Here is a 212,455-nt window from a genome sequence, read left to right as displayed (position 1 = left end):
TAACGTTGTACTTGTATGGCAGTGCTACCTTTTCCATTTGCTTGGTTTAAAAAATACTATTTAACAACAAACTCTGAAGTAATACATAAGTCAAGATGTATTTCATAGTCATTCTGCCAACTCGTGATAATAATATTTTATATATTTAGCCATTTGACATCAATGTAGTTTTACTGTGGTCTGGGCTGGTTTATTGTTTTAGCCTTTGTGTCCAGTGCCCTCAACATGGCAGCCCCCCTTTACCTCTGCAATTTGGAGGTGTTCGGTTAAATTCAGAGAGGTTGGGTTAAATTCAGAGGGGTTGGGTTAAATTCAGAGGTGTTCGGTGAAATTCAGAGGGGTTGGGTTATATTCAGAGGGGTTGGGTTAAATTCAGAGGAGTTGGGTTAAATTCAGAGGAGTTGGGTTAAATTCAGAGGGATTGGGTTAAATTCGGAGGGGTTGGGTTAAATGTGGAGGGGTTTGGTTAAATGCATAGGGGTTGGGTTAAATTCAGAGGGGTGGAGTTAAATGCAGAAGGGTTGGGTTAAATTTAGAGGGCTTGGGTTAAATGTGGAGTGGTTGGGTTAAATGTAGAGGGGTTGGGTTAAATGTAGAGGGGTTGGGTTAAATGCAGAGGGGTTGGGTTAAATGTAGAGGTGTTCGGTTAAATGTGGAGGGGTGGGGTTATATGTGGAGGGGTGGGGTTAAATGTGGAAGGGTGGGGTTAAATGTGGAGCTCTTTAAGCACTATCCCTTACATTTTTCCCACTTTCTCTCCTCCATTAATGAAGCATACTGTACATATTAAGCAAATAAAACCACACTTTTATGTAAAGAATGCACTTTTTTGTCATCAGGGACGTCACCAGCGTCCCTTTTCTGCACCCTTTTTTTTCAATGTAAACACATGTCATTTTAATGTCAACTTTATGGTCAGTTGCTCTACTCCCATCTTGCCAAAATCTAGTCGCATAGTTAGATGTTAAGTTAAATGTAGGATGACTCTGGAATGACTCTACACATTAAAACCAGGGAGAAATAAACCTAGTCAGTACCACCATTAATGATCGACAGGATTGTTCTTTGTTAGCCACAGTGTTTGCTCCTAAAATAATCCTTCAGTAGAGCTAAGAAAAGCTTAGGATCATGGCGTTTCAGGAAGGAATGCCTGCATTGCGACTAACCATTAACTTAGATCAAACATTAATTACGTAAATTACATGTCCTGATTAAACATTCAAGATACAGGGGATGTATTTCAAGCTGGACTTGCATCACGTGTGTTGCTGATCTGGATAAACCTACAAACACACACACACTCTTAAAGTGCCACCTCCACAAGTTCTTCTAAACTCCTTCCACGGACCAGCCTTACACCAGTGTACCACACACTTCCGAAGAGTAGTACAATGTTCAGCACTCCTCCTAAACAGTAGTACAATGTTCAGCACTCCTCCTAAACAGTAGTACAATGTACAGCACTCCTCCTAAACAGTAGTATAATGTTAAGCACTCCTCCTAAACAGTAGTACAATGTACAGCACTCCTCCTAAACAGTAGTACAATGTACAGCACTCCTCCTAAACAGTAGTACAATGTACAGCACTCCTCCTAAACAGTAGTATAATGTTAAGCACTCCTCCTAAACAGTAGTACAATGTTCAGCACTCCTCCTAAACAGTAGTACAATGTACAGCACTCCTCCTAAACAGTAGTACAATGTACAGCACTCCTCCTAAACAGTAGAGCAATGTACCACACACACCCAATAAACAGTAGAACAATGTACCACCCACTCCAAATATACAGCTGAAGAGTGTGTCACACACTTGCTCATTGACCAGTTGTACCAGTGTGTCTGCATTGCCTGGCCCGCGGGCCACAGGCGGCCCCTGGTGGGTGTTGGTGCGGCCCGTGATGTCCACCATTGCATTCAGGGTGGAGTGTTTTGTCCTGTTTTGTCGCAGCGATGCCTTATCAACCAGAGGCCCACGTTGGCCAAGGTGTGAAGAACACAGTGCTTCTACACACGGTCCTTGTCTGTGTTTACCTCTAGGGTTTCCCAAGCTTTGGTTTCAAAATGGAGCCTGAGGGCCTGGGGCATATTTACAGGTCACTGGCATATCGACGGCACATAGAGACGGGAGGGGGCAGTGTGTTGCTGAAACATGGGGGGCTGTTTACCTGTCGAATTAGGGAGGTGTTAAACAATGAAGGTGGTATTTCGTTTATGGTGTTTACATTCTAGTCATTTTGCAAACGTTCTTATCCAGAACGACGTACAGTTGCTTCTGTACTTCTTTTTTTATTACACAGCTGGTGCGTCACGCTGGCACAGTGTGTCAGGACTGTATAGAAGCGGGTGTGGAAGGTTCGGTTTGCTCTGAAGATGTCACTCACGCAGTTCCCCTATAAAAGCTTGCAAAATTCTTTATTGTTGTTGGCCAAATGGGCCAACAACAATAAAGAATTTTGCAACTTTTTATAGGGGAACAGCGTGAGTAACATGTGTGTGTACTCTCTGACATGTTCAGAGAGTACACACACTGGCCCATAGAATAGCGAGCAATACATCACCAATACAGAACTGTATGACACAGCCAGAGAACATAATGAATCAATAGGCAGGCTTTGGATCAGAACAAACCAGGTCTGACATCTGCACAGATCTTAGTTTAAGATAAACCTAGTTTTAATCATGCTTATCTTTACATGCCGTTACATAAAAGACAGGAAATGAAAGACCAAAATCTGAGAGTTTATACGCAAAACTTCTTATGTGGGGTTAATCATTTAGTAAATTATCGTATCTATTCTCTAGATTCATTATAAAAGATTAGAAAAAGATAAAATGTGCAAACACTAAACATTGTAGGCAAATGATCCACTACAAGCATATACGTCCAGGATTCATCAGTGCCACAATTCCTAGCAGTTATAAATATCTAAACACATTTTAAAAACAATCATTTTCCTTAATATACGAAACGTCAAGCCATCTAACTGCATAGATTGTTAATCCACTTACAGTAACAATACCTGACAACATTCTAAGCCGGTCAATGCAGATAATGTAATACAACAAATACAATCTAAACCTCCTCTAAACCCGAACTCTCCATGAAAATCCGCTAGGTCTTCCAGAAACATTCACAGAATGTACAGAGTTTTAATAACAATTCCTCTGAGCAGAGTGACAGACACGACAGACAGACACGACAGACAGACAGCGTAATGCAGCCTATCTGGCCTGTGTTCCTATAAAGCCAGCAGACACTATGTCGGTACTTGACCAAGCTGTCCAGTACTAGTCGAGTTGTGCAATCCTAGTCCAGGTTGTCCAGTACTAGTCCAAGTTGTGCAATACCAGTCCAGGTTGTCCAGTACTAGTCCAAGTTGTGCAATACTAGTCCAGGTTGTCCAGTACTAGTCCAAGTTGTGCAAAACCAGTCCAGGCTGTCCAGTACTTGTCCAGTACTTGTCCTGGTTGTCCAGTTCTAGTCCAGGTTGTCCACCACTGAGACCCTGTGTCCCAGACCAGGGGCTCTATTCAATCTCTATCGCTGCAGTGTTACAGATAGAAGTAGAAACGTGAAGGTGAATTCTGATCAGGCCGAAGTTCAACGCTAAACGCCGCCTCTGCTACAGCAATAATACTTAATAACACATGCAACGGAGCCCTGGGTTCGGGCTGAGTTCAAAGGTTAAAGAGCGTGTGAGTTTTGACAGGTGCGTTTGCAGGGGTCTCAGGCTCTGTTGAGTCCGTGCCACGCAGCCACCACCTTCTCTGGGTGGGTCATGCTGTCCCTCCATTGTTCCGCTGCTTCCTGGGTCGGGCTGTCGAAGCCAAGCAGAACCTGCAGAACGAAGTTGTTAAGAGGTTGTGAGTGGGGGGGTCTTAACTCAAGCGTTCCCAGTGGCGCACTGGTCTAAGGCCACAGTGCCAAGGTGGCCAGTGCAGGCTTAATCAGCCTCGACTGTTCTGCTGTCTGACGGAGTGGCTGGGAACCTCCGTGAATGCATTGGTCAGGAGTCACCCGGAGTGGCATGGTCACCCGGGATTCTCCTGTCTCAGTGTGCTGTAGAGACTGCCTCAGGTGAGTCAGGCGCTACAAGCTAATCGAGATCATCTGTTGAGTGAGGATGTCAGATCACCTACTGACATTATCGTATCTATTCCGTAGATAAAGTATAAAAGATAATACAAAGGTAGATGTGCAAACATTAACATTATTAAACATTATGGGCAAATGATCCACTACAAACATAAAGGTCCAGGATTCATCAGTGCCACAATTCCTAGCAGTTATAAATAGCTATAGAAATTTTTTAAAACCTGTTCAAAATAATGTGTAAGATGACTAACTTCCTGTTTGGACCTGCAGTGTGGGAAACGGCAGAATGACTTGGTGTGGATGGCTGGGAGGAAAACATGCCACGATCTTCAACTCTCCTGAGCCCGCTAGGAGTTGATGCAGTGATTTTGGGTTTTAGGTACTACTAAACGTCATAAAATGTGGGTGTGGCTATTTTAAATAAAAAATGTAGGCTAATATTTTTAAAGAACGTGACAATGTGAATTTGTTAATTGAGTACCTAAACGGAGTCTGACAGATAAAGATAATGACGGATCAAGAAAAACAGCTACAAAATCCTACAAATAATAGGTCAGAAACCTTCCACGTGTGTATGGAAGACATGAAAGGGAGAGTGTTTTTGGAAAGTAGCCACCTGGGTTTGTAAAGATACATTTTATGGCGTTTCTGAAGAAGAGACATCTCACCTGTCCCTGGTAATGTTTCCGTCGTACAGGGCTGCGGCTGTACAGCTTAACTGACAGTTGGAAGCCCTGCTCTAGAGCTGCCAAGGGGAAGTAGAAGGACTCATTCCAAGTCAGCTGACCGTTGGAGGACTTCAGGGCATGGGTCTTCCTTTTCAACACCACCCTGTCCAGATGCTGCATCTCTATCTTCACAAAGAAGGCTGACATGAAAAGGGAAACCGAAGAGGGAAACAACGACTCATTCAGCAATGTGGATACAGCTGTCAGATTTTGAACATTTCCAGATGGAAATTCTCTAGTTAACCCTAAACATCAGCTAAACCTTAACGGGGTGTTCCACCCATATATACTCAAATGGTTAACAAATGGTTGTTCTATTATTGGTCAAATATTTCCATTCACCTTGATTTTAAGGGACACTGTGAAGAATCCTGCCTCAAACGGGACATGGGGGGATAGTGCTGTGAGTGCCTAAAGCAAGTTTGAGGAGAATACCCAATGCAAATTGACAGACGGACCGACTAGAAATATCTCAGGCATTTTGTAGAAAGACATATATTTGAAACATTAACTTAGAATATTTACTGCAGAGGCCTTTTGGTCATTGATGCTTGTATTTCTGTCTTTCTGTCAGTCTGTCTTATTCTGTCGCTCCTTAATCATTTGAGAGTTGACCTACATTCCAGGCCTCACAGTTCCACCATCCATTCATCCTTTCATCCATCCGTTCATCCTTCACTATATTCATCCAGTCTGATGCCTTTCAAATAAACTCTCCAACTATTATTTCAGTTTCCCTGACACCTCACAGATAATCAACCCCCCCCCCTCCCCCCCACACTTTCCTGAAAGAGGACAACACAGGTTCCGTCAGTAAATACATTTGGGCATGTTACTCAATGTGCAAATATTCTGCAATTGATAAACATAGAAAAATATTCTTTACGCTCTCCCCCTGATAAGCAGTTAGAACAGAAAGACACACAGATAAAATAGTAAGCCTGGGCAGTAAAATTAATAGATAGGATGAATCATTGACTTAAACAGGGAAACCATTCCGTATATATTTAATTTCTTGGACTGCATTTGGCCAAGTGGACTGCATTTCCCTGCAGTCCACTTGGCCAAATCAGTCAGTAGATTGTACGGAAATACTGTACTTGCCTTGAACACTTCTGTCTAAATTGTCAAGCAAATGTGGCCATACATTTAGTTAACATTTCTATCTTCAGACATGATGCATAACCGTGGTATATTGGCAATATGCCTTAAGGCATCTCATGGGTTTGTGATATATGCAGTTTCGGAAAAAATTAAGAGACCACTGCACCTTTTTCTTTCCTTTCCAAAAAAGTTGAAAAGGAAAGTTTTGATTGAGGAACAGAAGCATTAAATTAGCAGTGGTCTTTTCATTTGAACCCTTCTGTCCCTCACTGAAAACCTTCCTTTTCGTCCTTTTTGGAAAGGAAAGAAAAAGGTGCAGTGGTCTCTTAATTCTTTCCGAAGCTGTATAAAAAAAAAATATTGAACAATGTATATCCTACGAATGTGTGGTTTTGGGTGGATCACCCCTTATCTGCCCATATAGTTATTTTCCAATCTTGTGATTAATTATAACCGTTTGATCATATCTCCACATTCTTTATATAAGAAAAGGAAGGTCTTTGTTTTAAAGAATGACCTCGTTGAAATGTACTTGATGTCCTGACTCATACCATGGCTGAGTGGAGCGGGAAGGTTCTGGGCCGCGACGACCTGGAGTTGGACACGACCATTAACGGGCTGGAAGCAGGTGGCCAGGTGCAACGTAGCGTGACACACCTGAATGGAAAAGGACGGATGAATAAAACACATTTTCTACTTCCAATAATTGGCATTTCCTGCATTGCACTTGGAAGAACAATTTATAAACTAGTGAAAATAACTTAAACTGAAAGGAATATTTTGTTATATGCTTGAGTGTTGTGTGTGTGGGTGTGTGTTTGTGTGGCCATAAGTGCTAGCATAATGTGCATGGGTTAATCATGTTTTGTAGATGATAACTGATGTGTCTTTAGGGAGATCATTTATGATAAATTGTGCCTGACTGATGAGCAGCATAAACAGAACTGAGCCTGATTCACAGATAAGCCCACTGTCCACCTAACGCCTCTCTTTCTGTCAGTCTTTCTTATTCTGTCGCCCCTGAATCGTTTGAGAATTTACCTACAGTGGGGAGAACAAGTATTTGATAAACTGCCAATTTTGCAGGTTTTCCTACTTACAAAGCATGTAGAGGTCTGTAATTTTTTATCAAAGGTACACTTTAACTGTGAGAGATGGAATCTAAAACAAAAATCCAGAAAATCACATTGTATGATTTTTAAATAATTAATTAGCATTTTACTGCATGACATAAGGATTTGATACATCAGAAAAGCAGAACTAAATATTTGCTGAGATTTGATTCCGTCTCTCACAGTTGAAGTGTACCTATGATAATAATTACAGACCTCTACATGCTTTGTAAGTAGAAAAACCTGCAAAATTGGCAGTGTATCAAATACTTGTTCTCCCCACTGTACATTCCAGGCCTCACAGTTCCACTACCCATTTATCTTTTCATTCATCCGTTCATCCTTCACTATATTCATCCAGTCTGATGGCTTTTCAAATAAACTCTCTAACTGTTATTTCGATTTCCCTGAAACGTCACAGTTAAATCTCCCCCTCTTTTTCCCACACAGGGACAACACAGGCTCTGTCAGTAAATCAATATTGGCATGTTTCTCAATGTGCCAATATTCTGCAATAGATAAACAGAAACATGTTAAGACTCGGCACACATCAATTTGGGTTCTTTACCTTCTTGCCTGATAAGAAGTTATAACAGAAAGACACACAGATAAAATAGTAAGCCTGGGCAGTAAAATTAATAGATAGGATGAATCATTGACTTAAACAGGGAAACCATTCCATATATATTTTATTAGAAGACATTGGGCTCTAGCCTGGAGTAGTGCTGTGCATTTGCGGGCATTGGGCTCTAGCCTGAAATAGTGTGGCAATGTCAATCTTGTTGCAGAGATTGGGACTCTTGAGGAAACATCAGCCTGACATTGCCATTGTAGTGATGAACAATATGTTAATATTATATTGAACAATGTTTGCCATGCTTTTCTTTTTCAACCAGACAGTCCACTGCCTCTCAGCTGGGTGCCAAACACAGAACAGGAAACACTGACCGGCAGTTTAGCATGGCAGCAACAATATGTGGAAGGAAATTCACATTAGTGAAGACATTTCTAGAGAAACATCTTAAAACACGACTTTTTCAGTTATGCTCATTCTCGCTTTTGTTGCACTCTGAATCTTGTTAATTTGATTAAATTGTTTAAGGCAGTGTTTTGCTCATTGGTTTTTATTTTTATAAATTAGTCTCTCAGGTTCACTGTAATTTTTTTACTTCAAAATTTTAATGTCTCACCATTTAAGTATTTTATTTGTTAATTTGAAAGGCATCCACTGTAACAAAAATGTGCTCTGTAAATAAAGTATACACTCATCCCATAATTAGTGTACTTTCTGAGGTAGATTTTCATATAATTTAAAGGAGAGGTAAGGATACAACCAGGATACAACCAATAGAAACCCTAATGTCTTGTGACATTGCAGACTGTTATCTATTCGGCCTTTCTTTAAACACTGCCAATAAGTTCTTGCGTCACAGCAGAGGCTGACATTCTGACTGGTCACAGTAAACAGAACTAAGAAAGGAACGGGTGGGCGGGAACTGTTGACGTTTCCCAAGAAGAGGAATGAAGAGGCATTGTAAAGGATTCCTTCTTTCCCAGAAATACCATTCTGTGGCAGTTTGCATTTACTGTTTAAGGCAGCTTAACATACCGTGCACACACGGCGCTCAAGCTTCTTTTTCACACATAGTTTTACATACTTCACATGTTTCAAAAAATAAATATAACATCGTCCAGTTTTGTGATGTCCAATCTTTGTGAATAAGGGCTTGCTTTGTTGCAACAACCCCACAGCAAGTGTGGAGAAGTCAAAACGTCTCCACTTAACTGGGAAGTTTTGCTAGAGCACGTGCACTGGAGGCAAACACATTCCACGGCCAACTACCACAACCGAGAATCAGGTGCTTAACGTACCACAAGGAGTCGCTAGATCGCAATGAGACAACCACTTGGAGCAGGACACATGCGTAGTGCAAGGACATAGGTTTGCATATTGTCAACGGACCCCAGGATTTTCACTATATCATGTTGACCTGTCTGTAAAACTGGTGGGGTCGTGTCCCCGCCAAAATCTGCATCTCCGGCATATCGGCCTTTACACGGCCCTGTTCTCCGCCCGACGTCGTGGTACTCACTGGGGACTTGGAGGGCGGGTTGAGCACCAGCCAGTGTTGCGTCTCCTCTGGGCCCAGCTGTCTGAGGGAGAGGACACACTGGGCCGCCGTCCTCTTTCTGGGCTGGTGGGTCTGCAGCTGCAGCACCAAGGCACTGCAGTGCAGGGTCTGCAGCTGCAGTGCGAACACGAAGGTCTCCATGAAGACTGGGTCCTGGGGGTGGGGGGGGTGGGGTAGAAGCTTAGGGCCTGGTTTTAAAGGGCTCCGAAAGGGCTCTTCTGCAGAATAATCGTTATGATTCCCAGAAGAACCACTTTTGGTTTCAAGTAGAACCCTTTTGGGTTTCATGTAGAATCCTCTGTTTCTCTGTATGGAACCCAAATAATGTTCTTTAATGTTCTCTATGGGGCCGGCTGGAGAACCCTTTTAAGTCATAGATTTGTTTTCCAAGAGTGAAGGTATTGCAGCTTTTAAATGCAGCTTACAATGGAGCCAACAGTCAACAGCGTTTTCTGTGAGTTGTAATCTCAGCGGATATTGCCTTTGAAAGCTGCAAGGCCTGTTAACCGCTTTCAGCTGGCACAATATCGCATTCATTAACACCAGACATGGAGAAAGCTCTGGTGTGTTAGATTTCCCAACCACTATGTTTAACAAAGTTAATTTATCAGTTGAAAATCTCTTATCTACCTCCTGTATAGTAAATCAGGCTGGAGAGTCCCTGAGGTAAAACAGACCCGCAGGGCCAGAGGAAAAGAGGACCAAACTGATTGAAAAATGAAAGCCAGTGGCCAAGAAATATTGAGCTCTTAAGGTCCTAATGTTCCTGGTCCGTGGTCAGATCTGGGGTCGCATCCAGAAAACATGTCAGAGTACGAGTCCTGATCTCCAGTCAGAAAAACTATAAAAACAGTTTGAAACCAGCAGTTTTCCCAAAGTGCTTATTATCCAGTAACCCAGCCTAAACCCCATAGAGAAATGAATGCTCAGGGATCAGATAGATCTTTCAGTATAATCATATTCATTATGAAGGCAACATAGATCCTAGATCAGCGCTCCAACTAAGACGCTCGGTTGATTAAGGGCCAGGTAATGTAATACCAGAGGGAAGAGAAGGGAGGGGGGGGGGTCAAGGAGAGAAGAGGAGTCGGCACAGGAACCTGCGGTGTAACTTACCGGTGAGCCTCCCTTGACCGAGCTCTTAAACTGAACTGGTTTGGTCATGGTGATGATGCCTTTAAAGCCGAACCTCTGCTGCTCACTGTAGGCCATGTTTTCACACTGGGAGCAGGAGACAGAGAAGAGTTAAGCGTGGACCTGGTCTTTGCCTACTAGTATTGAGTTTGCAGATAACTACTTCGTTAAAGGGGTGAACGTACTTGCATTCATGGGGCTCTCGGTAAGGGAATGCGCTAAATTACTAAAATGTCAAGAGTGTCGTGAAATTATAAAGTGATTTTGTTATAAAGAGAAATTATAAAATAAAGTGATTATTTCTCTGTAAATTACCTCTCTGAAGTGAATAGAGAGAGAGAGAGAAGGTACTGAGATGTGGTATCTGGGTCTTATGTTCTGATCAGACTGAAACAGAGGCTCCATTCAGTCACCTCACAGGCACAATAAGCTTTTCATTCCCATCGGCTGGAGCCCCGCTCCTCCCCTTCGTCCCGGCCCGTAACCATACCTTCACCAAGGTGATCCACACCTGCTCCAGGGCCTCTTGGTAACTCAGTCGGACACACACTCGCCCCAGGTCTTGCTGTTCCCTCTCATCCCCTGACAACGCGATGGATTCTGATATCCAGACAAAGAGACACACACACACAAGGATACAATCGATATGAATCAACTGAATATTTTACCGGCACTCCTAAATGCTATGTTTTGCTTATAACGTTGGTGAACTTTTGATCCTAACTTTTTGTTAATATTTCCTCAACAGAGTCCACCTGCCTGTTTACACTTTCAGTTTGTCCACACGGAGCCTAGCGTCTCAATCTGACTGAATCAGTCGTGCTTTTTACAATAGCCGGCGGTTGTGAGTGTGTCTGTGTGTCTGTGTGAGTGTGTGTTTGTCTGTGTGTGTGTCTGTGTGTATGTGTCTGTGTGTGTCTTTGTGTGTGAAGAGAGAGTGATACGGCCACAACCTGTTTCGGAGCTTTTGGTCCTTAGATAAAACAGCAACGAAAGTATTTTAGAAAGTGAATTGCTATCTTTGTTCTCTTGGTAGGCAAGGATTAGTGTCTACTTTGTAGACACTAATGTAGGGTTACCAAGGCTACGACAAGGGTGCGTGTTTGTGTGTGTCATTGTGTGTGTGTGTGTGTGTAACAGTTACCAAGGCTACGGCTACTTTCCAGGGACTCCCTCATGGAGGACGATGCACTGCTGCTCTGGAAACTGGAGACACTGTCATAACGCTAGATTAGGCCAACACACACACACACAGTGTTAGGCCCTGGACACTGAAGCCAACAGGAAATGAACAGGATATTCAAACAGCTTCATGGATGAATACACTAGAAAACAACAGCATTAGATTTTTCGAAGAGCCTTTGGTCAGGCAAGTGACCTAGAACTCAATGGCCACTCTTCACTGTCTCACTTTAAAAACCTGAGAACCTGTCAGAAGGACAAACATCTATGCAACACTCAAACAATCAGGGCTTTTATGGTAGCATGGCTAGATGGAAGTCATTCCTGAGTAAAAGGCACATGAAATACCTGAAGAACAGAGAGGGTGAGAAAAATATGTTCTGGTCTGACGACGCCAAAATATAACTATTAGGCTTAAACCATTCCTGCGATGAAGTGTGGTGGGAGCATCATGCTATGGGGATGCTTCTCAGTGGCTAGGAGTGAATGTAGCAAAATGCAGAGAGGTTCTTGGAGAATACCTGATCCAGAGTGCACAAAACCTCAGACTAGAGCAAAGTTTTATCAGCTCAACAATGACCAGAATCACACAGCTAAGACAACGACGGAGTGGCTTCAGGACCAGTGTGTGAATGTCTTTGAGTTGTGCAAACAAAGCCTGGAGTTGAACCCCATTGAATATCTGTGGGGTGACCCTAAGATTGCAGTTCACCGACGTTCCCCTTATTATCTGATGGAGCTAGACGGGATCTGCAAGGAACACTGGGAGAAACTGCCCAAATTCTGGTGGGGCAAAAATAGAGGCATACCCAAGAAGACAGCAAAGCTGGGAATGCTGCCATAGGCATTTTTACAAAGTTATGAATAAAGGGTCTACTTCAAAAAATGAACAGACCATTCTACAACAGTATTTTTGATTTGTTATTATCAGGTACTGTGCGTAGATTAGTGTTGATTGAACAATGCAATACTAATATAATACTTGTTAAATCCCTTCCTCAAGGGCACATTGGTAAATAATGGAATCTAGATACCTGCAACGATATGGTTCTTAGCCCAGTTACCTCCAGATGAATCCTGTGACCGAGGATTTTAACTGGATCAATTCCAGTTCCTCTACGTTCTGACCGCCTCTGAAAGGTGATGACGTTTTGGCTAGGTAATCCCCTAAGTACTGCCAGAGACCCAAATGTCAGTCTGTCCCTTTGGAAGCAGACTACTTCTGAATGGGTCCCATTGGGGTCATTATGTAGAGAACAAGGTGCTAGCTGGGATACACAGCAGGAATGATATCAGCTGAAAGCACTAAAAACATGGGCACGGAAACACCAAAGGACTGCAGCCCTCTAGACATTTATCATTCTTCAGAATCTATATGTAAGATTGTACTGTTTATCATACTCCTAGGGCGAGACATGAGGCAGACTCTACATACCTTCACTGTTGCTGAACACATGGTGATTAATGGACCGTTGATGACCAGCACACACAATATAATACAATCATTTTACAAATACAGCTTGCCTCACCCGGGCCAGCCCAAACCAAGCCCTTTGTAATGTATCTTATACCCATTGTGATTGATAGGCACTTCACTCAACGCAATCAGCTGAGATTTGCTCCATCCTTCAAAGACTCAGAGTTGAGTAAGAGCCAGTGAAAACATTGAAGTTGCTGGTGACGCACAGTGACTCTAGACAGAAATAGACCTGGTAGCTAATGCGTGCATTCGGGTTTGGTTTACAGAGGGGGTACCTGAGCAGTACAGCATACTTGTCCTGACTCACCTGCATGCGGCTCTGAGGGCTTGGGTTGGACAGGTCAAACATGGATTTGCTCAGGCCCTCATTGTACCCACCTGAAAGCAAACCGAGAAGATTTCGTTTGCATCCAAACCACTTTTCACAACGTACCAAGCCCGGGTCACAGCTTCTGGGTCACAGGGACAGTTATGTAAGATGAAACTCTGAAGAGTTAAGACTGACGCCCTGGAGACAAACATTCATTCTAACCACCGGATGCATTCTCACAAATTCTCTTGTATTCTACTGTTGTGAAGATGGGAGACTTTCTTTAGCTGTGACATTACTGCACATAGACAATTGGTACACACTGCTGAGTATAAAGTATTTTCTGCAAAATTTTTCTGCTTCATTGGTGGTTCAAGGGTGGAAGGTTAGAGGAGAAAGTTTTGTCCTGTTTGCAAACGTGCTGTAGCACCAGAAGCAGTGGTTTAGTACCCTGGACCAACAAAGGCCACAACACATTGATGAGCATAAATGCATAATGCATCAACAAGTACTTTTATTGTACATATATATGTATCTATATATATATATATTATATTTTACTTTACACGCCTGAGCATCTCAGAGGTTAGACTTGGCAAGACGGTAACACAGGTGTATCCTGAACGCACCCTCTCTCGTACACAGCATTGGGCCAATACCCCTGGGAGAACCACCTGGCCTGCGAAAAGGGGCCCTTAAACACAGCCCACATGCTGTCTCTAAACGCGACCTCGGCTGGCAACCCTTGACGAGTCACACCTGACTTCAGGCCCCTAGGAAACATTTCTGTGCAGAAGAAAGTGGATGATCGAAGAGTAGGATGCTGTTTGCATTTGTTTTAATTTTGCCCACTTTTTGTTTATAAAGCCAACCTGAGCCCAGAACACTGGCATTGTGTCACTTGGTGTCTCATAGGTCAGACTTATTTGTTGGAGGTTGTAAAGATCCCATTCATGGGAAACACAGCCCTCGTCGATTCAGACCTGGCCTCAGGCACCAAAGCTGTAGAGACTAGACACCTTGTTCAGGGTGATATTCCAGCACAAACCTGCTCCTAAGTCATTGCGACTCCGTTTCAGGGTGCTGCGCTGTTTCATCTTGGGGGACAACATGGGGGGAGAGTCAGGGTTGTAGACAACCTGACTGGATCCCGACAACTCCGCTTTCCTTTCCCTGTAAGTGCTCCTGGCTGAGCCTGGGGTACACAGAGGTCATAGGTCACTAATTACAGGTGTGCATGATGAATGCACAACGATTTCCTGAATGATTATGTTCATCTATCACCGTGGAGACAACCTCTTTCATTATCGTTGGAACAGTAACAACTGTGAATGTGACAAATGCAATTTGATTTTATTGAATCTTCATGCGTAAAAAACTAAAATCTGGTTCCACATATTCCCATACTGGGACTAGAAGACATTGATTGATTGATTGATTGATTGGTTGATTGATTGGTACATACTGTGTAGGCAGGGAGATTGGTGGTTGCAGTAGCGGGAGCTTTGTGGTTGGATGTAGGAGGTCTTGAATGCGGGGAGGACAAAGGGAACCTCCTTCCCATCTGGGGGCAGTTTGGAGAGAAGGTAGTCCTCCGACACCCCTCTCCAGGGGTCAGCTGAGGGGAGTCTAGCAGGGGGCATCTTCACTGTAACTGCGGCACAGCATGTCGCACAATTAATGGAGCACACATCTGTCCAGATGGTTTATGGGTAGTGTGTGACAAGGGCAGGTGTTCAAAGGAGTGTTGATGGAGGTGGCGCACCTCTTATAGAACAGCTCAGAAACAGTGGAGTTAACTGACCACAAGCACCTGACAAGAACAAGACGACAACTGGCACCTGCAGTCTGGTGTGAAAGAAAGTAAACTTCCTGTTGTCTTTTCCTACATGTTGGCAAATTTGGATGTGTGATCTTCACTACCACAGTGTTTACAGAGGAAAAAAACCAAAGTTAACATATGACACTGAACAATAGTAAACTCAGTGTTGCGTTTTTGCCAAACATGGAATTGCAGAAAATGTCAGTTGTCTTGGTATTCTTTTTCGAGAACCGAGGCTTCTTGTTTTTGTAGATTGCCAGTGGTCTGGGATTTTCTACTTTCTACTTTTGTAGGAGATCCACAGGACGATGTACTTCAGATTGCTCAGAAATGGCTTTGTAATGTTATATTGAGTTTTAACTCCAGTTGCAAGCCAAACTAAGAACGATTACACTATGATCAGGTTCAAGCCAGTGTGTGGTAGTGATATGGTCTCTGTTACCATGGTAATCGGCTGTCCTTAAAGAGGCAGCTAATAATATTTAAACTGTGATACTTTGGCAGTCATAGTTGTTGAAAAACATGCAATTCTTTAAGAAATATTACATTGCATACTCCGTCCTTATTTGGCTGGTGTAAAGTCTCACTAGCTATTAGGATTTTAATATACCTGCCACAATGGCTGGTGAAACAAAAGGAACAAAAAGAAAACCACCCATGCCCTGCACACACCCATAAAGACCAAACCATTTAGCCTTTTTATGTGATGGTCAAGGTAGGGCTGTAGTATCCTTTTGTGTGTAAGGAAATTGCATTTCTGATTATTTTAATTGCATGAATGCTTTTAAAGTATATTTTCTGTGGTGTGTGATTTGTTACATTTGATTACCTTTACCTATTAATGTGATTAGAATTCAGCTCAGGTGTGTATCCAAATGTGCAGCTGAAAGTTCAATTAAAGCCTTTTATTTGAGTAGTAAGTCTTCATTTGTAAAAAAATAAATCAACATACAAATACATATATACAACTATTTTCTTTATTTTCTTTTTTTTATAAAGAAAAATAAATAATACCTATTTAAATGGATTTAGTTCGACCTAAGACCTTTGCGCAGTACAATATATATATAAAAGGTTTCTAGTGTGTGTACATCCTTTTCACATGCCTGTATTTCAGTTAAAGTCAAGGTGATACAGCATTTCGTTAAAATCAACCGATAACTCTGCTGTGGCCTAAAGTTAGGTGGTCCAATGTAATATGCATCTGTCTCCTCAGTGAAAACTACACTCTGTCTATCACCACTTTCCTGTCCAATGAAGCATAACATGCCTGACATTCAAAAACATTATTTTTTAAAATTCCTCTTGCGGGGGGCTTGTGGACTCTAGCCACCAGACAACTGGGCATCCATCATGCACTAATCATTTATCAGATATATTTATTTAGTAAATATGCTTTTTCACTGAAAAAAAATAAAATGTGATGAAATGAAACAGTGATGAAAGTGAAACCAGATGACGGTGGAATTTGCCGGAGTTCATTATATTCATACCGTATAACACGATAAATAACCCTGTACGGTATACAATATGTTTTTAATTTAAAGTGAATAGTTTACCTGGAGGTTCAATCTCCTTGTCCTCCTTGCCCAGGAATCTCTTGCAGCAGGTCTTAAAGCATTCCATTGCCATGTTGTAATACTGTTGTTGAATTTAGCACAGGTTTAGTTACAATTGATTTCCGGTGATTTACTGTATATTCTGATAGTGTTATAATCGGACTATGGTAATCTTTGCTTAACTCTCATTAATCATTTAAAAGTATCACTAAGATCTCTGTTAATTTTAGCATTAACAGTTATATCAGCCTAACTGCCTAAACCAATCAAAACAACTTCTAAATACCTTGTGTTAGCGGTCATCCAGCCTTGGATGAGAAGAATTCCTGCCCTTCCTTCAAGAACAGGTGGAATAGTGGGATTTTTCCCGGGATGTTTCTGATGGTAAACCTTGGAGCCTGTGACTGGAACCACAGACAGAACGGTCCTAGTGCCCTGTGGGTTGCCAGACCGCTCTGTTTATGTCCATACAGCGTTCAATCTCTCTCGCTCTATACATTGTTTGTCTCCTACTCTGTCACTTGCTTGTCTCTTTTTCTCTCTCATGCCCTCGTATTTCCCATCTTCCATTCCTCCCCCACCCATTCCCACTCAAGGGGAAAAGGCCTTCAGCAAGACTTTCTGGGATCTGCGTGTTCTTCTCTGAACAAAGCAAATATTGTACAGGCAGGAGTCAATTGCTTCCTTAAAAAAGGCAACAGAGAATATGTAATAGCCTATTAGTATGATGGCCATATGTGTCTTTATTGCTCTTATCACAATGTATAACCTCATTTGTCTATTGTTTCACATTCTTTAAGATATAGATCATGAGACTGATACATATTAAGAATGACCTTCAGCACATACATCTTTCAGATCTAGTAAAATGTTTTATTTGACTGACCAGGTTCACTTTTACATCCTACAGGTTCTTACTGAAGAGGAATAAAGAAAATACAGACAAAACAAGACATAACTGACTGTTGTTTTTCTGTATGGGGAGAATTTTAGTCCATGAAGTGGCAAAACGAAAGACATTAACAGAGTTTGTGAAACAATATTCCTCAAAAAATGTATCTAGTCAAATCCATAGCTGCATCTGAGCAACATTTTAATAAATCTATGTAACTTAATGACACTGTGATGTCCAGTCACAAGCTGCAGGATACAGCTCACTTGCGCCCCCTGCTGCAATAGAATATGTCTAAAAGCAGTTCAGCACCTTTTGTTTACAGGCTCAACGCTTTTAGAGGCAAGTCTTGATCAGCATTTGGAATGAAATCACAAAGACACCTGGGACCAGGGTAGTCAGACAGACAAGCAGAATAGACCAGGGACCAGGGTAGTCAGACAGACAGGGAGAATAGACCAGGGTAGTCAGACAGAGAGAATAGACCAGGGTAGTCAGACAGACAGAGAGAATAGACCGGGGACCAGGGTAGTCAGACAGACAGGGAGAATAGACTGGGGACCAGGGTAGTCAGACAGACAAGCAGAATAGACCAGGGACCAGGGTAGTCAGACAGACAGGGAGAATAGACCAGGGTAGTCAGACAGACAGAGAGAATAGACCGGGGACCAGGGTAGTCAGACAGACAGGGAGAATAGACTGGGGACCAGGGTAGTCAGACAGACAAGCAGAATAGACCAGGGACCAGGGTAGTCAGACAGACAGGGAGAATAGACCAGGGTAGTCAGACAGACAGAGAGAATAGACCAGGGTAGTCAGAGAGACAGAGAGAATAGACCGGGGACCAGGGTAGTCAGACAGACAGGGAGAATAGACCGGGGACCAGGGTAGTCAGACAGACAGGGAGAATAGACCGGGGACCAGGGTAGTCAGACAGACAGGGAGAATAGACTGGGGACCAGGGTAGTCAGACAGACAAGCAGAATAGACCAGGGACCAGGGTAGTCAGACAGACAGGGAGAATAGACTGGGGACCAGGGTAGTCAGACAGACAAGCAGAATAGACCAGGGTAGTCAGACAGACAGGGAGAATAGACCAGGGTAGTCAGACAGACAGAGAGAATAGACCAGGGTAGTCAGACAGACAGAGAGAATAGACTGGGGACCAGGGTAGTCAGACAGACAGGGAGAATAGACCGGGGACCAGGGTAGTCAGACAGACAGGGAGAATAGACTGGGGACCAGGGTAGTCAGACAGACAGGGAGAATAGACCGGGGACCAGGATAGTCAGACAGACAGGGAGAATAGACTGGGGACCAGGGTAGTCAGACAGACAGGGAGAATAGACCGGGGACCAGGGTAGTCAGACAGACAGGGAGAATAGACCGGGGACCAGGGTAGTCAGACAGAGGATGAAACCGTCTGTCTTCTAAGGTCAATAGCTTTTTTTGTGAACATACATTGGTCCCTAGATTTGATAACACATTAACTTACATATGGTAAAGCTCACATTCACAGCTATGAAGTATAACGACTGACAGGAAATAGCTAGTGAATGTGAATTAGTAAAACAGGAATATCAGCTTGTTAACAACCAATACTGACAAACCCCCGACTGTCAATCAATGAACAAGGGGAACATTAAAAAAGCTGAAAGAGTAAGGACACAAGAGACAAAGCCTTTAGCAAAGAACATAAATATCCTTCTGTGTGGACCTTTGTTTGGTCAGCAGTCGTAATGTAGAGACCTTTAACAGAGTCCAATGAACGTGTGGGTGTGTTGATGCTTTGGTGGTGGTTCTTCTCTCCGACAGAAACAGGTGAAAATGTATTGAATGTTTATTCTGACGACAACGATGGTGAGACCAATGAAATCACAGAGGGGCTGTGACGATAACAGTTACAGTCCGGTAGCAGTCTGATGTGGAGAGACATGGGAGCTAGGAGTCCCCAGGCCCTACAACAACAGGCGACAGTGTGCTGAGACAACGGCTGTAAACCTAGACACTATCACCCAGGGAATGAAGTAGAGCAGAGCTGCCCGATGAGAGAAGGTAGATCGGTAGATTTTGAAGAGTAAAGGATTGTGGGTAATATCCTTAATGGTTGTGACAGGAGGATCGGAGTGGTGACGGGTCAGAGGTCATGGGTCCGGGCCTCAGAAGGGATACTCTGACACGTATATTGTGAGTCGTATGATGCTGCTGCCTCTGAAGTTGATGACATTGTTGACGGTTACCATCTCGAGGTCCAGAACCAGCACCCTTGGACCCTTGATGGGCCGGGACAAGACCAGCGTGGCGCTCACGTTACTGGTTTGCTGTAAGGCAAGAGAAAGAGAGAACCTCAGGACATCAATTATTTAGAGACCCTCAGAACATCATCAACTATTATAGAGAGAGAGAACCTCAGAGCATCAATTATATAGAGACCCTCAGAACATCAACTATTATAGAGAGAGAACCTCAAGACATCATCAACTATTATAGAGAGAGAGAACCTCAGGACAATAAATTATATAGAGACTCTCAGAACATCATCAACTATTATAGAGAGAGAGAACCTCAGAACATCAATTATATAGAGACCCTCAGAACATCCTCAACTATTATAGAGAGAGAGAACCTCAGGACATCAATTATATAGAGACCCTCTTAACATCATCAACTATTATAGAGAGAGAGAGAGAACATCAGAAAATCAACTATTATTAAGAGAGAGAACCTCAGAACATTGTCAACTATTATAAAGAGAGAACCTCAGAACATTGTCAACTATTATAAAGAGAGAACCTCAGAACATTGTCAACTATTGTTAAGAGAGAACCTCAAAACATCAATAGGTATTACAGAGAGTGATAGAACGTCAGAACATCAGTTATAAAACAACTGTTATAAAAAGAGAGAAAACATCAGGGAAGGAGAGAAGGAGATAGAAGGGAGAGAGAGTGAGACAGAGAGGGAGATCGAAAGGTTTCCACAAGGCCATTTAATTGAATATATATAGTAAATATTAGGCATTTTTATGCTTTATTTATTGCTAAAAGAGGAGTGGGCTGAGAGAAAGAGAGAAGGAAGGAGGAAAGAGAGGAGAGGATTTCAGTTTATTGTAACAATATACAGTACATCACTGCTGCTGATTCATTAGAACTTTAAATTAGCCGGGGCTCTAGCCTTTTCTGGGGATTAGCCTGGGTGCTTGTCTTTACTAGGATTAGCCTGTGTGCTTGTCTTTTCTAGGATTAGCCTGGGTGCTTTTCTTTTCTAGGATTAGTCTGGGTGCTTGTCTTTTCTAGAATTAGCCTAGGTGCTTGTCTTTTCTAGGATTAGCCTGGGTGCTTGTCTTTTCTAGGGATTAAACTAGGTGCTTATCTTTTCTAGGATTAGCATGGGTGCTTGTCTTTTCTAGAATTAGCCTGGGTGTCTTTTCCTGCTCTGTTGCCAATGGCTTGGTAATTGGTCGTACCCAACATGGCCCACCTGTTGTCAACAGAAAGAACTGCAACAAAATTTTAATTTCTCAAAGATTACTTCCTATAATTTATTATCTATGAATATAGCATCTTCCTATATTGCATATCATTAGTGTTAGGATTTTATTTCATGTTCATTGGTCCCTGCCTTGCTGCTTCAGACTGCGTTCTGCCAATTCTAGTTCGCAGTAGTAGGCCATAGGCTAAGCGTGAATGTGGGGCTAGCCCCTCTCTCACACTGCAATGTACATTGTACGTGTGAAAATATTAATACGCATGCTCGCAATGTTAGTGTGATCAATGTAGATCACACAAATTTGATGCCAAGTGGGGCTGAAAGCCAGTAGCCCCACTACAGCACCATTCCGTATTTCAGACCTGATTGGCTGTCTGTTTGTCTGGCGCCAACATTAGTCGGCAAAAATGCCGAGGAGGGTAGATTGTTAGCTTCACAAACGCCAGATAACTTGAGAAAATGAATAAAGTGGATTTCATACTCGAGCACCGGTTTGAAACCCATAATTTGGAGGAGAAAGTTGAAGTAAAGCGACTTGGTGATATTGTCATCCCTCAAACAGATTGGTAAAAGTAACTGCAGGTTTAACGTGGAGTGTTTTTTGAAGAAAAGGTGGCTAACGGTTAGCATAAGAAGAATGCACTCTTCTGTTTTCCATGTCTTGTATTTTGTGGAGATGGTACTTGGTCGAGGACGGATTACAAAGATTTGAAACATCTTTCTGAGAGGATTGCAAAACATGAGAGCAATGGGAGTCATCTGGACAATGCTGTGAAATTGGGCTTACTTGGAAGGGTAAATGTCACAGCCCAAGTTGACATTGCATACAGGTGCTCCATTGAGCAGCATAACAAACAGGTGGAGGAAAACAGGTACGTTCTCAGTCGGATCATAACATGTATTAAACTGTGTGGAAAAGGTGAAACCACACTGCAGGGGCATGACGAATCGGTGGACTCCCTGAATCCTGTAATATTCAGATGCATTTTCGAGACTATGTGTGAGGGGAATACGAGACTTCAGAGGCACTATGACGCTCAGCCCATCCTCAAAGGGACATCTAGCACTGTACAAAACGAACTGTTAGACTGTACGTATGTACAGGGAGGAGATAGCCAAGCAAGTGGATGAGACATCATTTGTTGCCATTCAGGCAGATGAGACAACTGATGTCTTCTGTAAATCACAAATTGTGGTTGTATCACGATACATGTTGCCTGACAATACAGTGACAGAGAGGTTTTTGTAGTTTGTGGAAGTCAAAGATAAAACTGAACTCTGCCTCTCTAATAGTATCAAGGGTGTGCTGGAACCACTGAAGCTGGGAGAAAAGCGGATCACTCAGACTTATGATGGTGCGGCTGTAATGAGTGGAAATGTCAGAGGAGTACAGACGCTAATGAAAGAGACAGGCTGGTGACTATAGGACCCTGTGGACAACCCCAGCCTGGCTGGTCACTATAGGACCCTGTGGACAACCCCAGCCAGGCTGGTCACTATAGGACCCTGTGGACAACCCCAGCCTGGCTGGTTACTAAAGGACTCTGTAGACAACCCCAGCCTGGCTGGTTACTAGAGGACTCTGTAGACAACCCCAGCCTGGCTGGTTACTATAGGACCCTGTGGACAACCCCAGCCTGGCTGGTCACTATAGGACCCTGTGGACAACCCCAGCCTGGCTGGTCACTAAAGGACCCTGTAGACAACCCCAGCCTGGCTGATCACTAAAGGACTCTGTAGACAACCCCAGCCTGGCTGGTCACTATAGGACCCTGTGGACAACCCCAGCCTGGCTGGTCACTATAGGACCCTGTGGACAACCCCAGCCTGGCTGGTCACTATAGGACCCTGTGGACAACCCCAGCCTGGCTGGTCATTATAGCACTATAGGACTTCAACTACACCAAGTGCGGCCCCCAACTACACCAAGTGCTGCCCCCAACTACACCAAGTGCTGCCCCCAACTACACCAAACGCTGGCCCCAACTACACCAAGCACTGCCTACAACATTTCTAACATATGATGCAATCCCTATGTAACTCCATGGCTTTATATCCATGGTGACCAACTTAATGTTCACTGACCCCCCATGTGGAACCTATTCTCTCTTGACACCCTCCCTTACTCACCCTCATGTAAAACTCTCGCCCCTCGTTGCCCGGCCCTTTGATCTGGAAAATGTAGAAGGCCCCGGGGTATCGTGTGGTGGCCTGCATCTGGAAGATGTCTGCCGGGACGCTGCGGCCCGAGGACAGGTCCATGTGACGATACAGGATGGTGAAGGGCCGGTCTCTACAGGCTGGGTTCTCTGAACTACACATACACTGACTGGAGGGTGGGAAAAGATCAACACATTCTGTGGAGAAGGTCCTGTGGTAGTGTGACAGTATTGACAATATAACGGCTGTACTAAGACCACATATAAGGACTAGTCGTTCATAAGTATAAGTAGACAGTCACTGAAAAGGGGCTTGTTGACATTACGAGAGAGAGAGAGTCGAACGCTAGTAAGACTTGGCTTGCATGGTTATTCCCATGGCGCTTGAATTTGCACCGGCATTTTTGAGAACATGCGGAATTGTGTCGGCCAATGGCGGAGAATTGAGCGTTAATGCGTGCGCACGTCACAGAATCTTGACGCGGTTCCGAAATTGTCTTCACACTTGTGTAGCATAGTGTAAACAAGCCCTATGAGTGTAAAATAAGCCCACAGCCCTCAGACAACACACAGACAGTTTTGCTACTTACTTGTCACTGAGTTCTATGTATGGTGGATCACATTTTAATTGATCCAAGCATGTATAGCCTCCCTGGAAATTGAAACATACTTGTGCTGTTGTACACGTGTTGTTACCAGTCTCACATTCATTGATATCTTCAAAATCAAACACACAACAATGAATGACGGTTAGAAAAACAACAACAACAACAACAACAACAATAACAATAAAAACACGATTATAACATTGTCAACAAACAGCAGTAACCACATGACAAAAGGTTGACATTAAAAAATTGGTTATGAAGCATTTGGACACTAGGTGAATCTCAATAACCTCCTCTCCTCAAGTTCTTCACCCGAGGAGACAATGAGAAAAGATGCAAGGAAGGAAGGAAAAGACCACGGTGATTCTCCAACAGGAGGCATAGACACACAAACACAGAGCAGAGCAGGTGTCCTGATTACCTTCACAGCTCCGTCCGTCCTCGTAGAGATAGTAGCCTCCTGGACAGTGACACTGAAAGGACCCGGGTGTGTTCACACAGCGATGTTGACACAGAAACTCGGAGAAACCACACTCATTCAGATCTACAGACATCACACAACAAAACACCATGTCATTTAGAAGTGATCCTTATGGACATCACACGTGAACACACAATGTCGGTTAGAAGTCATCTTTACAGGCATCACACAACATCACACAATGTCTGTTCAAAGTCGTCAATACAGACATCACAAAAAACACAATGTTAGTTAGAAGTCATCTTTACAGGCATCACACAACATCACACAATGTCTGTTCAAAGTCGTCAATACAGACATCACAAAAAACACAATGTTAGTTAGAAGTCATCTTTACAGGCATCACACAACATCACACAATGTCTGTTCAAAGTCATCAATACAGACATCACAAAAAACACAATGTTAGTTAGAAGTCATCTTTACAGGCATCACACAACATCACACAATGTCTGTTCAAAGTCGTCAATACAGACATCACAAAAAACACAATGTTAGTTAGAAGTCATCTTTACAGGCATCACACAACATCACACAATGTCTGTTCAAAGTCGTCAATACAGACATCACAAAAAACACAATGTTAGTTAGAAGTCATCTTTACAGGCATCACACAACATCACACAATGTCTGTTCAAAGTCGTCAATACAGACATCACAAAAAACACAATGTTAGTTAGAAGTCATCTTTACAGGCATCACACAACATCACACAATGTCTGTTCAAAGTCGTCAATACAGACATCACAAAAAACACAATGTTAGTTAGATGTCATCTTTACAGACATCACACTACATCACACAATGTCTGTTAAAAGTCGTCAATACAGGCATCACACAACAACAAACAATCTAAGTTAGAAGTCATCATTACAGGCATCACACAACAACAAACAATGTAAGTTAGAAGTTGTCATTACAGGCATCACACAACAACACACAACATCAGTTAGAGGTTGTCATTACAGGTATCACACAACAACAGAGAATGTCAGTTAGAAGTTGTCATTACAGGCATCACACAACACACAATGTCAGTTAAAAGTCATCCTTACAGACATCACATTACATCATAGGAATTTTTATGACATCAGAAACCATCACACCAGTGGCAAACGGACTGTCGAAACAGATAATTACCCAGTGGCCAGTTTATTAGGTACACCTGCCAGTCATTAAAATGGATCACTCCTGCAGTCAGTAGGTCATATGGCTGTGTGGCTTGCTATTTAAAGCAGGCAGACAGGAATTTTGGCATTCAGTTACGTTAGAACAGGCAAAACAAATGACCTCAGCAATATTTTGCATGGTATGATATTCTGTGTTGGAGGCTCCAGTTACAAGTCTCAAAAATTTGACATTGTAACTGAGAATTTCTTCAGAAATGACTTTGCTGATGTTCAGAACATACAAATCACTCACTCCTTGTTGTGGATGGGCCAGTGCAGCAGAGGACCACAAAGGGTTCCACTCCAATCCGCTAAAACATGCAAACATTGGCTGGTCTGACAAATCCCAGGTCCATTCATTTAAGTCCCCTGTTAAGTCTGCAGACCGCAGCCCAATGCGGTATGTTTTTGTATGAGACGGAACGGCCTGTTCACAGCATTACTGTAAAACAGTCCAGTCTGCCGTGACTGTGTGACATCATCACATCCACATGGGCCAACATCCCTGAGGAACATTTCTGACACCTTGTAGAATCAACGCCCTGACAAGTTCTGGCAGTTACGGGCAAAGAGGACTAACACGGTGCTAAATTATTGTGCTTTTTTATTTGTCCTGTGGTAGCTCACTTCGTAGAGCTTGGAACTTGCAGCAGCAGGTTGCCGGTTCAGTTGCCACTTGAGGACAGAATCCAAAAAGTATGAAAACGTAGACACTCAGTGTGGTTGGTCGCTCTGGATAAGAGTGTCGCTACTAAAACGCAGATGCACCTGACGACGTTAAATGTGGTGAACGGATAACGAAGGATCCTAGACAGACACCATGATGGCCATTTCCATAAATCGCTTTTGATTAAAAAAAAGGAGGGCACTATATAGGGAATATAGTGAGTGTCATTTGGGACACAAGGTCTCTTCAGATTCCTGTTGCAGCTATGCTAAAGGACCAGCATCAGGAAATATTCATTATTACGCAGATTTACTACAGATTTACTACAGATTTACTACAGATTTACTACAAGTGTGACATTTTCCTGATTAAAATCGGGCCCCGCATCTGTAGCGCCCAAAGGTCCCAAAGATCGGTCGTCATCACCGTTGCAGGTGGTCCCATCGGACGCCAGCTCAAAGCCCTCATCACAGTTACACATGTAGGACCCGTAGGTGTTGAAACATCCGTGGGAGCAGGGCTCGTCCGCGCACTCGTCCACATCTAGGGATAGGGGATGACGCCATTAATTCCATACACGCTAATGCTAAATAATGACCGGCGGCATACCACAGGTGTGTGTGTGTGTGTGTGTGTGTACCTTGGCAGGTCCTGCTGTCTGGGTTGAGGGTGAATCCGGGATTGCAGGAGCAGGAGTAGGAGCCCGGCACGTTGGCACACAGCTGCTGGCAGTAACCGTAACGGCACTCGTCAATATCTGGACAATGGAAGGAAGCAGCCGAGAAAAAACCGTCTGACGCTCCAGTGAAACAGAGTGCATAATAACAGTAACTGTTCCATGCGGTTCCACGCCACCACCCTGACATGCATTGTTTTCCTGTAGGTGCCTGCCCCTGAAAAACAACGATTTCATTGTCTGGAGGAATAAAAACATATCGCAATCGGGGCTCTCTAGAGGTCTAAGTCTACGGTCTAACTTCCTCGCCAGAAAGCTGCGGCCTGGGCCTCAAGAGTATAGGATGTCAGGTGAAGTGGAACTGCATAGGATTTCAGATGGGGTTGGGCCTTGGCTTATTGCACTCTAACGCCTCCTTGTTGCGGGTTTGGCGCCTGCAAGCTCCATCGTAGCTGTTGGCTTGTGAATGCACTCTTTTCCACACGCATCGTTACCAGGAAATAATCCCTGGTTGAGCAGGCAGTGTGATAACAAACAGAACAGCTTGGCCAGACCGGAGAACCAGCGAGGGGTTACAGAAGCTCAGACAAAGTACTTAATATCCACTGTAAAATGTGTTGTTGGATCTTTGACGTTATGGGGCTATTTAGCTTTGCCGGCCCTAAGTTCAAGGAGCACCATTAATTTAAGAAGTGAAAAACATGGTTGCTCCTGCTAGAAGGCGAACGTTTCTGTCCACACTGCACATCCAACCAGGAAGTCACTTAGACCAGGGCGTGTGAAGGTCACGCTAACTCCACTGATGACCTGTCAAATCCATGTGTTGTGTCTTACCCTGACACTGGCCTCCGACCAGCCAGTATCCCTCCGTACATGAGCAGGTGTACCCGCCTGCCGTGTTGATGCACACCTGGGTCGGGTTGCACTGGTGGGAGTCGGTCACACATTCATCAATGTCTGGGAGAGACAGAACATCAATATTGATCAGTGGACTGAACGGCATGCTCACACTAGACGCATATTACTGTATGGAATAGGACCTTACAGATTCCACGTGATACAACCATGTGTTATTGAGGTATGTTGCTGTAATGTTTTAGGCCCAGTGTTTTACAGAGTATGCAGTTGCTGTTGGTTACTTTCTCACACGTGTTACCCTACACATTTTTCTTTTCCACAAGATGACATACAGGAGAGTTGCTTCAAATGGAACCTGAATCTTTCCCAAGACACTATAAGAGGCCATATCGTCTCAGAGGTTCCAATGGGTTTTTTCAACTTTCTCTGTGGTAGAAAAATGGCTTCCATGGATAACTATTTTGGGTTCCACATAGAATCCTTTATGAAAATACTTTGACCTTAAACCAAAAGGGAACTGGAACCGAAATGGATGACTCTCAAAGTTATCCAAAGGTGGAAAGGTGAATCATTTTAGGTTCTAGAGAAGACTTTTGTTTCTGATACTGTGGTCATCCACTATATAATGTAATGGGAAAACAACATTTTAGATACAGTATATTGAAAGGACACTCACAGTTCTTCAAAAAGAGCTTCAATAAAACCTGTCTCAAAATACTGTAGGAACCTCCTCCTTTCCATTTAATTTACCACTAAAATATCAACGTTTTTTAACTGCAAGGAACATTTAAAGAGTGTTACGGTCTCACTGTTAACCATCCTTTCCTAAAGAATCCCTGAGGAACCCCCTATAATTAGCTTGCTCAGTCTTGAACCCACTGTATGGGCATGTCCTGTGCTCAGTCTTGAACCCACTGTATGGGCATGTCCTGTGCTCAGTATCTGAACCCACTGTATGGGCATGTCCTGTGCTCAGTATCTGAACCCACTGTATGGGCATGTCCTGTGCTCAGTATCTGAACCCACTGTATGGGCATGTCCTGTGCTCAGTCTTGAACCCACTGTATGGGCATGTCCTGTGCTCAGTATCTGAACCCACTGTATGGGCATGTCCTGTGCTCAGTATCTGAACCCACTGTATGGGCATGTCCTGTGCTCAGTATCTGAACCCACTGTATGGGCATGTCCTGTGCTCAGTCTTGTTTGCTGGGATCCACACAGACAGGACATCAGTAATGGATTCCTTATCAGGTTCAAACTCTCATTACACCAGGTTAAAGACTAATGTGGACTTAGACTTAATCCCTTGTTTTACACACTGCTGTAGTCACCACATACCATGTCCTTATGTGGATTTCACTAATCAACATTCCACACAGTGGAACATGGTTCTCAGACAATGAAATCAGTTTGAAAGTGATGGGAGGATGGAGGGAAAAAGGGAGAGAAGATGAAAGAGAAACAGAGAAATGAAAAGAAAGACAGAGAAACAATTGGAAGAAAAGCAGGAGACAGCTGTTTAGATAGAGAGAAAGATTAGTAAATGAAAGAAAGAAGGTTTTAAAGAGATTGAGAGAGAGACGGAGACGGACAGAACGAGAGGAAGAAGGAGAGGAAAGAGAGGGACGGAGGGAGGGACTGAGGGGGGAGAAGTAACTAGGACCATGTGAAGTGAAATGTTTCTGTTTCATCCGACAGCTGTGATAGGCGATAAAATCTGCTGGATGGCTAGTGAAGGTTTGTTTAAATCCCGAACGGTGCTCCACTCCCTAAACAATGTACCATGTCACAGTGGTTCTGAAAGCTAATGGGCCCAGGGACCCGTTCTGTGGTGGCGCAGAGGTGGAGTCCCCACACAGACCACACCACAGATGAGGTGAATATACAGTTTGTCTGTTATGTCGGCGGGTCTTGGAAGGAACATTTTCGAATTTTCATGCAATTCTACACATTTTGTCATCGGGGCAGACAGTTCATTTATGTCCAAGAATGTCATAGCTGAGAAATATAACAGAGTAACGTCACAAAATGCTGTCGTACTCTGCTGGAACTCTGTTGAGCTCGCTTGTTGTAATGGAATCACTAGAAAGATCTCAACACTACAAAGGTGACGGAGTTAAGAACAAACTGCAAGATCACTCCACTGCTAGCTGGAAAGGTTGTGGCTACACAACTGGTACCTTCTGAACCAGTGGGAATGTTGCCAAACTCCACTACACCAGTGTTTAGTCATAACTCCACTACACCAGTGTTTAGTCATAACTCCACTACACCAGTGTTTAATAATAACTAAACTACACCAGTGTTTAGTAATAACTCCACTACACCAGTGTTTAGTAATAACTCCACTACACCAGTGTTTAGTAATAACTCCACTACACCAGTGTTTAATAATAACTAAACTACACCAGTGTTTAGTAATAACTCCACTACACCAGTGTTTAATAATAACTAAACTACACCAGTGTTTAGTAATAACTCCACTACACCAGTGTTTAGTAATAACTCCACTACACCAGTGTTTAATAATAACTAAACTACACCAGTGTTTAATAATAACTAAACTACACCAGTGTTTAGTAATAACTCCACTACACCAGTGTTTAATAATAACTAAACTACACCAGTGTTTAGTAATAACTCCACTACACCAGTGTTTAGTAATAATTCCACTACACCAGTGTTTAGTCATAACTCCACTACACCAGTGTTTAGTCATAACTCCACTACACCAGTGTTTAATAATAACTAAACTACACCAGTGTTTAGTAATAACTCCACTACACCAGTGTTTAGTAATAACTCCACTACACCAGTGTTTAGTAATAACTCCACTACACCAGTGTTTAATAATAACTAAACTACACCAGTGTTTAGTAATAACTCCACTACACTAGTGTTTAATAATAACTAAACTACACCAGTGTTTAGTAATAACTCCACTACACCAGTGTTTAGTAATAACTCCACTACACCAGTGTTTAGTAATAACTCCACTACACCAGTGTTTAGTCATAACTCCACTACACCAGTGTTTAGTCATAACTCCACTACACCAGTGTTTAGTCATAACTCCACAACAGCAATATGTAGTACTAACTCCACTATAATTATGTGTAGTACTAACTCCACAGAAGCAATATGTAGTAATAACTTCACTACACCAATGTGCAGCAAAAACTCCACCACACTAATCTAGACTAAAGACTCCAGAGAGGAAGGACAAACTGTGTGGGTGTGAGTGTGTTTGTTTGTTTGTGTGTGTGCGTGTATATGTGTGTGTATGTGAACTTTGGAACTCACTGGGAGCACTTCAGTTCATCTCCTTATATAGACAGGCCTGAAGCTGACACCACATGGACCAGGTTTAATGAGGTGTGTGTGTGTGTGTGTGTGTGTAGAGAGAGAGAGAGTAACTTACTTAATACATTCCCTTTTCCAACATGCCACATTTAAAATAAATACAGTAAACCAAGTGTCTGTCTGTCACTCCTGACAATGACATCACACAAATGGAACACTGGTCAACCAGCTAACAGTTTGTTTCAAAAAGGCATTTGTCGGATGATGTCAGCTTGTCACAACTGAATGGCATCACTTATTCAACGGCTATGACAAAGTCATGCCGGTCTTGTGACTGATGGTTCTGCCAAATTGCTCCAAAATGTAATGTTTGCATTTTTATTTAACGCTACAGGACTAATAAAAACTATTTAAACCAACATGACCAATTAAGGGCTTGTGATTTACTACCCTGAGTCAACATAGAAACTCCTCCTTTCTCAGTTCCAGCTCTCCAGAACTTCTAGCCTGTTGGCATGAGCTCATGACATTGACAAATGGGTCAAAAACAAACCAGCAGGATGACAGAGTGATTGTTTCCCAGGTAGTTCCAAAAGCATCATCTTATGCTGATGTTTTAAACAGTGTAGAAGCTTAATGACCGATGCCATTACTGACATGGGAGAGCTCTGACATTAGGACAAAGCCACACTTGTGCCCAACTGGCTGAGCCAGGAAGTTACGTCTGGAAGTCCCTGACCCCCCAACAGGTTACAGTTTAACTCAGCGAACCTGTAGCGTCACACTGCTCTCTCTCATACACACATACACACACACACACACACACACAAATAAACACTCTCACACAAACAAGCAAGCAAGAAAGCGAACATTTACGTACTGAAGCCTTTCAGTGAGAGGCGCAAGTAGACAGACACACACACACAAATACAACCAACACACACACCTGACACACACACGTAGCAATCACACATAGACACAAGAGCGCATGCAGACACTGGTGGGTGAAGCCTATTGGTCAGCTCTCAATGGGGCGCGTCTACACCACCAAAAGCACAAATCTGGTACCTAACATGACCTCATAGTTTGGCTGTGTCTGTGTGGACGTGTGTGTGTTTGTGTGTACGTGTGTGCATTGGTGTGTATGTGTGTGTGTGTGTGTGGGTGATGGGCATTGCAGATGGTGTGGAATGTCAGCTCGTTCTCTCATAAGATTTGTGGTTTACCCAAACAAGGTTTTAGCATAGTAGAATCGCTCAAAAGCTTTTCCTTCCCATAGAGGCAGGGTATTTGTGTCGGTCAGAGACAGGAGTTTCCCTGCTTATTACAGCGTCACGCTTGATTTAGCCAGACTGATTGAAACATGCCCTAATAGAGCTCGGCTCTCCTCTCATCTTTCTATCCTTCTTTCTCAATCTTCTTCTTTCCTTCCATCTTTCCTGTCTTCAACTCCATGCTCAGCCCATGACAATCTGCAGGCTTTCGTGTCTGTGCAATAAGTACATAGGAATAACACCAACTGACTTCGGTATGAGTAATTCTGCACTACAAGGAACCCGGAACAATGGACAGTTCATAGAAAATGAATCTGCGCCCATTCCCAACAGCGGATATTCATGAAATATATCTGCTATGCTACTACATTAACCTGCATTAAAGACTCCAGTGACAAAGAAATGGTGCATTTAATTCCCAAGTCCAAGCACAAAGGCTTTGGTGACAGGGCATTCTCAAGGGTTGCTCCATAGGCTCTGGAACTCTCTCCCCAAAACCATCCGTGACTCTGAGACTGTCCCCATCTTCCAGCAACGCCTCAAGACTCATCTGTTCGAAATAGCCAACCCATAGCCACGGCAAATGCCACACTCTAAATCTTCGTTGTTTTCCCAAAGTATTTATTTTGTTTCTGTTTGTTTTCTGTTCCATGTCACTTTTGTACAGTGTCTTTGGGTCCCTGAAAAGCACTATATAAATATGTATTGTATTATTATTATTACTATTATTATTATTGGGCCGATTCATGACAGAATTATTAGACATGGGGATGGAAGTTCTGAAATTGGGCCACTGGACATCTGTGCCAGTGGACCCCATTGTTGCTTGGCCAGTCTGGAATCAGTGTAATGTCTAGTAACACAAAGTTTCCTAGTGCCTAGCCAGCTACGCGTACATCCCTGGACACGAACATCACCACTCACCATTACAGGTGCCATCTTCTGACAGGGTGTACCCCAAAATGCAGGGCGCGGAGCGGCTCACGATGGGGTAGCTGGGCGCCACGGGGCCTGGAGGGGGTGGCAGGGGGTACGGTTCTGCCTCCGGATAGCCCCGGGAGGTGTCTGAGTAGGCAGGCTCCCGCTCCACGATGGCTGGCACCCTGCCTCCTGCCCTCTCCCCTGCCCGAGGGTAGGTGGGCTGGCTGTACAGCCCCCGGGGGATGCAGAGGTAGCCCCCGTTCTGGTTCACACACTGCATGTCCCCTCTGCAGGCGTCCGGCACCGTACGACACTCGTCGATGTCTGGGGAGAAAGTGAGGAGTTGAGGGGAGAATTGCCTCGGGCACCTAGTGTGCATTCAGGGCACAGCCTTGTGGAACACAGGAGCAATATTGTGTGCGGGTGTTTGTGTGTGTGTGTGTGAGCTCACCGACACACACTCTGGCTCTGCGGTCATAGGCAAACCCCTCTGTGCAGGTCTAGAGAGGACAACAAGAAGAGGCCAAGCATAGAAATATGAATAAATAGATTATGCATATTCTTTTCTAGGTGGCCATAAGCCTTATTCTGACACAGTTAAAGGCTCAAACTGTGACAGCAAGTACACAGCAATAGAAACTCTGAATGTTTTATTTTTTATGAGTCAGTAGATGATCTTGCTGATCAGAATTTTACAGTAGCTTTGTTTCATTCATTGTCACATCCACAGTTCATAATCCGCTACTGAAGCTTTACTCCTCTAATGTCCATCATTCTTTAACAGATCCATACAGAAATGTACTGAATGCAGAACATAATCCATCTTACCTGTCCGTTCCCAGAATGGATGCAACATAAAGCCAACACCAGAACTGTCAACATTCTGAAAATATGACGTTGGTATTAAATACTACACAATATACATATTCGAAACGAAATTTACAGAAATCCACAAGGATGCATAATAATGCGTTAGCTAATCTCAACTTTCGTCTCTTGTATTTTCGACAGGTCATGTCCTTTAACTAAAGGTCGTTTTAATAAGACCATGATGCATCAACAACTGCGTACGTCTGTGCCAATGTAAGATTGGGGTATATGTGTGTTATAAAAGTACAATCTATATGGCTCAGGTATGAAACCAAATTTGATTTACTTGGTAACAATTAGTTCACAACAAACATCATTCACTTACCTTTGATAGGTCCAGGAATACCAGCCACGTACGTACAAAAACCCAGCGGCCCGTGGATACTTCTGATTAAGAAAACTGTTGATCGCCTTGCCACTGTTGCAAAGGGGAGACTCGAATGCGCATGTGGTGGGCTATTCTTGCCACACCGCCCCCGACTCCGCGCCTTTACGCGAAAACCGAGACCAGAATTTGAATAACCGCTGTCCAGTCTACCCGAAACCTCGGAATATGGACGAACAGCAAGGGGAATGTCTTTCAAAACGGTCTGGTCTCTCACTGCAAAGATAGCAGAGTTTAGCAATGGAAATTAACGTGTACCCTGAGCACTTCTGACAACAGCTGGATTCAATCACTGAGAGACAGCCCCCTCGAACCACTGTGCGCGGGAAGGTGGGGGGCACGCGAGGGGACGGGTAATGCTGTTATTAGACTCCCGAGCGCAAGCATTGATTCATTACAAATTATTTAATTGTACATTAATAAAGCACGGATCTTCAATGGGACTCTAAAGAAATGCGTATTTTATCATGTCCTTAATTGTTTTTTTTAAGAGCTGTGTGTAACTTCTTACTGCATTCTAACCTTTCTTTCATTCTAATCTTGTACCATTCTGTGTTGTTTTTATTCAGATTCTACAGCAAAATAATCTGTATTGAAATCAAGGAAAAGACAGGAAGGGGTTTGGTATATTACCTATATATATCTTGGTGATTGGCTAAAGGTTCCTCTGATGATGCTGTGCCAGGCCTATACTACAGGTACGATGTTTCCGTACATTTCAGAATTAGTTCTGCTGTCATCAACGGATACGGGCAGAATACATACCCAAAACATAACACCTACTTATTTCACAAACGAGGTGGAATGCTGTGGCTCTTGGGTAGTAAAATTTTTCTTCACACTTTTACTCACTCTAGTACAGGTTAGCCATTGTCTCACCTGTCCACTAGGCCCCTATACCTTTTTCGAGAACTCTTGGGACCACTTTAAGCACCTTTTAGCCAACTGCAACCTGGCCATCCTGTTTTTCAGCCACCTTGCATTGTAGCCTCTGTTGTTCTGCAGTTGAAGTATTCTGTGGATGGTAGTTGCCTAACTAACATCTCCTACCATCTCCTACCTCTTGGAAGTGTTCCTGACCTGTTAGACATTTTTCCCCAGGAAGATTGATAAAGCTCGACAGTACTTTCTATTTAATGAAGTTATGGTTCATTTCTAAATGGTGGTAAATACAGAAATAATCTCAAATAATAGATGACAATCTATAAGCCCACATTCATTGTAATTGTTTGATTTCAAATCCAAACATTTTGTGTAATAGGGCCAACATAAAATAAATGCCCCGCTTTCCCATTAATTAGAGGGCACTGCATAAAATTTACAATCACACATGCTTTTGAGGCACAGGTGACCCTAGTGGGTTTAAAACTTAGGACTTAGCTCTAACGATGAAGCCACAAGACATCAGGATCCAAGGAAACAATCACACAGATAAGAATTGATTCAACTAGGAGTTTTATTGAAACAAAATTACATTTCAATAGTTACATTCTCCTGATTATGTTCTGGGAGCAACTTAAACCACAAACTGAACTCCAACACACGTGATCTATATTGTTTCTCAATGCAGCGAATTAATATTGGTTTTAATGAAGGCAGTGATCTGCTAAAACAAGTAATCACAGTTGATTGAAAGAATATCAACCTTCTGTTTCCTGACCTGATGACATTTTTTTGGAATCAATGTCTTCACATGGTTCATTAGGATCACTTTCTTGAACTATCAGACAGAAATATGCCATCTAGAATAAACAGGCCTCTGAACAGTAGAATGAAGAATTACATCAGCTCTATCCATAGCATTTTCATCTGCAACCTTCTACAACATTTGGTTGCAAAACATGACCCAGTATAAAACAGAGTTCTGAATATTCAGAAATATTGATGTTGTATAGATTTTCCTTCTATGCGGCTGATATGTACCTGGACTTTGTCTATTGGACAGGATTAAATGTGTGGAAAATAACAGAGCTGACAAATCATTGACTTGAATGAGGATTGTTGTTCTTTTTATCCTATTTTGACTCTTCCAATGCTATCTGAAGGAAATCAAGTTATATCCCTTGTGAAAGAAAATACATGTAGATACTTGTAGAGATCACGAAGCGAATCGGTTTCTTTTGGCTCAAACACTGTGGCCCTCATCTTCACAGCAGACTAATATCTTTATTTTATTTAAACAACAAACGCAAAAAATCGGGTACAGATCTTTAGATCCATTATTTTTTTCAGTTCCAGGATTTTTCTAACATTTCATTAAGAATTCGGAATCTTTTAATCTGTTTTTAAGAGATTATATGGGTATACAGTTTTTTTTGTGTCCATCATTTTCTTGAAGCATCTGTGACTTTCTTTTTGTTGCAGTCGATTGTAAAGTTAGCTCAACATCTTAGGACAATGTAAACCTTTTTAATGTGCAGTTTCCCGTACTTTTGTAAATATATATTTCATGTCATTCATTTACAAACCAAATCATAGTCCTATCTGAATAGCAAAATCGGTCCAAACTTGAGACAGTACTTTCAGAACTGCCCAAGTGCCTATAAATATGAAAAATATCCCCCATTTACATATATATAACTATATAATAGCACTGTATATTTAATACATACAGCAGTCAAATAGGGTATGTCCAAAAGGGTGCTCTACATTCTCTATAGTGCAGGGAATAGTGTGCCACTTGAGACAGACCCATAGTCAGGCCCTCTGATCAAGCCACAGCCCACGGTTACTGCAATTTACCACAGCATGTGTATTTCGAGGTCTAATCAACGTCTGTCCGGAAAACAGAGGATTTAGCGGAAAACGTCTGTATGGTTTTACCAGATGCACAGAAAGACACAAATCTGTTAGGCATTGCTGTTGGCTGGAGGCATCAGGCGAGCCTGAATCAGATCAGATGGGATGTGTGCCCCAAATAGTACACTATTTCTGACTGGAACCCTGGGAAAGTACACTATGTAGGAATGAGTGGGCCATTTTGCACAGCACCAGAGTATAGGCTTATGGCAACAAAAAAAAGAGAATACAAAACTTCAGAAAATAAGAAAATTAAACATCCCCAATTGTCCAAAGTCTCATATGAAGTAACACAACCACGATGTTGTCCTCCACTCACATTCCTCCTATTGCACGGCCATTAAACACAGTTCACTCCTCCGTTTGCTGTAGATCTGTAACAATGTGGCGGAACATGTTACACGGTCTGACAGAAAACCCGGGGCGTTGACGCTACCCTGTCTCTTTAATAATGCTAAGGAATTTGATCTTTAATAAATAAAGATGATTATTTCAACCCAAGTGTAGGATAAAAAAAAACCAGACATTGAATTGAAGGGGTTTTGGCCTGACTTCAATTCCTGCTGTGTGGAAGTAATGAGAATCATCACAGTCTGACAGTTGGATGAAAAGCAGCAATTCAGTTTCTGCTCCTTTGTCTTAGTCTAGGTCTACGCTCCTCCCAATTGGATGAGAAGCTCTGAGTGACAGACAGTGTCTCCAATCACTGCTTCAGTAAGTCTTTGAGCACCTGGCCTGCACTCTCGGCAGACACTGGCACGGGGGTGAAGGTGGGCAGGGCGTCTGAGATTGGCTTCATCAGCAGGTGTCCTCCCGATCCACTGGAACTACCACTCCCATGATGCATCAGTGGTACGGCCGCAGAACGCGGCGCCAGAAAGGGATTGGACTCCCCAGGTGTTCTTGGTCCCCTGCCGGCTGCCACACCTCCTGGCGAGGAAACGGAGGTCAGAAGTTTAAGGTCAGATGATGCTTGAGGTGACACACCCAAAACGTACGCTCAAGGTTTGTTGACTTAAGACTAAGTAAAGAAAACAAAACATTTTCTGGGTGTAGACTGGGGGCAGTAGAACTACTAGGAGGTAGACTGGGGGCAGTAGAACTATTAGGAGGTAGACTGGGGGCAGTAGAACTATTAGGAGGTAGACTGGGGGCAGTAGAACTATTAGGAGGTAGACTGGGGGCAGTAGAACTATTAGGAGGTAGACTGGGGGCAGTAGACCTACCATGGGTGTAGACTGGGGGCAGTAGAACTACTAGGAGGTAGACTGGGGGCAGTAGACCTACCATGGGTGTAGACTGGGGACAGTAGACCTACTAGGAGGTAGACTCTGGGCAGTAGACCTACCATGGGTGTAGACTGGGGGCAGTAGACCTAACATGGGTGTAGACTGGGGGCAGTAGACCTACCATGGGTGTAGACTGGGGGCAGTAGACCTACCATGGGTGTAGACTGGGGGCAGTAGACCTACCATGGGTGTAGACTGGGGGCAGTAGACCTACCATGGGTGTAGACTGGGGGCAGTAGACCTACCATGGGTGTAGACTGGGGGCAGTAGACCTACCATGGGTGTAGACTGGGGGCAGTAGACCTACCATGGGTGTAGACTGGGGGCAGTAGAACTATTAGGAGGTAGACTGGGGGCAGTAGAATTATTAGGAGGTAGACTGGGGGCAGTAGAATTATTAGGAGGTAGACTGGGGGCAGTAGAATTATTAGGAGGTAGACTGGGGGCAGTAGAACTATTAGGAGGTAGACTGGGGGCAGTAGAACTATTAGGAGGTAGACTGGGGGCAGTAGAACTATTAGGAGGTAGACTGGGGGCAGTAGAATTATTAGGAGGTAGACTGGGGGCAGTAGAACTACTAGGAGTTCTGTAACAGCATTACCTTCTGGGGGCGAAGCCCAGGCGGAGCTGGAGGTCCGTCCTGGTGGCGGGGCGCTGAGAGGCTTGATGTCATAGACAGGAAGTTTAGGAGCGGGCAAGGCCGGGCTGGACTCCACCTCAAGGAACTTCACAAACATTTCAGAGAACGACTGGAAAAAACCCCAAAAAGAAACCATCAGACCACACTGACGATAACGTTTCATGAGCCAAAATCTAAAATCCTAGAAGTGCGCCATATGCAGAAAAAATGTATTTCTCTCTTGTGTAATCCACAGGTTAGGGCCAAATTAATTAATTTTAACAGACTGATTTCCTTATATGAACTGTAACTCACATGGAAGTAAAATCGTTGAAACAGGTGTTGTGTTAATATTGTTGTTCAGTGTAGATATGAATATTAGTTCTCAGTGTGTCTATTTGTGTGTGCGTGCGTGCGTACTCACAGTGTTGAAGCCCCCCTGGCCTGGGCCTGGTCTCTGAGGCGTGTTGGGCACGCTCTGTACAGCTCGACCCCCCAGCCAGCTGGACATCCAGCCTCCAACACCGTGACCCCCCTCCTCCAACAACTACAGGTCAGAGGTCACAGGTGACAACCAGTCAGGGATAGGGAGGGGTTACAGCCGATCAACAGGAAGCGTTTTTTAATCCCAGAAACCCAATTACATGTTGACCCCAAGCAAGTCCTGAGGTGCCCGATGTTTTCATCTGTGACACTTGTGGGGATCGTGTTCACACTGATATCTACCGCTTTCACCACATTTCACCCCATCCTTCCCCTGTTCATGATTATGACCTCACACAGCAGGTGAATAACAGTCAAAGACAGAGACATCCTTGCCACTCACTCTTTGTCCTGACGTATTCATTATTTCTGCTGATATTTTAATTCTGAGGACCATGAGCCGTGTTTTCTAGTCAAACGGGGAGGAACATGTTCCCTCAGGGAACCTAAAGACACCTACAGAAATGGGTTGAGGCCTACCACCACACTTCCTGAGCGAAATGTCCTCGATATTGGTGGGAGGAAGAAGAAAAACATCACAACTAGGTTTACTGTATGTACGCAAAACAAGAACTAAATTCAGAACGTAAAGAAGAAACAGTTGGAAAGCCTAAACCAGAGGAGGAGAGATGTGTTGTGTGGGTGTGTGTGTAAGTGTGGGTGTGTGTGTGTGAGGGGTGTGTGTGAGTGAGGGGTGTGTGTGTGTGTGTGAGGGGTGTGTGAGTGAGGGGTGTGTGTGTGTTTGTGAGGGGTGTGTTTGTGAGGGGTGTGTTTGTGAGGGGTGTGTGTGTGTGTGTGTGAGGGGTGTGTTTGTGAGGGGTGTGTGTGTGTGTGTGAGGGGTGTGTTTGTGAGGGGTGTGTGTGTGTGTGAGGGGTGTGTTTGTGAGGGGTGTGTGTGTGAGGGGTGTGTTTGTGAGGGGTGTGTTTGTGAGGGGTGTGTGTGTGTGAGGGGCGTGTGAGGGGCGTGTGTGTGAGGGGCGTGTGTGTGAGGGGTGTGTGTGTGAGGGGTGTGTTTGTGAGGGGTGTGTGAGGGGTGTGTGAGGGGCGTGTGAGGGGTGTGTGAGGGGTGTGTGAGGGGACATATTAAACATGACTCCATTGAAACGGTGGAAACGGTATGATGAAAGGAATGAGGAAGAGGATGAGGAAGGAGAGAGGACCGAGATATGAAGTGGTGGATTCTAAGGAGTTCCAAACAGTAAGATTTACCATCTAGTCTGTTTTCTTTTAAAGACTGCAGCCAGTGTTGAGTAATACACTCTGAGTGTGTTTGTGTGTGTGTGTGTTGGCTAATACATTCTGAATAGTTGGACGTGGTCCACATGGACCACAAATGCTTTCTCGCCAGGGTTTGTTGGCCTGCTGAAGTTAAAAGGCATCAGAAGTTAAAAAGCACCAGACATTGGGGTCTTTAGGATCTTTCAGACAGCCCCGTTCCAGGACATGAGGTTTGGAACACAAAATGTCCAACTACACGTTCCTAGTGCCTGATGGATTCTTCCGTTGTTCGGTTTGCGTAGTGGGCTAATATTAATCAAGTATCTTCCAAACCTAAGAGAGCATTTCAAGAAATCCCCCCTGGTTATCAGGGACCACGGTGATCTCCAAGCGGTGACGTTGGCATGGTGACGTTGGCATGGTGTCATAAACAATGCGTAGTAAACCCCAGTTCGTATCTCACCATGGAAACAAGACACACCAATGGAGAAGTAGCCGTCCATCTCCTACCAAACAGAAATGTCACACGTACATTTCTCCCACTTCGGGCATTTACACCTCTGCCAAACTCCTGCCAAGTCCAGAGCCTCTTCCTCTCAATAGGAAAGGAATTAATACCCCCCCCCCCCCCCCCCCCCCCACAATATAGGAAGAAGCTTAGTACATAATGAACCTTAGGACTATCAGTGAAAAGGGGACAAGCCAACTAAAACAAATAACCTGCCAGTTTGCCATCAGAATGACCCAGAACAGTGACAGAGACACGGCCTTGTGGGTACAGTTGCGTCACTGCAGCCAGCAGTTCAAATCCAGGTCACAGCAGGGGGTTGGGGTCAGACTATGTTGTTCTGTCTCTTTACACTCTAGTGACTCCTTGTGGTAGACAGGGCGCATACATGCTCTACTGTGGTTGTTGGGCACTGAATAGGTTCTCCTCCAGAGTAGAACTAGACGTAGATGCTGAATTCCTGGTTCAGCACATAATGGTATAATCTGCTTCGGGTGGGGGGGACATGTCTCAATCTTCAACTCTCCCGAGCTTGACAGGAGACGCTGTGATGAGTCAAAACTATTGAGATTGACGTGGAATTTGCAAAAGTGTAAGGGACCAAAAACAGAGTGGTAAAAGTACCAAATAATACATTATAGCAAATGACAAGAGACTATATGAAACCAGGCTAGGAATTAAAGGCTGATCTGAGACCAGACTAGGGAGTAAAAGACTGATCTGAGACCAGACTAGGGAGTTAAAGACTGAACCGACAGCAGTCTAGATAGTTAAAGCAGCCACAGAGAATGTTAATGTGTCATGACTGACTGACGCCAGATAAGTTGTGGTTCAGCTAAAGGGATTACCATGGCTATGTCCCAAACGTCAGCCTGTTCCCTCTGTAGTACAGAATTGTGCAGAGGACAGGGGTTAGGATGCCATTTGGGACATAGTCCATTTGTAAATCTAAAAACCGTTTCAGCCTTCAAGCCAAGAAGAGATATTCAGAAATCCCAGAAGGAGACAGATCAAGTATTTGACAAGGAAAAACAAGATCATTAAAACAGATGACCGAAACAATATCTATACATTAAACCTTAAGAAGAACAAAGAATATGAGGATGAACAGGAGGAGAAAAACAAGAAGGAGGAGAAGTCACCTTGTTGACCTCATCCTTGTCCAGTCCCAGGACACTACCCATGAGCCTCAGCACCTCGGAGCGTTTGGCTTTCGGGGAGTGGAAGTAGCCAATGAACAGGTTACGCATTAGAGTCCTGCGCAGATATAAGGAAAACATAATGACATCATCATGAGTCATCAGACCCAATGACCTCATCATCATGAGTCATCATCAAACACAATGACCTCAACAACAGACACATTCACCGCATCATCACCATCAGTCGTCATCGGACACCAAAGCATCGTCATCAGTCCTGTGCATGATCACGCCAACCTCTTATTTACACGACAGAAAAATACTGTTTAAAAGATGGACTCAGCGTTGCACAAAGCAGTCCGCCACATTAGGCCAAAAATGAAGGGTAATGTTGCGGGCTCCATATCAGGTGTGTGTGTGTGTGTGTGTAGCAGGAGGCCAGCCTGGTACAGACACCACGTCACTGCGCGAGAGCTACGTATGGCACAGCGATTTGTGGCGCAGTGGCTGGTGACACAGTCGCATAGCTGAGTACACCTTGAACCCGGTCGGACAGAGAAGCGGCCTTACTTGTCGACTTTTCCCTCGGTGCTGTTCAGAAGGTTCATCAGCTTGTTCTGAGCCTCCTCCAACATCTCCTGACGCACGTCCACTGAAACACACACACAGACACACACAGACACACAGACACACACACACAGACACACAGACACACAGACACACACACACACAGAGACACACACACACAGACACACACACACACACAGACACACACACACACAGACACAGTTCATTTGAGCACTCTACAGTTACCCAGATATCCAAAGCAGGGCTGGCGAGACTAAAATGATGACATATTTCAGTAAAAGGCAGCCATGCCAAAGAAAGCTTCAGTTGCCAAAGCCAGATCAGGGCCGGACAGGGGTCAGGGGTCAGCGGATACCCTTCACAGACTCGTTGGTTCAATAAGTGAGTATGCACACACACAGCTCAGGCTAGTAGTCTATGGGACAGAGGAAGTGTGTGTGTGTGTGTGTGTCGGAGAATGCATTATGATGTAATGAACATGTCTCGGTCCGATAGCTAGTACACTGTACAGTCATATCAGCAGAGCTCAGCGGTTGACAGACCATCGAGGGGTGCGGTCCAGTGTTGTGAGCGTTGTGAATGTGTCTAAGAATGTGCGCGAATGCAGAGTAATGTGGGAAACTGGAACCCTGGGGACTGCTTCCTGTACTGTACGGACGCTATAGTAATGTGATACATTCTATTTGTGTTATTTTACTGGGTCGCTGATAGTGTGTTGAACGGGTCTGTTGAACAGGCTGGAATGGAATGCCAGATGCCTACGGACTCACATACGGGCTGGCTGATGAAGGGAGGGTCTGGACTCTAGGCCCGCGGTTCACAAACCCCTCCTGGGAACCCCAAACCATTCCATATATTTGATCTACTCCAGAGCTCCGGCGCACCTGATTCAACTTGTCAACAAATTATCAAGCCATTTAGTAATATAACAACACTGAGGCATCTGGAGGGCCCGGGGGAGGTGGTCCTGGAGGAGGTGGTCCCGGAGGAGAGGCTTGAGGACCATTGGGACTGCAGACTTCACTGGCGTTGCGACTAGTGGATTGGACTGAGGAACCCAAGACTGGGACTGTTCCGGAAACCAAAATGGCGCCTCATCCCGGTCAGTGGGGGTCGTTGTACCTTAGTGACCACCGCAAACTGATCACAGCTAAGCTCAAATCATGTCCAATCACCAATCATGTTACAGGTGACTGTTAATGAATCCTTGGAAACAAATAGCGAAAGGACTCTTATATTATACTCTGCAAAACTCGAGACACTTTGAACATTTTTATTATTTAGGGCCTGGTACTCCGTAAAGGGCAGCCTGTTGCCGTACAGAGAAGCCCGGATGGCCCATAAGGAAGGCAGCAGCCTCTCCCTTAAGGTACAATGAGACAAAATCAGGTCCAACCCCAGTACAGGAGCTTAAAGGCCCTGGAATTAAAGGAATAGGGGTGGACGACGAGGCCTCCACCACCGGCTACACCAGGTGAAGCCAGGAAGACAGAATGGAAAAAGCCAAGCCAGCCTTCTAACAGGAACTTGGCCACGAGAGCAGGTATGAAATCCACCGTCTGTGAGCTTGAGACGGCGGGATCTGACCCTGGAATGCATATCATCCACAACATCACAGGCTGACACAGCAGGCGGGGATGCATGAGGCTTTGATCGAGGACATAAATCAGACAGTACAGGCACACTCAGCTTTAGAGAGCCTTGGGGATATAATGTCAAATCAGAGCAAAGACCATTTTAAATATCGACTGCGGTCACACTTACGCTGTGTGTCTTACTGTGATGACACACCACATCCTACGCTCGCGCAACATTATTTAGAACAGACGTCGCATGAACATAAAGACCAGTACCCCCCACAAACAGCCAGGCTCAATTACAACATCTCCATCGCTCAGGTCCTTCCATAAAAGGTCTGACGTGCTCTTCTTTCAGCCGTGTTCCCTGTGACGAATCTGTCTGTCTCACCTTGTTTCTTCAGCTCCTCCAGTTGCTCCTCCTTCAGGTCAAGCTGGTCGGTGAGCCTGGACGCGGACTCCAGGGCAGCATTAGCCTCATCCAGATTGATCTGAGACAGAGACACAGACAGATGGACTCAGGGAGATGGACACATGGCCGTGCTACAGAAAGAGACAGTGCTACAGAAAGAGACAGTGCTACAGAAAGAGACAGTGCTACAGAAAGAGACAGTGCTACAGAAAGAGACAGTGCTACAGAAAGAGACAGTGCCACAGAAAGAGACATGGCGATCGAGGCAAGACAGTCTGAGCTCAGTGCTGAGCAGCACCTTCTAACCTCCCACTAAATGTCTGACTACCTTAGAGATGACAGTCCTCAGGTCATACAGACCCACACAGAATCTGATATCAAATTGTTTCTGTTAGGTAGAAGACCTCAATGTACAGTTACAGCAGCACGTTGAGTGACCCGTTGCCATGACAGAAGGGCAAACCGGTGGAGCAACAAACAACACTGTGAACATCACCCATATCCATGTGTTTATTTACCTTCCCCTGTCAATCATACTAATTAATATTTATCTTAACTTTTTAATCTCACTACTAAATATTTATCTTCGCTCGTCAATCATAGTTATAAATATTTAAAATGCCAGGTTCTTGTGATGTAAAAGAATGAGACAAAAATAAATAATGCCAGAACTTTTTCCACTTTTAATGTGACCTGTAATGTGAACAATTCAATTGAAAAACAAACTGAAATCTCTGAGGGAGAAAAATGAAAAATAAAAACCTGGTTGCATACCTGGTGCACACCCTCTTATAACTGGGGATGTGGCTGAAATAGAAGTCATTACACACCTGCCATCATTTACAGTGACTCTGATTAATCACAAATCACAAAGTTCAACTGTTCTAGTAGGATTTTCCTGACATTTCCTTAGTTGCGTCTCAGAGCAAAAGATGCAACTAAAAGATGCCATGGTCCGCAGAGAGCTTCCAAAGCATCGGAGGGATCTCATTGTTGAAAGACATCAGTCAGAAGGGTACAAAATAATTTCGAAAGCATTAGATATACCATGGAACAGAGTGAAGACAGTCATCATCAAGTGGAGAAAATATGACACAAGACAGACATTACCAACAACTGGACGTCCCTTCAAACTTGATGAAAAGACGAGAAGAAAACTGGTCAGGGAGGCTTCCAAGAGGCCTACAGCAACATTAAAGGAACTGCAGGAATTTCTGGCAAGAACTGGTTGTGCGCTACATGTGATAACAATCTCCCGTATTCTTCATATGAATGGGCTATGGGGTAGGGTGGCAAGACGGAAGCCTTTTCTTACAATGAAAAACATCCAAGCCCAGCTGAAGTTTTCCAAATCAAGCATCAAGTCCCCCAAAAGCATGTGGGAAAATGTGTTATGGTCTGATGAAACCAAGGTTGAACTTTTTGGCCATAATTCCAAAAGGTATGTTTGGCGCAAAAACCACACTGCACATCATCCAAAGAAGAACACCATACCCACAGTGAAGCATGGTGGTGGCAGTCTCATGTTTCTGGGCTGTTTTTCTTCAGCTAGAACCATGGCCTTAGTCAGGGTGGAGGGAATTATGAACAGTTCCAAATACCAGGTAACTTGGGCACAAAACCTTCAAGCGTCCGTTAGAAAGCTGAATATGAAGAGGAAGTTCACCTTCCAGCACGACAACGACCCAAAGCACACATCCAAATCCACAAAAGCATGGCTTCACCAGAAAAAGGGTAACGTTTTGGAATGGCCCCTCCAGAGTCCAGACCTGAATTAGCATTTTTGCCGGACCTCATGGGCGCAGCCGGCACTGCGAATGTCAGTGAGTGAGTGTCTGTCTGACCGTTGTTAAACAGCGAAGTGGTTAGAGTACCACTACGTAGACTAGGTCACGCAGGCGACCAGGGTTCGATCCTCACCACGGACCAAACCTATTATGCATTAGGATTTGTTCAGGATAGCCTGGAACTTCTACAAGCTTCAGTAGCTACATTATACTAAGCCTAAAGTAAAACTGTTTGTTATTTTGCGATTGACAAACCGCACCGACAACGAACATATTGCTCTCGATTTCGATTTACATAGCGTAGTTTACATAGCGTAGTGGTTGGCTATTCACCTGTCATTGTTTTCTAAAGAAACGAACCGGCCATGGAGTGATTGGAGTAATTGTTTTCATTATAGGTATGATCCTGTTATACCAGTTGTTGGTTTGGATGCTAGCAAATGTAGGGAACTAGTTTAGAGAACCGCAGAGTTTCGGCTAATTGGTTTGACAATGCAAGAAGTAAACAGACACCACATCGCTACACACCTTTCACGTGCAACAACACCCACTGCTTAAACAGCGTTGTGGTTAAAAACACAGTCTGTCACATAGGAAACCACAGATCTAATCCAGCCAGGGACAACAACATTCATCCCTCCTAATCGTGGGCCGGCAGAACTAGGCTAGCCTGGTTCCTTTTCTTATTTTGTATAAAGCCATTCAAAATGCCTTTATCCCATGTTTTTAACGTCTGTGTAATGCAATGTTTTTAACGTCTGTGTGATGTTTTCACATGTGTATTACATTTTCTTCACACGGCCTTGTTCTTTTCCACTTGCTTCGGCAATGTAAACAATGGTTTCCGTGCCAACAAAGCACTTGGAATTGAAAAGAGTGACGCAAGGACTAAAGGACCCAGTCAGACTGTAATATCAGAATTGACATGAGACTGGGTGCGTCCGGGTCTGTCCATGATGTGTGGTTAGGAGGTGATTTACCTGGAGAGCTGATGCTTTATCTTCCAGTTTAAGAGCTTTCCTTCTCCACTCGTCCTTCTCCCTCTTGAACTTTTCAAGCTCGGACGAATACATGGCTTTCTCCTCTACAAGATACAGTTAGAAAGATAATGAATATTATGCATTAATTAATCTATTGAAAGAGACCACACAAATACAAGAAAGAGGCAGGACCAAAATATTCAGATTTCAATTAGGTGTTTTTAGGAACAATCATCTTTCATTAGAGAATATGATGGTAGTTGAGGTGTAGGGTGGAACAGAGAGGAATGGATCGATAACAGGTATAATACATAGTTATTAGAGAATATGAAGGTTCACATCTATGCCCAGGACTAATCTAGGTTAACCATCTATGCCCAGGACTAACCTAGGTTCACATCTATGCCCAGGACTAACCAAGGTTCACATCCATGCCCAGAACTAACCTATGTTAACATCTATGCCCAGGACTAACCTAGGTTCACATCCATGCCCAGGACTAACCAAGGTTCACTTCCATGCCCAGGACTAACCTAGGTTCACATCTATGCCCAGGACTAACCTATGTTAACATCTATGCCCAGGACTAACCTATGTTAACATCTATGCCCAGGACTAACCTATGTTAACATCTATGCCCAGGACTAACCTATGTTAACATCTATGCCCAGGACTAACCTATGTTAACATCTATGCCCAGAACTAACCTATGTTAACATCTATGCCCAGGACTAACCTAGGTTAACATCCATTCCCAGGACTAACCTAGGTTAACATCCATTCCCAGGACTAACCTAGGTTAACATCGATGCCCAGGAGAGAAGAGAGAGAGAGGAAGGGAGGGAGACTGGGGAGAGAAAACAACAGGAGGGGAGAGAAATATGAGACAGACGGAGAGGTGAGACCGGAGGCCAGTCTTGCCTTGTTGGAACTGCTCTAGCACCATCTGCAGGTTGGACAGGGACATAGCGTACTGGTTGACCTGATCCTGGGCAGTAGATAGCTGCATGAGGGCCTCGTCTCTCTGCTTCACCGTCCCATTCAGCTGCTCCTGTAAGGACTCCACCTGCAGCGACGCCTGGTGGCTAAAAAGAGCAGATGATGACTCCATCTCTCCACTTCACCTCACTACTCAAATGTCTACATATGTCTTTCAAACAGGGAGGTACTCTGCTGAACACTTATCTTTGTTGGACATATAAAAAGGAACAATAAACTTAACTTAAATCCACTTCTAATTTAACCAGCGCCAGTAATAAACACAGCTAAGTCGGTTTAGAATGTGGCATGCATTGTTTGTTTATTTATTTTAATCTGCATTTACATCTGCTGAAGCATCACTCTTCCTGGGTATAGCCCAAACCTCAACTAACCCAAACCTCGAACTAACCCAAACCCCCAGCTAACCCAAACCCCCAGCTAACCCAAACCCCCAGCTAACCCAAACCCCCAGCTAACCCAAACTTTCACTTACACTAACATGAAGTAACCCTTAACTAAGCATAACCATAAATAATCCTTAACTAACACTCACAATAAATAACTCTATACCCTAACTAACTTCAACCAATAACTAAAGGGAGAAAAATATAAAAGCTAACTGTTTCAAAATGTCACGTTTCCTCAGTTTCCATTGGTGCCTACTGAAACACGACCCACACCATATTTACCTGGTGCTCTCCACCTGGCTAGAGGAAGTGGCCAGTCTTTCGTCCAATAGCGTGACTCTCCTACGCAGCTCCGCCTCCCTGTCTTCTGCGGCCACTGCCTCTCTCGTGTAAAAGTCCTCGATCTCCAACAGATGATTCTTCAGGCGGTCCAGTTCAAAGTTCAAACGCTGTTCTCTGTCCTTCACATGCTGCAGCTGAGGCAGACAAACAGACAGAGACAAACAGACAGATCAGTGGGCATTTGTTATACTCTATTAAAAATTATGATATTTGGTTGCAACATACTATCCGTACATACTATATATCTGATAGGACACAATGAAACCTGCATAACTGGGTCATGTATGGGTTATAGCCTCCAGATATCCTCTCTTTAACAGGCGGTCAGACCTCTGATGTTCCTGTGCCCTCACTCCTACCTCGGCCTGCACAGCTGTGGTCTCCATCTGTTTCTGTTTGAGCGCCAGCATCAACTGGTCCCTCTCCTGCTGGAAGGCCACAGCCTTCTCCTGCATGGAGCGCAGCTCATTCAGCAGCTGGTTCAGCTCCCCTGACTTCTGACTGTTGCCCTGGGAGGAAAGTGTCAAACGAAGGGTCAGGAGAATACATCTAACCACCCACTTCTGAAAAGGTTTGACCAATCATGTTCCTTTACTCTGACTGCATTTCTCGTCTGTACTACTTCTGTAGTTGCATGGTAACAAAAACTTAGAGGGAAAGAGCTCCAATAAACAACACTTTAGCTCTTGCAGTGAGACTTTCTTTCAGACAAACAGGCATCGTCCTTACAACAAAACATGAGTCGTACGAATATTTTTGAATAAAAGATGACAGAGTCTCTAAGTCATTAAAGGATTACAGCCCCTTATGAAATCTGTAATCAGATTTTACTGACCTGTTCTCGGTCCTTGAGCATTTTCTCCAGGGCAGCAGATTTATCTGACATGGTGCTCCTCTCAAACTCCTTCTCCCGGAGGAGAAGGGACACCTGCATGTTGGTCTCCTGCAGGGCCCTGAACTCGGACTCCTTCTCCCGGCTCCGCTGAGCCACCGCCTCGTTCTCCTCTTTCAGCTTCCTGGCGTCCATCTCCAAGATCAAGGCGCGCTCCTTCAGGTTGGTCACAGCCTGTTTCAGCACCTCGTTGTCGCTCTCGCGATTCCTCAGGCTCTCGCTGACCTGGAGGAGTTCACAGGGTTCGTTATGACCAAACAGCAGACAGACCAACGGACCAATTCAAGTCAGACAGATAAAACAAAAGACACACAGTCCTCACTGTGTGTGTGTTTCCCCTTTTCCTGTCACCTGGTTAAGCTGGTCTCCTTTAGCCTTGATGAGGAGGTCCTTCTCCCTGACAGACCTCTGCAGAGCATCCAGCCGCTCTCGGAGCTGTCGCGCCTCCTCCGCCTGGCCGCGCTGCTCACTCTCTGACGCCCGGGTGGAGTTGGAGAGGCGATGGTTGTTCTCCTGCAACGTCCTGATCAGGCTCTCCCTCTCGGCCAGGAGTGACTTCAGAGACTCCAGCTCCTTTCTCAGGCCCTCCTCGTCTCCCGTTGCTGGAGACGGCGCTGCCACCTCGTGGCCGGGAGGCCCTGCGGTAACGGGAGGCGGGGCTGCAGACGGAGCGCCGGCTTCGGGGGCCTGCGCCACGCTGTCCAACTTCCCCAGCAGCACGTCCTTAGTGCTGCTCAGCTGACTGATGGTCTGCTGGACGTTGGCCAGCTCGTGACTCAGGGTGCCCAGTTTCCTCTTCTTCTGCTCGTAGCTGTGGATCAGGCGGCTGTAGTCCACCGACAGGTTGGAGGTGCAGTCGCTGTCCGCGTCCACCTGGGAGGAGAGCGCACACGCCGTCATTCACCCTAAAATAATCCCTGTGAGGAAGTTGTTAGGATGTACTGGGAACGGCAGGAGGTTTCCCATGTCCTCTGTTCACTGGGTATAGTTTAGAGTTGGGAAATTAAGAACTACCTACTGCTACTTGGCATTTTCTTCACTGATAAATGTCCATGTAGAGCTTCTCTACCATAAGACTAATGCTAATTACATACTACAGTTACTAATGAATATTTCAGTTTATATCTAATTCATAGATAATTGAGTTAATAGAGCTGTGATTACCCTTCCCTGTAGCTTGTGGAGTTCCTCGACCAGCTGGGCGGACTCATGCTGCATGTTCTTCACCGTGGTGATCACCTGCATCTTCCACTCCTCCATCTTCTTCACCTGGAGCATCACAGCGGACAAAATGTCAGACCCCTTCACACATGAGACCACTCTTCTGCACTCCGGCTCGGCGAAAGACGGAGACGCAAGGAGAGCGCCAGTGGGCTATCACCGCACATCACGTTCAGCCTTACGCCAAGAGGCCCCTCTCGGTAGGACCAGACATTAGATGGCAACGTCACCTGCTGTTTCAGCATGTCCCTCTCCTGCAGCAACTCTTCAAACTGGTTGGAACTAACTCCTCCCGAGTCTCCAGCCTGCAGCACACTGACCAGGGTCTGGCACTTCTGGGTCAGGGCGTCGATCTCAATGTCCTTCTCTCTACAGGAACAGACAACAACAACGAAACACATTTGCAAGATGTTCCAGAATTTAAAAAACGAAATAGAAAAATGACACAACTAACTAAAACGGAATACGCCACACCCATAACATAACGTTATTATGTACTAATGACGATATGCCACGCGTGGCTTCAGGTTTCACCCCAGGTGATTGCAAGGGTCTTGCGCCCCGAGTTACTGCGATCATGTCAGAACCAAACCTGATGATTCTGGACAGGTTCTGGATGGTCTCCCTAAACATCTCTTGGCTCCCGGATGGGTCGGACATGGAGGACAGCCTCATGTTCTCCTGCTGGGCCTTGAGCAGTGCCGCCTCCTTCCCCGCCACGATGTCCATGATGCGATGGTAGTCTGACCTCAGCTGACTGTTCTCCCTCGTCTTCTCATTCAGCACGGCCAGGACCTGAAAGAAACAAGGGAAAAGGGACGGACGGAAATGTTGGTTTTTTTCAGGCCACTGCTATGTAAGAAACACATCAAGGAATGGATTTTTTTTTATTTGTTATAATTCAGCACAGTCCAAAGTAATTTTCGTTTTGGCTCTCTACTTCATCGCTGTACTTTGGATTTGAAATGATACCACAATTATGAGTTGCAGATCGTCCCCTTTTACTTCAGAGTGTTCTGGTGCATGTTGATGAAACGCTACACTGCAATCACCATTGTTAAAGCCTTAGTTATAACAGGTGTTTTGCCATGCCGGTTTAATAGTTATTTCGCCGTGCTTGTTAGCTGAATCAAGGCGGACAGACCTGTTCTCTCTCCACACCGTAGGCCTGCAGCTGTTGCTGGAGGAACTGGACGTCCTGGCTGTGTCCTCCGGCACCCAGGGACACTCGAGCGTGCAGCGCCTGGATCTCCAGGTCTTTCTGTAGGACCATCTGAGAGAGCTTTCCCATCTCCTCCCTGGAGCCCACCAGCAGGTCCAGCTGTCTGGTGAGGTTCAGGTTCTTCTCGTTCAGCTGGCTGATCTCGGTCTCCTTCTCCTGAATGCCCTTGATGCAAAGAAAAGACAGAAATCCAACAAGGCCGTTCAGGTATGTTGCAGTCACTTAGTTTAATAACACAAGGCAGGAGATAATGCCCATTTAAAACTTGATAGTAACAATAATGTTTTAAGTACTTTCACTAGTCGCTCTATCTCAACCTTGGACAGGTCATGCTTCTCGTTGCCGTTTTCTCCATTGTTCAGGGACGACTGGGTCTTGTCTTCCTGCTGGAGGATTACCACTTCCTGTTCCTGTGTGGAGTGGGTGTGCCCCTGGAGAACCTTCTGCTGCAGGCGTCCAATCTCCTGGTCCTTGGCGAGGATCAGCCGATCGTAGTTCTCACGGCTCTGCTCGTGGCGCTGGTGGGCCTGCTCCAGTTCGTTCTGCTGGGTCTGTAGAGCCTGCTGGGAGGAGAGGACGTGAGCCCGAAGCTCCTCCTCGCTCCTCCTCAGGGTCTGCAGCTGCTCCTCCAGGGTCTCCCGCGAGCTCTTCAGCTGGGTGATCTCAGTCTCGAGTTCTGCGGTTCAAATTCAGACTCACATTTAATTGGACTCAACAATCAGTTTCAGATTTACATTCTCAGTTGAAGAAAATGTGACGTCCCCATTTGAGCCATTTGGCCTAGCACATTTACAAAGCAGTAATCCCAGGATATTAACCTGTGATGATGTCCAGGGTGCGTGGCTCGGAGAGGCCGGGAAGCTGCGGTCTGCTCTGCTGGTCCCGGAGGCGATCGATCTCCTCCTTCAATCACATGAGCATTTAGTCATTTAGCTGACAGGCCAGGCTACGGACTCCGGGAATCCAAAATAAACCCAGTTCAACACATAAGACCCATGTGATGGATCCTGCACGCTATACACACCTTCAGGTGGCTGTTGTCTTCCTTCATGGCTCCCAGGTGTCGGTCCTTCTCCTCCAGAGCTCCTCGGAGGGCCTCAGCCTCCTGCTTGGCTTCTTGGGCCGCAGCCTCCATCTCCTGCTGGGTGGTGGCCATGGTAGCCCTCAGGCTCTCCACGAACAGGTCCTTCTCCTGCACAATCAGATTCACACTGAGAGACCAGCTCCGAGAGACCAGCTCCGAGAGACCAGCTCCGAGAGACCAGCTCCGAGAGACCCGCTCCGAGAGACCCGCTCCGAGAGACCCGCTCCGAGAGACCCGCTCCGAGAGACCCGCTCCGAGAGACCCGCTCCGAGAGACCCGCTCCGAGAGACCCGCTCCGAGAGACCCGCTCCGAGAGACCAGCTCCGAGAGACCAGCTCCGAGAGACCAGCTCCGAGAGACCAGCTCAGAGAGACCAGCTCAGAGAGACCAGCTCCGAGAGACCAGCTCCGAGAGACCAGCTCCGAGAGACCAGCTCCGAGAGACCCGCTCAGAGAGACCCGCTCAGAGAGACTCCCATAGAGAGACTCCCATAGAGAGACTCCCATAGAGAGACTCCCATAGAGAGACTCCCATAGAGAGACTCCCATGAACAACAATAACACTGAATGTTCACTAGAGAAAAAGGCCGTGTGGAGTGCAATTATTTACTGAAGTTGTTGTCGTCATTAAGTCTTTGCTGTTTCTTAATGTACTGCTCCCTTGTGAAATATACCTTCCAGTGGTCTAAATGGGACTTAAAATCTCTCAAAAAGAGTTCGAAAAGAGCTGTCAGCAAACCTGCAAGAGGTCGGTCAGCTGTTTCTGTCCGGCCACGGTGATGGAGAGCATCTCGTTGGTGTCTCTGTGGTCAGACGCCATCTGCTCCACGTCCCTCCTCAGCTGAGAGATCTCCAGGTCTTTATCCTGGTTCAGTCTCACTGTCCTCTCATGCTCAGTCTGAAAATCATCAGAACAAACCATTGGTATAAACAAGGAAAAAGTTAAGACTTTCTTTTAGTGGGGGTGTCAATATAATGAAAAAATATAGGCATAAGTCAGAAACAGACTCTTGAGATCCTTCAACAAGTACCAGTACAATCACTATCACATCATCGAATTTAAAACCAGTGGCCTGGTACACTCTGAATATACCTTCAAATGTATTTAAAAAGAACACTAATACGACGCAGATAAATGCGAGGGGTAAAGAGCCGGGGACCTGGAGGGCGGAGGCGTCCATGGAGCGGGCGGAGGTCAGCTCGTCCACAGTCTGCTGGTACTGCCTGGTCTGTTCCTGGAGGCCCCGCTCCGCCTGGCTAAGCTCTGCCTCCAGCTGCCTCTTCTCCAGCTTCAGAGCCTCGATGCGGGTGTCCTTCTCCAGGGTCACCCGGCTGAGAGCAGCCTGCCCTTCTCTAACCTGTCTGCCGAGGTCCTCCACCCTGCTCTGGTACAGCTCCGCCTCAGCCGTCAGCCTCTGGTTCTCCATCTTCACATCGTAGACTTCCGACAGAACCTTGTCCTGGGAGGTTCTCGTCACCGCCAGCTCTGTCCTGAGCTCTTCCAGCTCCCCTCTGGACCTCCCAGACTCTCTCTCTTTCTCCCCAGCCTCGCACAGCTCCGCCCGGGCTGAAGACAGCTGCTCCTCTTTCTCCTGAATGGCTCTACGGAGCTCCTGGTTCTCCCTTCGCGCCTCCTTGCCCTTCTCTGTCACATTTCCCAGTTTCTCCTTCATCTGCTTGATGGTGCCCTCAAGCTGCTGCTTATTCATATGGAGGTCATTTAGGGTGAAGGCGCTCTGACTTAGTTTCTCCTGCTGGGTCTGCAGTTCTTCCTGCAGCGCCACCCTCTGGTCGGTGGAGGTACGTAGCTCTGACCGTAGTCTGGCCACTTCAGACTCTGCCTCCTTCAGCTGAACAGTGAGCTGCTCCTTTACTGAGATGACATGCTGTATGGGAACACAACAGTTATAACCTTTTATAGGTGGTGTATTACACAGCACTTCATAGGAGCTACATAGTAATATGATGTAAGACAGAGTGTGCTACATATGTGCTACCTAGAGGTGTGTTGTAATACATAGTGGATTACATAGTAACAGCCTAGTACCCTACATAGGTGCTAATAATACTATTCATAGCGCACTAGAGCCAGTTTAGTGGCAGTCTCACCTGCGTTGCCTGCTGGTTCTGTCGATCCAGTTCCTCCAACTCATTGAGGAGTGTATCTCGTTCCTCCTGGGTCTCCTTTAGCACCTGCACCTTCTTCTCCAGTTCTGTCTTGAGCAGGGCCACCTCCTCTGAGAAGGATTCCGCGTCGTCAAGGCTGTCTGACTTCGCTTTCTCCTCGGCCTGTGCTAGTTTGTCCTGGAGAATCAGCTAAGGAGTCACACAAAAAACATCTGTCTTACTTTTTGGTCAGTCACTGGTTTTCCAGAAATTTTGCTTGGAATTTTCGTTAATATGCAAAGCAAAACAGAGAATCCTTTACCCAGTTACCAGAATATAGTCATTTTCTTTAATAAAACTCAAACATTATATTCCAATTCCACTCACTGCAATCTAGTGATCCTGATTCAAATCCAACTAAAGCTCAGACAAAACGGTTTCACATGATACAGTCAACACTGCTGAACCTCAGGGTCCTGTCAAGTCACAGTGAGGGTGAATGTCACGGTGAGGTCAGTGGTTGGAGTATTACAAATGGAGTTCATAGAGGAATTTGCATCATGGTAGCACAGACCACGGAGATAACTGGGAGCCACTGGCACCCATATATCACCTCGGGCAGATCTTTAAAAAACCTTTCTAGAATCTTCCAGCCTCACGTTGAGAGAGAGCACTGACCTTCTCCTGCAGCACCAATTCATTCTCTCTCCTCAGGGTTCCGATGACAGTGTTGAGTTCTAGAATGTCGGCGTGTTCCGCCTCCGCTCTGGGTTCCGCCTGTTGCACGGAGAACCGATCAACACAATTAACAGACGGCCTAAGGTAACATCCTATGGAGTTGGCTGGCATGAACTTCAGCATGGGTCAATAAACGGTATCGAAACACACCTCAATGACAGCGTTCAGCCTCGCGATCTCCATTTCGGCCGCTAGAAAAGAAGACAAAAACAGTAATAATAATGGGGGGGGGGGGGGGGGGGTTGGGGACACACGACTGTAACTACACGAGCAAAGACAGAGGAACAGCCGCAACCCTCTTGCAGCCAGATGTGATGATGCCCATGGAGTGACATTAAGGGCATGGTGTACCTGCCAGGGCGTTCCTTAGCCCCTGGGCTTCCTGCTCCAGCTGGGACTTGTTCTGGGCCTTTCCCTGCTGCTCTTGGACACGCGTCTGAAGCTCTGTGACGGACGCCTGGAGCCGCGTGTAGTTCTGCAGCAGCTCGGCGTTCTCTCCCTGCACCTCCTCCTTCTCCTGTTTCAGCACGGCCTGTCTCCTCCTCTCCTGCTCCAGACTAGCTCGCAGCTCCTCCAGGTTCCGCTCCTGCCGCTGCTGTACCTCCTTCAGCCTCTCCTCGTGCTCCGCTGCCGCCTCCCGTAGAGACCGGATGGTGTTCAGGAGTTCTGAGACCTGGGGGGAGTCCTGAGGAGCGATGGCTGCAGCTGGAAAAATACCAGGAAGGAATGTGGCCGAAATATCCCATTTACAGGTCATTTAGCAGCTACAGTTATATAGGAGATATTAGAGTTGTCTTGTCTTTCCCAAGGGCACAACTGATATTTCACCTTGCTGGCTATGAATGAAAAATATTATGAACAATGAATAATAACAAGTGGGAAAGTTACTACAGCCGAACCTGCGTTCAACCAGTTTAAGTAATTATTTGAGAAAACTCTTCAAAATGGTAGGTTTTAGAAGTTTTGTGAAAATGCGCAGGTATTCCACCATTGAGGCGCCAGGTCAGAAAACAGTCTGGACTGGGTTTGCTGGGTGTTTTGTATTTCAATCAGGTTCACCTATTCTATCACACGTTTTGGGTGAAATGTACACAGAAAACGCTGAAAGGTTCACCATCTTTTTCTCTGTGCCGTAAACAGGATGGTTAAACTCCATATGTCTATGTGGATCCCCAGTTCTGAAACCCCCGCAACAGAAAACACCCCGTTAAATAGGGTGCACTTCAATGGGCCCTGGTCAAAAGTAGGGCACTACGTTGAGGTGCACTCTATAGGAAAGTAGGGCACTACGTTGAGGTGCACTCTATAGGAAAGTAGGGCACTACGAAGGAAATAGGGTGTCGTTTAGTGAAGCCTCCTCTTCCTCACCACCCATCTGCATCTGCTCCTCCAGTTCCTCTATCCTCTCCTCGTATTCCGCCAGCTCCTCCCGGTGGCGCCGGGTCACCTCCGCCATCTTCTGCCTCTGAGCGTCCTGCAGTGCCGCCAGCTCATGTTGATGTTCGTCCACCTCGCGGCCCATCTCCTCACGCAGCTCCTGGTCAACATGGCAACGGGACAGAGGGGCTGAGTGACCGTGTGTGTGTGTGTGTGTGTGTGACCGTGTGTGTGTTACGGTCTCTGCTCCTATCGTCAAGCAGGGGTCTCAGGGTCCGGCTCTCACCTTGATGATCCTCTGCAGCTTCGGGACTTCTCCCTGGTCACCGTTCGTTGCTCCTGGTGCCTGAAACCATATCAGGATCGGGACTCAGTTCCTCCGCTCACTTTTGTATTTTACTTCACATAGCGAGAATTGCTAGGGAAGAGATCTCCGAACATTTACATGGGGAATGAACATAAACGCTGGTTGAGAAGCCTTAAATAAGTGTTACATCCTACAGTGAATAATGATTGGGTCAAATGTACCTGAGAGACCCGTCTCCAGTGAGAGACCTCAGCCTCCAGCCTCGTGACTTCAGCGGACAGGCGGTTAATCTCCTGCTGGGACCAGATGACATCACTGAAGTCCATCTCATCGCTGCCATGGAAACCCTGATGGAGGGCGGCCCCCGGGGAATGGGACAGGAAGGAGGAAGAAGTAGTGGTGGCAGAGGCAGTGGTGACAGGAAGTACAGCAAGGCCGGACGAGGTTGATTGGGCAGAGAGCTGAAGCTTTTGGACCTCCTCCTGCAGGCAACTTTGACGGGCCTTCAGGTGGCTGATCTCAACCTGGGCCGATAACATGACCATGTGACATTAGAGGATGACATCAGATGACGAACGAGGATGACATAGGATGAAGACATAGGATGAAGGCATAGGACGAAGGCATAGGACGAAGGCATAGGACGAAGGCATAAGGTCATGACATAAGGTCATGACATAAGGTCATGACATAAGGTCATGACATAAGGTCATGACATAAGGTCATGACATAAGGTCATGACATAAGGTCATGACATAAGGTCATGACATGGTACACTGGACCAAAAGGAATGTCTTGAACAAAAGATGAAAACCTGCTAACAGACAACTGTAGGTAATGGTATCTATCTTTATTTCGAGATTATATGATATTATAATGATTATCATATGGCTTCATGTATCCGACCGTACATCTTTCTGTTGCATCAGGGTCCTGTATTCCACAGATTGTTGTTTTATCTGGATCTCTGAGGCCTCCAGCTTCTCCTCCATCTCAGCATGGATCCTCTTTAAACGCTCGTACTGAAGCAAAGAGAGAACATCAACTATCAGAACTGTGAATGAACAGGGAAGGGAATCTGGTTTCCCAGAAAACCATAAAAATTTATGAAACCAGGCCTTAGTCTGGTAGAGAGAACTCTGGTACCTCTGCCTCCACTTGCTCTAGCTTAGAAACGGACACCTGCAGCTCTGTGGACGCATCTGAAAGAAAACACAATAGTTGTGTAATGAGAGTAGGATACTAGGCTAAAATTCCCAAACACACTTATACTCCAGACGTTCCACACTCATACACTCCAGACGTTCCCAAACACACTGATACTCCCGACATCCCCAAACACACTGATACTCCCGACATCCCCAAACACACTGATACTCCCGACATCCCCAAACACACTGATACTCCCGACATCCCCAAACACACTCACAACGTTCCAAAATACACTCATAATCCCAACGTTCCCAAACACACAGATTTAGTGTTAAAAAAAATATTAACAATATTAATTAAGTATTTCGAATGATAAAATACATTTATTAATCAGGTAACATTCTAAATACCTGACTTATTGCAACCGATCAAAAAATATATATTCATGAAAAATGTACAGAAATGCAGTTGAAAATGTGGACACTGTATATAAAGCAAATATCGTTTGCATTTACACATTAATTGTCAACAACACGTTTAAAAAATAATAAACATTACCAAATTGAACGATGGGGGGGGGGGGTTTGAAATACGGGATTTGCCGATTTTAACACCAAGACAAGATCCATCTGTGATCAAGTGAATGCTTAGCTAACAGGTGCTGCTTGGCTGTAAACAAACTCCACGGTTAAGACTGGCGGTGCAAAAGTCTGTTCAACACGCAACTTAACATGAAAAAAACAATGCTCGTGTCATACAAAGGAACCTTAACTAAAACAAGCTCTCAAATAAGTTGTTTCAGATCCTATCGTACAGATTCCCCTTCCTCCTCCGTCATAATGGCTCTTACGTGATCTCCCTCTTATCGTGTGTCACAGTCATGCACAAGTGCGACAACATTTAGCTTTGCAGTTCGTACATTTGGCAATATTTTTTTTTACTTCTTCAATGTAAAAGTCTTGCGCACTTTGGGCGACCTCACATACACATATAAACAACATATTGCACATTCAGGCCAAAATTGGAGGTTTTTAAAAAGTCAGTTTGTTCGTCCATTCACAGACATTAGGAACTGTTGACATTTTCTCATGCAAACGTGACTTCCATAATGCTGGAATTAGCCGCCTATGACATCTGTTTCTGTGATTTTAAATAGACTGCCCGACTTCTGAGCGAATCCGATGCTGTCTGGAAGGAGTTCAAGTATTTCTTTTTCCAGTGTGGGACACTATGCTACACAAAGATCTGCTGAATATATTGCCCATGATGAACGCTACACACACAAGCACTTCATTAGTAAAAAAAACAAAAAACAACAACAACACAAGGCTACTTGGTAGCTAGACAATGGGCTATAGGTCTACATTCAAAATAATTCTTAACTCCATACACGTTTGTCCAATTTCAACTCTAGCATATATGCCTCTAAAATAATGCAATGTTATGTCATTAAAAGTAAGTGAGCTCGATTTCAAACTGAAACAGCCCTCTTTGGACTAGTGATGAGTCATGTGCAAATTTGCTTCTCATACAGTATTTGTGTCAGTTGGAACGCAGTGATCAAAGTTCTCTTTGTGATTCGTACTTGTCTGTAACAAGCTTATCAGTCAAATCGTGTTTATTTACGACAGCAGCCCCTACCACAACACACACAAAAGAAGCTGTACTATGTCACCTAATTCTACTGAGGCAACTAAAGCAGCAGAATTTCCCAAATGCGAAGTACTGCTTTTGTGTAATGTCTTTCATTATATCCTGCTATGTATCAAATGCCTTTCACGTGTGAAAACGTCATTGTAATAAACTAATGTTATGTTTTGATTGGAATTGGTGTCCCACACATTATTGGTGAAATCCTCATTTTACAAACTGCAGCTTGAAGTGGAATTTCATGGCCCTCATTCCGCTTGTTCTGGAATGCTTGCAGTCCGGTTTGGAATAGAGTAATAATCTCATGAAAAGCCTCAGTTAAATAGCGTGTAGGTTTTACTTTCATGGTGATAACTGGCATTTGTTTAAATATGGGTGGGGAATAATTATTCCTGCCAATGTCTTCACTCACCTCCAACCTCCTCCACTCCTTCCAGCAGCATATCTTTGGTGAAGGTAGATATTTGTCCGGTAAATGACGAGAGACTTCCCCCAACCTGGCCCAGAGATTGACCCAGGCCGGAGCCCAGCCCACCTAGCCACGATGACATCTTCGGGCGGTAGCAAACTAGCTAAGGACCTAACGTTAGCTAAACAATAACAAACAAAAAGGCCGAACACTGGCTACCTGAAACAAGCTACCAAGTTGGCGATCGATTTTGACCCTACCCTGATGCAATTTAGTTCTCCGTCAAAACTCATAGAAACGTCTTTCGTGATTATTTCGATTACTGAAAAACGTGTTCTGGACGCCTTTGAGGAAATGTCAAACTGGAAGAATGAAGTTGGATAGTATGCTAGCTAGGTAGCTGACTAGTTATGTGCTGGTAAACGACAGCTGGCTAGGTCTCGTCTCACTGTAGACTAGTACTGTACCCGAGAGTTTATGATCCTAGAAAAGCTCGATCGTGTATGATCCGGCAAACATTGACAATTGTCGGACTATTAAATCGGTCGTCTTTAACCTGTAAATGTTCACCCTTTCCAACAAAGGAGTCGGACTGGCACTTCAACTGCAGCCATCTCAGCTTGATGCCGTGCTGTCACAGTGCTTGACGTGGACAGCCTAGCCGCACTACGGAATCCTGGGACGTTGGAGGAACAACAGAATAATGGAGCCGCGTTCAAGACCCCAACACGTTCAACACAGTTTAACAATGTTGTAAAGGAAGTAACGGAAAATTACTAATTGTATTTTTTAAAAACATTCCAATGGAATGTAAACTATCAGAATGAGCACCTTTAACTTTTTTTTATACATTTGCGATCAAAGACATTACATACGCACTTTTTAACGCAATTAAGTCAAGCATCTTCCAACTTGGATGTGCGCCAGAATCTTTTAAGAGCAATGGTAGGTCAAGTACAAAACCTGTCGAAGTCAATCTCTGACATACACATGTATGATCAGAAATGTTATGCATTCAGCCAAATCAGTGTTGTCAGAGCTTTCCCTCTGGTTTTGCAACATAATCTACAAAAGTAGTAATGCAATAACAATATGAAGAGTAATCTGATATAATTAATCTTCACCATGGTAGTTTCCTGTCAGGGAACTAAGCTTGCAATGCAATGTGTTCCTGACATTTTTTTTAACAATCATTAAGTAACAAAAGTGTCTAGGGAGAGGGATGTCTGGGCATCTCTGCTTAGACTGCTGCCCCCGCGACCCCGGATAAGAGGAAGATGACGATGATGATGATGAAGTAACATTATGATAACCATGAATAACAGACAAGAATTTCAATGATATTCATCTTCAGAGTTGATGTTTAATAAAATAATCATATTTTTAAATGTACATAATTCTTTAAATACAATCTCTATGCAGGAAACAAACATTAACTAGACTTGGATAAAAAGGGTGAAATCAAACCGTTGAAGGGAAACTTAATCAAAACCCCGGTCATCACTGCACACCCACCAGCATGTAACTGACTGAGTAATAACTACAAAACCATATGATTCTGAGAGTGCTAGACTGTCAATCTTCAGATAAAGAAACCGGGCAGGTTTGCAAAATCCTTTTAACTTTGCAGCAATCCAAAGTTGGAAACCAGTTGGTTCTAGAAAAAAAAGGGAATTCTCTTAATGGAGTTTTGCACCGCTAACCAAAAATCAGAAATAAAAGAGAATGTAAATCAGTGTCCCGTAGCGTAGCTTCGTGCCAGTTATGTGCAAATCAAAAGGGACCAACCAGCTCCATGAGAGTACACTATTAATTATTTATCAGCAGCTTGCTCCGTCCCTGTGCCAACTAGCCTGGTCCCCGATCCGTTTGTGTTTTCTTGCCAACTCCCATGGTCATGTCAGATGAAACAGCACAAACAGATCTGGTATCAGGCTACTATTTTGAGGAGGACACATCTCAATCTAAACCGTAAACCCAATTTTAACGACATATCATAAAACTCTCATATTCATCTTCATGTCCTGACTTCTATCTCCCTCGAGGGTGATTCTCATGGACCTCGTGCATCTCTGGTGAGTAGGTGAGCAGAACGATCATGACCCACAGGTGCAGGAGTGCCTGGAACAACAGAACCACACACGTCAGCTGATACAACCGGGTTTAACGTTGATATGATCCACTGAACAGGAATCTGTAAAACAACTACAACCGCAAGAGTTTATTACCGGTTTTAGTGGAATTCAGTTCAAATAAATATTACCTTGGTTATTAGTATTATATATATTAACACATCTCACCATGTACAGTATGACAAAAACCCGAGCCATGGGGTAGCGGCGGAGGAAGATCCCCAGGCGGATACTAGAAAGAAAACATTACTAAGTTATTGAAATTCTGAGACACCAGGTGTCCTAATGAGAACCTTTCTGGTTATTGTAGTTCTGAAACACCAAGTAACCTTCCTGTTCTGAATTCTCCTTTGACAAAACACCCCTGGCCTGTCTCCCTCTCGGTTTCTAGGGGATTGGTGAAGTGGCTCCTAGAAGCTGATTGGTTCAGCAATTTATGGAGGGGGGGGGGGTTTACCCAGGTGCCTGTCTCTATACTTTAAAATACATAGTTTTCATTGAAGACAAAGCTTTAGGTATTATATCTCACCTGAAGCGGTCGATGGTGCTGGCAGCCTTGCGTACCTGACCATATACTCCTGGGCTGTCTTGGTCGTTGAACAGGATTGGTGTGTTCCTCTGTCTCGTCCCTGTAAGAAGTCAAAATCAGATATTTTTGTCCTCCCATCCATGGGGTTATGTTGAAATCTCTTCTTTTTCTTTTCTTTTTACATCATTTAATTTTGACCACTTCATTTGACATTGACGTAAAATAGTTGTTTCATAGTTAAATGTTTTGTTGTTGTATAATTGTAAAGAACTGTCTGACTATTATGGGTAATGAAACACTGAAGAGTGAACTAAAAGGAAAGCATTTCTTCATGCCACGATTTTGTTTTCCTTTTGCTAAGTCATCTTTAAATTTACTTCTGTTGGTATTCAAATACGTTTGACAATTTAGAAGTCAAAAATCTAATCTCTCTTATTTCAGTCCAGTAAATTAGTTTGGACATTTGTGTAGACAGTACACTTTTGATGTATGCAGGAAGTTGTTCACATGCAGTGCATAGAGACACCAGACAATGTACACAGGCAAATAACCCTATCACTGCATTTAACTAATGTGAAAATAAATGTACCGAGGCCGGCAATCTTAAAATCTGCCAGTGAACACACATTGGACTCCTCCTGTATAGGCTGTAGAAAGGGTTTCTGTCAACCATACACGCTCTGTAACACACCTCACACAGTAGATGAAACACCACTCAACTCTCACTGTGGAAAAAACATTCACTATCCAATCAGCTGCTTAACTGTTCAGTGTACTACATAGGGGAAGGGTGCCAGTTTGGACGTCTCACCTGTGCTTTCCACGCTACTCATATTGATGGCCGGCCCGCCTGTCGCAGCTCCTCCCTGGGCGGCCTTTAGCTGGGCCTCCATCCTTTCCAGCTGGAAGACCAGGGAGCTCTTCTCCGTGCCCAAGGCCTCCAGCATGGTCTGTTTCTGGATCAGAGTCTCGGTCAGCTGGTGCAGCCGGCTCTCCAGCTCCACCTGGCTGCTGCTCAGAGCCTTGTTGGTTAACTGAGCAGGGAGGGAGGGAGGGCAGGACATTAACGCGTCAGAAAATGTTTCCTGGGAAATCCGTCCATGTCCCTGCCGTGGGTTTAGTCATATTATTAGGTCGTTGAATAATATTATTAGGTTGTTCTTTACCTAGTCTCTTACTATACAACAGCCAATGTTAGTAACATATTATGAATACCATAACAATGTAACAGAACTACTAATAAATATATGGAGGAATAAATTATGTAGTTTCGCCATTAATCACCAATGTTACTGTTACATTTACTTTAAGTTGACAATTTAATATTACCATAGACATTATTATTGTAGCCATTACCATTGTTATAGACATTACCATCGTTACAGACATTACCATCGTTATAGACATTACCATCGTTACAGACATTACCATCGTTACAGACATTACCATCGTTATAGACATTAAAATTGTTAAAGACATAACTATTATTGTTGCCATTATGTGCTTGTGTGTTATTGTTGCCGAACATTGTTAGGTTCAATCTGTGTTTTAATTTACTGTTAAGATATTAAACTGACTGATTAGATGTGATTTCTTACCTGGTTTCTAAGTTTCTGGATTTCATCTTCGCGGTCCTTTATGCGACTCTGCAGTGCGGTCTTGGCACGGTGGTTCTCCTCTTCTACATACTGTAGCTCCTATAACAGACACACAGAAGACACACAGAAGACACACACCCCCTTTAAGTCAGGTCATATTAGCCATTCCCAGGACAAATAAATCAAAGAAAATTATGAATGAATGAATAAACGTTGCTTAGGACCAAAACGTGGGCTTAAAGACAGGTGCTAGTTTATTCTACTACCTGCTTGTAGCGCTCCACCTCAGCCTCCACCTCCAGCTTGGCTTTGGTGAGGAGGGCATGCTGCTCCTGGGTCTCCATATGTTGCTCCCTCCACGTCTCTGCCTCTGCCTGGGCAGCCGCCTCCATGTCCTGGTTAGTGGAAAAGTATCTACTCAGAATCATTACTAAAAGACACAGCGATCCAGAGTGACAGTCGGGTGCTTGTGAGGCCTAAAACGTATCAGGGATCAGTTGTACAGGCTGTGTTTCAGGGGAGTTGTGAACACTGGAGTGTTGGGGTAGGGTTGCTCCAAAAACATAAAAACAACTACCGCTGCTGCGCTTAAACACTCATAAACATCTCCAGCTGAGAAGAGCACCAGATAAGTGGAGGTCCAGGAAAGATGCGTGGAACCCCGTTCTACAGAGTGGAGCCCCGTTATGCTGAGGCCAAGTGGAACCCCAATTATGCAGAGGCAGAGTGGAACCCCAATTATGCAGAGGCAGAGTGGAACCCCAATTATGCAGAGGCAGAGTGGAACCCCAATTATGCAGAGGCCGAGTATGTGGACCAACTCAACTCACCTGTATCTCAGACCGCAGTGTCTGCACCTGGCCCTGTAGTTTCTGGATCTCGTCTCTCTGCAGCTCCTTCTCATGTCGTAGCTCCTCTAGCTCCAGACCTCCGGTCCCTACTCCCTCCAGACCATCCAGCCCTGAACCCTCTTTCAGACTGCTGATCAGCTTCTCTTTAGACTGGACACAAACAAACACAGCGAGAGTTGCACCCCAAGTCTTCCATTGGTGACACATAAGGAATAACTCTACAATGGCGAGAAAATCGTCTGACATTCTGTTTCAGGATCAATGGCTCCTTCAATAATGGCAGGTCTTCCCATTTCTAATGCAACAAAGCATCCCTAAAAAAAAAAAAAAAACACACTGCCGCCGCCACCACCACGCTTGACCTTTGACATGTTGTCATGGCTGTGGTGTGGAGCGTTCGGTTTTCCCTAGACATAAGAACAACGGTGTCATAAAACATTTTTACAGAAGTCCTCCCTCAGTCTCACAGAGATAACGGGTCGGTTGTGTCAACTTTTGTGTTTGACCTTTTGAACCGCTACATCTGGTACAAGTCAAGACTCCATGGCGGTGGGAGTGTGATGTTCTGGGGATACTTACTTTTTTGCATAAGGACCTGGAGGACCCGCCATTATTAAAATCATAAATTCTGCTCTGCATCAGAGAATACTAAAACAGAACTGAATCTGAAGCGCATCCGAGCCATGAAGCGAGACGATCGCACAAGACACATGAGCAAGTGTACATCAGTTTTGTAATGTCCTGGTCAATGGTCATGACTAAACTCAACTGACATGCTGAGACAAGACCTGAAACCAGCAGTTCATGCACAACAACCTAAAAATGCCAAGTTACAGTAGCCTGTTAAACTCGAGCGCCTGTTAAACTCTAGAGCCTGTTTACCTGTAGTATGCGAGAGGCCTTGTGTTTATAGTCCTGTAGCTCCTGCTTGGCTGTCTCAGCTGTGTTGCGGGCACACTTCATCTGCTGCTGGAGGTCTTCAGCCCGGTGCTTCTCCTCCAACGCCCGTCTCTCCGCCCCCGTCACAGCCTCCGCCAGCATCTGCCTCTCCGCCTCCACCTTGGACAGTCGTGCTGCAAACTCACTCTAGGAGACCCGAGAAGAAGAACATTTGACTGTTTACAACTTACCCAGAACCATTTTTTTAAAAAAATAAAACAATTGACACTTAATGAGGTAAATAAAAATAATATGTGTCGAATATGCGGGTTGTGGTGTGCGCAAGCATGTGTATGTACCTGCATCTGTCTATAGCTGTCCTGCTCCCTGCGCAGTGCCATATCTGCCTCCCTCAGTCTCTCCTGGATGGTGGTCAAGGCCTGGGACTGCATACTGCTGCCCTCTGTGTGATCCTGGAGGATCCTGGGAAAGAATTATCACCACGTTATAATTTAACAACGCTAAAGCCGGAGAATAGCCCCATTCAAAAAACACATCTGGCCTGCGTCAACATTCCACTCCTTTCCAGGCTATTTCTGCCGTTAAACATTCTCTGTAATGTTAGCACAAAACAGGTCAGGATTTCAGGCTAGGATACATTTTCACAACAATGTGCTAAATGAAACATACCGGGACCTCTCGGTCTGCGCCTCCTCCAGCGCTGAGCTTCGGGACTTCAGTAGCTGATCTGCCTCCTCCAGCCTGACTTTGAGCACAGCCAGCTGACCGTCCTTGGCACCGAGGGCTTCCGTGAGGTCATCAACCTGCGACCTCAGCTCCCTAACTACGCGGTCTGCGCGAGACTGGTCCGAGTTCCACTGCTCTGTGCGCAACCGGGCCTGATTCAGTTCTGTGGGCACATGAGATGATGACCACACAGCCATGCCCACCACAGAGATAACAACCGCACATGGACATAGCCTGGTCCCAGGTCTGTTAGGGCTGTCTTCAGTATCCACTGGCCAGACAACCACGGTTGGCAAGACAAAAAACTGAATTGAAACCAGGCTATGGCACCCGACATGAGTCTTCTTCCCCTCTCACCCTCCTGTGTGTCTTTGGCTCTCTGGATGATGGAGGCCAATTCCTGGTTGAGGGAGGCGACCTCTGATCTTAGCAGCTGGTTCTCAAGACGCAGACTGGAAATCACCTGACTCTGCTGCTCCTCTGGGGGTGGCACAGTGGCCGGGGCTGGGAGAGGGGCATCATGCGTGGGCGGAGATTCTGACAGGCTCTGGTAGCTGATTGACTGAGCCACAGCCAACCCAGAGTCAGAACCATCAGATGTGTCTTGAAAAAGGAGGATATGGAGACAGTAGAAATTAAGGAAAGTGCTTTGGACTGATTTCAATCCACAACTGTACAATCGAGAAAATAAGCTGGCTACTCTCTGCTTGCAAGTGTTATTAAATGTAATGGTTCAGTCACAGACCTTTGGACATACATTTGAATTAATGTTGAATCCACCTCATTCCTGACAAAGTTCACTGACTGAAACACTGCGTTTATTTAATCTCATAGCACCATGAGTTAATACAGCTGAGCAATAACCACCTTCATAATTAATCAGCCATTTGTGTAACATTGTTTTGAATGTGTAACATCTGTATGCCAGAAATTACATACAATGCCAAACGTTTCAATAAATACACACTTCTATGTTTCTGTACCTTGGCTTTCTTTGGCAGAACCATCCTCTGACACTCCGGTCTTGACACTGTGGGTACTGGTGGACAGAGAGCTGTAGCTGGAAGAAGGGGACATGCCCCGCAAAGAAGGGGGCGTGGAGGGGGTGGAGGGGACCGTCAGAGAGGCAGCGGCCGCCAAAGGTGGAGGTGGTGGTAGCTGGGGAGACCCTGAACCCCCCTCGGGTAGCACTCTGAGTGGATCTCTGGATCTGACCTCTCTCCTCTCGCTGGCCGGAGGATCAGAGCTATTTAGGAAGTCAAACAGAAGGTCATCCTCCACGTCCTGCTCGCTCTGAGTCTTCTTACTGGGCCTTACAAAGCTGGAGGAGGTTTTCAGAGAGCTGGAGGAACCCAGAGGCAGGGTGTTGGTTGGAGAGACACTAGGTGACATCAGGGTGTCTTTGGACTTCTTGATGTTGCCAGCGGCTGAAGTGATGAAACCAGACCCTGGTGCATTGTGGGAGGTGGTGTTTCCATAGGGGTGTTTTTGTGTCTGTGATATGTCAGTGCTGTAGCTGGTGGCAGAGCTGCTATAACTGGTGGTCGTGCTGCTGTACTGAGACGTGTTGGTGGAGTCTCCAGCCTCATAGGCTGAGAAAGACGAGGTGCGGCCTTGGGGTTTGGTGAGAGCACTGGCAGCTCCAGCATCTACTTTATTCAAGAAGTCTTCAGCTTTTCCTGCCAAGTCGACCAACCAAGACATCCTGCATCCTAGAACCCCCCAAATTAATCAAGACCTAATCAGTTGTTTGACTATGATTATTAAGATAAATTACAGTGCAGACCTGGCATGAGTAAAAAAAATCGCAATACAGACGTCGCAATACATTCAGTATCTGAAAACACACAGTTACACTATGTTTTGAGCACATACACCCTTACAAAGATTGTTGATGTTTTTGGCTAACAGCTTTGAAGGCTAACTCAGAAGAAACAGTTCATCTTTAACCCTCAGTCAGAAACGTCTGTACTGGTGTTGGTCAAACACTCCCATGAAAATTCAGTCAATTTAAAAAATGCACCGAGATATTTAATCTTCTACCTTTTGACAAATCAAAACTGCTCTGAGTTAGCAACGTACCTAGTTAGCGCAGCCGAAGATTAGCATTCAAGCACCTCCTAGCTAACTTACCGTATATAAACAGCGACTTCCAAAACTACAAATATCCCAGACGATACCCAGGAAAAGAGTCTTCATATACATCAATATGACCTAGTGTCATTAAGTTCTCTAGAGTCAGATTCACACATTATCTAGTATGACTTGTTCGCTAGCTTGGTAAACATCTAAGGATCGGGGTTATACGTGGAACAGGAACTAGCAAGGACCCCAAAACAGAACACCTTTCTCGATGCCTGAGTAAAAAACAAACAAGCGGCACATCGCGCTACTGGAACGAGATTTTCTTCATTTGCATATGACACGTCATATTAATTTTCAGCAGTCCAAATCCCTTTCCTGAGACATCATACTCTGTTCAGAAAGGGTTAGGAAGTCCAAGGAATACAGAAACATATTGAAACTTGCACAGAACATGGTGAATGACAGAAATCTTAAATTTCTGTAAACACTGACCTGAAATGCAGTTATTGATAAGGGACTGTTCCAACACACAAAGTTACCTTAATTTGGTTTTATTTCACAATCTTGCAATTCAATAGTTTGTTACCTCAACCACTATTGATGGGGAAAAAGACATGACACACAGACACAGGTGGTACGAAACGGTGCCTGTTTATTCTGCCGCACTCACTCCAAATTGTATTATTTACATGGCATGCCACATCAATATAGGAACTGACTAAGGACACAATCAATAACACTTAGAATCTGCTCTGGAAATAGGAGTTAAGGGTAGCAAAAAACTAGAGATTAAAAAGAAAAAAACTATTCTCTCTGTGATTCATGTAAATAGATTTTTTATCCTTTTGTTTTTGTAGAATTTAAAAAGTGACATGAACTGTCCAGTAGACAGGCAGATTATGGGCCAGCCCTGCTGTCTGAGGAGAGAGGGCAATCAGCTGAACATCATGGCAGGGAGGTGGTACCGCTCTCAACTCTTAGGTAAGAAAAATAACTAAAATCATGTACAAAAAAAATCCAGTCTGCATTTATTGACAGGGAAACCAGATTGAGCTCACAATCCAATGATCTCTAAGTATATGAACAATTGAAGCCTTATAAGACAGTGTCCTTCTTCAAAGTAAAAGTCCAGGAGCACACTGCCCTTGTAAAGGACCATAACACCCAAAGGAGTGAACTTCAGATCCGTATGAGGGAGAACCAACATCAGATGTGTTTATAAAAACTTAGAAATAACTATGAAAAAAAAGTCAGAGTACGACTTTGTACATGACGCAGAAACAAAGTCACATGTACAACTCTCTTCTGATGAAACCTCTGGAGAAAAAAAAAAAAAGAAAAAAAAAAGTTCTCTTAATTAATATTTCCTCTCAGTTCTGGATGGACAGTCTCCAGCATACACACAAACATCCAACAAACACACCCACGCTTCTCTCACGCATACACACATCTACACACATGCTCGTTCGCTCGTACAGTCATACATCTCACACACATGCACACGTCCGACCGAAGCGGCTAGGTCGCTTGATCATTAGATCAAGACCCTCCCCTACTTCCTGTAGTTCTTTAGATCAAGCCCCTCCTCTTCTTGTAGTCCTCCAGGTTAAGAGACCTGCGCGGAGCTCCGTCCTTCACTGGTAAGGTATTCGCACTCACTGATAGAGACTTGGCTTCTGAAACACAAAGGATTCACACTCAATAGGCGCAGATCCTTTCCAGTATTTGTGGTTTATTACCCAAATGTTTCAACCAGGAAGTCAAGTTGGTCAATGCACTGGGGCTTCCCAGCAGGGGCGCAGTCATGGCTTATACTTAGACTGGAGAACTTTAAATGGTGAAAATCCACAATGCCAAAACCACATCAGTCCATTTTTCCACTTGTTATCATTTCATTTTAGCCAATCACATGACGGGGGAGGATGTCACATGATGTGGATTTTCACCAGGCGTGGTTCCAAATGGTTTAGAGGGGAGGTGCTGATAGAGATGGCCGATTGGTTGGGAGATTAAGCAAATGCATGCGTGTAAGAGTTTCTTTCTGTTTATTTGCTAACAAGGCCAAGTTTAACCTGCTGGTCCATCGGACATTTGTACCGAAAGAGTTAGTGTGAAAGTCCACCTGCTGGCCGATGGTTCAGTTAAAGATTGTGGGAAGCGAAGCTGATCCTAGATCTGTACTTCTACATCCATGTGGTAGCTTTACAGGTAAAGATTGCAGACCTACTGCATGTGGTTGTCACATGAACGTCAAGTCATTCATCTCACCTGCATTGGGAACCTGAAGGTCAATCTTGACGTCAAAGTCATGAACTTTAAATAAGTCCTCAGAGAGGTCGCTGGTGTTCTTAGTAGGGTCAATGACTTTCAGCGCAGACTGTCCGGCTCCTCTGCCCATCTCAAACTCTAAATCCATCTCCTTTCCTGACCCTTCTCCGTACTTCTCATTGAGGTGTTGTAGGATAGCTGCGTGGACGGAAGGGTCCCTGGCCTGTAGGAACACAAACATGAATGTCAATACTGCAGACAGAGAGACGGGCCACACAAATTCCTGAGTACTTTACAAATTGCTTGTGTTAAACGTGACAACACGGCAGCGTCCCAAATGGCACACTATTCCCTACACAGCACAATTCCTATGCAGTCCTACTGGCCGTTTCTGACACACCCCACAAAACATAGAGAGAAGCTGTTACGTCAGACTGGCGGGTGTGGAAGAGAGAAAGCTAGCGAGGGAGCCAGCGAAGGAGGGAGCGAGGTGGGCATCTTACGTTGGACACCATGGTAGGTTTGCATTGTCGTCTAGTGAACGGGTCCATCTGCATCTTGGCATTCTGCCCCTCAGCCTGACAGAGTAATAAGAATAATAAATGCATTATAATAAGAATAATGCATTTATCAAACAACCCAAATGTAACATTAACGCATTTAATTATACAGTAATAATAATGTAAAACCCCATAATGAAATGCTGAATGAAAACATACATTGCATCGCGATGTGGAGAACAGAGGCTGTGATACTCACCACTAGAGCTTTCTCAGACTCCACAATGTTCCAGCTACGATTCCTTTGGTTGATGTAGCTGGAGAACACAGAGACAGACAGACAGACATGATCATAAAGGAAACAGGCGTACTGTATTTGCGCAACATTACAGAGTAAATTGTACAGCCACATTAAAAGCAACTTAATCATTTTTAAAACACTTTTAATGTTACATTTCACATTCTGTAAGTTTTGTTATCTAATTTCTCCACTTTGCTTTGGCAATGTAATTGCTGAACTACTGAACTACTGTCAGCTTGGCACAGCTGGAAAGAACATTACTCATCTAGAACATGGGCATCACACGTGTTCTGAGGAAGGTCTAGTGTCTGCTGTTGGGAGTTTTCACCCTGTTTTCCAATTAAGACTGAACCAACCAGGTGAGTGGAGCTTAATTAGTGACTTTGTAGGAGCAAAAACCAACAGACACTCAAGCATCTGTGGAACAAGCCTGTGTTCTAGACTAAGAACAAAGAAAGAAACACGTAGAGAGCTGGTCATGTCACCTGATGGCAGATATGTTTTTGGTCCTCTGCCTGTCTAGATGTTCTGCCCTCTCCTCCAGCTCATTCAGCTGCTCCTGAATCTCTTTGGCCCGATCTCCTTCACCACTCTCCTCTGCCATGGCCTGCAGTTTAACATACACGTTATAAACAAACAAACAGTTTCTCACACACACATGTAACATCATCAAGACCCACATTATGTTTTTTAGCTACCTTGTCTTTGAGTAGAGAGGTTTTCTTCATGGCATAGTTGGAGGGAGCTTTTCGGAATCTGTCTTTCTCTTTAACGATCTGCCAACACAACAAATAAACAACAATGACCACTGGATAAAAACACAAGGTGTGGAATGAATACTTCACACGACGAAAAAACAAAAAGCCTTTACAGATGACATGTGTGTCCCAAACTGTTCCCTATATCCCATGGTTAAAAGGAGGGCACTACCTAACGAAGAGGGTGCCATTTGGAATGCCTGCCTACTCACATCCTCTATGTCTTTGTCGTTGAACTTGTAGTTGCATGCCTCTTTAATGGCCTGCTCCTTCTTGTTGATCTCATCCAGAGTGGGAACCTGCATACTGGCTATGATCATCTGAGGGCAGACAGGAGGAATTTCAGTTCCGGCTTTGCTCTTCGGAGGAGATACGAACACATTAGCTATTAATGTATTAGCTACAACCATCTTCAACCAGCCAATCAGCATGCTCCACCAGTCAACTCACCGCCTCCTTCCACTTCATGAACTCGTTTTCTGTGAACTCCTGATTGGACACAAACTCCAATCTGAATACTCTGGTGTCACCACCATGCCTATAGACAATCATCGCACAAAACAAACCAGTTAAAACTAAACAGCGGGCACAGGGGATGGGGTGACAGCGGGCACAGGTCGGGGGGGTGACAGCGGGCACAGGGCGGGGGGGGGGGTGACAGCGGGCACAGGGCGGGGGGGGCAGCAGGCAGAGGGTGGGTGGGACAGCTAGCACAGGTGGGGAAGACATTAGCAGGTGACAGTGTCGTTGTAGCAGACGGAGGTCTTACCGTAACTGTAGTCCTTTATTTGTCCTGGTTGTTCCCAGCTGGTATACTTTAGCGGTCTCAACCACGTCTACGATCTCCGCCACCTACCACAGACACACACATTACAGACCCACTGACTGAGCTGTCCCCATCTCTACCCTAGACCCCAGCCAGAATCCTTCCCCATCTGGGACTCTCACCCTGTAAACGGGCTTGCTGCTGCTGTTCCCGATGCCGATACGGACAAAGCATCCGCTCACAGTCTTCTGGAAGAAAGGCATGTGACACCAGCGCTCCAGCTTGTGCCGGGACAGCCGGATCCGGTTCAACTCGTCTGGTAGTGACACAGGCTGTGACTTTGGGGGCGTCTCCTCCTTCCTGGAATGCAGGACAGGAAACGGTAAAACAGGGAATGCAGCTCATTCGCCAAGACAGGAAGGTTGTAAATTGTCGGTAAAAGTGGTTTGCACATGCAGCATGGTGTGCGGTTCTTGTCATTACACTGCAGCACTAGTACGGTATCATTAGCAGCTGATACTCACTCTTCATATTCTGAGTCCGATGAAGAGTGTGAACTGCGATCACTCTTTACTGACGATTTGTCGTCATCCTCCTCCTCTTCTTCCTCATCGTCCGAGTAAACCTCGCTGGTCTTCAGGGGCTGCCGTTTCGCCAGGAGCTCCGCTGTCCGAAATCAAATCAAACGTTACTACGGAATATACACTTTTCAGTAACAATGTCTTCTGCTGTTCTCTAAGCCACGAAAGCACCACAAGGGTCATGTTCATTAGGAAACACTGTAGCAAAACAGTTTAGAAACAAAAACTAACGTTTGCTATTGGATGTAGGACTGTTAGTGCCTAACCAAACATGACAACACTGACAAATCCAATCAACTAAATAAACAATTAGTCGGGAAGGGAGATGTATGGATACAGGCGGCCATCTAACCTGTTCTGTTTTTTTTCTTCTCTCTCTCTGCCTTGAGTTCTTCCATGGCCTGGGACTTCTTGTCCAGCTTCTCATCTCGTTTAGATCGCCTCTCCTTGTTGTGAGACATAACCTAGAAAGCAGAATGCCAATACATCTCCTTTGACCAACATGATAAAATAAACAAAGCAGTGGTTTTGTTGTTAAAATACATCTCTGCACTTCATTTTACAGTTGTTGTTTCCAGTGTTTCGGGATGAAAGAAATCCACTCACCACTTGCTGGTCCTGATGAGTCCGGTCTTCAAGATGACTGCCTGGCGTTTTCTCTTTTTTCTTCTGTTCTTCCTCGTGCTGCTTCTTTTTCTTCTCTTCTTTCTCCTTTTTCTTTGCCGTCTTTAGTTTCTTTTTTATTTCAAATCTGACAGAAAGAGGACAGAGTGTCAGGCAGGTGCCAGTCGTCTAGAGTCCTGAATGATACGAAGGAAACACGGCCCTGTGTAGAAAGCCTGATGGGATGTTAAAGAGCCGTCCTGACTCTCTATGGACACTAACAATGCCATAGAGTCATAGGTATTTAACCCCAGAGTCCTGACTCTCTATGGACACTAATGATCCCAGAGTGGTAGATTTCAACCCCAGTGTCCTGACTCTCTATGGACACTAATGATCCCAGAGTGGTAGATTTCAACCCCAGTGTCCTGACTCTCTATGGACACTAATGATCCCAGAGTGGTAGATTTCAACCCCAGTGTCCTGACTCTCTATGGACACTAATGATCCCAGAGTGGTAGATTTCAACCCCAGTGTCCTGACTCTCTATGGACACTAATGATCCCAGAGTGGTAGATTTCAACCCCAGTGTCCTGACTCTCTATGGACACTAATGATCCCAGAGTGGTAGATTTCAACCCCAGTGTCCTGACTCTCTATGGACACTAATGATCCCAGAGTGGTAGATTTCAACCCCAGTGTCCTGACTCTCTATGGACACTAATGATCCCAGAGAGGTAGATTTCAACCCCAGTGTCCTGACTCTCTATGGACACTAATGATCCCAGAGTGGTAGATTTCAACCCCAGTGTCCTGACTCTCTATGGACACTAATGATCCCAGAGTGGTAGATTTCAACCCCAGTGTCCTGACTCTCTATGGACACTAATGATCCCAGAGTGGTAGATTTCAACCCCAGTGTCCTGACTCTCTATGGACACTAATGATCCCAGAGTGGTAGATTTCAACCCCAGTGTCCTGACTCTCTATGGACACTAATGATCCCAGAGTGGTAGATTTCAACCCCAGTGTCCTGACTCTCTATGGACACTAATGATCCCAGAGTCGTAGATTTCAACCCCAGTGTCCTGACTCTCGATGGACACTAATGATCCCAGAGTCGTAGATTTCAACCCCAGTGTCCTGACTCTCTATGGACACTAATGATCCCAGAGTCGTAGATTTCAACCCCAGTGTCCTGACTCTCGATGGACACTAATGATCCCAGAGTCGTAGATTTCAACCCCAGTGTCCTGACTCTCTATGGACACTAATGATCCCAGAGTCGTAGATTTCAACCCCAGTGTCCTGGCTAATCTGTCACCGCATATCGCCATGGCCACGTAATCATCCCCAGCTTTTAGTTGGCTTACTAGCCTCCAGTACGCCACATATACTAAATCGATACAAATCACTCTAGCTAAGCATTGCAGCTAAATAACAAATATAATAATCATGGGACAGTCATTGACTTAACTGATCAGGGCTTTTCAAAAAGGACGCAAAACTCTGTGGTGTGTTACTCAAAATGTATACTTATGAACAAAACATCTAAAACAGAATAGGCAATCAGAAGTACCAAGTTAGCTTCCTGAATGTGGAGTGCCCCAACCCTGCATCAATGTAACGGTCCCAGCTCCCTGTAGTAACCTCACCTCCTCTTGAGCACCTCCCTCTTCTCTATCCTGTTGAAAAGTTCCTGCTCCCTCTCTTTCTCGGTCATCTGCTCAAGCCGAGCGCGGTCCTCCTCGTCCCCCATCAGGTCCTCCCCATAACCGTCCCGGAACACGTCGTCTTCCGACGAGGACTCTGAGTCAGAGCTGGAGGCGGAGCTGTTGCTGTCAGAGTCAGACACCTCACCTGGGGGGGAGGGAGGTCACACAGAGTCAGACACCTCATCGGGGGGGGGGGGGGGGGGGGGGGGGGGGGGTGGGGGTCACACAGAGTCAGACACCTCATCGGGGGGGAGGGAGGTCACACAGAGTCAGACACCTCATCGGGGGGGGGGGGTAACAGATTACAAGTAAAATACAGACTCTATTCAAAATTATGAGGGGAGAAACATCCTAAAGACGATGATGTGTTTCATATAACTCAGATTGCTACGCTTTGCATTTGGTTCAGGAAAGTTTGTTTCAGCATTCATCGCTGTTCCCCGCGAGCTCAACATAGTTTTGACTATTTTCAACTGAAATAAGCTCTGAATAATTTGAGCAAGGGAGAAGCAGCCTATTTTACAACAATTTCACTGGATATATTTGACTGGAAGCTTTTTAATTACGAGGCGTGATGGTTAAGACTGTGGTAAAGCAATTGGAAAGAGGTATGACTCTCCATCCTAACTGATATAAAACCAGGCTGACTGTGTGCAAAGCCACAAAAACTTTATTTCAGAAGCTCTGCAGCTCTAGACTCTTTAACAAATAAACAACAGAGAAAATGGAGAGCACATTTTGGAGAGATGTGAAGTGAATTCTACCCACACAGACCTCACCCTAACATTGTCTTTGCATTTTAAATTAGAGATGACCTTGTGAAAGAACTAAGCTGCAGATCGCAAACCATGAATTACACCGGCCAAGCTATAACATAAAAGGCACACTGAATGTTATAAAAATTGGACAACCCTGCGCGGGAATGAAGCATGTCCTTTCTTTCAGATAAATATGGACAGGAATTTCACAGATACTGTTCAGCCGGGATAAACACTTCGGATCCGAGGAAGACCTCTGGTCCGAGGCCAATCCCCATCAGAGCATCCACCCCTGTGTGTTTTGAGGGCGAGCCAAGGACAGAAGATGTAAGAATGAGCTCGGATCACCAGAGACGGGACTCATTAACTCAACCCCTGACAGCTACAGCTGACGAGCTGCTTCATGAAGTGGGGACTTGCCAACAGCCCGTTGCAGACTTATCCGAAGGGCGTTCCAGAGGGGGCGTGCCAGCGGTGGACGGGTGTAGAATTGGAATGCAGCCGTTATTGTCCATCAAAACAACTCACCCTCCTCAGGCGCTGAACTCTCGGCAGAACTGTCACCGTCAGAGCTGCCGGATGATGCCGCCTTACGCGCCTTCTTCTTGGCGGCCTCTTTTTTCTTCTCCGTCGTGGACGGTTTCCCTGGCTTGGATTTCTTTTTGACTTTAGGTCCACCGGCCGTCCACTGCGCGAAAAACAGACCCATAATACCAGATATCAGGAATTGTCTTAGTGCTTTTGTTTGCCACTAGCTCGTGCCACAACTGAAAGCGATGGTACCCGGGACATTAAGCCTAGAGAAGCACTTAACACGAAAAGACCGGGAAACATGAAGGTCAGAACGTATGGAGAGACACTAACATACCTCATCATCACTGTCTGAGGTCTCGGAGTCTGAGGAAGCGGCAGGTTTGCTGACCGGCTGTTCATCCTGCTGGTCATCAGAGTCCACCCTCTTCCTCTTGGTGGCCAGAGACAGGAGTTCCTAAAGGTCACAAGGGAGGACAACAAAGAGCCAAGCTAAAGCATGAGGATGTTCGCTACAAAGACGAGGCAGTTCAAAGCATGAGTGAGTGAATAAACATAGTATAAAAAGTTCATACACCAAAACAGACAAAACCCAAAGGAACAAAGCTCAGTTAATATAGTCAACAGTATGCATTGACCTAGGCAGGATAAATCCTAAATGACTTTTTCGGCTGACACCTAAGTGTGTACATGGTGCGTTAGGCCTACTGGATGTGCTTAGAGTTTTGTTTGTATGTTCTACAGTCATTAGAATGGGGGGGGGGGGGGGGGGGGTCTGGGACTGGAAATGTATTATATGTTTTTATTTTCAGTAAAAAACATGGGATCATCTTCACAATGTATAATGCCAAATTTTACATTAACTATAAATTAATTTCGTCATTATTATCAGCGTACTTTTTAGGCTTTGTGATATCCTTAACAACCATGGCAGAGGTGGATGAATAGTAATGGCTCAGGTCGTAGCCACTGAAATTAACATTTTGTATCAGATATGAGATGCATTCTTTAGACTTTCACTGAAGCAACAGTTGATATCTTGAACATGTTTTACAGGTCAGATTCTCTACTAGAAAACTGTCGATCACTTCTGATCTTTGTAATAAAAACAATCTGTGAACATGCGTTTAGTGTCTGCTGACACCGGTTCCCTCAACATCCTCATCCTCCTCGACCTGAGTGCAGCCTTCGATACCGTGAGCCATAACATCCTGCTCACCAGACTCAAAGACCTCGGTATCGAAGGTACTGCACTCAGCTGGCTCCACTCCTATCTATCCAACAGATCCCACTTCATCTCTCTCCATAACCACACCTCTGCCACAGCCACAGTCACTCACGGTGTTCCCCAAGGCTCTGTACTCGGCCCCCTCCTCTTCATCATCTACATCCTCCCTCTTGGTCAGATACTCCGCCACTTTAACCTGGACTTCCACTGCTATGCCGATGACACCCAAATCTACCTCAGCACCAAATCCCCCCACAATCCTCCCCTCTCCCACACCAACTCCTGTCTGTCAGCTATTAAAACCTGGATGCAACACAACTTCCTCAAACTCAACAGCGATAAAACAGAATTCCTCCTCATAGGCTCCAAATCCACACTCAGCAAAACCAATAACCCCACTCTCACCATCGACGGCACCATTGTCTCCCCATCTCCCCAGGCCTGAGGAACCTTGGTGTTATCTTTGATTCTACCCTCTCCCTTGAGCCTCACATCCGTCAAGTCATTAAAACATCCTTCTTTCACCTCCGCAACATCGCCAAAATCAGACCCTCTCTCACACCCCCCGCTGCTGAAAGACTCATTCACGCCTTCATCTCTTCCCGACTGGACTACTGCAACTCACTCCTCCTCGGCATCAGCTCTACCAACATCAACCGACTCCAACTGGTCCAGAACGCACCAGCCCGACTCATTACCCACTCCAAATCCTGGCACCACATCACTCCAGTCCTAAGACAACTTCACTGGCTTCCTATCTCCCACCGGATCACCTACAAAATCCTGGTCCTCACCTACAAAGCCCTCCACAATCTGGACCCCTCATACCTCACTGACCTCCTCTCCCCATACCAACCCTCACGGTCCCTCAGATCCTCCTCAGCTGGTCTCCTCTCCATCCGTAAATCCCACCTCCGCAGTTTTGGGGACAGAGCCTTCTCCAGGGCGGCTCCCAGGCTCTGGAACTCCCTCCCCCAAAAGATCCGCACCTCTGAGTCCCTCACAATCTTCCAGTCCCACCTCAAGACACATCTCTTCACCTCTGCCTACCCGTAGCCCCCCTCCCTTCTCACATGTGTCTAATCTTGTTCTGTTTTGTTTTGTTCTGTTTTTATCTATCTGCATTGTAACGTGACTTTGAGTCCAAGAAAAGCGCTATAAAAATAAAATTTATTATTATATTATTATTATTTATCAAATGAATGTCCAACATAATATACCGGCTTCAGGATGGCTAAATTCGTGGAATTGTCTTTTTTGGATAGTTTCTATCCATATTCAGTACAAAATGTTACACTAATACTGTTACAGAAGTATATTCCCAAAGTGAGGGCGGCCAATAGCCTAGTGTTTAGAGCATCCAGTAATTGAAAAATGCCCTTGAGCAAGACAGTATTCCGTAACTACTCCAGGTTGCCATAGAAATAGGCGATCCCATAGCTGCGACCCCACAGCCAAGAGTGCCTCAAGGAGAGCTGGATAATCGTCATATGACAACATGTACAATACACCTTGTGTGAAATACCACAAATATAAGCACCTAAAATGGTAACAGGTGGAGGGTTTTTGCATCACAGTTTCTGCTTTATATATACAGTACAGGCCAAAAGTTTGGACACCTTCTCATTCAATGCATTTCCTTTATTTTCATGACTATTTACATTGTAGATTCTCACTAAAGGCATCAAAACTATGAATGAACACATGTGGAATTATGTACTTAACAAAAAAGTGTGAAATAACTGCAAACATTTATATTCTAGTTTCTTCAAAGTAGCCACCCTTTGCTCTGATTACTGCTTTGCAAACTCTTGGCATTCTCTTGATGAGCTTCAAGAGGTAGTCACCTGAAATGGTTTTCCAACAGTCTTGAAGGAGTTCCCAGAGATGCTTAGCACTTGTTGGCCCTTATGCCTTCACTCTGCGGTCCAGCTCCCCATAAACCATCTCGATTGGTTTCAGGACTGGTGACTGTGGAGGCCATCACTCTCCTTCTTGGTCAAATAGCCCTTACACAGCCTGGAGGTGTGTTTGGGGTCATTGTCCTGTTGAAAAATAAATGATGGTCCAACTAAACGCAAACCGGAGGGGATGGCATGTCGCTGCAGGATGCTGTGGTAGCCATGCTGGTTCAGTATGCCTTCAATTTTGAATAAATCCCCAACAGTGTCACCAGCAAAGCACCCCCACACCATCACACCTCCTCCTCCATGTTTCACGGTGGGAACCATGCATGTACAATCCACCCGTTCACCTTTTCTGCGTCGCACAAAGACACGGCGAGTGGAACCAAAGATCTCAAATTTGGACTCATTAGACCAAAGCACAGATTTCCACTGGTCTAATGTTCATTCCTTGTGTTTTTTGGCCCAAACAAATGTCTTCTGCGTGTTGCCACTCCTTAGCAGTGGTTTCCCAGCAGCTACTTGACCATGAAGGCCTGATTCGCGCAGTCTCCTCTTAACAGTTGTTTTAGCGATGCGTCTGCTGCTAGAACTCTGTGTGGCATTCAGCTGGTCTCTAATCTGAGCTGCTGTTAACCTGCGATTTCTGAGGCTGGTTACTCGGATGAACTTATCCTCAGCAGTAGAGGTGACTCTTGGTCTTCCTTTCCTGGGGCGGTCCTCATGTGAGCCAGTTTCGTTGTAGCGCTTGATGGTTTTTGCGACTGCACTTGGGGACACATTCAAAGTTTTCGCAATTTTCCGGACTGACTGACCTTCATTTGATAAAGTAATGATGGCCACTCGTTTCTCTTTACTTAGCTGATTGGTTCTTGCCATAATATGAATTCTAATAGTTGTCCAATAGGGCTGTCGGCTGTGTATCAACCTGACTTCTGCACAACACAACTGATGACCCCAATCCTAGAAATAAGGGGGGGGGAAATCCACTAATTAACCCTGACAAGGCACACCTGTGAAGTGAAAACCATTTCAGGTGACTACCTCACGAAGCTCATGGAGGGAACACCAAGGGTTTGCAGCGCTATCAAAAAAGCAAAGGGTGGCTACTTTGAGGAATCTAAGATATAAGACATGTTCAGTTATTTCACACTTTTTTATTAAGTACATAATTCTATATGTGTTCTTTCATGTTCTTTTCATTTTGATGCCTTAAGTGAGATTCTACAATGTAAATAGTCATGAAAATAAAGAAAACGCATTGAATGAGAAGGTGTCCAAACTTTTGGCCTGTACTGTATATATAAAGCAGAAACGTTTGGCCTGTACTGTATGTATGTATATATATATCTCAAAATGTATGTTCTGGTTGGGTGCCTGTCAGTTTATACCATTTAGGAAACCTGCAATGATGCAATAAGACCTTCAGTTAACCTTAAAAAAAAATATATCCAAATGAAATGAGTTATGACAATTTGATCAGCAGAAATATCTGAAATACTGTTACATCCAAAACAGTAAATTATGCCTTTTCAGGTAATTAAAAAACAGCAATTATTTTAAATCAGTGTTTCTTCATCCTGGTCCTGGGGACCAAAAGGGTTGCATGTTTTTGCCCTGGCAATAATTCAAATGAAAGACTTGATGATAGGTTGATTACATCAATCAAGTGTGTAAGAGGTAGGGCAACATTTCAATCAGGTGTTTGAGTGCATGTGCAAAAACAAAACAATGTGGCCTTAAAAGGTCCTCTTATAATCTCCAACATGTATAGCCATAAGGTCAGGTCACCCCACAGTCTGGCTCCACTCTAGGTTTCCTTCTGGGTTCCAGCCCTGTTAGGGAGTTATTCCTAGCCACTCTACTAAAGTTTGTTGTAGTTACTTGCTCTTTTGGGGCTTTCATCTGGGTACCTGAATAAGCACTTGGTGGCAATTACTAATGTAAAAAGTTTTTACTTGACTGACGAGTTTAAACTTCACCCAACGGGTACTACAGGAATATGCATAAAATGTTTTACTGATATTTTTGTCAATATCGTGAGACCAACATTGTGATTTTGTGTGCTAAAATGACGTCCATAACGCTGGAATGACCCAAACATATCTCCCAGTCTAAATTTGTATCAATGTTTGTAGTTAGGTAGCTGACTCTAATTGATAATGTATCGTTTGTATACTTTTCAAAATAAACCTTTGATTTATCAGGCCGAACTGTTTGTTAGCTAGTAACATCAGTATGACATAAATTAGCTTCTAGCAAATTTGTCATAAGAGGTTTAATATCTATCAACCTAGGAAACATGGCTAGCTGCAACTTCATTGTCGATAGTGAGTTGATGATACCTCTACGATTGACATGTTTAATAACACAACATTGACAGAAGCTTAACATGACAGGCGATAATGCAACACATTCCTCCAACGCTAACTTTAGCTTGATGATTAGCTGGCTAGCTAGCTGTTGTCAACACCAAAATAGAACTTTAGTTGCGCCCATTACGTAACGCAGGATATAACATTCTAAATCCGCATGTATCTCATTGCATTCTTTCATTGCCCATAGATCACAACACATTTAGATTATTGCTGCCAATAGCACATACTGGGACGAAATAAAGCCAATTAAACGTTAGGCCTATTGCGCGGTGTTTTTCTCCAAACTCAAGGCACAATTTTCTAGCTAAGCATGCTAACATTAGCTAACTAACAAACCTAAGCAGTTCTTATCCAGTTGTCAAATCCGTGGCGCGAGCGTGAAACACACTGAAAGCAGACAAGTTGCTTTCTTACCTGATCCAAATTATCATCGCTAGCGCTGTCTTCAGAGTCCGAATCGATAACGACTCGACCTTTCCGCTTCTTTACATTCACCATGATTAGTTAGCTGGCTAGCTGGGCTAACTCGGTGTGGTCGTCCGTGTGTGTTGTTGAACACGAGCGAAACGGCGGTAGCTAGCTAGCTTCGTCCGCAGTCATCCACACAAAGGCGCTAGAGTACCACTGAGCATGCGCCTCGAAATCATGCGGTCCGAAAAACTAGTGGAACCATATGGTCCAGGCGTGATTTTAGGGAGGGCTTCAATCTGGACGGACCACAACCTTGGACTCTTCATTGGACGTGTTTGCGAGATTTACTTTCTTTAGTCATGATTATGAATGAGATATGTGTTAGTTAGATCAAACAAATACTATTTCATGTATTTTACAGTGTCAGTGATGAATACAATCCTCTTTATGCCAATGCTTTGTAGCAACATAGGTCCGTTCTGAATATTTGAATGCCTCAGAACCAACCGGCAGATTTAGCTGGCAAGGGGAAGCCATCACTTTGGATCAGCTAGTCGTTGGGTAAGTAGATGGAGTTTACTCCTTAGTATAGTCAGAAAAAACGGAGGCTTTTGTCGTGACTACTAACCAGACCTAGCTTGTAGTGTTTCACGATGTTAATGTGGTCACGTTTAATGTGACTGTAATTATTTCAGCACCCTGGCTTGCACGTTTTATTTGTTCGTCTTGGCAATCATTACTTGACTCTTTCTGCTTATGCCAAACAGTCAGACGAGAGGAGACCAGGACTGTCTACAATGGCCTTGCCAAGAGCCACATCTTTCACCCCAGCAGTGAGGTTACTGGGCTCCTGCTACAAACAGACGCCCTTCGTCCCTCACCTGTCCGCTGGATGGAGGGACATATCTGGGGGAGAGTACAGGCGACCAGGCCAACCGCGATACAACACCCCCATATGGAAAAGGTTTGACTTCCACAAAGGAGTGCAGGGGATGCAGAAGCATTTTACACTGCTCAAGGAGGAGTTTCTGAGCCGTTGGATAGGACCGGAGGGGAAGCCGCTGGTTGAACATATGCTGGAGCAGACCCGGGTGATCTGGGAGTTTAGAGGGCCAGAGAGCCTGGACCAGTGGACAGTGTCTTCAGACTGTGAGATCGGTGGAAGGAGTGAGGCATATCTGAAGCTAGGCAGGAACAATACTACTTGTCTGCTGTATGGAACCCTCTGCTCAGTCCCCCCCAGGGATGGGGAAACACGCTATAGTGGTTACTGCACAATGCGATCCAAACCACCCAAGGTTAGTAACTGCCTGGATGCCTCTGAGGTTATGCTGAATGAGGAATTGTGAATTATACAGACTGGCACAGAGGCTAGCCTTCCCTCCCCAGTAAGTCTGGACAGCTGCCATACAATGTGCTTGTTCTTCCATGAGTTCCATGCTATTAGTTAGACACCTTTGGTTTTCCTCTCTCCCTTTACAAGGATATTAACCCTAACCTTGGAAGCCTGAATTTTGAAGAACGACTGCTACATAAGACAGTCAATCCCGGAGCATAATGTTCATGAAAACCTTTTTGTCCAGGGTTCGTTCGATAGTAAGAAGCATCATGACTGGACGAGCTTCAACACCTTGCACCTCCGCATCCGTGGCGACGGGCGTCCGTGGATGATCAATGTGGGGGCTGAGACCTACTTCTCCCACCAGAAGGATGATATGTACAGCTACTTCCTTTACACGCGGGGTGGACCTTACTGGCAGGACGTTAAGGTACAGCACAGCATAATCTTCCACGTGGGTTTTTCAGTTTGGGTGCCATGCCAACTGATTTCCCACAGAATTGGGCTGGTTTGAAAGCTGCCTTGCAGATTAAAATGTATTTGTGGTGTGTGGCTGGTATTTGGGCTACTTCAAAATTGTACCACATTCGTTTGACTTTGACCTGTTGCTTACTATCAGGCAGGCTTCTTCTGAGTGAGCTGTAGGAAGCAAGACAGAATTTAGGAATTTGTGTTTGTAGATGGTGTGGGGCAGCTGAGTGAAAGAGCAGCATTAGCACTTTTCACACGTGACCAGTAATATTGTTGTGTGGAATCCGTTATTACTGCAATTATTATTTTTTTGGGTAATATCCAAGTTTGGTATAAACTGGACATTTAATCAAGACCTGGTGGTTTCTTTTCATTGGAGTCCCAAACAATATATATTAGCCAGGGTAATATGTGTTTGTTGCGGGCATGATGGGATAACCAGATCGGGCACCATATTAAGTACAAGACTAATATGTGGTTACTCCTTTACAGATTCCTTTCTCCAAGTTTTTCCTTTCCAGTCGTGGTAGGATACAAGATGATCAACATCCTCTCTGGTTGGACAAGGTGCACTGCTATTTAATGTATTTCTGAATTCAGACTTATCATGATTTGCCATTGTCATTTATGTCTCAATGTTTCTTTCTTCTTTATCCCAGTCCCATCCACACAAGGCCTTTTAGCCTCCTGGTCTCCAAAGAGATATTAGATTGTCAATCTGAAATCTACCTGCATTAAATTGTTTAAGAGCATAATAGATAATAGAAAAGTTAGATTTCCAACCGAATTAACAGGCTGTACTGGGGTATGGAAACAATCTTTCCTCATATAAAGCAATGCAACCGCGCCAGATTTCACTATTACCGCGCCAGAAACTTACTTTGTGTGTGATAACTGGGTTAAAGCTTTCATCCAGATATTGTCAGTGAGCATTTATTTCCGTCAAACTCACAGCATTTTCTGTTTGACCTGCCAAACAACATTTTGAACTAATGACAAAGCAGTTGAATTATAAATATACAACAAAGCATTCATAAAGCTAAATAGGTGCCAACTGGAGTTTTGGGGACTTTAACATCCTTATCAAGTACAGGGGTACGGTTACTGTGAAAAACATCATCCTTTTGGCAGTACATATACTGTATTATTACCAAGACAAATGTCTTGAATTAAAAACAAACTGCACTCAGGATTTACATTTTGCTAAGCTCTCAGTCATCTGACCCATCGCATCAGATGCCCAAAAGCTCAGCAAAATCAACAGTTAGTTGTATTGATTGAGTGGCCAGAGATTCTAATTCTAAATCAACACTTACGTTCTTGCATCACATCTACAGTCGCATGTATGAAGGATTCTCCAAAAGTAATGTAAAAACAAACATTTAAATAACCATTTTACTTATTTTATAGAAACACCAGCCCGTTACTTTAAGTGAATTGCCAGACTGGTTAAATGTGAAACTACTTTTACTAAGTTGTAATGCCTTGTCTTGGGATTTAGATCAACACTGTTGGATTCACGTTGGGTGATAAGGCCGACGGGCCATTTCAGCTGGAGATTGATTTCGTAGCGGTGTGTAACGACCGGGCCCACACAGAGCAATTTGCCTATGAAGCATACAAGAGGAACCCTGAAGTTTAGATGGCAACAAACACCCCCAATGAAGAGCTCCAGTGTTTTAGAAAAGGCCTTTACTACCTGTATTTACATTGGCTTTTCTTGGTAAGGAAAATAAATTTTATACACAAACAACCCCTAATGAATTAAAATGATCACTGTACAAAACCATGACTCACATAGGTAAGGAACAACATGTAAATGTGTCTACTATATGTTATTAAAAGTGATATCTAAAAATCAAAACATGTTCAAACTGAATGTACTGAAAAGAACAATGAAGAGAAAAGGGACAGGTAAAGCACAACTATTTTGTCAAAAGGAGACAGGAATAAGCAGGTCTGAAATGACAGGGTTTAAAATTAACAGTATCAAAGTCAAGAATCATCAGTTCATGACAAGACCTCGTCTTGCTCCAAGTATCTTCTCTTTCTTCTGCTTACGGTCTTGAGTTTGTTTTGTCCTTCTTTCCTCCCTGAAATTAAAACAAAGTAGAAATGACCACTAGAGGACAGCCATGCTGACAGAAAAGACAAAAATAAAATTAAAATAATAACCTCTCAATTAGGTCTTTGCATGATTTCTCACACCAGTTCTCGACATGAGGACAACATAAGTACCGAAAGGTTAACAAACAGCCCAGAATTCAATCTGTTTGTTCCCACGCCTCACCTGGTCTGAACCTGGTGCTGCTTGTAGTTCTGATGGGAAGTGACTGCCTGAGACTGGCCTGCCACAGACTGGTCAGATGCGTTTTCTTTGGTCACACCGAATGGCTTCAGTTTCCCTATACAGGCAGACAAACAGCTTTCACAATGAACTACAAGAAGTAACATGTATCCTCCTGTGGACAGCCAGATTTATTCTGAATGGTTACCCTTATGAGGCTTATAGGAGAGAGGCTTCGAGAGGCTGGCCTTCAAGTCAAAGTTGGCCTTCTTGTTGGTTCCAGGAGTGTTGGAAAGCACACTACAGTTTGCATTAAACACAAAGGCTGGGGAAAAAAATAAAGAGAAAGTAATGGGTCCATTCACTATAGTAGTGCATAGAAACAACTACAAAAAAAATACATTCAGCATGACCGAGATGAAGCAGCATGCAGTTACCGGGTGTCTTTGTGCTGGAGAGGACAGATGTCTTGTTGACCTCGGGGTTCCCTCCCACTCTAGTCTCTCTCCCTGGGGTGATGAGGTCCACTGGCTGTGACCGGCGTAATGGCGTCTTTACCATGGACCTCTTGTGCTCATTATCCTTAGTTGCCTGAGAGAACCTGCACACAAACCAACAGTAAGATGGATACTGTCCCCCCTTAACGTGTGAAACAACAACTGAAACTAGAATTAGAAAACTTGGGACATCCTATCGATAGTAAATGAGCCCCTTCAACTAATCAGTTGTCAACCTGGGACATTCTGCATGTTCTGATACGTGAACTTTCCTTGCAAAAACAATGGCAATTAAAATCTCAGAAGTCAGGAATGTTGTTTGAATGTCTCACCGAACATTGATCCTGCGAGTGGACAGGATGGTGGGTCTGAATGGGACAACAGTGTCCTTCTGGGCGGACTTACTGGCAGAGGCTTGGGTCTGTCTGCGTTTGTCTGTAGCTGGTTTACCGGCAGAGAGCTGGGTAAGTCTGCGTTTGTCCGTGGTGGCAAGCTTTTGGAATGCTGGACTGAACAGGGAGGCATGGCTTGAGGATGAGCTCTGCAAAACAAAGAGTCATGACAATGATCAAAGGTTTGAGGTTGTGGTCATCCCTTTTCAAACAGTCATCTGATTTTATTTTTAAAAGTAACAATACATTTTTTATTAACAACTGAAAACAAAAAACTCAAAGCGCAACTTACTGCTACAGCTTTTTCTTCAGTTGGTTTCAAAAGGGTCTTATCTGAAAGAACCTGTAGAATACAGACAGTTCAGTATAAATGACAAAATAAGCAGTTCTGAATAAACATCCAGACCTTCATTATACACGATATAGACTAACCTTCAACTCTTTCACTGAATTTCTGAACAAATCAATTTGTTTGGTCTTCCTTTCCATGTAAGAGTCGATGGACTCCATCCTTTTAAAATGTGCCTCATGGAGTTTTTTGAAGTCTAAAATAGAAAGTGCAGATTAATATATTTTCAGACTTTGAAATGTTCTTAGCATTTGCACAAAAAATCGTTACTAACTCGGCGTAGTAGGTTTCAGCATATTCCTCTTCAGAAGCCCTTCGTGACGAGGGATTTTTCCTACTGGCTTCACCAGCTTTTGCTCTTCTCCTGTTCAAATAATTAAGAGTATTAAATCAAAGGTCAAGGTTTAGGTAGTCCTCGATTTCATTTATCTGAAGCTACAAAGAGTCAACAAGTGATCCTAGTCTGACGAACCTTTCTCAAACGTCACCGCCGGCACATCTTTGTGTCCAGGTTGTCTCTCTGCGCTGGGCTCCTGTGACTGGTCTTCAGGGACAGTAGCAGCCAACCCGCCCACACCAGAATCATTAGTAGCAGAAGATCTCCTTCTCTTGACACCTTGTTGGCCAACAGTGGTTTCAGCCACCTCCTCTATAACCTAAAACAGCACTCATTTAGTTTTTCATTTCCCTGCAAATGCCATGCAAGCACATGCTTGTTTGACATTATTACAAATAAACCAGTACATGAAACACGTCTTGGTCGTGTTTAAGTAATAAGTCGCCAAGACCAGGAAAACTCCATAACAGCATTTGCCAAGCAGTGACTCCATCACATAATGGTGACTACTTGTAGTAGCTAGGTCTGAAGTAGCCAGAATGTGACCAATGCATTGGTCCTTTTCATTGTCATAGAGTGCGTGATGTTTAGGTAAGATCAAAGATTGTTTGTAAAATATACCTCCACTGATGTAAGTGGTGCGTTGGCCAGCTCGCATTCTGGTTCCTCATCTTCAAGCACCTTTCTCTTCTTTGTTCGCCCTTTACCACGGCGTTTGGTCACAAACTCCTGAACTGGAGGTTTTGGTGAAAGTTTATCCTGTGTTGAATTTTCATCCTGTGCAGCAATGCCAGCCTCATCTCCCTGCTAAAAATACACAACCATCAGAGGTGTTTCAAATAGCTACAAACGTACAATGCAAAACAGACCTAGCTAAAAACATACAATAACAAAGCAAGCTGAGGAGAAATCAAAACCTAGCAAAAGATGATGTACATTGAAAGTGTGATCATTTGAACAGAAAAGTGGACGAGAGACTCCACAAAAACGTACGTCCACTGCTGGCACATCTCGCTGCAGTTGTTGAAGCTGAAAGTGCTGCTTGAGGACATTAAGAAGCTTATCAGCCTGGGTAACGGACACAAAAAAACAGTCAGCTTGGTAAATTGTTGCATAACAAACCAACAATATAGTAAGCTAGCTAATTGACGTAGCTAACTGCTAATGTACCGAACTACGAACACAAACAAAAAACAACATGCGTTTTCATTTTACAACCAACCTTCAGTTTTGAGGCTTTGATCCCAACATCCTTCGCAATACTGCGTAATTCGGCATACTTCATGGAATCTAAATCCATATCTTATTTCTTTTTTTTTTTTTACTTAAATCAAATTTGATTGTTACCGGAACACGTTTCACAAGCTACTACCGTAAATTTGAATAAGTGACTACAAGTGATGTATTTGTCGCGCCGGACGGTTAAAATGCATAGGTTCAAAAATCTGGAGTATAAGCCATTTGATTGGTTGGTGGAGGTACCTCGCAACCAATCAAATTTAATTTAAATAGGCACCTAGAAAAAGTATCCTCTAGATGGCGGTAATAACCACGACAAAATCCCAACCGAAGAAAACAATTTAAATTACAGATCTCACGGAAGTTCAACAACGTAATATTTAAAAGAAATAAGAGAAAATGTTCGAGTCATTTGAGTCGTGCGATACCGATGACCAAAAGCTGGTAAGTGAGTCAGAGAACCAAGCCATCGTCGACAATCCCTTGACCTTCCACTGTGGACATTGCAACGCTGTGTGGGCTGACTCCAGAGGACTATGTGGAGAGGCACCATGTGTCAACTCTCTCATTTGTCTTAGTAAGTAGATTGTTCACGATAACTTCAGTAGTTAGTCATTGTGTACCTGTTTATTTGTCATTTTACAGTTACTTAGTTATTTTCCTAGCTGACAGTGTGTCGAACTGAAAAGACAATTCTGTTGGCACTGTCGAGGCCGGGTGAAGTCTTAAGGGTTAGAGCCCACAGCGCTTCTATCATGGGACAAACACTCTAGCTAGTAGTTGCTAAAAAGGTCCATACCCCTTGGAAGAGGTATGCTTACAGTAGTCCTTACCCTGGTCTTGCCCGGTCTTTTGTCCCAGTAGTGTCCACAGCGAGCGGTAAAAGGACCACAGTCACAGACCACCAATCTGGGTTTAAGTTTCGACCCTTTCCCCCAAAAATGCTAATTTAAGTAAATAGAAACGTTAAAAGAGAGAAACAAGGTGTAGGAAATATGAAGGTATTAACACAGGGATAATACATATAGCACACAGTGGGATGAAAAACGATTATTAAAATGGCACCTCTGTCCGACGACCCTTTCCAAAGGCCATTTCATCAATTGCCCACATGCGTTATTCTAATTTTGCCACCAATTGAGAGGATATGTATTGAGAGGATCATGAACTAGTGACCCTGTGGCTACAGTATATAGTTGGCCTACTACATCCTAGGCCCTTAAGGGGATGCATTGGAAAACGACAACAATTAAACCTAGAGGACTTTATTCAGGTCGCACAGCTAAATATTTAGGTTCAAATCTGAGTAAAATAGGTGCACCGTAGAGCATTGCCCTTTCAGAATCGCTGAGTTTGTGACGTGCACTAGTGGTGAACGCATTACATGCCCAACAACCGTATACTCCGTCACAGGGACTTCATCCTCTGTACTGCAAAGCAACCACTTCAACCTATGTAATACACATTTACTAGCGACTTTTTTCGGGCAGTTTTTCCATGCAGTAACCCCGACGATGTGTGCTAAAATTCAGACCTATAACGTTTATAACCGTCTGAGGTTGTAGGCAGAGTTATGCTCCACACACAGTGATTGATGTAATCTGTTGTCAGAGGTAACCCAAGATGTGACCATCAATGAGGAACTGGAGTCCAGACGAGAAGGCCCGATGGCTGCATGGTAACGTCAAGGCTTTATTACGGCTAATCATACCGCAAGTGCATGCCTGAATCCAGTCCAGAAAATCTCCCAGGTCCGGTTATCACCTTTCATTTGCATTCCAGTTCTTACAATGCTATGCACTGCTCCGGCTGTCGGCGCTTCATAGGCGTAGTACTGTACTCAACACCGCCTCACCTGGCCGCGCTCCGCTCCCTCTTTCTCCTCAAGAAGGACAACATGTACTGGTATGTAGATGGCCTACAGCTACTCTTTAGTTGAGCGCTAGCGATTTCGTTCATATGGCACCCTTGAAGTGTCCTGCGTGGCAGTGCTGTGGAGGTCATTGTAGCTTTGCCTGCCGTTAACAGATACGACCGCTCAGATTCCGGTCGTGAGGGATAACTGTCAATGTTTGTCTTCACCTGACCTTTTTAGCTACATTTTCAAAATTGGCCAAATGGTGAAAGCCTCTACACTCAACTTCAACACTCAAAGACCGCTTAGGGAACGTATAAGTGAGGTAAGACGAATTGAATGATTGCCTGTTCACACCCCTACTCTGACAGTTAATACTGGGTGCAATATGAATTAAAGTGAATTAATTCAGCAATAAAACATATTGCAAACAAGTAGTTGAAAAATAAAACTAATAAGTAGCACAACGTCATTTGTTATAGTTGTAGATCTTCAACTCAAATTAGCCCCCAAATTTACTTAATTTGAATTGACCCCACCATGACCCTCTATTTTCCAGCTGAAACAGCTCATCCAGGAAGTGGAATGTAATCTTGACAATGTGTCAGCTGTGATGGATGACAGCTGCATGGATGATATGACCACCTCAACTTTCCAGTAGTCAAATGATCCTATGGACTCGCCCATCAGAGCAAACCGCTGTAAACATTTTGAAACTGTAAAAAAAAAAGTTTAGATTATAGCTGTTTCGTTCTGGACAGTCATCAATCAACTGCACTTTATTCTCATTTCATTTGTTCTGTGTTTGCCTGAAGGTCCTTCAGCCTGGGAGCTACTGTGCTGCCATGCCACTGCTTTTCATGCCACTGCTTTTTTGACTAAATAAAGGTGTGTGTGAGAGCTCATAAAGCTTTTTAAAAATATGAGTTGTCTGTATTTTGCCTTGGACAATTCATGGATGATACCAGAGTTTTTGTCTCAGAATTCTAAAATGGATGACAAAGAAATATTAAGTCCTGAGTTCCCACTTAAGAACAAACGCAGGACCGTGTGTTTCAAAAGGATGTGTATGAATGTAGCAGCCACCCAGAAACCAGTCCAAACATGTATGTTGTTGGCACCATGCTTTTTATTGCTAAATTCCTGATGCAGAACTCTAGTGAATACAAAAATCAGACATGAGGCTCTGTCAGTCCAGCACGCCTCTGGAGTGCATAGTTAAACCACAACACACAGTCACCCAATTCTATACAGTCATCAGGCATTCAGTATCAACACAACACTGCCCAGACATGATGACCTAGCCCTCCGTGAGGACCACAATGCAAACATGCCTCGGACTTCGTGTTTTACATCTGCGATACTCTGAGCTGTGTGTCTATGTCTTGGTGTGACATTTTCAATGCAGTTTAAATTGTCAAATTAAATCAAGCCTGAAATCAATCCGGAAAACTCCGCTAGTTGTCACCGGGCTACGGAATGCAATAACAGGCCAAACTCATTCTGTCAGAGTATGATCGACATTGTACATCAACGCCATTTGATGAGAACATGCGAAAAAGTGCTCATAATGTAGTCACCGCAACGTCAGCCAGCTACCGGTTTTTAAACATCTCCGTAATACCACAGAGGCACAATATTTCAGTGTCATAGCTCTATTGATCAGTACATTACTAAGTGGATTATTGCATGCAATACATGTCATTTAATCATGCATAATCTTTTCTCCATGCGTTTATACAGTTTAAATGATCGATACACATTTGTAATTAAAACATTTGAAACATGATCAATAAATTCTACTGCTACATACCCTAGCCATTGTCATGTTAAACACTCTGAACACAGTATTCCAAACAGGAGGATGGTCACGAACTGAGAAATGCTTCAGAGCATTAGGTTCAGCCGTCTCCCCTTGAGGCAGCTCTATTGCTTTCAATTATTGGGAAGAATGCATAAAAACACAGCTATGTAAACATAAACGCTAGTTCGATCGATATGGACAAATGTAAAACGAGGCACTCAAAGAGGCCACCTAACAGAACATGAACAGAAGTGGTTCAAACACAACGCCTCTGGATCTGATACTGCGTCACAAATGGCACGTTATTCCTTATGTGGTGTACTACTTTGAGTCCCTGGTCAAAACTAGTGCACAAGTACCATCTGGCACAGTGAGTGACTTTCCCCACAGCGGACATGTTCTGTCAATCCAAAATAAAGCCTTTGTGCATTTCAAGATGAGTGCTACTAGAGATCCAGTTGAATGTATTTGTTGGAACATGCTGTATTGTATCAGAGTACTGTATAAAATACTCTCTCCACACAAAAGGTTGATTATATAGATACTTTCATCCTAAAACAAATATTTAAAAAAGATAAAATACCCTGAAAATACATTAAAATCATGCATGATTGTTACATTCCTTCTAAAGTTTCTACTCAAATACATGTTATGTTTTGTTTTTTTTAATAAATATAATCAGCTAAAATTGCATTCCAGAATATGAAGTTCTAATTAGCATTAAAGTATTCTCATTCTGGTTAACCATTAACACATTGTATGTCAATGAGTCACATCTGATTGGTGTTAACTTCATGAATCACTGACAGTGGTGGACAGGGTGGGCAAACAAAGAGCCACTCAACAGATCTGACTTACGACCCATTAGGAGGTCCAAGTAGAAATGTCTTAACTAAATCAAAATAGTTAACTAAATCCTTTCTCCTCTAAAATATTTTATGAAAAAAAATTACATAAAAATAAATAAAACCAGGCCACCCTTGAACATCTAAAACTACCTAGGATGTATGAACTCTGATATGGACCTATACATGTCCAGAAAGCAGCCTTTTGTTGGATTTGAAAAACAGCACCAACTGCTTGTGCCACAAAAAGTTTGCCCACCCAGGATCTAGATATTAATGCTAGATCATTTTCTCTGGTTATCTCTGAAAAGCTAGAGTTAAATCAATCTCTATAATTACTTCATTAGTAAGCAAGCATCACTAGCTACCTTTCATGCATGGCTAGTTAATATTGGCACCACAGACAGACAGTCCCTCTAAATAAGCTAATTAATGCATATGAAGACTATACAATATTTCTTAATGGAAGACATTGGTGATTTTGTTGTTTTCAAACAACTTGTCACTTGTTCATACATATTGAGATCAACATGACAGGCAATCGGATACCATATTGCACATATCCCGGATCAGCCTGGAATCCAGAAGCGTTCGGAGCTAACATTCACCGCGTTACACCCATAGCAGTATGTTTTGGCAATGAGTAGCAAGGGCTAGAATGTTAACACAAAACAGACTGGTTAACCAAACTAGGAAAGGACCACAAATATTGCTAAACGAAACAGAATCTAATTAAATAATGATATCTGGGGCAAAACACATTTATCCAACCCTACCTAAATCTCTCCCCATATCTGCTTCCCTGGGTCATATACACACCCTCTGATAAGAATATGAAAATGATGAAGATGGAATGGGTGTTACAAATATACAGTATTGTACTCCCATGTGGTTTGGTCCATGGCAACATACAGCATTGATCTACAGTATAATAGATCTGTATGGCCAGGGTTAGTGTAGTGTGTTTTTACACCAGTGTAATCATGCAGCTTGATCATCCACGTTACCCCTACACTCTTTCATTTCACTGATACAAAACAGAACGTAACCTCACAAGATCTGGATGGTCTTGTGAGGCTAGCTCATATCATATAGAAAAGCATCAACAACGGTCATGGTTAAAAACACATCTATGAGGTAGAAGGGCAATAACAGATGTAGTCTATATCTACACATCTATTTTGTTAGAGATCAATACTACTCATACAAACCCTGCACTGCATCGGTATACGGTCTGGAACGCAACGGGGCTAAAAGAGGTCTTTGCTACAGTTTGCAGTGTCTACGATGTGTTGTAGAGGTTGTCAAGTTTAGAAAAGGGATTTAGGGAAAACAAACAAGTCCACTTTTGGAACCACACCTGCATTTTTTCATTATGTTAAATTGTCTTGTTCTAGTATCCCTTACTGATCTAGCATCCATTACAATTACATTCATCGTGGTGTAGAACAGGAGTGTCCAATTACATGAGTTTCTAAGTAATTAATTACCTTAAAGTAAGCACCCCCCACTACATTGTTTTTTTATCTGGTAGGTTCCTTGTGGTATCATTATCAAAAGTAAAACCAAGTTTGACAATTCTGTGTTAAGAGACAGAGCCAGTCATTGGCTTATCCCTCACAATGACAATGCAATCAGAACTCTAACCAGGTCATCAGGAGGATCAGCCAATTAATAATACCGACTTTGACTACTACTCTAGAGAAAATGCCCAGTATTTCAAAATGTCTTTGTAATATGAACTGTAATAACAAAATGTGTTATTTCATGAAAAATGCGGGTAATACAGTTGTGCTCATAAATGTGTATACCCTGGCAGAAATTGTGAAATTTCAGCATTGATTTTGAAAATGTATGCTCATGCAAAGAGATAGTGATCATGTGAAGCCATTTATTATCACATAGTTGTTTGGCTCCTGAAGTTGAAGTTGTTTCAAGGAGCACGATATGACGATACTTGAACAAAAATTTGCTGCATGGTAAAGTTGCCAGAAAGAAGCCTTTACTGCGCCAATGCTACAAAAACGCCTGATTACAATATGCCCAACAACACCTTGACATGCCTCACAGCTTCTGGCACACTGTAATTTGGAGTGATGAGACCAAAATAGAGCTTTATAGTAACAACCATAAGCACTATGTTTGGAGAGGGGTCAACAAGGTCTACAGTGAACAGAATACCATCCCCACTGTGAAGCATGGTGGTGGCTCACAGATGTTTTGTGGGTGTGTGAGCTCTAAAGGCACAGGGAATCTTGTGAAAATGTATGGCAAGATGAATGCAGCATGTTATCAGAAAATACTGGCAGACAATTTGCATTCTTCTGCACGAAAGCTGTGCATGGGACGCACTTAAGGTAATTGTCGTGCTGGAAAGTCTAAGCACAAGGCCAAGTTGACCCTCCAGTGGTTACAGCAGAAAAAGGTGAAGGTTCTGCAATGGCCATCACAGTCTCCTGACCTTAATATCATAGAGCCACTCTGGGGAGATCTCAAACGTGAGGTTCATGCAAGATGATCAAAGACTTTGCGTGACCTGGAGGCATTTTGCCAAGACGAATGGGCAGCTATACCACCTACAAGAATTTGGGGCCTCATAGACAACTATTACAAAATACTTCAGCCTGTCATGGATGCTAATGGGGGCAATACACAATATTAGGAAACTAAGGGTATGCAGACTTTTGAACAGGGTCAGCTCATTTTTTTCTTTGTTGCCATGTTTTGTTTTATGATTGTGCCATTCTGTTATGACCTACAGCTGAATATGAATACCATAAGAAAAGTGTTTTGTCTGCTCACTCATGTTTTCTTTGGTACATATATTACCAATTCTCCAAGGGTATGCAAACTTTTAAGCACAACTGTATGTTTGAAAGAGGTCTTTGTAGGAATTATCCTGGGCATTTTCCCAAACAGTATGCTTGAATAAAGTTTAAGCTGGGTTTTTATAGTCCCCACCCCCCATCCAATTACAAGTCCACAGAAACTGTGTCAATAAATGGAATAGCAATATTTTAAAAGTGAGACCTTCACAGGGCAGTTACTTTAACACAGAAAACATAAAAGGAGATTTCCAGCAAATATGCCAGACTGCATCGGATGCCTAATGATTCAGTTAGAGGTGAGACCGCTTTCTATCTCTATGATAGAGCCTTAGAGACAGCTAGGTGAGGACAGAGGGTGTGGACAGTCTTTTTTACATCCAAACAAGTTCCTGGACGGCTCCAATGTCCACTTTTTGGGGAAAGTGTAGCCCTGGGGCCAGCATGTTGCGCTCTTGCCAACTCCCTGGGGAACAGGCGAAGAACATAAACCGATCTGACCCCAGGCAAGAGTATGGACGGTTGAGGTTTCGATCCATCACTGTTCAGAACAACCTCGATTATCCACTTCTGGTTTCTGCAGTTGAAATTCGACAATTGACAGATGTTGCATGGAAAGCTGTGGTCCCGACCTTTCCTCACACCTGATACACATTCACAGTGCGCCTGTTTCTGGACGGTGTTCACAAATGTAAGAACAGTGTACTGATTATGTTGTTATTGAAATGAGTGACAATTTGGTAAACAATAAAAAGAAGAACTTGCAACTTTCATATCTGCAGCAAGGGGTAAACTCACCTTGTCCAAAACCAATAGTCTCCATCCAGGAGGGTAGCGAGGCCCAACGAGCCAGAACGCTCACCACACAGATCGCGCACTGTTAGGGATAGTCTTATTTAGAAGCAGCCTATGGATGCCCGGACACAATACCCAAACGGCAATAAAAATATTGCTGGTGCAACATTAGCTAGCTAGCTATTGAAGTGCACAAACGACCTTACACAAATGTCAAGCAAATTAGCTTTTATGGCAAACACATTTAGAATCCCGTGCGTGGCATGAACAAAGTAAGGCAGGAACACAATCGCAATTAATAACGCTTTTTAGAGATATTAATCATAAACAGGCAGTTGTGGCTGACTATCGCAGCTACGTAAAGTAAACAAAGGGTGCCCGTCAAAAACTAATCATGAACAACCCTTACGTTTAAATACTACGATCACCATTAAGGTACTCACGGAAATTGTTCAAAGACACAAATGTCGAGGAGTAATTGCTTTTGTTCCAGGGTTTGTAGGTCGCCGAAGGGGTCCCTTGGAGCAAAGTCCTCGAAACCCCTCTGCTCTCGCACTGCAATTCTACGCCATTTTTAGCCCTTATGGATACAGTAACTGGCAGCTGGGTACGGGGATTGCCTGGCAGAACGGTCAATCAAATCCCAACGACCGCCCCTCAGTTTTCGTCCCAGTAATATAGCTGAAAAACCTTGCTGTGATATTAAGGATTTTTGGCTGTTATAGAAGTATATTCTAAACGCACATACTTCCTAATTAGATACATCCGTAAAACATTAAGCTTTCTAAATGCACTATAAAACAAAATGTACAAATGAGCAAACATGGCACATTTTTTATTTCAATCAAATCAATACATAATTTTTCAAATGTTGTTCTAACATTAACATGATACAAGTTCTATTTCATTTATTGTACATTTGAGTTATGCCTGATAATAAATTTTGATTAATAAAAATTAAAAATACATCTCTACTTGAACCATTAAGGTCGATATGATGAATCAAAACTGCTGTTACCTAACATTTATGAATAGATCTACAATCGCATACATCAGTGGTTCTCAAACTATTGGGCCTTAGACCACTGTGATTACAAACACAGCAGGGACCCCCTCACAATCATAACACAAATGAGATTAAAGACGATAGTTTTACTATGATCTTGTCAGTGCAGGATAAGGACTTCAGGAGAAACATTTTAAATGTCTGGCCCTTCGAGATCACTGCAGTTTTAAAGCTAATATCCTTCAATTACATACGTCGAGGCAGGACAACTTTTCTATTTTAATGATTCAATTACACTGTCAAAAAATTATTCTCATATGTATTATTGTTCTCATATTACACCCTCTGCAAATATGTTAAACATCTATCTTCCTTCATGTAAATATGGATTGTCCCAGTGCACAGCAGACCCAAGTTGGAGAACCACTGACCTGCAGTATAGCTAAATGAACGCTGGTATTGTGATACATTTAGCATTATTTTGGCTCAAATACACAGAGAACGAATTTGAATGCTTTTTCACCTCTCAACAGTACCTGGAACAAACCTAAAGAAAGAGAACCTGGTACGTAATGCATTAGGCAAGAGCTCTTGGTTGAGTGAATGTTATCTCTGTTGATCATGGAAAGTGGGGTGTGTGTTTAAGCTTCTGCCCTGCTCAGTCAAAAAGATCAGGGTCAGGGTTATGTTATAGTCACATGTCCACATCCCAAATCACATTCTTCTCCCTATATAGTCCACCTCATAAGGAATTAGTGGCATTGGGAATGAACTTTAGAAATACGCAACAACAGCCGACTGGTACTAGCTAGGTAGGTTGACCCGTTAGGTAGAAACAAAAACATGATAAGGTTTCCATTATGACCTTCGCGATATTGAAAGACGGGAGCCAGCAACATGGCACTTAAGTGAAATGCAATAAAAAAATAAATAAAAAATAGAAAACAAAATTATTGTACAATAAACAAAGAGTCACTGCAAAACCGTTTGTCTATGTGTTAAGAGATTGGCCAAGCTCAGCGTCGGAAGAGACAGCTCAGACTTAGGCTAGGTTCCAGGGCACCTTATTTTAATCCCTACATAGTTCAGAAGCCTACAGGCACCAGCCAATTGTATTGCACTATACAGGGAACAGGATGCCATTTGGGATTCAGGAAGGGAGGGGCATCAGTCTTTGTTAGCATAGCAACCCAATACATGATAGTGGAGTGAAATGTACATCTTTACATGTTTGCAAGAAGATTCCTCAACTTGGAATCAATAACTTAGCTTGGAGTAATAGCCACCATTTGGCTAACGCGTGACAGTCAGACCGGATAAATACATGAAACAGCATCAAACAAACACACTTTAATGTTTAAAGTTCTATGTTAAAAATAATGTTAGAACGCAGAGCCCTGGTAACTAATAAAAAGTTTAGTCCCATTTACACCTCTAGTGATGTGAACAATAAATAATAAGATTCCATGTCTGGGGAAGGAGCCAGAGTAGCAACGACAGCGTTAAACAGAAGCGTCCACAATCCAAGGCACATATTCCCTTTAGTTTACAGAGCAGTGCAAGGCAGAAACGTCTGACGAACCAAACAATATAGACGACAACGTTATCCTATCTACCAAATACTTGGTCACAGAAAGAAAGCATGACTGGCTGAAGTAGGAGGCCAATAGTGTGTAGATGTGCTCCGCCTCCCAACTGACATCCCACTCCCTACGTAGTACACTACTTAATTGACAAGGGAGTCTGAACGTCCTGAACTACTCCTGACCCAGTCCCTGGTAAAAAAAAAAAGTTATGCACTACGTCGGGAATAGAGTGCCAGTGGGAAACACAAATGTATGTCTGGTTTCAGCAGGTGTAGTGGTCGTGGTGGTGGAGGGTCCAGCCAATCAGAGACAGTCGTGTCAGGCAGGGGTCCAATCATTGACAGTCGTGTCAGAAAACCCAGCCTGCCAGGGTCTCAGTGCAGGAAGCGGATGCTCATTTTCTGTTCCACATCCACCTTCTCTAGTACCTGAGCAGGACAGAGACATTTAATTTGTCAAAACCGTAAACATACCTGACATCATCATCATCACCGTTACCTCAGCCTGGTACCCAAAGACATGAACATCAAACCCTACTGCGTAATTATCCACACAATCTATATTCTATTATGTCAATACAGTCATGTAAAAAGGTACATACATATGTGGACACAGCGATAGCGGAGCTACATTCCAATGACATTCATTGATGAAGGTAACCAAATTTAACTAATCACACAATTCTTTCAGACTAATTATGTAATTAAATCAAACAAATGCAGTTTCATAGTGAGGAAAAAACAGGTACAGACTTGGCTTTACATTTCACACGTTTACTTATCAAACGCACCAAATAACACAGCATCATCCTGCACAATGAGATTCTTGTGACATGGCAGACAACATAAACGTAGAAAGAATTAAGAAATACATAAAACAAAACCATAGCAAAAATACAGCATGTAGACTACCAGGAATTTTAAAGAGTGGGGGGGGGTATGAAAAATATGGGTAGAAGTATCAAATATTACAGATATAGCAATAATATACAATGTAAACTAGCAGCAATTTTTAAAATAGAGTAGGACGGGGAATATGAAGAAAATAGGTAGACCTATTGAATATGATGGGTACTGTGTGTAATGTGTCTATGAACAGTACATAGAAAATAATATTCTAATGTACACTGAATGTACATGGAAAGACAGCATTTCAAATGTTAGTGTGTGATCAGTATGATCATAGATCAGTGTTGCTGGTTGAGGAGCCTTATGGCCTGAGGGAAAAAAACTTTTTGTTAGTCTGGTGCAAGTGCGTGCCTGCCAGACAGCAGCAGTGTCAACACACCATAGCCTGGGTAGCTGTAGACTTTGATGATGTTCCGTGCTTTCCTAAGGCGTTGTGTATGGTAGATGCCTTGCATTGAGGAGGGACGGCAGCCAATGATACACTCTGCAGATTTCACCAACCTCTGGTGAGGTTGTTGTACTGAGATCATGTAGCCAGGTTCATTACCTCTTCTCTGTAAGCGGTCTCACCATTGTCGGAAATAAGACCCAGGATGGTAGTCGTCCGCAAATTTAAGGATGGTGTTGGAGCTATGTGTGGCCATGCAGTCATGTGTGAACAGGGAGTACAGGAGGGGACTGAGTACGCAGCCCTGGGGGGCACCGTTGCTCAGGGTCAGTGCAGAGGATGTGAGGTTGCCCATTCTCCCCACCTGGGGTCGACCCGTAAGGAGGTCCAGGATCCAATTACAAAGTGTGTTATATCCCAGGGTCCTGAGCTTTGGTACTTGCTTAGCGGGCACAAGTGTTGAATGCTGAACTGTAGTCAACGAACAGCATCCTCATGTATGTGTTGCCATTTTTCAGGTGGGAGAGGGCAGTGTGTGTCGCCAGGGTGATGACATCATCCATCAATCTATTGGGGCGGTATGCAAATTGAAAGGGGTCCAAGGTGTCAGGAAGGGTGGAGCAGATGGGGAGTTCTGACCAGCCGCTCAAAGCACTTCTTGATGAGGTCCGTGCAACAGGGAGGTAGACATTCAGGCAGGTGATGGAAGGTTTCTTTGGTACAGGGACGTTGGTGGTCTGTTTTAAGCAGGAGGGGACTACAGACAGAAACAGGCAGAGGTTAAATATGGAGGTGAAAACCTGAGGACACGGCCAGGAATGCCATCTGTCCCTGGTGACTTCCGAGGGTTCACTTATTTTATTTTTTGATGTCCGTAGGTCATATCTGGACCTCTTCAGAGTCACCAGGTACCCGGAACTACAGGCAGAGGACTGTCCTCTGAGCTTAGCATGGACATTACCATTAACCCAGGGCATTTGGTTGCGGAAAGTCCGAACATTTACCCTCTGTACAACAACGTCGATGCACTCGGAGATACATGCTGAGAAAGTCTGTGTATTCATCAATGTCCCCATCAGCTGTATCGCAGAACATCTGCCAGTCTGTTTTTTCAAAGCAGTCCTGTAGAGCAGTAATGGATCCCTGATTCCAGCGTTGAATTGCCTGAAAAACCAGTCAATCCTCGTTCAGGCGTTGTCTATAAGATGGAAGGAGCAGAATCTATGTATGATCCACCTTACCAAAAGCCAGGCGGGGGTGGGGTTTGTAACTATTTCGTATTTATGAATAACAATGGGTAGGAAAGTCAATATGCTGGTGATATTTTGGCAACACTTTCCTCATATTTGCCCTATTCAGGTCACCCAACAACAATAAAAGCTGCCTCAGGGTGAGCGTTCTCTAGTCCATTAATTACTCTGTACAGGTCTTCCAGTATGCGTGTTTCATCCGCCTGTGGGGTGTGTAGACTGCAGTGATTATAGCGGAGCTGAATTCCCACGGAAGGTAGAAGGACCGTACCTTTACAGTCAGTAGCTCCAGGGCTGGTGAACAGTGTGTTGAAAGTACTGCAACATCCGAGCCCCAGCAAGAGTTAAACATAATGCAGACCCCCCCCCCCACCCCCCACCCTTACTTTTACCTGACTGAAGTTCCGTCCTGCTGGTAGAAAAACCAGAAGGGGTGATGGCTGGGTTGGGTATCGCGGGATCCAACCAGGTCTCTACAAACGCCAGCACACAACAGTTCACAATGTCCCACTGGAAGTTAATCCGTGTGTGTAGTTGGTCCATTTTATTGTCCGGGGATTGAACATTTCCGAGTAGGATGTCCACAACACATATACTGGCACGTTGGCCTCTCTTCTTTCTCCTCTGTTTGCGTATTGGTAAACAAATCGGCAGCAGGACAAACAAATCACAGCAAGTCCTCCGGTAAGTACTGTAAAAGTCTGTATTCAATGATGAACGAATTTCCAAAAGTGCTAGTCGATCGTACTATGAGCGCCACTGCAGCCTGAACCATGGTATACGGCTCACCGGAAATGGAAAAACTATTTGTCAACATGATATTAAATCAGCCGTTATTTCAACATTACAAACCATTATTCATCACTTACCTCAGCAGTCATCCATCAGTAGTTACCATAATCACCAGCATTACCTCAGTCTAACAACCACTCAGACACAGCACTGCAAATGCCAACATGACTAAGCACAGACAGAAAGCTAGAACAATAAAACATTCTAGGTTAGGTATTATATTGTAATATTCCAACCTTGATAAACTCATTAAAGGAAATCGAGTTGTCTCCATTCTGGTCGGCTTCCTGGATGGTCCTGTCAGCGATGCTACCCAGCTGCTCGTCGGAGATGTTCACCCCAACCATCATTCTAAGAACCTGGGAAACAAACATGTTCAGCCCAACCATCATTCTAAGAACCTGGGAAACAAACATGTTCAGCCCAACCATCATTCTAAGAACCTGGGAAACAAACATGTTCCGCCCAACCGTCATTCTAAGAACCTGGGAAACAAAAATGTTCCGCCCAACCGTCATTCTAAGAACCTGGGAAACAAACATGTTCCGCCCAACCGTCATTCTAAGAACCTGGGAAACAAACATGTTCAGCCCATCCGTCATTCTAAGAACCTGGGAAACAAACATGTTCAGCCCAATCGTCATTCTAATGAAACACTAATAAAACTGTTCACCAAAAACGTAACTCCAATAAACTGGAATCCCTGGATTCATACTTGGAAACATTAAACAGACGTTACAACGTAAACCTTCTCACTACCACCCACGTTGTTGCATGGATAGAACGCTTTTTATTATGAAAACATCTCTGTCGAGATTTGGTGAAAAGTTGCAGGACAGTTCGGCTGGGAGGGTGGCAGCCTTGTATAATGATGAGGGGCCCATACGCCACAGCACTAATGTCAAGCCCTGCCAATTACCTCAAGATTCCTCAAGTGTTCAGGCGTTGACTGTATGGGAGTAGTCTAGGTGTATACCGTCATTGCAAATATTCACAAGAGTAGCGTTCAGACGTTGACTGGCCAGCTCAACCTTCTCTAGACCATGAAGTAGATCGACATCTTCGTTTTGGGTAGTTGGGAAGTAAAGAATACAAGACGTCATATACATTCATACTGACAGCTGTAAAAACGTAGGGACCAAGCCAGCCTCAGACTTCAAATTGAAAAAAATGCAATGGATATTTCTGGCATGAAGGTAACACATTTAGCATTTTGTAGAATTTGAATTATCTACTGGAAACATGGTTTTGGCTTGACTTCAGTAAGTGCAGTACACCGAGTCCTCTGACTAGAAAAGGTTTCCCGAGCAGAAGCCTGTCCCCCAAACTCCTCTGGAGAGTGTCATGCAGTACATTCATTCAGTCATCTATTGGTACACTGCTACACCCAGCTCAGTCCTATGGTGCCCTGCTGCCCTGAAGTCACGTCAGGGGAGTCAAAGTCCCTCCCAAACGCAGAGCCCCGCTCTCTCACCTCCTGTCCGCCCAACCAAAAGCGTTCCTTAAAAACAGCCCAACCTGGTTAAATATTAAACTACTCCATTTCATGGTTTACTTTTGTTCCGCCTGCTGGGCGTGTCTTTAGTGTTCGGCACCAATGCTACGACATGATCACCTTCATTAGCCAGCTGGCCGTAGCTATATAAGACACTTCATAGCACGACGACATCCCACATTTTGACTTATCCATATCTCACCCACACGCACGCACCCACCATGTACTTTTGTTGTAGAAAAATATTTTGTCAAAGCCTTATGAGAAAACGTTAAATAGCAGTCATTTACTATAGATGACATCACTTTCTGGAGCCAAGTCTGCCAGGGTTTCTGGTGGGCAAAGCTGACAATTAGTGTTCTACCACGTGTAAAGAAGTCATGTAAATGATTCGACTGTTTCCCAATGGTCATAGGTTTACAGTTCTCAAAGTCTATGACATCTTAAATGTAGTACAAACGTACAGACAATGAGTTTAAACAAAACAACTCTTCATTTTGCTGGTATGTCCGTAACTCCCACGTTAATGTGGGGAAAAGCTCTAACGACATTAAAAGAATGTTACGCAGCCGTTTTGTTTGCACAACAATGTATCTTCTACCAAGTCAATCAGCTCGAAGACCACAGTGAAGGTTGGGAATGACAGGACCAGTTCCATAGGGCACAGCCAACATCCAAAACCTGACCCCTGAGCCCATCCTCACCTGTAGAAGCTCGTCACGGGAGATCTTATCATCCCTGTCCAGGTCGTACAGTCGAAAAGCAACTGGAGCAGAGAAACAACAAATCAGGTCAAAAAGCAGTTTTGAAATAACAAATGCATACACCACCAGAAAACAACAGCAGCCTGTGAAATCAGCAAGCTCTTCTAAATGTTGTGATTGAAGTGAAAATGATCCAGATGTCTAGCCTGAGTCTCGTCTCTGTTTGTGACAGGACCGCACACACAGGTCTGGGATTCAGGGCGGGTCCGCTGTCCGACCGGACTTACAGAGCAGCTTGTTGGTCCTGCTGTTGAGCGGTTCGCTAGCGGTTGGGTCCTTGTTCTTCTCGTTGTCTTCAATGGGACGGAAGTGGGCCAGCGTCCTCATGAAGCCCCGGAAGTTCACCTGGTCTTCCCTGTCCAGCCAACACAGCGGGAAAACAAACATTACTTACGCCCATCAGTGCTCCAGTCTGACAGACATAACTACTACCCCTGTCACCCTTCAGACTGCTGGCATACAAAGGGGGAGACCCAGGAGAAGCCTGCATATAGAATCTGGGTTATTTCTATGGCGGTTTAACTATAACATGCGCTGTATAGGGATAGTAAAACAGTAATTGACACCCTGGCTTGAGGTCCGAACTACTCAGACAGTCCAATGATACGTTTCTACCGGGCCTCATGACTTAGCCTGGAAGAAATCCTATAAATCATGTCTGCTCGCACCCCTGAAATCCTTAGATAGTCAACTACAGAATAATGACACACTGTTGAACCTGAACTGCAGACTGAACCCTCTTCCAGTCTGCTACTGTGTCTGAGAGTTCTGTCTTAATATCCCTGTGGTATAGGCATGTTCCTTAGGAACAAAAACAGCTTTTTCCTCTGTGATATACACAGGGCCAAACTGTTACTCAGTTAAATCTTGGAAATATCTGCGTATTGTTATTTTATTTTCCTTCAGTATGAATCTTATGAGCAATATTAACATCAGGCTAGAGAGGTGACTAGCCAGCGGTTTTGTTTTAATGCTTGGTCATGCTGAAACCAAGGGCTCTTTCAGACACAAGCCCGGCGTGAACACATCACATCATTACGAACTGTCGGTTCCAACCCAGAAAGCTGATTGGTCGAGAGCTGTTGTTGATGATACTGTATATCACAGGTATGAAAAAGGGACTTTTCATTGTTCAAACTGCATTGGAAACCCGTGCATTATATCAATTAGGACCCGCATGTTTGTGGTATAAGGCCAATAAATCACTGCTAAGATATTGTCTTTTGCACAAAACAGTGTGTGGATTCAGCCCTCAATCACAGTATACTGTCTGTCTTATGGCTATAACGGGCTGGTAAGTGGTTGCTAATGTAACAACTATGAAATTATTTCTCATGCCTGTGGTATAAGTAATAAGGTACATGTGGTATCTGGAATGTATGTGGTATACCACCCAGTTTAGAAATATCTACATACACATCAATTACACAGTGAGATGTAAACGCAAAACAGAAAAGCTAAAATCAAATCACAAAAAACAAACACATTCTTCGGTAAAAACGACGCTAAAATCCCCTGCATTTAACATCCACAGCAACAAGGCAGCACAAAAACATCTGGTACCGAGCTATAAAGTCCTGCTTAAAAACAAGACCAAGGAAACAACAGTAACCAGAATTACCACAGCTAAAATTAAGTCGCCCACACTATGCTGGTTGTTTTAGGGAATTTAATGACAGCCCTATCCAAGGCATGTTGTCCAAAAACATGAAGCTCTAATGCCAACTTCAAAGGTCACCACAACTGGTCGCACACAGTAGGTCTTTAACTTTGTAAAGTAGAAAATAAAATAGACACTGATCACTGGTGTGGACTGACCCTTGTCCTTTGACCAAAATAATGCTTACGATATGTTTAATGAATCACTGAACTGCTTTACTCCTGTGACACAGGATGTGTGACACTGAAGTGCACTCTTGAGGAAAATATTAAACGGCAGAGCTACGAGCCTGTAACCGGAAGGTCAACAGTTCAAACCCCAGGTATAACCCTATTGGTGTAAACCCTAATGGCTTCTGAAAGTGGTTTTGAAACTGCTAAATGTAAATGACAAAAATGTAAATGACAATGTATTTCCACAAAATAAGCTGAGAGATAGTGAAGGAAGTTAGGAAGAGTACTCACCCCTCAGGAAAGAAGGCATTGATGATTCTGTCTCCCAAAGGATTGATGGCCAACTCTGGAATTCTCTGGAAATCTTCTCGACTACAGAAACAGGAAGAACATCAAGTCAATGACAACAAGGGGACCATATTCTCTTAGTGTTCAACAGCTTGTCCCCACTTCCAATCACACACTATGGAGCACAGAAAACCCCATACGACCACAACGAGTCAATGTTTATGCAGCTTGTTTGATTTGATTCACCTGTAGTGCCCACTGTCTCGGATCGTCAGACCAGACTGACATTAAACATGTATGCGAGTGTGTGTGTGTTTGTGTTCTCATCACAGAGGACAGTGTGTCTCTGACTGGTAGGATATTAAGCTGAGGATCTGATGTGGCTCCACTGTTGTGGCAACTGACGAATAATTAAGACGAGTCACCTTGGATTCACCAGAGAGGATTTGGGCAGGGCTCAGCCCAATACAGACAGAACACTTCAGCGACGGGCCACACAGAACCCACACCTGATAGGTCAACAGACCAGTGGTGTGATCCAATTCCGTGTTCGATCTGGAGAACGTCTGCCCCCCTGATACCTGACCCACACCCTGCTTACATTTCCAAACTAACATGACCATTCCTGACAGTGATTGGTTGAACACAGTAAACATGCATCAGATGGTGTGAACTCTAGGTCCATGTGACTTTGGGCGAAGTTGAATTATAATGGGATTATTGTCACCCTCCAGGAGTCTGAGCAACAATCATGTCTTTGGGACTTCGACATTGGTTTCAACGACAGACACACTGGCACATGCACAATCTGAAGACAAAGAGAGAAAAAGAAAATTCGACAAGGAAGCCTAATGTCTGGAAAAAGTGACCTTAAATGTCCCAGAAACCACATAAGTCTCAGACACAGTATTGGTGTGTACAAAACACAGGGCAGGCTACGTTTCATACACACAAAAGTCTGCCGGCCAGGACATAAACACCTGCTGTGGATACTGCAAACAGTCATGCCAGATGAAACTGATACATAGGTCAAAACAATCTGCCCCAAAAGACATCTTAACCAGCAACAAATATAATAATATTCGATATTATAGGCCTGGGCTGTTTTTAACTCCATTTTATTAAAATAAAATGATGGTAACCTTGGACAGACATCTTGGACATGACACACGCTTGAAAAGTAGAATCAGGTGAGCTGGTCCAGGGCCACAACTACAATGTGTGCAATTGGTGTTACTGAAGGACTGGATTCTAGAAACACTAAAGCACGCAATGCCTGAGACTAGCGCCTTTTGGCCAGGCGAGTGTGAGCGCACAGACTGAGGCCATGAACATTAAATGTGCACACTCAATTTCAAAACCACACTTGCTGAAAATACACTTGCACTGCCACTCTGAATTAAGGCAAACAGTCATTTGCCTCCAATGGATTTTCACTGGCACACAGCCAGGCTGTGTAACTCCTGCACATTACCCAGTTGGCTCTGATGGTGGTTATAGAGGACTAATCTGGGGACAGAAGGGTGAGCCTTAACACAGTCTAGAAAATGTCTTACAGACAGTTCACACAAGTATGTGTGTGTCCTTTGTTTCTCTTTCCTTGGGGTTAACTGCAGTTTATAAGAATCAGAACAAAGACTACAATGGCAAAATAAACAACTAGTCACTGAACAAATACCATCAACTCTCATTTGAAGGGAATGCTTAATAATTGACTATGCCTCCCATCAGGGTCAGAGAATAACTTGTCAGGCTGAATATGACTGGTTATTATTTCAGAGATGTATCAAGTACTGCGGCTTCACCGAGTCAACAAGTGTAGTTATCAGAGGTCTGACGGCCTGTACCTGAGTGTGCCGTTCTCCCCTTTGTCCAAGCTGGTAAAGCGACTGTAGAGCCGGGTGATCTGGCTATGGGAAACTGCAGTGAAAACACAGTGTATTAGAATTGTTTGACAGGATTTACTGGGATCATGCCTTTAAATCCTGCAGGTCCAAATGTGTTAACTTCAACAGTTAAACCCAAAAGAGGAACAGAATGATGTAACTGTGATATCTTACTCATATTTGTAATCTTATGACATTCCTTATTCTACAAAGTTTGTTCATGATTAATGTAGCAGTTTTTACTACTCTGTGATCCACTGGGCTAAAGCTAATTGACATGGCTACAGCTCAGACACTAGAACAGGCAAACATGTCAGAACGTGTGCAGTAACACTGTTCCCCGCAATAATTGCATAACTCAGCTCAACCTAAAGCAGAAGCACATCATATAAAGCCGCACTGACTAGGTATAATGTGAAATATGAAAGTGCCCAGAAATTACGGCTACGTGAGAATGTCATCTAATTTGGTTCCATTACATAGACTGGACATGCACACAGGAACATTAACTAGCCGATTAGCACTGCCTTCAGTAAACTGGCTTGCTAAATAGCTAACAAACTACTGCGCTAACAGGACTAGGAAAAAGTCGGCGATTGAACTCACATCCAGTCTCTTTTTTTATTTCTTCAATCTCCTCCTCTCTCAATAATGTCGACGCTCTAGATCCCATGGTAAAGTCCTACGTCACCTGGCTAGCTGACCTTGCGCTAACACGTTTTTAAAACAGTTTTCCGACAAATGATGGGTTGATTAGCTAGCTGAATTGCGCTTACTAGCGAAAAGCTGTGTACATGAAGCTAGCCCGATAGTAATTTCGTAACGTTGCGATGGTTCTAAAACTAACTGCCTACTGCTGGGGCGTTCCTTAAGGTAGTTTTGGTAATTCCGAGATTGTGTCGCGAACAGCTGATCCGGTAGCTGTCAACTTCTAGCCTGCTTTTTCAATGATTACAACAATCCATGGAGTGGCTAGCCAGCGGTCTTCCTGCTTACCAAAGGGGGCGGGGAAATATGATGACGTAAGAATAATGACAAATCACATTGGAGATCGAAGAGGGAGGTTCCCAAACGTTATTTTCTAAAACGTTGTAAAATCAATAAGAACCGGGAGTTGTATATCTATGTTTTAATGTACGTACTACTGATTTAGCCATATTTTAACTATATATATATTTATTTATTTTTAAATATGGCTGCAATAATCATTTTTTGTCCAAAAGATGTTAGAGCAAGATGAACTGGAAAGCTCCAAATACCGTAGTTTTTTACCGCACTTTTTTTTTTTTTACCGCACATTTGTGATTGAGAACTCGAAGGATAGACGGCCAACGGAATTGTTGACTTCAGGAGTGACCCGAGGTAGACAAGGGATTCACCTGAAAGCTGCTCGCAGATAAGCTGTTATCAATTATTCCAATAAGAGCCAGTTTTTCAGAGGGTGAAGGCACTGCTGACAACGCAGATGGCGCTGTGCAATACTACGTCGAATTTATTGATGTAACAATTATCTACAAGCTTGTAAATGATTTTGTCAAGATCCATGACAAGTAGGGTTTAAATCTTTATAAGAGTATGCTTGGCAGCATGGTTGAATAAATCTTTATTGGGAAACTGGGAGCCAATTCTGGATTTCACTGTACAGCTAAGGTTGCTAATATGAATCTGGATTGGAACAAGAGAGAACGGCCCAATCAAATACCAAGACACTTATCGACATACTCTAAATCAGACCCGTATATGGTGAGCAATTTAGTGGGGCAGACAGGTAGAAGTATTCCCCTTTTAATGCATCTATATTGTTTTACTGGAATGAAGTAGTTGTGGATCAAGAAAGGCGTGTTGCATGTGATTGAAGGTATGTTGAACGCTGGTCAGCACCAAGAGCCAGATGTATGCAAACGCTGCCTTGCTGGAAATGGTGTGTGAGGACACAGGCCAATAAACGGAAGAAAACCCATTTTAAAGGAGTGTTATACTTGCAAAACCACTTGCTGGGAGAGAAGCCAAGGTTGGAGATTTACTGCCACCTGCTGTTTGTTCGAGAGTATTAGTGAATCCCGAACCACCTTCACGCACCGTACCAACTCGATCTAATCGACCGCGCTTGCCTGGTGTTTCTGACAAGAACTCAGAGGGTGACTTCTAGAATGACTAGGGGGTCAATAAACCGGTCCATTTTTTGTCACACTTATAACTATGCTTAACTCTGCTCAATCCAGTCGACTAGCTACTTCTAAAAGTACTCCATGGTGCTTCCGAAACGCTTGGTCGAGGCCTCTATCCTTCTGAGTACAGCTGCAGATCTTTGGTTCTAGACTTCGGATACACATTGGAACTCTACATCAAGGGGCCACTGTACCAGCATGGAAGAAGGCTATTGACTACAGCCTGTAATCGCAATTTTATAGCGTGGAAAGAATAAGTCTGTCTTTCCGTCAGTTCTTGTCCTGTGCATATTGCCAGTGGCCTGCAACGTTAGGAGTGAACAAACCTGTTCCACATTTATTTTAATTACACAAATGCTTTAATTCATTTCAAATTGGGTTACCTTTATCAATGAATGTGGTTGACATGTTTCTAGATATATACAAAGACCTTTCCAGTAGATGGACTTAGTTTTTAACATTACTGTATATTAAAGTAAGTCCATGGGAAGCAACATAGACCATCCCACTTAATGTACATTTTCTGAACATGTAACTCCTTGGCTATTCCCTCTCCTAATGGATTCACGTTTATTAGCTTTACATATGAATACTGAATAGATAGGAATAGAGGAGGTCGCACAAACTTCGGGCGACCTCCACCTCCCTTCGTCCCCGGGCTGTCTTCCTCTTTCTCCGGCATCGCATCCCACCGTCCTGCTCTCCTGCGTCTTCTCTTTCAGGAGAAGTGTTCTATGGTTATGACAGTTGGTTCTCCTGACTGTCAAGAACTGACAGCCAAATGCAGATCAAACTCCCACTTAAAACAGGGGTAACGGGGGAGAAGGGAGCGTAATGACGAGTACAGAGAAGTCATTGTCCAACATGTCCAGGGTTTATTTCAACATCCAGTCTATGACTACATCAACGTGTCCCTAGCCTCAGCCACGTTTCAGCAGTCCAGGACCTGCTGTCAGGGACATCTGCCAACACCTCCAGGTCCTTTAAATTCCAGTTTGTCCCTAGGTACAGATCTAGGATCAGTTTGTCCCTTGGTACAGATCTAGGATCAGTTTGTCCCTTGGTACAGACCTAGGATCAGTTTGTCCCTTGGTACAGACCTAGGATCAGTTTGCCCCAAGGTACAGACCTAGGATCAGTTTGCCCCAAGGTACAGACCTAGGATCAGTTTGCCCCAAGGTACAGACCTAGGATCAGTTTGCCCCAAGGTACAGACCTAGGATCAGTTTGCCCCAAGGTACAGACCTAGGATCAGTTTGCCCCAAGGTACAGACCTAGGATCAGTTTGCCCCAAGGTACAGATCTAGGGTTGGGTTTCCATCGCCAATCCTAAACCAACATTTTAAATATGCTAAACTTTGACCCCAGAACTACATCCAGGGGAACATTGATCCTGCGTTGCCATTCAGTGACACAGCTGGACCTGCAGCACAACAACACCCATGGGGCGACTTGGAGCTCATTCCAATATTCTCATACATTCATCAAAATCAGAGTAAAACGTCCTTCCCACTGAAAACCACGATCACAGAGACAGTGCAAATCATACATTGCAAAATAAAACTAGGAAATAAAAGATGTTTAAAACATGTATTTTTAAAAAGGTGTTAATGCAGTGTTATGATTAAAACCAAAAATATATATATAAATTCCAGTGCAAAGAGAAGCCTCATTTTCTTCTCAAACCATCTTGTCCAGAGGCACAGCAACCTGATCCCAAGTGTCTATGTCGATGTTCAGATTGACCCATCTAGTTAAACAGGCAGACACTCTCCAATGTCAACAGGATCCTGAAGGGGAAACACAACACAGTTAAACATGAATGGTCACTAAAAGCTATGTTCCTTAAAGCTACATGAGGCAACACAATACACTCCATAGGTAATAAACCGCCTTCATAGTTCACATTTTTTAGAACAGGGCTCCGCATTTGAGTGAATAGTTTTATTTAGATGTCAAGAGGAGATGTGGAATTGGTACAGCACCTGTCTGTTGGGTAACCTTCCTCGCACAGGTTGACCAGAGCATAGAGGTGTCTCAGGGCATACTCATACTGTAACACAAGAACAAATACAGCCTTAACACAATGTAGCCTGATGGGTCCCACTGTAACAATATTATAAATACAGCCTTAACAGTGTATCCTGAAGGGTCCCAGGGTAACAATATTATAAATACAGCCTTAACACAGTGTAGCCTGAAGGGTCCCACAGTAACATTATAATAAATACAGCCTTAACACAATGTAGCCTGAAGGGTCCCACTGTAACAATATTATAAACACAGCGTTAACTGTCTAGCCTGAAGGGTCCCACTGTAACAATATTATAAATACAGCCTTAACTGTCCAGCCTGAAGGGTCCCATGGTAACAATATTATAAATACAGCCTTAACACAGTGTAGCCTGAAGGGTCCCATGGTAACAATATTATAAATACAGCCTTAACACAGTGTAGCCTGAAGGGTCCCATGGTAACAATATTATAAATACAGCCTTAACACAGTGTAGCCTGAAGGGTCCCATGGTAACAATATTATAAATACAGCCTTAACACAGTGTATCCTGAAGGGTCCCATGGTAACAATATTATAAATACAGCCTTAACACAGTGTATCCTGAAGGGTCCCAGGGTAACAATATTATAAATACAGCCTTAACACAGTGTAGCCTGAAGGGTCCCACAGTAACATTATAATAAATACAGCCTTAACACAATGTAGCCTGAAGGGTCCCATGGTAACAATATTATAAATACAGCCTTAACACAATGTAGCCTGAAGGGTCCCATGGTAACAATATTATAAATACAGCCTTAACACAGTGTAGCCTGAAGGGTCCCACAGTAACATTATAATAAATACAGCCTTAACACAATGTGGCCTGAAGGGTCCCATGGTAACAATATTATAAATACAGCCTTAACACAGTGTAGCCTGAAGGGTCCCAGGGTAACAATATTATAAATACAGCCTTAACTGTCCAGCCTGAAGGGTCCCAGGGTAACAATATTATAAATACAGCCTTAACTGTCCAGCCTGAAGGGCCCCACTGTAACAATATTATAAATACAGCCTTAACTGTCCAGCCTGAAGGGTCCCACTGTAACAATATTATAAATACAGCCTTAACTGTCCAGCCTGAAGGGTCCCAGGGTAACAATATTATAAATACAGCCTTAACACAGTGTAGCCTGAAGGGTCCCACTGTAACAATATTATAAATACAGCCTTAACTGTCCAGCCTGAAGGGTCCCAGGGTAACAATATTATAAATACAGCCTTAACACAGTGTAGCCTGAAGGGTCCCACTGTAACAATATTATAAATACAGCCTTAACTGTCCAGCCTGAAGGGTCACAGTGTAACACAATTAAAATCCAGCACATACAGTAAACTGCAAAGTTATGAGAGGAATTTAATGTACATGCAACTCATAATGCTCCTAGAGTTGTTTTGCATATTTCCTGTTCAGGCACCGGTGGGGTTTTTTTAGTAGAAGAAAAAAAAAAAAGGAAATGCCCTAACAAAGCCCAGGCACTGTCTGTGTGGGTTTCTGTGCAGGACGGTTATACACGCTTTTTAACCAGGGTGTACTCATGTATACACTGAAGTATACAGGTCACTCCTACAGACTGTCTAGATAAAAACATGTAGATTATTCATCACAAAAGAGAACTGAAATTCTTCAGGAGTGATGATCAACACTTTGATTGCCTCAGAGACTGAGACGATCTACCATAATCACTTCGCTCCACTCCGACGAGGCATGAGCGAGCGAGAGACAAACCAGGTTACTGGCGACGCAAGACGCCATAAACACATCTGATTGATTGACTGATTAGGTTGATGGAAGTCCAGAGCTCTGACAATGCCTGTGTCCCAAACAGCACCCGGTTCCTCACACAGAGCACTGCGTGTGAACAATGTCTGGGTAACAAGCACATTAAAATGGGGTTCCATTTGGGTCACAGAGAGCGGTGTGCTGACCTGGGCGTTATGCCAATTGAAGCAGTGGGTCTTGTAGTGGCTGACAGCAGCCTTGTAGCACTGGTGCTGGGTCAGATCCAGCTGGCTATTCAGAACCTTCTGGGTCACGTCCTTGTTTCCAGTGACCTTCTCCACGATGCTGCGCATCGTCTCCCTCAGCATCTCACGGACCTATAGGCCAACACCACACAGAACATCAGAACAAGGCTTAGATCTAGGATGTCTCACAGTACAGATTCAGCTGTAGGATCAGGCTGTTATCAAACCCCCATAAGCTAATTTGTCAAAGTCCAAAAGGCAAAACTGATCGTAAATAAGTGCTTGTACTCGGAGAGGCTCAGTGGTCTTAACATCAAACTTCCCTGAGATAACACAGGCTCATTATGATAACAACTGGGCTATGTTCAATACACAGGAAATGGAAAACGCTCCCAAATAGATAGGAATGGGGAGCTACTGCCTGAACCTGTCACACCCCCCCCCCCCACCTCCCCCATCGTTTACCTTGAGCTCGGAGTTGATCTCACCGAGGTACTTCCTGGCTGCAGTGATGTCGTTGGTCTTCATGAGTTTCCGCTTGAGGATGGCCAGGGGTACATCCGGGCTGGGAGTGAGGTCCGGCTCGGCTACAGCCTGAAGGGTCACGGGGCGGGCGGGCTGGACGTTGTCCTTGCCATTACCCTGGAAGGCCATCACCTTCATGTGGGCAAGAGTCTGCAGAACAAGTTACACACAGACAGTGAGGGTGGGCCTGGCGGTGCTAACGCAGAGGGTCCAACTCTGTACAGGATTCACGCACGACCCTCAAGACCAAAGTGTCTCTGTGTCACGCATAACGCTAATTCAGATAACCCCTTTGGAACATAATCCCATTTTCTAATTTTTAACATTTTTCTCTGGAAGTAACTCCCACCTTGTTCCCAAACTGCATGACGTGACTGGTGTTGGTGTGTTTCTTGACGATCTTGAACTGTTTGATCAGCGTCTCCTTGCTCAGGTCCTCCTGTCATCAGAATAGTCCAGGCAACATATTAGTGAAATTACAATGGATGTCTGATGACGATTTGCCCTTAAATCACGACTAACCCACTGGGTTACAGCTACACAATGTTTTTTAATTTGATGATTTGAACGCAACAAAAACGTTCCGTAAGGAAGAAATTAAGTGCGAATTTGCGGTAAGCATTTTTTCGGGTGACGGCGAGTTGGGTTTAGACACAAAAGGTTGTGGCGCAGTGAATCTCACCACGTCGGAGTCTTCCATCCAGTTGACACTGTACCAGTCGCCCAGGTATGTGTCCCTCTTCTCGTCGTAGTAGCAGGCGTACGACGACTCGTGAGAGTTGGCTGCCGTGGTGGCGTACACTGGAAGAGGCGCATTCATTACAGCCAGAGAAATACCACATTTTCCCCAAACTTCCCTTGCTAATAAAGCCCATGAGACTTAGTAGATTCACCAGAGAAGACAGTACACTATGGTGATTTCACTGGCATAGAGAGAGACATGGCTGTAATAAAGGTGTCCAGGACACTATTACAGTAGTGTTATAATGAGTATCTAGAGTGGTTACTACTAGTGTTATAACGAATGTCGATAATGGAAAACAATAGTGTTACAATATTTAGCGTGGTTTACAATAGTATTATAATTAATAAGAACAACAACTAGTGGTTACACACTAATACATAATGCTCTAATAATTTTTTTTTTTTAAAAGTGTTCCTGGAGGACAGAGGTTCTTCATCCCGGATCATCCAGGAATCGTATTTAAAAAAAAATTTAATTCAGACAATGCAGACTTTGACCTGCTTCCAACAACACAATGACATTGGTCTTCATAAACCCTGCCATTCCAACTGGAGTGCTGATTTAGTCAAATGACAAACTGGACCAGAGGAAGAAGAATCAACCACGTCTGTAATGCAAGACCATAGTTTTTGGCCATGAGTTCATCCATGCAGTGGTCCCAACACGTCGCTGATCAAAAATTTCCCATAGAAGGTCAGCAGAAGCAGGATGTATGGTTGTTTATTTTTTTTTGGTGACGTTTTTTTCGGGATTTTACGTTAGCTTTGGATTTTTTTTAAGATCTCTGGGGAAAACTACTGTACAGGCCACACAAAAACAGTGTCTGTCGGGTTACCTCAAACGAGGAACAAGGCTCTTCTGGATACTATCTTGTGGCACGAAACTACCCTCCGCACGTGGTACGGTCAAATATCACTGAGGAACTTGGGAAGTGATCCAAGTTATTATTCTGCTTTGCGTAACCACAGATAAATTTTGTGGCCAAAATTATGAGATCGCCTGATCGTCAAACATCTCCTTCCAAAATCATGGGCGTGAATATGCAGTTGGTCCAGGCGTTTGCTGCTATAACACACTCAGGCACTGATATGGGGCATTAGTGAGGTCGGGCACTGATATTGAGCATTAGTGAGGTCGGCCAATTGATATTGGGGGCGATTAGGTCGGCCATTGATATTGGGGGCGATTAGGTCGGGGCTTGCAGTCACTGTTCCAATTCATCCCTAAGGTTTATGATTGGGTTGAGGTCAGGGCTTCGTGCAGGCCAGTCAAAGTTGTTCCAAAGTAACCATGACAATTGGCTTATGCACTGACCTCGCTTTGTGCAAGTAGGCATTGTCATGCGGAAAGAGGAAATGGCATGCCCCATCTGCACAGAATCATCTAGATTAGAATAGAATTGCATGATGTAGCACTGAGATTTCCCCTTCAAGGGAACTAAGGGGCCTTGTCTGAACCATACATTTTTTTTAAGAGTAAGAGGCTCTGCTAAAGGATTTAAAATGTAAAATGTTTCCTGGGTGACATGACAGTAACCTCTCCTGGTAGAGGGCACAAGAGTTGACTGTCTTGATGCAGGGTCGGCCCACGCCACAAGGCTCAGGTCAAGGTTCAGTCACCTGGATCGTTCAGGAGTATCCAGAACGAATCCCGATATGGACTCCTCCCAAGTGACTCCTTGTCATACAGGGCAGAGTCAAGGGTCAACCCTGTGTCACGGGAAACGGTCCGGTGCGTTGAGAGCACTCCATATCTTGTTTTTGATTGAGCCGCTTTTATCACAGGGGTAATCGAAGAATAGTCACAGGGAGAGGTTCGAGAACGTCAGAAAACCAACTCACCATCGATGTCAGCAGGCAGGTCGGTCATCATGGATCCAGACTCGCAGGCCTCGATATAGAACACCATCTGTTCCATAGGTAGAGGAAGCCCAGGTGAACAAGCAGTTCAGTCAGTACCATCTCCATTCCGATACGACAGAATATTTTCCTACGAAATGTAATCGACTGAAACAAAAATGCTAAATCAACAAGTTCAGGCAGGTGACAGATCAACGTTATTTTCACACACTATCCATGGCATTCAATCAACAGCAGCACTTCTCTGAACACATGCTGTGCCCGCCACACTGAAATACCAGTTCTTCCACACCTTCTTGTATTTTTTGTTCTGACGCATGAATTTGATGGTCGCCTGGAGGTCTTCAACATGGAGCTGCAGAAAAAAAATAAAACATGTGCAAGTTTCATTTCTCTCTTCCAGAGGGATATTATGTTCACTTCACACCAAAACGAGGTCCCATGAGGCGGTGTCATGAACGTCAGTCACAAGACATTCACAATGCCTTGGGCAACACGGGGGGGTGGGGTCCTTGTCTTGTTCAGTGACTCAGTCTTCCACCAAAACGTACACATTAGGTTTATTCAATTAGGCTTGCTTATTACACCTTTATAACCAAAATACTAACCTAAAAAGCAATTTTTTTATTATAGTTCAAATGACGGCTGCCTGTCCGCGATAAATCCACCCCGCACAGAAAAAATAAATAACAGGGTTCCAAACGGGTCCCTGTGGCCTCTAAAGGGTGTGACTTTCGTCAGTGGTAATGAAAGATAGAGCCCTGGTCTAAATTCACCCATGACAGAGAATGGCGTGCCAATTCAAACCAAACAACAAAGAGAAGATGAACACAGACAGGCAGGAACAGGAAGTGTAAAAAAGTGCTTACATCATCATCTGGGAAGGCCAGTATACCGGGGGCGCCGTGATCAGTGAAGTACACAAACACATGATCATTTGGACCGCTGCCAAGAACAGGAAAACAACTTGGTGAATCAGCAGCTGAACTATGAACTAAGTATGAGTACAGGTGCACAAGAAGATTAGGAAAATAATGAATAACTTCCTCAAAACTGACCGAAACCACTCCCTGAAAAACAACTGCAATACTGTCCAAAAACATTATTATGCTGTCAAAATTACATTCATGGCGTTTTAAGTCACCCTCACAACATGGAATAAATGGTTAAATTCCCCTAACGAGGTATTTCTCTGTTATAGCCTTAGATATAGTCAGAGAACTCAAACTCCCATCGAATGTACCTCTTCAGCACCTTCCCAGAACCCCCCTTGGTACTGTCAGAGTCACCCTTCAGCACCGCCAGGAAGTTGCTTGGAGTCACAGCCTGCAAGACACATTTTAGACATGTTACAAAACACCAATCAAACAGGCCGTACCATTTGTAGAGTCTCAAACCTGAACTTCAGCTCAGATATCAAACTGAGGATCTGAGAAGACCTCTGGCACGGAGAGCAGCTTGTCAGGTGAAGGCCAAACAAGAAGCCCAGCTCCTTCAGGCCTCTGCTCACAACATCATCAAGTGTATTCAAAGACACAACTTGTTAATAGTTGGTTATGCAATGATATTATTAGATGGCCCATGCACTCGCCTCTCCTATGTAGTCTTTTGGGACTCCCTTGTACACATCTGTCCCGTTGGGCCGGTTGATCAGCTCTCCGGGGGTCGGGTTGCTGAAAACAAACGGCGGCAGGACATGAGTCAAAGTAACATCTCACAGTAGTCAGCAAATACATTTAACACTTTTTTCATGCTGATGTGGAAATGGAATCCACAACCCTGGCATTGTAAGGACCATCACATACACACGGCGCTCCATGGCACAGACATGTACCCAGAGATGTGGGATTTAACCTGAAGCTGCTGTACAATTTGGATAATTATTGGGATTGTTGTTATCTAACGATGATGTTGCTGATTATATTTGCCTTCTTACCCATTTGCCACGTCTTGAAATGTATTTCCATGAATTAATAAAATACCATATATATTCTCAACATCTTGTTTTAATAAAATGTGTCTTCAAAATGTTTTGTTAAACATAAAATTTCCAAGCTACTGTAAATAGATGTGATCGTGGGCTTTTGACAGAGACTCGGTGGTTCCCGTCCGTGAAGAACCCACAGGAACATCAAAAAGAAAATACATCATTGGAGTTTATTAATCAGTGGCAAAACATTCATCTGTAGGGGACACTCCAAATGGCATTTATGTTAATGTCTTACTAGAAGACTCTACTATAAAAGAATGAAGAAGTCCCTCTAGTTAAAACCCCAGTATCACTTCACTATCACATCTTCCAGTCATACAGTAGTACAACTTAAACATGCTGACCACAGCAACAAGAAGCGAAAGATCACGACTCTCTCGTCACTAGAGATGTTTGTTTCAGTTAAGATTAAAACATTAACTGTGCTGGGCAGAGTATAGCACAGCCTTACCTAGACACAGGAAACATTATACAATCAAAGTAGTACAAAAAAAACCCAGGAAGAAACATCTATCTTGACCGAGAAATGTTCTGCAATAAAGCAGGTCACTGAGAGGGCAACAATGTCTATTGTGGCTAAAGAAAGAAATTTAGGCAGTAAGCCAAGAACTGTGTCTCAGTCAATGAAATAAAAACCCCTCCCAAGCCCAGTCAGAGGGGACATCTGCTGGATCTGAGGGCAATGGAGGGGGAATTAGGGTGTCATTTAGGAACCACACAAGCTGTTTACAGGGTGGACGGTCTGGCAACTGTTTACTGAAGCACATAGCTTTAAGCATAACGTTTTGGTCCCAAGGACCACCAACCAGAGCAGGGATGTTGCACTTAGTTCCCATACCAAGAAACTTTGCACACCATGCCAATTAATTAACGTGACTAGTTGATAGGGATTTAGGACAAGAACGAATCAGATTATATAAATTCAGAAACAACAGGAAAGGTAATGACTTACGCCTCATTGGTGGCAAGATCGTCATACATCATCACAATGATCTGCTCGTCAGGGATGCCATTCTTATGAACGATCTGGTATGCATGGCAAGCGTCGGCCTGACGAGAACACAACAAATCAACCACTGGATAAAAAGAAAATCAATCATGTCTATCACCACTGCAGGTCAAAAATGACTTAAAAATCTATTTAGTAGTGAACTGATTATGTCAACTCCCAACTACGTGACAGGATCGTCGCTAATCCGTTTCGAATGTATGAGACTAACTCCAACTTAATTATCTTGCCTGGTGTCTGTAGTTGTACCATCCATTGGAGCCAGCGACGATCACCACCCAATTCTTCCCGTTCTTGGGCGGCTGTGTCGGGAAAGCATTTGCCACCAGCCCTAGACTGAGGCCCAGAAAAGCTAGAGTCGAGGTAAACATTTCTTTGTCGGTGTGTCCTGGAAAAAAGATATGTCGTCTCGACTGAGTTTAATTTTTATTTTATTTATTAATCTACTTGGTAATTTCGCACTATCCATGACAAATGGGTCATCTTTTTGACAGCGACATTATCAACAGCGACTTAACAGTTCAACAAAACAACTGTAAAAGCCATGCTATCGTCGAGTCCTGCTGATCCAATTGCTCCCATGGCTAGGAATCTGCTAGCTATTCGTCATCCATATGCAGTGAATACAATTACATTAGCACAACCCTGAAAATCACAGGTCACCTGCATTACAAGTAACGTCATTAGATTACCTTTTTAAGTTGATGCCGTCAGGAACAATGTTAGTCTCTGTGGCAGTCTCATATGTAGCAGTTATAGCCGTGATTCTTACGCAAATATAGGAGTCTGGGAAAAAACTGCTATCGTTTGACAGCGAATCAGATGCATCGAAGTCTAGAAGGTGGGACCAGCTGACAGTAAACACATGACATAAAGTCATGTGCTTTTCGTTCTCTTTGATAATAGTTAAACTGCTGGACATTCGAATGCCTTAAAAGCCTGCAATAAAGGTTGCTACTCCTTGCAATTTGCAGTCTTGTGACGAAAAAAAATGCAACGTTTATTGCGCCTATTCAACATAAACTGTATATTAATTACGAACTTCCTCGTGACAGGTAGTTTTTTTTCTTACAACAATGCACGAAGGGTATGGGTCTAGTATAATGTATACCGCAGATTTCAGCCAATTAGTAAGTATTCAGTGTGCGAAACGTTCCGTTTATAATATACAATTTCATAAAATAACCGAACAGTTACAGCAGAGCTAGTGTTATTTACGAGTCCAACCCAACTTTACAGATTCATAAGACTTAAAAACATTGAATAAACTTCAAATGTTTGGAGGCCGTAGTAAAGGTTTTAGAAACTGACGTAATCTGGGATTCAGAATAAACGAATACATCCTTCATAAAAAGCAACGTTCTGGTTGCGGGTGAACTAGAAAGACACGTTAACACGTCACACTTTTAAATAACCACTCCGGTCACATTATCATTTATCGAAACTCCAACAGCTGAAAGCATAGAGACATTGTCATTCATAAACCAGTCATTCATAGACCGAGAAAAGTAGTGTAGTGCACACCGGTACATAATTTTACCTGTGATTGGTGGTGATATGTCTGAAACACGGCGAGGTCAGTTTTAGACAAGGTAAAATAAACGGCTTCTATAAATTGTGTTTTTGAGGTGTTTGACAATTTCAATGGGATTATCGTGTAATCTAAGCTCCTCGTTTACCGGTTTGGTTGAACGGAGCAGAACTGAGTTCCCCAGACACGGATCTAGAGGATCAAAGCGACTGCATGGAATGCGTCCACTTGAAGTCACTGAATCTCAGTACAGCATCGTCATCTTGACCAGGCCTCCTAGTCGTAATCCACCAACACCGCACCCAGGTCCTAAAGAGATGGACACATGACAATGGCTCAGCGCAACCGTTGTGGACGTTTCATGGCTTCCTTGTCTCGTCCTGCTGAACCGTCTCCTTTTAATTTTTGTCGGGTGCCTGCAAGCTCAATCATGGTCGCTGGCAGGGGAATGCACTGACGTCCTGCGTGTGTACCAGCAATTTCAAGAGAAACGATGTGGACCGGAGAGCGTGTCTTGATCCTCGATCTCTGTTGTGGACTTCGCGATTTGGTTTCCGTGAACAACCAATAAGCAACACATTACCGCATACAGACTTCGAGCACTTCCATATTATGGTTTACGTTTTCAGCCCTACCATCCAATAATTATTTTGAAACACAGTTCATACATTCAGGGTTTTTTCATTGATGTGACTCCACTGTATAAACCTAGCAAATATTCTAGAATCACTGGGGAACACAGATGGAGCCACACACTTTGTAATTGTTATTATGAATATACATATCAGGATATAGACCAGTGTACTGTGGCTTCGAACACACTGGATATCAATTATATTGTGATGGTTTGGATAAGCTGACTCATGCTTACTTGTAGACCTGTCAAAAGACCTTTGACAATCCATTTTAACAAGCTTGATGTCAGACCCGAGGCCTGCAGCAGGGCCAGTGATATACTATAACTTCAGCTGTTGTGACTGAAGAGTAAACCTGTGGTTTTCTTGACGGGCGTAAAGGGGTAGCCTGGTGCTCCATTCTGGGTCCTCTGTTGTTGCCGCTGAATATAAATACCATGACTCTAGTAAAAGCCATGACTCTAGGGCAGTGTTTCATGAAAACTTCCTCATATGCCATTAACCAGCATTAATCAAAAAAATGTAGTTTTAAAACTCTTTCATTGTATATCAAACAAAGGCACCCGAACACCAACCCATGCTTGTTGCATAGTAAAACCTGTTCAGTAAAACCATAACATGGGAATGAACACCCTCCCCAGCAGAGTGTTTTAAGCTACCCTTCTAAAGCAGAGGAACTGGTTGGTGCAGAACCACAGCATATGAAATAGAGAATTCCTGTCACTAGTCAGTGCATTCTTTTCTCCTGCGCCTAGCAAAAAAACAACAAAACATTGTCTACAAGAAAAAGAATAACACCTTTTAAAAACATGTTGATACGAATGACAGTTATTTTTAACTCTGTATCAAAATAAAACATACCATCAAATGCTTTTTATTTCTCCATATAGAAAAATAATTAAATTAAATGGGGGAAACAGTCCAAAATTATTCAGCATATTGTTTTTCAAACGATGGTCCTTGATACATTTATCACCTTTGTCCTATAAATGACATGTAAATACCATGTTCACAGTAATAAATATTCAAAAGGAAAAAAATCTTTGTACAGTTACATATAATATAGTCATATATATATATAATTATATACGGTAAAAACTTTCTTCAAGTTTATTAAACGCAAAAACAAAAATGGCAGAAAAATAAAGAGAATGATGATTGCATTATTTTCATTCCCAAGGCAACAGTAACCATGGCCACTCAGAGTCTGTAATAAATAATGTGATATTACCTCAAGACCGTAGTAGTGTCCCACTGTAAAAAAAAAAAAAAATCCAAAAAAATACCATAGTGCAAGTTATTCTCTGCTCACAGTGTCTTTTTCACTTCCAAAACAAACCAAACAGGAATGACAAAGAGGACAATCAGTGTGCCTTAACAAGCACCTGCATCGACTTCTCTCTGAACATAGAAAACCTCTCTGCATCTCTGTAATCTTTGCAGCAAAAAATAAATTAAAAAAACTTGTGATACCATGAAATGTGAAACCACGGCCACTTTCAGAGCCAGGCATATTTTTTTGGCAAATTATTTTGAGACAAAACAAGAAAATGAACACACAGCAGTTTTACACCACTTTCACACACTCCATTCAGCCACAATCATTAATCAAACCTGCGTCGTCCAGGTCTGTGCGTGCGCACTTATCGGTGTGTGCACACACACTCCGTGTACACACACACTCCGTGTACACAAGTCAAAGTAATCTAATAAATGCATAGAAAATAATTACCATTTGTAGCAATGTTCAACTTAATAGGGTTACTGTCATGCAGCATATTGACACGCAGAGCAAGGCAGGTAATGTGTGTGTGTGTGTGTGTGAGAGATCTGGTTTACTCTGCCTCTCATCTCCGTCCTCCTTTCCCCTCATGGAGTGTGTCAGAAATCACACCCTATTCCCAGTACACCGCAGGTAGTAATGGCCAAACGAGGCTTCATTAGCGTTATTTAAGCAGCAGGATATTATGCTGGCAGCGCTCAGATTTTCTTTATCACAATAAAAGCCCTGATTTAATTTATTAGGCAATATAGTTAATCTAGTCTGTAAAACCAAACAGACAAACAATATTGGAACAGACATTAAACATAAAATGTACAGACTAGGTTGCGAACTATATTGCCTTATATATTTCAATAATGGCTTTTAATTTGAAAAACAAATTCTCAAATGCGCTGCTAGCATAATATCCTGCTACTAGAAGAACGCCTCGTATGGCCATCACTAACCGCAGGGCACCACCTCAGCCCACACATACTACAACAAAGGGCGCAAAAGTAGTGCACTTAATAGAGAATAGGGGGTCATACTGGAAGCACACTTGAAAAGGGACGATATCTCTTATGGCCTGTTACACGGTGACCCCTTGACCCCTGTTCCTTTGACCTCTAGCTGGGTTACTCGGAGTACTTGAGTGTTTTCATTCGGGCGCACCGTAATTTCAAAACCCAGCGCGATGACAGAGGACTTTTCAAAAAACGAAAAGCAGCGTCTCTTATTGGACCAGGCCCACAGCGGTCTGTGTATCAGATGGTTTCAGTGCGTTTGGGGCCTAATGAACAGACCCCAGTCACACCTCGGCCCCCGGCTCTATAACCCCAGTCGCACCTCGGCCCCCGGCTCTATAACCCCAGTCGCACCTCGGCCCCCGGCTCTATAACCCCAGTCGCACCTCGGCCCCCGGCTCTATAACCCCAGTCGCACCTCGGCCCCCGGCTCTATAACCCCAGTCGCACCTCGGCCCCCGGCTCTATAACCCCAGTCGCACCTCGGCCCCCGGCTCTATAACCCCAGTCGCACCTCGGCCCCCGGCTCTATAACCCCAGTCGCACCTCGGCCCCCGGCTCTATAACCCCAGTCGCACCTCGGCCCCCGGCTCTATAACCCCAGTCGCACCTCGGCCCCCGGCTCTATAACCCCAGTCGCACCTCGGCCCCCGGCTCTATAACCCCAGTCGCACCTCGGCCCCCGGCTCTATAACCCCAGTCACACCTCGGCCCCCAGTTCTATAACTCCGGTCTCGATAATGGGCACCAGCTTATCATCCACCTGAACCAGCAGGATCGTCTTGTCTATGTGAGAACGGCTGGCCAGGTCACGACTACAAGGCACCCATTGGTGAATCACCTGGGAGGAGTGGAGAAGGAAGGGGAGAGATGGGTGAGAGAGAGGGGGAGAGAGATGGGTATGAGAGAGGGGGAGAGAGATGGGTAAGTAAAAACAAGAAGTAGCTTGCCAAACATTATCATTCATCTTGACTTACTTCCCCTTTGTGAACAAACAGCAACGCATCATATACTTAGTTAAAATATGAATGAGAAAATAGATTAATTACTGTGTAAGTACGTACATGTCCCTGAATAAAAAGCAATATATTAACATTAACATTATTAATTCATTATATAGATGACCCACAACCCTGAATAAATAGCCATATAATATATATTAATTATATTGATGATTAACATACATATTTCTGATACAGATTATAAACATTGGTCCCTGAATAAATAGCGATATAACTTATTATTATATGGATGATGTACATATTTATCACTGAATAAATAGCGATATAACGTGTTATTATATGGATGAGGTACATACGTGTCCCTCCATGCCCTCCAGGGGGATCCAGTCCCTCCAGCAGCTGCGTCCAGCTCTCAGCCTCATGGTCTCATCTGGCCACTGCAGCTCTTTACGCTTCGACAGGTTAATGTTCTCCAGCACCTGGTTCACATCCATGATCTGTTCGACACACGTGTTACATTAAATTAAAATGTGGCCAGCCACATAAAAAAATAAAAATAAAACACAAAAAAGAGCCCTTTAACTAAAAATCCCTTTTTATCAGAAGATCTACCGTGGAACCGAGAGCCACTTCCTAGACCTTTTATTTAAGGGTTTAGCCCTCACCTGCACCCTTTATTTAAGGGTTTAGCCCTCACCAGCACCCTTTATTTAAGGGTTTAGCCCTCACCTGCACCCTTTATTTAAGGGTTTAGCCCTCACCAGCACCCTTTATTTAAGGGTTTAGCCCTCACCTGCACCCTTTATTTAAGGGTTTAGCCCTCACCTGCACCCTTTATTTAAGGGTTTAGCCCTCACCTGCACCCTTTATTTAAGGGTTTAGCCCTCACCTGCACCCTTTATTTAAGGGTTTAGCCCTCACCTGCACCCTTTATTTAAGGGTTTAGCCCTCACCTGCACCCTTTATTTAAGGGTTTAGCCCTCACCTGCACCCTTTATTTAAGGGGGTCCCCTCACCTGCACCCTTTATTTAAGGGGGTCCCCTCACCTGCACCCTTTATTTAAGGGGGTCCCCTCACCTGCACCCTTTATTTAAGGGGGTCCCCTCACCTGCACCCTGTAGGAGATATCGTCTCTGCGTACGCTGGCTAGCGCCGGGTTGTGCTGGTGCTGATGGGGGTGTTGGCCCAGCGGGTCGGCCGTGCCGCTACACGGCCCGTCACTGCCCAGTAGTCCCACCAGCGTGTGCCTCTTGCAGGGGGGTATGCTGTGGGAGGAGAGGGACGCGGAGGGGCCGGCGGGGTCAGAGGAAGACCCCGAGCCCAGGCGGAGCTGCAGGGAGGTGGGGAGGGTCCGCAGGGACAGCTGGCTGGTGGAGGAGCGCCGGCAGGGCTCCAGGCCCGTGGCTGAGGTGCGGAGGGAGGAGTGGCGGCTACTGCTGTAGCGGTAGGAGGAGGACTGGCTGGCTACGGAGGCTCTGGCCGGGGAGTGGCGCACCAGGCCCGACTGGACCGACTGGGAACTTTGACTGGTACCTGGATGAGGGAGACATGTTCCATACCAATCAGGCCCAATGGAAAGACGTCAGGGACAACAAGAATGAACATGTTCCTCGCGTGGCTCAGTCCAAGGTCGAACCATCATCTAAAAAGGGTTAAACCACCTGGATCCGGTGAAAAGGGTTCAGGTCGACCACATTGGTGGTCTCCGTGCACTTTCTGAAACGACCGGGTTGAAACGGACTCACCCCAAGCCCGGTGAGGGTGTCTGCCCTGCCCACGGCGCTGGTCCTCACCCGTGGAGCGCGGCTGGTGGGCCAGGGACGCGGCCGGTCCGGACAGCCCGCCATGGGACACGGAGCTCGGCTGGGAGTCCCCGCTCCCGTTACCGCTGGCACAGGACAGACCCGCGGCGTCAGAGTCCTCCATGTTCCCGCCACTGTTACAGCCGGCGCCGCAGCCTTTACGCAACCTAGAGAGGGACAGGCAAAGGTGACTTAAATGCTAAACTGAATCAGCTGACTCATTGACAGAAACACTGACTAATGTGCATCAGGTCTCATAAACCTATTAAATAAATTGGTCTGAGATACCTGGAGAACTCAGTCACCACGCTGACACAGCCTGCTGGCTCCACCAGCCCAGGCTCCACCAGCCCAGGCTCCACCAGCCCAGCCCAGCTGAGTCAGTAAGGGTAAGATTTGAAAAGGAAGGGCGCATAGTGGGACTCCCAGAACCCTACCTGTGCCAGGTGCTGACGACGAAGGTGCGTATGTTCCCCATGCTGATTGGACCTCCCAGGATGTGACCCAGCTGCGCGTGGGAGTCGCAGTAGGACGTTGTCAGGGGCGACACGTAGATGGGATATCCAATAGGCTGGTCGCACGACGAGTTGATCATGTTGCGCAGTGCCTGTTTAGCGTTCTGGATGCTTCCGCGTTCCGGGTTCCTGTTCCGGAAGAAAACCAGCTCCTGTTGCTGCCCCGCCCAAAGACCACGGACACACTCCTTATTCACCTGCAGGAACGACCAACCAATAACAACACTTATTCTACATGTATTAACAACTAATTTAGGTGATAGAAAAGTATTATTCAGCCAGGGGCAAATGTGTGTATTGCCTATTAGACATTTTACATGTCTTATAAATGATATTGTTCTTGTTAGCGAACGTATCGTCTGTTAAGCCCCTTAATGACGTTGTTACTAACCTTGATGACGCGGAAGCTGAGGTACCGTCTGTTCAACATGATGATCTTGTACTCGTTGGTGCCTTCGTCGAGGACGTGGCGCAGGGCGAGCAGCGAGGGGGAGTTGGACAGCACGGCGCTGCGCCAGGCAGGGTCTCCTTCGTGAGCAATGACCAGGTTCTGCTGGTGGGACGAGATGGCCTCAAACAGAACCACCGGATCGTCGTACTCATCCGGGGACGTGAAGTGGTCCTGGGAGGAGAGACAGGCACCACTTAAACTTCCTTTTATTTATTTGTAAAGCCATCAGCAGTTCTTTAGAGCAGTACATTGGACAAATAAAGGATATTTTCTGTATTCAAACCGGCAACGTTATTGTTGCTGGCTGGCCACTTTAACATGGAGTCTACTGTCCCCTAGACAGGTGTCATCTAGGGCCTCACCTGGTGTAGTCTGAGTGACATGCGTATCCCAGGTAACTCACCTGGTGTAGTCCGAGTGACATGCGTATCCCAGGTAACTCACCTGGTGTAGTCCAAGTGACATGCGTATCCCAGGTAACTCACCTGGTGTAGTCCGAGTGACATGCGTATCCCAGGTAACTCACCTGGTGTAGTCCGAGTGACATGCGTATCCCAGGTAACTCACCTGGTGTAGTCCGAGTGACATGCGTATCCCAGGTAACTCACCTGGTGTAGTCCGAGTGACATGCGTATCCCAGGTAACTCACCTGGTGTAGTCTGAGTGACATGCGTATCCCAGGTAACTCACCTGGTGTAGTCCGAGTGACATGCGTATCCCAGGTAACTCACCTGGTGTAGTCCGAGTGACATGCGTATCCCAGGTAACTCACCTGGTGTAGTTTGAGTGACATGCGTATCCCAGGCACCACCACCTTCTTCAAGAGTTCCATGTCGGCAAAGATCCACTCGTCTCTGACTGAGGAAATACGGAAGTCTCCCTTGAAGAGAGCATGCAGCCCATGTAGGAAAGACTCCAGGTTACTGGGGAGGGAAGGAGCAAATGACATGGCAAGACGTCTTACAGTAAAATGTGTGCAGAATGAGGACAATAGTGGAAGTTATCAAACTCTTAGTTCATATCCAAGTGCTCAAATGTCCAATCTCTGATGTATCAGAACAGGGTATATGGTACAATATGTGTAAATTAATTTTGCCAATAAAGGTGATTTGAACTGTGGTGCAAAACTGGTGGAGAACTTCGCTTTACATACTTTATTGTACAGCAACAGGAAAGAACAAGGAGAACGTTTGTGTTGAAGGAACAGAAGTACCCTACTTAGACCACCCTAGAACCCCAACCAGAGAGCAGGACCACCCTAGAAAACCAACCAGAGAGCAGGACCACCCTAGAACACCAACCAGAGAGCAGGACCACCCTAGAACACCAACCAGAGAGCAGGACCACCCTAGAACACCAACCAGAGAGCAGGACCACCCTAGAACCCCTATTGGACAGCTGGACCACCCTAGAACCCCTATTAAACAGCTGGACCACCCTAGAACACCAAATAGAGAGCAGGACCACCCTAGAACCCCTATTAGACAGCTGGCCCACCCTAGAACCCAGTTTATACAGTCTCACCTGGACATGTGATGTGCTGCTGTTCCCAGCGCCCTCCTGCCCAGCACACACAGGCCAAAACACAGCAACACCAGGGACGAGTCCTTCTCCAGGTCCAAAGGCTGCAGGAGAGATGTTCAGAGAGATTTTAACAGTCAAGCACACGATAGCTTTAGCCGACCCACTTTGGTTAAGTAAAATCAGACTAAAGGCCACAATTCTTGTCCTGATTCCAGATATGTTAGTGTTGTCTTGTAACCTCTGATGGTTGCCCTGACAACGCCCACAGGAGATGGCAGGACCAGCTTCCTGGGACGTCTGCTGCAGTGCACTCACCTTGGCGCGTCGTGAGTTGCAGTACTGGATCCAGGCCAGGTAGACCTGACAGAAGGAGTCCCTGGAGATCCCAGCCAGGCGGTGGTCGTAGTCCTCATCGATGTTGGGGTTGAAGGTGGGGTCCAGGTCGACGTAGTTCCGCTCTCCGCAGGCCTTCAGCCCGTCCCTCATCGTCTCATTGGCCAGCCACTCGTCCAGTTTGGGGGAAGCTACCACGTAGTAGATGATGCCCTGAGGAGGAAGACACGGTCACAAACAGCAGAGGCCGGAAGGCGGCAGCGTCCACACGCTTCCTTTCATTTCGCCACACTGCACTCCGAGTAACACGACCACAGCTGACGTCGTCCTCGGGCCAATTCACCTTGACGTAGTACGTGGTGAGGATGCGTCGGAGGTCGAACACCTGCAGCATGGAGGCGGCGCTGTTGTCCGTGATGCTGTAGCCCTCCAGGACGTACTTGGTGACCAGCACCTCCCAGGCCAGCCAGCGTTGTCCGAAGGCCGCGTTGAAGGACAGAATGTGGGGCAGGTGGCCCGGCTCACAGCAGCAACAGCTCTCGTCCTCCTCCACCCCCTCAGTGATGGCCTCCACCTCCCGCTGCTGGCAGTACGTACCTGGGGGTTGGGTTAATGCGATGTTGTTATGAAAAAAAAAAAACTCTAAAAACGCCTCGTAAATACTGACATTATAACCCAACCTTCTGGCAACCTGGGGTTTTTAAGAAACATAACGCTTAATAAACACATTACCCACAAACCCCCAAAGGCAACGCTTTCTGGAGACAAACCGCTCCGTTTATAAGGCTTAATAAAGACTCTATAAGATAAATGTCCACTGCTGGCAGTACTTATCTACGGGGAGGTGATCAGGCAGTTTCAGAAACAATCCTAGACCATGACTACACCCTGGCGTTAATGGTCTGACCTGAGAACCAACCGGAGAACGAATGTTCAACACATTGCTGAGCACCTGAAACCGGTCAACAACATCAATTAAAGAAACATCCATGATGGGATTGTGCTCACTCATCTCAAGCCTGTATTAGACCTGGGGAGCACTGTAAGAAACCCACAGGTTCTGTAAGAAACAGTCTACTGGGGCTTCACCCCGGTACCAGGGTCACACCGCTGATTCATGCTAATGCTGGCTCCAGACTTTCCTGTTTCCACTATAACATTTGGTACCAAGGACTTAAGGAGGGGCTCAGGTGGGGATGGAGGAGTAAACCATCATCGCAATTTGGGTATTTCAGTTCTGAAAAATATAAGGCAATATTTTTCTGGAAGTAAAATAAAACAAACAATAACGCCAGGCTCAGTTTGTTTAAAATACGGTGTTTGAACTTGAGTAATAAAACGAATTTCTTCCTCAAACTCCTGCGACCGGCTCCTTCTCCACCTATACTTGTGACACTGCAACTGTAAGCCAGTGTATTCATTATTTAGTTTAATAAGTGTTTGTCAAAACTAGTTTTGTCTTTTTCTAGGTTCTGCAAGCTACGTCTCGGACTCAGCGCTCCGTTATTCTCCGTTCCAACTCCATTGTGAGGCTTTGCTTCCCAGTACTGTTGCTTACATTTTCTTTATTTTATCAGGGTTCTGTTTGTTAGATCAGATAAAAGCCATCATGAGAAGCCTAAAGCAAACGATTGTTAAAGTGGCCAGCCAGCTATTCGAGTAGCACACACACAACACGCCCGGTTTTCACAACAGGTAACGCGTCAAACCCGCAAACCCCGCCCTAAGTCCTCAAGTCCAGGGCTTGGCACCAAGTGAGAGCCGGGCAACTGGGCCACGGCCTGGTGGCCGACTGGCGCTGGCCCCCGTCAATGGAAACAGAAACATTTCTGGACTTTGGGTAAAACACCAGTGTTTGGTACCAGTGGAAAAACAAGGCACAAATGGCCCCAAATCCACAGCTCACTGCCCTCCATCTCTCCCCTAAAAGGCATGGTTTAGACCCTCTTCTCCTCCTGACCTCTGAACTCCAGTCCTCGGAGCTGGAAGGTGACCAGGCCGTTGCCGATCTCGACCAGGTGAACCAGGGCATTGAGGTAGTCGGAGGCCAGGATGAAGCAGTCTCCTGTCCCATAGTTGCCCCAGCGACCCAGCAGCAGGTCGCCACACAGGCTGTGTTGTAGTGAACGGGTCAGGTGTTCGTAGAAGATGGAGTTCAGGTTGTTGTCATCAGAACCTGGAGGGAGGGATGGACGGACTAATTCAGCCGGAAAGTACTATTATAAGAGAAATGTAAATGCAAAATGTAAATTAACTTTTAAGAGTTCTTCATGGATGATCACCATCATGGATAATCATCGGATAAGAGACAGTAGTTTAATGAATGGAGAGGTTTGAATTGAGAGGCCAGTGTTAAACAGTGTGGGACACTGAAGTGGTTGTAGATGTTATTTATGTTGGATGTTTGGTGTGGCCACCTTCCCCAGAACGAGAGGCAGAAAGGCCTCGGAACAAGACGAATGTCAGAAGATATTCAGAAATGTTTGGTAATATTTTTCATGATTTTATCTTAAATGGTCTACACTCTTATTGGTAAAGTGTTATTGTTTTTTATTAAACTACATGTAAAATAGGAGATGCATTAATATTTCACCCGGCAATCGGTAACGGGTGATTATAAGCGAAAATGCAACAATCATTATCAGTTGATTGCTTTAAAATTGCAGAACATTTCCAACCAAACATTTATATTCAGGCGTTGTGTACAATTACAGAAAGAGAATATGGATTCATCTTATGCAATTACATATTTCTATTCATTATGCTTATTTAATTTGTTGTTATTAAAATATATAAAAAGATAACTTTAGAGTGACAGAATTTACATTCGTTGAAGCTCCATTATTTTATGCCAGGGGACACTGGTACAGAAATGACACAGAAGTGTGATAGAGAGTACAGGACAACGCTCCGCCCACCTGGGTTTCTGTCCAGTTGAGAAGCCAGCCTAGTGTTAGAGTGATCCACTCTCTTAGTGCTGCAATAGAGAATACATCAGAATAATGCAGACACACCATCCAGGAGAGTACCGATACTACAGAAAGAGACAACATCAGTCAGCAAGTGTCAGCCAGCCAGCCAGTCAGAGACAGCCAGCCAGCCAGTCAGAGACAGCCAGCAGCTCAAAAATAGCCAGCTAGAGACAGCTAGTCAGAGGCAGCTGGTCAGAGGGTTATCTGGGGACTCCTTACTTGTAGTCTCTCTCCCAGAACTTGACAGGTCTGACATAGGAGGTGATGAAGATTGCACTACCAAGGAAGGGGTTGAGAGGAGTGGAGAATACAGAGGATATGACCGTCTGGACAAACAGCATGGCAGAGTCTGGACAGGAAGGAGAGGGGTCAAGGAGCTTCACAAAGTTATCCAGGTGGCAAGACAACTCTTTACAACCTGCTGTATTACCAGACATACTGGTGTGTCGTGTGATTATGGATGACAACATAATATATCCGTTTCCATCATCCGGACCAACACCGGTTGGTTCTCATCCCCATCTCACAGTAGGGGTCACGGGAACACGGCAGCAGTGAAAAGGTTAAGGGTTAAAGGATACGAGGTACAGCGAATGGCTGCGCGAAGGCATGAAAGGCGGAGCCCCAGGTGATCTGCCAGGGGGCGATGTAGGTGTAGACAAAACGGAGCTTATAAAACAGCTCCCACAGCTGCAGGACAGCATCAGGGAAAGAGAGTGGGAGAGAGAGAGACACTGGTTAGATGATGCACGTTCCCCCTCCTATTGTGTACTATCACAACGAACAGGGTTGTGTATAATCAATGGCACCAGGTGAACTAAATGGACTGAAACAGAGAGGAGCTATTAAAAGAATATATATTTTCTTCTGTTGTAATTTATTAAATTTTTTTTACAGTGTGCTAAAATGAGATGTCAGGGGAGACGTCTGTGTCACCTTGCTGAAGACGATAGACATGAGGAAGAGGTCCAGCAGCAGGGTCTCGGAGAGGTTGCGGTAATCAAAGGTGAAGAAGAGGACGGTGAAGAGGACTGTGACATACTGGTAGGTGGGGCTACTGTAGGAAGAACGAAGCAACTTCAGACCGGCGACCGTTATCATCAACGCTCCCACCCTGGAGATGGAGAGATTGGAGGGAAATGGAGGGAAAGGGGGGAGGGAAATGGAGAGATAGAGAGGGAGAGGTGGGAGGGAAATGGAAGGACAGAGAGGGAGATGTCAGGAAAAGATAAAAGGAGAAGACTTCATCACAAGACTTTACTCGTGCTGATCAAACAACCCAGCATGCCAGGACGGTTTGAAAGACGCTCCACCAAAGCAGGTCCAGATAAATGACAGTGCTGATTTTATGCCGGTAAAAAGCAGTGCAGGAGTTGTCATGACAACACTTCAACCACCTCTGACCATTGGGTAACCACGGACACAGACTGTAGAATGAGGTAACAGACTGCACACTAGGAGACGCTGTAGTCAATACAGGCACGTACGTACAGGACAGGCACAGACAGGCACGTTCGTACAGGACTAGGCTTGGGTATCGAGTATCGATTGGAACCGGGAATCGCTTTGCGATTTTCCCGGTATCGTTCAAAAGTTTTAATTTCGATTCCTAGTTTCGATTCACAGTCCGCCGACCTGAAAAAGAAACCGCTGAACACCAACGAAGAAGCGTCCACCAAAGTGTGTTTTCGCTTTTCTAAACAGAACTTCGTAACCTCTGACCGTTTCATCTTAACGTTGTTGGTTCCAACGTGAATAACAATATCTCCTCACTCTCTATACTTGCCAGTTTTAGACTTCGCTAGCACCAGCCCCAGATTTGCGGCTACGTCGGTGGCTCTGCCAGAACGCCCACGCATCCTGCCTGAGAAGGCAGATATGGTCATTTTCCTAAACAAGAACTGTTTCTGATTTTATACTGTACCTGCTGCTAATCTGGACTGGGTTTTACAAGTTGTTTCTTATTGTTTATTTGCAATTCTGCACCAGGTTAGCCCCTCAGTGAGAGCACGGTAACATGTTTAAGTTCCTGCAGCATCATACAAATGTGTATATGTGTTTTCATGAGGTTTTCAAAAATAAAGCTCTGTGAAAATATATTAATAATTTATAATATTTATATTCAAGTTCATAGATTTGATATTTATATTGTAGTTGAAAACAGCCCTGTGAGAAATTCATAGTAAAGTTCATAAAAAGTAAAAAGTTCATAGAATTAGCTAGCTCATTTAAAATATCTTAAACTTTTTTGACCCTGCCTCTTAAAAGAATCGGAATCGAGAATCGTTAGGAGCCGGAATCGAAACAAGGAATCAGAATAGGAATCGTTCAAATTCAAACGATACCCAACCCTATACAGGACAGGCACAGACAGGCGCGTACGTGCAGGACAGGCACAGACAGGTGCGTACGTACAGGACAGGCACAGACAGGCGCGTACGTACAGGACAGGCGCGTACGTACAGGACAGGCGCGTACGTACAGGACAGGCGCGTACGTACAGGACAGGCGCGTACGTACAGGACAGGCGCGTACGTACAGGACAGGCGCGTACGTACAGGACAGGCGCGTACGTACAGGACAGGCGCGTACGTACAGGACAGGCGCGTACGTACAGGACAGGCGCGTACGTACAGGACAGGCGCGTACGTACAGGACAGGCGCGTACGTACAGGACAGGCACAGACAGGCGCGTACGTACAGGACAGGCACAGACAGGCACGAGCGAAAGTCGGAGCTAAATAACTCCGTGTGAGAACGTAGACAGTCAGACGGGAACTCACTCGGTGTTCAGTTTCCTGGGACTGGCCAGTTCTCTGGCGCTGCCGCTCATCTCGTTGAGGATCACCAGGGGATACAGAACATTCTTCTCCAGGAACAGCAGCCAGACGTGGAGCTTCTCGAACCACATCACGTGGGCGACACCTGTGGGGATCGGCCCGTTAGCTCAGGTCATCCTGCCACGAGGACACCTGGGACAGGTTCCTCAGACCTGAACTGACAGGTCACCGTTTAGTTTTGCCTGTAGTGGCAACAATGTCCCTTCAGGGAGGGAGGGAGGGAGGGAGCTGCTCGGCAACAGAAGCCGGTGAGCATTCTCCCGACCAAAAGAAATCCTGCATTTTAAATTCACTAATGTCATTTCTGATGACAAAATCTCATGGAACCACTTTCATTCCACTGTTACTGTACACAGATCATGTATTTTCTTATATTACAACGCAAAAAAAAAAAGCCACACAAAAGAATCAGCATGTAGCCCCTTTACATATCGAACCCTTGGGCATGGCAACATCAAACCGACATAACAATAATAAAAAATTTAAAAAAGCTTGGTAACCAGGAAGCAGGACTCCCTCCAATCCAGCAGGGGGCTTGGGGTGACTCACCTCTGACCTCGAACTGGTAGTACTCCTTGGTCTTGAGCAGTGGCTGGGAGAAGCAGTACCAGGGCAGCTGTTTGCGTAGCTGAGGCAGCAGATGATGAGTCAGTAGCCCTACGGCCCCCAGCAGGCAGTACAGCACATAGCTCAGGAACGGCTGACAGAGACACGCCGAGAGACAGGGGAGAGATGACACCGATAAAAGTTCAAGAGAGAGCAGGCCATTAAGCATCAAAGACGTCTTACATGTGAAATAAAAAGATAACTCTTTGTTCAACCCTCAAAGTTTTTCTGGGCCCAACACCCACAACGCAACAAACTAATCTCGACCAGACAAGCTGGAGGCTGGTCACAAAGGGCCCTGTGACTAAAAACACACAAGAAAAAATATTTCTTTCATGTTTCTTGGCCATTTACATCTGGCTTTTTCTTTTTCAGGTTTGGTGGTTTTAATGTTAGTTAAAACTGTTAGCAGATTACTGACCTATTTTCAGATGAAGAATTTGTGAGTGGCACAGAGATGACAGAAATGAAATACCATAGACTGAATAAGCAGAATTAACATCAGAATATCCAAATAAATATTTGCGGCAACGACAATACATGTTTAGTAACTGATCAGTCAGCAGCATTGTTGACCCTATAAGTATTGGTATCATCTAATGACATACTTAGGAAACGCTCTGTGTGGAGTTTTTGGAAACCCCATATTCCAAAAGTATTCATTAAAATATATTTAAGGCACATTTCGGCCTATCAAATAGATTTTACCTGTAGAACGATGAACATGGTGCTGACGTGGATGGCAAAGTAGAGAACGGCGATGACCACACAGACAATCAGGTCCGAATGCAGACGCTCGTTCTGTGGAACAAACAAGAGGACAGTCGTCTCACGAGACGGTGGCCCAAACCCAAATCGACCCCTAGGCCCAACTCCCTAGACCCTGTGCCCTTTACAGTAGAGGATACCTCAGAGCACATCTTGAACCTTGGACAACTAACCTTAAGCAACCAAACCTGGTAACTAACAAACTAAATGATTGCAAACAACCGAAACGACTAACAAAATGATTTTCAAACTGATAAACTGGCAAAGTAACTCCTCACCACAGAACCTCTGAGCTTCTCAGGCAGAGGGTCCTGCACCTCCGACAGGGGGTCTTCTGGGTTCTGGTCTTTGAGGTTGGGCAGGATCTTGGACTGCACCAAGGAACTAGGCAGAGATGAAGCAACGTGAAACACAATCCGCACCACTAGTGAAGCCCACCATCATCAATGACGAATGAAATCCATGTATAGACTAGAGGTCTTCAGGGACATATCTAAATCCGATAATCCGAGAAACCAATCCGGCATCTGACTCAGTCGGTCGTCACATCGTGTAGTCAGATGCTGAGTTGGATCGCGAATGGTGGCCACAGATCTCAGAAAGGTGTGATAAGTCAAATGACGTCTACTTCCCCAATTATACTAAAAGGAAGTATCCTGAAGATACGTAAATCTGCATTCTATAATTCATATTTGATATGCTTTGCAGTTGATTCAGGTCAGGCTATTTCAGAATTCATCCTTCTCCCCCATGTCTGCCTCTACTTGGGTGGTTTGAGCTCAACATAGTGAACCAGAACCATTGTTCTGCGGTTGTAAACTCGGGACAACTATTTGCCCTTGGGAGAAGTTTCCAAATAAGCCAACTGTATAAAAATTTCACTGGAGCGGTGTGATCAAAAGCTTTTCGCATAGCAAGGCGTTGTGGGTAGAACTGCATAGCACTGCTGTCAAGGAAATGGTAAGACCTATCATTCACAAATGATATGAATTACGGTCAGTTTTTCAGTCTTATTCAGTATTGATTTGAATTAAAACAGACAGATCTTGTGATGTACATGTCTCAGATATACTTTTCGGTATCTGACGAAGACCTCTAGCATAGATCGCTAGACGCTTTCAAACTAGCGAAAAAGTAGCCTGGAGTTGTAGTGTTGCTAGTTAGGGGATGGAACCTGCTACTCTGCCTCCCTGCTGATCATCCATCTCACCTCCCACACAAATAAAGTCTGGGCTTTTTATGAAACATTTCCACCCGCAAAATAACACTTGAGCCGACCGGCGGGTTGAAATACACATTTTTATTCTCGCGTAGCGATTTCTTTTTGCAGATCTCCCGCGGGGAACGCATCTGGTGCAGAACTCCATGACAGACTCACATGAGGACAGAGGGGTCGCTGCTCTGCCGACTCAGATGGTAGGAGACGGCCACCAGAAGGCCACAGAACACAGAGAACAACACAGGAATGTGTTGGGGTTCCCAGGTCTCCTAGAACCACAGATTAGAACCCATTAGAAGACTAAGAACTACAGAGCACAGACAAGGACGTGCTGCATCTCCAAGGTCTCCTTGTACAAAACAACTGACTAGAACTCATTTAAACCACAGAACAATAAAGGGAGAAACAGAACGACACGGGGGGTGACAGCGCTGGAGATGAAGATTGACTGACCTTTAGAGCTCCGTAGCAGAGAGCGTAGAGCAGCGCCACGGTGACCACGCTACGCCCTACACTGTACACAGATGACAGAAGGCTAGTGGAAGCTGTGGACACACACACACACACACACACACACACACACACACGATGTCAGCATCACTATCACTTGATCAGCAGGAAGTGCCTTCTGCTATTGTGTCGGCATATGTACTCACCGTTTCCTCCGAACACGTGGATATCCAGCTGTTCAAACAGGTACATGACGAAGGTGTTGATCTGGGGGAGGAGCCCCACGAAAAACACCAGGGGAAAGCACAGAGTGAACACTGCCCGGGGGGAGAAAACAGGAAGAGGCATTACACTAAGCAACCTCTCGGAGCACAAACCGCACCAAAACAATCAGTAACTAGAAATACAAGAAAATTACAAGAAAACCCCCTGTGATTACGACCTGGCGGGCCGAAAGAGACCAACAAGAACTTCCAGGTCGTAAGGTCAGGGCATGTCCTCACCTATGATGAGGTCCCTGGCAGAGGCGAGGACCAGCGAGCTGGTCAGCGCCACGCCGTACAGGGTGAAGCGGGCCGAGCTGGTCCTCTCACTGCTGTAGTCCAAGACCCAGATAAGACCACAGCACAGGCAAAAGTAGACAGGCCGGCTGTACGCAATGATCCGGTTATGGCCCTGCGAAGCACAGACACAGAGGTCACCATTGGGTTGGACTGGTTCATGGTACGTCAACATTCACTTAAGAGTCCAGAGGAATACAGGCAAACATAGACCCGCCGCCAGTAAACCATGATACCGTTATGGACCTACACACTGACGGAAGAGAGACAGAGAGGGGAGAGGGGTGAGAGACATGGACGTGTCAAAAGGCTGTTAACTAGGCCGGTGGTTCTCAAACCTCCCCCCGGGGGACCCCCAGCCATCTCACAGTTTCAGCGGAGCCCAGAACTAGCTCAGCTGAATCAAGTCGGCAAGGGCTTGATCAGGATCAGGCAAGTTGTTGGAAAGCATCCAACACATGGAAGGGCCCGGGGGTCCCCAGGAAAGGTTTGAGAACGGCACTATGCTAACGTTACCGCCAAGGACAGACACAGAAAGGCATGATATAGTATATACGGTCCTGTCAAAAGGTTAGTACAGGGTTAGTACACTCCCCCGTTGTCAAAGGGTTAGTACACTAACGGGACAGACGTCGTGCGGGACAGACGTCGTGCGGGACAGACGTCGTGTTAGACGACACGGGCGGGACAGACGTCGTGTTAGACGACACGGGCGGGACAGACGTCGTGTTAGACGACACGGGCGGGACAGACGTCGTGTTAGACGACACGGGTCATGTAGACGTAAGATAGCAGTCAAGGGAAAGCTGTTCAAAACAAACCCACTTATTTACCAACATACTGAATACACTAGCGCTCTGTTAACAAACACCCCACAGAGCCCCAGGACAGGAACAAAATTAGACCCAACCAAATCAAGAGAAAACAAAAAGAAAAATGTCACACTGGAAAGAAATGACAAAAAGCAAACTGAAATGCACCCTTGCCCTAAACAGCCAGTACAAAGTGGTGACCTGACCACTGGGACAGACCCAAAATTAAGGAAAACCTTGCCTGTGTTCAGACTCAGTGACTGGGGCCTTTTTAGCAAAACAGGCCGCCGCAGACCGGGCTATCGAGAGAAGACGACGGATGTTCACACTCCCCCACAAAATGAAAACAGAACTGTACGTCCTAACCCCCTCCCAAACGCATAACCATGTATAACCAGTGAAAACAGTGAAAACATAGTAGCGAGATTTGCAGCCCGTTGCCATGAGAAGAGGGCCACCGGAGGAGAACAAGTTGCACAATCGACATGGCAAAGAGTTCTGCTGCATTCGACAGGAAAGTGTTTAAAGATAGATCAGGGGTTTTGCCCAGACCACAGAATTACCACAGGCCTCACATAACATTACCGATTTTCCCTTTCCATTCATACTTTAACCATATGCACGTGGTCACACTACTTCATGCCAATCATTCTGAAAACGTGTTTGTAGTGTCTACATTTAGTTTGTTTCTAATTATATTTTGCTAATTGTCATTTCGAAACATTTTTAATTTCCTTTGGTATGGTAAAGGAATATTCCCCATGCCAATCAAGCCTGTTTAATAGAAGGGGACAGAGGAGACGGGGAGGGGGGGGTCACAGAGGCCCCCCTCAGGCCAGAGGGACAGGAGATGGAAGGACACCATTTCATGTAAGCATGGGGGAGTTTCTACAGAGGGGCAGGCTTCGATAGAGGTGCTTACATGTCGAGGAGAAGAGGAGTCTGGTTGAACACTCTGAGACAGGAAGAAGAAGAAGAAAAACAGGATTAAATTATGTAATAGAATACTGCGTAGTTCACATCAGTAATGTAAAGAAGTGTTTTGTAGTAAAAGTGTGATAAAACGTGTCTTGAATGGAAAAGGTGACTGTCAAGATGAAATGTGAACCTTGAGTAGGGAATACTGGCAGCTGGCAATGACGAGGCAGAACTGGAAGACCCAGATGTCTGTGAAGAACCCATTGACCAACAAGACAGACCCTAGGAAGGCTACGAGGACCGCCAGCACCACCGCCAGGACGTTCTCCAACAGCTCACGGTTTCTGGTAAAGCGTCAACACACACACACACACACACGTTAGGAAGGCTATGAGAAGCACTAGCACCACTGCCAGGACATTTGCCAGGAGTTCTGGGTTTGCAGTTCAGGCGACAATGAATGTGGAGTTCTGTTAACCGTCTCCATGGTAGAAAACCAGTCACAAGGAGGCTTTTCATCCTGCAGAGCCAAACTTAGGCGAGGCCCACCGGGCTGAGCCAAGTCAAACCGCACTGGGCTAGCCAGAATCCGCATTCACCGTCGTTCCTGAGACCGTGCAGGGAAATCTGAGCCCATTCCTGGTCGGTTCGCCACGGCAGCGGAGCGGCTAAGGGCCCATTAGTGAGTGTCCTTGTAGGGCCCTAATCACGTTTGAGTAAGCAGACACGACCAGAACCTGAATCGAGACTATCCGGCCCACGTTAAGTCCCCAGGATTCACGTCTGAATGGGGGGCTCTGAGCGCACGGCCATCCCACCTGTCGAACAGGGCCAGCAGGGTGAGTCTGTCGAAGTGCAGGCCGACCCAGAGGTAAGGCAGCAGCCAGAAGCGGTAGTACTGTTTGGCCTTGCGTGTGGCAGCCGTGGCGGGGTCCTCCTGGCCCAGGGGAGGGTCCTGGAGCTCTGGGCTTAGGTCTCCGTCCTGCTGCTCCAACAGCTCTGGGTCCATGGTCAACAGGCGGTTCAGACGGATCTGCAAGACACACACACACAAGTTCAAACCGCCACAAGCAGACACAGCAGGAGCCAGAAGCAGGATTCCTAGCAAGTTCAGCTATTCTTGTTAAGAGGCATAACCAGAAGCAGCAACTGTTTCACAGTCTAAAAGAGAAGCTGGGGAGCTCCTGAGAATCTGGGAAAACTAGTGGCGTTCCTGATTTAAAAAAATAAACTACATTCCAAGGTGGAAACAACAGGCTGTTGAGTTTTACGATGCCAGAGAAAATGTGTTCCTATCCTGCAACACCCCACTTGTAAGTTTGACCCTGAACATAACGCCCCAGAACCGGAAATTTACTCATTTCATGGAGACCAGCAAATGTCTTACTTAAAAAAGGCAAATTTTTATATGTTACACTGTCCTTCGATCTGTGAAACAAAAACAGATTTGCAGCCCGTTGCCTCCCCTACACACACACACACACACACACACACACACACACGCACACCACACACACAGAAAAATTACTGACCAAGTCATGAGGGTAGAAGCGAACTGAGGTAGCACTGGAGAGGTGGGAGTCTGTGTCCCTGCGGACGTGAAAGACAAGACATACTGATTTCCCATAATGCAACAGTACAATGGCACAGTGCTGATCAGCACTGAAGGCATCTCAATGTCAGCTCAGGAAATGTAGTTAAAACTCCCCCCCCCCCAAACTGTGGAATTTGAATTCAGAACACTGTCAGAGCTGGAATTCACTCCAAACCAACACCATATTAATAATAACTTTATTTGTACAGTGCTTTTCTAGTACAAGTACACAAAGTGCATTGCACACAATAAAAACAAAATATAAAATCACAATGAGAAATTATTCGTAAAAGCTATCTTGTAAAAATGGGTTTTTAGGAAAGAGTTAATAATGCACTGACATAGCATATCTGACATTCTGTGGTAGGCTGTTCCAGAGTCTAGGGGCCCATGTAGCAAAGGCCCGGTTCCCTTTAGTTTTCCGTCTAGACTCCAGAAGTCCTTTTTCAGCTGAACTGAGAGGCCTGACAGTGCAGTATATGTTGAGCATGTCACTAATGTAATCAGGTGCCAGACCATGTAGTGCCTTAAAAGTGATAAGTAGAATTTTTAAATCTACTCTGAAATTCACCGGTAACCAGTGTAGAGCTGCCAACACTGGGGTTTTATGAGACCTTGATATAGCCCTTGTAAGAAGTCTGGCAGCTGAATTCTTTACAACATGCAGTTTACCTAAGGACTTATTGTTGAGGCATGTAAACAAAGCATTACAGCAGTCTAGGAGAGACGAAATAAAAGCATTAATAATTTTCTCAGTGTCCTCAAAAGAGAAAACCCATCTTATATTGACGGTAGGGATAAATTCCCTCTGATTAAACGTCAAATCAAACTGGATTAGACAACACCAGCTAACGAAAGCACTAAACAGCCCAAATGACACTCCCCATCAGGGTGAACCAACCATAAATTGTTGGAGGCGCGTCTTGTTGCAGGTTCAAAGTTGACCAGGGACATGTCACACCCCCCGGCCTCGTACAGGGAGGGTGTTAGCTTCCCTGGAATCACAGACACAAAACAGTCAGTTAATCTTATTACAGGCACAGTCAATCCATCGGATTACAGACAACACACACTCAGATGACCTGATTACAGACACAACTCAGTCAATTCATCTGATTAGGGACCACCCACGATCAGTTAACCTAATTTCAGACACAACACAGTCAGTCAGCCTGATTACAAGAAACAGCGGTTGAGCATTTTCAGCTGCAGATAAAAAGGGACGACGTCAGTTTACTCAACGACAGTCCCTTTGACCTTAATTTGGGGGGGGGGGGGCAATCGGTGCCTCTGTAAACGTGTCCCAGAACACATCGGCAGGGAACACCAGGGAACACCCCTACTGTAGATGGGTAGATGGGATCACCAGGAGTGGAGGGTGTGTATCAAATGGTTACCCATTCCCTACCAGTACTGCCCCCCCATTACACAAAATGATGTGATTAGGGACGCACTTCTGGACGGCAACATCCCAGCCGCCTTATTGGCCAACTACACCAGGCAGTCCGCAAATTAAAGCATTCACAAAGGAACAGATCATGCACCAGTACAAGACAAATAATTGTTGAAACAACCTCCTTTACTTTGTACTCACTGCTGGCATGGCTACTAGGAGGTAAAACATCTTCAATATTTATGACTACTGTAGGTTGTGAATATCCGTTCAGGCACTTTTTATCCTAGCTACAAATGCTAGGTAGTCCTTTCCCTTAATTTCCTCAACATGTCCTTACTAGTACTGATAATGAGATGGAGACACCACTGCTTCAACAACAATATTTACCTGTAAAACATTACATCACATTTGTATCAGGGTAGAACTCTTAGCTCTCCCCAGTAGGGACTCTTGCCATGTTCCTGATACGCATTCACAATAGAAGTGGTCATATAGCATCAGACCATGTAATATTCAATATGGTCTAAAAAGGGCGAAACTCTGCCATGCATTGTGGGTACTGTAGTGCATCATGCAACATCTCCCCTACCAAATTCATCCTGCAGGCTGGTAGTGCCTACGGTTGAGGCCTTGTCCTGAGAGCCCTCCAGGTGCGCACTTCCATTCCTGGCCAGCAGGGAGGCGCTAGCGCTCAGCACAGTCACCTGGGATGGGGTTCTGGACGGCTGACCTTTCACCTGGGAAGCAGAAGGCTGGGAGGCCTGGCTGAGAGCCTCCTGAAGACTGGAAGGGGGAGGAGAGGTAATGAGAATAGAGGGAGAGAGGTAAGGGCAGAGTAGAGGGGGATAGGGGAGACGGAGTAGAGAAGTGGACAATAGAAAGAGGAGTTGGTATAGTGCAATAACAGTAGACGGGATGGAAGTAGTAGTACAGGTAATAGTATTAGTAGGACATGTAGTAGTTGTAGTACAGGTAATAGTATTAGTAAGACATGTAGTAGTAGTAGTAGTAAGACTAGGACTACTAATAGTATAAGCAATAGCAGTGGTAAAATTTGTATAATTAACTGTAGGACTAATAATAGTAGTTGTAATAGCATAAGTAGTACTGGATGTAGGATGAGTAGTCAGATAAGTAGTAGTAGTAGTAGTAACTGTAATAGGAATATTATTAATAGTAGTAGAAGGATGAGTAATAATAGTAAGAGTAGTCATACTAATGGTAGTAAGTACTATGAATAGTAGTAATAATAGTAGTGGTATTAGTAATAGTAGTAGTACAGTGGATATAAAAAGTCTACACACCCCTGTTAAAATGCCAGGTTTTTGTGGTGTAAAAGAATGAGACAAAGATAAATCATGTCAGAACTTTTCACACTTTTAATGTGACCTATAATGGGAACAACTCAGTTGAAAAACAAACAAATCTCCGAGGGGGAAAAATGAAAAATAAAAACCTTACAATAACCTGGTTGCATAAGTGTGCACACCCTCTCATAACTGGGGATGTGGCTGTGTTTAGAATTAACCAATCACATTCAAACTCATGTTAAATAGAAGTCATTACACTCCTGCCATCATTTAAAGTGACTCTGATTAATCACAAATAATGTTCAGCTGTTCTAGTAGGATTTTCCTGACATTTTCTTAGTTGCATCTCAGAGCAAAAGCCATGGTCCGCAGAGAGCTTCCAAAGCATCAGAGGGATCTCATTGTTTTAAGATATCAGTCAGGAGAAGGGTACAAAGCATTAGATATACCATTGAACACAGTGAAGAAAGTCATCCTCAAGTGGAGAAAATATGGCACAACAGAGACATTACCAAGAACTGGACGTCCCTCCAAAATTGTGGAAACTGATCTGGGAGGTTTCCAAGAGGCCTACAGCAACAGTAAAGGAACTGTATGAATTTCTGGCAAGTACTGGCTGTGTGCTACGTGACAACAATCTCCTGTATTCTTCATATTAATGGGCTATCGGGTAGGATGGCAAGACGGAAGCCTTTTCTTACAAAGAAAAACATCCAAGCCCTGCTGAAGTATGCAAAAACAAACAGTCTCCCAAAAGCATGTAATAATTCCAAAAGGTATGTTTGGCACCCCAAAGAACACCATACCCACAGTGAAGCATGGTGGTGGCAGCATCATGCTTTGGGGCTGTTTTTCTTCAGCTGAAACCAGGGCCTTAGTCAGGGTGGAGGGAGTAATGAACAGTTCCAAATACAAGGCAATTTTGGCACAAAATCTGTTAGAAAGATGAAGAGGAAGTTCACCTTTCAGCACAACTACGACCCAAAGCACACATCCAAATCCACAAAAGCATGGCTTCACCAGAAGATTAACGTTTTGGAATGGCCCAGCCATAGCCATAGCCCAGACCTGAATCCAATTGAACATCTGTGGGGTGATCTGAAGAGGGCTGTGCACAAGAGATGTCCTCGCAATGACAGATTTGAGCACTTTTGCAAAGAAGAGTGGGCAAATATTGCCATGTCAAGATGTGCTATGCTTATAGACTCCTGCCCAAAAAGACTGTGCTGTAATAAAATCAAAAGGTGCTTCAAAAAGTATTAGCAGGGCTCAAAACAAAAAAATCAATTAAGGAGCCATTGGCTCCTATAGGGGAAAAAAGCCGGCGCCAAATAATTTTTTTAAGAGACACATAACAATGCACTTACTTTTATTCACCTTGTTGTGTGCATGTCTCTCCTCTTCCGACTTATGAACTATATACAGTCAAATTAAAAAAATGTATGCAGAATCCGAGCCAGTATCACTGCCACTGACCATGATTATGTCCATAACACTTGGCCACTGAGTGTAGTTTGGCCGTCTCCTCTTCTTTTTTGCAGAAAGCCAGCGTTTGACACGTTTCAGGATCAAACTGTTCAAGTGATGGACCTTCAGTGCTGATCCTGATCTAATCTTCCAAGGCTGACACATGGAGTGATTTGCTTACTTTAGATTTGATCCTGTTTTGAGCTGAAAAACCAAGTTCACACTGAGCAGCCGAAATTGGTAGGACAAGCATTATCTCAACTAGATGCAAAACATTAATATAGCAGACGAATAAATAATCACAACATAAGGCTACGGCGCATGAACTGGAGATTATATCACCATGAACTGAACCGTAGCCTACTCGCCTCACAGGCCTGAAAAATTTGAAATATATCTATTATCTACAGAAAGCAGTTTCTAAACAGAACTATCCAAAAAAATAAAATATATATAGGCTATATTTATATATATATATATATATATATATATAGCCTAATCCGTAGGAAATGTGCATTTCTCTCTTGCGCGTTCACTAGCCTACTGCAAAGATCGCAAGTCAGTAGGCTATCGTCAACCTAATCTTTGCAGTTGACAGAAAACAGTTGTTTATTAATAAACAATTAAAATGTCTCATTGCAAACCATAGACAATAGCATATAAAAGGTGCAAACAGAGCGGAAATTGCAGGCGCGGCTCGAAATGGCTGTTATTTCAAATAGAGCATATTTTAAACTAATCGGTTAACCTGTTTCAACCGGCTAATGAGGCTTGGCGGTCGGTCAAGAACATTTTTAGTTTTCGCCATAGTGGAAGGGGGCCAGACTATGTACAAATGAATGACATTAACAAAACAAATGAAGCGATAGGCTACTGGTTATAAAACATGCACGTAGGATATACATTTCACAATCAAAGGGAGTAAATTTGTATTGTCGCCAATGGCGACCTTGGCAGAAATTTCACTCGCAAATAAATATATTTGGTCGCAAATGCGACCATTTTAGTCGCAGTTTGGAGCCCTGATTAGTTTAAGGATGAGCACACTTATGCAACCAGGTTATTGTGTTTTTTTGTTGTTGTTTTTTCCTCAAAGAATTCAGTTTGTTTCTCAATTGAATTGTTCACGTTATAGGTCACATTAAAAGGTGGAAAAAGTTCTGACATGATTTATCTTTGTCTCATTCTTTTACATCACATGAACCTGGCATTTTAACAGGGGTGTGTAGACTATTTATATCCACTGAAGAAGTAGTAGTAGTAGTAGTAATATTAGTGGTAGTAATAGTAGAAGCAGCAGTAGTAGTGGTGGTGGTAATAGTAATAGTGGTGGTAATAGTAGTAGTAGCAGTAGTGCTAATAGTAGTATAATCAAGATGGCAATAAACAAATACAGTGTTGAGGAATGATTTAACAGTGCAGACAGAACAACATTTAATGGCAGCACACAGAGTTAGAGTTAAAAATATAAAGGTTTTGACTATCAGAGAATATATATTTGGTATAGCCCAGAGGAAATCTGTGGAGAACACGAGAGGAAAATAATATCAGGGCAAAAGCTTAGAAAGGGGGAGGGTTTCAGAAAGATCTTTGATGAGATCACTGGACGCATGACCACTAGATGAATTACCACTACACAGATGACCACTAAAAGACCACACCACATATGACCACTCCATGGAAGACCACTAGACGATCACTAGATGGATGACCACTAGATGGATGACCACTAGACGGATGACCACTAAAAGACCACTCGACAGATGACCACTAGACGGATGACCACTAGACGGATGACCACTAGACGGATGACCACTAGACGGATGAGGAGATTCACAGAAAAGCAGGACCCACTAGACATTTAAAAGAGGACAATCAAGGAGCAGGAGGGGAAAGCAGGATGAAGAGCAAAATGAACAGAAGAAACAGGAGCATGAGTAGCAAGAGTAGGGAGAGGAGTAGGAGGATTTAGAGGTCAAGGTGGAACAGGTATAAGAAACAGGAGCAGAGGGAGGAGCACAAGGAGAAGGAAAGTGTGAAAACATTTGGAGCGATGAGATCAGAAGGGGGTTAGGGCTTCTTTAAGGATCGTCAAAGAAAGCGTTGGACGGACAGTATTTTGAGACCATTCAGCATTTTGTATCTTATTGACCGCAGCTACCCTTTCCTGTCAGACACGTCTCATGTTAAACATTTCAGTGGCTCAGCAATATTTAGTCATGTGACGTTGCGGAGGAACCACAATACAGGAAGCGAGAGCAGAGAAGACTTCAGAAGATCTAGCATTGTTGCAGTTAACTTTCCCAAAATTCCCTGGGTTTCCTCAAATTACCAAGGCAATAAACAGGATATATCCCGAATACTATAACCAGAGTTTGTGCAATACCTGCGCTGTGGAAACAATTAATTGTTTTATTTATTTCACCCAACTTCTTGATGTATTACTTACTAAGGTGATGCTTCATTGACAATTAAGGCCCTGTTATACTGATACCTGATTAAGGCCCTGCTAGATCACTGCAACAACCAGTGGACTCAGGAGAGCTGAAGTCCAGACAGGTTTGTGCATCCATTGCTGTTGTTTGCGGTCACACTGCTCGCTCAACCAGGAAGTGCACATGGAATTCCCCAGTGCCTGAGTAAAGCATTCTACGGCCAACAGCCTTGGCTGAGGTCCCAGGCACCCAAGCAGGAACGCCAGCAAGGCCATCATATTTGATGACTAACCCCCCCAAAATTAGATGCTACCGCTCAGTCAAACCGCTCTTCCCGGCACTGCTGGGAGAATACTGGGAGCAGGATTTGTCCTCTGATCTGGCAAAGACGCTAACCATGAACAAGTGACCGCTGCGCCACTCAGGAAAACATGATACAATTTTTATCTCTAAGAGCCGGAAACAGTAGTGTTTATAGAATCGATAGAATCCCAATACCTCTGAGGAGAGAGGAGTGTGGTTACATTTCTCTGCATCTAGAAAGATAAAGATGACTTCAGTATAGATTTAGGAGACAGATGCTTCAGCATGGACATTCCTTCCACTGGAGAGCATGTAACTTGATTCTGGTCTGGATGCTTTGTCTTATCGAGCCATACCGCCTTCACACAATTGTCCTCTCTCTTAGGTGGAGGGAGTTAAGAGGACAGCAGGGACTCCTCTGTGTCCCAAATGGCACTCTAAGCCTTTCTGATCACAACCCATAGGGAATAGACTCATTTGGAGCACAGCATCAGCCTACTGGGTCCAATCTGAGCAGGTGAGGTCCTCAAGAAAATAACACAGGACAGATAGATATGGGAAGGTCAGAAAAAAAAGACTGAAAGGAAGAAAAACAAAAGAGAGGAGTGAGGGAAGGAGAGAGGAGGAGTGGAAAAGAGAAAGGGAGGGAGAGGTGGAAGAGAGATGAGAGGAGTGGCAGACAGCCGCATGCTCAAACCCCAGAGTCCCATCGTAGCACAACATGCACGGCTGACCCCTGACCCTTGTTCGTGGACGGCCCAGCATGCACTGCAGAGCGTACCTGAGAGGTGATCCGATGAGGGAGGAGGGGGGCGTGGGGTTGCTCCCGGCGTTGTGCCGCCGTCGCACCGCCTGTCGACGGAACGTGCTACGCTCACGCCGAAACGTGACCGTGTCCTCGCTGCCCGGGGCTGTCGTGGCGAGAGAGTGCAGTGGGAGGGGTCAGTGACATTGGTTGACTGGCGGGGCGCTGTGACGGGGCACTAGGAGAGGAGGGCCAATAGCAGCGGTCCATGTCTCCATGTGACCCATTACAGGACTTTCCCATCACCGTTACCTCAGCTGACATCTAGAGGTTTAGACATGTCTCCATATGACCCGTTACAGGACTTTCCCATCACCGTTACCTCAGCTGACATCTAGAGGTTTAGACATGTCTCCATATGACCCGTTACAGGACTTTCCCATCACCGTTACCTCAGCTGACATCTAGAGGTTTAGACATGTCTCCATATGACCCGTTACAGGACTTTCCCATCACCGTTACCTCAGCTGACATCTAGAGGTTTAGACATGTCTCCATATGACCCGTTACAGGACTTTCCCATCACCGTTACCTCAGCTGACATCTAGAGGTTTAGACATGTCTCCATATGACCCGTTACAGGACTTTCCCCATCACCGTTACCTCAGCTGACATCTAGAGGTTTAGACATGTCTCCATATGACCCGTTACAGGACTTTCCCCATCACCGTTACCTCAGCTGACATCTAGAGGTTTAGACATGTCTCCATATGACCCGTTACAGGACTTTCCCCATCACCGTTACCTCAGCTGACATCTAGAGGTTTAGACATGTCTCCATATGACCCGTTACAGGACTTTCCCCATCACCGTTACCTCAGCTGACATCTAGAGGTTTAGACAATTCCCACCCTAAACATATATTCAGTAATGAGTATTCAGTAATCTTCAGTAAGGGCCCCTACGCCTTTGGTTACATCTTTCTGTAACTGTTGGTTACTTTTGTCCATATCCCTTAGTTATCTTGTGCACCGCCCTCCATGTTTCTCACTGCAGGTGAACAGGAGGAAACCAACCTCAGCTGCCCACCGACCAATCCCTCAGGGGGCTGGGACTACGTGGGCCCAGCACCCACCAATAGCATGAGTTATAGACCCACTAATGTCCAAGCACACGGGACAACGCAAATTCATGGCTGGGTGGCACACTTCAAGATAATGACTTATTAGTAAGATATTCAATGGGGCAAGAGTGTGATCTCATTTTGAAGGAACAGTAGAGCGGTTGTGTTGACAAGACAAGTGTTACGCCTCAGCCAAGTGGTGTGATGTTAATGCTGGGCCAAGGGAAGACAAAGAACACAATGACCCACTGTGTTACCGGAGACTAATCACACAGGGAAGTATCGCTACGGCTGAACCGCCACGTTGCCGGCGGAGACTAATCACACAGGGAAGTATCGCTACGGCTGAACCGCCACGTTGCCGGCGGAGACTAATCACACAGGGAAGTATCCCTAAGCCTGAACCGCCATGTTTTTAGAGACTAATCACACAGGGAAGTATCCCTAAGCCTGAACCGCCATGTTTTTGGAGACTAATCACACAGTATGATGTGTATCCGCATTGACTTTCAGTTCACCATAACAGCTTGATTTCACTAACAGACCTGTGTGGAATTTAAAGCGTTGTCAGCACTGTCCTACTTGGCCTATAGCATTGTTTTTCACCAGAAATAAAAAGGAATGAGTGGAATGGGTCTGTTTTCCAGAGAACGCCTTTCTAACAAGCAGGACAATTTCACACCCGTGACTCGTTTTCCTTCTGTTTCTGTTAAAGCCAGTGGTCAGATATGTATCAGGCAGCTCTTTCACAGTAACCATCAATTTGAAATTCCAGAAATAAACACAGTAATGTGACTGCACACTGAAAGCTTATTGAGAGAACAGACAACACCACAAGGCCAAAACAAATCTCTGGTTTACTTTTACAGTAAAATCTAGTCACCCACTACAACAACAAAAAATACAATAAGGAATATGGATTTTGATACACATCACAGTCCTAACCCGACCATAATCCTAACCCCAAACGTACCAAAACCCTGACGCCAATCCTGACCCCAACTCTGTATACTCACCTCGTGTGGAGCCTGTGTTTGTGCCATCCTGAGGCTCAGAAGAGAAGGCTGTCTGGCTTGGCAAACTGTTTCTGGAGCGCGTCACCGTCTCCAGCTGAGAGGCCCGGCCCAACAGGGAAGCTGCATCCAGGACCTCCCCTTCTTTGGCTTCCAGGTCCGACTTGGAGGTGGTCAAGGGCCGTGGCCCGGTGCCGGGAGCCCCAAGGCGGTGGGGGTTGTTAAGGCAGGCGGCCGCCGTCCCGCTGTCCAGGCTCAGCACTCTGGCATGGGTCCTGGCGCTACCCGTGCCGGGGTTACGGCGAGAGGAGCAGCGCCTACCTCCTCCAGCACGCCCACCTCCAACACCTCCCTCAGACACAGCCTGGGCTTTCCGTGAGGTGGAGGAGGTGGAAGCTGTGCGGGAGCTGTGCTTGGCTTTTAGGGCACGGTAGCGTCCCTCGGGGGAGTGGCAGGACTGGGAGGTGGTGGAGGAGGAGGAATCGGTGCTGAAGTGTTGTGACATGGTGGACTGGAGAGAGGAGGCGCAGCTCAGCTCGCTCCCATCGCTCCACTCCTCTTCCCCTCCAGCTCCGCCCCCGCCAGCAAACACTGCGCTGCGCGGCTTCGCCACGCCACGCCACGACATGTAGTCCCGGTGACGGCTGGCATCAAAACTGCTCGCCCGTTTCTTACCGGTCCTCCGGCACCCACTGCCCGGCCCGGCGACGCCCGACGACGTTCGCTGCGCTAGGTTGGCGGACTTCGGCCTGGCGACGTCTTTCTGTCCGCGGACCCGGTCCGGATCCCTGCCGGCGGCCCGGGACGAGACGTCTGCACCGGTCCCGGCGCTGCCACCGGGCTCGTCCGCGTTCCAGCCGGAGGAGGGCTCTGTCGGGGCCGCGGCCGGGCGGTTGGGTTTGGGGGAGGACGTGGAGGAGGAGGGCGACTGTTTGGCGGTCAGCTCGTTGGCATGGGGGTTCTTATTGGCCTCCCTGGAAGGCACGCCGCTCCGCCTCTTGGGGCTGCCCCCCAGGCAGGGAGTCCTGCCCTCCCCCGGCCCCCCGGCGGCCTCCCTCCCGGCGCCGCGCTGCTCGTCCCCCGACAGGGATGGGAGACTCTCCACGTGGGTGGAGCTGGTCTGCTCGCTGTGGAAGCTGCTGACCGTGCTGTTGGTGTCCCGGTCCGTGCCGCTGCCGTAACTCTCTGTGGAGCCGCTGCTGCGCGTGCTCAGGCTACGGAGGCTGTCGGCGCTGACCTTGCCGCCGCGCCCGCCACGCCCCCCTCCGCCCTGGTCCACCTGGTACAGACCGGACCCGCCCTCCCCAGCCTCGCGGGACGCCGAGCGGGCCAGGCCCGGCCTGCGGGAGTCCGGTGGCTGCCTGTAGCTCTCTGCGGAGCAGCCGGAGGTGGATGCCGAGGGCTGGTCCTGGCGATGGTGGAGTCCGTCCGCCCCGGAGTCCTCCCCACCCCCCGGGCCCGATTCTCCGGCATCAGGCCCGGTTCTGTGGGGCCGGGCCGCTTCCAGTTCACATACCGGATCAAGGCCCCCCCTGCGGGGAGGGGGGTAAAGGCTGAACTCGGCTGAAGGCTGGGAGGGGTCAGGGAAGGCGGATCCGGCAGAGCTGGACGTGCGGGGCAGTCCCCGGGCACGTGGCTCCGCCTTCGTGGGCTGGGAAGGCTGCCCGGGGGCGTGGCCAGACACCTCTGTGTCACAGGAGGACAGGGATTGGCTGAAGGGGTGTGAGGCCGAGTTACAGAGGTTGGCGGGGCCGAGGGAGGTGGAGGGCTGCATGGAGGCGAAGGAGTGGTTGGAGACGAGGCCGTACATCTTCGGGTCGGACATCATGTCTGGAAAGGACGAGGAAAAACATAAATATGCAAAATAAGTTGAGCCTTGAGGGATCCAGTGGGCTACGATGCTTCCTGCACATGTCTGGCTGCAGTCACACTGTCAGCAAAACGCTCTTCACCTCTCACCAGTGTTTTTTTTCCAATGAGGCACAACAATTATTTAAAAAAATAATAATTAGTTAAAGGTCAAAGGAAGATATTTATGGAGGACCAACGGATACAAAATGAAATAAATGAATGAAATAATGAATTCAATACATATATAGTGGCAAATTATTATTATATATTTTATAATCGCACTTTTCAAAAGAGCATGACATTTCAGAATTTCATGGTCCACTGCAGAATTCTTGATCTCAAGGGATATGTCAGTCTGTGTGAGTTGTCTTTAACCGCTGTTTGGCCAAACCTTTTACCTTTGCCAATGATTACTACAGGCGATACAACTCAGGTTTTACGAGGATGTAATAAAACTTGCTAAATTGCTATTCTCAAGCACAAGTCTGAATGCTGCTATATCCTGTTTGCATGCCCACAAGAAAGCAACTGTAGGCAAGTGTGGCTGGATTAGCAAATCAGCAGATAAAGACAACCCACTTACATAGAACGACATGAAAAACGATATATTATGAAATAGACCCTGATATTCTGAAATACACCATGGAATTAGGTCACATTATTATGCAAAAGGTCATGAAATTATAAAAACAGCCATTTAAAAAAAAATACAGTTTTTTTTTATGAAATATTACAGCATTATTCTGAAAGGTGGCATTATAGAAAATAGAATATATTTATTTAATTCTTTAATTCTTGTTTTCATTTCGATCCCTTTGGACCTCCGTGGACATCTCAGTTACCCGTCTCTCCTCTATTGTATTTATCCACTTCTAAACAGAGAAGTCACCAGGACAATTTCCTCTCTTTCTCTAGTGAGCCCTGGACACAGTAAATCTGACCGGGACACCATGTGTCCACCATCTTACTTTGGATCGGTCCCTTACCTTGAACCTGGCTGCAGCTCTGAACCAGACTCACACTGCAGTCATCAGACGTCTTCCCCACCTCACCCCCTGCAGACCACAAAACAGAGACGAAGGGGTTAAGGGTTAGGAGAGGAACAGAGGCGGGGTTAAGGGTTAGGAGAGGAACAGAGGCGGGGTTAGGGGTTAGGAGAGGAACAGAGGCGGGGTTAAGGGTTAGGAGAGGAACAGAGGCGGGGTTAAGGGTTAGGAGAGGAACAGAGGCGGGGTTAAGGGTTAGGAGAGGAACAGAGGCGGGGTTAAGGGTAAGGAGAGGAACAGAGGCGGGGTTAAGGGTTAGGAGAGGAACAGAGGCGGGGTTAAGGGTTAGGAGAGGAACAGAGGCGGGGTTAAGGGTTAGGAGAGGAACAGAGGCGGGGTTAAGGGTTAGGAGAGGAACAGAGGCGGGGTTAGGGGTTAGGAGAGGAACAGAGGCGGGGTTAGGGGTTAGGAGAGGAACAGAGGCGGGGTTAGGGGTTAGGAGAGGAACAGAGGCGGGGTTAGGGGTTAGGAGAGGAACAGAGGCGGGGTTAGGGGTTAGGAGAGGAACAGAGGCGGGGTTAGGGGTTAGGAGAGGAACAGAGGCGAGGTTAAGGGTTAGGAGAGGAACAGAGGCGGGGTTAAGGGTTAGGAGAGGAACAGAGGGGCGGAGAGAGAATGAACAGAGGGATGAAACACAGATGGTGGGATGATTGAATCATGTATCCGCTTTTACACCCACCAAGGACACACACCTACATATCTGCTGTCCCCTCAAAATAACCCAACACACAGCCATTAATTATGAAACCGCTGGCAACAAAAGTGAGTACACCCCTAAGTGAAAATTTCCAAATTGAGCCCAAAGTGTCAATATTGTGTGGCCAGCATCATTTTCCAGCACTGCCTTAACCCTCTTGGGCATGGAGTTTCACAGGTTGCCACTGGAGTCCTCTTCCACTCCTCCATGACGACATCACGGAGCTGGTGGATGTTAGAGACCTTGCGCTCCTCCACCCTCCGTTTGAGGACGTCCCACAGATGCTCAAGCTGTACACTCACTACTTTACATTGTAGCCAAGTGTCATTTCCTCAGTGTTGGCACATAAAAAGATATAATCAAATATTTGCAGAAATGTGAGGGGTGTACTCACCTTTGTGAGATATCTATCTATCTATCTATATATATATATATATATATATATATATATATGGAAGTGGAATACGATATTGGGAAATCAAGTTTATATCAGGAAATGATAATCATTAATAACTAATAATACTGAGGGAGGTGACCATGGTGGGGGGGGTTAATCCACTAAACCCTGGCGGGGGCCCAACAAGATTGTGATCAGAGACTATCATATGTAGTTCAATTTGTTCCACAGGGAGTACGCCGCAACTTCAGGCCCAGGTCAGGTCTCACTTCTGCCCCCGATCAGAGGCTCATTAGAACAGGCAGCCTTGCTCCGTCACTCCAGCTGGCACACAATAGACCCACAGTTGCCTCAATGCGGCACTCCACCAATGGACAAGGAGTGCAACTAGAACTAAAGAGGGTTTGTTTGTCTGGAGCAGTGGATCCCGAACTGAGGGGCAAGGAGGTTTTTACGACCTTACAATTTAATGTACTCTGACGAGACGTAAGTGTCATATAAGGCGATATTTTGCAATCAGGTACAGAATAAGCGGTTAACCTAGCCAGGGAGAAGGTTCGGGAACCGCCGGCTGGTTGTGAGTTCTATGTAACTTATGTAATATTTTGTCAACCAGTCTGACGGTTGTTTTTAACCCGGTCACATTCAGCCTTTAAGTCAGAGCAGCGCTGTGACAGAGCGAGTGTCCCAAAAACAACCCTATTCCCTTTGGTCCTGGTTCTAAACTCGTACACTAAACAGCGAATAGGGTGCCTTTTGACTCCAAATACATGCTTCGGGGATTGAGGGCTTTAGTGGTTGCTGTGGTCACAATAATAAATAGAGCAACAAACAGAAAGTCCAGAGTCATAACTGGACCTGGGTTGAGTTTCCACTCAGATCCACGATCACCCCTACTTACAGATCCAGGATCAGTTTCCCCTACCAGTAACTTCCTAGGTACAGATCCAGGATCAGTTTTGTCACGCTCTTATCCATAATCGCATCTGTTTTATCCTTCATGACGGCAAATTAGAGAACTCTGAAGTGTGTTTATAGGTGGTGAAGCATTAAACACAGGAAATACACAGGCCCGGGGGAGGGGCAAACGGGCCCGGGGGAGGGGCAAACGGGCCCGGGGGAGGGGCAAACGGGCCCGGGGGAGGGGCAAACGGGCCCGGGGGAGGGGCAAACGGGCCCGGGGGAGGGGCAAACGGGCCCGGGGGAGGGAGGGGGGCAAAGGGGCTCGGGGGAGGGGCAAACGGGCCCAGAGGTAAACAAGTTTTTCCATTACCTTTGGCTGTGCTGGTCTCCCTATGGCCCTGTGTGGAAGCCATCTGAACAACAACGGAAACAAAATGAGAGAGTTGCATGAATAAATCATAACTAGTGAAAGTGAAAACATTTGAAAATTGCACACACAGATCATTCTTTGCGGGCTCTCGGAAAAAAAGTTTACAACTTGGTTCTGTATTTCGAAGTTCAAGGTGAAAGTTCATTCCACAAGCAGGAGATTGGTGGGTCTTCTGCTCTTGGCCAATCAGTTACAGAGGTTTGACATCTTTAATGCTCCATAGACCGCTGGCCTAACTGGGATTTTATTGTCCTTAACATATTATGGCAACCACATTTTGTAATAAACAATGAAGAGACATGGTGAAGAAGGACTGAAGTCTGGTTATGTTCTGACCTGCTGGCAGGACTCCATCCCTGTGTAGGAGTTCCTGGAGCTGCAGTCTACCGGTGGAGTCTCCTCACGAATAAAGTCCGCCATTTCAATACCCCCTCCAGGGTCCCTGCGCGCGCACACACACACACACACACACACACACACACACACACACACACACACACACACACACACACACACACACACACACACACACACACACACACACACACACACACACACACACACACACACACACGTTACCTAGCACCACAACAACGTGCCCCTCCAGGGTGAATACCTACCTCCCCCTGTTGTAGTGGGGGCAGAGAGCCCTGAGGGAGGCAGTGTAACTTCACCATTTATCATATAATGAAGTAACAGATTTAGAAATGTTTTCGTCATTTAGCCTTAGGCTAATGAACAATCAAATACAGGAGATGAGATTAATTAGCTAGTTCCCGACAAACACGTAAAAAGCCTTTTCTTATAATATTCAGACAACAACACAGCCAAGATCCTAAGGGAATACAATCCCTTAGGAAGAAAAAAAAATGATGACCCTAAAGCACGTGACTAATTAGCAGAAAACAGCCATCACATATAATGTGCCGGTCATAAATTCCATTTAGTTTCACAAGACACTAGCTCGATACTTGACAGAGGGGGAAAAGGTACGCAGCGGACACAGGTTGAAGCAGGAAACAGAACCCCCCGGTCACCTGCGGTGAGACAGCTCACATGCGTAACGTCCAACCCTGGGTCCGGTAAGCCCATCACCCCACTGCTATCAGCACCGATAACTCACCCCGGTCCATTGCTGTCCTCCTGGCATGTGGCGGCGCGGCCCTCGTTAGCCCCCTCCGTGCCGGCTCCGCTGCCCTCCCTCTCCTTGGCTCGGTGCTCCACCACCTCCCCTTCATCCAGGGCATGGTGGAGCCGGTAGTTGACGGTCTTCAGCAGCAGGAACAAGCCAGCGATCACCCCACAGTAGATCCCCACAATCACCATGGTGGGCGGAAGCGCCTGGAGGACACAGTATATTTTTATGTATGTATATATAAATAATTAGCAGCATCCAGGCAACAATTAAGCAACCTACTGCATTCAGGGCCTGTAATTCAAGCAGGTGTATGACCACATAATAACACATCCTAGGTGTACCCAGCAATCGCGCATCAACCCTGTTGTTTCATGCTCTTTGGGGTTTCAGGCTGGGTGTCTGTAAAAGCACTTTGTGACAACTGCTGATGTAAGAAAGGCTTTATTAGATAAAGACAGTAGATTGATCTTAGGGGGAACCTTGTCTATTGACGGATGAAGGTAACCTAATTTAACTAATGACAATGGAAGACTTTACCTTGCAATCATTTCTTCATCAAAAATAAAAATTTAAGAGAAATGCAATTTCATTGTGCAGAAAAAGGTACACCCCTAGCTTCAACAGTGGGTTGACCCCTTAGTTTTTTCTTTAAGTAACTTCATGTAGCCGTTTCTTGTAACGATCATCAGTCTCTTACATCGACTGGGAGGAATTCTTGCCCGCTCACAGATGGAACCCGGGGGTGTTTGGGCCCCTGCTATTTCCCCACTCTGGGCCGGAGTTTAATAAACATATTTTATATGGCAACCCGGTGGCAACACAGAGAAAAAACCCGGCTTCCGTTCTACTGAGAGATCCATCTGGTGCTGTACGTGATGCTTGTTGATTAGGTTACAGATGCTAACCTCGTAACTTGCTTTAAATTGGTTTTCCTAATGAATGCCTGCACACATCTAGATCCCCACAACTTTACAACAGACATATAATTCGATATCAGGAAACAGTTCTGAGGTCATGCTTGGTTTTTTAAATTATGAATGCACCTTTAAAACCACACTACTTACGATGATGTTATCAAGAAAATGACTCATATTAACAAAGTGTCGTACTTGCCGACTTTTCAGAGTAGGACTGCTGATCTATGATAAATATATCTATGATGACAAAAAAAATTGTAGGCTAAAATTGGTCCCAGGTCAGCACTCTATATCAGACAATTTGTACATGGAATGTATAAACTAGATTTAGGGCGGGATCCCAGACACAATTATAAATGGATAAGGCCTATCCTGGCATTTTGGTTTGGTCTAGCCCAGAACATACTCATATTGGATACAGGGATCAGTACAGCTCCTCTTTACATGTTTATGTGCCGCCACTAGGGGCAGTAGTATACAGTAGTTCGCTTGGGGAGTCGTGGATGGGGATGGTGGCTGGGCGTGAACGCCACCGAATTGGACCCCAATGCTTGAGAGTTTGAATGACAAGAAATGCCGCAAAAATGATTAAAAAAATAAACAAATAAATGAAGGGTTAACAAACCTCAAAAGTTTTTGTTTTCTAACCTTACCCCTAACTACACTGAAAAACATAACTAACTTAAACCGTTTGTGTTGTCTAACCATAAACACACAGGAGGCGTCATCTAACCTTAATTTAGCTAAATCTGATGGTTACTGTGCAATGCCTTTTCCCCCTTGAGCTCCTGCCCCCCCCCCACCCCCACCAATTTCTGTGCTCTTCATTGAAATACTGTTTCAAAGTTGTCATGTTTGAGGGTTTTCTTGCATCAATGGCCTGTTTCAAGCCCCCCTCCCCGTTGATAACCGCTGATTTCTTCATGTGCCATTCTACTGTGGCTTTGCTTGTCTGTCTTGGATCATTGTCCTGCTGCAAGATCCATGTCTGATTCAGTTTCAACTTTTGGACAAATGGCCTCACATTCCGCACACTATAATTACCTGGTACAATTTGGAATTAATGGTTGACTCCAAGGCAAGTTGGCTTTACAGGAGGCGTCAGGTTCTTTCTTGTTCAAAGGCGGCGTTTTGTATTTTCAAAACATGGCGGCTAGCATAGCGGCCATTTAAACACCCTTGATTGGTCTGTCCACAGCACATTGTTCCAGGAGTTTTGATCTTTACCCTGGTGTTGTCTGGCAAACGTCAGTCATGCCTTGATATTCTTTTTTAAGAGCATAGTCTTGTCCTGTCCTGACCTCCCAAGTAGGCCACATTTGTGCAGTCTTTTCTGAGGGGCGACTCATGCACATCAACATTAATAGTGACAGGAGTGGCTGGTAGATCCCTGGGGTTCTTAGAGACCTCTGTGAGAATCTGTGAGAAACTGCCTAGTGGGCTGAATTTGGTGGGGTGAATTTTCACAAGTTTTAGATGATCCATCAGAATGTGGAATGATGTACTTTGAATTGCTTGAAAATGGCTGTTACCCCTCCCAGAATCATGGTCATCAGTAATCATCTGCACTTGTTTTGGTGCACCTGATTCTAATCATAGCCATTTTATGTCTCAATAAAAGGTAGAGTTGTACAAACTTGTTCCACATAAGGAAATGCAATTCATGTTTATTTTAACTGCATAAATGGTTTGAAAATGTTTCCATTTGTCAAAATGGGTTAGCCTACATTTATGAATTAATGTGGTTAGAATTTAGCTCAGATATCCACATGTCCAAATATGTACTAAAAAGATAACTTTCCAGGAGGTGGGTGTAATTTTCCCACATGAATGTAGGTACAACTGTAAACTTTAGAACTTCATTATATGACATGACTTCAATACATCAATGCATTGAGTAGCTGACCAGCCAGGCAAATGTTCAGCTCTGGGACAGCATTGGCTCTGATCGCTAAACTTTTCAGGCCTTTGACAAAGGCAAGTCCTCACGGTATACATACAGCCATCTCACATCTGTTTGTTTACTGAACCACCTCAACTATGCTGTTTTACCAGCAAATGTTCAGTTAATTTATGCCTTAATGTAATTACACTGGTGTTGCTCAAATCTGCTCCTCGATATATACCAAAGGGCTAGCCAGGGAGTTACTTCTGCTCCTGAAATAGACTTTCAGAGACCACACAGCCATGACATAGGTACTGAGATTGAGGCTGGTTCTCTGACTAAGTTATACACACATTCAGAATTATAAACCAAAGCAAAACCACTGCACTAATCAGCCATAGAATATCCTAAATATACCAAGCAACTGTATTGTGTAACATTTCGGGTGGAAATAGCTGTTCAGTAGTCAAACGTAGAAACCTCTCCACATAAGAGATAAAAACGCTGCTTGAAAGATCACCAGTTTAAATGTGGTTGTGCAGATAAGTGTTTAAAGTAACATGAGATGAGGGGGTAGGAAAAGATGATAGTGCAGATATCTATCCTGCTCTATGGCCGTTTGAAATGGAACAGCCAGTAACCTTTCTCAATATTTATTGACAACATTTCCCAGCAGTCTGTTTTGGTTATGGCTTGCTAAAATTGTCAGTTCAAATACATGGTAGAGCTTGTCACCAACATAACGTTACAAAAGGCAAGAGTACAACACATGCATTGTTAGCTGTGATAAATTGCTGTCAATGTAGATTGGGGGAAGGTAGCTGGCTAACAATATCTGTGTAACTAACTAGCTTTCTTTGTTGTTTTGCTGCAAGAGACGCATTAGCCCCAAAAGAGTGTGAAATCTATTTCCCTAAATTTGATATTTATGAAAGATGTAAATATTTGTAGGACTGTGCCAGTAACTTAGCTAGCTAGTAATTAACAATCACAGCCACTAGTAGCTAGATGACATTGTTAGCTTGAATTAATGTACTGTAGCTAGCTGACGTTAGCTAAATTAAAGTCATATTATAACTACGTAAAATGAAGAGAAGGAGCGAACGCCACGACCACGTTATACGTCACTCGTCAAATGGTACTTTAGTTTACTCGTGGGAAATATATAGAGGAAAAAAATCCGTAGAGTACACACAGATTCCCAGCTAACCATACCAGCCCGTTAGCTGGTTATGGTTAACATTTACATTAGCGGTCTTGGCTAGCATCTATGGTCTAGGAAGAGAATGTCTACTGCTAAACCAGATTTAGACATGACCTGTTTTTTGAGATTGGATGTTGTTTCATAAAAGACAATAACATAGCCTGAGCTAAACCCACTTACCATGTAAAGCGTGAAGGGGAAACATAGTAGGAAGAGCCAGATGTAGAGATGTAGGGCATTGACAAATGTATTTTGATGAGGATCGTAGTACCATCCGCCAGTGATTGAAGCCCAGACCCCCTGCCTGAGGATCTGAAGCGTTTGAGACCCCATGTTTTATCCCCAATTCCTTGAAGAAACGACGATATTAACGGGGTGCCACGAAGGCTAACCGTCGTGAAACAGGACCAACCGTGCAGTGTTTTCAGACACTGGCCTGAAAATCCCCACTGCAGCCATCTTCTCTGCAGCTAGCCAACTGGGGCACTGTTCTCAGTCCTCCACTGAGCGGACTCCTATCCCACCACGCCCTGCGAGCTGCTTCTTCTTCACATGATATAAATGGACGAAAAATAGGGTACTTTAGAAACGTCAGATGGTTAAACCTCTGGTAACGTACCCCAAGTTTAACACTAGCTAAATAGCGTCATCTCGTGGTACTACATTGTAATAACATCTCAGTTGGGGGAAGATGTGGCTCACATGGTGTATTTTCCAATCATAAACCTGTTAATCCAAACTTAAACATTTTAATATAAATGTATATGGATCTTCAAACAGACAGGCAGATGGAAGCTTCGCCATCACATCAAAATAATAATAAAAAAAAGATAAATACAAACATCCCCAGAAAAAAGCCTACATTTACACAGGCTAATGTCATGACTCAAGCCTATTGCAGAATTGGAAAAGTATTATATTCAGTAAACATTCTCAAGAAAAACACCATGCATTTAGAGTAATTTGATGTAGAGAAAAATATTACAAATTGAGAGAATAATAGATAATGCTCCCAAGAGCATGTCTCCAACAGTTTTGACCTTTGGATACAATCCTGCCATCAGCAGAACAGACATTACTGCCGTTCTCAGCATTTCAATGTCACTCTCTTCCGAAGCAAAACACAATCTAGTTAACGTGCTGTATTCAAAACCACACCAAAACTGCATATTGGAAGTCAACTGGTGTTTCCTGCATGAGTACATGTTTGCAACACAAAGTTCAGGAGATCTGGTTGTGGGACAGAAAAACTAACAGTGCTCAGGCCTTTCAGGTTCCAAATTGCATACTTCAATCGTAGTTTTATTGTGCTCATGATTTCTTTTGTGCCCACTGTAATGTCTGAGGCGACTGAGAGAAACACCCTTTAAATAAGTTGTGATTTACAGATGATGGTAAATGACGGCCAAACTCCAAAGAGGACCATGTTATGTTTGCTGTGGGACGGAGGCCCATTTGCATGGAAACGTCTAAGCTCGTAGCTCTCCCCAGCCAACGGAGGGTGATACCATGGGTCCGTCCCGTGAGCGTGGACATGATCGGAACCACGTACAGGAGCGGCCATCTGTCATCACTGCAGCCTGGCGCGTTTCTCCGGCGGTGGCTTGGTGCTGGCAGGGGCAGGGGCAGAGGGCTTGGCGGCCGGTTCTCTCTCTTCCTGCTTCACAGTCTCTGCGGTGGGCTCTGGCTCTTTCTTCACCTCCACTATGGCGGAATAAAAGAGACGGGTCAACAAGACGGGTCAACAAAACAGGGCAAAGTCTAAAAACCACAACTGCAACAACAGAAACCCTTGGAAGGGAACACAATGTCCTGATGCCCAAACATGGCGTCACATTCTTTTGAACCAAAATGTATCCGGTGTGTTCTGGCTGAAACCTATTCGAATCCATAATTTACAGTACAGTCTTACCTGGGATAGGCTTCTCGCCAGGCTTAGGCTGAAATCAGTGAAGAAAATCAAGACGGAATTATAAATCAAGTCAAAATGTATTTGTCAAATGCACCGAATTACACAGCTTCGTCCTGCACAATGAAGTTCTTGTGACATGGCACACGACATCTACGTGGTAAGAATTAAGAGATATATAAAGCAAAAAAATAGCAATAATATACATAATGTAAACTAGCAGCAATTCAAATAGTATAGTAATAAAATTCACCAATACATAAAACAATACTGATTTGTAAACTTCCAAACTCAAATGTACTGAAAAATTCACCATTCTTTTTACCTGATAGAACGTTGGAGGGAACTTAGATCTGAGATCAAGAAGAAGATTATCAACACGCTGTCTCTGAAACAGAGAGCTGGGCTCTTCCTTCTTCTTAGACTTTGGCTTGGCTTTGGCATCTACAGACAGGTAGAACATTTCAACACAGTCAAGGTACTGTGTTGAAGGATTGAGGAACTGGTACTGAGGTAGGTTTTGTCCCAAATAATTATGGGAAGTTTATGAGATGCGGGAACAATGACCTAGGTAAATGACATGCTTTATATTTTGTATTATTATGATGTATTCATTTGTTTTGATGTTTTCATTTGAGTGTTTGTTTTTATGTTATTGTACTTTCAAATATTTTTCTTTATAAAGCACATTGAATTGCTTCAATGTATGAATTGTGCTATATATAGTGGGGAGAACAAGTATTTGATACACTGCCGATTTTGCAGGTTTTCCCACTTACAAGGCATGTAGAGGTCTGTAATACTCTTCAACTGTGAGTGACGGAATCTAAAACAAAAATCCAGAAAATCACATTGTATGTTTTTTAAGTAATTAATTTGCATTTTATTGCATGACATAAGTATTTGATACATCAGAAAATTAGAACTTAATATTTGGTACAGAAACCTTTGTTTGCAATTACAGAGATCATACGTTTCCTGTAGTTCTTGACCAGGTTTGCACACACTGCAGCAGGGATTTTGGCCCACACAGACCTTCTCCAGATCCTTCAGGTTTCAGGCTGTCGCTGGGCAATACAGACTTTCAGCTCCCTCCAAAGATTTTCTATCAGGTTCAGGTCTGGAGACTGGCTAGGCCACTCCAGGACCATGAGATGCTTCTTACGGAACCACTCCTTAGTTGCCCTGGCTGTGTGTTTCGGGTCGTTGTCATGCTGGAAGACCCAGCCACAAACCATCTTCAATACTCTTACTGAGGGAAGGAGGTTGTTGGTCAAGATCTCACGATACATGGCCTCATCCTTCCTCCCCTCAATACGGTGCAGTCATCCTGTCCCCTTTGTAGAAAAGCATCTCCAAAGAATGATGTATGTTTCTATCTTCATGCTTCACGGTTGGGATGGTGTTCTTGGGGTTGTACTCATCTTCTTCTTCCTCCAAACACGGCGAGTGGAGTTTAGACCAACCAGCTCTATTTTTCTCTCATCAAATCATTTGCCAATGAACCAGATGGTCATTGGCAAACTTCAGACGGGCCTGGACATGCACTGGCTAGAGCAGGGGGACCTTGCATGCGCTGCAGGATTTTAATCCATGACGGGGTAGTGTGTTACTAATAGTTTTCTTTGAGACTGGTTCCAGCTCTCTTCAGGTCATTGACAAGGTCCTGCCGTGTAGTTCTGGGCTGATCTCTCACCTTCCTCATGATCATTGATGGCCCATGAGGTGAGATCTTGCATAGATCTCACCTCGTGGGGCATTGACCATTGTGGGGCATTGACCATTGTGGGGCATTGACCATTGTGGGGCATTGGCCATTGTGGAGAGGTTGGAGTCTGTTTGATTGAGTGTGTGGACAGGTGTCTTTTATACAGGTAACGAGTTCAAACAGGTGCAGTTAATACAGGTAATGAGTGGGGAACAGGAGGGCTTCTTAAAGAAAAACTAACATGTCTGTGAGAGACGGAATTCTTACTGGTTGGTAGGTGATCAAATACTTATGTCATGCAATAAAATGCTAATTAATTATAAAAAAATCATACAATATGATTTTCTGGATTTTTGTTTTAGATTCCGTCTCTCATAGTTCAAGTGTACCTATGATAAAATGACAGACCTCTACATGCTTTGTAAGTAGGAAAACCTGCAAAATCGGCAGTGTATCAAATACTTGTTCTCCCCACTGTAAATAAATTTGCTTGCTTGCTTAACATGCATCACAAGTAAGGCAATGAAATTAGTATTTTTTTTATTAACACGAATGAATGAACTGCTGCAGTGAAAAATAACCCATTACATTAATATATCCTCACTATGGCTCCTTGCAGGGATGGACTCAATTCCATTTGAATTAGAATCCATTCAGAAAGCACACCAAATTCAGAATTGTCCTGATCAAAAAGCATTGAAAAATCACTCAAATTACAATTTCAGAGAGCTTCCTGAATCGACTGGTATTAAAAAGGAACCGATTTACTGACCTCTCTCCTCCTGGTCTTTAAAGTGCCACCAGTACCCTTTAGATGGGTGGTAGCGACAGTAGGACATGGCCTCATCGAAGGCAGACTGGATGCCATGGACAGCGGACAACTGTGAAGAGACCGAGGACAACATCGGCCATCAACATGTATACGTATTCTCAGGTGTCTCCGGTGGTAAAAAGCAAGGCCCTTCAAGGCCAGGATAGTGGCTTTGATTCACGGGACCATCATACTAAAAAATGTACACACTACTACAGCTATGTGACAGTAACCGTCTGGGGAATTCATCTTCTGTTTTCAAATGTTACTTTCCCAAATGTTGAGAGATCACACTTTTTTAAATATCAAGATGTCCTGAAAAGCTGTGTGTGAATGCAAGCCGTTGTTTTACCTGAAACAAGGTGACTATCCTATAGGAATAATGACACTGAGTTTACCAGGCTTTAAAACATATCTACAGATTGTTGTTTCCTATGAGTTTACAAGTGAAATTATTCAAGTTAGCGGCTGTAAAACCCTTGTAGAGACTGTATTTCTATGATAATTACAGCAAAACAATTGGCTGACGCTCACCACTCTAGATCCAATGACTGATCCCAGATCAGGAGCCTGATACACCACTCCAGCTATGATGTAGTAGTCAGATATAGGGATGACTAGGGAAGAAAATACAGAGGTCAACAGTTCACGTCTGGGATTAAGGACACATTTTCCAAATAGCTTTTAAAGAGGTGCGTATGTCAAAGTAAGGATTTAAAATAACATACACACAGTACCAGTCAAAGTTTGGACAAAACTACTTATGCAAGGGTATTTCTTTCTTTCTTTTTTGGACAATTTTCCACATTGTAGATGTCTGTCTGTCGTTGAGAAATAAAAAACATTTGTCTGTCTGTCATTGAGAAAGTAAGAAGTATTTGTTTGTCTGTCTGTCTTTTGCAGTAAAAACGATCAACTATTTATTTGACATTCAGTAAGATGGATTGCAGGTCAAATTAGGCTCACTGTCTCTGTTTGAATTGTATACACGCAGATTAGGGCAAATGTTTTAATGAGCGCAGATAAATGCTTGTGATTCAGCTTTATAATGTGCGCGAGAAAGCAGGTTGGATAGAAGGTGTTTGTGTGATTAAATGTATGTGTACATTGAGTGGATTACTGAGTAAAGAACAACTAGGTGTGTGTATGTGTGGAATTAATGCGCTTGTGACGAGATCGCCTAAATCCACTTTATCAAATTCTTCTCCAACAATTTTTCCAGCATTACATAGCTGTAATTTGCCGGCAAACAATCCTTGGTGTGTGTGTGTGTGTGTGTTTTTCTTGTGACTTACCTTGAGTGGGAGACTGTCTCTGTTGTTTTCTGATGATGTACAGGATAGGTTCTTGAGCATGGAGCAGGATGTACTCCACTCCAACAATCTGACTGAAATACAAACACCTGGATTAGAAGTAACCATATTACTAACATACACAAGAGCTGTCCAACCCTGTTTCCCAGAAAGCTATCATCCTGTAGGTTATAACGCAAAACCTGTTCCAGGACAGCAAGCGTGCTATAGATTCTCTAAACCTCACTAGTGACTAACCAGACCACTTTGGGTAACATAGCCTAAAGTCCCCAGTTTCTACACCACACAACACACTCAGCAATAGGTCAGCAATATCCAAACAAATAACGGAAAAAAGAAACCGTTACTTGAGATGTTCCATGCTCAGCCGCTGCATCTTGACCACCTCGTTGTTACAGGAGCGATCGTAGAACGGATTACTCCTCTCCGAAAAATACTCCAGTACATTGCCAGGATTGAGAATGGGTACCCAGCCACTGTCAACCCATGATATCCCCAGGAGATTGTTATCTAGAAATAGTAGGTAACAGGCACCGAATCAGTTACACATTTTGTTACAAAAATGAGTGTGGGTGGGTGGGTGTGTGTGTGTGTGTGTGTGTGTGTGTGTATAACGTAACGGACTGATAGACTACAACATTGCAAAGTATAAATATTCGTTTGCTAAATATGCTTGCTAACGTTAGCTTTCTAGAGTTCTTCTGTTATGCGAAATATATTCATAAACTTAAAGCTTCGTCTTGTTATCAAAACACTAAGAAGAATACACCAGTGTTCCCATGCATTTTACATATTTTAAATCGGGAAAATAACACATTTTACAAATACTGATGAGAACATTTTGCTACCTCTTAAATCCACCGACGCCATCGTATAAACAACTGAAGTCGCACTGAAGTATTTGTCCACATTTGATGACGTAAGCAGGGGCGAGAGAGAGAGAGAGAGAGAGAGAGAGAGAGAGAGGGAGGGAGAGAGAGGAAAGAGCGTTAATGATTTCAACATGCCTTTTTCAATAAACTACTATTCCGTTTCCAGGGACACTCACGAACCACAGTTAATTGCCCCCTTTATCCAGATGCTGGGCTGACAGATGTAAACAGATTTTACGTTCTACTTTTTTTTATTGGCTACAAAAACGCCAGCAAATAATTTTTATGGAAAGTATGTGTCACTGGAGGATTAATTTATTTTTCGTTATTCCTCTGTTTTTATTTCACATTTGTTTAAAGCCGATTGAGAACCAATTCTAATTTACAATTAAGACCTGGCTAAAGGCATTACAACTGCAATACAACATTGAGTTACACATGAATACAATGAAATAACAGTAATTAAAGATTTTATGTAGCCTACAATTGTATATACTGATGCATAAGGTGCTTAAGGAGTGATGAAGCGGTTTAACTTTTGCTATTCGTTCCAGTCATTAGCAGCATAGAGTATATTGTTAACTTTAGCGAAAACAAAAAAGCAAAAGCATCAGACATCAAATCCATATTTCTTTCTCGTGTTACTTATTTTTTGTAATTATCCTTTTCTCCCTAATTTTATGATCATCGCAGCTACTCCCAGCAGACAATGAGAAGCGGATGTTGATGTATCTGTCTTCCACAATGCCGTTCTGGTTCATATCACGCAAAAAAAATAGGGGGAAAACCAAACTGTTATTTTGGGAAGCAACTCCCGATTTTCCCTTTTAAAACGTAATCTCGGATTACAGTTGATCTTGGCCCATAGAATATTTTCAGTATTTGGATTTAGTCATAACAATGTCAATAACTACAACAATGTCAAAAAATTTAATGATCTTTTTGAAACCTCAACACCTGGTGATCTTGTTAAGAGGTTCTGATCGGTTCAATAGTTACTTGATCCGAGTCGGATAATAAAATATTGGAAATGCTCCTTCATACAAAGCCGTAGAATAAAGTGGTCTGCATTGTTAGGCTACCTGGGGTAACAAGGTAGGCTCTAGCCAGGACTATGGGATTTCAGACACCCAGTGACGCTTATTCATAATTTCATCCCAGCTGATTTGAATTCTGACCTACCTCAAGACACACCCTTACAGCTGCACTTCAGTGGTCGATGTTTTTTTGAAATGTTCTTTGCAGTGGGTGTGGTACTGAAGCTGAATAGACCTACGCTATAGGCCTAGACTAAATATTAAATAGGAAATAAGCCTGTATGTCTTTTTTGGGATATAATTATAAATCCCAAGGCCTGTCGTCTTTAACCATTAGCATCCAACGAATGCTAACACTGGGAAACAACGGCATCTTAAAAGTAACTCGGTTCGGATTACATCACCCTGGGGCCCACGTACCGCGCATTACCGCGTACCCGTGCAGCGGCAAAATCAACAATCACTGTCTCTGCGCACGCACAGCACATACAGTAGGAGCGCCATAGGGCTGACTTCATATACCGAACTGGACAGAGTGAACACAGACGCATGAAAGACGTTGTCAGCCTTCACTCTCTTGATGCTGCGTTCCTCGTTTTTAATGCTACGGGCTCAAGCGAAATAGGCCCGGATCACCGGTCTGTGACGACAGGAGCCCATGGTAGATACTACAGAATATCGATTTTATGAGGAGAGAGCTATATCGGATACGCACTGGACAGAATCCACGGAAAATAAAGGGTAGCCTAGCCCTTACAGTGCGCGAGCGACTGGCCAGACCGCCACTGTTGCATACGCGCTAGCTCACGTTGCGACACATGAAAAATTGCTGCGGGATGAAGACGCACGAATCCAGCGCGAGCATGATGCTTGACTGAATCTACACCTTATCCCTTATAATAACCAGTCAGACTTTCGGGCTGCTATTTTTTTGTTTGAAGTACGAAGAGGAAGTGCATTTATTGTCACGAAGATGAGTGTGAGCCAGGCTGGGTATGATGGCATTTCTAGAGTTGATGGAGGAACGGTGACGGGCGGCCTTAACATTAGTGGTACCCCGAAACTGCTACAGTGTGTTCAGCCGCCTGGTAACCGATCTAGGGATGCCCGCTACCAGCAGCACGGAGGACGGCAGCACCAACGCAGTGGTGTACCTGTCAAACCACCTCATTCTGAACGGTCCGAACCCGCGGAAGTTGTTAAGCGCGCAATCGACTTCAAGACTCAAGGTACCCAGTGTTACAAGGATAAGAAGTACAGGGAAGCGATTGGCAAATACCACCGTGCATTATTAGAGATGAAGGGGTTATGCAGGGTGCTGGGAGACCCTGACGCCAGCTCCAAATCTCCTTCCTCCGTGCTGCCCGCGATCACAAAGTCAGACAGTCTGACGGACGAGCAGAAAGGTGCCATGGAGAATGCTGAGCTGGAGTGCTACAACAGCTTGGCAGGTAGACATCCGATCGCTACATTATTTTAATGTTATTAAAATTAACGGTACTATAGATATGATACCTAAACCCACGTATTATAGCCTAGATATGTCTGATATTTTATAATAATAATTAGCCTACCATCATCAACATCACGTCCATTCCGGGTTAAATTGTATGTACGACAGAGTAGTCTGAGGAGTCAGTACCTGTGGTTTGCCCCTTCACATTAATTCATCACATGACCGATTTCTTATTAATGCATGGTTATTGTTATCAGTAGCATTGAACATTGAAGGTTGACCCCTTGCGTCCGTGTATAATGTGCTTCTTCTGCCTGATTAAATTCCAACGACGCTCTGTATCGACCATCCATTCGTTGCTTCTCCCAGCCTGCCTGTTACAGATGGAGCTGGTGAACTATGAGCGCGTGAAGGAGTACTGTCTGAAGGTGCTGCGTAAGGAAGGGGACCATTTCAAGGCTCTGTACCGTTCCGGAGTGGCTTACTATCACCTGGGAGACTTTCATAAGGCCCTGCACTACCTCAAGGAGTCGCATAAACAGCAGCCTGCTGGTTAGTAACCCTGCCCTTATGCACATTTCATAAGCATGATTACATTTTGTACACAACCAATGCACCATTTTCAGAAAAAAAATCCAGTCTACTATGTACCATACAATTTGAAAAATACATGTTGTTTTTTTCCAGTGGTACAGTTGTCAAGAGTAATTAAGTTAGGGCAATCAGCAAAAGAATTGTGCAATTGAACTCATTTGACATGATGTAGTCTGGATGCCATCCCATTATTGTTCAGTGGAATTCACAGTCTTTCTGCTTCACCCGGAGATAACAGGAAGTACTAAACTAGTCTGTTTCCTGTCGCTCAATTCCAGACACCAACGTTATCCGCTACATCCAGCTGACGGAGATGAAGATACGGCGTTCTGCCCAGAGAGAGAAAAAAGAGGCCAAATAAAACGCCAACTCACTGTATGTTTGATAACTAACCTGCTTCTCGCTCAATGCCAATTTGTACTTTCTTCACGTGCCACCCAGACCTACCACACCTTGATAACGGTCTTCGGGCCAGGATTCAATCCGAAATCACACTTGACATGTAAAGGTATTTTGAAATTGGTGGCACCCTGTCTTAGTAAACTGGCTAAAACCTGCTTTCACAGCTCTTTCTATGACTTTGAGAATAGCTACATTTCTCCAGACCCATCCCTCAGCTGTTAACCAAAATACAGAGGTGTGGTGACTCCTTTGGTATTGTTTCAGTTAAATCAATCAATCAATCAATCCAACAAATTTTGTAAAGCCCTTTTTACATCAAATAAATGCTTAAGTAGATACCCTGTCTGAAACTCAAAGTGCGATCAGCAGTAAGTTAACGTTTAAAATCCAAGTTAATAATAGTAAAAAATCTGCATAGTACAAGAGTAATTGGATTGAGTCCTTGCCCTGGTGTTTTAAATTATTTATATAGATGTGTGTTTGCGTTGTACAGCAACTTCAGTCCATCACCTTCTGGACGATTATGTGATACATACCAACACGTGTAGTTTATTACCAATACATATGTTGTACTTCAAAACTATTTTACACAGACACAGTTCATACAACTGACATTTTGCACCTGGCAGCCATTTGGTGATGGTGTGTATCACTGGTGTTTACATTGAAATGTCTCCAAAAGCTGATGTCTATGACCAAGCGGTTGAACATAGTGTCAGATGGATAATGCATGGTCAATCTAAACTTTGCACAAAATGTAAATGGGGCTACAACACTTGTGATTTACTGAAACGCTGGGTGAAGCAGACACCGTGGGCGATATAACTGTGACTGATTTAGTTAGTGCCTGGGGGGGCTAACTACAGAGCTGTATCGACAAACTAGCCGACTAACTCACCTAAATAATCAGAAAGGACTTATTTTTATTGCTGAAAGATAGACTTTAAAGCACAGCCAATTTTAACTTTCCTAATGAACCAAGATTAATATTTATTGCAGTTTTTTTAATTTTTATTAGCTGGTTAACACACTGATTCTGTTCGGTAAGCCCCCACTGCTGCCCCCCCCCCCCCCATTAAGTCAGTGTTTGGAACACAGTAGAATCACTGTTTGACAACCTCCCACTGTTCAAATCCAAGCCAAAACAACACTGGTCTTTATATATGATTGAGATTTTGTGATGTTTGGCATGTTGTATTAATAACATGTAGGTAAACACATTACCTACAACAATTACTGTATAATAGATCTATGAAGACTATATTTAAAGAATCAATTTAAGAGTGTTAAGGTTATGATGGCACATATTTGCTAATTATAAGTTAATTGTCACGACACTTTAAAAGATGCATTTCACAAAATATATAAAAGAGTAGCTTACTTTATGAAAGAAAATGCTTTTGGTGTCTGTTTTAAATATATGGTAACAAAAATTATTGTGTTTTGGTTTTAGATGCAAGCGGGAGCTTGCAAATTAAAGGCCAATTCCTCAATTTTTCTATCGCTTATGTTTTAACTCCTGAACCATACCAGCGTCAACATAATGAGAAAAGGGCATTTTTCTACATTCTATGGTTAATGTGTTTAGAAATGTCCTAGAGAAGTGCTACTCAAGGACATCATTTTCAAATGTTGACATTGGTGTAATGATGAAGACTATTAACATGAAAATTGATGGAACGGTTCTTTAAGAAACCTATGTTTAATGTTACATTGTGTATGTAATAAAGGTGTTATTAATTGTTCTAGTGATTACATGAATTGCTTTGTATTGCACATAAATCAAAACTAGCTGAGTGAGATGCGGATGCTGTGTTTTTCCTCTAAACCAGTTTCCATGGGAAGGCCTATCCCAGTGAACCGTCCATTTAAAAAAAGAACTGCATGGCTCAGTACACTGTCTTTCTGAAATGGAGCATTTTCCCTTCACCAGGGGTGGGCACCTCGTGTCTGGAGAGCTGAAACACATCTGCTTTTAGTCTCCTAAAATGTTAGTTAATCGCCCTCATCTGGTGTCCCAGATCTGAATCAGAACCCAATTTGAGTTTTCTCAGACCTTCAAGACTGTAGTTGAATAGCCCTGCTTTACATAATACACCTCATTACTACCTCATAGCACACCTCACCACATCCTATTGGGTAATAGCCCAGGATGAAATTCTGTGGCCATTCAATATATTCCACGATTTATCAGAGATCCTGGTCAGAAGATTCTGTATTCCTGCTTATCCTCCTATTTCCAAGAGACTTTTCCCTGGATTTTCAGGATAACCAAGGAGTTCACTGAAAGTTAGGAGAATTTTTTAGGCCCTTTTTTATCCAATAAAGGGGCCCATTGAGGTCGTTCAGACGGTCTGAATCAGAATTAATCACAGATCTTAACCCAGATGGTCTGAATGAGAATGAATCAGATATCGTAACCTAGAAGATCTGAGCCAGAATGGATCATGTATCGTTACCCGGACGGTCCGAACCAAAGTGAATCATACATCTTAACCCAGACGGTCTGAATCAGAATTAAGCATATACAGTGGGGAGAACAAGTATTTGATACACTGCCGATTTTGCAGGTTTTCCCACTTACAAAGCATGTAGAAGTCTGTAATTTTTATCATAGGTACTCTTCAACTGTGAGTGACGGAATCTAAAACAAAAATCCAGAAAATTACATTGTAAAATTACAAGTAATTAATTTGCATTTCATTGCATGACATAAGTATTTGATACATCAGAAAAGCAGAACTTAATATTTGGTACAGAAACCTTAGTTTGCAATTACAGAGATCATACGTTTCCTGTAGTTCTTGACCAGGTTTGCACACACTGCAAAAGGGATTTTGGCCCACACAGACCTTCTCCAGATCCTTCAGGTTTTGGCTGTCGCTGGGCAATACAGACTTTCAGTTCCCTCCAAAGATTTTTCTATCAGGTTCAGGTCTGGAGACTGGCTAGGCCACTCCAGGACCTTGAGATGCTTCTTACGGAGCCTATCCTTAGTTGCCCTGGCTGTGTGTTTCGGGTCGTTGTCATGCTGGAAGACCCAGCCACAATCCATCTTCAATACTCTTACTGAGGGAAGGAGGTTGTTGGATCTTGCGATACATGGCCCCATCCATCCTCCCCTCAATACGGTGCAGTCGTCCTGTCCTCTTTGCAGAAAAGCATCCCCAAAGAATGATGTTTCCACCTCCATGCTTCACGGTTGGGATGGTGTTCTTGGGGTTGTACTCATCTTTCTTCTTCCTCCAAACACAGCGAGTGGAGTTTAGACCAAAAAGCTCTATTTTTGTCTCATCAGACCACATGACCGTCTCCCATTCCTCCTCTGGATCATCCAGATGGTCATTGGCAAAATTCAGACGGGCCTGGACATGCGCTGGCTTGAGCAGGGGGACCCTGCGTGCGCTGCAGGATTTTGATCCATGATGGCATAGTGTGCTAATGGTTATCTTTGAGACTGTGGTCCCAGCTCTCTTCAGGTCATTGACCAGGTCCTGCCATATAGTTCTGGGCTGATCCCTCACCTTCCTCATGATCATTGATGCCCCACGAGGTGAGATCTTGCATGGAGCCCCAGACCGAGGGAGATTGATCGTCATCTTGAACTTCTTCCATTTTCTAATAATTGCGCAGTTGTTGCCTTCTCACCAAGCTGCTTGCCTATTGTCCTGTAGCCCATCCCAGCCTTGTGCAGGTCTACACAGCTCTCTGGTCTTGGCCATTGTGGAGAGGTTGGAGTCTGTTTAATTGAGTGTTGACAGGTGTCTTTTATACAGATAACAAGTTCAAACAGGTGCAGTTAATACAGGTAATGAGTGGAGAACAGGAGGGCTTCATAAAGAAAAACTAACAGGCCTGTGAGAGACGGAATTCTTACTGGTTGGTATGTGATCGAATACTTATGTCATGCAATAACATTTTCTGGATTTTTGTTTTAGATTCCGTCACTGACAGTTGAAGAGTACCTATGATAAAAATGACAGACCTCTACATGCTTTGTAAGTGGGAAAACCTGCAAAATCGGCAGTGCATCAAATACTTGTTCTCCCCACTGTATATGCTTAATTCTGATTCAGACCGTCTGGGTTAAGATGTATGATTCACTTTGGTTCGGACCGTCCAGGTAACGATACATGATCCATTCTGGCTCAGACCTTCTGGGTTAGGATATCTGATTCATTCTCATTCAGACCATCTGGGTTAAGATCTGTGATTAATTCTGATTCAGACCGTCTGAACGACCTCAATGGGCCCCTTTGTTGGATAAAAAAGGGCCCAAAAAATTCTCCTAACTTTCTCCTAAAAATTACAGACCTCTACATGCTTTGTAAGTGGGAAAACCTGCAAAATCGGCAGTGTATCAAATACTTGATCTCTCCACTGTATCTTGTTTTCTGAATCTTTTAATATGACAGTGTCAACTCAAACACTCAATAGCATAGCATTCCCATTTCAAGTACTGGTGTCACATGACCCCCACATCACTGCTCAGTGTTTATTGGTTGGGTTTCAGAATCAACAAGGCAACAGCCCCCAATATGATAGCTAATTAAAATAAATCAAATTCCAGTGGCTTATTCTATCGCCTATCTAACAACAAAATTGTTGTAATTGTGATCTCGATGGCAAGACTCTATGGCAAGACAAATCATTCACCAAAGTTTTGTCAAAAAAAGGGACAGTGCTGTCTAAGACACCACATGATTAGCTAACAGTCAAGTCCCTCAACTTCCTTTTTGGGGGACCATAAAGGTAAGAGCACAGTTGCCTATGCAGCAGCATAATGTACTACAGTAACCAGAATGCTCTGCAAATACAGCCTAAACACATATACAAATGTGTCAAATAAATATATAGAACAGCTGGTAGACACAGTACCAGTGTTAGGGTCAATTTACTTTCAATTCCAATATCAGCACATCTTATCAGCCACTGTTCTGAGTCTGTGCATCTCTCCTTATTGGGGATCCCCAATGATCATCATTAGCATATAGAACACAATAATCAATCATTATTATGTACATTCTTATACGCAGAATTCACAATAGATTAATTCACATTGGAGTCATCCTGATAACACACGACACTCCGTTGATAAAATCATTAACCTCAGCTGACAGAATGCATGAAACTCAGTTGACAGAATGCATGAAACTCAGTTGACAGAATGCATGAAACTCAGCTGACAGAATGCATGAAACTCAGCTGACAGAATACATGAAACTCAGTTGATAGAACGCATTAAACTGTTACAAAGTTAATGATCCAATACTGATAGAGCAAAATGTATGTTGGCCATCAATCATCTTTTAAAATAGAGAAAATGTGTGCTGTGTGGAAAAAAAGCAATGGCGAACAAGAAGTTTGGAAGACTCGCAGCCCACCAGTCTGTATTAATTAAACTTTGTAAGCATCTCAACAGCATGGTTAAATGAAGCAATGAGCCACAAGGGGGTGTAGTTTATGTCCAATACACCATGGCTAAGAGCTGTTCATAGAAACAATACATCTCATATTTCCTGGACACAGTGCATAGACGTGGTATATTGGCAACATACCACAAACCCCCATGACGCCTTATTGCTCCTATAAACCTGTTACCAATGCAATGAGAGTAGTACATGTGATGTCATAGCCATGGTACCATACCATGGCTATCTGCCAATCAGCATTCAGGATTCGAAGCACCCGGTTTACAATACTGCATACTCCTTTCTTGTTTACTCATAACGCTTACATTTGTTAATCTTGCTAGATAGTAGCATAGCTGCATCTTTAACAGCTGAGGAATGCCTTGTTTGAAGTGCAGATTACACCTTTAATAAAGCCCCTTACAGCAACACACAACAGTTGGAAAAAGGTTCAAACTAGCACTTCTTAAAAGCAAAACGGACACAAAAATAAATACAAAAATAAATAAATAATCAAATAAATACATTACAAAATACAAATAAAAAATATAAATGAATGAATAAAAAATCAAACTACAAAAACGCCACCAGGGCCTGTTTCAGTAGTGAAGTCCTTCACAGAAATAAACTGCACACATTGGGTCCAATCTCCAGTCATCCACAGCTCATGAGATGTTAGTTACATACAGAGTAATACATGTTTTGTTAACACTTTAGACTTAAACCAGGGCCATGTCATATGGTTTTCTACAAAGCAGGTTCAGATACTTAGCCAGCTAATAAAAAAAATAACCCCGATATAACAGTTTTCTGATTCATTAAAGAAAGGTACATTTAGATGGAGTTTGTGTTTATGGTTACTGAGTCAGTTATTAGACCATGCCCATTTCAAGCATATAGCTTTTAACAATATTTTGGCTGATCAGTGACTGATCTTTGTTTTGTAGCATTCCCCTGTGTTCGTGTTCTTTGCGGTCTCCATTGCCGCCCAAAGCTGGGCTCGAAGAATGACCAATGAAGAGGAGGTGCGGTAGCAAAAGTAAACATTGGCAATGGACCGGTTTGATAGACAAGTTTTACAGACCAGTTACAGGCCAGGCTCATCTTTCTATACTGTCGACAATCTAGTGAACATTCTCAGGGAATCCATGTACTCACCGATCTAAGACAAGGCATGTACGCTGTATTTTCTACAAGCCCCATTTATACTATAAATACTTTGTCCCGATCTTGTCCATTTATATGATTTTAAAGTCAGATCACAATGCATCTTTGAATTGTCCACACCTGTCAAAACATGCCGGCATGATCAGAATGTGGCTACATTAGCATCGGGTATGGGCGGGGCTTCACAGGTCTCGGTTGGGACCAAATACATTTCATTCTAGTACATTCAGAAAGAGAACCGATTTCCTAATTTCAGGGCTTAGTTGAAAAGCATTGAAGATAAATGTCAGCTCTGTTGGGGTTGGAAGAAGTCACAATTAAAATCTCTTCTCATGCTCCAATGGAAGCACATTTTGCTCCAGCCTTAGGAGTCTAATCCCCGAAGATGCTTAGATTACATTTTATACCATTAATGTGTTGTACATTAAGGATGAGAAGGCCAATCAGAATGAATTTTTTTTTTAATATAATTTTGGGTCTGATATCTTCGTAGATAAACGTGGTAACTGGTCAACTGTCACCTTGATGAAAAAAGCAGAATCCTTTCTGTGTACTTTCTGAATTGACATGAAACTGAGCTCTACCCTGGTCAAACGTTCACCACATCTCTGTGTATAATTTGCTAAAGCCATGTGGCAGCTGGGAGCGTTGGTGGTGAAGTGTTCCTTTACAAACATCCTGCTCATCTGGATATTTCTGGGAGTGTTCCATGGTGAAGAAGACAGAAATTGAGGTTGAGTCCCATCTGGCACCTTATTCTCTCTACTGTGTGCTACTTTAGACAAGGGCCCTTGACAAGAGCCTTTGTCTAAAGGGTTGTGGTACTAAAAGGGAATAGAGCACCATATGGGACATAGAGATAGGGTGCTCAATCCTAACAGAGGTAAGGAAGCGAGGCAGCAATGCAAGAAGCAGCCCACTACTACGACAGAAAACATTCAGATGCGACCGAGACACAAAGCTATTCAAGTGACACAGGGAGTGGAGGTTTAAGCTTGCAAGAATATTACATTTCTATAAGTAAATGGAGAAATAATAAACAAACTCAAGATTTACATTCATGATGCTTCCCAAAAGTGCACTTGTTAAAAATGCACATTCTTGAAGTCTTGAATACAAAGTAAAGGAAAAAAGCTTGGTTAAGTTATCAGTCAGCGCCTTTGCGTTTCACTGGATGCAAGCCATCATCCCAGCAAGCAGCACTCCAGCCATAGCAACAGCTTTTTATAGAGACTCACAGTAAGCCTTTGTAGACAGACGGATGGAGCCGAAGATTTAGAGGTGGGCCAAATTTTGGGTTTTAGAATACTGTTTGAAATCTAGACGTTCAGTTCACACAGCATGGTTCTAATACTGCCATAGAGTGTTCTTGTGTAATGTGAATGCATCATAATGCAGGAACCTAAATATGATCCTCAACAGTTAGTTTACCGGTCTAGATATGGCACCTGTCTTTGGGTGAGAGAAGAAGCAGTCATATAGACCAAAGAAACAGACCATTCTGTTGCAGCATGAACAACACTAGAGACTCGTAGTCTTTTTACGGTCCTAGGGGAGGACCATGTTGGGTGTTAAAGAAAGGATTCTATGTCAAGACACCAACACAGACCATATTGGGATAGAACCAAAATCCATATTGGTACTAGGACCAGTATTCAGGCTGTTACAGTTAGGACCAGAATCCAAACCGGAATATCTAGGACTAAAATACAGACTGGTGCGGTTAGGACCAGAATCCAGATTGGTATAGTTAGGACCAAAATCTTGACTGGTGCTGTTTGGTCCAAGATGGGTGCGATTAGGACCAGAATCCAGATTGGTGTAGTTAGGACCAGAATCCAGATTGGTATAGTTAGGACCAAAATCTTGACTGGTGCTGTTTGGTCCAAGATGGGTGCGATTAGGACCAGAATCCAGATTGGTGTAGTTAGGACCAGAATCCAGATTGGTGTAGTTAGGACCAAAATCTTGACTGGTGCAGTTTGGTCCAAGATGGGTGCGATTAGGACCAGATTCCAGATTGGTGTACTTATGACCAGAATCACGACTGGTGCAGTTAAGACCAGACTCCAGACTAGACCGGGTTAAGACCAGAACCCAGACCGATAATGGTACGGGGAGCATTTAGGGAACTGAGGATCAGGTTTGCAGAGAGGGAGGGTCGGGTCCCGACACTGTTCCTCATCCTGTTGGTCCAACAGGCTGTCTCCCCTCCCCCGCGGGGATGCTGAGCAGGGTGTGGGGGGCTCCATGGGAGTGGCAAGTACCTCCACGTCTCTGGGCTCCATGGGATGGCTTAGCATGGGATATCCCCTAGGGGTTTCCAGACTGTGTCCTCTCCTTGGGGAGGGCGTCGGCGCCTCCAGACTGTGTACTCTCCTAGGGGAGGGCGTTGGCGCCTCCAGGGGCGTAGGTAGTGTGGTCATGTCCCGGCCAAACTCCACCGTAGGTGGGGTGTCTGTACTAGTGGTGTGGGCGGGGGAATCTCCCAGGCCCTGCCCCGCTCCTCTGCCCCTCCCAGGTGAGTTGCCCAGAAAGACGTCACAGCGCACCCTGGGTGAAGGGCGTGGCCTAACCAGGAAGTCCAGGGTTTTTGGTCGTTCGGGAGGGCAGCGACGTCGAGGCGTGGGGGGAAATACCAGATTTGGATCTGGCAGCCGGGGAACTTCAGTTACATCATCTCTTATTCCCCTGAAACCTCCAGCTGTTTGGAAGAAACACATAATTTTTTAAAATTAAAAACAAAGAGAATATAGACTGGTACTCTGATTAAAGAGCAGAATTAACACATCTCAAATCAACAAAAATGTCTGTAGGACTGGGATTGTTTCTACCTGATAGTTAATTACACCCACTTGGTGTCCCAGTTCTGAATCAGGTACCTCACTAAAAGGAGATAATGAAAACCATCCCGGACCAAAGCAGGCCAGTCCTGCTCAAGGAGAACAGTATGCCTACCTTTGGAGTCCAGAGTTGCTCTGATGGGCAAGAGTAAAGGCTGGACGTGGGTCGGCGTGGAACGTGTCTTGATAGCTCCGTCAGAGGGGGTCCGGTGTAGGCTGCGAGAGGAGGGCAGGGCGGAGGGGAGATGGGTCGGGGTGAGGGACTGCCGTGGGTGACGCTTGAAGCTCTCCAGGTGTGTGTTGACCAAGGGGTTGAGCGGGGCATTCTGGAGTAGTGGCTGGGGGTTAAAAGGTGCGTTGTGTCGGAGCTGGGGCGGGGCAGGAGCCTGGACAGGGGCCTGAGGAGAGGCAGAGCGGTAGACCAATAACTCCTCACTGTCCGACCGCAACAGAGAGCGCGTCGAGGCGCAGTCCGACACAGACGACAGAGACAGCAGCGTGAGGGAGGCGGGGAACATTCCGCTGCCCACCCGCTCTACCGCTGGGGTTGCCGAGTGCTTCAGGGGGCTCTCCTTGTCACCTCCCCGTCTAAACAGCTTCCGTGTTGGGGGACTGGTGCTGCGCCTCTGGCCCCCTGATCCTGTCCGGTGGAAGAACCCCTCCCAGCGAGGGTGTTTGCTGCCTTCCCCGGGCCCCTCAGTACTAGATCCGGAGCTATTGCCAGGCTGGGCCAGAGTCATCATATTGAAACCCAGTCCCACTGCGGCCAACAAGGCGCTGCAGCCTAGCAGTGCCAGCTCTGACCTCCCCCGACCTTGCCCACCAGGACTCCTCCTACTGGGGGGCGTGTCCGGCGCTGGGATGCTATGGTTACTGGGGCAGTACTCCCCTCCAGCTCCACCTTCATTACCGTCAGCAATAGACCCCTCCCTGTGGAAGGGGATGCAGAGGTAGGATTGGCTTGGGGATGCCTTTTCCTCTACCTCCTGTTCTGTGGTGTAGCAGCAGTCTTCGTTTTCTACAGAGAGGAGATGAAGAGGGATTTACTGAATATATACACCTTGTTGCTAAAACACATGTCCTTATTCATGTGTGTTTGGTGGGTCTTTCTCAATCAAGGTCCTGGGGACCCAAATATTTTTTTTTCCCTAATACTGCTGTATGCTAAAACTACTGTGTGCTAATATTGATATATGCTAAAATGGCTGTGTGCTAACATTGCTGTATGCTAAAACTGCTGTGAGCTAACAATTAATGTTTGCTCACACTGCTGCATGCTAAGACTACTCTGTGCTAAACCAGCTATGTCCTAGGCTGGGCTAGTACCAGCCCTTTGACTTCAGATTATCTAGTCCTTATCCATCTCTGAACCTTGCTATTCAGGTTTTTATTCATGTCTGATGATATATTATTACTTATTGACCTATCATTATGTTATTTTAATCATCACAGACTTCGATTGTGTTTTATTTTAGTCTCTATTGATCATTGATTGTGTTATGTTAGTCCTTATTAATCTTTGTTTGTATGATTTTAGTTCCTATCGATCTTTGACCCAACCGGTTTTTACGGATATCAAACTTAGCTTTAGTTTTTCCCCTGAAAACAAAACATTGGAACTTAGCCTTAAGCCGCTCTTTTACAACTGCTATGCTATGTCAAACCATACCCATCTCAGTGAGGCTGGGTACCCCTGGTACAGCAGGGCTGTTTCGTGGGGACCTGCGCAGGTTTGGGGCACTACAGGATCTCTGCCGGCTTCCCTCCGGAGGAACCTTTACGCTGAATGAAACAGGAGATGAAAAACAACCAGTGGGTTTTTATCTGGTTTTGCCTACAGACCCAACGTGAACCAGGCTTGTCTGGCTTGTGACCAATTTTTTCACCAACATCAAATATAGCAGTTATTTCTAATTCATATAGGTTGCTTCCAAACAGACTGGAGAGAGATGTTTTCATGAAACAAAACTTTTTTTTACAGATTTGTATTTTTCTTTTACAATAATTCTGTTTTACAGATGTCCAAACAACAATTATGACCTCGTTGTAAAAAACCCATAGCAGCTTCACACTGTATCACGCCAAGCCTTTCGGTTGGTTATTACAACGCTTCCTCAACCAGGAGGTTTTCTCCGGAACACCCGATTGAGGTGACCAACCACGTTTACAATCACGACTGTGCTCACAGGAGCCAAAGGTGCTCACAGATCCAACAAGACAAGACAGCCCTGTCTGATGTCCACCCTTTGTGTTGTTAAATCAGTTTTACTAAGCCCAAGCACTGTTGGTATTCCATGACCTGGATTAGTATACCTGCCTACTATGATAGAGTTGTACTGGGAAGCAGGGGCACCCAGACATCGAAATCCAGTAAAAGCTCTCCAGTGGCTCCAATGAATTATATCTTATGTAACAGAATGTCTTGTATCAGAAAAATATTCAATTGTCTAGATGTTGGCACAATACCATCTACAAAGTGCTGTCTATGGAAATCAAGCTGTCTATCCAGATTCCTTCAATTCTTGGTCTGACTTGTTATAACCAGCAGAAAGGTGTGATACAGTGTGAAGCCGCATCAACAATCAACCTCTAACACCTGAGCTTCCCCTCACCTCTCATCTGCACTGTGCTCTCTGTGGGAGCCCCTGGTCCGTCCTTTCTTCCGGGAGCCTCTCTTCTCCTCTTCTTCCTCCAGCCGACCCCACCCTTTACTCCCTTCTCCTCCAGGGGTTACTTAGAAACGTTGTGGAGGATAAAATCAACCCAGTGTATGGAACATTACCCAAAACAAGTTAGCCAATGAGTTATTCTGTTATATGGTGAGAGCTGGAATAAGATTGAAATTGTATTACTTATTACACATGGCATGCAATTAAAACAGAGTTTTGTGCTGAACAGCTACAGTAAATGCAATCAATTGTCAACCCTTGTGAAGAATATCAACTGAGTGTGCATTAATCTGGATGAGAAACTGTTTAATAAACATTATTTTAAGGACACATTTTTGTCCAGGTGTTACAGAGAACAGCTAAAATGTGTATTGTTCTCAACCCTACCAGACGCAGATAGCACAATTACTGTTGAATTGAACACATTTGACCCCAGGAAACCAACACTTTTTCTAGAAACTGACCAGGGAATTGAACCAGTCACCTTTCTGGTCTATCTATCGCCCACAGTGGACATATTGTTTGGCTGGATGACTCTTAGACCTGGTTGTGAATTTGGTTGAGGACTTACGCTGGATGGCTCTTAGGCGTGGTAGCAGTGGGGCCTGGGGACTTGTTGGTGGGCTGGAGATGCTGCCCAGTAAACTCTTGCGTCGGTCGTGTGACGGAGAAGCCTGCACTGTGATCTTGTGCTGGAAATCTAGAAAAGGGGGCAAAAATAAGAGTCTCCGTAACCCAGATTCTGACCAGAGATACTACACTGGCCAGAGATTTTGACCAGAGATAATACGCTGGCCAGAGATTCTGACCAGATATACTACACTGGCCAGAGATTCTGTCCAGAGATAATACGCTGGCCAGAGATTTTGACCAGAGATACTACACTGGCCAGAGACTCTGACCAGAGATACTACACTGGCCAGAGATTTTGACCAGATATACTACACTGGCCAGATATTCGAAACCAGCTAAATCTCCAGGTGATATACATACCTGAGGGCAGGCTGATCCTGTTGCCATCTTTTAGTTTGAGGCGCGAGCGTCGAAATTTGCCCTGCCTGCTCTCTACGCGGGGTTTGTCCTGGTACAGCTGGTGGATGATGACGTTCAGCTCCCTCTCCAGGATGTGGATTTCCCTCTCCGCCAGCTCCTGCTCCCTCCTCCTCAGTGCCTCCTCCTGACTTTTCTGCTGCAACGCTGCCCGACTCAGTTCCTCCTCCCATGAACGCAACTCCTGGTACAGACAACACACATAAACACACACATTGCAAGTCTGCGATTTCTGGCCACTAGTTGTAAAAGTGGTGCCATCGAGCCAAAAAGCCCCCCCCCCGGAAATTGAGCCCTATGTCATTTAAGTGTGGAATGTCTTCAAACCCAACAGCTTTCATACTTGGAAATGATTGGCTAGCTGAGGTACAATAGTGGTTTAACTACAGATTGTGTATATACAAACAAAACATTACACATCTGCCCCAAAAATATTTTGTTGATTGCAAAAGCCCCAGACTCCATCTTTTAGAGGAGCCCCGGATCAGTCAGATGTCACAGGCTCACTGTGAAACCTTTTCTAAAAGGCAGGCTCAAACCGGTCTAGACCTGTCGTGCTGAATAGCCAACTCCTACAGATAGGACATTTTAATATCCCTCATAATCCCACAGAAACTGAAAATGTGAAGTGTCAGTGGACAATAATTAACAGATGTTGTTTGCAGAGTCTGACATCATAAGGTGGAACTCACAGTCATCAGAAGCCTCACTAAATACTGAATAAACTGCAAGTTTGCATGTCCTGCTGTTCAGGGGACCCTGCATGTTCTGCTGTACAGGGGACCCTGCATGTCCTGCTATTCAGGGGACCCTGCATGGTCTGCTGTATAGGGGACCCTGCGTGTTCTGCTGTATAGGGGACCCCGCATGTCCTGCTGTATAGGGGACCCCGAATTTCCTGTTGTATAGGGGACCCCGAATGTCCTGCTGTACAGGGGACACTGCGTGTTCTGCTGTATAGGGGACCCCGCATGTCCTGCTATTCAGGGGACCCTGCATGGTCTGCTGTATAGGGGACCCTGCGTGTTCTGCTGTATAGGGGACCCCGCGTGTTCTGCTCTATAGGGGACCCCGCATGTCCTGCTGTATAGGGGACCCCGAATGTCCTGCTGTATAGGGGACCCCGAATGTCCTGCTGTATAGGGGACACTTCATGTTCTGCTGTATAGGGGACCCCGCATGTCCCGCTTTATAGGGGACCCCGAATGTCCTGCTGTATAAGGGACCCCGAATGTCCTGCTGTATAAGGGGACCCTGCATGTCATGCTGTATAGCGGACCTAGAATGTCCTGCTGCATAGGGGATCCCACATGTCCTGCTGTATAGGGGACCCCGCATGTCCCCACATGTCCTACTGTATAGGGGACCCCGCATGTCTTGCTGTACAGGGGACCCTGCGTGTTCTGCTGTATAGGGGACCCCGCATGTCTTGCTGTACAGGGGACCCTGCGTGTTCTGCTGTATAGGGGACCCCGCATGTCCTGCTGTATAGGGGACCCTGCATGTCCTGTTTTATAGGGGACCCTGCATGTCCTGCTGTATAGGGGACCCCGCATGTCCTGCTGTATAGGGGACCCTGACTGGTGTTTAGCATGACATCCACCAAGGAACAAGCAATACAGCACAAACAGATCTGCCACCAGTCTATAATAACCATCCTGCCTATAAAATGATGCCTCAGAGGTCCCAGAAGCTGTCTGAAATCCGCTTGCCTTTTCCTTGACCCTGAGCTGGTCGAACATCTCCTGGATCTCCATTTTCCAGTCGTCCTGCAAGGAGTGGAAGGACTCGGCCGGCATCTCAAAGAATCCCGACTCCTCTATAGTCGTGAGCTGGTCCAGGATGCTGGTGAAGAGAGGCCGCATGTGGGGGTCTGGACTCCAGCAGTCTGGACACAAGAAGAAGAAGACCATGACGAAGATGACATGGCGCTTAGAGAACAACGACAGATATATGTGATGTCTTATATTTGTATGATTATGAGTCAGAATTCAGACTGACCTATTTGCTTGACTCAATAAATTTCAGTTGTCTGTGTTGTAGTGAAAACAGCATTGTTCTCTATACTGCTCTGTAAAAACTACTTCAGCAACAAGCTAAAGAAAATACAGTCAAATCTGACTTTAAAGGGTTTTTCTGTCTATACAAAAATCACTTTTGGATACTTGGTATATTCTGATCAACTGATTTCTTCCTGTAAATACCACATTAATGCTCAATACGAGACATCAAGTTAATAGTTTCTGCGTTTTTTTTCCCCCCTGTGTGGTAAAATACTTGGAAAGCATTTTTCAGTAAAGATGGTTAACCGTCCCAGAAAATAAAAAGGCTTGGTAAACCACTGTTCTTCAACAAATAGGTGGCCTCATGCCCAAATACAGGCTATTTTAAACACCAATTACCTTCCATAAGACGTGCAAAAGGTTCTGGGCAGGTGGAGGGGATGGGCAATGCTAGCTTGTTCATGGCCACTCCATAGGCCACCGCGAGACAATCAATGCCCCTGAACGGAACCTCGCCTGTGAGCAGCTCCCATAGAAGGACACCGTAACTAGAGGGTCAGTAAAAAAGGAGAGATGGAAGAATAAAAGGTTATGGCAGCAGAAACATAAATAGTATATTTACAGCCTATTTTTATAACCCATATGGATTGTAGCTAGCATTCCCATGCTAGCCACCACGCCGCAACATTTCTGGCTCATGATTCGGATGGCGGCACGAGGAACTGGATGTTAGCTGAAATGGGCTGGCACATGCGCTATTCTTCATTCCTCGAAAAAAACCATTATATTCCTTTAATTATTTATATCCTGCTGTCATCAGGATCGGCAAGAGACAGAGAGCAGAATGCAGCAGAGCAGAAAGCAGAAAAAAACTATTATTTTTGCAGAAAGCTTAAATACAGAGGAAGAGAGAGTTGACAGCGAGGGCACTGTGTATTCATTCCACCCCCGCAGGGACACAGAAACAGCCTCCCACCATCCAACCATCCAACCATCTAGCTTCCTGCCAGGCAGGTATTTCCCACTGAAAGACCTGGACACAAGCCCTCCGACATGGTCCATAACAAGAGTGTGCTGCACCACAGAAAGCCCCTGTGGGGTGTGCGTCTGGCCAAAAAATGCACTTTCTTTCACCCATCTCTAATTATTGGATCCTGAGATGTGAGGTGTGGAGACGGCTGTGTAGATTACCAAATAATTGTCTTGTTAGTTGTTCATAGTCTGTTTTTGGTGTTTGTGCAGTCGTCAATGCATGGTGTGTCATACTGAGTACTCAGTTGTCATATTGAGTCATTATACTGAGTCATTATAGTAAGTCAATATACTGAGTATTTATACTGAAAATGGGATCGTCGTACCGAGTACTGAGTATTTACACTGAGTATTGAGTTTATATGTTGAGTGTTGAGTCGTTCTACTAAGATATTGGGTCTTTATGCTGGGTATTCTGATAATTTAATTGTTATACTGAGTATTGAGTCATTATACTGAGTCATTATATTAAGTCATTATACAGAGTCATTATATTAAGTCATTATACTCAGTGCACAGAGTATAAAGGGATTAAATGTACTGTTGGGTAATTATAGTGAAAACTGAGTCATTATAACATAGTATTATAAGGACATTTTAACTTGGGTCTTTTCCCTTACAGAACATGTATCAATCCAGCTGTAACCAACTAGCTCAAATTAAGATCCTATATTTACACTTCACTCAAATAACTCATCCAGTCCAGCTCTATCTTAATGAAAGAGAACACTCAGGATTTTTCTGCCTTCCGCGTTTCATCACTTCCTTCCCCGGCCCTGTCCCCGCCCACCTCCAGACATCGCTTCCCTTGGAGAAGGTGGAGGAACGGATGACCTCAGGCGCCATCCAGGCATAGGTGCCGGCAGCAGACATCTTGGTGGTGCGGTGCCACTCCCTCGCCAGGCCAAAGTCTGTGATCTTCAGCGTCTTGTTGCTCAGATCCTCCATCTCTACCTTCTCTAGGATCAGAACTGGAGAGGAGTTCGGAGGTCACAGATCAGAGGTCGCAAGGATGGTTGGGTGTGCAGGTGGGGTGGGCTGGTGGTGTGGTTTTGTGGGCTGGTGGGGTGTGTGGGTTAGTGGGGTAGTTGGGCTGGTACTGGGTGGTTGGGTTGGTGGGGGGGGGGGGTGTTGGTTGGGTGGGCTGGTGGGGGGGGGTTTGGGCTGGTGGGGGGGTGGGGTGGTGAGACCGGTGGGGTTGTGGGTTGGGCTGGTGAGGTGGTTGGGTGGGCTTGTGGGGTGGGTGGGCTGGTGAGGTGGTTGGGTGGGCTGGTGGGGTGGTTGGGCTGGTGGTTGGGCTGGTTGGGGGGGTTGGGCTGGTGGGGTGGTTGGGTGGGCTGGTGGTGTGGATTTGTGTGCTGGTGGGGTGTGTGGGTTAGTGGGGTAGTTGGGCTGGTACTGGGTGGTTGGGCTGGTTGTTGGGCTGGTGAGGTGGGTGGGCTGGTTGGGGTGGTTGGGCTGGAGGGGTAGTTTTGTGGGCTGGTGTAGTGTGTGGTTCGGGTGTGTAGTTGGGGCAGGTGAGGTGGGTCGAGGATACAGGTAATGACAGAAGGTAGGAGGGTTTAGAAGGATGCAGGTAGTTTTCATTTTAGGTGGCAGGATGGTAAGATGGAATGATGGAATGATCGGAGGATGGTAAGATGACAGGAGGGCAGGATGGTAGGATGGAGGAATGGAGGTATATCAGGCAGTCATCCAAAATCGAAACAATTAAATTATTAAATGTAAATATTAAAAGTAACAATATCTAATAATAACAGCAGGGTAATAATAAGAGTGATGAAAAGGGGGTTAGAAGTAGGCAGGAAGGGAAAGAACTAAGAGAAGAGAAGACATGAAATGTTAAGGTATAAAATGGAAGAACACTGAGAACAAAACCACTGGCCGCGATTCATCTTCAGTTATTTTTCACCACAAAAAGCACACACACACACACACACACACACACAGGTTTGTCTTTCTCTCCTTGCGGGAACCTGAGACCTAACCCAGAAATGTATGTTCCATATTTCCAAAAAATCTTTTAGGATTTATTATCTCTACACTATTTTCACTATTTACACATACAGTATCTCACAAAAGTGAGTACACACCTCACATTTTTGTAAATATTTGATTATACCTTTTCATGACACTTTGCTACAATGTAAAGTAGTGAGTGTACAGCTTGTATAACAGTGTACATTTGCTTTCCCCTCAAAATAACCCAACACACAGCCATTAATGTCTAAACCGCTGGCAACAAAAGTGAGTACACCCCTAAGTGAAAATGTCCGAAATGGGCCCAAAGTGTCAATATTTTGTGTGGCCAAAATTATTTTCCAGCACTGTCTTAACCCTCACCAGAGCGTCACAGGTTGCCAATGGAGTCCTCTTCCACACCTCCATGATGACATCACGGACCTGGTGGATGTTGGAGACCTTGCGCTCCTCCACTTTCCGTTTGAGGACGTCCCACAGATGCTCAATAGGGTTTAGGTCTGGAGACATGCTTGGCTAGTCCATCAACTTTACCCTTAGCTTCTTTAGCAAGGCATTGGTCATCTTGGAGATGTGTTTGGGGTCGTTATCATGTTGGAATACTGCTCTGAGGCCCAGTCTCTGAAGGGAGGGGATCATGCTCTGCTTCAGTATGTCACAGTACATGTTGGCATTCATGGTTCCCTCTGTAAACTGTAGCTCCCCAGTGCCGGCAGAACTCATGCAGCCCCAGACCATGACACTCCCACCGCCATGCTTGACTGTAGGCAAGACACCCTTGTCTTTGTACTCCTCACCTGGTTGCTGCCACACACGCTTGACACCATCTGAACCAAATAAGTTTACTAATAAGCCTGTTCTGAGTGGAACCTGTCCTGTTAAACTGCTGGTCTTGGCCACCGTGCTGCAGCTCAGTTTCAGGGTCTTGGCAATCTTCTTATAGCCTACACCACATTTATGTAGAGCAACATTTCTTTTTTTCAGATCCTCAGAGTGTTCTTTGCCATGAGGTGCCATGTTGAACTTCCAGTGACCAGTATGAGGGAGTGTGAGAGCAATAACACCAAATGTAACACACCTGCTCCCCATTCACACCTGAGACCTTGTAAGACTAATGAGTCACATGACACCGGGGAGGGAAAATGGCTAACTGGGCACAATTTGGACATTTTCACTTAGGGGTGACCTCATTTTTTGTTGCCAGCGGTTTAGACATTAATGGCTGTGTGTTGAGTTATTTTGAGGGGACAGCAAATTTACATTGTTATACAAGCTGAACACTCACTACTTCACATTGTAGCAAAGTGTCCTTTCTTCAGAGTTGTCACATGAAGATATACTCAAACATTTACAAACATGTGAGGGGTGTACTCACTTCTGTGAGATACTGTAGATATGGACACAGTCCCATTGGCTACTAGGGAGATCTACTAGTTTGTTAGTAGCTGGATGGGACAATAGGTTTTGTAGATATGTACGGGGCTTCCACAAAAATAGTCTAAACCGGATATATGAGTAGGCTAAAGTAATCTTGGTAAGAGGATGAGTTGAAATAACTGAAGCCAGTGTCTAGTCTAACGCCCCATTCAAACAGAATTTCCAGTTTAGCATAAATATGCAGTGTGTTTACTAGGAAATGTGTTTATTAGGGAGTGTGATTAGATTGAATCCCAACCAAAATGTTTTCTGAAGTCAATTAATCCACCAGATGCCTGGAATACACAACCACCTGTATAGGTAAACCACCAGAACCTCACCTGTATTTGCCAGGTAAACATTAACCTAATGATGACAACAGGGGCTATCTAGGACAGACCTGTCCCCTTACTGAATAAATGATGCTATTGGCTTACCGCAACAAAACAGCCAATCACTGGCAAGGCAAATCACAACAACCAGCCAATGAGAACCGAGAAACTGTCTGCCAGTAGCTGATAGGAAAGCAAGGACTAACCGTGAGACAAATCCTGTCTAATAGGCTTTGGGTTTAAGGGATCTAGCAGAGTTGACCCCTCTCTCTCGCTCTACAGACACAAGTCAATGCATGCAAGAACACACGCAGGCACACACACGCACATACACAAACCTCTTTTTACTTTTTATACCTCTGCATGCTCTTTAGTTCATCATTTAGCTGGGTTGTAATTGGGATCGATTTCACGTTCATTTATCTACTGCGTATAAAAGCAATTGCGTTATGTTTCTCCCGCACCTTGGATTATGAAAATCAACTATAATCTACTTGAGCTCTTCTAGTGTTATTACAATATTATAAGAGACACACTTTAAAATGTTGCCACTGCAATAATGTCTGTTACTATTGCTGAACTGACAGAGGGTTATTTCTATCTTAGAAGACATATCAAAACAATGCTTTTACTCTTGCTTCACTTGAGGCGTCCGTGGGTATGACGTTACAAGAGCAAAAACCTTCCCACTGTCGTTGTACTTATTGTACTAAGGGGTTCTTGATTATGATGTTATTACGATGTCATAGCAGAAACAGTGTTCTTACTGTTGCTGGACTTGAGGTCTCTGTGTATGATGTTATTACGATGTCATAGCAGAAACAGTGTTCTTACTGTTGCTGGACTTGAGGTCTCTGTGTATGATGGGGACAATGGCTTCACAGTGAAGGTACTGCATGGCCCGGGCGATCTGAACAGCCCAGTCTACCAGGGTACATGGTGGGATACGTTTCCCTGACAACGCTCGGTTCAGTGGTCCTCCACGGGCGAATTCCATCACCAGACATAGAGTCGGTTCCTGGAGACACACCTGGGAAATTAGAAAAATGGAAATCAATCAACCAAACGATCAACCAACACGTCAATTATTTTTCAGTGAAGACATATGTACATATTTAGATTATAGGAATGCTGACTACAAAGGTGCTTTGGGATTTAACAAAATCAATTAATATGAACAAACAAGATGGATAACTATATTTGGTATGTACATACGTTTGACTAATGGGCCTGTGAGCCTTGCTATTGGCTGTACTGCAGTAGAATATCCATATAACCTACGTAAGTATTTGCATTAAGTTTTTGTTTCAGTTTCAGACAAACAACAGCCCATGCCTTGACTCAAATAACATGGTTCAGTATTGTAGATGCCCACTTATTGAATGTGTATATTGAGTTCATGTACAACAGACCACAACATTCTACAACATACTTCAAGTATCTGATTGAAACATAATACCCTCCTCAAAGTTCAAACCACCATCAAAAATAAAAACCAAATAATTTATTTATACGAGCAATTGTATTCGAGGGGCATCGCTCTAAAAGAAAAGGTATGAATGCTTCCTTCTGTCTCCATTATCTGCATTATGTTTATAATAGAGATTGTCATTCATCGCCATTTTATCTGCATTATCTGTCTTTATTGTGGATAATCATCTTTCATTTTGGACTTTCTTTTGCAAGGAGGACAACAACACAATCTGCATATAATATCTCACAGTAGTGTCCTCTAACTGAAGCCCTAGTTTGGCACATCATTGACTATAACGTGCAAAAAAAATTTAAGGAAAAGAACATGGCCTGGTTTGACTCCAGACAGACTGGGAGAACCACCCAGGCTTACATACGTTGACCCAGACACACGTTGTGTCTTATAAATCCAGTCTGATGCCAAAGATACATTGATAATGTATTGACATAAATGATCTAAATGCTTCTCATAACGCTCTCTGTGATCTGCATATATATTTTCAGAACTTGGACAGACGCAATGGACAGACACAATACTCCAGATGGATTACTCCGGACACAATACTCCAGATGGATTACTCCGGACACAATACTCCATATGCAATACTCCAGATGCAATACGATCCATGTTATCCATGCAGTCTTTTGCACTGTTCAAACCACTACTTACATACATCACAGCATAACGACCAAAGAATATCCACGTGCTCACAAGTGGCTGAATAACTCTGACTCCCATCCAGTTGCAGAACCCTCCAGATTAAAATAACAAGATTAAGAACTCCAGAATATTGCGATAATAACACTGTGTTCTGGGTGTCTATGTGTTTGTCCAGTTATTGATTTGTCCACAATGTTCATTCTAAATTGTTTAAGTATTTTTATTTATTTTTTGAAAAGCTGGATGCCAACTGAAGTGTAAAGTCCTCTTGTATTGATGTTTTGATTGGGTCCAAACTGAGAATAACCATCAAATCCATTGTGGAGTCAATAGCAGAGTTGCTGGACAAATTGGTTTCATTCAAACAAATAAATAAATAATGATACACGTCTAAATCAATCCAGGTGATTCTCTCTTGGGCCATCTAAACACACAAAACTGTGTTAGTTAAGACATTGTCTGAATTCTAAAAAGCATTCGTTTAACTTTATTTTGTAGTGCAATACTTCTCATAAAATTGGTATGCTATAGTAACAACACCAAAAACAGATTTAAGAAACAAATAAAAGTAAAACATTTTTTAAATACTATTTAGACCAGAGCCTGAGTGGAATAAGATGCCAGCTGGGAAATAACCCATGCACCACCACCTAATTCTTACCCCAAGCAGGGCCATGATGTTGGGGTGGCGCAGCATGGCGAACAGCTTGGCCTCCTGGCGGACACTCTCCAGGGTCTGTCCCTCCTCCTCGTCTGGGTCCCGCCTCGCAGCCTTCACTGCCACCTCAGTCCCCCGCCAAACGGCACGGTACACCTTCCCAAAGCCCCCCACTCCAATGATCTCCTCCAGGGTGAGCTCTGAGAAGTCCACCTCCAGCACTGAGAGAGAGGAGAGAAACAGTGAAGCAGCGCCCAGAACCTCTGGCCTGTAAATAGAGGACCTGCGTGAATGTAGCCTATTGGAACCAGGCTTAGGTTCTGCATGATACGGACCAACGTGAACTGGACTGGAGGACTTGTGATGAGGTTGTCCTGTCTAAACTCCTAACATCCTTGACACCCTCAGCCAAAGGTGGTATTTCCCCTTGGCAACATAATAGTCAAGAAGTGGGTTATTCCTGTGGGAGACCCTAGTTTGAAGCCCTCCATTGACAGGTATTCATGACAGAGGTGTGGACATTTTCAGAAATTAGGACTTAAAATGGGTAGTTCAGGATTTCGGCAATGAGACCCTGTATCAACTTCCCTATCCAGATAAACTTGTGGGTACCAGTTTTCTTATGTCCCGAAAGATGGAGGTTAGAGGTAGTTGCATGGCTGAATGCAGACTACCGCCAGTGAATGTCTACAGGAAGACAAAACACTTGCAGTCAATGCTTGTTCGCAGTTGCACAAACGTTCTTCAAACTGCACACAGAGACATATAAACGGAGTGCACTTTTTGAACTGACTCTGTAGAATTACATAAAGGATCTCTTTTCAAAATCCTGAACTACCAAGGCAATGTGGGTCCAGGATAGAAAGGTTCAGACCATTTCACGATGAAAAGCGTTTGACAGATTAATTGGAGCTGTTTGCTAACCTGCAGAGCTGGTCTCTTTGTTAAAAATTTGTCCTTGTCATACAAAAAGGTATGGGGTTTTAGAATCCTCGCCTTGACTTTTGTATTATGAGACTAGGAGACGATATATAGGACAGACTATCATCCAAATCATGGCAGCTATGTGGTGGAGCAATCATGTGTACAGGTCTTACATTATTTTGTGGACAGAAAGACCTGTGAGGGCCTTTACTAGAGTGAAATCACTATGACAGATGTTGCTTCTACAATTAAACATGTCCAGAAATCGGCTTGTTTTATTTCTCATCTTATTAATGCCCCAGGAAATCATAATGTTCAAGACTTAATTAAAACCAAATTGCAGCACAATGACAGCGTCCAGTAGAGTCTTCCACTGTTTGGTAGTAAACATCAATGCGGTGAGGCACTAACCGTCCGCAAAGCAGCCCAGCCTTGATAAATATTTCAGTGGAGATGTTGTACAGTATGTTACACGAAAGTAGGCCAGTCAGCCATTCAGACAGCCGCTTGAGATACGTGGGGGGACGTGTCCAAAATGGCAAATTCCCTGAACCCCTGTACAGTGCAACACTTTCAACCAGGGTCCACTGGGTTCCAGATCAAAACAGTGCCCTACACAGAGGTAGGGTTCCACCTAAAACCGACAGATGTTGAATGCACAGTACAGGGCTACATTCAGTAGGGGACTTGGATTAAAGCTGCTGCTTCATCCACACTTCCTTACTACTAGAACCACAATGGTCAGGTCCACAATCAGGCCTACTGGTCAGGTCCACAATCAGGCCAACTGGTCAGGTCTGTAATCAGGCCTACTAGTCAGGTTCACAATCAGACCTACTGGTCAGGTCCACAATCAGACCTACTGGTCAGGTCCACAATCAGACCTACTGGTCAGTTCCACAATCAAGCCAACTGGTCAGGTCTGTAATCAGGCCTACTAGTCAGGTTCACAATCAGACCTACTGGTCAGGTTCACAATCAGACCTACTGGTCAGTTCCACAATCAGGCCAACTGGTCAAGTCCACAATCAGACCTACTGGACAGGTCTACAAGCAGACCTACTAGTCAGGTCCACAATCAGACCTACTGGTCAGTTCCACAATCAGACCTACTGGTCAGTTCCACAATCAGGCCAACTGGTCAGGTCTGTAATCAGGCCTACTAGTCAGGTTCACAATCAGACCTACTGGTCAGGTCCACAATCAGACCTACTGGTCAGTTCCACAATCAGGCCAACTGGTCAGGTCTGTAATCAGGCCTACTAGTCAGGTTCACAATCAGACCTACTGGTCAGGTCAACAATCAGACCTACTGGTCAGTTCCACAATCAGGCCAACTGGTCAGGTCCGTAATCAGGCCTACTAGTCAGGTTCACAATCAGGCCTACTGGTCAGGTCCACAATCAGACCTACTGGTCAGTTCCACAATCAGGCCAACTGGTCAGGTCTGTGATGTGAGTGGTAGGCCCGCTTGCTAGTCAGCGATTGCTAGTCTCTATGAGAGACTTTAGCTGGAGTAATCAGAACAGTGTTTTACAAGTAAGGCTCCCTGAAAAAAACTGTGCTTGATGATGTCTATAGTGTAGGTCTGAGCAGCATTGTGCTACTGATTCTTCTCACTATGCCGGTGTTAAGACAGGCCGTGGCAGTAGGAATTATCCATCTGCAGACCTGTTACACCCAGGGCCGCAGCGTAATAATATGCAGGCCGCCGCCGCTTCAGTTAGCAGCTTATTGATTCCTCAAACTCATGTACTTACCACCGGCCAATGAAAGTATGCCATTTGTATCGTGCACATCACGCATTCCATTACTGGAGCATCCTCAGCATGTGGTACCAGGGATGCCGCGACGCAGATACGGAGGAAGGCGAGGACGAGCCTGCGCCTCAGTTACAATGAGCTAGGCGGGGTGTGATAATGTTGCGATGAAAGCACGAGGCAGGGCTCGAGGCCTTGTTCGTGGAAGTGAAACGTAATGGTGCCTAACCTGTCAGACATCGCGATGGTGAACCCTTTTAACAATGTTAGCGGACTATTATCCACATAGGCTTTCTGTAGCCATCACACACATTTTCTTTAATGGTCCCCCTTGGGATTCGAACGCTCAAACTTGGCGTTGCAAGCGCCAATAACTGTCGATTAAGACACACGGGACGGCTATGTGGACATAGATTCTAACATGTAAGGTTTTGTAGCCAAGACTAGTGGTAGCCTGTCGCACCTAGATGACAGTGCATGAAGTAGTGGAGTTTCTGAAAGCCGGGCTAATGGTTCACAATGAAACATGCCAACGTGAGTGATAACGAGAGCCTTCGGTATGCACAATAAGCGTCTACTCACTATGCAGTGGAGGTACGCAGTAATCAGGGTACTCCTCCGCTGACGTGTCCCTGTCCCGCATCTTCTCGGAGAAGCCATTCCCAATACTAACATAATTGCTTGGGAAGATGCCGACCCGGTCCTCGATCATCCCCGTCCACCAGCCCTCGTCCCCGGACACTAAAGAGTCCTTCGACAGCACCTCCACCAGGTCCCCCTTCCGCAGGCTGAGCTCGTCTTCCGCTCCGGCATCATAGTCGAACACTGCAGTCCAGTAGCCGGAGAGGCCCGGTGCTCCCGGTCCCCCTGCTGGGGCAGCGACGGTCTCACTGACAGCCTCCGTGACAGTGCCATTCTCCGGCCAACAGAACGCTTCTTTTTCCGTACCATCTGGAGGAGAGGAAACGTACCCTGCGCTGGGACTCGGGCTGTTGTCAAAAGTGGGTTTGGAGACATCCATTGAAGCGATCCATAGGGGCAACCTGGTCGTGGATTACAGGGTGCAAGCTGCGGAGCTCGTAGCGTACACCTGTCGGCCGCGGGACGGGAGGAGGGTCGCAGCGCCTTGGGTACAAAGCCGTCCCGGCCACGGTGAGAGCTATTAAGCAGCCTACAGAGGCTAATCCCGCTGCAGCGTCGCCGCTGCTGAAAACAGCCGTGCTCTGCTTCTGCAGCATTCATTCATCGCTGTGGTTTAACCGACCTCTACGTACCTCCAGGGCCAAATCAAGAATCACAATTCCTTTTTAGGATTATCCAAATAGGTTCATCCGTTCTCAACGGCTTCCTAGTTCCACCCTCCATCGTTAAACATTCCCTGTTCCACTATGCCTGCTGGTGATGGGCCGCTCGCTCGGGAACGGCTAATTATGAACGGCTCTTTTGTGTGAACGTTGGGAGCCGAATCGATTTGGTGAAAGGAGCCGTTCATTTAGCCTCAAAATTTGATTACTTTTCTATCCCGAACTGTAATTATTTGCAGATACGTTGCACACGTATGAATTAATTATTGGGTATATGCACTGGAGAAATAATACACAGTGGAATGAGCGCAGCTATTTTTTCCAGTGATATTTTCCAGTAGGGTAATGTCAGTAAAAATATGACTCTTGTAAGTGAACAGAACCACAAGAACCGGCTTACTGAAAAAGACTCGGAATGCCAATCGCTAATGCCTGCGCCTAGACTACATCATTCATTCTCTCAGACAACCACGCCTCCTGTCTTCAACAATCTGATTGGCGCACGTCTACGTCAATCATGAGGTACCTTGATCCTATTGATTGAGGTTGTGTATTGAACTAAGGTCGTGTGTGAGACAATCCGTAATTGACGCCTGTGCCAGACCTCGTTGGACAGTGGCAACATTCCAGTGGTAGTGCCACACTAAACAGGAAAAACCGTTTAGCAGACTGATTTACAGTACATCAGGAAATCTAGTTGGTCATAGTTACTGACGATGTTATTTCCTGGGTAATAAAAAAACAAAAGAGCGAAACGTGTACAACCTATTGTATCACGCTGACGGTATGCAACAGTTCGAAACATTCAGCACCATGGTCAGCAACAACAACAATAACAGAGACGCATTGTCGTTTCAGCACCACGAAAGTGGACAGCCTGCAGCGACTCATTGGACAAAACAAGCACCCCCAAGCAGCACCAGAGCGCCATGCTACAGGCGGGGCGGGGGGGGGGGGGGCATCAGTATTTGAGGATCAGTGCAGCTCGGTCGCTGACGATTTCGCACAATTTCGAAATCGTGAGGTCCCAGTCCCAGAACATATTGCGGTGCGCGGGAGAGAGTGATCGGGCGTGCGTAGAGGTACCGGAAGGCGTTGTCCGGCCTGGTCGAATTCCTGAGAGCTACCTTCCTGTAGGTTTTGACTACAACCCTGGTCAGGGCTACATTCTAATGTTAACTAACATAAGTTGTTAAATAATGCACCACAGATCTCAACAATATTTTTAAAATTGTCTCCTTTATTATGTTGTTTACCAAAATGAAGAAAAAAATAAACAAATAAATAGGATAATAAAAAGGTCAATATCATGCATTAATTCCCTGAAATAAAAACCCACAAGTTTCATTGGAAGGAAGTTAAAAACAAACAGCGAACTAACCAAACAATCAAAAATTAATTAACCAACTATTGAAATATAAGTGACATCATGAGGGAATAAACATGTGTGTTGTGATGTGTAGTTCAGTGTAAACCTGTAGACTAGAATTCACTCAAATCCTGAAAGATGTTCTGGTACTGTGTGGGTTTCAATCACGGTGGACAGCCATGCTGGGTCCTCCATAGCACCCTATTTCATATAGTGCATTCTTTTCACCAGATCCCTATAGCAGTAGGGGCATTATCTAAGAAATACAGTGCCCTTTAAGATGCACCTCTCTTCTTGATCTCACAGATAAAGCTGAAGTGTAGATGTCAACCTGCATTGCAGCTTTAATTGAATTCCAATTGAATTCCAAGTCATGACACCTACATATGTGCTACTAAAACATATAAAAGTTTCATATTTATATATTTATATGAATACATAAATATATGAACATATTCTGTGAGGATGCTTTTGACCAACTTAAACAGACATTAAAAACAATAGCCACTGAAATATAGAAATTGAAATGCATGAAAGTCAGAATGACCCCCCTATTTACCAAACAGATGTTAGATAAAATCTGTGTGGTTCAAAAAGCATAAGAGTAAACAACATCCACAAAGACTCATCAGTTTGTTTAACAGAAACGTAATTGTACTTGATCAGCTAAGATTCTTCAGCCTATTTAACAGAAACGTAACGGTACTTTGTCAACTAAGACTCATCAGTCTGTCTAAAAGAAAAGTAATGGCTCCCAGACAACGAAAACTCATCAGTCCGTCTAACAGAGATGTAATGGTACTCAGACAACTAAGACTCGCGGGCCTGTTCAACAGAATGTCATGGTACATCCTCTTGTCACAATGATGTGTTTCCATTCCTTTTAAAACCCCGGAAGCCAATGCATGAGACATTGGTTATAATGACATGTTATGCATTAGTAAGTGATGCCACCTAAATGGCACTCTACTCCCGTTATAGGGCACTACTTTTGACATAATCGGTAGTGCACTCTGTAGGTATAAGGGGGTCATTTGGACCACAGAAAGCCTGATATTGACGTGACGGGAAAGTGACAATTCATGGTAGAACATTGTAGTAGTTCAGATATGCAAGATACATGTGCACAATTCAGATCATTTGGACAGGCTTTTGCAGAGGGATTGTTTATCAGCACCAAAACAAGTCTTTATTCATCTCAATTAAAAAACAAACGTTTAGGTAAATATATTATAAACAACTCTATTAGATCCCTCGCGAATTCAGCATAGAGAAAATTCATACCCATCTTTTTGAATATTTGTAAAAACATTTCACAATCTGAAAGAATTATTTTTTTTTCTCCAAAGTTGCCATACATACTGAAACATCAATGCCGCTGAAAAAAAAACCAAACATGAGATTTTGTTTCATATATGGGGATTCATAATACATAAACAAAGCAAATACCGTGAAGACATCACCCACAACCATACTCTGATGACAGAATTATGATCTCCAATGACCAATATGTTCATTTATATTTTAAAAACTCTGGGTATGTCTCTCATGTCAGTAACAGCACAGGGGTCGCGTTGGCCAGTAATATTCCAAAACATGTCTGCTGTCCTTCAAAGAATCAACAGGGAACTTCCTCAAAGATACACCCAGTACATTTAGAAGGTTTAATAGAGAACATTTCCCGGTACCCATTCATAAAAAAAAAATGTATATAGTGTTACGTTACGTTACATTAGTGAAAATGTCAGCCGTTCCAGTTTGTGGTATAAAAGTGTCCCACAACGACTAGATGAAAGATAAGCCCCTATCTTTGCAACATGACATCCACACTTTTGCTACAAACTGGTTTGAGCTGTTGTAGCTGTACTACACAGTGGCTATGTTATATACCGTCCAGACAGAGAGCAAGGTTGTGGAGGTGTGTCATTTAGACCAGCATGGTGAGGAAGACAGGTGCCGGGAAGATACAGATCTGAACACGACAACTTCATGAATACCACCAAACAAAACAAAATGATCAGCCACCAAAAACAACAACAACAACAGAGCCTGGCATTATGAGCCACACAGTGTTGGACTGTGTGTGGATAACGGACGATGAAAAGGCCATCTCAGAGCAGACCTAAACAGGGTTAATGTGAAAGGGCTTCTCTGCTGAGACGGTAATGTGGCTTTTTATATTTAAATTACGTTATATCTTCAATGTTCCATGATGTGGACTGAATAGACCCAGAGTTTATGTTTGTCTGTGTTTTTATGTTATTCTATTTTGATCACTTGACAAAACAAAAACACTCAATGAATTTCATAAGACTCTTAGGAGAGACAGAGGGATAAGAATAGCATTTTAATAGTCTCTCTCACACACACACACACACACACACACACACACATTAGCGTGTTTGTTTGTAAACATATAGTCATGTGGTGCACACGTGTGTAAAAAGAAAGCCTGAGTGACAGTCTGTTTCTGCTCCACTGCAAATACCTTGACACTGAATAGAAAGCAGGCAAAAGCACAAGACAGCTCTGGAACCAGGCTATGGTAAAGCCACTGTGTCAGCCTGAAGTCACTTGACAGGAAACAATAACTAAAAATGGAGGCGGGCTTTCTACAAGAGACAACCACTATACTGTGTTAAGGTGGAAACTGAGAGTGACACCCCCTTGTGGTACCACAGCATCACTGTGGCGTCCTAGGTTGCCCTCTGATGACCTCATCATGCTATGTGGTACTTGCACACCCTAGTAAAATGACTATCTGCAAGGAAAGATTTCTATAGGACAGGTGCTTTTCTGTTACAGTTATTTTTGCTTCCATTTGGTTCCTCATTATCTGGAGTGGTAGTTGTACATCTTTGCTCTTTGGTTCTGCACACTGATTTTAAACTGGCAACAATAACTTATATATATATATATATATATATATATATATATAATAAAATACAGTACAGGTTTATAAAGAAAGAAACACATTGATTGTTGGGAGCTTTAAATCAGGATTCATGAGTTCTCTTACTAACAAACTCAAACGCACCAGTTACAGCACAAACCACTGTGTACATCTCCATATAACCCGCAAACACTCTCTCCCTTTCTTTTCTTTCTCCCTCTCTTCTCTCTCTTTCCTCGCTCCCTCTCTATTCTCTTTCCTTCTCTGCTCTTACACCATCGCTTGGCTCCCCACCTTTTCTCTCCCTCCCTCCTTCTCGGTGTGCTAGTGGGATGTAGCCTTCTGTAGATGGTGAGTTTCTAGGCACAACTAAAGATAACAGCCTTCAATACAGTGTACATGGCAGCCAAAAACACAAAACACTCTTGCTCTCTATTATTGTCATACAAACTGCAATCTTTTTAACGCATATATCTCTCTCATGAAGTATCAAATGACTGAGTCAAGTGAACTTCCACAAGTGAACACCCACATTTTACAATTGGGTCGAGCAGCGACTATTAGAGCTTCAGCATCACATAAATGACAGTTTTTATCAAGAACATAACATTTCAGCAGAACATTTACACAAAACATCCTTTGTAAATGTGTGCTCTTCTTTAGGTACTGAAATCCATAGTTTCCACTCAACCACAATGTAATACATGGGGTTAAGTTAACTTGCCTACCTCAGAACATGCTACAAAAGTAGCTACTGCAAAGGCCTCCTTATGCTAACAGTCGTAGCATCATGCTAACCATCGTAGCATCATGCTAACAGATGAAGTACCATGCTAACAGTTGCAGCATCATGTCAACAGTTGTAGAATCACATCATCAGTTGTACCTTACCATTTATTGGTTATTTGTTGAATATTTAGAAGATGTCTCCACATATATATGTATATAGCAAAGTAGATCATGACCGGTAAAAAAATACCTCTGAATTATCAATCTGTTTTAGTAAGTCTCTAAAACAAATTTTTGTGATTTTAGATCTAATAACATTTTAGAATTTGTGAAAGCAATATATTATTATTAATAATAAATAAAATAAATAATTTGTTTTTCAACTTAGGTAATATATAATAGATATTTAGAGAACATGAAGAAGACATCAGGATCAGTCTCAAACAGCACCCTTTTCCCTACATAAATGTAGTGCAAAGCCACATGTGCCCTGCTCAATGTAGTGTACCATACATACATTGCCAGAGGCATTGGCACCCCAGCACTATACTCCAGTTATACACCATGTCTAGAAAACTGTTAAAATTCTAAAATATTTTGGCATCCACATATTTATTTCTTTGGTGTGAAGTGGAACAAAATAAAAAATCTGAATAGTTAAACAAAGTCAGCTTATTCCACAAAAAATAAATAAATGTATGTTGACAATATTTATGTCACCTTAATAGAAGTAGTGGATAAAATCATTAAATTTCAAGCAGAATATTATCCTTTACTTTTGAACTGAACTCACCTATGGGCCTGCAATATGAAATTCCCTCATGTAACCAGTTTGAATAGAGAAAATAACTCAATCTCCTGTTTTGTGTCACTGTGTGTACTGCAATGAGTATGGAGAAAAGTAAAAAAAAAAACAACAGATAACTGAAAAAGTCAGAAAGTCAGACACAAGGTTGTAGCCAAGCATGGACAGTCTCAAGGCTACAAATCCATCTACAGAGACCATGATGTTCCTGTCTCCACTGCACGTTATGTCTTAAAACATTTAAGGACCACGCCATTGTGGCCAACCTCCATGGTCATGGTGGAATGAGAAAGGTCATGGAGGATTGCAGTGAAGGATTGTTTGAATAGTGGAAAAAGCACCTTGATTAACCGCTGCACAGATTCAAGCAGACCTTCAGACAGAAGGTACAACAATTTCAGATCGCACCATTTACCGCCAACCCAGCGTGTATGGTAGGAGACCCACTGCTGAGAGAGACATGTAAGGAAGTTTGGCTGAAATATGCCATGACACACCTGAACATGCCACAGTCTTTCTGGGACAATCTCATGTGGAGAGATGAGACCACATTAGAGCTTTTGGGTAAAGCACACCATCACAATGTTTAGAGAAAATAAAAATAGAAATGCTTCAAAGAAAAGAACGGTTTCCCCCCGGTGAAACATAGAGGAGGTTTTGCTTTTGCTGCCACTGTAACTGGGCGCCTTGAATGTGTGCGTGACGTCACAAAATCAGTAGAATATCAAGGCATTTGAAATGCAATGTCGAGCCGGTGTTGTCAGAAAAGTAGGTCTCTGTCAAAGGTCATGGTACAATGACCCTAATCACACATCAAAAAGCAACCAGGAATGGTTGCATGAAATGGTGGAATTTTCTGAGTGGCCAGCAACGAGTCCACATATGAATCCTATTGAAGACTGTTGGAGAGACCTGAAGAAGAGTGGGCCAAAATACCTGTACTGAGGTGTAGGAACCTCTAGAAGGGCGTAACTGCAGTTGTTGCAGTTGTTTTGCTAATGCCATTTCTGTTTATTTTCTGATTTAAAAGATTGTGGTAGGTTCTGAATAAAAAACAAAAGTTCTGTAATATTCACAGTGAAATAAGGAATTGTGGGCACCAAATACTTTGGTCAGTTTTAACTTGTAATTTTTTTTTTACAGACAACGTGAGTTATTTGAAGAAGGTACTAGGGGTGCCAATACTTTTGCCCATATATAAGGAATATGGTGCCATTTGGAGAAACATCCATCCTTTTCCAGTATACAACCTTCCATACCAAACCACAGTGGTCCAATGCAGGACAGAAGAAGCTGAATGTGACCACACTGAAATAAATATTCCAAAAATACAGAAAATATGGAATATATTATATATAGATATATATATATATATAGTACGGAAATAATGTTCAGGGCAGTTTGATAATGTTCCTTTTTTCTGTTGCTTCTTTATGCTCTTCTTTTACCACTTCTCTTCCTCATATAGTCGTTTGTTTGATGGTTGATCTGTCTGTTCTGGTTTATCCTCCATTGTTCCTGCTCTGTTTGCCTCTAAGAACTCGGCTGCTGTGTTCCTTAATAAGAAACTAACCCAAATAAAATAAATAGAAATACTATGAGTCCATTCAACTGTCACTCATCACCAACAACATCTTTTTTCATCAACAATATCATATTTTTGTTCTCCATAATGTAAGATCAGAAAATAGTAACTTTTATTCGTCTTTTTTTTGTAAAGTTTTTTTTTTCTTTGTATTTTTATTCCCCAAAATACTTCATTTAAAAAACAGTCATTCTCATCAAGGTTTTGAGAAAAAAATATAGACTTCTTCTGATCTCAGATTTCTCCAGCTTCTAAGGACTGGCTGTATATCCTCCTCGTGGCGAATCCGTAGCAGATGAGATGAGCCCCAGTTTTGGATTCTCCAACCCCAGCTGTAAGCACACCCAGCTGGATAATAAACCAGTGCTCCCTACCATCACAGATAACTCCTCCAGAGGAGGTCAATAGATTTATTATGCCTGGGGGGTCCTTAGAAGGGGGTTGATGGGGAGGGCAGAAGGTTGGGGGACAG

General features: G+C 44.4%; 15 protein-coding genes and 1 long non-coding RNA gene across 28 annotated transcripts in view; 3 read left to right on the top strand and 13 right to left on the bottom strand.

The window, feature by feature from the left end:
* Nucleotides 1–1,971: 1,971 nt before the first annotated feature.
* LOC105015944 (tandem C2 domains nuclear protein) lies at nucleotides 1,972–17,257 on the bottom strand. Its single transcript, XM_013137536.4, has 12 exons — nucleotides 16,947–17,257; nucleotides 16,661–16,742; nucleotides 14,745–14,933; nucleotides 14,328–14,474; nucleotides 13,277–13,347; nucleotides 11,452–11,533; nucleotides 10,798–10,907; nucleotides 10,290–10,394; nucleotides 9,135–9,326; nucleotides 6,481–6,586; nucleotides 4,766–4,965; nucleotides 1,972–3,839 (listed from the first exon to the last, which is right to left on the bottom strand). The coding sequence occupies exons 2-12, from the start codon at nucleotides 16,731–16,733 to the stop codon at nucleotides 3,729–3,731; spliced, it is 1,386 nt and encodes a 461-aa protein (XP_012992990.4). The 5' UTR covers nucleotides 16,734–16,742; nucleotides 16,947–17,257; the 3' UTR covers nucleotides 1,972–3,728.
* A 1,602-nt stretch (nucleotides 17,258–18,859) lies between these two features.
* On the bottom strand, nucleotides 18,860–34,711 carry fbln5 (fibulin 5). The gene is made up of 11 exons (XM_010879421.5): nucleotides 34,353–34,711; nucleotides 33,986–34,040; nucleotides 33,609–33,657; nucleotides 33,161–33,481; nucleotides 27,636–27,758; nucleotides 26,766–26,882; nucleotides 26,552–26,668; nucleotides 24,230–24,352; nucleotides 23,791–23,917; nucleotides 23,172–23,370; nucleotides 18,860–19,873 (listed from the first exon to the last, which is right to left on the bottom strand). The coding sequence occupies exons 2-11, from the start codon at nucleotides 34,037–34,039 to the stop codon at nucleotides 19,712–19,714; spliced, it is 1,392 nt and encodes a 463-aa protein (XP_010877723.1). The 5' UTR covers nucleotide 34,040; nucleotides 34,353–34,711; the 3' UTR covers nucleotides 18,860–19,711.
* Nucleotides 34,712–36,490: 1,779 nt separating this feature from the next.
* trip11 (thyroid hormone receptor interactor 11) lies at nucleotides 36,491–62,422 on the bottom strand. 4 transcript variants are annotated; one of them, XM_020054145.3, is made up of 32 exons: nucleotides 61,705–62,421; nucleotides 59,637–59,692; nucleotides 59,402–59,512; nucleotides 58,712–59,014; nucleotides 58,470–58,529; nucleotides 58,175–58,343; nucleotides 57,158–57,511; nucleotides 56,957–56,997; nucleotides 56,747–56,845; nucleotides 56,072–56,278; nucleotides 55,522–55,848; nucleotides 55,123–55,449; nucleotides 54,702–54,860; nucleotides 53,904–54,071; nucleotides 53,698–53,782; nucleotides 53,173–53,555; nucleotides 52,802–53,044; nucleotides 52,250–52,452; nucleotides 51,888–52,026; nucleotides 51,601–51,705; nucleotides 50,788–51,309; nucleotides 50,380–50,661; nucleotides 49,904–50,053; nucleotides 49,485–49,678; nucleotides 48,736–48,899; nucleotides 47,815–47,918; nucleotides 45,027–45,126; nucleotides 43,041–43,122; nucleotides 42,471–42,585; nucleotides 39,544–39,666; nucleotides 39,102–39,249; nucleotides 36,491–38,141 (listed from the first exon to the last, which is right to left on the bottom strand). In XM_020054145.3, the coding sequence occupies exons 1-32, from the start codon at nucleotides 61,841–61,843 to the stop codon at nucleotides 37,915–37,917; spliced, it is 5,889 nt and encodes a 1,962-aa protein (XP_019909704.2). In that variant the 5' UTR covers nucleotides 61,844–62,421; the 3' UTR covers nucleotides 36,491–37,914. The 4 variants fall into 4 exon arrangements, with proteins under 4 accessions (XP_019909704.2, XP_010877722.2, XP_019909703.2 ...); XM_010879420.4 differs by having other exon boundaries at nucleotides 36,491–38,138; nucleotides 55,123–55,848; nucleotides 61,705–62,422; XM_020054144.3 differs by having other exon boundaries at nucleotides 55,123–55,848; nucleotides 57,158–57,505; nucleotides 61,705–62,422.
* A 617-nt stretch (nucleotides 62,423–63,039) lies between these two features.
* golga5 (golgin A5) lies at nucleotides 63,040–70,778 on the bottom strand. Its single transcript, XM_010879418.3, has 13 exons — nucleotides 70,571–70,778; nucleotides 69,421–70,149; nucleotides 68,795–69,040; nucleotides 68,381–68,600; nucleotides 68,050–68,173; nucleotides 67,694–67,897; nucleotides 66,791–66,961; nucleotides 66,227–66,355; nucleotides 65,961–66,059; nucleotides 65,174–65,396; nucleotides 64,363–64,462; nucleotides 64,002–64,065; nucleotides 63,040–63,822 (listed from the first exon to the last, which is right to left on the bottom strand). Exons 2-13 carry the CDS (start codon nucleotides 70,139–70,141, stop codon nucleotides 63,733–63,735), a joined length of 2,391 nt encoding a protein of 796 aa, XP_010877720.2. The 5' UTR covers nucleotides 70,142–70,149; nucleotides 70,571–70,778; the 3' UTR covers nucleotides 63,040–63,732.
* A 376-nt stretch (nucleotides 70,779–71,154) lies between these two features.
* Nucleotides 71,155–85,421, bottom strand: rtf1 (RTF1 homolog, Paf1/RNA polymerase II complex component). Its single transcript, XM_029125408.2, has 17 exons — nucleotides 85,228–85,421; nucleotides 79,641–79,760; nucleotides 79,301–79,460; nucleotides 77,955–78,159; nucleotides 76,303–76,447; nucleotides 76,049–76,160; nucleotides 75,640–75,781; nucleotides 75,298–75,475; nucleotides 75,119–75,201; nucleotides 74,800–74,887; nucleotides 74,562–74,669; nucleotides 74,290–74,367; nucleotides 74,077–74,198; nucleotides 73,550–73,607; nucleotides 73,294–73,368; nucleotides 72,791–73,013; nucleotides 71,155–72,198 (listed from the first exon to the last, which is right to left on the bottom strand). The coding sequence occupies exons 1-17, from the start codon at nucleotides 85,309–85,311 to the stop codon at nucleotides 72,092–72,094; spliced, it is 2,088 nt and encodes a 695-aa protein (XP_028981241.1). The 5' UTR covers nucleotides 85,312–85,421; the 3' UTR covers nucleotides 71,155–72,091.
* A 100-nt stretch (nucleotides 85,422–85,521) lies between these two features.
* ndufaf1 (NADH:ubiquinone oxidoreductase complex assembly factor 1) lies at nucleotides 85,522–91,146 on the top strand. Of its 2 annotated transcripts, XR_002197918.3 has the most exons (6): nucleotides 85,522–85,785; nucleotides 85,992–86,522; nucleotides 86,808–86,993; nucleotides 87,527–87,601; nucleotides 88,536–88,757; nucleotides 91,071–91,146. XR_002197918.3 is itself a non-coding variant. In XM_020054192.3 (5 exons), the coding sequence occupies exons 2-5, from the start codon at nucleotides 86,022–86,024 to the stop codon at nucleotides 88,674–88,676; spliced, it is 903 nt and encodes a 300-aa protein (XP_019909751.1). In that variant the 5' UTR covers nucleotides 85,522–85,785; nucleotides 85,992–86,021; the 3' UTR covers nucleotides 88,677–88,787. The 2 variants fall into 2 exon arrangements, 1 of the variants encoding a protein (XP_019909751.1); XM_020054192.3 differs by lacking the exon at nucleotides 91,071–91,146 and having other exon boundaries at nucleotides 88,536–88,787.
* On the bottom strand, nucleotides 88,709–92,474 carry nusap1 (nucleolar and spindle associated protein 1). Of its 2 annotated transcripts, none has more exons than XM_010879414.5 (12): nucleotides 92,119–92,474; nucleotides 91,890–91,964; nucleotides 91,518–91,703; nucleotides 91,032–91,215; nucleotides 90,834–90,923; nucleotides 90,643–90,755; nucleotides 90,503–90,553; nucleotides 90,151–90,359; nucleotides 89,759–89,922; nucleotides 89,530–89,646; nucleotides 89,325–89,439; nucleotides 88,709–89,127 (listed from the first exon to the last, which is right to left on the bottom strand). In XM_010879414.5, exons 1-12 carry the CDS (start codon nucleotides 92,194–92,196, stop codon nucleotides 89,040–89,042), a joined length of 1,470 nt encoding a protein of 489 aa, XP_010877716.2. In that variant the 5' UTR covers nucleotides 92,197–92,474; the 3' UTR covers nucleotides 88,709–89,039. The 2 variants fall into 2 exon arrangements, with proteins under 2 accessions (XP_010877716.2, XP_010877717.2); XM_010879415.5 differs by having other exon boundaries at nucleotides 91,518–91,700.
* On the top strand, nucleotides 92,465–94,913 carry oip5 (opa interacting protein 5). The gene is made up of 5 exons (XM_010879412.5): nucleotides 92,465–92,712; nucleotides 93,747–93,813; nucleotides 93,918–94,040; nucleotides 94,231–94,315; nucleotides 94,550–94,913. The coding sequence occupies exons 1-5, from the start codon at nucleotides 92,535–92,537 to the stop codon at nucleotides 94,649–94,651; spliced, it is 555 nt and encodes a 184-aa protein (XP_010877714.2). The 5' UTR covers nucleotides 92,465–92,534; the 3' UTR covers nucleotides 94,652–94,913.
* Nucleotides 94,914–99,182: 4,269 nt separating this feature from the next.
* LOC105015925 lies at nucleotides 99,183–100,850 on the bottom strand. Its single transcript, XR_828412.3, has 3 exons — nucleotides 100,703–100,850; nucleotides 100,263–100,341; nucleotides 99,183–100,136 (listed from the first exon to the last, which is right to left on the bottom strand). It is a non-coding gene; the product is annotated as an uncharacterized LOC105015925 (long non-coding RNA).
* Nucleotides 100,851–102,600: 1,750 nt separating this feature from the next.
* Nucleotides 102,601–113,465, bottom strand: chp1 (calcineurin-like EF-hand protein 1). Of its 2 annotated transcripts, none has more exons than XM_029125627.2 (7): nucleotides 113,062–113,465; nucleotides 112,417–112,489; nucleotides 110,573–110,653; nucleotides 108,676–108,812; nucleotides 108,389–108,450; nucleotides 106,426–106,548; nucleotides 102,601–103,279 (listed from the first exon to the last, which is right to left on the bottom strand). In XM_029125627.2, exons 1-7 carry the CDS (start codon nucleotides 113,126–113,128, stop codon nucleotides 103,226–103,228), a joined length of 597 nt encoding a protein of 198 aa, XP_028981460.1. In that variant the 5' UTR covers nucleotides 113,129–113,465; the 3' UTR covers nucleotides 102,601–103,225. The 2 variants fall into 2 exon arrangements, with proteins under 2 accessions (XP_028981460.1, XP_028981461.1); XM_029125628.2 differs by having other exon boundaries at nucleotides 108,676–108,803.
* Nucleotides 113,466–115,475: 2,010 nt separating this feature from the next.
* On the bottom strand, nucleotides 115,476–126,588 carry lgmn (legumain). Of its 2 annotated transcripts, none has more exons than XM_013137550.4 (14): nucleotides 126,319–126,588; nucleotides 125,009–125,166; nucleotides 124,722–124,819; nucleotides 123,371–123,452; nucleotides 123,023–123,105; nucleotides 122,649–122,724; nucleotides 122,072–122,134; nucleotides 121,762–121,828; nucleotides 119,858–119,976; nucleotides 119,525–119,614; nucleotides 119,116–119,325; nucleotides 118,612–118,782; nucleotides 116,609–116,676; nucleotides 115,476–116,413 (listed from the first exon to the last, which is right to left on the bottom strand). In XM_013137550.4, exons 2-14 carry the CDS (start codon nucleotides 125,147–125,149, stop codon nucleotides 116,374–116,376), a joined length of 1,308 nt encoding a protein of 435 aa, XP_012993004.1. In that variant the 5' UTR covers nucleotides 125,150–125,166; nucleotides 126,319–126,588; the 3' UTR covers nucleotides 115,476–116,373. The 2 variants fall into 2 exon arrangements, with proteins under 2 accessions (XP_012993004.1, XP_012993003.1); XM_013137549.4 differs by lacking the exon at nucleotides 126,319–126,588 and adding an exon at nucleotides 125,471–125,615.
* A 2,509-nt stretch (nucleotides 126,589–129,097) lies between these two features.
* Nucleotides 129,098–168,359, bottom strand: pcnx1 (pecanex 1). 3 transcript variants are annotated; one of them, XR_003782954.2, is made up of 37 exons: nucleotides 167,998–168,359; nucleotides 163,797–164,014; nucleotides 163,010–163,115; nucleotides 162,614–162,656; nucleotides 160,187–160,255; nucleotides 157,353–159,179; nucleotides 155,250–155,379; nucleotides 149,543–149,736; nucleotides 148,459–148,552; nucleotides 147,496–147,553; nucleotides 146,782–146,996; nucleotides 146,154–146,307; nucleotides 145,968–146,000; nucleotides 144,177–144,348; nucleotides 143,880–143,990; nucleotides 143,677–143,768; nucleotides 143,383–143,492; nucleotides 142,283–142,388; nucleotides 141,945–142,037; nucleotides 141,180–141,330; nucleotides 140,574–140,715; nucleotides 138,727–138,904; nucleotides 138,372–138,480; nucleotides 138,010–138,139; nucleotides 137,737–137,795; nucleotides 136,779–136,994; nucleotides 135,162–135,415; nucleotides 134,801–135,031; nucleotides 134,486–134,586; nucleotides 133,734–133,884; nucleotides 132,902–133,132; nucleotides 132,433–132,707; nucleotides 131,939–132,162; nucleotides 131,302–131,726; nucleotides 130,549–130,689; nucleotides 129,553–130,071; nucleotides 129,098–129,520 (listed from the first exon to the last, which is right to left on the bottom strand). XR_003782954.2 is itself a non-coding variant. In XM_029125643.2 (36 exons), exons 1-36 carry the CDS (start codon nucleotides 168,148–168,150, stop codon nucleotides 129,931–129,933), a joined length of 7,137 nt encoding a protein of 2,378 aa, XP_028981476.2. In that variant the 5' UTR covers nucleotides 168,151–168,359; the 3' UTR covers nucleotides 129,098–129,930. The 3 variants fall into 3 exon arrangements, 2 of the variants coding, with proteins under 2 accessions (XP_028981476.2, XP_028981477.2); XM_029125643.2 differs by having other exon boundaries at nucleotides 129,098–130,071; XM_029125644.2 differs by having other exon boundaries at nucleotides 129,098–130,071; nucleotides 131,987–132,162.
* Nucleotides 168,360–169,084: 725 nt separating this feature from the next.
* Nucleotides 169,085–174,450, bottom strand: med6 (mediator complex subunit 6). The gene is made up of 8 exons (XM_010879408.3): nucleotides 174,407–174,450; nucleotides 173,906–174,068; nucleotides 173,541–173,632; nucleotides 172,780–172,862; nucleotides 172,207–172,315; nucleotides 170,052–170,170; nucleotides 169,730–169,757; nucleotides 169,085–169,521 (listed from the first exon to the last, which is right to left on the bottom strand). Exons 1-8 carry the CDS (start codon nucleotides 174,426–174,428, stop codon nucleotides 169,388–169,390), a joined length of 750 nt encoding a protein of 249 aa, XP_010877710.2. The 5' UTR covers nucleotides 174,429–174,450; the 3' UTR covers nucleotides 169,085–169,387.
* A 1,188-nt stretch (nucleotides 174,451–175,638) lies between these two features.
* On the top strand, nucleotides 175,639–179,664 carry LOC105015921 (tetratricopeptide repeat protein 9A). Its single transcript, XM_010879407.5, has 3 exons — nucleotides 175,639–176,918; nucleotides 177,293–177,475; nucleotides 177,796–179,664. The coding sequence occupies exons 1-3, from the start codon at nucleotides 176,441–176,443 to the stop codon at nucleotides 177,876–177,878; spliced, it is 744 nt and encodes a 247-aa protein (XP_010877709.1). The 5' UTR covers nucleotides 175,639–176,440; the 3' UTR covers nucleotides 177,879–179,664.
* A 2,640-nt stretch (nucleotides 179,665–182,304) lies between these two features.
* Nucleotides 182,305–204,693, bottom strand: map3k9 (mitogen-activated protein kinase kinase kinase 9). Its single transcript, XM_013137551.4, has 12 exons — nucleotides 203,881–204,693; nucleotides 200,618–200,835; nucleotides 198,657–198,852; nucleotides 194,885–195,065; nucleotides 193,462–193,610; nucleotides 192,772–192,947; nucleotides 191,003–191,243; nucleotides 190,581–190,709; nucleotides 189,953–190,073; nucleotides 189,010–189,122; nucleotides 187,456–188,358; nucleotides 182,305–187,201 (listed from the first exon to the last, which is right to left on the bottom strand). Exons 1-12 carry the CDS (start codon nucleotides 204,317–204,319, stop codon nucleotides 186,582–186,584), a joined length of 3,486 nt encoding a protein of 1,161 aa, XP_012993005.2. The 5' UTR covers nucleotides 204,320–204,693; the 3' UTR covers nucleotides 182,305–186,581.
* A 1,152-nt stretch (nucleotides 204,694–205,845) lies between these two features.
* slc8a3 (solute carrier family 8 member 3) overlaps nucleotides 205,846–212,455 on the bottom strand; it is a 97,320-nt gene continuing 90,710 nt past the window's right edge. For all 4 annotated transcript variants that reach the window (XM_013137553.3, XM_020053785.2, XM_020053786.2 and 1 more), the window contains one exon: nucleotides 205,846–212,455. This exon is cut by the window's right edge and continues 578 nt beyond it. The gene's annotated coding sequence lies outside the window, so the exon portion shown is untranslated.

Source organism: Esox lucius, chromosome 15 (genome assembly GCF_011004845.1).
Source record: "Esox lucius isolate fEsoLuc1 chromosome 15, fEsoLuc1.pri, whole genome shotgun sequence".
NCBI lineage: Eukaryota > Metazoa > Chordata > Actinopteri > Esociformes > Esocidae > Esox > Esox lucius.
This window is presented reverse-complemented; position numbering and strand designations above follow the sequence as displayed.

What these genes read in the sequence shown, in the direction of transcription:
- golga5 (XM_010879418.3), bottom strand. Translation starts at nt 70,141, where the DNA reads ATGTCTTGGTTGGTCGACTTGGCAGGAAAAGCTGAAGACTTCTTGAAT. An exon ending in ACAGCTATAGACAGATGCAG is followed by an intron (nt 67,898 to 68,049) that starts GTACATACACAT and finishes CGGGTCTCCTAG; the next exon opens with AGTGAGTTTGCAGCACGACT. An exon ending in TTTTTGTCATACTGTACATG is followed by an intron (nt 63,823 to 64,001) that starts GTGAGATGTGTT and finishes CTGTTGTTCCAG; the next exon opens with GCACTCCTGCACCTGTGGGT.
- LOC105015921 (XM_010879407.5), top strand. Translation starts at nt 176,441, where the DNA reads ATGAGTGTGAGCCAGGCTGGGTATGATGGCATTTCTAGAGTTGATGGA. An exon ending in GTGCTACAACAGCTTGGCAG is followed by an intron (nt 176,919 to 177,292) that starts GTAGACATCCGA and finishes TGCTTCTCCCAG; the next exon opens with CCTGCCTGTTACAGATGGAG. An exon ending in GCATAAACAGCAGCCTGCTG is followed by an intron (nt 177,476 to 177,795) that starts GTTAGTAACCCT and finishes GCTCAATTCCAG; the next exon opens with ACACCAACGTTATCCGCTAC.
- med6 (XM_010879408.3), bottom strand. Translation starts at nt 174,428, where the DNA reads ATGGCGTCGGTGGATTTAAGAG. An exon ending in GAGACAGTCTCCCACTCAAG is followed by an intron (nt 172,863 to 173,540) that starts GTAAGTCACAAG and finishes TTTCTTCCCTAG; the next exon opens with TCATCCCTATATCTGACTAC. An exon ending in TGGCGAGAAGCCTATCCCAG is followed by an intron (nt 169,522 to 169,729) that starts GTAAGACTGTAC and finishes ATTCCGCCATAG; the next exon opens with TGGAGGTGAAGAAAGAGCCA.
- trip11 (XM_010879419.5), bottom strand. Translation starts at nt 61,843, where the DNA reads ATGTCATCGTGGCTAGGTGGGCTGGGCTCCGGCCTGGGTCAATCTCTG. An exon ending in AGCTGACCGACCTCTTGCAG is followed by an intron (nt 54,072 to 54,701) that starts GTTTGCTGACAG and finishes CTGATTGTGCAG; the next exon opens with GAGAAGGACCTGTTCGTGGA. An exon ending in GGAGGAGCTGAAGAAACAAG is followed by an intron (nt 43,123 to 45,026) that starts GTGAGACAGACA and finishes TGTGTGTTTCAG; the next exon opens with TGGACGTGCGTCAGGAGATG.
- map3k9 (XM_013137551.4), bottom strand. Translation starts at nt 204,319, where the DNA reads ATGGATGTCTCCAAACCCACTTTTGACAACAGCCCGAGTCCCAGCGCA. An exon ending in AAGGGAAGCGATGTCTGGAG is followed by an intron (nt 193,611 to 194,884) that starts GTGGGCGGGGAC and finishes CTGACCCTCTAG; the next exon opens with TTACGGTGTCCTTCTATGGG. An exon ending in AGCTCAGGGTCAAGGAAAAG is followed by an intron (nt 191,244 to 192,771) that starts GCAAGCGGATTT and finishes TGTCTGTACCAG; the next exon opens with GAGTTGCGTTCATGGGAGGA.
- lgmn (XM_013137550.4), bottom strand. Translation starts at nt 125,149, where the DNA reads ATGTTTACCTCGACTCTAGCTTTTCTGGGCCTCAGTCTAGGGCTGGTG. An exon ending in GGTACAACTACAGACACCAG is followed by an intron (nt 124,820 to 125,008) that starts GCAAGATAATTA and finishes TGTTCTCGTCAG; the next exon opens with GCCGACGCTTGCCATGCATA. An exon ending in TCAATTGGCATAACGCCCAG is followed by an intron (nt 116,677 to 118,611) that starts GTCAGCACACCG and finishes CTTGTGTTACAG; the next exon opens with TATGAGTATGCCCTGAGACA.
- chp1 (XM_029125627.2), bottom strand. Translation starts at nt 113,128, where the DNA reads ATGGGATCTAGAGCGTCGACATTATTGAGAGAGGAGGAGATTGAAGAA. An exon ending in GGGGAGAACGGCACACTCAG is followed by an intron (nt 110,654 to 112,416) that starts GTACAGGCCGTC and finishes CTGTTTCTGTAG; the next exon opens with TCGAGAAGATTTCCAGAGAA. An exon ending in CAGGACCAACAAGCTGCTCT is followed by an intron (nt 108,451 to 108,675) that starts GTAAGTCCGGTC and finishes TCTCTGCTCCAG; the next exon opens with TTGCTTTTCGACTGTACGAC.
- fbln5 (XM_010879421.5), bottom strand. Translation starts at nt 34,039, where the DNA reads ATGTTGACAGTTCTGGTGTTGGCTTTATGTTGCATCCATTCTGGGAAC. An exon ending in AGACAGCAGGACCTGCCAAG is followed by an intron (nt 26,669 to 26,765) that starts GTACACACACAC and finishes CCCTATCCCTAG; the next exon opens with ATGTGGACGAGTGCGCGGAC. An exon ending in TACATAGAACTCAGTGACAA is followed by an intron (nt 23,371 to 23,790) that starts GTAAGTAGCAAA and finishes CCCACCCTCCAG; the next exon opens with TCAGTGTATGTGTAGTTCAG.
- nusap1 (XM_010879414.5), bottom strand. Translation starts at nt 92,196, where the DNA reads ATGGATTTAGATTCCATGAAGTATGCCGAATTACGCAGTATTGCGAAG. An exon ending in TCAAAGCCTCAAAACTGAAG is followed by an intron (nt 91,965 to 92,118) that starts GTTGGTTGTAAA and finishes TCCGTTACCCAG; the next exon opens with GCTGATAAGCTTCTTAATGT. An exon ending in CACCACTTACATCAGTGGAG is followed by an intron (nt 91,216 to 91,517) that starts GTATATTTTACA and finishes GTGCTGTTTTAG; the next exon opens with GTTATAGAGGAGGTGGCTGA.
- oip5 (XM_010879412.5), top strand. Translation starts at nt 92,535, where the DNA reads ATGTTCGAGTCATTTGAGTCGTGCGATACCGATGACCAAAAGCTGGTA. An exon ending in CAACTCTCTCATTTGTCTTA is followed by an intron (nt 92,713 to 93,746) that starts GTAAGTAGATTG and finishes ATCTGTTGTCAG; the next exon opens with AGGTAACCCAAGATGTGACC. An exon ending in GAAGGCCCGATGGCTGCATG is followed by an intron (nt 93,814 to 93,917) that starts GTAACGTCAAGG and finishes TTTGCATTCCAG; the next exon opens with TTCTTACAATGCTATGCACT.
- pcnx1 (XM_029125643.2), bottom strand. Translation starts at nt 168,150, where the DNA reads ATGGGGTCTCAAACGCTTCAGATCCTCAGGCAGGGGGTCTGGGCTTCA. An exon ending in GCCAGTATTCCCTACTCAAG is followed by an intron (nt 146,001 to 146,153) that starts GTTCACATTTCA and finishes TTCCTGTCTCAG; the next exon opens with AGTGTTCAACCAGACTCCTC. An exon ending in CCGAGGACTGGAGTTCAGAG is followed by an intron (nt 135,416 to 136,778) that starts GTCAGGAGGAGA and finishes CCCAACCCCCAG; the next exon opens with GTACGTACTGCCAGCAGCGG.
- ndufaf1 (XM_020054192.3), top strand. Translation starts at nt 86,022, where the DNA reads ATGGCCTTGCCAAGAGCCACATCTTTCACCCCAGCAGTGAGGTTACTG. An exon ending in TGCGATCCAAACCACCCAAG is followed by an intron (nt 86,523 to 86,807) that starts GTTAGTAACTGC and finishes CTTTTTGTCCAG; the next exon opens with GGTTCGTTCGATAGTAAGAA. An exon ending in CTTACTGGCAGGACGTTAAG is followed by an intron (nt 86,994 to 87,526) that starts GTACAGCACAGC and finishes ACTCCTTTACAG; the next exon opens with ATTCCTTTCTCCAAGTTTTT.
- rtf1 (XM_029125408.2), bottom strand. Translation starts at nt 85,311, where the DNA reads ATGGTGAATGTAAAGAAGCGGAAAGGTCGAGTCGTTATCGATTCGGAC. An exon ending in GAAGAAAAAAAACAGAACAG is followed by an intron (nt 75,782 to 76,048) that starts GTTAGATGGCCG and finishes GATTTCGGACAG; the next exon opens with CGGAGCTCCTGGCGAAACGG. An exon ending in TCATGAAGTGGAAGGAGGCG is followed by an intron (nt 74,670 to 74,799) that starts GTGAGTTGACTG and finishes GTCTGCCCTCAG; the next exon opens with ATGATCATAGCCAGTATGCA.
- LOC105015944 (XM_013137536.4), bottom strand. Translation starts at nt 16,733, where the DNA reads ATGGCAATGGAATGCTTTAAGACCTGCTGCAAGAGATTCCTGGGCAAG. An exon ending in CCAATCTCCCTGCCTACACA is followed by an intron (nt 14,475 to 14,744) that starts GTATGTACCAAT and finishes TGTGTACCCCAG; the next exon opens with GCTCAGCCAGGAGCACTTAC. An exon ending in TCCCGCTCCACTCAGCCATG is followed by an intron (nt 4,966 to 6,480) that starts GTATGAGTCAGG and finishes TTTTCATGTCAG; the next exon opens with CCTTCTTTGTGAAGATAGAG.